The sequence below is a fragment of the Ciconia boyciana genome, chromosome 7 (assembly GCF_034638445.1).
Source record: "Ciconia boyciana chromosome 7, ASM3463844v1, whole genome shotgun sequence".
Lineage (NCBI taxonomy): Eukaryota > Metazoa > Chordata > Aves > Ciconiiformes > Ciconiidae > Ciconia > Ciconia boyciana.
In genome coordinates this window covers 18,939,504-19,185,061 of record NC_132940.1, presented here as the reverse complement: position 1 = coordinate 19,185,061, position 245,558 = coordinate 18,939,504, and the positions used below count along the sequence as shown (strand labels likewise).

At 39.2% G+C, this 245,558-nt stretch overlaps 3 protein-coding genes across 36 annotated transcripts; 2 read left to right on the top strand and 1 right to left on the bottom strand.

Moving 5' to 3' along the window:
• Positions 1–49,320: 49,320 nt before the first annotated feature.
• CDC7 (cell division cycle 7) lies at positions 49,321–69,435 on the bottom strand. Of its 13 annotated transcripts, none has more exons than XM_072868024.1 (13): positions 69,355–69,372; positions 66,550–66,655; positions 65,147–65,212; positions 62,828–62,914; positions 60,797–60,932; positions 60,066–60,159; positions 59,841–59,983; positions 57,692–57,941; positions 56,997–57,092; positions 55,961–56,139; positions 54,609–54,691; positions 51,528–51,677; positions 49,321–50,512 (listed from the first exon to the last, which is right to left on the bottom strand). In XM_072868024.1, the coding sequence occupies exons 3-13, from the start codon at positions 65,166–65,168 to the stop codon at positions 50,136–50,138; spliced, it is 1,617 nt and encodes a 538-aa protein (XP_072724125.1). In that variant the 5' UTR covers positions 65,169–65,212; positions 66,550–66,655; positions 69,355–69,372; the 3' UTR covers positions 49,321–50,135. The 13 variants fall into 13 exon arrangements, with proteins under 13 accessions (XP_072724125.1, XP_072724126.1, XP_072724115.1 ...); XM_072868025.1 differs by lacking the exon at positions 69,355–69,372 and adding an exon at positions 65,392–65,528 and having other exon boundaries at positions 66,550–66,681; XM_072868014.1 differs by lacking the exon at positions 65,147–65,212 and having other exon boundaries at positions 66,550–66,698; positions 69,355–69,435.
• A 27,480-nt stretch (positions 69,436–96,915) lies between these two features.
• Positions 96,916–137,164, top strand: HFM1 (helicase for meiosis 1). The gene is made up of 38 exons (XM_072867644.1): positions 96,916–96,986; positions 97,376–97,497; positions 98,949–99,270; positions 100,041–100,306; positions 101,844–101,891; positions 103,600–103,670; positions 105,819–105,951; positions 108,056–108,207; positions 108,561–108,638; positions 108,777–108,938; positions 109,383–109,583; positions 109,669–109,757; positions 110,685–110,728; positions 110,820–110,921; positions 113,008–113,153; positions 114,680–114,774; positions 115,561–115,694; positions 116,604–116,651; positions 119,557–119,634; positions 120,242–120,333; positions 121,203–121,309; positions 121,402–121,449; positions 121,654–121,751; positions 121,838–121,969; positions 124,850–124,935; positions 125,910–125,993; positions 126,994–127,151; positions 127,861–127,964; positions 129,482–129,637; positions 130,071–130,166; positions 130,589–130,707; positions 131,558–131,640; positions 131,793–131,908; positions 135,249–135,347; positions 135,810–135,870; positions 136,133–136,238; positions 136,658–136,815; positions 137,098–137,164. The coding sequence occupies exons 1-38, from the start codon at positions 96,916–96,918 to the stop codon at positions 137,162–137,164; spliced, it is 4,332 nt and encodes a 1,443-aa protein (XP_072723745.1).
• A 15,615-nt stretch (positions 137,165–152,779) lies between these two features.
• Positions 152,780–234,774, top strand: ZNF644 (zinc finger protein 644). Of its 22 annotated transcripts, none has more exons than XM_072866936.1 (8): positions 152,850–152,885; positions 203,689–203,744; positions 207,612–207,664; positions 216,785–216,890; positions 218,191–221,234; positions 221,425–222,030; positions 232,021–232,123; positions 232,614–234,772. In XM_072866936.1, exons 5-8 carry the CDS (start codon positions 218,222–218,224, stop codon positions 232,804–232,806), a joined length of 3,915 nt encoding a protein of 1,304 aa, XP_072723037.1. In that variant the 5' UTR covers positions 152,850–152,885; positions 203,689–203,744; positions 207,612–207,664; positions 216,785–216,890; positions 218,191–218,221; the 3' UTR covers positions 232,807–234,772. The 22 variants fall into 22 exon arrangements, with proteins under 22 accessions (XP_072723042.1, XP_072723037.1, XP_072723033.1 ...); XM_072866935.1 differs by lacking the exon at positions 152,850–152,885 and adding an exon at positions 180,411–180,465; XM_072866944.1 differs by lacking the exon at positions 152,850–152,885 and adding an exon at positions 180,596–180,748 and having other exon boundaries at positions 216,785–216,857.
• The last annotated feature ends 10,784 nt before the right edge of the window (positions 234,775–245,558 follow it).

The following is a 245,558-nucleotide window of genomic DNA, read 5'->3' as shown; positions in this document are numbered from 1 at the left end:
ACTGGGCAGCTTTCCAGCCACTCTTCCCCAAGCCTGTAGCGTTGCATGGGGTTGCTGTGACCCAAGTGCAGGACCCAGCACTTGGCCTTGTTAAACCTCATACAGTTGACCTCGGCCTATTGATCCAGCCTGTCCAGATTCCTCAGCAGAGCCTTCCTACCCTCAAGCAGATCTACACTCCTGCCCAATTTGGTGTCATCTGCAAACTTACTGAGGGTGCACTCAATCCTCTCATCCAGATCACTGACAAAGATATTAAACAGAACTGGCCCCACTACTGAGCCCAGAGGAACACCGCTTGTGACTGGCTGCCATCTGGATTTAACTCCATTCACCACCACTCTCGGGGCTTGGCCATCCAGCCAGTTCTTTACCCAGCGAAGAGTACACCTGCCTAAGCCATGAGCCACCGGCTTCTCTAGGAGAATGCTGTGGGAAACTGTCAATTTGAAGTCCAAAGCTCTGATCCTGCAGGCGTTTAGTTGTTGCGTGTTGAGACACAGCCTCATTCCCACCCTGCACAAAGCCTGGCTTGAGCACAGTCAAGCCTAAGGGTCTGCTGTTAGTCCTCCAGCTGAAGCAGCAGAGCTCCTGTGAGCTGTTGTGCCCTTGACTGCAAGTACACTGGAGACATGTGAGCAAGGCTGAGATGTGTTTTCATTACTGAAGGGTCTTCCTGTGCTAGAGCAGATACCTTGGCCATGTATCAGCAGGGCGAGGAGTTGGGTGTTTACTGTCCTGCTTATTGCTTTGTTTCCTGTATTTCATGTGCAAAATATTCTTTATGGGCTCTCTGGGGGAGTCAGCCTCAGCGGTATTTCCCTGGGTTATTCAAAGGTTGTGGTTATTAACTCACAAAAGAGAGTTCCCGAAGAAAGGGGTCTAAAACGTTTAATGATTGCTTTTAAATACCAAGATTCCTTCAGTACAGAAAAGGCTATTAATTAGAAGCAGTCATAAGCTTACATGTTGCCTATGACTTACAACTCACAGAGGTGCCATAGATTTACTGCTTCACAACAACCATATTTCAGTTTCTGCGTTAAGACAATTTTTTTTCCTTGGGAAATGAGCTCCATAGAGCTGACTCTCAGCGTAAAGATACTGGAGCTGTTCTTCACCTTCACCTTTAAGATTTGTATTTTGACTGAAACATGGTGTGAAAGCATGATCAGTCCCTCATATGAGGAATTAATTTTAAAATGCAATTATTAGCCAACAAATTGTGATCTATTTGCATGAGTATTTTCAGATATTAAGAAGTAAGAGTCTTACTGTATCACAGAGTAAGCACCAGTGTTGTGCCTGTTTGTTTCTGCCAGGCATTTGTGAGTGAAGGAAACATTTTGGAGAGTCAAAAAGTACCAAGCGCCAGTTTCAGGAAAAACACAGTCCAGAGCGCTTCTATTTTAAACAGAATTAAATTTATCACAGTGTTCCCTTCAAGACAATATAAAAGGAAAAGGAGCCAATATTTTGCTACATTTTCATAGCTGTCACTTTGTAATTGTAAAGCAGATATTTATGAGGCTGGAAGTCTGTTTGCAGCTTGGTTTCTGTACTGTATTCCCAGATCTCCAGCCCTGGAGCTGGCCTTGCGAACCTGTGTGCGTTTTCACACTGTTTGAATTCTTTGCATAAGAAAGATCAAATTACATCACTTCACCTACCCAAAGAAGGTTATGGCTTAAATTACGTTTTTATAGAGTCTCATTTGCTAGAGGCCTTCAGGGACTCACTGCAACACGTCCAGAAGATGATGTGCACCGGGGTGGCTCCAGGCCTGCTGCGCAGCCAGTCCCGCCTGCCTGGCTGGCATTTCGTTCTGTGCCGTGCTGCAGTTGTACTGTGTTTAGGAAAGTATAAAGAGGAGTTGGTTTACAGATAGTCGTGGAAGAAAAGCAGCACAAAAGTTGTTACTCTTGCACTTCTTTAAAATGACAAATCTTTTTCCATCCAATTATTTTGGTATGTATATCTGAAGAATTGGTTAAAAAATATTTGGGTGGAGTCTCTTTTTCATTCTGCTGTTACTTACTGCTGCTTGTAAACTGCCAGCTCTAGTAAAGAACATAGTGTACTGAAAAAAACTAAATCAGTATTCTAAAAATCAGAATATTAGTGCTAAGCAGAGAAAGCTGGTGGTATTTAAAGACGCTTTAAGTGGCTCAGCAAACTCACTCTGTTTTGTCAGCCATGTAAATTTTTTATGGTATGCCTGCTAAAATCAAAGCGCAATCCCTGCATGTGACTGTGGTGTTGCGAGTTCTCTAAGCATTTAACTTCCAGATTTGCTTTGTAAATGGGGTGAAAGGATCAAAAAGTTCTCAGTCTGTCCGTTAGTGCAAGCAGGCATATCCCATGGGGTCATAAGAGCTTGGGACGTCGGGAAAGTCTGTGCTCTATGCAATATTTTTATTAGTCCGTGATCCTAAAAGTGATTAGTAACATTAGCTGTTAAGAAAGGAAAATAAAATAAACAGGGAGACTGAAGAAGATCATACACACAGGGCATTTGCAGCAGGAATATTTAGGTTTTCATAAAATTTTTGAGTGCCAAAACAGGTCATAGAAAATTTAAATCACTGAAAGGAAACTATAAAACAGCATGAAGGAAGCAGTTAGAAAGTGTCTGGAAATGGGAGGCTGAAGACTCATGCCACGCTTCGGCCTGAAAGGAGCTGGAGCTGGCGGCCTTCCAGGGCTGCCACGCACCGGCTGCGGCGGCGACCTGGCCCCGGGCATGCAGAGGGCATTTGGGCTGGGACATTACCTGTCGCCAGGAACTCACGCTTACAAAGCGTTAGGCACCAGCAAACCGAGCAGGATTATTATTGACAAGACTTGTATTAACTTTGGGGTATGTCTGTCCTTCTGATATGCCCTTTGTTAACAGACTTTTAGACACATACGCTTTTTGTGTAAGCTAAGCAGCTCTCTCTGGCTTTTGCTTTACGAAGAAGGGCCATGAAATCCAAAAGGCTCTGGTTAGGAGCCACTAAAGCAAACGACAAACGGCAGTGCTGATGCTTGGGACAGTCAGATGGCACGTGTTCACGTCGGGAGGAGGAGGACAGGTAAAGCTCTAGTCCTGCCTTCTGGGGAACTCTTCTGCTGCTGAAAAACGTGCTGAGGAGTTTGAAATAAAAATCTCTGTCGTGAATGAGAGCAAACTTCTGCCTTTCCCTGTCCAGCTCACGCAGGAGCAGGGGGCAGGCGAGCGGAGGGGCGGCCCCACCACCGGTCAGGGTGAGCCCTGTGGCTTCTCAGGCGGGCTCCAAATGGCAGCATGGGGCTCGGCACCGTCCCAGGAGGGTTTTGTGGTGGAGCTCGGACAAAGTGAGAGGGGAGGCAGCTGCCAGCACAGGGGTGCCGGGGGGGATGGCTGGGGTGCACAGCAGCGCTCGGCGATGGCTCTTCGGGGGAAGCAGGTGTTCGGGAGTAGATCTGAAAGAGGACGGCCATGACAGGCCGTGTACGCCCAGTGGGAGCATGTGAGGTAAAAGGCGGAGCTGTTGTGAACGTGTTTTGACAAAATTAAATGTCACTGTTGCTGAAAGATGCATGTGGGTGCTGATGGGGAGGGTGGCTCATGTTTTTAGCCCGATAGTTAAATTACCATCTAACTGAACCGCCATGTGGGGAGTGATAAGGGCCCCTGCGTCCTCTGGGACAACGGATGGCTCCGTACAGCGTCTGCGTGCAGGTGGCACCTGTGCTGTCTGGGGCTCTGGTCACAAAACAGACCTGCCCTCCCTCTTTTGTTTTAAGTGGAAAAAGACCCAAAGGTGGGGTTTGAATCCCAGTGCTCTGACAAAATGTTTCAAACCGTCTCTTAGAGCCACAAACATGCTTGTCAGGCAGCTCCGGTGCACAGGGCAGCATGGAAAAAGCTGCAGGTGCCAGATGATGAAGGGTGCTGAAGGTGTGGAAGTGGTCAGTAGAGAGAGACAGGAGCAGGTGTGGGATGACAAACACTTACATAAAGAAGAAGGTGAGGCTGTATTTTTACTTTACGTAGCCTGAAGCTGGCGGTGCCCTCAGTCTGATGATGTGGGGAGGCGATGTTGGTAATTAAGGATGGAAAAAGGAAGGAATCCACGATGAGGTTATTGTCAAGTTGTTTGACAGAGACAGTTGGATCAATGCTGTGATTACGAGTATTGTAGCACGGGAAGCAGAGAGTGCTGGTTTTGTCCGGGGAGGGGTGAGGGATGATTACCCTGGAAAGCGTGTACCCTGCTGACACACTTTGTACCATTACAAAGCCAGAGTAAGTACACCCATGTTTTTACTGGCAGTGCTTAGTTAATTTTTCTGTGACTTCCCCCAAATGCGTGTCCCTGAAGTGAGTCATGTTTTACTAGATGTTAGACAACAAGGGTCTGTCATAAACCACGAGGCTTTTGCCGGGCCGGCTGCCTGGCCCTTCTCCTGTCCCCGTGGGCCATGGAACGCACAGGCTGATCTGGTCTGCAGACAAGGAGTGATTTCTCCTGCTCGGGTTGTGCCTGTCACCTGCATCATGGGCTAACCTACCGAGGAGGCCATAGTTATATCGGGAACTTCAGAAATCTGGCTCTGGCAAGGCATTGTGTACAGTTAATTTTGTTTTCTGGTTTAATGGTAGGAGTGGGGTTAGCCAAGCTAATTCCAGAAGATTTCTCCACTGCTTGCTTTTGTAAACTTTCATTTATGGCATTGCTCTTTCAGTCAAAGGAAAAAATTGAAAAGCTTAAATAAAAATTTACATCATGGGCTAAGAATACAAGATGTTGAAAGTCACTCATACTTCTAGAGTGCATACTTAGTCAATATCTGGTTAAACAACTGTGAACCAAGAACAAATTTGCTATTCTCTCTTTTAGAAGCTGTAAGAAATCTTAATTACTGTGTTTATTTGAGTAATGACAAATAGTATGGTTACATGGATCCCAGCTACATTTTGATAGCTTTCCTGCGCTTTTATTGAGCAAAGACAAAACCGTGATACCAAAAAGCTAGGTAGTCATGCATTTATATTTTTAAATATAAATGCACATGTGTATACAAACATACATCATTCCATCTAGTAGTGGGAGAACTCAATAAGGGAAAGTGCCAATGCGTATGTTAGAGGACAAATGCACATGGACATGAATAGTGCAGAAAGCATCTAGAGTATGCAAGCCAGTGCTCCTGCGAACAAGTGTTTTACATCTGGAAGATATGACTCAGTTGTGCTTTCTTTCAAAATCTTCAAGTTCTGGACTCTCTTTGCTTAGTTCAGGCAGTCAGGGGAGCCATCAGCCTATGCTTCCTATATGGCCGCTGGAGGCAGGCAGTCCCTGAGGCTAACTCAGCACACCTTGCCTGTCTCCTGTATGGGCACTGGGGAGATTCTCGAGCAATTCCACTCCTAACTGAGCACCTGCAGCTGACCAGGATGAATCTGGATGTCCATCTTCTCTAGACGGCGTTGCTCAGGTTGGGGAGCAGTTCTTACAAAAATCATGTAGTTGAATGGGAATGAACTGATAAATTCTCAGAGCTTACATGTGCTGGTGGTGCCAGTGTAGAAATATGGTGATGTAAATTTACTTTGACACAATCAATGAAGGTAACAGTTACATGGAAGGAGGCTAGAGGAGATCAGGGTCACTGCCATGCAGGTATGCAGCTTTTTTCTCTAGGTGGGATAACTCAAGTGCTGCCTCCTGCATACAAAGCTTTAAGAACATTTCTCACTGCATTGAAAGAAACCGATGTGTGTAAAACTGGAGGCATCTTGCCAGCATCCAGGCTCAGTGCCACATTTGAAGAAAAAAATAGTTTGTTGTTATTCAGAGTCCATATTTCATTTTTAGAGCAAACTAAGGGCCAGATTCTCAGCTGGTATAAACCTGCTCCTTTGACTTCAGTCAAATTGTGTCTGTTTACACCAGCAGAGTACCTCTCAAGTGCATAAACTGTTCTTTAGCACTGAATAACAGAAATATAATCTGGCAAGCAGCCAGTTTGAACAGCTGCCAGTGCACTCCAGCTCCAAAGATGATTCCTTGAACCCTAGCTCTTCCCTCCTTCTTTAGACTTTTATTGAAAACAGGACCTATTCCCTAGTCTCTCAAGTCATACTTCTTCCAACTCTAGTTCAGCACACTACCCACTTTCTCCAAACATCTGAGTTTCGCTCTGCAGCTGTAAAGCCTTTTTCCTCGACTCCAGTCAGCATTAAAAGCTCTTATTTCCAACTGAAGTTCTGACAACTGCGGTGCTGGTCCTCCTGTATGCATTTAAGTCAAGAAGGCTCACATTTCAGATCAGCCAGTCAAAATGTCATGCTCTTTTCTTAAAAATATATGTGTTCTGAGCAGGGTATGCAGGGTACCAATGCACTAGAGCTATTCTGGCTTCTACGAATTGTGTGGGTTTTACTATAAAAACCCCCAAAAGAGGCTGAAGCAGGTGTCCTGGGCAGTGCACATGCAAACATATGAATAATGTGTTAATTAGTCACAGAGATACTCTACAGCAAAGCCCACAGGCTCTATCTGACACTGCAAAGCCCTTGGTGGTTCTGTACCTGATCACAGCACACAGAGGACGACACTTGAGATCTCTTCACTCACGGAGGGGTTGTGGGCTTGCCCAGCCAAGTACACCATGATACATTTGACATGTTGTCTTTCTGGGGCAACGTCACTCTCATAACTGGAGAGAAATGCTGCTGATGTGCAGAGCACTGGGCTGTGTTTCCCAGGTGCTGTCACTTCTGAACTTGTGAAGCCAAACGGCTTCTAGGCTGCCGATGGGCTCGCCCCTGACAAGGGTGACAGCCATCAATGGGCCACTGCTGCTCTTGTATCTCTTTTCTTAGCAACGCTTGGTTAGGCTTCCAAGGAAAATGCTAGCATTAGTCATACGTGAATCAGCTGTAACTGTCCCACCCATTATAAACCCCATTCACATTGCCTGTTTCCACATGTTTTTAACTGGCAACTGCTTTAAAGCATGTTCACGCTGTGGCTGGGACTGGGCTGGTTAGCACTGCATGGGATGAAGCCCACTTACCAGTGAGGCTTAAAAACTGTTTCACTGGTCCAAGTTTTCAGGAGGGTTTCTTTCTCTTTTTCCCTTGAGCTCATTGCCATTCCTGCATCGAGTGCTGTCCATTCACATTTCTGAGCATGCTTTTTGGACAAATGAAGCACATTTCTAGCTTGACACTTTTGCCTTTGTCTTCTGGAAGTGAGTTTGCAAGTTAGGTGACCTCACTGGAGACAAAGAAGTAGCATGTGGCATTTGAGCTCTTCAGTATTAAAGAAATATTTCCAAAAAACTGACTGCAAACAACATATAGACTGCAACTTGCATTCAGGCCTCATCAAATGCCTTGGAATAGCAACCAAAATAGTAAAATCACACACTGCTCTTAGACAAGTAGTGTGTGTGGGGGGGGAAGCTATAAAAGCTATATGGGCTAAGTATGTCGGTTGTGTTGAACTCTTTGGGGAAGATTTTAAGTTTGTGGAAAGAAATTACTGTCCAGTTCTGTACATACAGATACGTGAAGCTGTTGCACAGTGCTAAATAATTTTTTAAGGAATTAGAGTAGTTCTTTTATCAATCATCAAAGTTAAGGAAACCACTTTTCACTTTTCACGTATCACACGCTATGCTTTCAACATACTCTGTGATTCATCGTCCAGGACTAAGATACTGCAGGGATGTTCTGTGAACTTCTCATCTTTCCTAGGACTGACTGCCACAGAAGTACGCACTACGTGACCCCTGGCAAAAGGCTTATACAACGTGTGATTCAGACTGAGACTTGACCAAGCCTTTCATGGCAAATCTTGCATTTTCCCTGCAACTTTGCTTTATTTTCCTGAAGACTTCTAGTGCTAAAATTAAGCCTATTTTAAACTGCTTTACTGAATTACATCACACAACTTTATGCCTCTGGCTGTGAACTCAGACATGTACTGGCAGCCAGTTGAGGAAATTTCACACCTTTGTTTTATTCTTCTGAAGTACTTGATAACTTCATGTGGATGTCTTTGGGATAGTAAAAACAAGCTCATGGAAGGGTTGCCCATTTCTTTTTTCTTTAGGAAGACTGGTTGATCAAAGCTAGCATATAAATCTTGCAAAAACATTAGGTTTTACTCTCCATAACACAGTAATAAGAACCTTTCACTGGTGATGCTAATTAAGAAAAACATTTCTCCATGGCAGTGTTTTTTCTTTGATGTTCCTATCAGGCCAATGCAAAAAGGCAAATGCCAGAGAGCTGAAACTGTATTGCCTACTAGTATGTCAGTAGTATCTAATACTTCAGGTCTGTTTTCCAATCAAGGCACATGGGTTTTTGTGTATAAATTATTGGAGCCTTAGTGGGAATTTCCCACGTAAATCTCTCTCCTGCAGATCAGTTGAACAGTTGGCTCTTTACTGTTGATCTCTGTTTATGTATCTTCCTCCTCTCACAGTTTGAGTTCATTTTGCAATAAAAGCAGCTTGTGCTTATTTCCTTTCTTTTTAAATCCTGATGGTGACAAATAGGTCTTAGCAGCCTATTTCTTGTTAGTTTTTGTTATTTCTGCACACTCCAGGTACTGCAATACAGTGGAATTACCTTTAGAATAAAAGGTTCACACATTGTAAATTAGACACAGAAAATATCTGTTTAGGCCACCTTGCCTGCATGTCTGAGACATCTGGAGGTTTGATGCGGATTTGGTAGGAGAGAATTAGTGCTGGTTTCTGTGACACAACTCCTGATTATTACCTGAGTGAGTCAGGTTCTGGTACCCAGACACGGGAAACTCAGAGCAGATCTTGACAGGTCTAAATCCAGGGGATTGGGGATGTATTATTACATTGTTTGAGATTTATACAATCTACTTCAAGCCCTTTGAGGGCAGCTTTTATCTGCTCTGTTTCATTTAGGCATCGGTTCTGAAGAATGATGTTCCCTGGCCAAAATGCCATTCAAGAAAGATGACCTTGTACTTCCTATGGAGCGATGTAAACCACTCTGTGGGGCACAGCACAGTGGAGAACCCAGCTCTGCCAGTAACCCTACCAAGGCATTTAACTTTTCTCTGCCTCACTTTTCTTTCACATGAGGCTTTCACATCCGCTTTAGTGCATTAAAGATGATGCACGTCTGAGAGCTGACATTCTGGGAGGGAGGTCTCTGTTCTGCCTTAACTGCTTCAGCAATCTGCAGTAAAATGTGAAAGGTTAAAACACTTTGCTGTAAGTGTTTTCTAACTTTTCATGCTGAAAGGCATATTTTACCACGTGCAAAAAAATGTAGTGCTTCACTATATTTTTAAAGCATTAAATCAAGAAAATTTCCCTAAAATTTTAAAGTATGGATTTCTTGTTCCTATTGTTAATTAGTTTTCCCCACGCTATCTGCAAAGGTAACACAGTGAAATACTCAGTACTGTTTCCATCTGCAAATAACACCACGAATTAGAAATAAATGAGGCAATTTTGTCACTAACAATAGATATGTCCATGAAGAAGTGGAACTTGGGACCTGTTATTTTATAGGCACACTCCCTTTATTGACAAAGCTGACTTTTTTAAAATACTGTTCACTTGTAAATACATAAGCTACATTAAAGGATAGTACATAGGATGTAAGAGAATGTTCTTTGTCTTTTCTGCTCCCAGTTATCATCCGGTGTGTTTACAGCATGGTGCATCTGTCACAACACGCAGAATTTGTGGAAGGGTGAATCTGCACGAGTGTTAAATGTCAGGCTGTAAACTAAACACTCCCAGGAATAGGAGGCATCACGAAGGGAGTCATGTGGTGAGGAAACATCATTGTCCAGGGTAAACTTGAAACAACTGTGTTTTGTTGACTCCATATTTCAAAACTAATTGCACATTCTGAGATTACTTTGGCTCTGAGCGATGAATGCTGTGCCCTATATTATTTAAAAGGCTTTTCACTCCTGTGTAGAACATTCTGCAGATGATGGATGTAGAAAATATCCCAGCTTAATAAAGTTGATTTGTAGGTCAAGAGAATTAGTCTAATAATTATCATAGATTATTAAAGGATGTTGAAATACATTGGATCCCGCACTTCCACCAACGCTAGTTTATTTTAAAATTCCTCATGCTGAAACGATGAATGTTGTATCACAGCCAGGTGAATCACACCATCCAATGAGATATTCGGTACAAAGTACCCTCCTATTTAGAGACCTGTGTGACCACAGCTGGAGCCTCTGATGTGGCTGAGGGTCAGAACCGCTCTTCCCAGCTCCCAAGCTGAGGCTGACCACCAGGTTGGGAGCTGGGATACCTTGGTCTGATCCTAACCTCTGTCTGCTCTGTAATTTGGATAAATGGTTTTCCTTTTTTGTACCACTGTTTTCTTTGCCCAGCCTTTGTGTGCAGGAAGTCTGAACGTTTGGCAGCAAAATCTGCCTTTCCCTCTGTGGGGCTTTGCACTGCGGTGCTCTCGTCTTGCTAGGAATGGGGGGTACCCTGACCCCTCGGGATTTGTTGGACTCCTGCCCACCGTCACCTGCTGCTGTAACAGGCTGGAGTGTCCTGCAGCAAGCACATTGCTCCTGCTCTGGGCCATCTTCCTCCATCTCTAGCCAGACAGATCCAAAGCATGGAAGGGACTCCTTCCATAGACTCTCTCATTTTGAATTCTTCCTACTGTGCACTCCACTCAGACTGGAAAGCAACTACATTCACATACACAAGAGCACTTACTAGTCCAAAAGCCATGGGCAGTAGTTTTACTGGGAGTGTGTGCTTTATCCTAATATCTTCCCTGAAATTAGGGTGAGAAATTGGAAGAAGTGGCAAGGGACAGCTCAAACTGTTTTGGAGATTTCTTGGACTACAATGTGAAACACAGATTGCTTTCTGAGATTTATTTTGTGTGATCTGATTAGTGTATGCTGGGTGCATTATGGAGGTGACTCACTCGTTGCTTGGGTGTAGGGGGGTGAAAGAGAAACAAGAGCAGTTGGCTGTATCATTGCAGAAAGCTTTAAGATTTCTCTAGTAAACTCTCTGAGGGATTCCCATTAACTTTTCAGAGAAATCCTCTCATCCATTCTCAGCCTAATGGTGATTTCACTTGCAGAGGAAGACATTTTCCTGTCTGTGCAGCCAGCTTGGAATAAGTGCTACAAGGGAGATGAGTAAATAGCAAAGGAAGGAGAGGCGGGGGGCGCAAAAGGAAGATTAATTACAATCAGAACTTCCAATATATTGCAATTTATGGTTGTTTGGGGTTGTAGAAATACTTTCCTACAATGTAGTCATCCAGATATTATCCTAACAGAAATCCATTTATTCAGTTAAATCAATAGGCACAAGAATATGGTTCATGGTTGTTTTTTTTTCCTCCAGTTAACTCTCCCATACTGAGTATGCACTGACATTCATGTTTCTACTAGATTATCTGTTTACACAGAGTATGATATTCAGAAATCTTACTTTAAGTTTTGACCGTGACAGCAAGAACCTATTGCCTACAAAAATCCACTGGGCACAGCAACCTGTACGCAGAGGTAGGACTCTCTGCAGAGGGGCGACCACTTTACTTCCTTTGAATGGTGATTTTGGTGGAATAGGATTACATAAAAACATTCTAATGCTTCTCCTTCCTCATCAGGTCAGCTCACTCAACTGACTTGAGGTTTTGGTGCCAAAAGTAGCATTTTGTTTTTAAATTACTTAAATTGGATTTCTCCTATGTGCCTGCTGTCGCTATTACAGCTAGCACAACTGAGCGCAGCTTATTTCCTCAGCTCAGCAGGAGGGTTTGTTAAATGAGCATCAGTGGGTCAACTGCCTGCACCTGCCACCACCAGGGCCCCGGGTGTGTGGGTTGGGTGGGTTGTGTGTCCCATGTGTCCCGTGTGTCCCGTGTGTCCCGGGGGCGGCTGTTGCCTGGGGACTGTTTCCTGGTTCGGGACACAGGGGGAAGGAGCCCACCAGCTCTCGTGTTAGAGCCTGCTCTGAGCTTGGCAGGCATAAGTAAGGCAGCTTCAAAAAATTAATGATGTGCTGGATTTTTATTTTTGAAATAAGGCCTTTGAACCTAAAATTGTAGAGGTACAGTGAATATGAATCCTACAGTGATTTTGCATGTGAGCGTAAAGTTATATCCAATAGTAGAGGGAAAACAGAGTCCTTGAACTGTGTTTATTCAACTTTTGTCAGATATTATATATTAATGCTAATTTGAAAGACTGTGTGGACAGATCTTGCAGATGCTGAAATGGAGGGATTGCTTTAGCTAACATATGGAAAATATTTACAGACCTTACACAATGGTGATATATAAGAGTAAACAGAATGTCAAATAAGCACTGCATTCCTTTATTTTCACTTAAGACCAGGAAAAAATATATGCCTCTGCTAGCAGAGAGAGAGGAATGGCTTGATGTTTGAGGGCAAACTGATTTGGGGAAAAAATGTGCATGTTAAGCAAAATGAAACATCAGTTTTAAAATCCTTAATAAATTCAGGGTATCTCCTCTGAAGTGTGTGCAAAAACTGATTTTTGTGGAGTAAGAGCTTGGGTTATGGCTCAATTTTTCTGTCCACTTCCATTTAACCTGCAATTAAAAATGAAAATGTCACAACGACTGCGCGCAGTGGGGGGGTGTCTGTGCAGGCTAGGGAAGGGGGCAAGCCAGCCCCTGGGGCAAGTTAAGGCTGCTCTGCCTTTCCTTGGCCACCAAGGTAATACCAAAGGATTTCTCATGGAAGCTAAAGTCTGGGAGACTGAAAGCAGCAGGGTCTCACTGTGCGGCAGCTCAGACGGAGGGAGCAGACTGCACTACGCAGCACTGAGCAGTGCCTCTGGCTCTTGCCCCTTGTAGCTGTGAGCTGAAGGCAAGACTTGGATACTGAGCTTGTCTTCCCAGAGCTGAGCACAGCTGCTTGGGCTTAGGTGTGATTCCATTTTCCTGTGGTTTTATACTATTTCAGTGTTTGTATTAATGCATAAATCTGTATTTTCCTGCTCCCAAAGCTCCTAGGGATTCCCCAGGAGCATCACAGAAGACCAGTGCTGTGCCCTAGCGCCTGAGCAGTGACCGGGGCCCGAGCATCCCAGGGTCATCGCTCAGGAGGAGAAAGGCAGGAACGTGCCGACAGCCTGACCAGGACGTAGTGCAGCTGGTGCTGACCATGCTCTGCCTTCCAGCAGCCAAAGCGATTCCAACAGGCTTACAGATGCGGGCTTGAGTTACCAGAGTTTTGCTGTAGATTTATCAGTATGGAGCAGGGTCCTATGCAAATGGTTTATCACCCACCTCAAGTGGTGGAAGGCTGGACCGGTGATGCATTTTTTATTTTAAGGCATAAAAGATAGCTGACTTTCTAACAGAGGCCATGTTGCTAATGTATAGGAAATGAAATACATTGCTAACTTGGTGAGGAAAAAATGCAACTTTGAACAAGTGTGTTACTAAAGCTAAGATCTAAGAAATGTTGGCTTGTGTAAAATATTGGTGGTTTGAAACAATGACATTTTTAAATGTTGCTGACCTAAGGATTTTCTTTGACTTTTACTGTTGTTTCTTTTGGATAAGCTTAGTTGTTTATCTAAGCAACTCTGGTTGTTGAATGAGGTTTCAAGAGAAAAGGTAAACAGAGGGAAGAAATTAATACAGGCAAATACAAATAACTTCTGCTATAACAACTAGACTTCTTTCATTTTGCAACTTTGAAACTATATTAAAATATATTTATTCAGTAAACTTTTCCATTTTTCTAAAAGAGCAGAATCGAGAATAGTGTTCCATACCAAAATGCTTAGGAAGTACCTAAGATTTGTTGGTTTAGGCACAGGCTTGCAAAGGCAGTCTAATGTCATCATGTTTGAAAAACTACGACAGTGGCAAAGGCTGATTCAAGTGCAGCATAAATTTGGTTAATTTACAACATGATCTTGGTTTTAATAAAAAACAGGGGAATTGGTACACAGTGCTGGCAGAAAATCTGAGGTGAAATCTGATTTAGCTGTAGATACCAATAAAGAAGCTTAGCCAATGATTGCCATTGCTACATTTATTTATTGCTGCTTAAGCTTTTAAGATTACTAAATCTGTATGTTGGTGTCTTTTTGGTTTGTTTGTTTTGGGCTTTTTTTAAAGCCAGTCTGTAACTGTGTCTGAGGTGCATTTTATATGACTGTGGTGTCCTGGTCTGCTCTCAGTTCCACTGACAAACACGCACCAGATCACTTGCTGCTCGGTGCTCACTCACGTCAGTGCTGGGTCCAAAAAGAACCATCTGTGAATGCATCTGAGCTGTCTCTGATACAGGTCCAAGTCTGGAAAAACTAATTCCTCCCTCTCTATGCAGACAGTGTTGTGCAATGGCCTGAGCTCACTAAATACTTCTGTTGTACAATGGAAAGTATCCTAGGTACAGCATCTGCTTTAATGGCAACTGGCTTGTTGAGGCAATGGATGTTTGGGGATTTTTTTGCAACCTATGCTGTTTCTACCAACTAATTTTTTTATGTTGATGGGGTTACAAGAGATTGGTACAACCATGCTATCTTGGCCACTATTTCCATACTATTTTGCCTGCTAAGCAGACCTGAGAGACATTGCTTTACGACAGACCTCTGGGAATCAGGTTAATTCTACCACTGCTGTACACACAAAACCAGTGTTATGGAGTTTCTGTTATCTGCTTACAAACTGCTTTGAGGAAACATTTTATAAGACAGATTTCCTAAAGATGTTAAATGGTACCATGAACTAGGATGGCTAATTATTAAACCATATGGAAAATCAAATGATAAAGCAAGAAAAACAACCCAGGCACTTTGGTATGTGGTATTGTAATGTTTCCTGAAAGCGGCGAGCTTGGCTAGCAAGATTTCTATCGTCATCCCTTTCCTGTTCTACCCCTTATATCTCTTGGCTCTGTAGTGCTCTTGCAGGTGTTGTTTGTTGCAAAATGCATCTAACCCCCAAGGAATCTTGACGGCTACTTCTCAACATACAGTATGCTGTTTGTGCCAACTGATCTCTATTTCTGCTTTTGGAGTTAGAAGTTTGCCATAGTTTTTCTTCAATAAGTTTTTGCCAGCTGCCTCAGTTATTTTAGTGTTTACAGGTCTGCAGTTGTTGACAGCATTAACAGTATTGTTTGTTCCCTTTCCTTCTGCAAGTAGTCTGATGTTACGCAGAAACACCATCTCGCCCACTTTCCTATTTTAGGACTCCAGCAAGCAGTGTAGCATTCCTGGGCTGCTTATTATCTGGAGCCCTACTCCAGCATCAAAGACAAGGGTCCAAAATGAGGGCTGACGGATAGAAGCAGTGAATGCGTTCAAGTAGTACAGCATTAATATTTGTGCTTTAACTTCATAAAATACTAATGCTAAGACAAGACAATGGTGCCAAATACAGTTTACAACAGCACTGAGCTTACAGCTTGCAATGCTAGCAGGCTGCATGCTAGCTAGCATGCTATCTTTGTGCATGCTATCTTTGTGAGCAAATGGATATTCTAATTTCTCATCTCCTTTCCAGGTAGTCAAGATGGGGAAATATAGCCTGTATTCAGGGCCAGGATAATCAACCCCAGAGTTGGTGGAACTGCCCTAAGATTAGCAAGGACTACATGCTCATGGCTGGGGACTAGCTTGGGTTTGACAAGGCTAATTATTAAAGTGAAAAAGAGCAGTAAGAATCGGGTCTTGAAAAAGCTCCAGTGATCTTAGGGGATGTGGCTAAGACCGAGCCCAGAGTTACAGTTAGGGTAAGAAATGGAAAAAGCCAAGGGCTCCAGGTGGTGTAGAGGTAAAAAGTGGCTACCAAAGGAAGGGATGGGCTGCTCCAGGACTTTGTCCTTGACAATTTAGGGAATGACTGGTGGATGTGGAAAAAGATTCAGTCCATGCCTAGTATTATACTTGGGTTTAGGGTTAACAGAGAGACAAAGCCCAGGTAAACACTAACCCAAACCTTAATCCTAGTCATGGGCTGAGCCCTAACCCATGACCCCCAGGTACGGCCCAGAGAATAAGATGCCAGGGATGAAATGTTTGCACAGCCCACCCTTCCCTTTGGCAGCTGTTAGGTGCCCCACTCCACCTGGTGCTCCTAACCCCAGGAGTTCTTGTTTACCCTAACATTAACTCCAGATGTTGGCTGATCAGTACATAATGCTGCCCAGTTATTGCCTAAGCGAATATGCCAGGAGTTCATTTTTTGTGTGGCTGACCTATTCTTTTGGCTGCCCCTTTGCGTTCTGGCCCTACCTGGAGCTCTGAGCTGTGTCTCTCTCCTAACCCTACGTATGGGCTGAACCTTAACCCGTGACCACCAGGCATGGCCCAGAGGCCATGGCTGAAATCCTCATGCATCCCACCACTTGCTTTGGCAGCCCCTTAATCACACAGCAGTTGGAGCTGTTCTTTCAAGGTAATGAGCAGATTAGGTGGTGATTATCCAGCCCTGATTACATCATATACCTAAGAACAAATACATTACAAAGAAAACGTAAGATAAGACAAGAAGTGCCTCTTCTCCGGGCCTATCCTACTTGGCAGCCAGACAGCTTCTACACTGGTCTGTACTGAGGCTTGTTGTAGCTCACCTACTTGACAGAGCCTCTACCAAAACCTCCCTGTCATGGTCACAGTTCATGTTGTTCTCAGGCACAGGGCAAACAGCCTCTCTGATAGGGCAGTTTGGTATGTCCTTTCTCCAAGGCCACAGTTTCAGAAGGCTGGGTAACTAATATTTCAGGATTGTGATTCTGTGTTCAACAGCTCCATTTTACATGTAGTCTTCTTGCATAAATGATTGCTAACCCAAGCCATTCAGCTAGGGACAGAATTGCTGTCAAGCCCGTGGAAATACACTAACGAATGTAATGCTGACCAAATGTCTAGTACGTTGTATCACATTTTTGAGAACAACGAGGTAAAATACTCATTCTTTGGCAAGGGGACATCTCAATTAGGAGGTGCCAAAGGAATTCACAAAGCTTTGGAAAGTTCTACGTATCCCTTCCTCTAGGGAAAGAGGGAACTCTAACATTATTTCCTTGACTGTTTACAGCTGAAAATGAAAGCTGGAAACCCATCAGGGACACAAGAATTTCAACACAGTTTTGTTGCCACAATTAGCGCTCTGTGGAATATTGATTCTGAAGCTGTTGAGCTTGTTCTCGGGAGTCTGTTTTGTAATTTATATTGGAGGGCTTGCATTTTATAATCCAACTGGAATTTGCAAGATTCTTATGCGTGTTGATTTATAAAAATCAAGGCTATGTACTGAGATTTTTTAGATCTCTACTGTGCTAACACAGATAAGAGAAGGGTGTATTCAACAGTCCAGTCACTGTTAACTCAAGGACTAGCAGACCAGACCACCTGGCCTTGGACAAGGCAGCTAAGATCAATTAAGATACAAAAGGTCATTACCAGCAACTTCTCCTTCTAGTGTTCCTGAGATAACAACTGCTAGAAACAAATGCTGATGTGAAAGAGTACATTTTATTCAGCAATTTTCCCTAGCACTGGGTTTATTGCACTATTAGTATTATTGTTTGACAGTTTAAGAATCTTCCCCTGCGTCTGGTGGTGTTTGGTGTAAGCACAGGTGCATTGCAGAATGGTAGCGTCTAAAGTAGCAGTGTCTGAATCTTCGTACCATCCCTGTTGGCGCTGAAATTTACTCTACTTTGGCAAATAAAGTAGATCACAAATCTGAGGATCCTTAAGTAAGTTGTACAGTACTCTACTCATCCCCTTTGGTGTGGGCACCTGTGCATGTGAAGGGTTGCCATAGTTTGTGCACCTCCCAACCTCTGTCTCCTCCTCTGCCTGAGTTTGGGTGGAAGGCTGAAAGGATTTTATTTTAACAAGAAAGGAAATTCTGGTGGTTTGGGGAGATTCAAAATGCACTCTCTGCTGCAGGTCCAGGGAAGAGTTGTTATTTTCTGTGTTGGTGAATTAGCCAAAACCAGCACCAAGCACTGGTGGAAATGAATTAGCCCAGATAACTGGGGAAGTTCTTTTGTTTGAATTTGCTGTGAGCATTTGTCATATCATTAATAAGATGGCACCAATTCCCTCACATTTGTTTGTTCCTAGCTGCTTCCCTCAGGCTTTTTCTGCTCTTATTAGGCTTATTTCCCCATACTTCCAGCTGTATTTTCTGCTGACCTGTCTGTCTTTTTTTCCTGCTTTCTACCCTCATGCCCTGTTGGATATAGCATGCAGTTAACGCTACATATCTGGCCTTCCAATCACATCTATTAAAAATCTTGTGATTAAGTTGGAGATCATGCACTCAAGTTTGCTGAAGCTTTGTGGTGCAGGGTTCGCAGCATGAAGCTCAGAGGGAGAAAGCTACTCTAGGTACTTACCCTGCTTCTCTAGTAGGTTTTGAAGCCCATGCCAAAGTGTATGCTAGGAAAGAGAAGTTACTGTTATCCATGTTAGCTGGCTTGAACTTGGCATGGATTTCTGCTCTCTTAGCTGCATAGCAGTTACTATAGAATTAACTAAGGCTTCTCTGCAAGGACAGCTACAAACTTAAGTTATTCTTTTTTAATGAAATCTGAGGTTTTTATTAAATAGGTCCCCAGGGCAAAATTGAAGAGTGGTGATAAAATCCTAATAGCTGCGAGCATTGACTTAAAACAAACTCTTAATCAGTCTCTTCCCCCCACCCCCCTTATACAGCAGAAAGTAAAGCTGGGTGCCATTTCTGCTCTGGGGCTTTTCCGCCCATCAAAAAGGTTTCCAAAGAGGAGGTCTTCCCTGCTTTCTCTTTCAAAGCAATTTTGGATGTGAACAGTCCATGATACTCCATTTCCAAAGTCAAATCTCCAGGATACCACACAATTTAATATGTAAACTCTGTTTATGACAGTCACTAATTTTCCCCTTTGTTGATTTACATCCTACTTGAGTAAATAATGTCTTGTACAAAATTTGATTGGTGGACTGTTGGTTGGCTTTAACTTCTCGTGATACCAAGGATGTTGAGCCCTTAGCAATGCTGGGAAGCAGTACAGGTTAGGCAGGAACTGGTATTTCACTATGTTGCTATGGTAGTATGAGCTTGCTGACACAGTCTGCAATGATGGATCTGGACAGTTAGCCTTGGAGAAAGTCTTGCCTGTTTAAGGGCTAACATAACGAGAGGAAAGATAGCTGTCACACCTCCAGACCGTTTCTGTATAAGAGAAACAGACCACTGGACTGTTTTGCTAGTTAGGGTGGAAAGTGTGTTTGGTTTATGTCTCATATAAATAATAAAAGTAATAAAAAGTCACAAATACCTCACTGCAAACGAAGCAGTCAGGAACAAATTGAAGAGAAAAACAAAGAGCTGACCAAAGCACATTAACCACTCAGACTGAAATCTGACTTCAGTGTGCAATAAACGGCTTTATTAGCCTCTACACTTGAGGTACTCAGCTGATTTGAGCACCCAGGTTTTTCTCCTGCTTCTGGCAAAACAAGACTGGTGAGGATAATCGTGTTCATGAATGTTGCTAGCTGGGGAGGAGGAGTAGGGTGCTTGGGACCCCTTCACTCGTTTGCTGTTGCCTCTGCCCAGCAGACTGGACAGTGCTTGCTCTGTTAGGAGACGCTGGCAGGAGCGTGTGTTTCTTTGGCAGAAGTGCAACTTGCTCTATTCACACACACACACAAAAAGTACACAATGTCCTTTTCCCTCAAACGCTGGTAATGAGCATAAGGCCATTTCCTTGCTCAGACACCAAGCCTGCCTTCCAGCGAGTGCCGTGCCCGGGTCCCAGCCCCTGGCTCCACGTGCCGGTGGCGGGGCTGGGGCTCTGGCTCTCTGCTGCACGGGCTCCCACAGCTGCAACCCGCCACTGCCCCAGCCTCACGTGTGCGCTCTGTCTCTGAGGGAACTGCTGAAGCCAAATAGTTCAGATTCAAATAGTCCAAGCATCGCCATCTATCAGCCTATATCTTGGCTTCTGGTGTCTGTTTCTCTGAAATGCAGAGCTATTAAATTGCTACTTTATTTAGCCCAAATGCAGTTTTCTGATGTCTCATAGGTACGTGAAGGCTGTTGTCATCTCCTCACGTAGTCTTTTGTGGAAGATTTTTGTTGGCAATGGTCAACTTTGTGTTTATGAGGACCAATTCATATTTAGGTGATGCTTTTTTTAAAAGGTACTTGATCTTTAAATGTTTTTTTTCTGCCTGTGCATCATTCACAAAGGTCTGCCTTATTCAATGCTGAAGAAAACGCTGTAGACACCTTCTGCTGATATAAGCTGCCATTAGCAGATGCCTATCAAATACATCAGCAGACAACAGGGGTTCTTAAGTGCTTAGGAAAGATTATAATGGTTATTGTACATATTTTAGTCATTATTACATTTCTGGCCTTTATTAGATGCTTACTTCACATGAGCAAACTCACAGACCAGCAATGTGGCATGTAGGGACTGTTTGAACACTGCCACCATGTTTTGAGGGACGGGAAGGCAGAGGGAAGTACAGTGGAGCTGTCTGTTTGCTCTTGGATAAAACTTATTGAAACTAAAATCCTGTCATTTATAAGCATTAGGTTGTGAAAGAAGCTTACCTGGGTTTTTCCAGAGGAGGAGTGAATTTTCAGTCTGCAAAAAGAAGACGACAGTTTTCAAATCCCTTGGCCTGATGCATCATGTGCCAGTTGGGTGACGCTGCAGGGTGCCCCGCTGGCTGCAGATGCTGATGGAGAGAAAGCTGAGACTGAGCAGACTACCAGGGTTTGTCTGAAGACATTTTTTCCAGCTACCAGGAACTATAATCTTTCCTGGCTTCCTTGAAATGCTGAGTGCTAAAATAAGTTCAGTAGATGGAAAAAACTGAAGGAGACCATACAAACAACAGATCAAACGGAGTGAAGGCACAAAGTTGCACGTTTCAGGATTCCTTCAGAAATGCAGGATTAGATTAAGATGTAGATGATGATACATTAGGAAAAACAAGATAAAAAATTCTGTGTGACATATATTACCTCCAAAGAAAACACACAGCCCTTCTAAGTCTCACGAGCAAAATCAGTTTTTCTGAATATGGTAAATCAGGTTTTCAGGAAAGAAGGAACAATTTTCAAAGTCTGAGGGAAGCAACAGTTTTGTGATTTGGAAGACAGGGCCAGTGCAGCATGGCGCAGCCTGCTCGCCAGGACAGAGCTTCCCGGGATGTGTGTCTTAAGCCACTGCTCAATTAGCTGTTGCAGTCTTCCCAGGAATTGCTATGTGGAATTTTTATAATATATACTTTTTGCAGTTTATACTACAGTTGAATAGGCAATTATAATAACTTGCAATTACAATAATTTATTATATACTTATATTCAGTTTTATGTTACAAAACTTTAAATGGCTTGGGACACCACTTGCAGAGAAAGTGCTTTCTCCCTGGAGGTCAGCAGAGGTGTTTGAGCTGGAGTTCCCCCAGATAGGCAGGAGGGGACCACCAGTGGGGCCTTCTCCTACTCCACATGAGGTGCTCTCTTTGGGAACACAGGTCTCCAAGAGCCTGCCAGATGCTGGATGTGTTAGTTCCCAGGCACCCTGCAAAGGCCATCTCCTCCCTTCTCCGCATAGCCTGTTGGAGGGCATGTGCCAAGGTGGGTATGTTCATGCTGTAATTCTTAATTCTGTGGCATATGTGCCCAGAGTACTGCAACGGTGCCTCCAGCTGTATCCTAGAATTTTGAAAAACTACTAAAATAAAGAACATGAAAAACTTAAACTCTACGATGTCTCTGAGGAGCCTGTTTAAGCAAAAATGTTCTAACTGAAGTGAGGCCTGGGAATGCACGAGCTGTTGAGTCACCTTCCACCCTGACATTCCTTCTCTTTCGCTCTTACCACAGCATGTTTCCCTCATATGTGGAGGCACTCTGTCAGCGCTTCATTGCAATGAGCTCGCTTGCGCTGCGGATGGCTCTTAAGGAGCCAGCTTGATGCTGCCTGGGTCTCAGGAGTGCGACTGACAGCGAGGAGCTGTGCACAATAGATGCAAAGATGTGGAGTTTGCAGGGAAGTGTGAACTTTGTGTAAATAATCATGTGGATCTGATGCATATGTTCTGGATAATGATTCATGCTAGAAGTTTAATTTGCAGTGAACAGGAAGAGAGAATTATCAATCGCTCGAAACTGATAGTTGCTGAATGCTCTCAGTTCCCTATGGAAGTTGCATAGAGCTTGAAAAGCAGATTCCTGTTGCATGTTACTGTTCCCTCCTTTGTTCAGTATTCTCCTGTGTAGTTCTATTGTATCTTTATTTATAGGCCTGGTTTTTGTCTGGGATGTTAATTGAAACCGTATTTATAAACAAGACATGCTTGCATGTTAAGTATGAAGGCTGTGCACTCAGAAGGGCTACAGCGAGTTTTAAACAGAGCAGACAGGAGTGCCACCGCTGCCCCTGACCGTAAAGCTCTGTGGGGCAGGGACAGACTTTGTTGTGCATGCAAGGCAGCTCTCTTGGGGAATCTGATGTTTGCTTAATTGACAGCATGAGATCAGCGGACTGCATTGAGGAAAAATTAAAAAACAAGGGACACTTTCTCCCTTCATTTTAAGGGGAAGCAAATTTATCTTCAAAAGCAGAATCAAGTTCTGAATGCAGGGACTGCATATTCTCTGCTCCCCTCGGCTGTACTGAGAGGTCCAAAATGTTAACGGGTTCATAGTTTAAAGTTGCTAATGAGAACTGACAGAGTGCAACATTTCTCTCATTGAAAGCCTCTTTTAATAGCCTTGTGCAAAGCTCTCTAAAGTCAGTGGAAATGTTCCAGCTGACCTCAGTGGGCACTGAGTCAGGTAATACATCGTATCTGTCCTAGTCACCTGTGGATGTACATAAATAACATGCTGTAGAAGGTGCTAAAACTGTGAGTGCAGTTCATGACTTTTGTAGAATCCATAAAATCTTCCTTGTAAGTACCAGAATACAATGCAGTCCTTTTTTAAAAGTAAAAATAAAATAAAAACCAAACCCACCACCACCCAGAAAAACAAACAAACAAAAAAGCAAAAAACCCCAAACCAACCAACCACCCCCCCCAAAAAAAAAGCCTAAACCAGAAAAAAACAAAAAACAAAAAACAAAAAACAAAACAAAACAAACAAAAAAAAAAAAAAACAAAAAAAAAAAAAAACCCCCACCTGGAGGACTGACATATTGAAGGCAAATCCTGAAGGTCTGCTTTGAAGAAACACACTCTCCTATCGTGTGAAAACTGGAGTCCAAAAACAGTCCAAAGGAGTTCTGTGACATTAAAAGAAAACAGAATTTCCTGTTGTAATAAAGCATACTCAAGGAGCCTGTGGACCACTTTTTGGAAAGAACAGGTATATTAGCAAATGGATTACAATTGCTTTACAGACTTGCTCTCTTTAGTGTTCTGAAGCTGAAGTCATCTCTCTGGGTAATAAAGCCTCCTGTCAGTACAGAGATGTAACTCCTATTAACGTTAGAGAGTGGATGTTACTACTTATTGGCATAGGATTTAGCTTTATCTATTCATGACTAGTTCTCAAGTATGAGCATTTTGTCAGTAAACTTAAAATTCTTCATAAATTTGTGCTTCTCCAGCAGTGGTGCAAAGTACCACAAAATGCAGTAGCATTCAGTGTTTCATGTGTTTTCACGTGTTGGTTTAATAGTGTGTGTGTGTATATATACATACACATACACATATATGCAAAAATATAATTAATTTTAAAATTTGGGCCAAGTACCAGAAAAACTCTTGTCCAGGTTCTCTATAGATAGTTTAAGATTAATTTAAAGAATCATAAACTTTCTAAAATAGATACTGCTTTTAGTGCAGTGCAAAGTAGGGTGTTATTTTTTATTTTGTGGCCAAGAAAGGTAAAAAGGGACTGGTCTGATGCTTTACTTCTCCTTCAACATTCACTCTTTAAAACATGGTGCCTCATGCTTCAGGTTCCCCCCACCTCCCCCAGTATATTTAACATTATTTCAGGCCTATGGTGCGGAGATCCCATTTCGTAAGATGCCTGTGACTAGCAGCTGATGAAATCTTTGTTGGAATGATGTCATCAGTCATCATTAGAGATATCTATCTTTTGAACCTTTTGAGGTTATTCTGATGATTCTGGCAGCTAAGGAGGCTGAGGGGACAGAGGAGCAGCAGCAGCCCCATTCTTCCAGCAGGAACTGAGCTCCTTTCCTGCGTATTAGCTGTGACATCTACTTGCTTCAGACTCTTGTTTTCCTTTCACATGTTGCTGATCTTATAAGACCTTTCTCCCCCAGTGCTGGAAATGCCCACTGACAGCTTAAGTCTCTTTAAAACCTCTTTGCATGTTTTTTCTGTGCTGGAGTGGAAAATGTCACTAAATTAATGACAAGCCCATTTTCAGAAACAAGCACATTTTCCTTTTGAGGCTCTGCTGGGGAAGGGTGAGAGTTCATATTTTCTTCAGCTGTTATGGCTGACTTTTGAGTCTTTTTATTTAAATGGCTGGATTTATTTCAGTTGTACAAAATTTACACATTCAGAGCTCTGGTAATATGTACAAGTATTTACAGATGGCAACAAGAGTTTAGAGTAATGTCCTGATAAATAGTCCTCTTCACAGCAATTAGCAGGGTATCCAGAAAGACCTGAAACTACAAAAGGGTTTGCTAGACAGAAGCAACAAGAGACAAATAGCCTATTCAGTGGAGATGGCTAATCTCCATTATGATTTTGAATTTGCTTTCTCCATTATGATTTTGAATTTGCTTTCTCCAACTTATTAGCATGTTATTAGTCTACATAACTGGAGAGAAGTGTCGTCTAAACCAACTTTCTTTACTTCTGACAGAGCCTTTTGCAGAGCAATTGCTTATACCCTCTGGATGAGACCAGCTCAGGGTTTGAGGAGAATTTCACATTTCGTATCTCACCTCCTATTTCATGAACTTTCAATGTGATAAAGTGGACATTTGTATGTACCCAGTGAGGTTGCTTCTCTCCACAGCTAAACAAGTATGTGCTTCTACACATTGCACCTTCTCCAGAAGAAAGAAACAGGAATACTCTAAAGAGACTACCTCTTTTTCTGTCAGGAAAAATAATAGCGTTGGCAAGATTTCATAGTCTAAAGCAGATCCTCTTTCCTCACCTCTTGGAAGTCATCAGTTGCAGAAAACAGCACAGTCCCTGGATCAGTCCCCGTGGAGCTCAGGTCGTGGTAACACTGATGCTTTCATCAGATGAAGACGGCTACTGCGACTGGGGCAAACCTGCCCTTGTACCAGTTCTTGCCCTTGTGCCAGGACTGGTGTTCATACACATGACTGTCTGGCAAACCAGACCAGAGGCACACGCACAAAGGAAAACTAAACTTTTGGAGCAGAAGGGAAAGGAAAAAGGTAATTTTCAGCTAGATCATCTCCCTGGTTTGGCTCATGGTTGCGCTGCCATTGCTACTGGTAAAGGAAGAGGAGAATGTAAAATAAGCTCTTCTGACAGCAGCCTGCACTTGGGTCAGCGTAAGGCAGGCGTAAAACCACTGCCCAAAACCTGGTCTGCAGAGTTCTCAGGTTGGCAGGAGAAGCAGAAGCACAGTTCTCCACAGCTTTTGGTTTGCCACTTTAAGCATCTGGCTTAGTCAAAAACAGTGAATGAAAAGTTGTCCTGTCATTTTGTAGCAACTATGAAGAGCATGTGGTGTGGAATTCATGCAAGATATTGATATTCAAAACAGCCTCAGATGTCCTAAGGACCTAACATGTTCTGAGGCCATAGCTGTACTCTGATCTGATTAGAATAAGCCCACAAAAACCATGAAATGCCATAAATAAGATGCCACAAATGCTACTTGATTACTGAGTGCAGCTTTTAAGGCCTTGTCCCTTTACGTCCCTGGAGATGAAATTACGAACGGATCCTAACAAAAGCCTGATTGCTGCAATCTGAATGAGTCCGGAAAATATAATATCACTTTCTGGAAGTTGTAATGAGCTTCCTAAATAGGTTTCCTAGAATCAGGTGGTTCAATTCATGAGGAGGAGGAAAGTGCTTGGGATGTACAGATGACTGGTTATCAAAGTCTACAGAAGGCCTCTAAGTCTATTGTAGCATGGTAGACCTAACTTCCATAGATGTCCAAAGAGGGTCATGTGTCAGTCTGCTCCTTCTCCTTCCAAATGCTTTTTTGTTTGTTTTTTCCTTTGAGAAAGTCCATTTCAAGTTACTCTAATCCTTTTGACCTCCAATATGCATGGACCATCAGCTGTAATTGTCTCTTATCAGCACTCAAGTGTTCGCGGAGAAGACCATACCCTGCCCTCCCCTCTTCTAGTTATAAAATAAACATCCCAGTAACTGTGTAAACATTGAGTATTCAGAAATGATTGCAGAGCAGCTCCAATCCATCACAACAGGATCTTGATAAGGCTAAAGCTTGACTACGTGAACTGTGTTGTAGCGGAATTTCTTGGCTGCACTGTATTTGTAATGTGACTCAACCATTACAGTAGCACAGATTTATGAAATTATTTTGTAATATGGTTGCCACTGTACACTCTGAAAAAAGAAACCAAATTAGTACCTTGCTAGCATGAAATATAGTGAAACACATTTCATCTGGACAGACTGGTATAGGCTCTTGTTAGAGTTCAATACTATCTGACCAAGTTATTTTGAATGTGCCATATGTGACGGGTTTAATGTTTACTACCAGTTTTATTTATTTGAGGTTATTTGACGTTGCATGCCATCCAAAAATCAATTGTAAAGCTAATCCTGCTCTTCTTATGCATCCAGTATTCTCACTGAAACCAGTATCTTTGTGTGCAAAGAATGAGTAATTGAGTTTCCATTCTTACAAAGAGAAGTGCTCTATGGAAATCGATTTAAAATTCCTTCAGAAAAGTCAAGCTAAATATATTAATGGCTAGGTGGTGCATTGTAGCCATGCCTAATATCAGAGAGCAAAATGGTGCTGTGTGGTAGGAGCTGGAGTTGATCAGTAAATGCTGCACACAGCGGCTGCTGCCTGAGGAGTACAGTATGCCCAGGTACTGCTGACTGGTAAATCCCAGAAAACAACATGCAGATGACTGCAGGATGCACGATGCTGCCTCACTGCCTTGCACCTTTGCAGCACTAGCACCAAGCTCTCCTTTGATTTTGATATATCCAAGTCACTTTGAAGACACTACATTAGGTAGCATGCCATGGGGATGAGGTGCTCTTCAATGTCTGGGCAGAGAATAGAAAGCATAGCTTCTAAAAAGCTTTCAGAAAAGTAGCCTCTAAAACAAGGCTAGGTATGAGAATCAAAGATTCATCTAGTGATCAAACAAAAAGTGACCATGCTGTTCTCCATGTAGCACTTACCACTATGTTCCTGAGAGTGATTTCAGTTTTAAGATGTCTGTGTAAAAGTTTTTTCAAAAATCCCTGGTAACTTATCTCAGCAAATCCAGTCTTAACCAAGCTATGAAAAAGTATTGCTTAACCTAAAGATATCAAGAAATTATTTGTGTAGTTAAACTGAATTGATGGAAGATTAAGTTATGGCAAATAACCACGTTAAATGAGGGTCAGGTTGCTCTCTTAATCAAATAACTTTGCCAAATATTTACTAAAATAAGACAGACTCTTGTAAAAGTATAAATAGTTTGTTACTTATTTAAATAAAAGATCCTTACAAACCATATTTGGTATGATTCTTTGATAGTGTTTATGAGGGGCTTTTTAATAGCAGGATTTCCATTGTGATTTTTCACTAGTAAAAAAGAAGTAACTTTTTTTTTTTCTGGCAAAGTAGATTTTCCCTATAAAAATTTGATAGAAAGCATACTACTTAGTAAATTATGAGATATGTTATAAACACTCCATACATGAACTTTACCACTAAATAAATATTTAATTAGAGAGGATGTTGCCATTTGTGGGATTTGACCAGATATTTTGTTTCTGTACAGCAACTTGTAATCAGCAAGTTCTGAATCCCTGATAAGAAAGTACTTAGAAATGCAGGGAGGAGGGGGAATGTTCTGGAAGAAAAAGTTTGCAGTGTTTCACCCAAACATGTTCTCTTTGCATGCTAGTATTTTGCAGAACAGAATATGTCCAGAACAGAAAAGATACAATTTTAAAAGGTAGTATTAGAGAATATACATAAAATAATGCAACATGAATATTGAGAGTAAATTGTCAAAGCAAATGTGCTCATTTTCCGTCTCCCTGACCTTGCAGAGGTGGGAGTGCCTGTATTCGTGGCTTGCTCAGTCCTGTTGTGTACAGTTCACAACACTCCTTTACCAAAAAAAAAAAAAAAAAGCCTAAAAGGAGTTAGAAAATAGAAATTACTCCCTCACAGTGTAGGAGTCCTGCATAAGGAAATTTAAGCACTTATGAAGTGAAAAGTAAAGTGTAATTACAGCTTGGACACTTCTTAATATGTGGGAAAGAGCAGAATTATTTGATTAGGTCTCAGTGCAGTAGATGTTAACACCCCATATCCGGTGTAATTACACTGGAAAAGTGGTAAATGTTACCAAGTATGAATGGATGGCGTTCAGAGAGCATCCCTGATGACCAGATTAAGAAATGATTGTTCACCAGAAGGTTAATCTGGATCTTCTACTTGGTTGTCTTCTGTCTAGTATATCTCAAGATTTAGCAACTGTAAGGCCATGGTCCATCTTAGCTGAATGGAGGGTTACTTATGATAGAAAATGTCACACGAAAAAGGTTGGGTTATGTTGGAGAGAGATTAAAACAGACACTCAGCAATATTTTCAGACAGTCTGTGTATGAAGAACAATTGGCCTGAAATCTTGAAGGCTGAACTGTTTGGCTGTAGACTTGAAAACAGTACTATGTCTGTGGAAGTTTTGCTGCAATTTTTAGGATCCTGATTGTGTAATCCGTAGCTGTGATGGTGAGCATTTATGTGGGTCATTTCTTTGGCTCTGGTGGGAGTGGTCATGGGAATAAGATTTACCAACACTACCAAATTCTACTTTCTAGTTTTCCTATTTTTGTCCAACCTTGCTCAAAGCATCTACAGGAAGTAGGTGCATATTGTACTGAGACATTGATCACAAGCATAGAGACATTAATTTCTTTCTCGATGTGAAAATGGCCTACTCCGAAGGGATTTGGACACAAGACTCCATAGTAAGCACTGGAACTAGCGGAAGTGACTTAGTCCAAGAAAGGATCTAGCCCTGTGTTCTCCAGGCCAGAAAATCAACCAGAGTCCCAGCTGCATGCCACCCGAAGCTAGAACCATGAAATAAAAAGCTGGCTGCTCATTTTATTTTACAAAGGCTCCATCCTGAAGTTCTGCCTGTCTGTGCATCATAAAGAGTAATAGGATATAAAATTATTTTCAGTTGAAGGCCAAAAAGATCACTGATATGTCCATAAAAAATGTGGAGTATGCTACACTCCTAAAAAGTCTTGCAGTCACCCATTAGGAAAATGAGGCTAGCTAAGAGCTAGACTGCCATCTAACTCTAAGCATAACCTCCTGTAATATTGTTTTAAAATTCTGGAAGTATTCCAGATGATTTGAGTCCAAATGATACCTAAGCAAGTGAGGCAATAAAGAAATTAACCATAGATGAAGCAACTAAAAACATGTCAAACAACTGAAAAAGGACCAGTACAAATGGAAACAAACATAAGGGGTACAAAAACATAGCAACAGCCAGTGTTGCTGGCTACAATAAGCTTGTATTAACTGGAAATAGAACTAAGTAATGCAAGGGCTTGGAGAATAAAAGATAAAGGCAGTTTCAGTATTTTCTGCTGTAAACCATGCCATTTATGGAGGAATACAGCAGAAAGCAGTGCAGTTGAAACGAGCAATGTAAAAAGATGGGAATAGATAAGTCTGTGAATGAAATGCATTCTACATTTAAAACTCTTCAGTGAAAGAAAATCCAAAGCATTAGCAGTTTGTGCTTAACACAGAAAATACTGCTGACGCAAGCAGATTGCACAGGATCTTCCCTGTGCAAATGTCTGCAGAATGATCAATCAATGGCAATCTGTAACCGGTGACACTGTTTATATGAAAGGTGATTCCCGTGCTAAAGCCATGTGAAATACAATGGCAAAGTGAAATGCCTTTTTAGTAGGAGAAAAGAGAGACAAGCAATAGTAGCAAACATACAATATTTGAAAAATTAGGAGAGAAAAAATGAAAATAGACAACAGGAAAGAAAGTGAACAGCAAGATTGTGCAATTCTGTTAATGTGTTTCAAGAGCTTGGGAGTTTGCCAGTACTATGTACTATATGGCTCTACTTCAGCAGATTTTAAAGCATGAACGTGCCTTATACCTGTAAGTATTCTGAAAGAGTTGAGGTTGTGCGTGTGGAAATCCAGCTGGGCACTGATGTAATGCTTCAGGCTTTCTGCTCGTAGGTTTCCTAGCATGCTCGTGGGTGGATTTCTTGCTGTCTTATACTGTACTTGCATACATGCTACAGATGGTCCCCTTGTGGGCAACAAATCTGGGTCTCTCGTCTATATGTGGGCCAGCTATTAACAAATCTCAGAGATTTCTACCCTTTAGCAGATTTGGTAGAAAAGGTCAAAAGTGGTTTTGTGGAGGGGGGTAAACAAGTGATAGATGTACAAACAGTACAATCACTAAAACCTCCTTACTGTAGGAGACCAGACTAAAAAGCATGGCCTACTAATTAATGCAAGGAGAAATGTATCAGTTGTTTAACCGATGAGTGTGTTGAGTTGAGTGAAAGAACATGTTGGACGGGGGAATGAACGGCTGGGACTCGTTTGATTGTAACACTCAAAGCGCCAGACAATAGCGTCAGAATTTCTGCTAAGCTGAGAAATTCTCAAGAGAGCATCCTCATCTGCTGACTTGAATGAAATAGTGGGAAGAATAGCATCAGCCAAATGACTTCAATCTAGATTTGCTCCAGCAAATACTATTTGATGAGACAAATTCCAGAATATTCGCTATAAATAAACTATTTGGAAAGCGTAGATTCCTGTCTTCTATTAGTGCTCAGCACCCAGTGTTCCACTGGACACGAATGCAAATATTTGATGGGCACACAATATGTTTTGACAAAAAATTGCAGAAACACACCAAAGCAGCATGCTAAAACCTATGTTGTCTATTTGGAATTGAGACAGCACACACTTTTTTTTTTTTTTAATTTATAGAAATCACAGCTACCTGGGAAATGCAGGGATGGGAAAGCCTGAAACAAACAGGAAAAAGGCATGCTAGTGCCCTACAAGGGAGGAGAAGCTTCTTGCATGTTTACTTTTATGTGGAAATCCTTACTTTATAATCTAGGTAGAACTGCTTTGCTATATTTTTCGAAGGTGAGGATGGATGGGAAAGTAAGATGCTTTTAAACCACCCTGGCAATGTTGTTATGTTACCCAAAAGTTGAACTGTTAATCTGCTATTTCTGGTCTGAACTTCAGCACCAACACAGTTGCAGTCATAATACAAGCACAACAAAAATTTCCAGAAAAAGACGATGATTTCAAAAGCATTGAGCAGAGCAGAAGAGGTAATCTGTATTTAAAAAATGGCAAATGGGACTGTAGGATTGTAGTGGATATATATGCTCTATGTATGTATGGGCTGGGATTTGATGTGCCTTTTTCAATGGCTGTGTGTTATCCATGATTTTGGATTAAATGAACTTGAAAGTAGAGCTTGATACTTTTGCTCTTCTAGCAAAGCCAATTAGAAAAAAATTCCTGGCTCTCCCATGCCCTAGTCCCTTCATCCCCCTGTGCTCTCCTTGTAGTCCACTATCCCTTTGATTGCACTCTTGCAATTGTTGGTGCAGTTGTGCGCTGATCTGCCTCTCTGAAGTGATACACCAAAGTTTCTAAAACAGTGGGGAGCTCCTTTGTTTCAATGGTTCACTTTGCAGCAAGGTCAAAAAAGAAGCTGTGCCAGTGTGAGAGAAAGGGCGAGGAAGAGGGTAGGGGATGCTCCTCTGCAGGAGCTTAAACCAAGTGTGTTTCTGGAGGAAAGGTATTATCGCTGCATCCTTCAGGCATTGCATCTCAAGTGTTTGAAGTCTGTAGATTACTGTCATAATCTAGAAGGTAAATGTAGTGAAACCTACAATTGCTCATACCATATATTAATTTTTTTTTAAAGTGATCCTACAAGTTATTATTTGAGGAAACTCACTAAAAGCCATGTGCTGTATTCTGGCCATAAAGGTCTATGACATTTCTCCCTAGGATGTAGAGATTATCCTTCAATTCCTACTTTAAGTTTTAACTTGAAACTGAACTGCTGTTGGGGATGACAAATAGCTCAGTCAAGTCTATTCTGCAGAGTCTCGGAGCAAAGAAATTAAGAGATTAGTCACGCCAGCTTGCCAGGAGGCTATTGCCTTATATGTAAGACAGAAATTGCAAAGGGGAACTTCTGAATTATGAAACTGTGCACAGTTTTAGAAATACATTAATAGCAGCAACAGCAGAAGGCACAAGTGAGTCAATGTTGGAGTCGGCATTGCCCCACAAAGCCAGGAACTGATAGCTGAAAGGCTGGGTTGTTGCTTTGTACTTCGGATCGAAAATGTCCTGTCAGGCAATACTGCTCTGTGATGGCTGGGTTGCTACGTGCTCTAACATGTACAAACACTGAATGTCTTGTTCAAAGAAAGATTTTTATTCATAAAGTCTTTGTTTATGACTCCTCTTTATCATCTAAGAGGAGATGGCTTGCATATGGGAGACAGTGCCTCGCCCAGGAAACTTGGACTGAACTGCAGGTTCAGTGGCCTGAGCCTGGAGATGAGACAGTGCGGTGCAGAGTTTGGACAGTGGTCCTGGCCTTTTGCATTTCTGAAGTCTTCTGGTTGTACATGACACCTTCGGAGAGATGAGGCTTCTGTGACAAATGTGCATGTGTTATGCACATTCCATAGGTGGGGTAAAGTAGCCTAGTTACTGTGAGAGGAATGGGGAATAGAGACTGTTCCTCCCATGGTAGCTGCTAGCATGTAGAAATGGGCCACATGGGTTCCCTAATGTATGCTGGTATCTTATTTAATGTAGATCAAAATAGTTTTAATTACACTAGCAAAGAAGATGGCTGATCTGTGGAGCTCCTGCTCTGGTCTGAATATCTCTGCATGTTTCTTCTATGGCCTGGACTTTTTTTTTTCCCCTAAATAAAAGCATGGCCAAATATACTGTGCTTTCAAAACTAACTTTAAATGACTGGTAAAGTTAAATTAGGAATGAAAGCTTGTTCTGTGACTCCCTCAGTTCCCAATGAAGTAAAGATACTCAAAAGCTTACAAACCCAGATCCTAGTTTTTAATATCTAAATTATTATTGTTGTTGCTGTTGTTATTTGGTTTAGATTTAGAAACACCAAGTACTGAAAAAATATTAGATTTCTGTGGGTTTTTTTCCTACACAGAACCACCCACAATCCTCTCTGTAGTATAACATCACTTCCCATCAGGGCAACCATTCTCAGGAACAAAAAATCAGTATGGCCAAGTATTTCCCACCGCCTCCACCCAGTCAAGAGGTTGTTGGATAAACTTGTTTTAGCCTGCACACAGATGGAAGCTGGATACTGAGGGAGTTTGTTTTTTCCTCCTTTTCATTGGTATCTCAAAGAAATAAATAGACTTGGTAAACCCAGAAAATCTATTTGATTCCAGCTTCAGAAGTACGAGAAAATGTCTAGACAAGTAAAAAACTCTCTTTGATTTTTCTCAACCTGTGAGACAGTAGATATAAATCTTTTAATTTCATTTAGAATTTCCATTTTTTGAATGCTGATGATTAGAAAAATAAATGAAATTCAGTCCATGAAAGTGTATATTTTGACTTTTTAAATATGTTAACTAAAATCTTGAAGTTGGACCCAAACCATACTTTCTGACTTAGACATACCCAATTTTGACATGTCAAAGTTTGCTTTGATTTGGGGTTTTTTTTCTTGCCTTTTGGGTTTTTTTTGATCAGGGCACTTTTCAAAAATAGCTCTTCCCTATGAGGAATTTTGGATAAATCAGGATTTTTTTCCTCCTGAAATGAAAACTTCCTACTAAGACATTGGCCAAAACTTCTCACTTCCAGGTTTTGGACTAGGGACTTGAGCTATCCCTAATCTTATCAAATATCTATTTGACAGAATGCATCCTCAAAGCAATGCTATAAAATGAAATTAAGGAAATTTAACTGAAGTAGTCCATTAAAAAAATTACTTGATTAAGTGATAAATTGTCAATGCTAAGGAAAATCAGCCTTGAGGTTTTGCAGCTATTCACTGGGAATCTTAGTATGGTACAAGCAGATTTGGGTTTAAAGCCAGATATATAACAGCTGTGTTGCTGGAAAATTGGGAGATCTTATTCTAAATATTTTAAGCCAAAGAAATCTTTAAAAAAATCTGCTATGCTTCAAAATGTTCTCATGTAAGCAATCCCATTATCTTCAGGGGAACGAAGACTATTTAACTGTTGCTAGATCTTGTCCTTAACTGGTGATGTATTTATATTCCTAATTCAGGAAGAAAAAAGTGGAGAAAATCCTGAATTCTGGAGAATATAGTTGAAGTAACTTGGGTCCCTTACAAAACCAACTTTTTAAAATACAAAGAAAAACAGATCTATCAAAAATCTGAGAGGATTTTATTTCTAACTTTAGCATAACCAACAGATCTAGCTATTTCTTAGGTTTTTTAAATGAATAAAACACGTGGGGAGCGGTGGGCAGAGGAGCTTGTATGTCACTTCCCACCGCCTTAGCGCTGGGAGGAGCTCAATCAGTAGAGTCCCAAGGTGGTGGCTCCTGTGCCAAGACAGAGGGGAGCAGCAGAGGAGTGGATGCAAGCTAGAAGGGTCAGTGTATATATAATGTAAGAATGTTAACTGGTAATCACCGACTCATCATCAGTGCTGAGCAGGGATGCTGTGTTTAGCAGTAACCTGCTGGGTGCCACAGAGTGGTGAAACCCTCAGACCGTGAAGAAATGATCATACCTTGATCCTCCTACAAACATTTCAGTTGTGAAGAGCTGTTTTGGGTTCTAGCTCTTAGGGAAAGTCATCTCTGCTTGGAGAGGCAGAAATGAAGAGGGTCTCTAACGCATGCGTACTAAATAACAGTTTGTGACGAGTGACACTGGTGGTAGCTCGAACACTCGCTTGGGTGTGAGATGGGATGAAATTCGAAGGGCGGTGGGACTTGGGAGGTCTGGTCTCCTGGGAACAGCCGGTGTGTGGATTCTGCCACCAACACTGCAGGAACCTTCCTTTGCAGGGAGGTTTGTATGGGTTAGACTCTTCTATTTTGCCTCCTGTGCTAGCTAAACTTACAAGAACTTACTGTTCTTGCAACTTTGCTTGTAAAATTTGTTCAAAATTATCCAACTAGCCTCCCCCTTCCAGAGTTCCCCAGAGTGGAGATAACACTGCCTTAAGAGGCCAGTATGGAACTTACTATCTCTGTTACACTCAAGCTTTCATGCAAAAACTGAACCACATGGCTTGGGGTGGGGGAGAGGACGTGTGTTTCTACGTTTCTACTGAGAAACGTGGCAGTTCATGTTTTAGTGCAGCAGTTCAGCCCAATGCCTTCAGGGGCAGGGGATTTGCAAATATTTGACGTATCTGATTTAGCATGTTGAATCCTTTATAGTCTCTCTCTTTGCGTAACATTCTCTGTTTCCACAGTGCTCCTGGGTGTTGGGAGAGAGCAGGTATCGTGCCCAGGCCAGTGGGCCTGTCCTAGCTCGGGACTAGGGCTGAACAGCCTGTCCTGCAGCAACATCTCCTGGTGAGTGGAAACCTTTGGGGTGCTTGGCACCAGAGCCTGAGAACAAGACGCCTCTCTGTAGATCCAGCACTCCCAAAAGCAAACCCACTCTCCTTTCATTGCTCAGAGCAGCTGCCAGGTTAGAAATGAAATGGCTTGAAAATATTTGGGGCATGCAGAAGCTGGGACAGGAGTTAGGAGAAGAGCAGGTAACAGGGCGGGTTGTCTTCTGCGTCACATTCGGTCGGAGCCCTTTCCCTTGTATGCTCTGCTGCAGCCCAGTGACCCACAGGCGATTTGAGCACAGTGACCACTTGCTCGTACTTGCAATATGGTGTGCTGACCTACTTTAAAATACTTGATTTCAGCTGAGTCCCACTCTGCAGACCCAGCAGTAGGTTTGCTTCAACGTCTGCCTTGTTTTCCTTTCCCAGACCAGCTCTTTAGGGGAATAATTACTGTACAAACTCCAAAGCCCAGCGAGCTGCCCTGCATTCCAGTTTCGCAGGAAGTAAAATCCGAGCTTGCCAAGTCTGCTCGCTCAGCTGCGGCCGCTCGGCATCCCGAATTCCTGCGCCCGTTAGCGGGGGGTTACGTAACAGGCACATGCTGGGTCTGTGACTTTTTTTTTTTCTACAGAAAACCAGAAATGAACGAGTGTCATGTGGCAGGAAGCAGCTTGTATGAAATGCACAAATGGAGATTGAAAGATGACAGTAATATGTTTTCAATACTAAGTTAAAGCAATGAAATACTCGCTTGAGCAGCAACTCTGAGGTCCCTGAGGCTGGCTTTAAAAGGTATAAATGAAGTAAACCTCAAAAATTGCATGGTCAATTTATTTGACAGCATGAGCTTAAATTACCCTAACAGCTGTTTTAAAAACTGTTCTCTTAAAAGAGATACCAGGAGTATTGAGGCAGCTATCTTTCTTTTTGGAAACATGATGATAAAAGCAATAGGTTTACAATAGTAACCTCCTCCTGCGTGGAGACAAGGCAGTTAAGGTTTGAACCACTACGTCGGGGCCTGAGCGCACCACCAGCCCTGACCAGCCTCCCCTGGAGCCTCTGTCCACGGCTCAGGGCTGCGCTCCAGCTCGGGCTTCCTAAGCGTGCTTGTCTCCAGCCCTGGCCTTGCCTCCTGGATAGGTCTTGAATCTGTGTTGTGGCCTTGCCTCCATCTCCTTTTGCTCCTGACTGGACCCTCTGCATAGACCCTGGACCCAGTTTATGCCTTTGCTTTATCTGGGACTGCTGATGTGCCAGCACCCCGCTCTGCCTGTCCTGTTCGCATGCTGCAAGATTGCGCCTTGGTGAGGGGGCTGTCCGCACTGTGGTCACCTCGGCCCCTGGCTCATGTCCTCTGGTGGAGCAGCCCTGCTCCTCCTGCTGCTCTTTTACTGGCCTTCGGTGGGCACATCCTTGCTACTGACCGCTGAATTACACATGGTGCTCCGGCTGGGAGGTACCGGACAGCTGGCACGTAGCAATATGTACCAACTCTGCTCTGGCGCGTCTGTTGAACCCTCCTGTGCTTCGTCAAAGTGCTATAGAAGCTAATGGAAATCAACTTCATCCTGAGCAGGATTGCGCCATTCATGCATCTCAATGGGCAGCAAAACTTCTCAAGGTGTCTGGCTGCGCATGACTAAGCTGATTGCCAGCATGCTTCCTGACCCCTCTTTCCGGGTCGTATCTTTTTCCCGTGTACTGGGGGCATTGATTGCTTCTTGGGATGAGCTCAGACTTTTGTTTAACAAATTTCCTGTTGTTGTGGGGACCAGAGCAGGGGTGGTGCTCAGTTTCTTCAGTGTTCTTCCTGTGGTATGCTACCAGGCTTTGGGGCTCTTGCTGCAAGTCTGAACCTTGCTGAGGTTTGTTGAGAAGTATTTTATAGCCTGTGGTGATATTTGGAGCCCTTCAGGGCTCAATAGTGACAGTGCAGATATCTTAGACTGGAGCAAACAGAACTCTTAAGATGCCTTAGTCTTGGTTTCCCAAAAAAAAGGAGATGATACAAGAGGAAACTTCTTTTCACCTCTATACCAGGTGTGAACGTGGGGGGATGCTTGACCTCTGATGTGTAGGGTTGGGACAGCTGTGATCTCCTCTGCTAGAAATCAAAAAGACAGTTTCTGCCTACTTGATTCTGGCATGAACAACCTAAAAAAAAACCTGGCAAGCAAGCGGGACAGACCAGGATCCTGCCTCCACCCCTGCTGCAAGTGGAGGGCGAGGGTGGTGGTGTGGGTGCTAAGGAGCAGGCTGTGCTGTACTAAAGCCCGGTGTTTCGTGCATATTCCCTTCCTCCATCCCCTCATACTGGCTGGCCCTAAACGGCTCTGCCCCAGAAGGCAAGACCTCCCCTGGCACAGCCCATCTGAGCCTTGGTAACCCCACGCTTACCTGCTGAGGTTGTGCTCATCTGTCACAGACAGGCTAACCCTACCTAAACCGGGACCTGCAGCTCCAGCAGCACAGCAATGGCTGGGCTCCACCTGGTTGGACAGGACCAAATACTATGAAAGCAAACCTGTGTTTTGAAAGGAATATATAGGAAAATCTTGTTAAAAATCAGTGAATTCTGAACTGAGGTGTGAGATGGTCCTTTCTAAAGGTTAACTAGAAAAGGGGGGGGAGGGAGGGGGTGGGGAATGGGGGCGGGGGGAAGCCTGCCTGTCCTGCAGCATTAGAATCAAAATACAAAAAAGATGGAGGGGAAGTGGGCCATAATTAATTTACCAGGATGCTATAGCTCTCATTTCACTTCACTACAGTAATAACTAAATGAAAATCCAGATTGTGTCTGAGCACATGAAGAAATAAACAGTTCCTGTGTATTTCAGAGAAGAATGAATTTCACATTGCTGTGGTTCCCAGTGGTTCCTCAGTTTACTTGGAGATGGTCATTATCAGAATAGTACATTCTTTAAAGATGAACTAAACTTGTTTTTGTTTTGAAATGACATACTTTTACATCATCAACACCCTGAGCAAGACACTTTGTAAACTTTTCTTGTAGTACAGTTTTATAATGACAAAACCAGGCTAAAATATATGTATGAAATTTAGAAGGTCATAAGGTACTGCCCATATCTTTTGGGGTAAATTCCCTGGTTCCTCTGAAAGGATTGTTAACCTGATGCTGGAGAATTCTGTTGCCTCAAGTACTGCCCCATCTGAGAGATCACTTAAAAACTATGGCTCTCTAGGGATGAGGAGAAGAAGTATCTTACACACTTCTAGCACTGTTTATTATTATGAAAGCTAATGGAAAAATCAGATTTGGAAAAGATATTATACAGTTTCTGTGCTACTAGAAATCCAGAAATTTTATAAAGAATTTTAATCCTTTCTGCTACAGATCTCCCGTCCCTTTCCTTGTGCTTTGCTGTGGGCTCTCTGTACAAAAGTGGTGGAATTTGTGTGAAAATCCGAGCAGCGCTTTGGTCCTTTGCGTGGGCCTGATCGGGCCGTTGATCATTTTTACATCTGATTTTAAAATCTTGTGTAGAGTATTTAATAGAAGGAATTTTATAAACAGATGAACTATTATTAACTTTTTTAAGTTGAGGTGTTTTGAAACCATAAATGAAACCATTCCCCAGTACACTTAAGTGCTCCGTATTGCATTTGTTTCTATCTATCTGGGGCACACTCCTGTTGTTCAGATTGCCTGCACTTACGTGTGTGCATTCATCTCTGTGATGGATGATCTTATTTTGTGCAGCTAAAGTTTTTGTGGAACCAGTCTGCTTTGGCAAACTCAACCAGGTAGGAAAGGAAGAATCTGCACGTATCACTGCAACTCTCACATGTGAAGGGAGTAAATTCATTTAACCTTTTAAGAGACAGGCTTAGGCTTTGTCCTATAGATTCCTCTTAAATGGATCATTTAACTTGCTTCTTCACTGTATGCTTCAGAAACTAGGAAGGGCTAGAATTATTTTTTTTTTTTTTAAGTGTGACAAGATTTGAGCATCTTGTGACCCTCTTACCACTTCTTCCCAAGTGACATGTGCATCTGCAGCTTTTTGGAAAACTGTAAGAAAGAGGTATTTTCAGTGTAACTTGATTAGCAAGTCAGTTGCTGTGTGTCTGGAGCACTAGCAAAGAATCGCTGTGCCAGTTTGTCTTTGTAGTCAATAACCTTTTGCAGGAATATGCTCATTTATTCACAGACTGCTTATGCACCTCTGGCATAGACTTTTTTTTTTTAACCAGCAGCTCTTGCAATCTGTTTCACAACCACCCTTGTCTCCTATATGTGTTGCTTGCCAACTGTAATTAATGGACTGAGTTTTATAGACAATGCATGAGCATGTTCTCTATATATGTCCTAATTCTGGCAAAAGTTGCATTACCCAGGCCTCACTATGAGCTATATTACTGTATGAAATGCTAGCGTGCATGTGTGTATCGAGCAGGCTGTTGAGATGGTTGCTGGAAACTTATCTTTAAAGCTTCATGCAAGCCAGAATATTTTGAAACTTGGCATACTGCTTTTGGAGTGGGTGCAGTTCATTTAGTTAAATTTGGGTCTGTCTCCTGCTCTCTTTTTATAGTCCAGGTTCCCTAGGGTAGAGGGAAGTACCTAATTGCAAATCTGTCTTGCCACGTACTTGGCAACTAGAGCTTCCCCCCACAATGGAGTTTGTCTCTAAAGCAGATAACGTCCATTTGGAATAACCTGATGCTCTGGACTAGCAAAGGGCAAAGAGTTTTGAAAAATAGCTTAGAGATTAAACTCAAGGATTTGTATCACACACATTCATTTCTAGATGCTGTGGATACAATACTTTTTTAACGTGTCATTAGTTGAAAAGATTGTCTGGTAGCAATCTTAACTCTGTATTTTTCACCGCCTTTTGCATTTTCATCCTTGCCCACTATTGGTTTAATGCGGCATTTTAGGATCCTTGTGTCAATATCAGGTTATGAAAACATTTTGTACCTATGTAGAACACAAATATATATATATTTAATTTTCAAGAAATTTACGTGCTTTATTTGAATCAACTAGATTGCTAGAGTCTGAGAAGTACTTTTATGGCTTTGTATATGTTACAGAAATCTGGCATCTGAGTTAGTGTTTGCAGTATGTGCATACCAAGGAGCACATATCAGTAGAGCAGAGGTACCCGCAGAATTAAGGGCCTGCAGTTGCTGCTAGTCGGTCCTGTAAATCTGCAGGACTGCAGAGTCAGCACAGGCCCCACTTGAGCAGAAACCTAAACATCTGTTTAACTTTAGGCATGTGCTTAAGCTTCTTTGACGTGAGCTGCTAAGCAAGGGGAGTGGTTTTGTTTTTAATCGCTATTCTGAGTGCTTTACTTCACAAGGTTATGCTTAGGAAGCACTTTTCAAGCAGGATGGAGTTTGTTCCCTAGCTTCAGCCTGCCTTCGCATAGGGGGGCAGGATGTAGGCATGCAGTTCCAGACTTTCTCTCTTCCTTTTCTTTCTCTCCGTCTGCTAGGTTTGCAGAGGGGGGAACCTTGGGCGCCCCAGCCTAAAAGGGAGCTGTAGCTTGTTCATGTAAGCCTCCAGTCTGGACGAGCAAGGGATGGCAACTGCAGGGCTGCTGCGTGCACACCTGCCCCAGCACACAAACAGCCTACAAAATGCTTAGTGTTCTCTTTTCACTTTCAGACAGTGTAGTGTGCTCAGTAATAACTTCAGTGCGTAGGCTGACCAGTATTCATGCAATTAGCTGAGGGACTCTGGCTGTGAAAACTTGCAGTGGGCTTGTTCCTTCTTACTCCTCCAAGCTATGAAAACAAATGTCTCTTCCTTTTGGAGGGAATTCCAGTCCCATTTCACTGTGTTGCTGCTCCTCCTGTGTGTTTCCATCTCATCTATTTTCTTCTGGTTTTTGCCTGTCTAGACTCCTTCTGTACTCATGCTGGTTATTAGCTGGAATAGCATGTGTACATATATTCTATATATTCTTCTATAATAAAGTTATGAATTAAAATCTCAGTTGTCCTAGCTGATAGCAGGGTCAAAGATAATCTTTTGAGAAGAACTGTGCCTGAAAATGCTTGGAGGAAATTACATTCTTGCCCTGACACTGATGTTGTACCTGAAAAGCTACTGGCAAAACAGCACTAGTCCAAAGCCTTTTGGATGAGCTCTGTTCTCCCAGGCAGTGGAAACTGTTGCTTTGTTCCACCCAAATGAAGGAACTCAACTTGGAGGACTCTTCTCTTTGGTCACCAGCAAGTTTTGGAAGAGTTGTTATAGATCCCTCCTGTGCTTAGGTCTGGTATACTTAATTACATGTTATAAATTTGATAAACTAATTTCTGGGAAGGAGAATGTAGAAGTCAAAGCAGGGGGGAAACACATTTTGCTTGTTGCTATTGGAAAGACTTATTTCTGAACCAAGGGAAATAAGGCTTAACAAAAAATGGTATGTTTCTGTTAACTATGTGGAGCAGTTCAAGAAAAAATGTCAACCCAGTGTAGGAGCGGAGACCAACAAGATCTCCCTCCATCGGAGTGGGGGGATGTTAATGACTCATTACAGTTTGTTTGATGGGAATTGGAATTTATTGTGGTATCTGGTAGCATCCATCTTTCACTTCTTTGTCTGTTTTGATAAGGAAAAAATCCTGTGCTGCTGTATCCAACTCCATTCCTCCTGATAAATAAGCTGCATATCTTTAAAAGCCATCTATTACCCTCTGTTTGTCAATTTTATAAACTGGAAAAGATTAGTGGGAAGAGAAAGGGAGGGTTGCTGCTCATGTTGTGTGCAGGGCTCGATGGCGTCGGGGAGGCGGCGGCTGCTCCTGCTGAGCTGGGGGCCGGGTGGGCAGAGGGGATGCCCCAGCAGGGCACTTCCCTGCCGCTGCCTCCGCACCTGCAGCCCCTGCCCCGAAACCCTGCGTGGCCCCAGGCGTGAGGAAACACCCGCATGCAGCGCTGTGATGTTCTCCAGGTCTGAGTAGCTGCTGGAGCTGATTATTTGGACCAATGTTAACTGTTGAAGAATGGTTTCTTCTGCTGGGTCATAAGTGGTGCCCTGGAAGAGCTGCCCTCCTGGTAACCACCACCTTGAGATCCTGCGGCCAGCGACGCTGCTCCTCTGCATCCGCAGCTCCCTTGCTCAGTCATACGGGACACTTGAAACTGTGGCAGCTGCAGTGCTTTTGGGACCATGAGTTGCCCCTGCCCCAAACACTGAAACTAGCAGAGGTAGCTTAGCACTATGTCCCCGCTTTCCTCCATCCCTTCCTTAGCAGACTTCCAGGAAGCAATGGGCATGGGATGCCTGCCATCCAGGCACATAAAGCTAAGAGAACAAGCACAGCCATCTAGAGCTGACTTACCCCTGCCTCGGCACCTAACAGCGCTTTTTGAAACACACATGCACGCACGAATGAGGCTGTGAAGCCATCTCAGGCCCCTGCTGATCAGAGTTGTCCTGTTCGAAGAGGTGAGCACTCCCCTCGCACCATCTGTAATGATTCCAGGTGTGTTTCTTGTGCTACCTGAATTTTTCTTTTGACCTCTTATTTAATGTAGTCCTAGTTTTTACAGAAGCCTTTCTCATACTTTCCAGTAAAATCATGAGGAGGAATTATTTTTCCAAACTCCAGTTTGTTGCACTGGAAGATACAAAATAGACGTGCTGGGATTAACCCAAACAACATGCACGTGGCTGAATCACAGCACTGAATTTTTCCCCTGGATATCGAGAGTCCTTTGAATGTTGCAAATTAGCATTTAACTTAGGCTGATAGTAGCAATAGGGGATGAGTGACATTAATATTTGAAAGTTGTGTGGTAAATCTAATTTTCAGGTTTGCATGCCAAAGCTTAGCATGTACTGAGGCACTTAAAACTGACATATAGATGTTGTAGCTACAATTTAAATGTGTGGTGTGTCTCAGCATTTCACGGCCCTGATATACAAATATTACAGGGTTAAAACCAGCAAGTTGTAAGCACGATGGTATGGCAACCTCTTTTGAATAATTAGTACATGATAGAACAAAACAATACCATCTCACAAAGTGTGATTATGGTCAGTCAGTACTTGAAAAATAATGGGTTTGGTAGAGTAATTTTAATTTTTTGCCTCAAATTTTACTGGGAGGCTGTAGGTGGAGTGAAGCATGACCAGATTATACTCTTATCTCCAAGGATCAGTATGCAGTTCTAAAGGTGGTGTGAGAGCAGCAATCAGCTGAAGTGGCACAGTAATGCCCTACCAAATTTATTAAGATCCAAAATGGCTAGGAACAGTAGGTTTTATTAATCAGTTTTATGTGCTCTGTGAAATTTGTAGGTGATGAATCTTCATGGGAACGTTTCAAGGAAAAGCCCTAGATTAAGTCTCATTTTATAAGCTCTGAAAGAAGGCCAGGGAATGCAGTTCTGGAGCACTGTTGGTCCAGTATATTTGCATCCGTGTCCAAAATAATTTACCAGGGATTCTGCAGTCCTCGTTTTGCTGGCTGTTTGTTAGGAGATTTACCATATCTAAGTCATAATGCATCAAATTAATCGGATCATTGATTTTTAGCAAAAGAAAAGCATAGCAATCAGGAGGTAACTCGAACCTCTCTCCCCTCCCAGAATGGGCTACCTGTAAGGGAATATTCCAGAATACTGTGATTTTTACAAAGATAACTGGGGTAAATACCTATAAATTCAAACTACGTACTGTTTTTTCATGAAGCAGCTGTAATGAATGTGACTCAAGTTACAGAGCTAGTTGCAAGCAGACCCGCAATGGAAAACATATGCCAGATTGCACGTGCGAAGGATCCCAGCAGGCAGTAACTGCTTGGCTATAAGCTGCGTGCAGGACAATTCTGTGCTGTGGTGAATTGTCCATGGTAAACTACCTTAGTTCAATCCATTAAAACAAAAAGTACTAATGGAACAAAAAGATCCCTGATCTGAGTCTTGTACCCCCCTGCAATAAGTCAGCTATCGTAGTCCCCTCACTTCTGGGATGTGGAAGGAGCCCCACGAGTAGCTGAGGCAGCCTGTAGGAGTGGGCTGGCAATCAGAAGGCAGAATAATTTTTGGGGGAGTTTTGAAAGCAACTTTGAAACAAATTTTATAGCTGCATATGAATCTGGTGAAACAAAAAGATGTTGATTTTTTTAGAAGCGAGAAAAAGGCTGTCTGTAGCATTTTGTGTCCTCTGAGTTTGGTGTTACTGTCTCACTTCAGCACTTTCCTCCAGTGCAAGACAGACAGGTGCATAGACACGTAGTAGAAATTTCAGCAGAAGTTAGACTTCCTCTTTCATTTGAAATTGGTATTCCCAGATTAGGTAAAACAAGACTATGGACAAGAAAAATTAAATGCTACAGAGAACTCTAGAATTTTTTACCTACGCTGCCAAGTCCAAGTGAGAGGTTTTGATAAGGAAACTGAGATCTTTGAAACAAGCAAATGGACAGTAGAACAGAAGCAGGACTCGAGAAAGGACCCATAGGACAATTGGAAATGGAAATAATTGGTGGTTTGCACGTAACACACAGTAACATTCAAAGCAGCAAAAGAATCATTAAAGACAAATACCTTACAGCAACACAGAGTGCAGGAATCTGATCCTCTGGTAGGATTTTTTGGGAGAGGTGGTGAGAGGAAACAGGAATGGAAAATACAAGAGAGATTTTATCAATGAGCTGCCTCCTGCTAGACATGACCTATGGCATTCATTAAACCAAATTATATAACCTTTCCTCATAAAAAGTTAATTTTCTTCAAATATTCCAATTGTTAGGCTACATGCCTATCTCTTCACGTTAAGAAGTAAAACTAATCATGCATTATTTGTTGCAAGTAGTTTGTTTATGCCACATAAAAGACATGGATTGAATGGATACCTTAGGTAAAACACTTCTTAGCACTAGTAGTTTTGAAAAAAAGGTATAATTAGGGCTAGATTAAAATCTGACTCTTCTGAAAACTATGGAAGAACTTTATGCAAGAAAGCAAATAACATGTAACAAAACCACCCTCTTCCCTGCCATATCCCCACAGGAGGATTTAAGTCTTTCCAGAAATGGAATAAACAACACTCTGGGGATACTCAGGAATGCTTATAGTGGTTAGTTTTTAACATGATACAATAAAGCATTGTATAGGGATCATATTCTTGCAGAGTCAAAGGACATGAAAGTAAAAAGGGCTGAGTCATGGAGAGGCAGCATTAAGTATACAACAGGCACATTTAAAAATCCTTGGTTATCTGGTGCAAAATACCCAGTTTACTGGACCCTCACCTCAGTGGTACCAGAAATTTTTTGTTACCAGAGTAACAAAACTCTATATGCTGGCCTTCATAAGCATACGATCAAAGGGACTATCCAGTTTCCACCCACTGTGTGCAGGCTGCCAATTTAAATATTTACTACCCCTTGAACTGGCTAGCCAGGAACACAGCAGCAGAAAGGAGTATGAACCACATATGTACTGCCACTGACCTGGTCCATGTTCTGTCTGTTGGAAAAAGTACAAGAGGACTTTGAAGTGAACATGCTGTGGCTACATTAGTAGAAAAATTCACTATGTGCTTTAGAAAAAAAAACATACAACCCTCCCCCCCTCCCCCCCATTTACAACTATGCTGCAGTAAGAACATTGCTTGAGTAATGTCTCAGAGAATTGTCCTTGCTATAAGCCTACCAATTGAGATATATTGTTTCATTATAGAATAGGAATTCATGAAGCCATTAAGTATTAATTTCCTTTAAAATGCTGTTGTTCTATTAAGTGCCTTCAATGGTTAGTCATTTTCTCCCCATAGCCGAAGTGTCTTTGAAATGTGGTGATAAATTGAATGAATCAGAGAAAACTGGGGTTTTTTTTACTTCTGTTGTCTTGTGCACTCTGCCTTCAGGAGGTAGGAAAATTTCAGGTGTGCCCTGCTAAATGAAAACACTTTCTTTTACATATGTCATCTAGCTCAGAAGAGGAACATACCTCTGCATCACCACCAAACATTTGGGGCAAGCTGTAAAGATTTTTTCTTTGTAGTAGAAGCTAGGAAAATAAATCATCTTTGTAAAGGAAATATTTTTTTGCTTGGCAGTCATATCCAAAATAATATGTTTCACTGTAGCCAGGACAGATTACAAAGCGCACCGGGAGTTTGATGTGTGTTTCAGTCCTGCAAAACCACAATGCACCGATTGCTAGATTACCTGTGTCAGAGGCACCCTGGAATGAAAAATGTCCTTCATGTTCTACCTTAAGGTCCAACATAGCTCCTGACCATAGGAACTCGGCTGGATAGTGGGCAGTTACGGAAACACTTTAGGATCCCATCACACCTGGTGGCCTCACGAGGCCACTCAAGGATTCAGGGGAGCCTTTTGCACCTGCACAGGAAGTCTTGGCTGTATATTGGTTCCACATTGTGTTTACTTTCTGGAGAGCAGAGAGTATGTAAACTCTAGATAAGGCAAATATATAAAATAAGGAGGATATTGAATATTGTCAGACAGAATATTGATGTCCCACTTATTTTCTTATCCACATAGTATTTTGCTTTAAATAAACACTTCATTGAGTCCAGTCTCAAAAGTGATAGGACTACAAACTCAGTAGAATTTAGAATTTCATTTATCCCTTATTATCAGTGTTATCCAGAAAAACTTTGTTGCTGTTTTGCAGGTGTTTCCTCAGCCACTCTTAATAAAATGCCCTCCTGTTTCCTAATTATCATTTACAACTAGGAAAAATATCATAAACTTAACCCATGCCACAATTTCCTCACCTAGCCTGGCTTAGTACTGAGAATAAGCTAGTCAAGAATAAGCTAGTCTTCCCTATGCTGGATACACAGATATATTTAGATTTGCTCCCAGCATTCTGTTCTCAGGATTCTAGGTATCAGTTTCTCTTCATCTTTCCAAGTCCATGCTGCTTTCCGCTGCCGTTTTTTATTTCTTTCCAATTTATTAATATCCTTGTCATACCATGGTGTCCAGAACTTAACAGTAATCCAGCTGCGGCCTCACGACTGCTGAACATGTGTTGTAGCAATGTCATTTCTGTGCAGTTTCTTCTAATTGCAACTCTCATGATAGGAGATTCACATTCAGTTTATAAACATCTCAAATAATGCAATTAAACTTAAACAAATCTTGGTTCCTCTCTCAAACCTATGGCTTTGAGAGATCCTTAGAAGCAGAAAACTCAGTGGCATCCACTGCTCACCTTTGGTGTTTTCTTGCTGTTATCCTTAATTTTCTCTCTCTCTCTTTTTTTTTCCCTTCAATTGAGAGCCCATTGCATTTAACACTTTACTTCTGGCTTTCCTTCTTTTGTAGAGCACTACAAAAAGTATTTCATAAGCATATCCTTGTTCAAACACATTTTTCTTTTCACTTTAGCCCTCCCCCCAAAAAACTCTCCAGGTTTTAAATAAATAGCTATCTGGAGGAAGGAATAACAGTGTGTTCTTCTAGCTTGTTATGGAGTATGTTGAGCTTAGAATTGTTCCTTACAGAATTTTATTTACCCTTTTATTTACCCTTTTGGTAAAAACACCATTAGCAATGATTTTCCCTTTTTGGCTATTAAACTTACGTAGTGGTTAATTCTTGTAGTGCCTGCTGCAAAGAGCTGCTCAATGCTGTGGTTAGCAGGAAAGCTTAAAAAGCTGAAGTCATTTAGAAAGTTCACAACAGATAGTTGACATATTTTTGCTTGTTGTCAGCTAGTGCTCTCATAAGACCATAGACAGCATGAGTGAAGTAGGAGGAAACAATATATCTGCAGACACTGGCGGACAGCATTGCTTGCCAAATTTGGCCACAGTTCCATTAGATAAATAATTTCTCAGTGACGTGCTGTGTTGAAATTATATAAACAGCAAAAATTACTAAGACCTGGGCCCCAGAGTCTTGTGGGTTTCAAGATTCTCTGCAATCAACATTCTGACATCTGCAAATATTTTTCTCTAACAGCTGATGCCAGGAACAGAGCAACATTACCATCATTTTCTATGTATTCAATATTTTGAATATATTGAAATAATGTCTCTTCAGCCCCAGCCCTGATCAGGACCTTTGCACTATTATAACCACCAGCTCATACAAGAAGGCTTATACAAAAGTTATCAAAGCAGCAATCTTTTCTCAGAATGGCTTGTAACCTCTTACAGCAACAACTCCATTAGCATTTCAAGAAACGTACATGGAAAAACACTGTATTAAGTTTCAGTCTCCAGAATTATCAAGGGTTTTAGAGTAACTTCTGCTGAACATAATGTAACCTACTTTGCACATTGAATGTATGGGGTTAGAGGTTATTAAGGTTGTTTTTCCTACTTAGGACCAGACAATAGCTAGCTTCTAACTCTGTGGTAAGATTTCCTTGATAATTAAGATACTTCCACTGTGACAGTCATATACACTAGACCTATCTGAAAAGTGTTTTCTATCACTGAGGAATTTATGCAGGAAACAAATGTGCATAATTCTTCCTGAACAGAAACATCCCACAGGAAAACCTTACCTGACTAATTTTTATGGAAGCATCTCTAGACAATCTTCTTAAGTTATAAAAACAAAGCCTTTATTTAACAGATATTCTTTAAAAACAAAAATCAATTTCCATAACAGAAATCAAACCTATGCATGTCACATGAGACATTCTGAAGGCAGTAGTTGTTGAATATTGACAGTTACCCATGGCACTGAGGAAACATGGGCTATGCAAAATGAGTAACTGCATTTATTACTATTGCCTAAGTAGGAAAGACCAGACAGGAACAAAAATGTACTTTTAAAACAGTTATGCTTTTCTTTTGATGATATAACCTCCAGCACCTGGCCCCTCCTCTAGCAACACTCCCAAAGTAATACTGTTCTCTGAAAATAGTCTGAACAAAATTAACACACTTTGCTCCATTTTCAGTCCCTCATGTACTAATCAGGAACAAAGCAGAGATATGCAAGTATGGAAAAAAGTATCTCAAGCACTTTCTTATTTCAGTCATACCTTAAGGCAAATTTGTAAATTTTAAGGGAATACCTTGAGAATTTAGCATAGAGCTTGTGAAACTTTTTCTTTGTAGTTTTTGATCAAAGTTAACTTTCTCAGAGAACAGGTATGCACAGCAATAACCCCTCAGAAGTGTCTTCGGATAAGACCATGTTAGTGATGTTTATGTAATTTTTACATCTGCAAGTATTTCTTAAAGTAAACTTACATTTGCAGTCCGACTGTACAAGACAAAATTTCAGCAGCTGTGTGCACAGTGTGATGGAATTTCATTGAGTGTAAATGTTGAGGGCAACAAGGTAAAACTACCTCAGTATCTCATTTCCACGTAAAACGCATGAAAGCAGTAACAGAATATGGTATCTTCTCAGAGTCTCATGTCTTTAAAAAAAGGATGCAGCAAAGCCTCTTTTGCAGTTATTCTTGTTGCAGGGTTTAAGTCTAGTAGCTTATCAAGTAGGTCATACGCTTCATCAGGAACCTGATCCCATCCATTCATGTCTGTTGCCTTCATTTCCAAAGCACCATCAGCCTCCTGAAAGCTCTTCAAGTGTTGAATTTGTTTTCCAAGAGTCTCAGGAACACAAGGTTTGTCTACTGCAACTGGCAAAGCTGAGTCATTTAGAGACTTGCTGGGCACTTCACCCTGGGATCTCTTACAGCTGCTATTTGTTCCTCTCAACTTCTCACAGAGGGTTCTTAAGTTTTGTGCTGGGACAACTTGGGTACACAGAACTGATTTACCTAGAAAAAAAATTTTAGAGTAAGTGACATTTTATTATACTTTCTATGCAACTGTAACTTCTAAGTTTGTTTCAGAGAAACTTCATGTCTTGAAGTGTAACCAGCATTAAAAAACAAACAAACAAACCAAAACACCAACCTATCAAAAGAAACCAAATCCAACCCCCCCACTCCTCCAAACCAGCCATGTTTTACAGCAATAGCCCTAGCAAGTCAGAAGGATAATAGTCTCAGTTCTGCTCAGAACAAAGCTGTTTGGGTTTGTTCGTGAAGTTAGGTAGTGACAGGTTGTCACCCACCCCACACACCATCTTTTTGCATTTCGCTGTCATTGTAACAGAACTGAAGAAAATTAGATACCCTGATTTTTACACCTCTGTCTGGAGAATGAAAATTGATGCTGTCAGTTACACTTCCAGGTAGCAAGTGCTGCACCGTTTGGCTTGCAAACAATTAGGGGAATGGTTATTTTAGTTTTTTGTGTGTTTCGTGGTGGTGGTGGTGGTTTTGTTTTTATAAACAGGCTGTCTGTTGGTTTTTGTCTTTTTTTTTTTTACTAGCTCTTTGGGGGGTGGGGGAAAGCAAGGTTTACATCATCTAAATATTAAGTCATATTGACTTAAGCCTCAGGGCCAATTTTGCAGGAATAGAAACATTGCCTCAAGAATTCTAACCAAATGCCAGTAGAAAACATCTAGCTGGCATATTTCACCTCAAGCGGCCCCAGCTTAGTGAAAGGCAGTAAACAGGTTGGGAAACCTATGCTATGAAGTACCCCATATACAAATTATAAAAGATAGAAAAATACAAAACCTTCTTAAAACTCTATATATACAGACTAGTACTTTTAGTGTTTTACATGCGAAAAGTATGATTTACCTCCAAAATTACTCCCAAACCTAAAACTATATTTATATATTTAAAAAAAAAAAAAATCACAGATTGTAAGTCACTGCATTAAATAGCAGACCAAGCATATATTTTCCCCTTTTCCCCATAATTAAGGTTTTCATACCAAAAGTTTTAGCAGCCTGAATGGTTTCTCTGGATCCACGAACTGTCATGATTTGTGCCAAAGCAGTTAAATCATCACTTGCTTTGTAAAATGGATACCGTCCACTGAGCAGAGAAAGGAATACGATTCCTGCAGACCACATGTCAATTGCTGCAATTGAAAGCAAACTTAGTAATAACTAAACTCACAATTTCATCAAACAAAATCACAATTTTCTTTAAAAAGAAATTATGACCTGAAAAGTTTCTGTCAGAAAAAGTTATGTTCTGAATTACTTACTGACTTTGGTCACATAGATAACACTTCAGCAAACAGTGGAAATTACTATAATTAGATTGAAGAATAGTTTCCTGCTTTAATGCAGAGGGAGTGTTTAAGCTTTTCCATAGCATTTTTCAGACGACTAATTCCATAAACTTGCTAAACTTAAAATGTACCAAAACAATGTTTGAGGTTGTTTTACCCAGGCAGATGAGAGGGGGTGAAAAACTGGCTAGTTTTGGCACTTAAGTTTGCTTCATATGAAGAAAACCTTATATAAAGATCATAAATAAAAAATAATTCGCAAATGAATGAATCTGAATTTTTCTGGGACTGAGGCTGCCACAGTTAGTAAAATAAATTTTTTAGTACTGCCTATGAACTTTGTTCCTCTCTAATATGAAATCACTTGACAAGATAGCCAGCTTAAGAACTGTAATAGTTAGAGGTTATTCATCACTTTCATTGTGTTATGAAGAGTACAGAGAGTACTCTGGGGATAGACGCCAAACCATGATGGAAACTTTAATACTGAAAGTTATGAGAATACCTGTCTGCCATAATTTTTTGGCTCACTAAGGTGTACATTTTGAGAGATGGCAAGGAAAGTGAAGGAGAGAGTTTGAAGGATTCCCAAACTCTAAAGAGAAAAATTAAGAGTTGGGAAATAAAGCCATAGTTATTCTACTTCTCTTCAAAAAAATAAGTAGTAAAATAGGCAGTAATTAATTTGGACATTTTAGTTAGAAACACTATTAGCATAGGACTTTGGAAAAAAAAAAAGTATTAAGTTTACTTCAGTTGCAAAACCAGATTTTAAGTCTTTTATTAAAAAAATTAAAATCAAAGTTAATAATTTGGCACAATTTACAGCAGAAAAATTTTGTATATTCTTCATAGTTCCTGTAAAAAAGTTTTAGTATTATCATGTCAACTGTTGAAAAGATCACACTATCTGTTTGAGGTGTTGTGCATCACCCCACATGGGAAATGGGAAAGCTGGAGTCATCAAGGTCAAGACCTTTGAAGATGTTTAATTACTTAACTCTTGCTGAAATTAATAGACATTATATATCTGAATGGCTAGTAAATCCTGGCCCTACAATTCTGGTAGAGCTGGGATCATCAGAAGACTGCAAGATCCATGCAATGACATCAAAACCATGAGTCCTCTCTATGCTTTTGTCTAATGTTATCCAACTAGTGAGGCAGACCAAGGAAAGGGGAGCAGAGGGACAAACGAAGTTAAAGTGTAACGGGACCTGTATAACGTCAACTTGGGAGTTTAGGTTGTATTCCCTGCATTGTGAACCTGGGTCAGATGCACTAAGGTAGCTCTGGATAGAGTCAGCTGGATCCAGCCAGTTACTTGGTCTCAGCGCAGAAACCAGAACTAGTAGTAAGATTGGCAGGAATACAAGGAGGTGACTACAGCAGTCCCAGATACAAGTGGACAAGATTTGTTAGTTCAAATACAACACAATCTTATAAATATTAGTATTAGTCTACCCAGTTCTAATTAAGGCCTTTGTTGACATACTACAGGAGCTCGGCACCACTGACTCAGTACTGCTAGGGCTGTCTGTGCCACACCCAAGGGTTTCCAGATTTACCCATATTTTCTGTAATCCTGCTCCCCATTACCCTAGAGAACAGAAAACTGTCTGAAAGCATATTTAACACTAGCATGTGTCCAAGATTTCCTAGGTATGTCTTCTTTCTGCCTAAATTCTGTCTAGACAGATTCAGAGATTGTCTAAACTTGTCCTGGATTTCTGGATGTCTTCTAGCCCATAAAGCTGGCTGTTACAGCACAGGCATAGTAACTCCAAACAGGCTGCCATACGTCTTGAAATCCCAGTCATACCCACAGCACAGATGTTGTTTCAAACAACATCAAGCTATCTAGGGATAAGCTGATCAAATGTATTGTTAAGTCTATTCTGAGTGTGTGTACACACTTTAAGTACTGGAAATTGACAATTTTCTCAAAAGGTATTCAGCAAAAAAGTGTCTAAAAACTGTTATTTTAAATCCAATTTTTGAGGACATTTGTATTTATCCCCTTTTTCATAAGTCAAAACTCCTGGTCATACACCAAATGTTTAACAGGTAACTTTGCTTTTATTGGTCTTCCATTCTCCAGGTAGGCACCACCTCTCCATCCTACTTGCAACAGCTAACGCATTAATCATCCCTCTGCTCTGCCCTGATATTTACCCAGACTACGGAAACTTACTAACTTGACAGTTTTTAACCCTGAGAAATTAAAAATTTAGTAAGAAAAAATTATGACTTTTACAGACCAGCTATTTAGAGTACTAGCAAAAAGGAAAAAATCTGATAAAAAGTATTAACCGCTTTCTAAAACACACTTGCAGTTATACCATTAACTATTCCTGCTATGACAGCAAACTATGTGACACTATCTAAAAAAGTCTAAAGTATGTCCTCTCCCCAAGATTTATTCAAGATTTTACTTGAATAAGCAAGCCAATAACCCAAGAAACTTGATAAAAATTACAGATTTGTTTTCTTTTAAAACACATTGTATTCAACTCCTGCATATGGCACTACCCCTCAAATGAATAAAGACATATTCAAGTTTCGAACACAGGAAAAATATTCCCAACTTGTTCTTACTCTGAATAATAAACTTTTAATTAATATCAGGGAATGCTTGATAAGTCTTAGAAGGGATGATAAAATGAATTTCACATGTGAACAAAACCCCTCCCATAAAAAAGACAACATAATATGCATAAATGAGAAGGATCAAAAGGTGCAAAAAGGCGTTAATTTCAGTCTGTTGTGCAGTACCTGTGGTCTGAGTGGGGCACTTTGTTAATACTTCTGGTGCTCTGAATCCAGGTGTCCCTGCCCTGGGAGCAACTTGCTGACACCTTGTAATAAGAGACAAAAATGTTTAGAATATAAAAGTTGATAAATAAGTCCTAATTATAATAATGCTTATTTTTAGAATATACTTGTGTAAGATGTGTAAACAGCCTAACCCTGCCTTATTCAAGTATTATAGAAGTTTGAAGCATCTTATAATTATCTAGCATGAGATTATTATGTTGCATAAGATAACAGCCTTATTATATTATCTATTATATTATTATATTTTATTATATTACCTAGCATAAGGTAATACCACAGAAATACTTACTGCATACTTCACTCACAATGACCTTTAGTTTCATTCAACAGCAGCAGCATTTTTGCTAAAGGCTTGTTTTCATAGGAAACTTCAAAGTTGAGACTAACTAACCAAAGGTGAAAAATGCAATAGATTCTTGAATGTGGATGCTCTGGCTTTGTATTAGTCCACAGCAAACTAAGGTTCACTATTTCTGAGTGTTGACAAGAATTTACTTTTCGTTAGATTAACTAAAAGGTGTGAGATTATCATTATTTAAAAAGACAAAACAAAACATAACACTTCCCAAAACTTTCTTGTATGGCTTAAAGTGCCTTCCTTCTATAAGCCACTTCTCTTTTGAGTCTGGCAAATTCCTCATGTTTCATACTTTTGAAATTAAGTTGATATCACCATATTTTGACAGTCTGGGAAGAGAGGGACCCCACAGTTTCATGACTGTGCCTAGTAAGCAGAATTCTCTGCGTTTCTTAATGTGTGAATAAAAGGCAATGGTAGATCATAACCAAAACTAACTGCAGAGGGATGGAGCTGAACCGAGTTAAGATTCTCTAACCTGTCTATTATTAAAACTTAAACATTCTTTTTTAAATTAACAAATACAAAACAGTCATGTTTCCTTTTTATTCTACGCTTCATGATTTCCAGAATCGAAACCATTGGCATGATTTAGGCCTATTAGATAACTACTAATGACAGATTGTTGTATTGTCTTCTCTAAGTGCTGTAATTAAATCAAGCGATTTTCTACAACGCATGTAGGTGGATAATTAAATACAACACCAAAAAATCATTAACAGTGAATCTCTCTTGCTGCAGATAGCAGTAAACCAATTATTCCATTAATTTAATGAACTATTCTTGTTTAAAAATCATACCCAGTGTTTTAAGGGTTGCACAGATCAAATGCTATCTTTCACTTACTAAATCAGCTATCTAGTAAATCTACGTTTCTGACCTTGCTTGACAGCATAGCAGACAATTTTACAACATTATCAAAGCAAATTACCTTGAAAGGCAAACACTGCAAACTCTATCCGTTGCATAACAGTCACAGGTCAGGTTTGAGGGACAACCACTGGCAGCTTTCCTGGCTGCCCCATTGCTCGCTGTTTTGGTAGAAATAATCTTCTTCTTTGTTACTAACTTCCTAGATGAAACATCTATCATCTTTGATTGTTTTATGAGCTGCAATGTAGATATTTTAGAGAAGGTGACATATTTAAGAAGGCTCCCATTACATATAGATAGGCCAGTTCCTAAAATGCTAAGAGTGAACAGGTGCTCATGAGCAAGAAGCTGCAATTTTTGAACAGAAGACAGCAAACCTTTTTAACAATATCACAACACCTATGAAACAGACACTGGAGCTTTCTAAATATCCTGATTTCTCCCCCTTCCCCTTTGGAAAACATTTTTCAGTGTTTACTAAAAAACAATATACGTTAGATATTCTGAAGCTACAAGACAAGTATTTTTCAAATTAGTATAATGTTTCAAGCATTCTTTTGGTTCAACATGAGAATAAAAAAAATGTACATGAAATGCCACAGCAACACACAGGCACTAACTCTAATTCTACAATAAGATGATCACTGTTGACCAAACCCTCTAATTTAGTTGGAGTTTCCCCCTTGTCATATTAAATACTAGTTACAAAAAGTATAGAAAAATATTTATTACAAGTTTTCTCTCCAGCTTCAACCACAAAATTTAAAAAAAAAAGAAAAAAAAAAAAGGAAGTTTCACAAGCTAAGTATATCTTAGTTGCACAGATACATGTGTAGGAAGAAAGATTAATTTAGCATACAAACAAGATCAGCTAGGGAGACAGCTACATAACTAGCTCTTTAGGAGTTTCAAAAGGGACTGAAACAAAAATGAAAAATTCTTCGAGCCTTTCAGCAAAGATACATTTAATAATCTGCTCAAAAACTTTTAGTTCCACAGCATCCTGGAGTAGTGTCCAGTCTTACAGAACAACCAGTTCTATAATTTTTCAAATACATAACAGATTGCTCTTACTGATGAGTCATACTTCTTACTTTTGTACTCGAGTTCTCTTGGTATGTGGAACTATAGACATTGAAATTCCTCTCTCCAAAGACAGAGCGCTGGACAGAATGGTGCACAGAATCCTCCTACAACACCAACAAAAAAGGACAATAAGGATCCTATCTAACACACAGTCAGCTGGATACTGACAGTTCAAAAAAAAAAACCAAAGTGTGAAGTGACATAAAACAAGAACAACTGCATGGTAAGTAATTTTCAGGCGTGAGTTTACTGTGGATGAAGAAAACATGGTCTAGACAGAACAGCAAACATGCTTACAAAACAAACCATACCTCAGAAGTGCCCCAAGACAATCTGAACCTCATCTGTACTGCATTTGTTATGCAGCTAAGTAACTAAACATAGATGAATAATTATTGGCTTGGGGAGGAGTTCCACAGTATGTCACTTAAAAAAAGATTTAAGGCTGTCTAAATAGTAACCCACGCTAGGGTTTGGTACAGCCTTCAGCATTGCATTATATCTAACAGATAGTGAATGATGCCAATAGGGTTACATAAAACTAGACACTTTAATATTAAACTAGCCAATTTACTATTCTGTGCATCACATTAGGACCCTGCAAGATACGCATACACAAATTTTGTTCAAGTATTACATCTCCCCCTGTTGGATGAAGAAATACATTAAACATACAACAATATTAATGAAAAAGACTGAGAACCTTTCCTCCTCTTCCTTGTTTAATATGTATTTTTGAAAGTGAGCTGGACCTTTTATCAGCTGCTTTTGAGGCTGACTCTTGAGCTATCTGTTTAGGTGCTGTGACACTGACAGAAACCCCATTTCCCACGGCTATGGTGGGATTATTTTGCGAGCAACTTCCCTGCTGGTCTTCAGAGTGAGCAGTTTTGAGAAGTTCAATTTTCGTATCAGGGGTTCCTTGTGCCAAGCCAAAATCTACCAAGGCATACCTGAAAGACAGAAATTCAGAATCAGGAGTCGCAAAGTATCCATCAATCAGTTCAATTTACTATTCATTACTTGTTTACTTATCTTTCTTTCACATTTTACTCAATACGTTGCTTATCTGTACTGTTGCCAGCATCACAGTCCTATTTTCCTCCTTCTCTTCCTCTTGTCCTATCTTACCTATCCCCTCAATGTTTTTACCCTGTACCCATCTTACTTCATTGTTTCTTATCCCAAAATCTTCTCAAGTGCATACTTTCTCCAATGGTATTAAAAAAAAAAAATATTCCAAACAACTCCTTTCTGGGGTTCTTCTAGTCGTACAGCTCCAAACCTTCAGCCAACAGTCAAGTACAAGTGACTTGACCCTTGCAGGATTCCCGTGGGCAGAGGCACAAATATAGCAGTGAAAACAGACAAGACTAACAATGCTGAGAGTTTTGCCAGACTTCAAGCAATACAACTGGAATTTACTTCAGTCTTCAAAGAGGTAAGACTACGTTAGTTCACACTTCAGATCTGTCTTTAAAAGAATTATTTTTTGCTACAACCAGTACAGAGACAATCCAGCTGTCTCTGGGTTTCAGACAAACTCAACTCCATGGCCTCCACACCCAAAGTAGAGATTAAGGCTCAAACAAATGCTGGAAGAGCAAAACGACAGTACGATTTCATTTTGACAGATTAAAAAAAAAAAACCAAAAACAAACCAGTATTTCTCAAATTTTTAAGCTTGTGGTTTGGCAAAATATAATCGACTCTCCCCTACAAACTTCCACTACATAGAATCATTTAGGTTAGAAAAGACCTTTAAGATCATAGAGTCCAACTGTAAACCTAACACTGCCAAGTCCCACTAAATCATGTCCCTAAGCACCACATCTACACATCTTTTAAATACCTCCAGGGATGGTGACTCCACCACTGCCCTGGGCAGCCTGTTCCAATGCTTGACAACCCTTTCAGTGAAGAAATTTTTCCTAATATCCAGTCTAAACCTCCCCTGGCACAACCTGAGGCCATTTCCTCTCGTCCTATCACTTGTTACCTGGGAGAAGAGACCGACCCCCACCTCTCTACAGCCTCCTTTCAGGCAGTTGTGGAGAGCGATAAGGTCTCCCCTCAGCCTCCTTTTCTCCAGGCTAAACAACCCCAGTTCCCTCAGCCGCTCCTCATCAGACTTGTGCTCCAGACCCTTCACCAGCTTTGCTGCCCTTCACTGGACACGCTCCAGCACCTCAGTGTCTCAATCGTACATCGCACAGTACTCACCAATACAGCTGTAGGACTGCTAGCACCGAAACAGTACCTTACTCTACCCATTTCAGCTCTTCACAAAAAAGCAGTACCTCGCTTTTTACAGTCTTTAAATACTGTAACTTGCAGGCAAAAAACCCAACCTTATTAGTTATAAACATTAATTCAATGTAAGGTGAAAACAGCACAAATCCAGCTATCTTATCTGTATCAGTTTTACTCTATCCACAAGTAAAAATTTACAAATATTAGTCAATGCACCACAAGTCACTATTAGCTTTCTTATTTAAAAAAAACAAAAAACAAAAACAAGAAATCCCATGATTTTATTCTTCTCATTCTTATTCAAAAATGTAGTACTTTTACTCAATAGTAAAATCTTCATTTTTTCAGGTACTTGTCACTCTATGAGGCAGATATTACATTAAGTATGAAAAAAAAATTCCTTCCCTCCTCAAATCCCTAAACACAGAGAGAAAAGTTTTACAAATAAAAAAAAAAAAAAAAAATCTTTTTTAGCTTTATTACTTAAGCACATGTTATGCAGCTGGAAGAAAAAAAAAACCCAAAGCCTAATTGACTCTGTTCTGCCAAGGCACACATCCCCAAATGAGATCACAATATGGTCATCTGGACAGACTTACTCTTTTAGCCGCCTGTTGTAGAGGAAGTTACTGGGCTTGACGTCACGGTGAACAATACCGAAGTGATGAATGCGCCTCAACGCTTTAAACAGATTAAACATGTATTCCCTCACTTCTTCAAAGGAAAGAGAATTCAAAATGTCCTGAAAGATTATTTGGATACTGTAATTATGCAATTGCTTTTAATTAAAAAGTTTTACTACACATCAAAAGTCTGGGACTCACCAAGAAGGATTCATGTTCCAGATATGGCATAACAATAACCACATGATCGTTTTTCCTGAAGCAATAGTTAACTCCCATAACGTTATCTTGTCCCCTAGAAGAAAAGTAATGTCAGTGAATAAAGACCAGAAGATGGATGTTTATTTTCCCTTATTTCTTAAAAATTTCAGTCAGGCTTTCTTTTATAATCTAATTTGTATTTTGACAGCAGTCTTATCAGCAGTCAGTAGTTATGCTGTTGCCTCTTACTGCTATGTTCCGTTTGAGTTCTGCAATTTGCAATGAGGGCTCCACAGATTATTTGAGGAGCCACAGTTTGTAGTTACGCTGTAATTAAATGTAGGACCTAACCTTCATGATACCAACTACTTTAAGAAGGTGCTATTCAGCACACTCTGGCAACAAGTATTCATACCTAAAATCACATTTTCTGATGAAGAGATTATTTTTTCCAAGCATTTCAGAACTGGAATTTTTGTTATCACAGAGATACATCACAGAACTTCTCAGATGGAAAATACAGCACCATCCTCAAACTGAGGCTACCAGAAAAGGGCATCCATTACATGTAAGACACTCCATTTCTTATTTACTCTTGATAAAAAGAATATACATTTATGCAGTTAAAAAAAAGCAAGCGAAGTGCCAAAACTTAAAATAAATAAATACAGAACAGTGAGACAATGTTCAGCAGTTTAGTCATGACAATCATAATTTTTTTGTTTATGTACCCCGCTACTGTGAGGCATTGAAGTTCAGCAGCAATTCGCAGAGGGTGACTGGTTGGAATCAAGTGTTTCAGAGCCATTTTTTCCTCATATCCTGTTTGTAGTTGTGCTGTGGCCAGGTAAACAGAACTAAAAGTACCTGTAAAGAAGGGACAAAAACACTATATTCAGCACTTTTAATTAGGTCAATTCAGATTTTTACATATGTGAGCTAACTGTTCACAATCCTGCAGTATACTTGATACTACATCAAAAGCAGATTCTAGAAGAGAAAAATGCAGTTCCTTTTTTCTACTACTGAATTCAGTGATCTTGTATACAAGTTTTTTTATGTCAGTAAAAATGCAAATGTAACACTGTCTAACTTGCCTGGGACACAGAGCTCTTTGAATGTAAATTTCCTATCTTTGATTTGCTTTCTTGTTTAGGTAGCTTACTTTCATCTGACATCTAACTCCTCTCTCTCTACGATGTAAGTGGGCTATATAATGCTAATCTGGAAAGCACTGCCTTTACTATTCAAAGCACTTCTGAAATTGCTACATTTTTCTTAATTCTTTTACCTTATCTATAAAGTAAGACTTCTCACATGATGTGTAACTTTACTATTTGTTTGCCCAGAGCATTACTGCATAGACAGAATGTGATACTCATTTGAGAAAGCGAGTATTCAGACTGTATGATAAACTTACCCACCCATTTAATTTTAAGGATATCCTAATATATCTCTTAGGAAGACATCTGAACATACAAGTTGAAGCATTGTTCCATATGAATAAACAGTACAAATTACTTTTGATTACATTTTAAGTATTGTGTTTGCATCATGCTAGTTCAACAGTAAGTGCATACATACATCAAAATGCCAGCAAAAACTCTTCTTCAAATACTTCTTGCAGTCATAAAAAAAAAAAAAAAATCTAGAGTCCCATGCATTCAGTAGAATTGATTAAAGCAACAAGGGCTACCAAGTTGACCTAAGACATTATTTTTGGTGGTGAGAACCACTAAAATGAAAGTGGCTCCAGAGTGGAATCCTAAGTTGAAGCTTGTTTTGTCATAACACTGCAGAACTGCAAGTGGTATTTTTTAAAACCATTGTTTGTGCCAAAGAGCAAAATCAGAGTACTATTCATAACCAGATATTCTGTTTAATTATACTGGCTTTTTTATGATAGGTAGAACTCTGTTTTGTTTTTGAAATTTTGTATTGCTGTGGTGAATGGAGCTGGGGTGTTTGGGTTTTTTTGGGGGGGGGAGGGGGTGGGGGGAGACAAAAACTTTTAGCCATCTAGCCTGCCATCACAGGTATTCCATCACAAAACAGCCATAAAACAATCCAGCTTCTCATCAACATCTTTGTTTAAAAGTGTGGAGTGTCACAAAGCATTTCAGAGATCAAATGGGTAACGTTCCAAAAAGTGCTGAAATGCCACACTCAGAAGTGCCTAAGAATCTGTTTATAGTCATGCCTAACGTTTATTGAAGGTATCTGCAATAGTATCTGTTGAAGGCAAGGTGTACACAAGTGTTCTAAAATTTGATACTGTATGTCTTAAAGAAAAAAAAAGTGGTGTTTTTTTTTTTAAATAAAGCAGCTATAATCTTTCACTCTCCTCCTCCAGTTCTGCCCACAGGGTTTCAGTGGAAACAAAGCCAACTTAAGGAACAGCAGTTAAATATGTCAAAACACAGATGCATATAAATAGATTTCTCATGTGAAAGAGAAAAAGAATGGAGTGTTAAGACTTATTTACACAAATCTACCTCAAAAAATTTTAGTTGTCAAAACTGGAATGCTGGTTTTTTGAAAGGCTTTAATATACCAGATTTTCAAGAAAACATCTTGAAAATGTTGCTAGTTAACACACCTCTATGCTCAGCAACGTATTAGAATTCCTACAGAGACCAAGAAGTAAATAAAAAAAGGCATTTGGCTTAAATTGCATATATTGGGATCTTAGATTTATACCTTCTAAGTTAGAAATACCAAAAGAAATCTAAGCCTAAGCAAGCTAAAAATAAAACATTTACCTTCTCCAATTTTTTCCTTAATTTTGAACACATTTACAAGCTGTGGCACTGCTTCATAAAGTTTCTCAATATCTTTTTTTATTCCTGCTGTGGAAAGAATGGGGAAAGTAAGTTAGGAATTTTATTGCTTGATTCAATATCTGATCTATATTTGAGCTCCCAAATCACACCAGTTCATAGGACTGTGAATTCACATAAACAGAGGAAAAAACAGCAGACAGGTATCTATCTCTGCTGATATTAGCATCTGCATACTTTATATTATTATTGTTCTTCACCACACTCCCTTATAAGCTGCAACGTTAAAAATTTTTTATTTTTTTTTTACTTATCTGCCACCTAGCAGTTCCTGAGAGGGCAAAAGCCTTCTGGTTAGTAAGACATCAATTACAGCTCATGGATAAATGTTTTCATGAGACTTGCAACATCAACTTCATAAAAGACAAAAACTATAATAGTTGTCTCTGTAAGCACTGGAGCACATCCATGGGATGCAAATCAAAAATGTAGGAAAATAATTTTTTTTTTTTTAAAAGATCAATAATGCAATCTTTCACACTGTTACTTAAAATAGTAAACACTAAAAAAAGTTTGCTCTGCGTTTAAGTTGCTGCACTTTGTGCTGCAATCACTAGATGGCATAACAAGGATGCGGTACTGTATTATTTCAAAAAATTATGTAGTTTCCATTCAGTTTATGAATCCTTGTAGTTTAAGTGCTCTCCATACCCTGCATAAGAATTCACTTCTTTTGAAGCTATGAAGTATGTAGAGGCTGTGACTAACTTCCGTAAAGCAGGAGTGAAGAATAGTTTATTATACAGAAGTAAGCACAAACTGTTATTTGGGGAGTCAATCAAATGGAAGAAAAAAAGCATGTGTACATTTTTCATCCTAAAAATAAATAATAAATTAAATTTAACATAAATATATAAATTGTATTGTATACATTAAAATGTACCATGTTTTACCAGGACAGTAAGTCACAAGCAATAAGAATTATTTTCAAAATATCACTGATATGCTAGAAACAAAGTATGGATTAGCATGCATTCCCAACCTTCTATGTTAGCTCACTTTATACAGCAACAAAATCTGAAGTCTGCCTAAAGAACCCTTTCTTCCTGGTAAAAGCCCAATAAATTAGTTGGTAAATCAAGTTATAGTTAACTTTCAATTGTAATTTTTTATTTCAAAAATGTATAAAAACCAATGTACTAAAAATACTTTTGAGAACTGAAGCCTGCTGCCTCTCTTACTATCCATTTACTTATATTTTTCCTTTAAGTAGTTCTCTCTGCTTCTCCAAGTTATTTTGTTTTAAGTCATTTCAGGGGGGATATTTCAGGAATGAAAAAACCCTCTATGCTACACACCAAAACCGCTAACATTCATTTAAGGTACTGTTTTGATCAACAAATGCAAGTAAAAGGTTAATCATTTCTGCTAGGACTCATATTTAAAAACTTCAAAAATATCCTAGGATAAAAATGACCAGACTTGTACTAACAGTCAAGACGTACAGGACCCTGTGTCTAATAATCCCCAAAGGAAAAGGCTAAGGAAAACTGGTCAACTGTACAGTTATTCTGGTTATTCCCCAATTTTACAGAGCCAGATTAAGTTAAACACCATGAAAACTAGGAAATTGAAAATTTGAAGAATCATTTCATTTTCCTGTCGATATAGTAAAAATTTCTGTTGAAAATAACCCTAAAAATTCAAGAAGTTACTACATAACATTTTTTTAATTGATAGCATTTGTATTGCCCATGTGCTCAGAAATTTATTAAGAAATTTATCTGTTATTGCTGTAATTCTTGTTGTTTTGTCGCTAAAAAAGACTTGTTGATAAAAAGCTTTATCATTTAAAAAATGGTATTTCCATTTAGTTTGCACAGTAATTTCAACTTTTTACACAAATGCTCATGTATTACATAACAAATATAAGACATTCAAGAAAGCTTTCTGAAATCTTCAGGAAATACAGGAAGGGGAAAGGCTGATATTTGTACCGTGTTCCATTTTCCCCAGGAATACTCAAAGGCATTAAGAGATGAAACCACATAACAGAACTATAAAGAACTTAACACTGAAATGTTATGCATCACTCAAAGACATAGGCCTTTCCTCTCAGGAAGATAATCCTGTTATTGGGTTCCAAAATATCCTACACAAACTTCAACCTAAGAGGTCAGTAGCCACAGGACAGAGCTAGAAAATTGTTTTCAACAGTGATATAGTTCTAACAGGCTCTGTTAGAACAACATTGTTTAGAACTCGTTTGCTATCTAACCTGCTCCAAATAAAGCAACTTACAGTTTTGTTCCAACGCTTGCATTTTAGTCTGACTTCTGACGAGAGTTGCTTAAGCTTCAGTTTTTACTAGAAAAAAATACACTGACAGTAACTTACAACATAAAATTTGCACTGGAATTTCTCCAGTAAAGTTGCTTAGTTAGGAAAAAAGGACTTAAGTCTGGCAGAACCCAAGACTCCTAACAAGGACTCAAAAGGCACATCTTTTAAGACTTTAGAAATCAGCAGATTTCTACTTTTCTTACCATAGCAGGTTTTGGGTTGTTTTGTGCCACCAGTCTAACAGTCCTAAGGTAGATACTAACAATGATGAAAAGCTCTCTCAATAACTGCTATAGAATCTGCCAAATACTCTGTTTTGTCCAACGTTGAATTCAGGTTCCTGCCGGGACAAAGTTCAATGCTATCGGAGCACTAACAGCTGGGTGACACAGGCTGCAGATCCTAGGCCAGAGTAGTGCCTACCCAAGGCACTCGGAGCATTTAGTAACGCAACACAGCTTCTTGTGTGAAAGATCCCGAAAAGCACTAGAAACAGTCCGTGACTGTCTGTGTTGATATAGACAGCAGTATAAACATCATCTGTTCTCTTCTAGGGGCCTGAATCCCCAGTTGGGTATACAGAACATACAGGCATTGCACCATCAGTGTATAATAATAATAATAATATCCAACATTTTCTATGAGCAGATTTTAAAGTCATTTCTTTACTTCCCAGAATGAAAAAGCATTTGCAAAGTGAGACAATTAAACTTTATTCAGCATCACTCTATGTAATTCTGGACATGGATATGCAGGAGACTGAGAGGACTATCTATTTCTAGGAAAATCAGTAGCCATTATATATAATCTGGCTGACCACCCACAACTACTGAGCAAGCATTGTACAGAAAGTCCAGATTGAAATACATTCACAAAGAGACCCAAAATCGAGCAACAAAAGACTATCAGAGCACATGTTCGTAGTTCAGCTTCTCTGGTAAGAGCAAGAACAGTGCTTTTGTGCACGTAGACACATATAAAGAAATTTAAGGATAAGGATGGCAATTAGAGGTTAAAAGGCAAAACATTATTTTTGTGTACTTGTCTGGTCAGAAAATGTTATTCTCAAGGACTGCCTTTTTGAAATTCTGGTACCCTCTTATAACAACATATTCTGTAATAAATAAATAGTAGGGTTAGCGAATTGTGACAAACTACTGCCGCTGAAGTTTTGTAAAACATGGGAAAACAGGAATAAGCTTAAAATCAAAAGCAACCTCAAATGTTTTCATTTCATTAATTCTTTATACAATAGGACCATATACAGGCAGGCTTATAATTGATGCTGAAACTTCCTGAAGTGATGAAGAAGCATGTCAGCAACAAAACGTAATGTTAGCAATCCCTATTTTAGCACATACCTGAAAGCTTGCTGTTCTGCTCATGCTTCCCATGGAAGTCTTCAGCCTGATGAGGGTGCTGTTCATCACAGTGAGACTTCAACGCTGTCTCCATCACAAAACAAACCTGAAGTTAAAAATCCAAGACTTTGAGGACCACTTCTGGACACCTGGGGGAGCAAGCATATGTGGTAAGACACTTCCTGGCCCTGCACTCAGCTGCTGAGATGAGATTTAGGGAGTCTGAGGAGTTCCTCTGTGCTACCTAAAACAACAAAGCATCACCTATCATCCCAGAGAAAAACTAAACCAGCAAACCCACTCTATCTCTAGTAAGAGGAAAAAAGGGGGAAGGGAAGGAAGACTGCAGGATAAGCTTAGATACAAATGATTTTCTTTCATCTCTTGTGTGTTTCCTCAGTCACATTAAAGCATTATCTTTTCCCTGAAGTTTGCTTTGAAAGGCAAGGAACTGATGCACACGGGAATAGCTGCATTGCATACTGCAACACCCATACAAAGACAGAAAACCTGAAAGAAATTATAAGAGAAAAAAATATCTTTCCAATATGAGAGATTTCTCTCTCTTCTAGAGAAGATCAACAAAAGGCATAATTATTTGATGCCCTCCTCCCATAATAAGAAATAATAGCACATGCTTATTTTGAAATGCTTCTTCCCAAATCTTGGAAATGCTGTAAATAAAACTGTAAATTAGTAAAGTGTACTACTATTGTATAATCAAAAAAACCCTGATAATCCTATTTCATGAGAGAACCCCAGGGCAGGATAACTGGAGATAAGTGAGCCTGGAAGCACCACCTCTTACAGTTGCCCAACACCAGTTCCTTCAAAGATCTTCCTCGCTTGTAACTTTGCCAAACCTTCAATGTTCTGGCTGAACTTTTCCACACCGGGGAAACATATTGTGAAAAACTTCAAATTCAAGGATTCATCTGTTTCAGCTAGGAGCTATAAATATATTTTGTCCCCAAAGAATTCGAGCTACCTTTAGCCTGACATCCTCATGCAACAGAACAGGGACAGGCAACAGCTGCTTTTTTTGAGGGACCTTTGCTGGAGAGTGGGACTTACAAACCAATTGAATGAGATTAGAGATATTTCTAGTCTCTCACAGGTAGACACTCCCTCTGCTAGTGCTGAGTAGGCAGACAAACCTGTTCCAAACCTGAAATGGCATGGCCTCATTAGCAGAATAAGGAGTGAGAATTACTAGACACCCCCGCACTGCTCACCACGGCCTACTTGCTCTGATTCAGCCCCACGCCAGCCTCAGCTCTAGGCTCTTCCAGTCCAAGGCCGGCCACAAACACCTTGTCTGGAAAGAGACAATGAACACTTCCATCTGCCTGCAAACCTCCATGGGAACACGTTCATGGCTTGCTAGCCATGAGGAGGGTGAAAGGGGCTCAGTAACTCATTGTGTCATTTCATTTATGTTAAACGCACAAGCTACTATCTGCAGAACCGAACACCTTGAATACCTGGGTATGTTAACAAATGGTTTACTAATTTGGAAGTGGGCTTAACAGTTATAAAATGGAACATCAAACAAAGTTTGATTCAGTCAGATATTTAGTTTTTACATTAAAAACACTCAAAAGACACCATCAGAGATAAAAAATTAAAAGGAAGACCAAAACGATCCAAAGTTTCAGCTCTAAGAACTTTCTTGCAGTTAAACCACACCTCCAATTAAAAAAAAAAATCTCCATAATATCAAAATAAGGAAAAAAACCCCAGACAGTCACAGATTCAAACAGCCCACATAGCTTCAGAGTCTTCTGAGTCAGATATTTGAACCTTGCACACAAAAATTAGCAATACTGCTGCTGAATCCTTGGCTAAAGCAACGCTGATAATTGGAACACACTCTGCTGCCACTAAAATGCAAAGCTCCTTTAAGTAGCAACTTACACACAGACACCCCTGGAAAAAGCTCAATATGCCAAAAAAAAGTTGATATTAGTATCTCTACTTTGTCATTTAAGAAAAGCAAATTCTGTGGCCGGATTAAGTCTTGCAACAAGTTGACGTTTGCTACAGACACGCAATAAACCCCTCTATTACAAGACGGGCAACAGAAGTCACACATCCAGAACTGCAGTTCGCGCCGGCGATGCCAGTGCTGCCAGACACAAGGAGAACCCCCGGAGCTTGTCGCGGCAGGCTGGCTCTGCAGGACAGCGCCTGGCAGCCAGACTCTTGGTCGAGCCCACGTTCGCAGCTGCACTCCAACCGCGCTCGCAGGGCACGCATACCGCGAACCAGCGGGACTCGCACACGAAGCGGCGGAGTCGAAGGCCCGCGTTATCACGAGGGCGGCGGGGGATCCGCGCGGGTTTGCCAGCGGGCGCGGGGCCTCCCGGGTGGCCACAGCCGCCAGGAGGAGGGTGAAGAAGGGCACTTCAGCTTCCCCCGAGGAGCCGCCCCTCAGCACCGCTCCGCCGGGCCAGTTCCGGCCGGCCCCACGGGGAACTGCCCCCCGCGGGGATCAGCCGGGACCGGGGCGGGCAGAGCGGAGCCTCCCCAAGGGGGGAGCAGACCGCGCCGCGCAGGATCTCCCGCTCCCCGCGGGGTCCGCGCGGACCGGCGCCCCCGGGCCGCCACGGCCGCAGCCCGCTGGCGGGGGGGGTGAGGAGCGGAGGTGGGGGGGTGAGGAGCGGAGGTGGGGGGTGAGGAGCGGAGGTGGGGGGTGAGGAGCGGAGGTGGGGGGGGTGAGGAGCGGAGGTGGGGGGGGGGGGGGGTGAGGAGCGGAGCGGGCAGGGCCGGAGGGGCGGGGGGCTCGCGCGGGGACTCACTCACGCGGGGCGCGGGCTGCCGCGGCGCGCCGGGGTTTTGCCTGCTGCCGCCTTTTGCCGGTCGCCCCGCCGCGGCCAATCCCGGCCCTCGGCGGAAGCCGCGGCCCCGGCCAATGGGACGGCCGTTCGGAGGAAGGCGCGCTGCTATTGGCCGGCCGGCCAGGAGAGGCCCGCCCAGAGCGGCGGCCGGCGGCGCGCGCGGGGCCTCAGGCGGGGCGGCGGGCTCGGGCCTGTGCGGGGCGGCGGGGCCGGCCCCGGCCGGCGGGTCTGGGGCCGCGGTGGGGCCGCAGCCCCTCCGCTGGTGGGGCGGCGGGCGAGGGCCGGGCTGGGCCGCGGTTACAGCTACCACCGCGCCGCCTCGCGCAGCCGTGGTCCGGCTCGCCCCTGCTCGCCGCCGCCCGCTGCCTGGACTCGTAACGAGCATCGTGTGGTGGGGAGTGAGGGGTCCTCGTTCCGCCGGCGTTGTGCGGGCGTTGAGCGAACTCCTGGTGCCCGCTGAGGGGCCGCGGTGGCTCTGTCCGAGGAGGGCTCCGGCGCCTCTCCCAGAGGCGGGGTGACGCTCCCCGTAAGCGCCCTGGCAGGAGGAAGCGGGGACGCGGTCGGTACACATCTTGTAACTCAGGTCTGCGTGGGTCTGCTGGCTCCAAGGGTCTGGAACCGTTTAAGATAGTCGTGCTCTGTACAGCTATATGTTGTACAGAGCAAATTTTCTTTCCTGCGTGTGATTATTGTGAAATAATTGCAGTCCCTGGATAAGATCTTGTTCTCATTAGCTCTGCTATAAATTCAGTTAAATAGTCGAGAGTCCATGAAACTGCTCTCCATTTACACCAGTAATAATGGAGAACATAACTTGGCTTGCAGCTTTGTCTTATTACCCAATTATGTAACAAAAGGGATTGCACAGAATACAAAATTAAATACGCATCTTGGTTCTGGTCTGGGCTGTAGCCACTCACCAACAATGAGCAGGACTAGGAAAAGGGACTGTTTATTGGAATTAAGTTTTGCTGTTGTTTAAAGTAGTGGGATGTTACTGAAGCCAATGCAGTTGCACGTTTGTAAATAAAAGAATTTTATCCATTTTGGGAATGATTTCTTTTTATTTTAAGATAAAAAAGCATTGCTCTTGTTAAAGACTACCTCTCCTGCATTTGATAACGCACAGATCGCTTGTTCGCTAGAATATGAACTATAATACTCTTGTTTGTTGCATACTTCATGTAGAGATATCTGACTGCACCCCTTGGTCAGTAACAACCAAGCCTGGCCTTGACAAAGTTCCCAAGGCAACGTTGTAACTTGGCTATTACCTTTTAATAAGCTGCCCTTAGATTAACAAAAACGTTAAAAGCAGAAACAGGTCCCAGCACTTTTGGCTAACTTGTGTAGTCTCCTATTACACAGTTTAGAAGGAGGGTGCAGAAACGAGTTGCTGAGCTGCTTTGGTGTTTTTGGGGGGGTGTTTTGATGTGTGTGTTTTTTTTCCAACAGTTGTTCTAATTTGAACTTTCTGTTAAGAGTTCTAATAAGCCAGTGCAGCAGCTTGAGATTTACCTAAGTTAAGTACGCTAACCCTCAATAATTTCAGTTAAGGGTGACAGTATTTAAAAGCAGATTATAGCAAACATGAATTCAATGAGGGATAATGACAAAATAATGCAGGCCAAATTCTGTTCTTTTATCCATGTAATCTTACAGAAGTTGGAAGGACAGCATAAACATTCATGAGCGCAGGCTTGTCCTAGTGCTAATGACAGGCGCTGTCATTCTAAATTAACCTCTTGGGACAATCTTACCTGCAGTCATTTCTGAATACTGTATTGAACCATGGATTACTTTTTCAAATTAATAGTTGCAAAATAGCTGGTGATTATTCATGAGTTGCATATTTAACTCTGCTGCCTCCCGGCCAGGTCAAGGTTTCAGCCAACCTCCTTGGCCTCCCTGCCTTGGAGTTGTCATCATGTGGAATACTGACTCATCACCGTTTCTATACAGCTCCTGTTATTAGCATTTCTCCGTCAGTCATACCCATACTACCCTTCTCCCCATCACTTAGGTTGCATTCATATGCGGTAAGAAATCCATTTCATTATATCTTCTGATCTAGAACCTGTCTAGCTATGGTTTCTTTCCCTGCAAATTATCTTGGTTCCAACACCTAAAATAATTTTCATTTAGACCCAGGTCATTTATCTACGTAGATCACTTGTTCCTCTCCATTTCCTCCTTTCCTATTGATCCAAATGTATTGTGCTCTCTTGTGCTGTCATTCCAGTGATTCTGGTTCTCCATCATGTCAAATTTACATGTATTTGTTCTCACAAGCATAACTGCACTTGTAGTATAATCTAATATTGTCTCTTATTTTATTGTCCTACTCTTTTTAGTCTGCCAGAAATGCCAGCCTGGATGCTCACCTTCATTTCTCTCTCTAAAAAAGGCTTTTACCTTCTTGCTTCTCCTCTGTTTAAGGAGGAAGGTCAGTCAAATTGGCTATGACTCTCCTCATATGAGTATCTTCTCAAAAGTCACGTCTTCATCAATGTCTTTCTTCATGTACATATTCACAGGACAGTGACAGATTATGTATACCATTTCCACTATATTTCCTCAGTTCTTGCTTAAGTATCTCTAGCTTATTTTTGCTTTATTCAAAATGAATGTAGAGTAGGTAAAGGTACAGCTTCTGCTTTGCTTCTGCACAGCTTCTGTGCCTTTGCTACAGCATGAGTCTCTCCTTTTCTGTTGGCTTGGGTAAGCAGAAATCCCTTCTTTGCTGTTGGGGCAGAGAAGGCTCCATCTTCTCATTCAACACTCAGCTTCCAGTTCTAACAATGCACCAAGGTAGGAACTTCTCAGAAGGAAAGAGAAGAAATTACCTCAACTGAATGTGACAAATAAAGCAGCATGTCTAATGCTCTGCAAGCCAAAATGCTGCACTCTCTTCTCTTGTGGCTTTATCGCTAGGTTGGATCTGAAGGATGAGAAGCCAAATGACAAGCCAGGCCCATGCAGAACATTCCTTACGGCTGACAAGCAATTGCCAAAGCCCACCTCTGGGAGCTCTCCAAGAAAGGATCAAAACATTGCTGTGCGATTGCATCCACTGCTGCCAGAATCTGCAGCTGAATCTAACTTTTTCTATCTGCTGACAGATCTAAAAGAATCCGTGCTGACACTACAGCATGTCTACTAACCTCTTCCTAGGTCAATTAAACTAGTAGAAGTCTCCCTGCATTTGTACTGTCCTCCAACCCGGAAAAAAAGATAAGCAAGATCCAGGAAGATAACTGATGAATGTATCCAGCACAGACAGAGGAGATCCTTACATCCCCCTGCTGCCAAGAACATCTACTCATAAATTAGAAACAGAATTAGAAATCAGAAACTACTTAGAAATGAGCAAATAAAGGTGGTTATTGCCTTGGCAGTATTAAAAATATATATACATATACACATATATACAAAATTCAATTTGAATGATAGTATAGACTGTTACATGTATTATTCAGTCTTCATTAGCCTAAATGCCACACGCTTTCCAACTTTTAATTCCTCTTTTTGTTAGGCAATATGATTCTATGGCAAATTTTTCTCTCTTTAGCACCAGGTTGAGACAAATCTCTTCATGCTGTTGTGCCCTTTAGGAATACTGTCAAATTCAATCATTCAGGACTCATGAGTCTTGCACTAACATGAAGAGATTGATTTGAAAACCATGGGACTTAAGTCCTTTTTTCTGTTTTTCATTTTCCTTTTCCATACCTTAACCATTTTAGAGGAAAGCTGAGACTGCCAGCTTTGCTCTCACATGCAAATGAGCACTTCCCAATGCTACGCAGCCTTAAAATAATGCACTCGGATGTGGCAGCGACTGCCTCTGCCAGTATTTTCTGAACGGATATATCTGAAATGTCAAGAATTATTGTGGTGTCAGAAAATATACCAGAATATAGCCGCCTCTACAGCCTATTTAAAGGGAGTTAAAAATAGATATAAAAATTACCTCAGGCAAAGATGCAGAGGAATTCTTGACCTTTCATAAACTGGGTCTCATTCAAACAAAGTATGTTTTAATAAAATCAAGACATATACCTAAGAATAAGGAATGTAGGCTCTCCTACACAATGCAAAAGTTTGAAAAGGACTGATGAGTCAGCTGGTGAGTTTGCTATAGCAAAAAAGGTTCCTGCAAACCTTGACTTATAGACAGAGTGCAGATGTTAATGCTGGCAATTTTTACCTCTATGTGCAAATTGCCGAGGGTGATTAAGGCATGGTGTGCACAGTTGTGATGCTCACATTGCAAGATGGATACCAAAACAATGAAGTGAGTATAGAGAAGAGCTACAGACTGATCTGAAGTCAGAGAAAATGCCATGTAATTGAAGAACTAAAAATCTTAACCTATCCACTGGGTCAAAAAGATTGAAAGGTGAGTTGATAACAATGTATACATATATGCACAGGAAAAAGTATGGAATGTAAGGGCCACTTGAACCTACCAAAAAGTGAAATAAGAAGAAATAATGCCTAGTAGCTGGAATCAAGCAAAGTAAAATAGTGTAGTCTTCAATACCTAATTCAGTACCACTGACAATAAATAATCCTTGGAACAAACAGTTAAGGGCTGTGGTTGACTGCTTGGCTCTTGATGTCTTCAGATTGAGACTCAATGCCTTCCTGGGAAATGCAGGCTAGCCAAAAACAGGCTGTGTTGTGTTTGAGTACAGCAGGCTCAGTTCAGGATTAAATACAGTTGCCTATAATTTACAGATCAGACTATATACACCCATAGTCCCTCTTTTCTAGACTTCATAAATACATTTCTATACTTCATAAGCTCTCCAAAACCTCTATAAATAATTCTTTTCCTCCTACCACCCCAGATCTAGTTTTCCTTTCCATGTATGCCTTTTCCATATTTGACCATCCTATCCCACTTGCACAGCACTGTGGCCAGAAAAATATCACTGACAGGTAATGGGGAGATGACAGCACCCACTGCTTGTCCCAACTGCTGAAACTGCTCAACATCTCTCAGAGGAGTTTCTTAAGTAGCATCCCTGGCCCTTGCCTTTATTTGCCCCCTAGGAGAATGCAAGTCATCCAGCTCAGCTCTCTACCCAAATCCAGTCCTTCCACGCTCAAATACTGCAGTCTGTTGAGGGCTCGGCTTGTCAAATGTAGCTCAGCAAATGATTGAGACTACAGCCAAAAGCAAAGCAAGATAGCCGGTCTGGAGCTGTGCTTCAGAGACTTTTTCAGCCTTTAGACAAAATTTAAAATAGACAAAATCAAAGCTTTCCTCAGCAGCAACGATCCATTTGAAGTCATTTAAATGTTCTTATATTTGCTGCAGCTTTTGGGATTGCTTACAGCCTAACAGGAATACTGGGCTTGGCCAAACTGGTACCCATGTAACTAAGGGGAAAACTGGCATCTTATGGATATTAACCGAGTGCTTTCCCTTTCCCCATGTTGTATATTGTCTTTACTTGGAGCATCTGTTTGAATGTAAAGTTACAATTGTCCTTCTTGTTCTCTATATTTTACCAACATACAAGGTTTTTCTCATGGTTAAATAAGAGATTCTGTTCTCCTAATAGATATGTAGATAACACTGTGCTTTTGCTCCACTCACTGACATAAGGCTGAATCTGGTAACCTCACTTACTGAATAATTGTATTGTCATTGGGAATACTCACACATGTAAAATGAGCAGGACTTGGCCCTTTGGTCATATTTTTGTAATAAAAGATAAAATGAGATTTTTAGGAAACTGCAACTTATGACCATAATATTTATGAGGCTGTCAGGACTGCACTGTAAAAATTCGTATTATTTAATTCTTCACTCTGACACTAAAGCATCATTTCATTTATATGCAAATAAGAATATACTCTACTGCTGTTTCTTCACGGAAGAATCTGTTTGAATTATTCACATTTTATTAATAAAGCTTCATAAATAAGTATTTTTTCTACTCAATTGGTAGTGGCCAGGGGAGAGAATCTATTTATCAGACTTTGTTATTACGAGCTTCATAACAAAATATGAAGATTTATGGAGCACATAATTAGATGTTATGTGATTGTAATGGAAACATTGGCTTATCCAGATGAAATGCTCTTTTCTTTATGCATTTCTCCTTGGTAGAGGCACTTTCTGGAAAATGGACTGAACCCATCCCCATCGCTAAGTTCCAAGAACTGCCCATGAAAGGAACAGAGCAATTTAATACCTTTTTTTGATCATACACACTGAAATAATTTTGAATAATGAAAAGATGCCTAAGGAAGACTATAAGGAATGCCCGGGAGAAGCACGCAGGGAAAATGCTGTGCCTCCTCTGGGCAGAGGTGCTGGCCTGCAGACCTAGGATTAACTGCGTTTATGGCAGTACAATGCACAGCCTGAAACTGCCTGGCCTTTAAACCATCATTTAAGTGTCCAGCATTTAACATTCCCTTCAGGTACAGACTGTAGTCAGAGTAGTCCTGCGGTGAACTCACTTCTGCCTGTGCTGTGAATGAGGCTGCCGATGGGGCTGAGCCCCGGCACCGAACCCTGGTTTGGGACAGCCACATCTGCAACCTCCTGATGGGTTTAGGCAGAACAGGGATGCCCTGATGCTCTGCTTAGCCAAAACATCAGCTTCTTCATGTGTGCGGCAGGAGGACTTTACGGACCCAGGTATTTTCTTCAGCAAAATCAGAGCAAGCCATAGAGACTAAAGTGGCTAAATGAAGTTTCTGTAAATTGCTTTGTCCAAGCTAGGTCTGTGTATTGCAGTTAAAATGGGCACTTTTTGGAATACTGGCACTGAAGTCTCCCAGTGGAGTTGAAGCAGGAGACATATAGAGCAATACAGTCATGAGATGTCCAGTGCTATTACACAATAGCACCTGGGTGCCTACAGATGACATAAAACAAAGAAAATTCAAGAGAAAAAGACTGGATGTGAAACACCTGTTGAGCATTACAGATCAACCCACAGGGTTTTGTTACTGTATGCTGTAAGCCAAGCAGAGTTTTAATCTCACCCACAGTACCTCTGAAATTCACTGCAGCAAAACTACTGTAAATCAGAAGTAGTCAGAGTACATCTAGGCTGCCTGGGCTTGTGTAGAAAGCTGAAGATGTTTTGCAGGAAAAGTTGCTAGCCTGTATTTTGACATTGCCAATGGATATGGACTGATTTTAGTGTTTCTCTGGAAGCAAGACCATGGAGCATGTCTTGTGGAAAGTCTCTCAACATCTCAAAATAATCAAGACTAAGAAATTAGCCTGTAATTGTGTACATGACTATTCTTGAACCAGCTTTTTGCATGTGAAATAAGGAGCTGTGAGCTGCTGTATTGGACTTCATCCAACCAAGCACCTAAGTGCATATGTAACTTTAAACACATGTGTAACCTTCCTGAAGGCACTGAACTGGGTTGTGTGCTGCTGTTAGCAGCATGTGCTAGATGGGCACGTGTGTGTTCAGAAGAGGGAGAGCAGCAGGGAGCATTCCTCAATAACAGCTCGCAGCTACTTTGAAGGATCCTAGTTTGGCTGACAGAATCAGGGAGGCAAAGGATGTTCCAAAAATTTTCAACTTTGCATAGTCATTATGGACAAAGATGCATACCAAATGCTGGTCAGAGCAAAATTTAATCATGTATGTTAATTCTGTAATAATTTACACATGACCAGGTGTTTAGAATTACAAAATTCCTCAAAACCCCCCACTTTTTATGCCAACTTGTACAACCACAGATTTTATTTTCATTGATTTTGATAACATTGGGTAAGTCCTGAAAGCACTACACCTAAAGTACTCGCTGCATTAATTTTTGAAGAAGAATCAATATTGTAGCACTGTAACTTTCATTTCTGGAGTTTAATTTTTACAAAAAGTCATTACAGTAAACTTTTTCTGGAGACTCTTTAATTTTCTTCATGTCAAACACTAGCTAAAACTTTTAGACAACAGTGGAATGCTGTTATTCCTTTAACAGTATGTATTTGCTGTCTATTCACAATATTATTTACAATTATTCACAATAAGCAGAGTCAAAACAGAAAGTAAAACAAGTATAAATGTCTGTTTTGCTGGGATGTCTGTAACAGCATTGTAGCCAAGAACAAGAAATTTTTAAGTCTACAGACATTTGATATGCCAAAAAACTTCTCTTTAAAAATAGACTCAAATTCTAAGCCCTAGGACATTTTATGAAGCTTTATTTACACAAAAGACTAGTAAAAGGAGCAGAAAAAAAATTCTTGAAGTGCATGCTAATTTTGGTGTCTTTGATCCCCCCTGGCTGAAAACTGAAAACAAAATCAGCTTGTATATCATCTAGAAAGTAAAGTTGCAGACTATTTGCAATATTCTAGTACGGCTAGAATTAAAAGTACAGATTAGTTCAGAAAATGTGCATACAGTATTCTTCAATTACGTAGTTTCACCTACTGAATTCAGTAAATAGTGAATCTGGAGGCATGAGGCGTCACCTGCACATTACATCGCTTTGTGGGCCTGAGTTACTGATCCAAAAATTCATATGCAGTTCCTTCCTCTCCACTCCTGGTAGAGGACAGATGCTAATTATGCTAATTTTCACTACTGAAATGAATGGGACTTTTACTCCTAGCTCTGTAAAGGCAGGAAAACCAGGGATATCAATACGATGATTTTTTCCCCCTTTTATTTGGGAGTGGTTACGTACATTCAGACTTGCCAGAGCCCTGGGGGCACTGATGGGCCTGATCAGCCCCGACCAGCCCCACCTGGGGCCTCTCCCCACCCTGCCAGGACCCTATTTCAGCCCAGACTGGGGCCTTCAGGCTGTGCTCTGGTGAGGCTCTGATGGTGCTGGTTTCCCCACAGCCCTGCTGGGCTATGGGCCGGCCTGTGGGCTGGTGTTCTGGCTGGCCTGTGGCTGGTGTTCTGGCCGGCCTTGGGCTGTCCCTGTGCCCAGGGCGGTGCCAATGGGTGCTGGGGGCTGCCCCTGCCTCCTCCCTGGCTGGGGGCAGTGGGGCGAGCCCTGGCTGGTGAGGCCCTGCCCTGCCCTGCCCACCCGGGGGAATCCCCCCCAAATCCCAGCACTAAGAGAGCTGCCAGCCTTTGATGTGCCTTGACAAGCATACTATTATAGCTGGATTTTACTGAGGAAGAAATCCAGCGCTCATCATCTTGGTTCTGCATTACTTCTCTCCTCCGTTACAGAGACGTACAGCAGAGGCTCTCTGTGACAGCCTTCCGGACAGGTAGGTCTCGACCCCTGTGTTCCCAGCCTGGCAGCTCTCTTTGCATGTAACTGTATGTGCTCCTGGTTCAAACCTTCAGGTTCTTTGGCCAAAGGCAGCAAAAAGGGAAATTTAAATCAGGAACCATATATCCTTGTCTAGGCAACTAAGTAACCTGATTTTGAGGCTCTCCCAGCCCAGCAGTAAATCGGAACAATTACTCAGGCTGGGCTGTGGTATACTTGTAGCATGCTCCTGTTGCCACTTCAGTTTCTCCTTGGAGCAACAATACTAAAATCTGAGAAAAGCAATTAATTTCTTGCAATCTGCTCATACTGGAAGTAGTCATACCTCTATGTCAGCTGTCTCCAGTACTGCTGCAGTGCCTACCAGCTACTGGAGGGATAATAGTTATTGAACTTGGATATATAACCTTTTGTTTCTTTTTTTTTTGCTCCCACTAAGAGAAGAGGATAACATACACTGGAAAGGCATTATTTAAAGTGTGTACTGGTGCACTGCAGAGCTTGTTCTGTATTAAATTCCAAGGAAGAATTCTCTTGTGAGTAAGTAGTTTTCTGTGACTTGACAGATTAATTTATTTTTAAAGAAAATTGTCTGACTTTTTTTTCCCCTTTTTGTTTACTCTTAGCTACAGGTAATGAAATGAAAACTAGCTTCATTGCTATGATACAAAAAACTACAATGAGCTGATGTTCCTAATTACATGAAAATGTGGTAACTTCTGTGAGCTGGTATAGGAAAATGTTGATGTTTACTGTGGCTTCGGTCCCTTGTGACAGGCGTAGCTGTGTGTCAGGATACACCAGAAGGCCCTTCTCAGGCTCTAGCACAGGGAAGACAGTGAAGTGATGGTGTGGGAAGGCTGTTCTGTTTCTTCTCCTCCCCGCGTGGGACAGCATGCTGTGTTTCTCGTCTACTGTGACCCCTGGCAAATAAGTGGGAGCCATGCTTTCCTTGATATCAAGTTACATGTTTGCGTGTATGAGACAAGCCCTCTCCAGACAGATGAGGAACGGTACCAAGTAGTACATTGGGCTGCATCTGGAATAGGCAGGACAGTCATTTAAAAATTAAAAATGAACTTTTTTTGAGCCCTCAAATGCCATAGTTCTCTAACATTCCTCTAAGCATAGAAACTCATCTAGAAAACTTTATTATGTCACATTGCCTTGCCTGTATCTGGTCACCTGCTTTCTGCCGTAGTATGTTTTCGCAGGGTGGCATGTAGTACATTAGTTTTTCCAAAAGTCCTCCCACACAACAGCATTTTATGAGTTTGTGGCTCTTTCATATCCTTTGTGAGGAAATATTTTAGCTCTGTAATTTGGTGCGGGCATGCTCCAAGTAGAGGGTTTGGCTGCACATGAGCTTTCCAGGGCGGGATTTTGATGACTACATCCTGGTTTTCATTTTTGTTCTTCACTCTGTGGTATGCAAACCACAGGACCATATGGCACAGCTACAGAAATGTGCAAGCTGATTATGCAACTGCTTCCTATTATAGCTACAAAATACGGAAATGATGAGTTAAATGGATCAAAAATAATGTCACTGTTCAAGAAAGCAGAAAGCCCCAACACTTCTCTGTGAAAACTGAAATATTGTTGTCCAACAGGCATTTCTAAAATATCTAATGTTAAGAAGACCACTGAAGATGAATTTAATTAATGAGTAACAGAGGGAGGTACTCCAGTTCTTTTGCCTGACTGGAAATGGACTTGCTACTAGCATCCCTGAAAGGGGAATGAGGGAAGCAATGGTGGCTGTTCGTACTTTGTCCATAGGAGTTGTCAGCTACATAGTGGCTAGCACGTGTTTTCCACAAACATGAGGCGTTGAGGTGTTACTAGTTTTGGTACAAATGTGGTAGTAAAGGGACATTTGTGCAAGTGTGTGGCACTCTTCAGATGTTGCTCACTGTCAGATATCTCTTTTATTCTCTCTTTTGTCCTGCTGTTAACTGGAATTTGTAGTAAAATTTGTAGCAAAAAAGGAGTCACTCAGAAACAGGTATTATAATTCAAAGTTTGAAAACAAATGGGAAAGCAGTAGGACTGGATGGAAGGATTGAGAAAAGTAGGGTTTTCTCAGATAGCAGAAGCAGCTTAGGAGCAGTTTTATAAACAATGCTGGTAAAACTGTAACAAAAGGACAGAATGGAGAATGGTGCTGATCGGGGAGGAAAAACTCACAGGAACATTACAGCTTTAATTTGGAGTATGTTGGGGAAAGCTGAGAAGTCTTCATGTTTGTGCTAGTTACAAGGATCTTTAAGCTGTTGTTGAAGCATACCACTTAGCAGCGTATCTTCCTTCAGAGATTTATGAGTAAGGGAAAAGAAATAAGGCAACTGTAATGCCCCCCTCCCCTGTGAACACTGCCTTTCATGCCAAAAGAAAGGCTGAGAGGTTACTCCACCATGATCCCTATGATATTCAATATTCTTGTAGCCACAAGCTTTGTCTCCGAACTATTCCCTCTCAAGTCTGAAAACCCAATTTCCTCTTGTTTTTATCCAAAATACACCCTTTGGTCACAGTTAGGAGTATTCTGTGTCGTAGATGGCCTGTTTATCCCAGGGCACTCTTGCATCGTACTGACCAATGGCACCTTATTCTCCACTGACTTTATCTACTTTTGCATTTGTATATATACAATGCAAAGCTGTGTGTAACAGTCTTACTTGACAGCATTTGGTACCCATGTAGCTCTGATGAAAGTCACTTCCTAAGGAGAGGTGGAATGGGAAGTCAAGCCTTTAGATGAAAAGGTAGTCTGGAGAAAATCCATGGAGGAAAACAAGGAGAGACATTTTGAACAGATCCTGAAATCATTGAAGGGCTGGTAGGAATAACTGAAGATGAAAATGGTCGTATCTTTACATTAAAATTTACCTTAAGTGGATTAATTTTAATGTTTCTGCTGGGAGCTTATATTGAGAGCTATTAAGGTCAAAACACAAGCATTTCAAATTAGGAAAGCAAACAGCTTCAATGATAGCTTTAAATAATCAGACTTCTTACCGGGATATTTCAGTGAGGATGAAATTATGGTAGAAAAATAGATGGCTAAAGTAATGAGAGCAGTAATATGCAGCCACGTGAGATAGAGGGAGAGGAAGAAAGCCAGGGTCAAGGATGAAGTCAGCATCACAGACAACAGATAACTATTAGGTCAGAAGAGAGCAAAATAAAAGAGAATGAGCAGTGCATGTATAATATATGTGATAGGCAGGGCCAAATTCTGCCCAAGCTTACATCAGAACAACTTCACTGGATGAATCCTCTTAACACAATGTCACTTTCAATATGATCTAACAACGTACATGCAGGCTTTTATTTAAATCAATGCACAAGGCTAAATTTTCCACTCCTATGCTGTTTCTAGGCAATTGTAACTTCACTGTTCCACTGTTGTTACTATCATGGTCCTTTAGTTACTGCTGAATTTCTTCTTCTGTATATCTTCTATGAGTAAACATTTACCTGTTTCACATCTGTGTTCTGCTTTAGCAAGATTAAATTCTTCAAATTAAAAGGTCATTTTAGGAAAGCATGATACTGTATGCTATTGCTTGAACAGTATACTATTTTATGCACATTTTAAAAAATATGAATTCTGTGTACATTCTACCCATCAATGCTCATTTTAAAATATTTCAGGTTTTTTACAGTGTTAGTATTCACGTTTTCCATGTTGTGGTATCAGTGGTGTAAAAAGGAGTGATGAAGAAGACAATCAGCTCCCAGAATCAATAAGCAGGAAAACTGACTTTGCTTGAAACATTTTTCTTATCGTATCTTTTACATACTTGTAGCATTTATATTATTTTTGAAGTTGTCACATTTTAATCTAACACCTGGTTTTGCATACAAGTAAAACTGTGCCCACTTACCTCATTATAGTTTATGCATGTGTGCATACTACTACTTTACTACTCTACTACTACTTTACTACTCTAAAACCAGAAGAAACTACAGGTATTTATGTTTTTAAACTCTAGCTCTTTTATTCTTGCTGTTTGGCAGAAAATCCCTACAGATGACTTTACAGCCAAACAAAACCAGCAAGCCTTTCTAAGCCTGCCCCTCCCATGATAAAGTGACTGGTGTGGTTTCAGTCTTCACCTCCACTCATGGCCCACAGGAAAATTTGCCTCTAATTTCTACAGTTTAAAATAAAAGTTAAAAAATTTTAAGTCTCTAAAAGCTGCAAACTTCCTGCCCCAAAACTTCAGGCTTTAGCTACTCTTATTTATGTAAATTTTATCTTAGTTTAGCATTATAGACAAGACTATATTTACACCTTGCTTACATCAGTGTAACAGAGGTAGAATTAACCCCTCAGTTCACTGATTAATGAAGAGCAGCAGTGGTACTGTCTGGTGTTTCCTGTGTGCCTACCACACTTTTGGTTCTGAAGAGCTACCAACACAAGAACAAAGAACCGCGGTTCATAAGAAAACTGTTCCGTACCCCCATACAGAAGAAGAAAGCAATACATACAAAGAAAACTGTGCTGTACCCTGCACAGCAGCATCCCTGGTGGAGGTGTGCCAGGGTCCTGGTGGGCTGAGGGAAGTGGTTCGGAGCAGCGCTGGGGCCCCCAGACCAAAGCAGTCTGTCAAAGAGAGAAATTTTATACTGAAAGTAATACATATATCACTTAAGGCATCTAGCTTAAAATATTAAAAAGGAGGACAGAACTATGGAAAGGGAGGTTCTTTTAGAAAATTGCCCGTGGACTGTATTTTAATGTTCTGAAGCTGTTCCCTCAAGCTATTTTACACAATACCCAGTCTTCTCAAGTTTCAGAAGTACTAATGATTCAATGGATGTGGAATCGCAGAAAGCTCCTGAACTCATCTTATGCTCCCCTCCACTGCCTTGAAGTCCTATTTCCAGCTAGTGTTTCAGAACTATAGAGCAAAAATCCCTCTGCAGTATTAACTGTTACCTGCTTTGAAAGGAATTCATTTTAAACCAGATAAATTGGATGTATGTGATGGAAATATTTTGTCTCTTTTTCCTGAGAACTGGTAGATTATTGACCTAGAAGCTTGGTTTAATGCAACAGTTACAGTAATGAAATGCAGCATCATCTTTTGTGTTTAGTATCAGTTTTTTTCCTCTCTTTTCCAATATTTCTGTAGATATTTCTTGTGAGTTTTGATGTTTAAAATAGCAGTTACTTGAAATGTCATGGATATCAAATAGAAATTTGATAAGTAGCAAGACCCTCTCCCCAATTTAATAATAAGGATAGTGCTTTTTTAATCCTTTCCAAACATATGGTTAACAGTTTGTTGTATAATGTCAAAATATAACAAAAATATCACTTCCTGCAAATTTCAGCTATATATGACTTCAGATACATGCTGCATACTGTCTAGCTATATAAATCATCATGGTAAAGATGGCTTGTTTTTATGACAGCAGCAAATAACATTGCCAAGATTTCCACTATTAAAATAAAACCAGGGAAAATGTAGATAATGCAAAAATACAACTGAGATTAAAAAAGAAGAAATTCTGCACCTGCAAAATCTCATTTTAATGCCTTTTTCTACAAGACTGTTCTGAATGAATTAGAAATTACTGAAACATTGTTGAAGCAAAGCCATGTTCTGCTGACATTTCACAATAATCAGAATATTCCACTTGGAGATACCACCTTTGCCCAAGGTTTTGATGGAAAGTCTCAAAACAATTGGATATTTTAAAAGGGAAGCAGTCTGAGGTATTAAAATTTTACCAGGATGAAAACTCTATTTTTCAACCAGCTCTAGGTGGAAATGCACTTCTTATTCCTTCATTGTGCTGTTTTCATTCCTGTGTCACGTTAATAGTGGTCATGGTATTTCAGTAGCTTTTACTTATCTGTCCTCTGTCAGCAATGAAAGCTGTCCTCTTGGTCTGGAGAACAGACCTGATTCTGTCGCACTCCACCACATCATCTGAAATGGTCTTCAACAGAAAGATGGCAGTTTTAACAAATTAAAGCACAGTGTTATTAAGGTAAATTTCTCAAGCATCACCTTGAATCTGCACTGAATTGTCCAAGTGTAAAGACAGATACAACCAAACTGCCTAGCACTAGTATCATATAACTTAAAATCTTACACTTGTCCTACTGTGATGATAATGCCTTCCCAGAAATTAACAAAGGAATCACTATTTATAACAGTTAAAAATAAAGCTATGCTTTACTACCAGAGAAGCGAGATGGCAGTTACTGGGAAATTAGTCCGAGTCCTTGAAATTCGTTGTATTTCAGTGACACATTGAACAACTGTTTTAATTGGCAGGAAAGGAATAATGGCGAAAACACTTATTTTGGGCTGGACATGCAGCAGTGGTGTCTCAAAGGGGGAGTTTTGCAGCTCTCTTGTTCCCTAAGATAATTGCTGTAGATTAGTTTTTGCTCTTAGAGCTATATGTACTAGTACATGCATGTGCTTATATTTCTAGGTTTCCAGTGTATGTTGGTCTGTATTTAGTGCTGGAGGTATGTTTCATGCTCTCAGTGTCAGATAGGAAGGACCAGGTGACACCCAAGCTGTATTTTCAACCCTTGAAATACACACAACGCACACCCCACGAGCTAATGACAAAGCACAAAGTCTCTGTGAAAGACCACTGCCCATTCCCTTTAGTCTTTGTGAAACAGATGACAAGAAGCAGTAGTACTGACCCTGTCTTAAAAGCTTGGAATGCATTTGGAGAACTAAAAATTTACTTTTGAAACACAAAATACCTGTGAGTAAAGGGGACCAGATCTTTCTTTGGGAACTGACCAACGCAGGTGCTATGAAAGTTGGGAAGTCAGGATCCCGATGCCCCTTCCAGGAGTCTCAGCCACTCTCAGAGCCCTTCCCTATGCTCGCTCCTTCCTTCCTTTGAGCTGATGTCCACTGTTTCATTGCACGGTTATTATTGTGGTGATATATCTCAGCTCCATCACGATAACTGCCTTGTGCCTCTTTGCTCTCCTTTGCCATCTGGAAAGCAGTGGTTAGACCTGCGTAGCAGAGCTGCCAGCTGCAGTGTGCTGAATGGCAACATGATAAATATGTGCTCTAAAATTGCACGAATGCTGGACTTATGTCTTAACACTTTGGTGCATTTCTCTTGCTCATACTCCATTTTTTAAATTACTATTATTTCTAATGAATACTGTGAGTTTGTTTAAGTTAATTCTAAAGTTCTGTAGATCTATATTCTGTACGTCATGCATTGGTGATTAAGATTCTTCCCCATATGTATGTAGTAGCTGGGAGGAATAGCTTGGCACTGTGATTTTTCTTTTTTTTTTTTTTTTTTTTTAGAGGAGATTTATCCTAACACTTTGTTTTCCCTGGTACTCCTGCTGTTGCCACTTCTATTGCCCAAGGAAATGCTTCTGCCTCAAATCCCTCTGCTTCCAAAGTCTATGCACAGACCGTGAATATAGGCCAAAGGTCACACTTTGGAGAAAACAAAAAAGGGTGGAGAGAAAAGGAAAAGTTACAGGTCTCAAAGGGGGTGACTTGGTGAAATTTAATGGCTTTTTACATGCAGGAGCTTATGTTGGAGATTCTTATGGACTCCCTGGTCTTACAACTGTGGCTCTGTAGAGGCTCAAGCCAAGAGAAAAACAAGAGCTAAAACAAGGTGACAGGAGATAGGTAACATTCTCCTCATATTCAGGTAGTATTTTAATTAGCTAAAAATATATTCAAAAAGAAATCTATCGGCGACTTCTCAAGAAACAAAACAACACTTCCTTGTCACAAAGAAATTATTTTTTTTTTCCCACACTGGGTATTTTGCAGTCAGCCTATGAAGACCAAATGTTAAAGTCATTTGCCTAGATGTTGCAATTCTAGCTTGTTTTACAAGAAAGTAAGGTGCTAAAATGAGTATGAAGAAGTAATGAATGCTAATAAACGCTTGAAACCCATACTTTCCAACATTTAGCGATGCTGCAGCAACAGTTTAGGTTAAGCCAATCTTATTAATATTTTGTAAGTTAGTATGATTTGCAAAAGCATTTTGTTAAGGTACAAATTTTTAATCTTTAGTTTCTTTTATACCAAGTTAAACAGTTTTAAAAGGTACATAAAAACCACTCCTGCAATTCAGTGTTATTAGAATGTGAACAAATTACGTTTTCCACATTTAAATATTGATTTGACCTTTTGGCTCTCCTTGCAAATGTGATCCAAACATCACTAATGTCACTAGAAATACTTTGCTTGCTTACAGTGGGTTCCTTGCTTGGCTGGGTTCCTTTGCATGAATTAAATATTTGGACAAGAGCGCACATGACTGTGTTCTCTTGTAGCCTAGGGGAATGCAGTGATTTGGTGGGGGGTGGGGGTGTCTCACAACTCTCAGGTGATTTTCCTGAGCCATATAGTCGTGTTGGCACATATGCACTCTTTCTACATAAGGTTTAATTATTCCATACCATTTCAAATTATTTTGCCATGAAAGAGCTGAGACAGGCCTGGCCCACAAAACCCAATAATTGAGTAACTGGAGTTTTCACTCAGAAGGTGGAAGATGTGGACTGAAACCACTTCATAAAAAGGGATCTTGAGTGAGTGCTGTAACTATAATGCTGTTTGGAAAAATAAGAAGGGAAAACCCTACCATACTTTGTAGTGACTTGCTAGATTCTATAAGCTCCCAAGTCTTTCCCAGAATTACATGGGAAGCCAAGGCTTTCAATGTTCTACAGGATATTCCAGTAGAAAACACACAAAACTGTCAGAGCATTACAGCATCCCGAGTTCTTCTGCAGATACAGCTTCAGTCCACTGACCATTCCATCTTTTCTTTATGTGTTTAAATATATGTCCTCTTCTGAATATCTTACAAAAAATTAACCAGTAAGTCTATATGGTCTGAATTAATACGTGAAAGGGCTGATTAGTGAATAGTTGGACTAAATATGCAAATTACAAAGTTTTCTTCATGGCTTTATATGAGAAGATGTTTTTAAAACTTTATCAACGTCAATGTGTCAGCCTGCATTTTTCTGTGAAATCTTGAAACTGCTCTTTCATCTATGTTGTAAACACATCAACAAGTATGTACAATGTCTTGACTTTGAAATGCTGTCACCTACTTTCTGTATCGTTGTCAGTAGTCAGCTTGTTATAAAAGTGTTTCATATCTAACTCTGTTTCTTTTGGTAGTGTGTCGACATACCGCATTTTTCAACCATGTTCCTTGCTGCCTCTTCCATTTTAATCAAAAATTCTGTGTGACAGAAGTTTTTCTCTTTCTTTGCAACATGTTGATATCTTAGGTTCTCCACTGTCACCAAAGCACTTGTGCTACTTTGAGGATAAGTTAAGTCTGTGTAAACCATCTTCAGTATTTTGTGCCAAAGTGCAGTGGGATTTTGAACTCAAATGTTTTTGTGATGGTGAGAAGTCCCCAAGCTTCAGTCATTGCCTTTACTTCTTAGTTTGGAAGTTTCTCAGAACATGTTCAATCTACTTCAATGCCTATCCCTGATGTGCTCTGCAATGTGGAGTCCACAGTTCGCTTGGAACAAACCCACCTGGTGATGGACAATTTCTTAAATGTGAGTGTACTCAGGCTTTCTATTCTGCTGCTTCTCATGTAATTTTCTGTTTTCTTTTGGTTTGGGTTTTGTTTTCAGAACATAACATGTCAGGAACTGGCACAATTGCCTCAAGTGCCCCAACTGAAAGTTGAACATCTGTACAAGTTACTGCATTGCAGAATGTAAGACACTCGCTATTTTCAAGTTTTGAATTATAATTGTTTCACAAGGATTTTGAGTCCAAAAATACACTACCACCGAAGTTGAGAGGTACAAATTTGGTTAAATTGGAAAAAATATTCTGATCAAATGCTTTCAAGACCTGTGCAACAGAATTGCATAGAACTGTACATGAAGGTCAGTGAACCCAAGAACTATGATTAAGTACTGAACATAATAGATACTTTAATATTAGATACTTGTATCAGTCTTGTGCTTACTATAAGGTCAACATCTTGTTGCATCTACAACAGTACAGTTTCCTCACACCTTTCAAAGGCCCTCATCATCTTAAGTTCCTAAATCAATACAGTCCAAGTGCTGTAAAACACAAACATTTTCCTAGTGTCCGATATGGAGTCAAGAGGGGTTGGCTTATGTCCTTTCCATCATCTGCAAGGATACGTACTACTTCTGCACTTGTACTTCCTACTGTTTATTACTTGCACTGCAATAATATCTTAAAGCTCTCCTCAGGACTAGACCACACTTTGTTAGCTGTGTACCAGAGACACAGTTTTGCACTTAACCTTTTTATGATGCAGTCAGTAAATATGACTATATTATCAAGCATCAAATTATTAAACTTAAAATCATAAGGCTCAAGGCAATGTTTTTTATGATCATAAAAGTTAAAATACATAAATATTGGAGAAAATATGAACTTTGAGGAATGTATGCTTTTTACTTTAATGCAAGGAGAATAAACTTCATTTCTCAAGGAAGATCACTGCATGAACTCTTTTCCCCTTTATCAGTATAGATCACATTCCTGATGACTAACATATCATAAAGAAATATCTTCTAGTTGTGGTATGTTTCAAAACCAGGTTGACATGAACCAGAGATCAAACAAAATCTGTATACACGGACCTACTTTGAAAAAGCTAAGGATCTGTAGGGTGTTCAGATCATATAGTCTGCAGAAATTTAATTGGCATATTGTTGCTGTTTAACTTAAAATGCACAGCATAGCTACAGTAGAGAAGATCACTAGAAATGAGTAAGCAGGCTGTCATCCTAGGAAAGACAGTTTAAAATTATCAGAATTATCTCTAGAATATGTATGTCTTAGCCCTGACTACATTAAGCCATTAAACTTATTGGCTGGACCCCAGTCACCTCACATGTGGATCACGCTGCTTCTTTAAGCATGGTTTATGTGGCTGAGTTGCTTTATGCCACCTTAATCAACCTAAGTTTAGTAATTAGGATGGGACCAGGGAAGGAAGAAAGGAAATGGGTAAGATGAGCTTTTCTAGAAATCTTTGGATGAGCATTTCAAAGAGGACAGTAGCTAAAATATTTGCTGCTTCTTTTCCCTAAAGAAAATGGAGTGGACACAAAACCAAGAAAATAAATTCCCTTGAGGAAGAATCAGACATATAGATGTTAAGTGGTCATAATGTCACACAAAGAATCAAGGTCTCCTTACCTCTCATCTGCTCCTCAAACCATTGTCTGCCAAAATATAAAACATTTCAACAGACGTAAACTCTCTTGGTGAACAAAAATGCTATATGTAAAACAAAATATATTCTAAAAATTCACCTTACATCAGACCCATATTTTCAAAACTCACGAATTTTCTTCTGTCCCTTGAATGTGGACAAATACCTCAGTCATATTAAGATTTCTGTATAAGCAGCTTTTCCAAGGTAAGAAATATCCCTTTTCCTGAGAATTACATTGCCTGACTTATTCTATGGACCTTTTCTTTCCATAATGTATTTTCTTGCCAGTTTAATGAGCACCAGCAAGTTAGCAGGCTTTCACTTACAATCCTAACAAGTCAACTGGTCTGCAAGTATTACTGAGGAATATTTGTAGAACAGAGGATTTGGAAGATGAAAATTTTGGACATATATTTATTCAGTGATACATGAAGACTACTATGAGTACATTTTTTAAAAATTGCCAAAACTGTATACAAAATGAAATTCATAAAGAGTGCATATTACTTCAAAACATGGGCAGAAAAAGACCTTAATTTTCTCCAGGGAACTAGTCTGATAAAATGATAAATAGGCTCACACTGCAGCAAGAAAACATTATCACTTAAGTTCCCGGTTCCTGCACAAAGATCACTGCAGAACTGGGACTATTCATAACATTAATTTTTATTAGAACTGTTTATATTTTTTAGAAATGAGAAAATTATTCTAGGAAAAATCTGTAGATTTTATAATATGCTTATCTCATAAAAAGAAGAAATCTACAAATGTATTCCTTTTCAGGGGTTTCTGAATAATTTTTCTCAATGATAGAATTATAGTTTCCAATCCAAAGCAAGAAATTATGCTGACAGGAGATCTTATCAAAGTGAATGAACTACCAGAGGATCTGGAATCCAGATGTTAGCCATTGTATAGCAGTAAGTATCATTGATTCATAATAATTTAGAGCAAAAAGCTGATAAAATAAGGGCACTTTGTTATACTTTATACTTCTGTTGAGATCTGACTTCAACAAAATAGTTCGAGCTTAAAAAACATCCATTCCCTTCCTCCCTTTAAAAAAGTACGTTGTTGGAACTGACAAGATGAAAATAACCGAGTTATTTTCCAATACAGTGGTTGCAGATATAACTTTCAGGTTGGTTTGTCATTTATCCAAAAGCATACTCCATGGACAGTGTATCAATGGGACATTCTTCATGTTTTACTTTTAAGAGCAGCAGCAATGACTTGCCTCCTAGGAGGTACAGTCCAAAGGAGCAAATATTGCCATGGCATTAATCTCATTTTCTTTCCTTCTGCATATGTCTCATCAACTGAGCCTATGATTTAAATATACAAAAATTAAAAAGTATCAGCTATGTGAACTGTAAAATCTATGCTCAATTATATAATATCTCCCTTGTCTATGTGCAAAATCGCTTATGTTTCTAAATAGTATGGGACATAATGTGTTTGTACATGACGAGACTTGTTCAGGGTGGAGTTGTGAATGTGAAACGTGCTCATTTTGTTAATTTGCAGTGAGATGCTAATATTATACATAATGAAAATGGTCCTTGGTGGTTAGTCCGTGCTTGAGGGATTCAGTGGGAGGACTTCATCTCCTAAAAGAAAAAATGTATGGGTAAGAAACTGAAAAAGGAAACAAAGGTTAAAAAGTACAGAAAAGAACACTTTCCCCACCTCACCATGGGAAAAAAAAAAGTGTTAAATATATTTTACTTTAGCCACATAAAAACCAAAGTTCAAGAGCTAAACTTCCTGGGGAAGCATATGTTAGGGGCACGGCAAGAGCAGGCTGCTTGCTGCAGCCCTGGGGAGCAGTGCCTTTTATTAGGTCTGGGAGATCCCCTCTGGCAGACATGCAGAGCAGTATTGCCAGGTCCCAGCGGGAGCTGCGTTTAGCTCTCTTAAGACCCAATCTTGCAAACACTTATGCACATGAGTAATTTCAGCTGCCACGAATCAAGTTGTTCACCTGTTTTAACTTTTTGCAAGGGTGGTGCAACATCAGGCCCACATTTGTAAATGCTAGCCAACAGGATAAAGTGGAAGAAACTCCCCTTTTCTTTTCCTCATCTAAGCAACTTAGTTTTTGCTGTATTTTTATTTCCCAGTTTTGACTGGAAAAGATTACAGGTGCAAATATTTTTTGCAGTTCTTGAATCTTACAATTTCTTTAATAAATTAATCATTGCAACTATCTCAAGCACATGGTAAAAATCATACAGTGCAGTGGTCACCTGTGATGTTAAGACCTTCTAACACTTCATAGTGATTTCTGTTACAAGGTAGGGCACTTTTTAGAGACCAATGGTTTTGTCACATCTCTGAAATGGTGGATAAAGCCAAACAAAGGAAACTGAGAGAAGACACCAACAACTGTCAGCCCACTTATGTTGTGATACTTTTCTGTATTTAATCTGTTTGCAGCTGATTTGTTCAATTTGTAAGTTCCGGAGAAAACTGAATATTCTAACAGCTTTGTATTTACTAAGTATGAGTATTATTCTGTTATCGTATGGATCACTGACCAATGTCTGGTGTTTGTGATTTTCTAGTTGCATTTGCTCCAGAACATGCAGGTTTATGACTTAGTATGTGATCTCCACGAGCTGGAAAGACTCAAAACATATGGCAGATCAGATGTTAGGCTTGGGGAAAATCAAAAATTAAACTGTCTCAGAGCAGTTGAGAGACTACTTTGCTATATATTTTATGTGATTTGTGTGTGTGTTGAGGGAGATGTCACCTAGGGAAGGGAATCGAAGAAAAAATAGCTTTAAAAAATGAACTGTTTGTATTATTGCTTTAAACTTTAAAGTCTGGTCAGCTAAAAGCAGATGTTGTGAACTAAGATGGAAACTTGCCTGAGGCCAGAATCGAAGATGGCATTCTCTAATAGTAAGAAGCAAAAATGCTTTCTGGTTTCAGAATTTATTATAAGCACAAAATGAATGCTTATTGTATGCTTATAAGCACAAACATTTCCCCACTTTTATTCAAATTACTGAATAATATTGGTGGCTTCAGAATTTAATTTCAGACAATTGGTTCGTTAGCGATCCTGATTGTATTCTAAGCTCTATATCATAAAATCTTTTGTTATTCTGTGCAGGCCAAGATCCTGCCATGTTGGAAGTAGGAATGAAGTGCTTCTTACCCTTGGCTGTCTGCCCACTAATTAGATGGGGAGGTGGATTAAAGCATCTAAACATCTGGTGTAAATTTTGGAATATTGTAATATGACACAGTTCTGATGCAAGTCTTTTTAAGGTAAGAATAATAAAGGAAAGACATTGTATACACAGAATTGTAAAAATGAGCATAACCTTTACTGCATGCTTTTAACTGACCTGGGCTTGCACAGTCTGAGAGAATACACTTACATTATGTAAGCATACAATGTCTAAGAATTTGAAATGGAAAGTTAAAAATTAATCAATATTTTCAAGAAAGAAAAACAAAAAAGTTGATTAAATAAAAATTATTTATGTTAAAATCAATCAATATTTGAGAAAATCTTCTCCTTTTCATCTATTTATGTATGAGGAAATACATGTTTACAGTAGCTGCCTCTATAGTATTTGTTGAATGGCATGAAGCTTTGAACCAGCTTAAAATTTAGTCTTTCTGAGACAGTTCTGCAATTTATTTTAAATTTACTAGTTCAAAAGCTATGCTCTAATGGCAAGTCCAGAATTATAAGTTGCAGCATTTCTGTGGAAAAAAATAGCAACCTACTTCTGCATTTTACAAATACTTTATGTGATATTGTTTCAATTCATATGAATTGTTTGAGGAAGCTTTGTTGCTCTAGTTCAGCAGCAGCAAGGAAAAAAAATATGTGAATGATTTTCAGAAATCCATGAGAAAACATTTCAAGGATCAGTATTTTCAGTATATTTATTTCTTCCTGTAAGAATCCTTTTGATAAGAGTCATACGGTGCAGGAATCAGCTGCCTTTTCTATTTTATACCAGGGTAAAAGTGAGTAAGGACTTTCCAACAGAGTAATTCCCGATAAATCTATGTTTGGACAAACTCTAAATCTGGCACCAGTGGAGTCCCTCCACATTCCTTATTTACCGTTTTAAGGAGAATTTAGGCCCTTCCTTTCCCATTGGTTTCAGGATTTGTGAGCGTAGGTAGTTTGTCAGGCGTTATGGCCGGGCCGCACCTCGCCTCAGAGGAAAGGCAGCCGCCGCGGAGCGAGCGCGGCACCCTCCATTTCGTGCTAGCGGGAGGCAGTACACGCCGCCGCGGCGAAAGAAAGGCGGCGTAGGTCGGCTCCCGCAAACGCTGGAGGGCGGCCCTGCCCTGGGGCGGTGCTAGGAAGGGACTGGGTGCCAACCGCTGCTTCCCGCCCGCTCGGCCGGCCCGGCGGGTCGCGGTGGCACCGCGTTGGCCCCTCCGTTGCCGCCATTTTGCGCGGTTGTGGCGGGAGGCCTGTTGGTGAGGTGGGTGAGATTCTGCCAGGTTCTCCCTCTTCAGTCGAGGGAGGAGGGCGGGAGAGGGAGCCTGGCTGGGAGGGGGGCCTTCGGGGCTCCAGGAACTGGGAAGGAGCGCTGTGAGGTGGGGATGCCCACCTGGTCCACAGCTGGGAGCAAGCAGTTGCAGTTTGTTTGGGTCAGCACCCCTGAAGGTTGCAACCTTCACTTTGGGCCCCCTGGAGAGAACACAGAGGTGAAATACAGAGGTCTGAGGAAAGGTTTTAGGACAGAGTTGAAAAGCAAAGGGGCTTCAAAACTGAGCAAGTCCCCTTGTGGCCTGCAGTGTTTGTAGTAAGTCTGTAGTAAGCTGTTTCTTAAAGCAGGTACATGAGAGGTCTTTGCTTACAGCAGCTGGCAAACATCTCTTTGTAAGTGTGAATCAATGGTCTGTGCTGCTCCTGCAAACACCTACTCATCTCCCTCATTGTGCCATCTTGAATATGCATTTTCCCTGTGCTATCAAACAGTATTGAGAGTATGGAAAAGACCTTTTGATTCCTGTCTGTCTTGGAGGCATGTTTTGTGCCCCCCCCCTTTTTTTTTTTCTTTCTTCCTTTAAAAGTCTGAGAGACTTTCCCGTATTTCTTGGCTGGGGGTTTTGAGAGGGATGTCCCAGCTGACAGCCAGCAAATGGGTGGATGAATGCAGAACTGCATAAAGGGTTTTCCAGTCTCTTAGAATGACCACGACCTCTTCTATCATTTTTATTTACATTATCAAGCAATTGGAATTAATGGAGCCAGTCAAAGAATAAATGACATATAGAGAGCAGGGGCCTGAAGGGCCTGGGAGATTAAATATTGTGTATAACAAAGACTGCTCAAGGATGGGAGTAATAAATCCAAATTACTTAAATTGAAGTTGCATAATCATAGGTTGACGATTCCCCACTTGAGGTATGAAAACCATTTCATACTGGTTTGTAGTATTTGCAGCTTCTTGGAGCTGATGGAGTGGTGGTTATTCAGTTTGATAAGCAATTAATGCAGATAATTACTATTTGAATAGCAACAACTTGATAGTACTTCTGACAGATGCTTTCTGCTGCCACTACTGATACAGAAGCCTGAGAACTCCTGCTTTAGATTACTGACATTAAAAGCATGCGAAAGCATGGTGGCAAAATTAACCAGCTTTGTTACATTTATTAGTGTGATTTCTAAATTCTAGATTCATTAGTGTGAAGGAAAAAGTGGCAAAACCTGGCGGTGGGGGAGTGGCAGAAATTGGTAGAAGTGGTGTTGCAGACTTAACTCTGAAAAGGAGTGTAAAAGGGGCATTGACAGATTTCTTGTTTGAAGTTCTAAAACCTATCTTCTTCACTGTGTTCACAGACAGCTTTGATTACATGCTCTATATTCTGCTGGTATTGTGAGATGTTTTCTGTTTTAAATTTGAAACATTTCTCTAGAATATTTGAAGTTTTACAGCTTCTGTTGAAGAAAAACATTTTTAAAATTTGTGATTTGCAGCTGACAGTATACAGTAATTAAGTAAACCTGAATCCTATTTGCAAAGCACTCTAAAAGATTTTTTTCATATGTTACTAATGAGATGCTGGAGTATAAAAGAAGGGTCACCTTTGGTTTATCTCTGTAGGTTAAGAAGATAGCTTTGCTTTGTTATGATCAGATTTGGTCTTTGAGTTTTATAAACTCTGTTGAAGTTGATTTGGTATTTTACCATTTGTTTCAGTGAATCTAAGATTTTTGACTCATAAAATCCTTTCTGTGGTATTCTTTTAGTGAGATCTTTGCTTTTTGAAGTTGTCCTTAGGCAAAATGAAGAGCTGTGAAACTTCTCAACACAAACACATAAAGAAAACGTGTCTAATACCTAGAGTTGGTGCTAAATGAAAAACATTTAAATTAACTGGACTATGTTTAAAACTGGTGTATATGATAAATAATTCAGAAATAATGTCTGGTCCTGATGTTTCAGAACACACCTGTTAACACTGTTAAGGAGTTGGGCCCATACTCCAATTATCTAGGTAAGCAATTTGCATGTAGGTTAAAAAAATCATCTGATTTGCTTGTAAATTAAAATAATTGTTGGGTTTTTTTAGATAATAGAATAATCTTATTTTGTAAAAATTGACAGAATCTGATCATAAGACAAACTGTATTTTTCCATCAGAACAGAAACAATCTGAGAAAAAAATATATAGTCTGCAGTTGTATAAAAGAATCTTAACATTATTCTTAGAAATTAAATAATTTAACATAAACTTTATCTGGATCTTCATTCTTACCCACTGTTTCCCTCCTGATATGTCATTGGTAATATAAAGGTTGTTGTACAACAATGTAAAGTGATGTCCTACAGGATTTTTGGTCATAAGTAATAGGAACCATATTTTATCAGGAGAGAGATTCCCTTTTTGAAGAAGAATCAAGGATGCAAGCAAGACCTCTAAAATAAAAAAAATCCAAAAATTAAGTATTGGCACTTAAAACTAATAAGCTTTCTATTGCTTATACAGGTTCAATCCTAGTAATTTCAGTTTCACAGTTCCTTGTGCTGCCTTTTACAGATTAAGAGACTTCACATTTGATCTAAAAATGTTCAACTCTGCAGACATGGTCTTTTCATTGGATAATTTATTTTATGAAAGACCAGATACAAGACAAAGGTAAATATTTATTGTTAAATATATGTAATTGTTTTCCAAGTTTTTCCACACTCTGAATCATTTTACAGCAGAATATTTTTTTGTAACTCCCTTTTCTGTCTACCGGTAGAAATGTGGGGCTAGAAATTTCCAGGTTCATAACCATACTTCGAAATTTTTTTCCAAGCACACTGAAGTTTGAATAATGGAGGTGTATCTTAGGGCTGTAAGAAATACAGGTTAGCAGAAATTTTGCCTCTTAAATTTTCTGTGATTAAAAATCACACAAAGAATAAGAATATTTTTTAGCAGGAGAAACAGTAGGTTATTTATGATTAGTGATTTTGAGCTAGATGTTGTGGAGGGTGCTTAAAGAATGCTTTTACCTTACATTTGTGTGTTAAAAATAGGTATCTAGAAAATGAAGAGCCTAAGATTTGGTGTATTGCACCTGCTCCAGCTATTGCTGAAATTCCAGCTGCAGAGGAGTTACAGAGGGAACTGGAAAAGAACACAGACAACACTCATATGGGTAAAATATCATAGAATAGAACCAAAGAATCATTTAGGTTGGAAAAGACCTTTAAGATCATCGAGTCCAACTGTAAACCTAACACTGCCAAGTCCCACTAAACCATAATATTTGGCATTCATTTTGAATGACTTAACAAATAATTAGCTTGACAGATAATTCCTCCTCTCTCTTTTAATGCTGTGAAATAAGAAACATTCTAGGTATGCAAATATAGACAGAGAATGTGTTTTAGTTGAGACTGATGGTCTTACATATGTTTGGAGTATTAGCAGTCCTCTTTGGGCATATACAGGCTACAAGTTTACTGTGCAGAAGTGGGCAAGGTAAGAAGTATGATCAAAGTTTCAGCTACTCCACATTATTCCATGGAGCATCATAACACAGTGGGAAGCAGCTGTAAGAGCATAATGCAACACATGGATCTGATGAGCTGTCTCCCACCCAAGGAACAGAGAGTTTATATGAACCTAACTTTCTTCTTCCCTTCTGGGGCTTTTTTCAGATTGCTGTTCAGGAGGCCAGACTTGAATCTGGCCATTGATTGCTGCTAAGTGGAGTATTCCTTCCATTTAGACATTCAGGATCACCTTAAGGAAATTTATTTTAAAGAATTCGGTTGCTTTATCTCCATCAACTAGATTTCTGCATTTCTTAGCTGCTGTGCTGATTTATGATAGTCTCTGTTTAGGAATTATATTGTTAGAAGAGTTTTTTTTCTACTTTATGCAAGAGCAATTCCATTAAGAACTACTCATTCAAATAGGCTTTCTGGTGTTTGTAGAATTGGAACTGCCGGGGTTATGTCACAAACAGGCTATTGCAATTTTAAGTTTCTAGATGGATAATCTGAAATTAATACGCTGCAGAATAGAGCTGTTCTGTAATCTTGTTGCATTCAATTGCTTATTTCTGCTCTTGCCTTTCTTTTGCTGACAGCAGTGCTTGTATGGTCAGCCAGATCAGGACACCGATCCTACTGAGAACTAACCCTGCAAAATGTGATAATTAACCAAGATGACTATGAAACCAGCCTGTCACCGACATCATTATGAATTTTGACTGTTGAGATTGCAGGGTTTATTTCACAGCTGTTGGTAGTAGGAACTTCAAGCTTGGTCATTGTGTCATTTTTTTAAAAGACTGTCTTTATTCTGGGACAGGGTGAAAAGTTTCTGTCTCACAAACTGCTTTATAGTTCTGAGGAATAGTTTTGCTCCATTACTTTGTATAGGAAGCATAGAAAGTGACCCTATTTTTATAACTTTTTAATTGACAATAGATGCATTGCATTCATCAGCATAAGTCAAAATATACACTAAAGTTCTTGCAATAAGATAGACGTATCATTTCATATAATATATGTGAATTTGGCTTATTCTGTATGGAAGATATTTAATAAAGTGACTATTGATATGAATATTAATAGAAATAATTTATTGTTTTTGTAGGAGGGAGAAAGCACCAGAATTTTATACAACAGTGTAAGAGTAACACTGAGGAAGTAAATGATAAATCACCAGCACCTGTTCATTTTGGCATAGCCTCTGAAAAAGAAGTGCTCCAATTAAGTGTAGGAGAAAGAGAGCAAATTAGTTTTCGGCATGAAAGTCTGAAAATGGTTTCATTGTTTCTCTCTTCTGACCAAGATAAATCCAAAACAGGAACAGCGCTTTCTCAGCAACCTGGCGCAAATTTTTTACAAAGTAAAATATTAAGTAATTTTCCAGAAAACGGTGATGATGAGAGTGTCCATTCAACACTAAGAAAAAGGTATGTGTCTAGTCAATTCTGATAATGTATCACCTGTCAGAATCATATTATTATTTTAGATACATTTCTTAAACGTGGTGTTTTGGATCCTTCAATTGAAGGTACTTTAACAGGGCTACAGACACTAATTCTTTTCAGTGTAAGGAAAAAAGGTGTTTCCTTTTGGCAATATTTTAGTACTGTAATTAAATGTGTCCTGAGCTCAGCCTCTTTTATGAGAAAAGTGAGGATGAGGCTTTAATTTTTAGGAAATTGTTAGATAACAAAGGTTTTTCAAAATACTGTTTTGAGTTCTTGATCCACATGGTAATGAGCAAGAAGGCCAAGATCACTTGCTTTTCAGAGCAGAGGTCAGCCAGCCAGGAATACCTTGAGCAGTTCTCGACATGATTTCAGTGCCGCCTGGGAGGAAAGGTTTTACAGATAAACTCTTCTATGCCCAGCTCTTCTCATTCCTCAGAACCTGTATGTCTCTGTTATTTTTAATTATGCAGAGATTGACAGTTAATCTGCTACTGGGATTCAAAGCCCATCTGGACAGGCCGTTTATTGTTTCAGGTTCTTTCTGGAATGACAGTAAAGTTAAAACGTATCTTGAAAGGAGTCTTCTCTAGGTAGAAGAGTGTCAGATCAAATAAAAATAGATACAGCCTTTTCTTATGATTGTATCTTACTAGTTCTGCTTCTAGTACAAACATACATATTTTTCAAATATTAGAGAAACTGTTTAACATTACAACAAACTAATGAAAATCCTGGATCTTTTGCAGCTTATTTAAAATGTCTGGTTGTATGTATAAAAATACAGAATTTAAAGATAGTTCTATGGATGTGAAAGAAATTGATACTTACTTAAATACAAGTGAAAACATGAAAGAAATGAGAAAAGAAGGTTTACGGAGAAATAATCATCATGCTCCAATGACTAAAGACTCAGATTTTACTTTGCATAGGGTAAATGATGGGGACATTGCATCTAAAAATGGAATTAAAATGAAATCATTTTCTAATGCTTCAGAGATTCTGGATATGACAGGTAATTATTAATACTCTATTTCAAGAAAAATAGTCCTCTGTCTGTCTTATATAATGGGTAATAATGGATATCCATGATCTGAGGTAGAGTGAAGAACCTTTTCCCACCAGCTCAAGGTGAGATAATTGGCTAAACTTGATAGAAGATATTGCAGTTCTATGGAACTTAATTACATTGTTGTTTAATATGAGTTGGGTAAACAATTTGTGAAGAAGAGTCACATTTTCAAAAGTGCCAAGTCATGTAAACCTTTTTGAAAATGTCACTTCAAACCAGTCCCCTAAACAATTTGAAAAAGAGCAGCCTCATCCCTTCATGTGGTAAATAGTCTCATCTTCATTTGAAACCAGAAATTGAAAATGGAATGTTTATTTGTGATGCGGTTCATACTTGAATCTTTGTAGAAATAGATTTTAAATAGGAGAAATCTGGAGAATTGAGGAAAGTGGTGAGAATTTTGATGAAATAAAATACTTGGTTTAGAAATTATTTTTTGTTTTTAATAGTTTTTAAATATGTGTGGTTTATTTCTAGATTTTAAGCTTTTTGGAACAGGGACTCATTGCATCTGTGGAATGTACCTTGTGTACCTGGCTAACGGCTACAGAAATATAGAATAGAAAAATAGTTCTAGCAGAAAATTGTAGGGCAGAGCTGTGGCTTGAGATAGGATCTGGAGGCTGGTCAGGAATGGAAAATGTGATTCCTGTCTGATTGCCTTCTGAGCAACAGTGACTAGATTTGTGGATGAGGGGAGAGTGGTGGATGTCATTGACTTTGACTTTGGCAAGGCTTTTCATAGAATCATAGAACGGTTGAGAAACACTTTTCCACAACATTCTTGTGTCCAAGTTAGGACATTAGGAATGGATGGACAACTGCATGGATAAAAAAATGGTTGGATGGTCAGGCTCAGAGGGTGATGGTTAATGGGTCATACTCTGCCTACATGCCTGCCACAAGTGGAGTACTGCAGGGGTCTGTCCTGGAGGAGAGGGCTGCCAGGGATCTCATGAAATTCAATAGGGATGAATGCAAAGTCCTGTCCCAGGGAAAGGGAAGAACCCTTGGGGTCCCCCTGGGATGGACTGACTGGGGGTAGCTCTGCGGAGAAGTGCCTGGGGTCTGGCGAACAGCTCACTGAATGTGAGCAAGTGGTGTGCCCCAGCAGTAAAGAAGGCCAACAGCATCCTGGACTTTGTTAACAGGAACAAAGCCAGGAAGTTGAGGGAAGTGATTATCCCCTTCTTCTTGGCACTTTTGAGACCACATCTAGATACTGCATCAACTTTTGAGCTTCTGGTACAGGCAAGACATCCTTAAACTGGAGTGAGTTCAGCAAAGGGCCGCCAAGGTGGTCCTTTCAAATGATGAGCTTGTGACCTCCCTGTCCTATCCTGTCAGCTCCTCCTATATCACCTGGACCTTGTTATAGCCTTGCAGCTCCTCACAGAACACATAGCTTGGGGTCAGGAAGATATTTTTCATGGTTAAAAACAAATCTGGTTTTATAAATTTGCTACTTTTATTTCTTTAGGAACTACAGGAAGAAAACTGGAAATTTTGAGGGCTGTTACAGAAATACGTATCCTTGTATTTTCTATATCTGATTTACTGATTTTATTACAATGCTTTTACATTTACAAAATTATAGTGTTTAATTTGTAGGCATAGGAACTCATGCATTACACTGTAATAGTTCTGATTTGTAACGTGATGCTGGGAGTCAAATTATGAATATGTGTTTACCTTTTGGATTCCAAAGCTAGAATGAAAATAGGACAACTTATAGATCATTCATTGCTAAGCAAATTTATTCTTATTTCAAACATTCAAATTTCATCCTCAAAACTGTTTATTTTTAAAATGTAAAATGTAAAATTTTTAGTTTGCATAATATATATTTCAGGCCAGGTTTTATATGCAAAGACATATATAGCCCCATACACTTTAAATGAAGGAAAAGTGAATTAGTATTTCGGCTTATTAGGAAAACTGAATCTTACTTTTTGTCCCATTTTCTCAGGAGAAAATAAACTTCATATATTCCTTATAGGTCTGTATTTATGTTGTAGTGTGCATATGGTATATTTCCATTCTTTAAGCAGATTTTACAATAATGTTCCTCCTTCTTGTCCCTGCCTTGAACCCGTAACATAATTAACCATCCATCTACATCTGTCAGACTTTTTTTTTTGCTTTTTTTACACTGTCTATTCAATTTTTTTTTTCTAGTAACCTGTCAAATGGCATATTAAATATCAGGAAGAGGAAATGTCTAAATTTAGGCAACTTAAATTCATGTGAATAGCTTTAAGAAGTGTCATAATTTCCAAAATGAGTAAGGACTCAGTTGTTCTGATGTTGCCAATTACAGATAGTCAGTGTTCTGCATTTTGAAAATAGATCACTTATTTAGAGAGGTAATTTTAGAGAAGTCATTTAAAAAAAAATCCTTATTTTCTTTACTGGCATATCTTTACCCATTTTTTAATGTTTATATTTAACTACTTTTATTTCTTGTTTTACTCTTTTTTCTTTTCTTTTTGTTCTTGTTACTGTTGGTGTTATGCCTGGCTGTGTGTGCATCCTCAGCCTGATCCGATGGTTACGGTTAGTCTGCTTGTGTGGCTTCAATGCAAGTCCAGGCAAGGATCAGTTCACTCATTTGGATTTGTAATGTAACAATACTCTCTGTCCTCTTACTCATATTTTAGATAAGAATGCTGTCATCTGAAGAATACACAATATTAGCAATTGAAAATATCTTTAAACCCACTGTCAGCCCTAAGAGATCGTAGGTGAATTTCTTTGCTGTGGGTATGACTGGACATAGAATATTATGCTAATTAATTTGTGTTATTACAAATATAACGTGACCATTGACACTTTAGATATACTAACAGCAGTGCTCTGCTTGCTCTTCTATCTGGTTTGCAGTGTAGAATAAAGCTTTTGTCCATTGCAGTTTCACATTCCATAATTGTATGCCATTCCATGAAACCTATGCCAGGCAGGAGGTTCTTGATTATTGGTATAATCCTGAGACCTCTCAAATAGGTAGTGGTTTTTTTGGTGAAGTGGAATATATGGCACACCAAAAATCTAAATAAAACTACTAAATAATTTAATAAGTTACTTTTTGATAATTGTTTACAAGTCTGTATCAGTGAAAGATTGTTGCATATGTTTTAAGTTTGCCTTTAAATTACAAGAAAGAGATGCATTTTACAGTTCTAAAATAAATTTTATAATTTTCACTCAATTGTTTTCAATTCCTTAATGCTGTCAAGCAACCCAATTTAGAAGTATTTTTAAGGAGTTCCCATATTTTAACTATGCACAGTCAAAAGCTTTGGATGATGTAAGTATGAAACATTAGCTGCAACTGCAAGTAGTACTTTGTAGATAAATTTAAATGAATACTTTGATATTCAGAACTTAAAAGGAGTTAGAAAACTGTAGTATATCTAGAACCTCTTCCTGGAATAGAGGTTCTAGATTGTGCTAGGGCAGGGTTGTGCTTAGCTGGGAGAAGAGACCAGAAGTACTTTTAAAAACATTTTTCTCAGTTTTAAATACATTTGTGTGAAGATGTGAATTATATGTGTATTTATGCATATGGATTAGTAATATTTTTTTAATGATTTTCACAGGAAGGTTAAGAAAAGCAGAACTTTAGGGAAGGTTGGCCTTTTGGAGAAGTGATGTTTGTCCATGCCCTTTTTATCAGCTGTGCTCTTTCTTTAAAACCCAAAACTTATTTTGAAAGCAACCTATTTGAGAAAGATTGTATTCTAGGTATTGCAGAGAGGAGATGCAGGTTCCATCAGAGTCTTCAACAGAACATTTGAAATTTTTATTCAACTCTAGGGGAAATCCCAGTGTCATTCACAAACATTTCTAAGCATGGTTTTTAAGCTACTTTTGATGTTGCAAATGTTTGTTTTTTTAATTTCTTATCCACTAAGTAATGTTTTATAAAGCGAAGATTTTTAAGAACGGTGCTTATATGAGTAGAACAGTCTTGTATTTAAATTATATGGGGAGCTATACTGTTGCTTTTTTTCCTTACATTTTTAGTTTTATACATAGATTTAGGGTATTTTTCCTTACTTCCAAATTTGTGTTTATTTTCTGATGAGAGTTATACATCATACTGGCCTGTAAAATAATCTTATGTGACTCTGTTCCTAGAATAATGGAAAACCGCAGCTGTAAGCAAGGTTTACTTTCATGAAAGTTGCAAAAACAGAGTTCTCATGACAATTGTTTTTTAAAAAAATATTTTTTTAACAGCTCATGTATTTGTACACCTAAATATGAACTTGTTTGTAAGGTACCAGGAAAGACAAGGTTTGCTTATCACTCATGTATAAGACATGGCATGTTGCTAAGACTTAAGAGAAATCAGCATATTAAAAAGATAATGGTCTTGTATATTTATTTTTTTTATTGGTTAATCTTGCAAAATTCAACTTGGTAGCAGCTCTCTGGTTCCAAGAAATAAGTTGTAAGCATTCAACTTGGTAGAATTTCTCTGGTTGATTCACAGTGAATGTTAGAAAGTATTATTTAACAAAAATCAGGGAAAATTTTGTATTTGTAGAGCAGTCATACTTCATTGATTTTTGTGAGCATTGGAAAACTGGAAGTGGTAGATGAAGAACACAGGTAATTCCTGCAACTATTCAGCAGTACTGTCTGTGTCAGTCATTGCTACAGTTATTTATAAATCAAGTACTAGGTGATTCCCATTCGTCCTTGTGAGCATTAACAGCTAGAAGGAAAGGAAAAAAGAATGAGAATAGTAGAATCCCTGAGGAGTTGGGAGGGAAGGAAGGAAATGGAAGCTGCACAGAGCATACTGCATGGAGGGAGGGTGGGTGAGTGCCTCTGCGGAGGAGGAAGGAGGGTAGAGTCAACCTGGTCAGAGGAAAATGAGGGAACCTGACATGAACATACCTGGCTTCTAAGATGGTGGAGGATGGAATGTGGGGGAAGGAAGCATAGTCATACAAAACCTACTTTTGTCATTATCCAAAACTTAACATTATATTAAAATGATATCTATTCAACAATGTTGGAATTTTGAATGCAGATTGAATTACAGAAGGAAAACAAATTGCACTTTGAATTTGGGTACAAAATACCTCTTTCTGATGAGCCTACATTTGGTTCCAGTTGGACATTGGCCGTGATTCTGTATTAATGTCATCTAAAGCTAGATACTGGTGTTTTTGGTTGTTGCAGAATGGTGGACTTCATTACATAATAACCTTAGATGAACAGTATCTCATATACATTTCTGTGGCAGACATGTGGCAGATGATCTTCTTTCTTTTGCTGTAACTTGAAGTTCACATCTAATAGAAAATTTTTTATAGGACTACATACATCAATGCAATAATAATTTCCTTGTGTCATTTTCCCCTAGACAACACTTTTGGAATGTATGAATAGGTACAATGGATAGCTGTGTTGTATTTACTACTTTGCAATTCTTTCCTAGCTTCTTTATACAGATAGGAATTTTGTGATTTGCGCTCCGACTGGCTCTGGAAAAACTGTAATGTTCGAGCTAGCTATTACCAGATTACTCATGGAAGCCCCACTGCCTTGGTTAAATATTAAAGTTGTTTACAGTAAGTATTATGCAGCTTTAAACATTTTGGTGACAGCAGGAGAAAATGTCATTTTGTAAATGAGGAGATCTGGAATGAGTGCTTTAATAATATTGAAATTAAATATGTTAAGAAATTGTGACCTACCTCATTCTTTAAAAAGTTGCTTCTATTAGGGTTTGTTTATTTGTGATACCGTTGTAACTATTACTAGTATTTAACAGCACTGTGTAATTGTAGTGTTCAGCATTGCCTATACAAATAAAAATAAAAAAAATCTTGTAACGAGTTTGTCCTCTAAGAAGGCAAGATGTACAGGAAAACGGAAGAAGGAAGCAAATGAAACTAAAACAAATTCTTAGTGACAGAGCCAGAAATCATGCAGTATCTTTTGTATGCCTGTCTGTTGCTCTGAGATGAAGTTGAAGATAGTCACAACAGTTACACTTGTTTTCTTTCCTTCCTGGAGAATTGAGTTCATATCATGTAAATCAGATTAAACTGGTGGTTTTGTCCCAGTTTTAATTAATTCATACAGTGATATATTTGTATATTAATGGTTAATCTTTATATTTACAGAAGTCTCAGCCTAATTATTTTTTTTTATTCTAATGTGTTCAAATTCTTACAATAAAGCTAGGGTTGATTTAGAGTTTACTGTGTATTGTAAACAGATCTTTTATGAAGAGGCATGTGTTATAGTTTCTCTGTCAGCAGATTGAGGTGGAGCATTTCAGTGTACTGTAATGTTTTTGATTGCCTTGATAGAAACTTTCAGTAAGGAAGCAGTTACCTGCTGGTGAAATCAGTTCTGCTGACCTTTCCAGGTTTGACAATGATGGAGAAGGAGACATGTCAGATTTCTGAACGTTGGAACAGAGGTGTTAATCAGATTATGTACTGCCGGAGCATGCTCTGGTACCTGGTTTGTCAGTGTCCCAATGTATGTGAATTATCTTGCAGTAGTTGTGTAAATTAGAGTTGTTTCCCAGTAGCTTTAACACATTCTAAGGATTGGTGACTGAAGTTCTGGGAGCAATCACTAGCTTTTTGCATTCTTGCATAGCGAAAGGTTGTTCCTTTTGCAATTTTGTGAGTTACTTGATGGTAGCTTAGTCAGCTTTCTGGAGCTAGTGATTTGTCCTGCTTTATAGGCCACTGATATGCTTATGAGATTTTACACCTCTTTCTGAAGCAGAAACTGGTTCTTTAAATCTCTTCATCTTAGGGATCACTTGTCAGCTGATACGCCGAAATGGTTCATATTCCAGTGGCTCTAACTAGCCTAGAATGTAATCACTGCAAGATCTATTCGGTGTTTTTGGGTCATGTGTAGATCACTTCTTTCACTTAAATCACTGCATTTTCCATATGGATTACCTATCCAATGTAGACTTAAATGTGTTGCTAGTATCCATCCTTGTAGAGAATTACTTCTGATTTCTAGAAATCAACCTCCATCTGCAAAAGTATAGTATGTATCCTCAGGAAAAAAAAAAATTAAGAAATAGATTATCTTAGGAATCTGTTCATGAGGACCAGCATCAGAAGTGCTACCTGCTGTGTCAGCTGCTTGGTATTACCCTGGCTACACTTACCTGCACATTTGGTTTAGATAGATTTTGATCTCTTCTGGTATTCTGTCTTTTGCTCGTGGATGGTTTCTCATTTATAACTCCTTTTCTTTCTGAATACAGAGTGCTCAAATAATTCTGAACTGGAAAAAGGTTGGTATTTGTATGATCTTTCATTAGAAAAGATGTATTTCCTGTGGTTTCTTCTGTCTGTGAGAAAATATTTGTTAGCTGAATGATTGTTTCCAGGTGGGATTGAGGAAAAAATGAGGATTAAGAGAGGGCATAAATAACCTTAATTAAAGGGTTCTGTTTCTGATTGTTGATAGGAAGAACTGGGGCCAAAGCTCAATGCTGATTTGTGCACATGGAATAAGATAATAAGGATAATAATAACAGTTACAAATTTTATGGTTCTGGGAGCAAAGCTGAAAATTAGGGAAGTTAAATGCAAGAAGACATCTTAAAAATGTATGCATTTAGCATCTTTAGCAATACAGTTGAAGATTTGGTTTTCCTGATATAACTTTGATTATTTTGTGTTATTTTAGTGGCTCCAATAAAAGCTCTATGCAGTCAGCGTTTTGATGATTGGAAAGAAAAATTTGGACCTATAGGACTCAGCTGCAAGGAACTGACAGGAGATACAGTGATGGATGATTTATTTGAAATACATCATGCTCACATTATTATCACTACACCTGTAGGTTTCAATCCCAATTCTTACAAAAACCTAGAATAAGCAGACGTTAGTAGTCTACTAATTGTATGCTACTAGGACTGCTCCTTTTTTTTGCAATAAGTGGTAATTTTATGATCCTTATGCTTGCCTGCACACTGCTGTGCATACTATTAGTTCAGAAAAACAACAATTAGTAATATAATAATGTGCCAGATGAAACATACATGACATTAGCTTGAATTAGTTTAACTGATTTTATTTAAAGATTTAATAAAGTTTAGGCATGTCTGCCTGTACTCTACTTCTGGCATATGTTGGCCTTTAAAACATCTCACCTTCTGTTGTTGTTTTGTTGTGTTGTTTTTTTCTCCTAGGAAAAATGGGATAGCATGACGAGAAGGTGGAGAGACAACTCTCTAGTCCAGCTTGTACGGCTGTTTCTCATTGATGAGGTAAGAAAATTACTGTTTTATGTGCACTGTTTTTGTTCTTGAAGATAAAAGGAAACTTAGAAAGTATAACATTTATTTAACACATGTATAGATTGTAACTGGAGAAATATTTTTCAAATCTTCTAAAATTCCTAATAGGTGCATGTTATAAAGGATGAAAGCCGTGGTGCAACATTAGAAGTTGTAGTCAGTCGGATGAAGACTGTTCAGTCTTCTCTTTGGCGTCATTTAGAGAATCAGGACACTGTTCCTCCCTTGAGATTTGTAGCTGTTTCTGCAACAATCCCGAATGCTGAAGATGTAAGAGTTACATTTTAACTGTATTTTAATTAATGTAGTTGTATTTTATAAAATTTACCTGGAGTTATAAATTCAGATTGATAACAAAGTTGTCATTTTGAAGCTGTCAGCTGAAAACAGCTGTGAGGTTGATGTTAATGTAACAAATGACCTACAACCATATGGAACTAACAGCCAAGTATGGACATGCTTCAGTTTTAGATTTCTGTTTGTTATTTTTGTCTCTAAATACACATCACAACAGACTTGAGATTTCAGTCCGAATTATATTGGTACTGTAGAAAATAGAACTTCACCTATGATTTTAATGATAAAAGCAATGTCAAATGTGTTAATAGTTTACATGTGACAAAAGCTAAGTTAATTATTGTGTAATGCAGTTAGAGCAGAGCATGATTAAAAGCAGAAATTTATAATTTCCATTCTATTTCTTCTTTTTTAAAGATTGCAGAATGGCTTTCAGATAGTAAGATGCCTGCTGTATGTCTGAAAATAGATGAGGATCAACGACCAGTGAAGCTACGCAAAATTGTTCTTGGTTTTCCTTGCAGTGACAATCAGACAGAATTCAAATTTGACTTAACTCTTAACTACAAGATAGCTAGTATTATACAAACATACTCGGAACAAAAACCAGCACTTGTGGTACAACGTCTTTTTTTTTTCATCACATTTGAAATTGTTTCTTTCTTAAAAGCGTTGATTCAAAAAACTATTTTCTTATTTATAGTTTTGTGCCACAAGAAAAGGAGTACAGCAGGCTGCTTCTGTCCTTGCAAAAGATGCTAAATTTCTACTGAGTATAGAACAGAAACAAAGGTATTTTTATATTTGAGTTGTTAATAAGTGTTTCTGTGTTTTAGTAAACCTGTGACATCTGTGAAGAAAGCTGTTGAGCTAATACAATTTCTAGCAGAGGAGTGTCTGCAACTAAATCATCGTCACAGTTGACATACTTTTTGGTAAATTGGCACTCTTCTTGGGAAGTTTAATTTGCTTCTCAGATTTTTAGGATACTTTTCACAAATATTAAGTTGTTTCTAAAAGCTGCTTTCTGAACATACAAATGTTAATTCCTATGGCCCTGTAAGGCCTTGTAGTGCAAAGATTAAGCATATGAATAGTTGAATTGGATGTGGTCTTATTACTGTTTTAAGTTAAGCCATAAGAAGTCTTTGCATTATCAGATACCTTTAATAAATACAGCCCAGACCCATATTAATTATTATTTACTTAAGGGTTGCCTAGTCATGGCAGGTGCAAAAGCTACTTCCTGATTTTGGGCCTCAAACATGGTCGTCGTTGCCTTATGTGGACAGCACATCTAGATTGTAGGTCATGACTTGGAAAGATGACTGGGCTGGAAAGGCTGCAACAGCTGCCCCAGAGAGTCAGTTTGTTCCCTTTGCAACGATGGGAAAGGTGGTGTTGAAAATATCCAAAGAATGTATATTTTAAAAGTTTCTTTGTGACTATGTCCTTTTGCTAGTCTAACATGTAGTTGAAAACTAAGAGCATCCTTAAAAAGCACAAATGCAGTAGAACTATGGGAAAGTATGTAAAAAATGTACATGTCAAGGAATACATCTTACAATCTTTAGTGGGGTAGTTGTGTATCTACTTTCATGTGAAGCTTTATTTTTGCATTTTAAAAACATACTTGCATCTTTGTATATTCTGCTTGCATTAGTGACTCTGTTTTGTGATTTTGAAGTATTCTTTTTTTTGTGTGTGTGTGTTGCATAGGTTACAGAGGTCTGCAAATTCATTGAAAGATTCCAAACTGAGAGGTAAATATAACCTACTACTTCTCTGCTCTGCAAATGAATACTTGCTTGAGTAAACTTAGTCAAGTGACGGATATAATTATTTCATTATCAGATCTTTTAATGTATGGTGTGGCTTATCATCATGCGGGCATGGAGATATCTGACAGAAAAATAATTGAAGGAGCTTTTACTATAGGAGACTTACCAGTACTTTGTAAGTAAATTTAACTTTGGAAGTCAAGATGTTGTTAATGTATCCTGAGAAGACTGCAGTTTGGAAGTGGTAATATTTTATGATTCTATAGTTTGTTTAACCTTTGGAATTACTTTGTGAAATCCAAATAAAGATGTGTTTGTGTTTCACATGCACTTGTACCCTGTGAGCATACATACGCACTGTTGCTAAAGACCATAGAACTTTTCTTTTTTTCAGCATACACAGAGGTCATCCTCCCTCACATGTCTACATAGGTATGGCCATGTCCATTTCCTTTTCATACCACTGAGCCATCCTGTTGAGGTGGAGCTCTCTGCTACTGTGTCTTTCCTCAAGAGTTCACATGTTTTCTTTGTGTCCTTTGCAGCAGTGGCTTCCTTGAAGGTAATCTTTTATGCTTCTTAGATGGGCAGGATACTATTCTCAAACTCCCATCAAGGTGTTTTGACTGATGTGGAGGTTCATAAGAAATATTCCACCTGCTGTTACCTGAAAGGAGAAGGTATCTGTCTGAGACGTGATGGTCTCAAAAGATTCAGACCCTATGGGGAATTGTCTGTTTGGTTCATATACAACACTGAAAGATTAATGATTTTTTTCTTTCTGTACAATGGTCATGACTTGCTATGAAAATTTAAGGTAGATACCCTTACTGTTATCCGGCAACCTTGCTAGAGTTGCACTATCCATGGTATTAAAAAGTCTCTGTGTCCCTGCAATCTACTGTACTTTTGCTGCCTGGTGTACTGTGTATGGCTTTGCCAACTGTGGTGCCATTTCTGAAATCTCAGGAGACCATGGTTCTACAGTTGCTCTTTGCAAAAAAAACTTTGAGAGCCACAGCTGAGCACAATGTGAACGTACATATGGACTACCACTGAAAGAATGTGAAGTTGCTTATTGGTGCTTAAGTCCTTTGAAATTTATAGTTTGTATGAATATTTCAGAATCATCTGAGATACTAGAATTACATTTCTACAAATGAAGGGAAACTGAAAGAGTATGCGGCATATTCCACTTTATATGTCTGTGAGTGTGATGGGAGGTAGAGTTTTAACATGCCTTTCACAGATATTGCAAAAGGGAAAAATTCTTTGGTCTTGAAATAGAGTGTACGCATACTCACTGTGTGTGTGTATATGCATATACATGTATACAAACACACATCCATGGACTGAAGATCTGATTGCACTGGTAAGTAACCTTTCTTTGCAACTTTTTAATTATTAAGTCATTTTGCTTTGACAAATTTCCCAGTTTGCATACCATCACAATATTAAAAACAATAATATTCTTACAAGATGGTATGGTTATGCCTTTAGTTTAGATTGGATTCTTCTTTCCTGATGTACCTATAATTACTAATTTTAGTTCTCCTTTCATTTCAAAAAAGAATTGTAAAATTCATTAATACTTTCTGTTCCCAGTGGAATAGTTATATCAGTTGGCCTGTATAGCTGGCTTTTCACGTTCAATTCCTGCCACCCTATATATTTGTTAGAGAAAGTGAATTAAAAAACATGAGTGTGGGATAATTTGCCATAAACTTGACTGGTGTTTTCCATGTGAGAGTGTGTATTGGTAAAGTATTGTGATAGTATTGGTGGTGATTCTGGTTTGGTACCATGGATATGAACAATGCTAATGACTGATGATTTAAAATGTATCTTAAAGATATTGATCACTGCAAAGCAAGATGAAGGCATGGCTGTATTCAAATATCTATCCACACAGAAAGATTAATAATGTTTCTTCAGTGTGTGTGTGTTCGACTGAAGATGGATTGGATTCTGGATTATCTCCAAATGTTAAGGAATGTTTAAATAAAAATATCTGGGATGTAATTTGTTGAAGAATACTCGATAATGAATGACTGCTGATGATCGGATACAAAGAAATTGTTATGCAAATACATGTCTGTAATCTACGTCTAATTCTTTGTGGTGCAGAATGCCCACTAACTTCACTAGAAAATAAGAGCTCTTAGAAATCAGAATTAGCCACTTATTTGCTGCTTGTTTAATGTCTGCCAGACATTTCAATGGTGTTCATCTTGCAATCAATATACTTTAATCTTATGTAGTTACTACTAGCACCTTAGCTGTGGGAGTCAATCTACCTGCACACCTGGTGGTTATAAAATCCACAATGCACTATGCTGGAGGAGTGTTCCAAGAGTACAGTGAAACTGACATTCTGCAAATGATTGGGAGAGCAGGAAGGCCTCAAGTAAGTTAATGCTATATTGTGTTGATGCTATCTATAGGCGGATCAGTAGAAACTATTCTTGACAAAGAAATGACAATGCCAACAATTTTACTGTGGCATTTGGTTTTTAAAGGGTTGTTATTAATAGTTAAATTACTCCTGGGTAACTTCTTAATTGAGAAAGAAATCTGTTTGCTTTTGTATCGTCCACTAAAAAGAACTGCTTCACCTTGCTGCAGAAAAATATGTAAAGATTACATTTGGGTTGCATAATGAATGGGGATTAGAGAAAAAGTAGAAAGCTGGAAAACAAGTTTAAAATCGTACGATAATTCTGGAACATTGCATAGCATAGAGAGCAAAGTGCTTTTGTTCTCATAACATCAGAACAAGAAAACATCTAATTAAGTTAGAAGTGGGGTAGAGGGGAGGGTCAGAAACACTGCCTTCAAAAAGCTATAGTACATTTTGCTTCCACAAGATGTTGCTGATGCTAAGAATGCTGTGTTTTAGAAAGGGTTTAGACATTGATTTGGTTGTAATAAGGGGGGAGGGCAGGATTTAAAAATGGTTATTTTAATTACATCTCTTGAAAGTCTCTGAATCATTTATGTTAAATCTTATCCTTTTAAGTCTTTTAATTTTTAGAAATACAAATAAAGCCTAATAAGGGAGATAGCTTACCCCACATTTGTCTCCAGAGGCTGCCTATATTAGCCACTGTGGTGTGTTGTGTACATGACAGTATTTTATCTGGACCAAGATCTAAACTAGTATGGAAATTCCTATATTCCTAACTTTAACTTATTTTATTTATTTATTTATTTATTTTACTAGAGAGTGTAATCCAGTAAGATTTTTAAAGTTGTGACTCAGAATCCTAAGCCACTTCAACTTTCTAAGACCTGAAATATTTACCAAGATCTGCCTTTCAGTATGATACTAATTATATTCAGTATTATACTATTATACACTAATCTGATCTAAAAAATGCAAAAGTCAGGAAACTTCTCATACAAAACTCAACAAATCAGTTTAACAGTATTTTTTCCCATTACAAAACGAAATAAACTAAGTGAGGTGGCTTGAGAGTAGGTGATGAAGATTATAAGAAATTACTATGAAAGGTTCGACTGTTCATTCAAGACTTTCTAATGTTTGGGAATTACTGATGAGAATTCGTGTCAGTAAATTATTTTCTGGGGCTGTGGTTAGGAATCCTTTCCTTAGCTGTGGGCCTTGTAAGGAGGTCAGTAACAGTTCACATTTGTGTTTCTTGACATGTGTCTGTTATATGTACATTAGCACATACAGGTTGGTGCTCTGACCTGCCTGCCAGCAATGGCTGGAATCCTGAGTCCTGCTTGCTACCCAAATGAGTTAGAACTTGCCTTTAACTTAGAGAGGCCTTGGCATTCAACAGCCATTTCAACAAGGATTTTAAGAAAACAGTTTTAATCGTTTCAACAGATTTGTGATTCATATTCAATTGGAATTTTTTTGCTAAGAGCTAGAGAACAGTTTTTGTTTGTGATTTTATTTTTCAGTTTGACACTACAGCTACAGCAGTTATTATGACCCGTTGGAGTACAAGGGAGAAGTATATACAGATGTTAAATGGTGCTGATATAATAGAGAGCAGGTAACTAAGTATATTTTAGAAGACTAAATGGTAACAATGTTTCATAGTCTCTACAGAATGTGGGTTTTTTTCAGGTGGATTTTGTTTGGGTGGTTTTTTTAATCTATTTAGAAGAAATGTAAGGAAAATAAAATCAAGCTATTCAGAAGTTAACAGCCTTTGTTTTATCAGCTAAAAACATATTTAGAATATCTTAAACTTAACAACAACAACAACAAAATTGTTGTAGATTCCTGCTGGGAAACTGAAGAAACTGAAATAGTACATATTGGAAAGACAAAAAGCAAGAATTGAACCCAGATCATGTCTCTGAATTTTTAGATAATAGAGTCTGGAAAATACCAGACTACAGAATTCACTTGATATAAACAGAATATCAAGAGAAATATGTAGGAAAGTTAAGACATTAAAGGGTAAAACAGGAAATTTTGCTCATGTAATTTTGTTAAGGTTTAATTTTTCAAATATATTAAAAATATCAACACTGTGCTGTAACTTTTAAATGTATGTAGCTTTGTTTTCTAAATAATTGTGAAACTTCACAGTTGACAGGTTTTTTATATATTTCTTGCTGGACATTAAGCCATAACAAACAAATTGCATCGTTGTTTATTTACATCTTCTTTACTATTTTCTATTTATTTCACTGATTAAAGTGAACAGTTGACAGAAAAAACAGAAATTTATTGTGGTTTGGGGGGAGGGATTTGTTTTGTTTTCCAAAAAAGAATTTTAGCACTTTTTGTACTAATAATTGGTAAATGTACTTACCTTTTTTTTTTCTAGCTTGCACAGGCATCTTGTTGAGCACTTAAATGCAGAAATAGTGCTACATACTGTCACAGATGTCACTGTAGCTTTGGAATGGATACGATCAACATTCTTGTACATTAGAGCCTTAAAAAATCCAACTCATTATGGTTTGTTGTTTTCTTCTTAATTGATCTAAATTGTGACACTAGGATGTGTTAGATCAGTATTATTTGTTTCTTTTGTTTTCTTATGGACTATTATTTCATAAGGGGTTGAAAACAGTCTGTGTAATATGGCCTGTAACATTTTTAGGAACAACAGTTTCAGTTGATTTAATATAAGTAATAGGAGTTTCAGCATGGTATAACATTTAGAAACTACAACATTTACAGCTTCATAATGATCTGTTTCTTTCAGTCTTAATACACTGGCCATGTATTAATGCAGTATCAAGCCATAATATACTTTCTAGTGCTGAATGTGTAATCTACTAAGAAAAAAAAAGTTGCCTAATATTTCATAGTTTTTCTAAAACAAAGTTTCAATAATCTTAATGCTAGTGTCTTCAATTTGTCTTCTCCAGAACAGCCTCTCGGCCCCCAGCCCTGACCATATCTTTGTTCCTGTCCACTTGCTCTACACTTGATTATGAAGTCATTAGGCACTTGCTGGAGACAATTTTTTTTAAGGATTTATAGATGGGACTGGAACATAGTACATCTAGTACTTGAATGGGTGTTACAATTTAGGTGGCTTCCTCTATTCTAAAATAGGAAAACTCTACATGTGAAGTTGCTCACTGACATTTCTGCAACTTTTAGGACTGATATTTTACATAGGGGAATATCTGCAGCTTTTACCTTTGCACATCTGTTCCAACAGCCGCTTATTGATACTTAGATACTTACACTATGTAAGGCTTTTGACGTGTTCCCAATATAATAAATATTTACAAATTTTTCACTTTGGGATATTTGTCTGGCTCCCAAAATTCAGCAAATCAGTTTTTATGGGTAATATTGAGGAGGAAGTATATCATCGTATCAGATTAAAAAGCTATTTGTCTTTTCATAAAGGTTTTTCATCTGGATTGAATAAAATTGGAATTGAAGCAAAATTACAAGGTAAGTGGCTTTCAAGCTGTTTTCAGTAAAATGTTACATTTTAGGGCAGGTTCATCCATGTTTATTATATATCTCCATTAATTTCAGTAGATCCATTCACAGAACAAATGTAATTTACTATGTTGTGCTATTGATTTTATCTAACTATTAATACTTTTGAAACACTATCAGTATATTTTGACTGGTGGAAAAGTTTTTCTTGTATAGAAGAAAAAAAATAAATGCCTTTACCTACCTCATCTCCATATACATACTCAGAAATAAAACTACACACAGAGCACTTTAATTTTGATTGCTTGTCATTCTTCCTAATTTTCCTTTGATTGATCTCATTTGCTTTCATTAATTTCTTTTACTATATTTTCAAAAAAGCCTTTCTCAGAAATTGTCATCTTCCCTTCATCATAAATTTAGCCTTGAAAACAAAGGATGTAAAATGTAATCTTCACCTTGTTCAGAAACAGTGTAAAATTGCATGATTATAGCATGTTAGGCAGCAATAATAAAGAGCAGGTAGAGAGACAGAACACATTATTTTTTTTTTATGATCGATGTTTTTACACTGGTCATTCAAAAATGCATAAGTAATGTGAAAAAGGAATTTTAGAGAACTGCGGAGTGTGGCAGATCTTGTCCAGTGATGGAGTCAGTGAATTGGAGGATAGGAGCAAATCTTAAATTCTGTATTTTTGTGCAGGTAAGTCACAATACTCATATTGTATAGGTTTGCTATTCAGATATCTGGACTGGTGTGATCTGAGAATTCCACTCTCTGACTGTGACATTTGCATTGGAGATTACATTCTAGTGTATTGTTTGCCTGTTACCTGAAATTTGGCCCTTACGGATTGAATTACTCATTTTGCTTAGGGGCGTCAAGGGAAGACTTGCAGTCTTACAAAGATTTCTGTGCATTAAACATTTCATACAGTATCAGTCATATCTCAGATGTATGGATTCAGTAGATCCTCTTAAGAATTATTTTGATATTTTAATTCCAAATTTAGTTTTAAAATTTGCATACCAATAGCAAATGCATAATAGCAAAGAACTAAGAGAATGCAAATACATAACTAAGAAATTGCACTTGCTCTTCAAGTGAGCAGTAATGTGAGAATGAGGCATCCAACTTTACAGATACCACCCCACCCACCCCACCCCCCCCCCAAGAAAAAAAAAACAAACCCACAACTTAGCAGCACCATGTTTTTCCTGTAATACTGTAAAAATTACTGGAAGACTACTTTTAAGAGGCTTTTTTTGCTAAGACTTGAATAAAACCCAATTACTGAATTTTTTTTAAATAGTGCTTTTTAGTTATTTACAATTCCATCAGAAAACATACAGCTGACTAAGTAGTTTGGTTATCAGTACCTCTCATCTTTAAATAGGAAAATAGCATACAACTCTTTTTTTTTAAGTTTTATTTGAACGTAAGTTTTCTAGTAGATCCAAAATAAGTATATTAATAAAAGACTACTTGCTAAGATTGTAAATGGAGTTCTGCAAATCTACAAATGCAGTTTTCTCTATTCAGTGAAAGTCCTCATGTCCATCACAATTCTGTATATTTGTAAACTAGACCATTTGGAGCTTAAATATCTGGAGTGGGGCCTGGTACGTGAAAACATAGACTGATATATGCCCTGAAATTTGTAGAGCCAATAATTGAACTCCACTTACACATTTATTAAATTTCACACAATTGTGTAGAAAAATTTGTGATTGATGTTGGGCTTGGTGGAACTATGCTGAGGCTGTTTATTGTGTAAAGGTTTCAAGGACCCATCTCCAGGAATACACTTAGTATATACACTACTGCGTGGAGTCTCCAAATACGAGAGACGTTGACTGTGACTTGCAGATAGGAAAAAAAGGAGTACTTACTAGTGAGAAAAGTTACCTAGTTCATATGTTCTTTCGGTGGTTTTCTACCTTTTCCTGTCTTTTAGATCAGGACATTTCTATTTTTGGAATGTAGGTTGAAAGGAATGGAGGGAATGAAGCATATTATTACCTAAATAAGCCTTTATGGGAGAAGGCATGGTTTGAAATCACCTCTACAGATAGTGCTAGGGTAGAAGGCTTCACTTACAAATGCTTTTTAGGTGTGGATTATATTTCCTTGAAGTGCTCTGATCTTAAAAACAACCTCTTTTGAAAGTTCTTACAGAAACTAGCTCCTTTTCCCTGCACACATGAATATTTTGTAGTAATGTATGTAGTCAGTTATGTTTTCATACATTGCACACACAATGTGAATGATTTCTGGTTGCTATGGGAACTATCACTTTGAGCACTTTCCCAACTTACTTTTAAATTCTAAACATTGTATTAATGTAATTTTTGCCTTTTAATTACCTTGGTTTTGAAAGAGAGAAAAACAAAACACTTTGGTCATCCTCATGCAGATACCCGACTAAATAGGTTTAGTGAAGTAAATACAAATGCACTTGATACAGTATGAAAATTTCTGATGAAGGATTCATAAATACCTGTGGATATTTGAAGTTTCAACCACTGAAGTGTTAACATTCTAGTGGAAATCTTTTGTAGAACTACTGTGGGCTCTCCGGTCTGTCATTCAGAATTGAGTATGGCAGCCTACATTCTGTGCATCTAGTTTCTTTTACTTTGCTACTTCTGCTTTACTGAAAAAACACTGGGTTGTCTTGTATCAAATATCTTTGAGTGGGCTTTCCCCCCTGAGGAAACTTTTCCCCTGAGGCAGAAGTTACCCACCGACGTTAGTAGGAGCAGGATCGTATTCTAAAACCTTTACTTGAGTTCAGTGGAATTACTTTGGTATACATTAATTGCAATTTGATGATGATGTTTCTGGTTTGTACATAGATAAGTTTTTCTACATGTACTAAAAATGCATACATTTTCAAATTGTCAACAGAGCTGTGTTTGAAGAACTTAAATGATTTATCATCTTTTGATTTGATCAGGATGGATGAAGCAAATTTCAAACCAACAGGTAATACTTTTTTTAAAATAAACTCATATTCAGAAGTGATGTTGAGATAGTAGTGAACTACAAAGGATCAAAGCTATTCTTGTGACCCATTAATAGGAGTACACAAATGTAGTAGAGAGCAGAATCAGAGAGATTGTTTGACTAGAATATATGAGCAAGTTTCTTTAACAAATCATGGAAATTCATTCACTTAATGTTGATCAATGAATAGATCTTCTCTTGTTGTTGCTGGAAATTTTTTTGCCGATTAGGAGAAAATTAAATAACATAATCACAGGATAATTGGATATGACACAGTGCAGTGAAGGACAGGTTTTATCAATACCTGCTCTTTTCTGCAGTCCTCTGCTAGAGGTGGTTGGCTTCTCAGCAACCACAGTTCACAGTCTGGTATATTAGTGTGAATTCATCTCCATTGGAGAAAACTGTAGCTGGCACATACTTCTTTCTGCCACTCTGATGGGGTCAGTAATATCCATCAGACAGCTGGGGGCAATAACATACTGAGTCAGTGGTGGTAAATCTCAGAGATTTTAGTGACTTAAAAAAAAATACACTAAAAAAATACTTGGCATATTTATTTTTAAGGTATATTCTTCTTTTACAGAGACTGGAAGATTAATGGCGTGGTATTATATTGCATTTGATACAGTGAAACAATTTTTCACAATTAAGGGAACAGAGACTTTAAATGAATTGGTAATTTAACTTATTAAAGAAAATTTACATATGTTCAATTGATTTTAAACAGAATCAAAGATTTTTGTTTCTTTTAAAGAAGTTTTTATTTCTTTTAAAGAGCTCAGGCTTTGTTTGTATAAAGTTTTAGAGAAAACATCTAAATAAATTCCATATGGAGTATTTTTGAGGCTTTGTGCTCTGAAATCTTTTGATTTCCAACTCTTTCTCCCCTCAATAACCTTGCTTATGAAGATATAAAGTTGCTGAAGCTGTTCTGTTTATGTTTTAAACACTGTATTGTTTTGTGATTTAGTAGTTATTTTTTATTGCAAAAAACAGCTGCATGCAGAGCAGATTTTACTTTTAAAGGAATGTTACTGTCTTTCTGTTTTAAGTCATTTTCCTCTGTCAGATAACAGGTTGTTATTGCTACTGTTAAGTCACAAAAGACATTTTGTTTTCAAGCACATACTATGGTAGAACAGATTGGCCATGAAAAAAAGGAATTCATGTTCTCCTATGGCTATCTTTGTTACTAAAGTATGAAGAAAGTAAAGTGAAATACATAACAGATAGCAAAAACTATATTTGCCTTTTATGTCATAAAGTGTTAGCAGTGTGGTTGATTTTGGATAATTTCAAGGGGAATAGTAATTGAAAAACTGAAAGAAAAAAAAAAAATCTTCCCCTTTTGTTATATAACAGCCTTTATAGGAAGATGAAAGAGTTGGTCAGTATTAGAAAGAACTGATTGACGATCTTTTCATGGTCATAGTATTGAGACAATCAAATTTTTTTAAAGCGGTTTTTTTAAAAAAAAAAAAGTTGGAAGTGGTAGAAAAAAATGGCAAAGAAAAACAATTAATAAAAAAGTTAAATTGTTACAGATTACAATGATCTCCAACTGTACAGAATTTCTGGATGTCAAGTTAAGAACAAATGAAAAGAAAATACTGAACACTTTGAATAAAGACAAGGATAAAATAACTATAAGGTATAAAAAAAATAAATACATGGGAAAAGGAAAATAACTTTTTATCAAGAAATAAAATGAGTAGCAGAAAATATGTGTATTTTCATGCATAGGTTTCCAATGGAGGGGAAGATAAAAACAAGAGAAATGAAAATAAACTGGTAAATATTGTGTTGTTACTTTTTATTGAAAAGCTGTCATTTTGTGGCTGTTGAAGTACCTGCTAAAATTTGTATCGTTTTATAGAGGACCAGATCTTGCATTTCATTGTTTCTATTCTGAATTTTCTTCTGTTTTCCAGTAGAAACTTTTATGTTGTTATACTTCGCTTACAGTATGGCTTATACACCAAAAAATTTTTCCAGTCTTATTCAGGCTCAGCTAGGATGCATTCCTATTCAAGACTTTACTTTGACACAAGATACTGGAAGAATATTTAGAAATGGCTTAAGAGTTACTAGATGTATGGTAAAATTTAATCCTTTTTTGGTACATATAATAATAAGCTACATTTTATTTGATTAATACAAGTCAATCTTATTTTTCCAGGGTTATCTGACTTTCTGGCATCACATAAGAACAACTTTTCTGCTTTATTAAACTCTTTGATTTTAGCAAAGTGTTTCAGGTGCAAACTTTGGGAAAATTCACTTCATGTGTCTAAACAATTGGAAAAAATTGGTAGGTACTAGTCATAAATGATAAAGGTGTAATCTGATACAGAATCAAAACTCATAATTAGCCTGCTAATTTCTGGGGTGTCTGGTTACATAATTAAATGAGTCTCCTAGTTACTTATTTGCCACAATTGAGTACCACAGTTGTCAGAATAGTCTGTCATGATAAAAGTATAAGTAATCCATCTAGTAATCTTCTTCAGGCTTTCAAAGTATTTCAGAGTTGTTCTTTTTTCTTAATGTTCATCTCAGTATCTTGGGCATATTCCACATTTGTGTGATTGTGTATCTCTGACTAGGCTATGCCTTCCTTTCCAAACAGCTGTCACTGTAGGTCCTGTTTCTCATATGCATGAAAGCCCTTTAATTTGCATTGACATGGATAGGAATAATGGAATAGAAATAAATTTACTGTGCATGAGTTCTTATACACAAGGACCACAAGTTTCTAATAATCTTCCTATCAGTGTATCCTGTTACTGGATGAACTTCTGGCTGGAAGTACAGACTTGTCAAAATTATTTGAAAGAGAGTTCAGAAATTTTGGAGTCCTCTGTATTACAAAAATGTAGTTATACTTGTTTGAGGTAATAGTATAGCTTCCGGCTTTGATGTCTGGTCTTATCATACCTTCACGCTTTCAGAATTCACTGCAGTGTTCTCTGTATTTCTTCTTTAAAGACACGTCTACTCTGTAGGGAACAGTGTAGTAGAGATCTGCAAATGAGAGAATAGCAAAGCCAGAAGATCCATATGGTACAGTACATTACAGCCTTGCCAGCTCAGGTGCAGAAGCTGTATTGCTTAATTCGTGTGGATTCAAAGCAAGGGACGGGGCTTGTTAGCTTGTGTGCAGCACAGTACAGTGTGGTGGGAGCGCTTTTCCACTACTTCTGGATCTGTGCTGATGTGCACACAGTCATCTGAGGAGTCTGCCTCGTGTTCAGCATTTCTAACGGGGTAGGATGAGTGGAAGAAACATGGCACTTGCAGTGTAGACAAATCCTTTCCTGTACACTATATTCAATAGAATAAAGTCAGTTTTGGTTTTTTTAACAATAAAAGTGCTATATATACACATCTCTGCCCTGTTTTCCTTTTTTTTGGTATTTTTTCCTATGCTGTCATTGCTCTTGCAGTATATGTTACAAAGAATTGCTGACTTTCAAAGTTCCATTTGTTCCACTCACAGGCTTCTTTTGAACCATCTGCTGACAGTTCACTCTTTTCCTGAATCAAATACTGAATTGATGCTTATATTATGATGTCTGATTCTTGACCTCTGTCATGCTGTGGCTGCTAAGCCTATTCTGTGTCTTTGTGAAGTTAAGTGAATTGTTTGAGCTCACAGAAATTTACTGATACCATGTAACATATTCAGAAATCCCTAATTTTTAAACTCTTATCTCAGTATGTTATTTTTTGAATCTTAAAAAAGCCTTAGTAATCAGTAGTTCCTTTATAAGAGTGACTGTTCTTTAACTGACATTTGGCCTTACTGAGATTGAGGATTCAGTTGAATTCTTACTGCATTTCTACAACTATCTCAATTTGTTACCTTTGTCCAATAATGATGCTCCCTCTTGTTGCTGTATGATATGCTTGATTTCTGTTTGCTTGTTCTGACAGACAGAATAATAATCAGTCGCTGTACAGGATTTTATCACCTTTACCACTTGTTCAGTTTGATTTCCACCTCCATTTTTTTTCTTCCTCAGAAATAGATAAAGACAAAGAGAAAAAGTCTTATTTATATCTTGTATTTTCTGCACTGGTGGAAACCCTTCTGCCATTTTAGGAATTATGACAAAAGAACTCGTCTTCAGCTTCACTTACAAAGCAACAAGGCAACAGCTCTAACTGCAGAAGTAATAAGTGAGAGTCTTCAGTCTTCGGACTGTTTGCAGAGCTTCTGCAAAGGAGAGGGGAGATGGTAGAAGATGCTTTCCCTAACTCAGACCCAAAAGGTGTTCAAATATACATAAAAGGACGAAAGGTCTTCTGTTTCTCTAAATCATCAACTTCTTGAGTTGAAATGAGTCTTTTCTTGTAAGATTGCTGTAACATCTTCCAAGAAGCAACCTAAGAGTCTCTTGAGAGGTTTCCCACTTAATTTTCAGATCTCTTTTACTGTTTCTGCAGAATTACGTGTGAAGAATCCACATACTTATTCTATCTTTTATCTAAAATCATTGCAGTTATTGTAGTAGGCTGTAGCTCCAGGTAAGGGAAATGCCTTTTCATGTGCTGTGATGACTCTAAATCTCACTGGAAGTTTAAAAGAACTGGGAATCACGAAGAGGAATAAGATTGTATGTGGAATTCTCTGCCAGTCTGCTTTTGTGGCATCCAAAGCCATGGGAAAATTTTTTGCTAAATCTGCAAAGATTCCTAGAAGATTATAATTTTTTTTGAGTGAATTTTGTTATTAGCTTGCTCAAAAACATTGAGATCCTTATGACTTTAACATAGTTAAGTAATTCCTTCGATAGGGAAAAAATTTCAGAGACAAAGAATGCTGTGATGTGCTTTTTTTCATCATATATATGCAGAACACGTTTCTTGATTCTTGTAGAAAATGATCTAAAATCTGGTTTACTCTAGAAAATGTAACTAAAAATTGTCAGTATTGAAATATGAAATATTTTCATGTTTGATTTGTATTGCATTTCTTTTTCTCTTTACTAATGGATAAGTGAAATTAAATAATACTAAAATATTTAATCAACTGAAAAGAAATTTAGTGATTTGCTGGGCAAAAAGCTGGGACAAACATACTCTAAAATGATTTCTGCTTTGGTTTTACCTACTATAATGCAGTTGTTGAGAATAATTTGAGGATAGTGATTGTCATTTAAGAGCATAAAACTTAAATTTTTCACAGGTGTATCGCTGTCAAATGCTATGGTAAATGCTGGGCTGACTTCATTTAAAAAAATAGAAGACACAAATGCAAGGGAACTTGAATTGGTAATTTATTATTTTGTACGCAGATAAATATGATAAGGAAAATATTGAGTATTAATACTGTTACCAGTAAAAGCAGTATGCTTAATATATATTTGCTGTATGATTGTCAGCAAAATTGAGTGCTTTAAGTGGTTTATTCATTTATACTAGTGAATTAAAAAAAATGTGGCTACTGCTATTTTTCCTTGAAAATGTGTATGATGTTTTGTTTAGCAAATTTAATGTGGATTATTTCACTGATTCGGCTGGTTTTGGAAAGCAGTTGCTTAAATATGTAGAATTTAATCATTAACATGATTTGAAACAAAGGACAATATGCATTTCCCCTTTAGGAGTTAGAAAAAATATAAAAGGGAATATGTATTTACAGTTTCTCTTAACGTATGTTAATTATGAGAATCCTGAATTTCCATTATTGCTAGTTTTAGTTAGTCATAGAATAAAATTCTTCTGAATCATCTATAAAGCACTCTTTATTTTAGGGAAGTTAGATTTTACCCCGGGACAAGTCTTTGCCTCTTGGCTTCTTTTCTGAGGAAACTGTTTTTCCAGTGTCTGGAAGATACAACGGATTTCTAAAGGAAATTGATCATACTTGGGTTTTTCTGTTTTGCCTTTAGGAATTTGTTTTCTCTTTTCTGCCCCCTTTTGCAGTTTTCCTGTCATTTGTTTTGACTAAAGCTAGGGCAACATAGAAGAGTCATCTCATATAAAACCTGAGTAGTCAGGTTTTGAGGTCATTGGCTAGTTCATTGGCTGTTACCTGAACAGAAGTGATAGCAACATGAAAAAGTATTGGAATTTTCTTTTGGTTATGTTGCTATTCTGGGCATCACTGACAGTAGAGAACCAGGAGTGATAAGGGCTTTTGTTGATACAATAATTACTCTGGTGACTTTGATTCCTTGGATTTATATTTCTGTTGACATCTCTGATCAGCTGTATGTATCAGAAATGAAATTAAATCTTTGCAGATTTTAAACAGACATCCTCCTTTTGGAAACCAGATAAAAGAATCTGTTTTGCACCTTCCAAAATATGAACTTGAAATTGAACAGGTAAATTCTTTCCTATTTATTTTATGGGTTTATGCTGATATTATTAAATGAAAGAGCAAATACTGACTTAAAGAAATTTTGAGCCTTCACTGATAGAAGATTACACAATATCGTGGCCTTCTTCCACCTTAGCATGTATAATCAAACTCTTAAACATCAAAGGAGAGCCTTGGAATAGACACTCCATGTAATACATTGGTCTCTCTCTCTCTCATAGCATTTTATGTTACAGATGCAAACCAGTATATTCCACATTCTAGCATTATAAGTGAGTCTAAGAGGTCTCTTCTATCTTCAATATAAATAAACCCTAGAGACAGAAAAACATTCATGTAAAACTTACTGAAGAAGCATTAACTCATGTTTATTTTCTATGTCACACTTAGGAATATAGAGAAACAGTAAATTATTACATTAACCTAGCTGGTACCCTTTCCAAGGGAGGGTGCAATTCCATGTGCAATCAAGAGCTTTGAGGTTCTGATATGCATTTTGGCTTTAAACAGGTCACGTAGCCACTCTACCTTTCTGAAATGCAAAATTTGAAAAATAGCCTTAAAGTGTCTTGTGAAGTTGGTACAAATGAAGACACCTTTGAAGTTAAAAACTCAATAAATGTGTGAAATACTGTTGTTATAATGATCAGTTCTATTTTAGTTTTTCATTTCACATAATACCAGATTAATATCTCTAAAGTTATTCTCATAAGAAAGATTTAACAATTATAAATATCTTATAGAGGAATGTTGGGAAGTCAAAATATACCTGTTTTTCTTCTTGCATCTTTCTCTTTCCATTGAACAGAGGAGGATTTTTCAGGGGCTTAATGTAGTACTGTATAATAGTGTCTCAGAACAACAAATAAAAATTGTACCACAAATTGAAATTGCTTGAATTGAGCTTTTGTGCTTGTATCAACAGTTAAAAATTTATGGAAGGGCATATATTTTACTTTGCATTTTTTAGCAGTTATGTCATCTTCTGTATCATTTTTTCCTAGCTTCCAAAATACAGTGATACATTGGCTGAAATCTTAGTAACCATCAAATTAACGAACTATGAGCAGCTACAGACAAAGAGAACAGCGACAGACTTTCACTATGTTACATTGGTCATAGGAGATGCTGACAACCAAGTCATTTTTAATCAGAAAATTATGTATGTATGATCAGGTTTTTTTGCCTCGCATCTTTTAAGGGTGTTGGCTTTTAATCCTTTCTCTGATTTGCAGTTTTTGCAATACTTTCTACTGATGCCAAATGATACAAAATTATTCGTTATCCTACAGCATTTTCTAGTCACTGTTGTCATTTAAAATGCTGCACAAGATTCAAAACCCCCCGAAACATGCCAGTGTGCTTGTCAGTACAGAGTATGTGTAAATATCTGTACAACATTGATGTCATATTATGGAAGTCATAATAATTTCCACATACATATAAAACAAGTAAAATACCTATTAAAAAGATAAATTCTCAAGTTGTTACTTATTCTTATTAGCTAAATTTCTTTAATTATATCATATTGTCAAAATTTTTTTTCACTCAGAGATGGAATTAAATTCTCCAGTTGGCTAAGATATGCTTGGAGCAAATGGGAAAAGAACAAAATCTTTTCCAACTGTGAGCATCACGTGAGTTCTGGCTGAAGTCTGGCACTTTTGGCAGAACTGAAACTGATCTGCAGGATCCTGTCTCTCTTATGACCGTAAATCATATATTATTGGGAGGTTATTCTTAGGCCACTTATCAAGCAAAATCCAAGAACTAAGACCAAATAAAGGTTCTTTCACTTGTTTACAGATGCCATAGTATACAGTCTTGTTTTCATTGTCCATGTCTAACAAAACTTTACTGATACAATACAGGGATTCTGTGCTGCTGAAAACTGGAAATTGGACGAAGAAAATTGAAGTGAAAAGAGCTCTTAAATCTGAGGACATTAGTATAAATTTAATTAGTTCTGATTATGGTAGGTTGATTGGTATGCTTTTAATTTAAACACAACTGCAAAATAATTTTGAATAAATTATTAAAACACTTTATATCAAGCCAAAAGTATAATAAAATTAACTGATCTGGAAACAGAATTCTATTACATGTTTTTTACTGGGTTGAGTGTTACCTAATTACATATCTGTTTGTTTCATTTACTAGCATATTAATGAACGGGGAAACATCAAAGCTGTTACTAGGTGATAGTATTTTGCTCTGTTGATACAGATTAGGATTCTCTTTTGCCCTTCGCCTTCAAGTTGAATTAACTTTCAGTAGGGATAACCTATCAAGTTGATAGGTTATTTATGCTGGGAAGTGTTGTCTTTGTGAACGGTTAGGTTTTGCATTGTGATTAAAAAAAAAAAAAAAATACATATGGATTCATCTCCACTTCAGTAGCAAGAAATTTCTACAGTGGAAAATTTTGTGCCTTAACGTGTGTAGATTTAAACATTGGTCCCCTCAGTGTCAATTTCCATGGAATTGGAACTATAGCAGCAGATGAGGAGAGACAGGACTTTGAAACACAGAACTTTGAAATACAATTTAAAAATAGACTGGCTGTATTAAATTCTGTCATCATGCCCCACCTGTAAAGAAGATTGGTATGTGCTAGATTAACTGAAGTATATTTGGTGCTTCCATTATGAACATTGAATATTGAGACTATTACAATAATAAAACCTGGATTAACCTGTATTCTTATGGCTAAACCTGTGTCTCAGGAAAAAGGAGAGTTTTCTGACCAGAGATGAAGAAAAAATTGTCCTTGTATTACTACTTGGCAATCTACAAGTTATACTGAGTTCAGTAAAACTCAACACAACAGTTAATTTCTCTGAAATTGGTAACAGTGGAGTTAGACTAAAAGCAGGTCTTCCTAGTCTCTACTTATTTTAAAGTCTGCTTCTGTTCAGACATGAAGGAAATCTCTCATTTTTTTAAAAGCTTGTCTGGTTTTCCAGCAATATTTGCCTAATAAAAGACAAATACTCTTTTTACAAATGGTGTCTTTCATAATCTCATATGAGTCTTCATTTAATTAGAACTAGAACTATCATTAGCATTCAACTTAAAAAATACTATCAACATACTCATTTTATGCCTTTGCCAATACAGAGCTGCTGATACTCCTCTAACAGACTGTAGTACAATTTTAAAGTAAAAATTATATCGGCAGTGCAAAGCCATAGATAAATGGCAATTTAAAACAATGTTAAAACAATACAGAAAAATTCTGTTACAGGGACTAATTTTGTTACTTATCTAGTAACCATGTCTTTAATTCTGAAAATGTTTGATTTTTTTTATCTCAATCATAAAGAATCCATTCATATAATAGTGTGCTTTTAATGGTACATTATCATAACAAATTTCCATGATCTTTTAATAAACATTTATATTTTCTTAAACTCTTTAGAAAACTGAAGGTAATCAGTAGTTTAGAAACAGTTTATAGCAATTTTAAATATTTTTGTCTTTTTTTCACAGTGGGCCTTGATATACAGCAAGCATATACAGCCTTTTACTTAACACTGACAACAGTGGGAAGTAAAGTGGTTACAAATCAAAAACTGAAAGCTGAGTCTTCACTTGATATGTGTTATGGCTCACCACAAAGTCTGCCAGCAGCAAAAGTAGATACAGGTAAATGGTCAGATCACAACATCTGGCTAATACCAAAGTCAACAGAAAATTTAATTTTGCTTTCAGTAGAGAGGTAGATCTTTACTTATCCATACTGTTCCTTTCTCAAGTATAATAAAAATACAATGCTGCTGCTTCCACTTGTCAGGTACTACAGTGCAATTCTTTGATGAATTTGAAAATAAGAAAAATCATGGGTGTTTGGTATCTAATATTACTGCTTGAATTTGGGAATGTAGTAGTTTCTCTGTTTTTTCAGTAGCATTGATTAATTTATTTCCAATTACATTGTTGGAGCAGCCCAAAGTTTTGTTGAAGACAACAAAATTCTAGTCACCCAGATTATTTCTAGCCCATCTTTTACTGCATGAAGTACTCTCTCAACACTACATATGAAATTAAAAAAGGGTATTTCTGTATTATATTTATCTAGGAGGCAGATCTAAACAAGAGATTACCTACAAGAAATATGGGAACAGAGAATGCAACCATCGCTGTAAAAATAAAGATGTGTGTGGACATGACTGCTGTGAGTTTCATTAAATCTACTATTTCTGTTACTTTTAGACAAATATAATTTAGAATAGCTTCATTGATACCAATAGCTACATTAACAGAAGCAATGTAAGCAAGAGAGTCAGGCATGAGTTATTGCTATGATACAGTCATAAAAGCAGTAATAAAAAGTTTTGTCAATAACACTTCTATAGGCACTACAATGATTAATAATATTTTTCAGAGCATCTAGTGTATGATTTAAGAGCAATGCCAAGCTTGTTACGCTTTTATATAAATATTGGTATGTTAAACCTTTTAATTAGTGTGTTAAATCTTTTGGGATCTTTTAATAAAAGATACTAAGCTTAGTGGCAAAGTTTCCATTGATCTGGAAAGAATTAGGATTTATCCCTTCTAAACTAACCTGAAGATTATTTTCATTCCTTTTCTCAGGTAAAACTGGAGTACCTCCAAAGTCTGAGATGAATGGAGATTCAAAGTTTTCTTTGTACCTAGCTGATTTAAGGAGCAGGAACTCAATTTCTTCTGTACCCCCAGTAAAACGGTTAAAGGTTCACTTGAATACAGTTAGCCATTGAATAGATTTATTTTAATCTGTCATGTATTTGTATATATTTGTTTGCAGAGATAATTTTATAACTAAATATGAACATTCAAGTTTGTCTTTTCTGTGTGGAATGACAAAAAGCAAAGAAGTACAAAGGTACCAAAGGTCCAGGAATCTTTGAGAGGTTCTGCTGCTGTTTGGAATGGTTCCAGTGATCCACTTTGTGCATGTACTCTTTGTTTTTACTTTTATGGCATTTGATAGATGTGGTGGGTGAGGTACAGAGGCATCGTTGAAGGTACTGTACTGTGACTTAGTTTTGGCAAAATATTACCTGAATGAAAACAAATAGTGGTATTTATCAGAGTAATGCTACTAAGAGATCTTTTTGCATTGACAAGTAGATCCACGTGTTTATAAGAAAACCAACCACGTTAGTTTTTAACCTCTGAAAGATTTCATGGCTTACACTTTATCCCTTTGAGTGTAGTACTAAACTAGTTCTTTCTTCACCAAGAATGGCATTTGAGATATTGGAGTGTTTTATTTCCTCCTCACAGTTTTGTTTGCTTGTTTGTTTGCAATAGAGAATGATGTAGCCTATAGCTAATACAGATGACAGTTAGGGATAACCAGCCTGACTTTGCCAGGGTACTTGGATAACTCCACTAGAAGCATGTAATTCAAACCTTTTTAACTGATTACATTAGATAAGCAGACATCAGAAAGATTTTATATATGATCTTTAAAAATTATGCTAACTTGATACAGTATTAATGATGTCATTAAGATTGTTAAAAAACTATTTTCAATATGTTTATATCTTATCAGTTACAATAATCTGCTTTCTTTAGATGCAGATGTTAAATCAAGCTCAAAATGTGGATCTCAAACAATTTGTTTTTACACCTAAATCTTTGTTGCCGGCATTGCCAAGGTACTGATTAATATAAGTAACAAAAATGAAATCTTTTATTTTAGATAGCATGTTCAGTTGTAACAACTAAAAACTGTTTTCTGAATAAAATTATTTTGCAAATTCCTGCAACTGTTTTACTGGCATGTCACTGATTTATTTTTTTTTAATAGGTGTAGAAATAAACAGTCGTCTTCATCACCATCACCTTCAGTGGACCAGGTAGATAATGTTAATAGCTTAGGAGGATCTCAGAAACAACTGCAATCCTGGAATTATGGAAAGAGTAGTAAGTTATTGCTAATGTTTGAAATTATGATTTTCACTGTTTTGATTTGAATATACTTGTAAACTCAAACTTGTTGAAATCACTACAGCAACCAGTATAGCATTATAGAACACTGAATGTATAGGGAAATATAGTGGCCTTAATTGGCTTTCTTTCTGGTATCGGTAAGAATTTCTAATGTAGATGTAAGCATCTAAATGTACCTTTAAGTAAAATAGTAATGACCAAATATATGAGGGTCAAAATCTATAAATACTTCCTGAAGGCTATGACTGTAATGTATTTCCACTGAAGCTGCTTGTAATACAAGAGGTATTTTACCCCTATATCGATACATTTTCTTCTTTTCCCTTTCTGCTGGAAGAAGTTAGTGAAATATGAGCTTTTGTTTGTTAATTGACAAAATGTGACCATTCAGTAACTGAGTTCATAACTAGAAAACATCTCTTATCTGGAAAAAAAATTCTTCTTTCTGTTTCTATTCCACTGGAAAGGCCACAAATGTTACTACATTTGGTGTTAAAATTATCAGTCTTCATTATCAGTATATAACTATGACGTTTCTCCTCACTCCTCACCTCCTCTATACAAGTAGATCAATGTGAATCAGGTTTTGATGAATTTGGTTAATAAGTAACAGCTCCAACATTTAGATCATCCTCAGACATATAAGAAACACTGTGCTGAAATGAATTGAAACTTTTTTTAGTTCATACCGCCTTCAGTGTTGGCAGCTATACTGTATAATTTCATTTTTACTTAATATTTTGATGATGGGATTTTAATCCTATTCCTTTAAATTAATGCTTCCTATTTTCCTGCCATACTAGTTTACCTGCTATAGTTGTTATCTAGTCTTAAGATGGAAGACTGTTACATAGCCATACCACCAGTTTCAGGGAGGGGGGTGAGCGGTTTAGTGTATGATATGATTGTGTTAAAGGAATAAAGTCATGGGAAGACGGATGGGTATTCCAGTATAGCTATAGTCTATGTTCGAGAACATCTTGAGGCAAATCATACAGGATCAAGGGGACGTAGTAGGTATTGCTGACTAAAAACCATCTCCATTGAACAGTAGTAGAAACCTTGGCCATATTGATTGCGCCGGCTGTATTTTAAAAAATGCACCAAAAATAGTTCTAATGAAATAAGGCATCAGTTCATATGATTTTTATAGGGTTAACTGCATCTGTAATACAGTATCTTTCAATTCCATTTAAAAAAAAGTAGGTAATTGAGAATATACTGTGAAATTGTAGTAACCTAAACCTCTAATTTATTTAAAGTCTGTGTGTCTGTGCAATAATGCACCATGCTGACACTGCACATCCAAAATTACAATAGCAGTGCCTTCCTGGTGTTGGCAGTGTCTGTGGAACAGGATTTTTGATTTGAGCCTGTCCTGCTCCCCCTCTGTTGAAAGGGAGACCTGGACCAGGGTTTCTTAGACATATTAGGGCCATGACACCAGCATGAAGATTCCAGCACTGTCTGATGCTGGAGGGTAGTATGCCAGAAGAGAGATGAAAAAAAATTAGCACAGGGAATTGAACTGGTGATGAAAAGAGAGAATACAACAAACAAAAGGTAAAGAGAGTAGGAGAGGAAGCGGGAAAGTTGTCTTTGCACCAGAACAAAAGTATTTTAAAACATTAACTACCACATTTTAAGAATTTTAACAACAATGCTTGAAAACGTGTTTGTCATGGCTAGTTCTTAGGCATTGGATGTATGGGAGGAAGACAGTATTCAGAGTGTTTTGGAAAACTCTGGAGAGAAGAAAGGACTGAATTAAAAGTATTAAATTTGGAATCAAACAATGCTTCTGACAAAGGGAAAGAATGAAATTGCAGTGATTTGTATAAGGCCTGTTTTTCTAGAATCTTCACTGAGGATAACTTTTCTCAAAATAACACCGAGGAAAAAGTGCATATGTGACAATCCTCCTTTCAATAGATTGAACAACTGGTCATAAAACACAGAAGAGTTTTTGTTGTACTCGTCCATTACAAATGTATTACAGCTTTCTCTTGGAAACATTCAGTGTTTGTGAGTGAGAAGAGCCAAGAGACAATGGCATATGTGGTGGGTTGACCCTGGCTGGATGCCAGGTGCCCACCAAAGCCGCTCTATCACTCCCCCTCTTCAGCTGGACAGGGGAGAGAAAATATAATGAAAGGCTTGTGGGTCGAGATAAGGACAGGGAGATCACTCACCAATTACTGTCACAGGCAAAACAGACTTAACGTGGGGAAATTAGTTTAATTTATTACCAATCAAATCAGACTAGGATAATGAGAAATAAAACCAAATCTTAAAAACACCTTCCTTCCACCCCTCCCTTCTCTCCAGGCTTAACTTTACTCCCACGTTCTCTACCTCCTCCCCACCAAGCGGCACAGGGGAATGGGGGTTGCGGTCAGTTCATCACACGTTGTCTCTGCCGCTCCTTCCTTCTCAGGAGAAGGACTCCTCATGCTGTTCCCTTGCTCCAGCATGGGGTCCCTCCCATGGGAGACAGTCCTCCATGAACTTCTCCAGTGTGGCTTCCTGTGGGCTACAGTTCTTCATGAACTGCTCCAGTGTGGGTCCCTTCCACAGGGTACAGTCCTTTAGGAACAGACTGCTCTAGCGTGGGTCCCTTCCGTGGGGTGCAGTTCTTCAAGAACAGACTGCTCCAGTGTGGGTCCCCCACGGGGTCACAAGCCCTGCCAGCAAACCTGCTCCAGCGTGGGCTCCTCTCTCCATGGGTGCACAGGTCCTGCCAGGAGCCTGCTCCAGCACAGGCTTCCCATGGGGTGACAGCCTCCTTTGGGCATCCACCTGCTACGGTGTGGGGTCCTCCACGGGCTGCAGGGGGAGATCTGCTCCACCATTAACCTCCATGGGCTGCAGGGGACAGCCTGCCTCACCATGGTCTTCACCACCAGCTGCAGGGGAATCTCTGCTCCTACGCCTGGAGCACCTCCTCCCCCTCCTTATTCACTGACCTTGGTGTCTGCAGGGTTGTTTCTCTCACATATTCTCACTCCTCTCTCCAGCTGCAGTTGCGCAGGTTTGGTTTTTTTTCCCCTTCTTAAATATGTTATCACAGAGGTGCTACCACTGTCACTGATGGGCTCGGCCTTGGCCAGTGGCAGGTCCGTCTTGGAGCCGGCTGGCATTGGCTCTATTGGACATAGGGGAAGCTTCTAGCAGCTTCTCACAGAAGCCACCCCTGTAGCCTCCCACTACCAAAACCTTGCCACGCAAACCCAATACAGCATTAAAAAAAAAGTTAAAGAATCCTTAATGCGTAACTTGACTGATACAGATAAAAGCAGATCTTGTTTTTCAGATGCTTTGGATATGGATTTTGAACTGAGAGATGATGTTTGGGATGATATTGATGACGAGAAATTAATATTTGCTAGCAACTTTGCCAGTAGAGAATTAGGTAAGGTTATTTTAACAAAATTCTTTGTTTCCTATGTACAAATTATTTCACAAGCTATTATTTGAGAATAATTTATTATAGTATACAATGAATAGAACTACCTGAAATTTTTTTGTTAATTGACTTGACCGCCAGGTTTATTACTCTACCTTGAATGTCACCTTTATTGAGACAAATCTAATACAGAAGGGAGAGTAGAGAAAAGTCATAACTAAAAAAATTTTTGATGGCCTGCAACTGCATATTTGTTAATTTATCTGACTGCTTATCTCTGCTTATCTTTACATTAGCCCAAAACCCACAGAAGAAATATTTCAAGTGTTAAGACATTTGATTAATTTTCAAACTATTATTTATCATATTATGTAAAATATTTACAAGGGGGGTCGGCTGTTTTGTGACTTAGTTTTTAAAACTTTCATTCTTATATGGAACATGGAAATATCTGCCTTCATATTCCAGATGAGTGTGAACCACTTTGCCAGTATACAAGAAGCAAAGCCACAAATGACATTTCAAAAGAGTAAGCATTATATAATTTATTAGAATTTTATTCAGTTAAAATATTGTCTGTATTTCACATGTATCTGCATAATTAAATGTATAGAAGGTTGTTCACTCATAAAAGTGAGTAAAATTTCAACTTTTAAAAGGTATGAATTGTTGAATGAATTGAAATTTTTTTAAATTTAAGTGTGGAGGGAAATAAATAGAAAAACCTGAACTGAAAAGTAAATTTTGCGCTTCTGTAAAAATACTTCAATGTTTCAACTTGATATTTTTAGTTTAAGCACGTTACAAGAGGAGACCGGTATTCAGAACTCAGTTGTTTCTGTGGTTAATAGCACATCAAAAGTAAATTTATCTGTACAGAGTGGAAATATAAATATGGTGAGTAAAAATATTTTGGTAACAGAATTTCCTGTAATTAGAGTATTTAATGTGTAAATATATTTACCTTACCTGACTTATGAATCAGTTTGGACATACTGAATTTCTCAATTTTTCTGTGTTGTCCAAACATGCATGCATCCTGTGTTCAGTGTGATATTCATGATACAAAGAACTAGGACTTGAATTTACTTTATATAGCATGACTTCAAAACTATTTACTCAACTTGATTGTAATTCTACAAGTCATCCAAGTATATAATTATATTTATCATGTGCTTGGTCTTTGTCAAACACCATAATATCAATATAAATATCTGTACTACATACTACAACAATTTGCCAGTTTCAACAATCTGTCAGTTTCTCTTTTGGTTAGTTATTTTAACCACATACACTTCTTAACATTTACATTGCAGTTCAGTTTTCAAGGGAAAAAGCATTCAAATCCTTCACAAGAGCTGGAAAACATACAGTGTTCTTCGATCTCAAAAATAATCTCAGACTCTTCTAAATTTACTAGGAAAGAGGATTTTTTTATTTTCACAAAAGAACAGGAAAAAGAAGTGGATGCCAGGTAATAAAAAGTTGTGTGTTTTTCTGTTGCCTCGGTGTTCCAGTGCTTAGTTCTTCATGGAACACAGACCTTTAGGCAATATGTTAATTTATAATATTCATTTTAAAAGGATGAATTTTCACAATAATAGTAGCAATTAAAGTTTCTTAGAAAGGAAAAGACTTAAAAATTATTTTGCTTCTCTTGGTATCTCTTGACTATACTTTGTATAGTGTTCTCAATTTCATAGGTTTTGATGTACTATACCTAATTTAATTTTTTTGTTTGCTTAATCTTCATTAGGTATCTTCTTGATGATGAAATCAATGATGTCAAGCCCTTTCTTGGAATATTTGATGGTATTTTGTAAAACATATAAACAATATACATTGTAAGTGCTGGGGAAAAAAAGTTGCAGTTGTTCTTACAGAGTGCAGCCTTCAAAATCCAGTTAAGATAATTTTATTTCTGTTGTATACCTATTTACCAATAGCTGGATTGCTGCACAGAGTAGATAATAACAAAATTGATGTCTAATTTATGGAATTGTAGGTTTATTACCTTATTTTGAAAAGTGCTTAAATATTTGTTCGTTGACCTTGCTGTTTTCAGGATTACAAATCAAAATATTGGAATGTGTCAAAGCAGAATAGTTCTCCAACTGTGGTGCTTTTATAGATAAAGTAAAAATCACATAAGGGAAAGTAAGCTGTTTATTACATGCCCTGCTCACAAGTACTCTTTAAATTAATGAAGACTCTTGCCTCAGAAATCTTAATGCTTTTTGGTTTTGTCTTTCAGTTTATCTAATGCTGAATTTTTCATAGCACTGATTCTGTAAAGTAATTAGATTTACAAGTAAAAGTAATAGAATGGTAAGGTATTCTAGACTATATTCCTTTTGACAGCACTATCAACTCATTCATAAAAAAAGTGCATCTTCCTTCAAGCAAATGTGTTTCCAGACTCTCAACAAACCAGTTGTAAAATGTCTATAAACAATATTCGAAAGTTGTGTTTGGCTGTTCACTTTGATACCCGAGGTCATAAAATTGACATTTTTGCGTCCCCGTACAGATTTAGGCAACCAAGGATTGGATTTGGTATCTTCTTGTAGCTCTAGTGTTTGAACAGTAGACCTTGCAAATTCAATAGTTAGAAAAATACTTGATATTGCCTAAAATCCAAGAGAATGTTAATTTTCACTGTTAATTATTCAAAATGTGTGGAATTAAAATGTTAAAATCACACATGGGACCTTAGCTGTCTGTTCTTGCAACACTGTTTGTGGTGCAACCAAATGCAACCATGTTTTGCTGCACTACCTGGTTGTATTTTTCTCAGCTAATAACATTTTACTTGACTCCAGTGTTTCCTTACACTTTTGACTTACTTTCTGGTATAACTCTTTCTCCATATGAAAGAATGGCCCAGCACAAGCAGCCTCAACACTCACCACTCAATATGTTTTTGACTGTGCAAATTCCAGCAGGCCCAAGCTTCTAACTTACTTTGCTGTACCTCAAATATTTCATTGCATCTGGAAGTTAGTAGTATGTCAGAACTCTTTTTGTCTCTTTTTTTTTTTTAATTAAACTTCCAAACTGAGGTAACTCAGAATTACTATACTACTATGTTTAGCCCAGCAGCCCTAGTCATGTACATCCTAGTCGCCTCCCAGTTCCCTGTCAGGGTGAGATTTAAGAATGCAGAGCCAAATGTCATTTTAGGTGCCCCAAAGAATCTTCCCTCGGCTCCGTCTACCGTGCCAGAAGAGCATGGGTCTCCCACATGGAGAGGTTCCAGGTCCTCTAGGGCATCTAAAATGGTACTTGATGCCGATGTTTAAGCACCTGACTCTCTCCCTGCTGCTTGAAATACACTTTTTTTTTTTCCCCCCCCCAATTTATAGTTCATATTTACATAGCATTCTTTAATTGCCTTTTTTATCCTGCCTTTCCCTGGGGTTTTAGCTTGCAACAACTAATTGAGCTGTTCCTCAGTTTCTTCAAGTTTGACAAAAGCTTTTACACAGCAACACAAAGCTGAGCTTCAAACATGGAAATAGGAGAGGAAGGAAGCAATTAATATAATCTTGTGATGGTATCATTTATATAATCTTGTGATTACACAACTTGCAACTTTCCAAAACCTCACTCATCTGCTGGTTGCTCAGGCCTCACCTGCAAACCGGATGTGCTTCTGATGGCAGGTGCTGCACTTTTTCCTGCTAGTCTGCATGAAGCAGACAAAAGGTTCTGCACTTTTAAATGTTCTGAACTGTGAGGTAGCAACTGTAGTGGAAGTTGATTGTGCTTAGGTCTTCATAAAAATGAATAAGGTAAGCTTCTATTTATTTCTCTGTACTAAGGAAGTATCTTTCTGAGATGTTTTTTGGCCCCATTTCTACACTGAAGGTGTATTTCCATTTTTCTGTGAAATATTTTGGTAGTTTTTATAATGTCTAGAAAGTAATTGACATTATTGCCATTTTTGCTTCATTTTTTGTGTAGTCTAAATATAACCACTTGGTTTTAGTTAGTTTAAAGGAGCAGGTTTGTATTTAGACTATTACTTCAAAGAAAATTTTATTTTCCTCTTAGTTTTCCCCAGTGCAGGAGTTCAGTAGTTATTTGGTTTCTTTAAGATTCAGGCTGATTAATTTTCTGATGCTGTATTCAAATTTTTCCATTTGATTTTTAAAAGGTTTTAATTTCCAATTTGATCCATAGTCAGAATACATGATAACAAATGCATTTCAGTACTTTCAACACTATTCAGAGTACTTTGCAGATGGTTTATAAGATCATTTCCTGTCTCTGCTTTTCACAAGAAATCAGCATCCTAGATCATCCTTGGAAAATTACAAAACTGTGCTATTGCTGCTGACAACATTTCACAGATTTCAGAATATGAATCTTTCAATACTGCAATGTCTTTACAGTAATATTGAACCTCTGGCACAAAAACATTTTTCTAGAGATAAGTGCTTTATTTGGCATTGTTTTGCTTCATTATTCATATTAGCTCTATGACTCTTCAAAGTCTAAATCACTTTCAGAAGACCAATTTGGAAGTCCTTATATGCTGAAGTGTTCTCTATCTCAGGAGAAGGAATGACTTTTCATATGGTAGCATTTGTTACTGTTCCATTTTTCAAATCATAATAATTGAAAGATCAAAAGTGATAACCATAGTACGTCTCTGTGGCAATAATTAATTGCAGATACACAATGACTATACTTCAAAACAAATACAGGCAGAAAGAGCAAATTAACTGCAGAATTAGAAAAACTTAGTCAAATCTGAATTACTTTTTTTTAATTAAACTTCCAAACTGAGGTAACTCAGAATTACTGCTATGTTTAGCCCAGCAATCCTAGTCATGTACATCCCAGTCACGTCCCAGTTCCGTGTCATGGTAAGATTTAAGAATGCAGAGTTTACCTCCTGCCCCTCGCCATCTTCTGATTTCCATGGAAATCAGATGGCTCTCAGGCAGGAACAGTGGTGTTGCTCCACAGATGCTTTATATGAATGGCCAGGGGACCAAAATCCCAGGTCATGCCCCAAAGGGTAAGTATAGACATAGCTACGAAGAGCTGTCTAATTGTAGTCATTTACCTGAATCGCCTTAAGTGATAAACCTAGTTTATCTGGACTCCCTGTGTAGACACTAGGAAGAGGCGGACACTGTCAGAAGATGATTCACCTTGTAAGTAGGGTGACTTGGTCTCTGGTGGAACTCACCAAATTACCTATGATGAAAGTGACCACATACAGTTACCATGGAGAAGAGGGTGTGCTGTAAATTCACAGCCAGCCTCACTGAATATTGCCTTTCTTGTGCACATGAGAGGCCTGGGTTCTTTTATCCACATAAGGAGCCAACTTTTCTAAGTTGAATAGTCTTATTTCTGTACAGCAAGAGATGGCTGTGCTCCAGTAATGTTGCTGCATGCAGCTTCTTTTCAGGTGCTGCCCAGATGATAAAACAGACTAATTAAATTCAACACAATAATGTCAGACAATTTCACTAAGCTACTACCAACAGACAAAATACAGACTAAAATACATAAAAACATTGTTAAAGTCTGAAAGGATCCTTGTTTTTAATTCTGCATAGAGTTGTAACATTAAATGGTGGCTTGAGTTTGAATCAGTGGGATTGTATAAGTAATTCTTTGGGGATACAGCAGAATACCACAGACTTTAGTTTGGGGATGGTTCTATAAAATTTACATTATAAAAATACTGTTTCCCATAATGGAGTAGTGAAAGAAAATTCAATGTGACAAGAAGTCAGATTTTACTATCTTACTTGTCTGATTCTCTGTAATAAAATACATGCTCATACCTGCTTTTAATTTAACTTCAACTTCCTTATATACTTCCTTGTCCTATCACATATATTGGTTTCAGAATATAAACTGAGGTCAACCGTATCTGTGCCTGAAGAAAATGCAATATGCTCTCAAAACCCATGATCTTCAAAAGTTGTTAGCAGAAAAAGAAGTATAGTGTTTAAACATGTTGCCAGACATGTTTGTGTATAAGATACGTTTATAGCATATAGAATACTGTAAATGTATTGTGACATCATTTTAATTGTATGCAGCATGTCTCATGATCATTTTAATTACGTAGACTTTGTTCATGTATTTGAATACTTCAAAGGGTTAAACATTACAGTAATTGTTAAAATAGTAACAGCAGTTGTGACAATTCAGACTCCTGTTATTTGGGTGTATTTTTGCTTAGATATACCTTCACAGAATAGTTACGTGAGGTATAAAAGTTGGTGCTCTTAAAGGCGGTCAGCATACTGATAAAGAGTGAACAGAAGTCACCATATGGAACCAATATGCACCTGAAAAATAGTTAAAATCGGTCATTTTGTAGAGCACAAATGATACCTCTCTAAGGCATCATTATGACAGAATCAGTGGTACCTCCTCTAAAAGAAAGGGTCTTTTGCGTTACCGCTTTATGTCACCCCTCCTGCTTTTTATGTAGAAGCAAGAGAGCAGTACCATGTCAGTTGTTTTACTGACAGAATCTTTAAATTATATCCATGAAATGAGATCCATGAATGCCTGCATTTTGGTTTTTTTTTTCTAGCTCCTTTGCTTAACAACAAAATAGAAAAGCAAGTACTAGTCAGGGTAAAATTCACATCCTGCGGAGGACCAACAACATTGAATTTATTGAAGGCTTACATGAGAATAAACTGAGGCACGCAGAGTGTGCTGATAGCTTCCAGTGATGAAGTTTAGTGTGAAGAAAATCAGCTAGAAAAAGGGCAGTGGTTGATTGGCTGGCACTGTTCAGCTGAGATAAGGGCCACCGCAGTTGAACCATGTTTCTGTGTTTGTTCATTAAACCTGTATGAGATAAAATTGTATCTGTCCAAGCCCTCACTTTTCTCCCAGTGTTGTAACTCTTGGTCTCCATGTGTTCTTGACAGGTATTTCAGATGAAGTGGGCTGGGGTAAGGACTGCATCCTCCTAAGCGATAGGGGCCCTGGGGCCCTTTTGTCCCCTGTCTTTAGGCAGTGCTGATCACTGTTGCTCTTCCCTGTGGTTCTGAAGTGACTGGAATAGCTGTGCTCCTGCTAACCCGCAGTCCCACACTGCATGTCCTGTTCTTAACAAGAGGTCCCAGTCCAGACAGTTGATACCAGTTAGGGAGAGTTGTTTCCCAATTCGCTTTAGTATGCTGCCTACCACTCTAAAACACTACACTTCCGTTCTGGTCTTGTGGGATGTGCTTTGAGTGTTCCTGAGTCTTGTCCTCCTGTGGCTTTTAAATTGATTGCTTCCGTGTGACAGGACTTGAGGGGCACATCTGATTGGTGCTGTGTGAAAACATTGCACGTTTTGCAGAAATGCAGTAGATTATACTGGCTGGACATACTTTGTATAAAGAAGGTATACGTTCTTTCAAGTATAATAAAAGTGCCTAGATACAATAGCAAGGAATTTCTTCCTGTATTTAACATACACTACGTGGAGCTAGCATGTAATGATGATACAGACTGTCCTTTTGATTGATGCTGCATGGCAATTTCTACATTTTAGATAGCTGAGCGTAGGGGAAAATGCAAAACATTTTGTTTTGAAGGCTGTAAGGGTATGTTGTTTATATAAATGAAACAATGTTGCTTTTGTAACTGTGAAACTTCCTATTAAAGGATGCATATAACTTTCAAAATAAAAAGATGCCTGTAACTGTAAATGGCTATGATATATTTGCTGCTCCCCCACCCACTTAAGAGGCAAAACCTATTTATGAGGCTTTATTAAGTGCAAATAATTCCCATGGCTTCAGCACAGAAGAAACAGCTGCAGAATATAGTCTGATTTGCATATAAATGACATGATTTCTGCTCAGAAAAGGATATTGAAAAATATATATTTCTACAGTGAAAACCTGATAGTCACACATATTAAGGTCAGCTTGTGTAACTTTTTTTTTAAGCTGCTGCATGTTGGTACCTGATCACACTTCCAGCTAGATTCAGGCTCTATCAGTTGTGCCCACTATGAAATTGTGAATTTCTTCTTTTGAGCTAATTAAGCTATCATTTGTAGAAATAGATTCCAAAACATTTGTCTCAACAGTTTAAGCACTTAAAATGGCTCAGAATATTTATCAATACAAGTGGGCAACTCCAAACTTGGCACTTTTCCTTACCTTCAGTACTGTGAACTTGTGATGCGAGGGAATTCCTATTGTTTGGGTAAGACAGAAAAAGTTCTACTAACTTGCTCTAGTCACTTTAATAAATGGTAGGATATAATTAAAGCAGACTCAAGGATTTTATTTTTCCTGTCCCAGATAACCTGAGGAAAGTATCTTTTCTATTAAAGATAAGTTCATGCTTCTAAAATTTCTGCCTGACGTAGGCCACCACTGACCAATTGAGATGCTTGGCCAAAACAAAAACCAAGTGTTTCAAAGCTAAAGCTATATATGCCATTTTATCCCAGTTGTTGCAGCTCACTGCACAAATTCTCTAAAATACAATCTTTATTTCAGTAGAAGTTTAACTCTAGTTTATTTTAATAATGAACTGTCTTCGATGTAGTAGTCATCTAATGGCTGAACTCAGATGTTACACTGTTGAGCATGGCTTTGGCACCAATACTCATGCAGAGCTTAGGCACCAAGCAAAGCCAAGCTCCACAGAACAGACCCCGCCACTCCCAGGCAAGCTGGCAGAGCTCCCCCAGATCCTTGAGGAATACCCTTGGGAAGTCAGCTAGCGTGAGAGAAAGCGAACACAGGGTTCCAGTCAACAGCTAGCCACTCCCCTCCCTGAAAGGCTGTGACTGTGACTTTGCAGTGGAGTGTTTGTTTATTGACAGGCTCCTGCTGCTGCTTAGATATATCCTAACATAAAGGAAAGATGTTGGAGAGCCAGGCAGTAAAGGGTTTGGGAGAGACCTGCCAAAGCTTGGTTTTCAAATCCCTGCTTCGCAAAGGCCTTACTGAGCTGAATGCCACTGCCAGAAGTGATAGGTTGTCTGTTCAGAGGGATTGACTGGCCACAGTGAATTGTCATTAGTCTGAATGTCTCTTGAAGAGAGAGGCGTGATACTGTTTAGCAAAGAAAAAGTTAAAGTAGTGCTGTCTAGAAACTTGGATATGCAGGTCAGAACTTCCTTTTTAGCAATTTCTTTTGGTTTATAAGGGCTATTAATTTGTCTGAATGAAAGTGAGGCAGTAGATTTAATTACTAGGATTCAGATTTATTTTTTTATGGTTGTGGTGTAATATTTTAGCTGTTGTAGTCCAGACTTATTAGGTTACTGGGTACAGGAAATAAACGTCTTTTATCCCAGGGCTCCATTCTTGTGTCCTACATGTTATGCTTAGAGGAGGTTTTTCTGCCTAGCTGGGAATTTCTACTCAAAGAATAGTCACCCAGCAGCTGGATCATTAACATTTTCAGTATATCCTCAATTATAAAGATTTTTAGGCTCTGAGGTCAGTTGGGTGGTTTCTAAAAATTGTACTGATAGATGTAAAGGGAGCATTCACCAAAGCATCAACACATTATCAAATAATTTTATTTCAAAAGTATGGCAGTAGAAGTGATTAAGAAAGTGTGGGGAACGAAACAGATCTCCTTATCTTGTGCATCTCACAGAGGTGCATTTCAGAGACTGGAGGCTTGCTTAGTGAGGAAAATAACCTGTATTGGGAAGATAAGAGGTACAAGTGGATCTCTCTCCCTCCCCTTCTCTCGGGTGTGATAGTCTCAGGCAACCATATTAGCAGAAGCTTAGATGCATTCTTAGCTTCCGCAACAGATTTACCAAAATGACAGTGCATACTGAGGATGATAGTAATAACATGGGCAGTGTGTTCCGGAAGAAAATTAAGTTGGCATCTTGGAATGGTGGAAAACAGCTTCGGATAAGGATGTGGTTCAAGAGAAATTAGTCTCTGTCCATAGACTTTATAGCAGCCAATCAGAACTGCTCTTTCAGTCAAGCAGTTAATAATACCTCGGCACTGTAGCTTAAGGGATACAATTTTCAAAATTATTGTAGTGTGGGACCGATAAATTTCAGCACAAAGAAGGCAGTATTCCATATAATTTATCTTAGATTTCCATCTAGGGTATGTTCTGACACTCCGCATGAAAGTCAAATTGTCCATGTAAAATGGTTTTCAGGTGATAAGTTGACCCCTGGGGTTTTAGTAAAATAATAGATTCAGAATTCTATCTGACTCTCCAATCTATAAAAGCTAGTTATCAGCTGTTTGAAGGATTTGATAAGAAGGAGGGAAAAAAAAAGAGCTTTTGTATAGTGACATTTTTCTCATTAATGGGGACAATGTTAGAATCACAAACTCCTTCTGGATTTGGTAGTAAATACTCTGCTGACATGTGTTTTGGGAGGTGGTGGTTCTATGCGAGGAGTGTATGTGTCTAATCCTCTGTGATATGCATATGGAACAAGGAATATTTCTAATAGACACGTAGAGCCCTTCAAAAGAAGGGCATTTACTGTGCCACCATCTGGCCATCATTTTTAAATGCATTCTATCACCAGAGCCTACCTCTGCAGAAGTTTTGCTGGTGAATGACTGTCTTATGGTGCCTAGAGAAGCACTAGAAGAATAACAACATAAACATTTTTCCTGCCAGCATTCTTCAGTATTTAAATATAGTGCAAAACAAATGGTAACCTGAAAAGAAACAAGGTATTACTTTAAGTTCTTGTCTGAACACTCTTAGAGAACCTGCTATAATTTTTTTCTAGTTTTGGTGTTTTATTTAATTATATTTTCTTGAGAATACTTATAGGTAGTTCCACTGTACCATGTGGCTTCACTGTCAGTTTAAGCAGATCCAAAGTTGGGTAGAGCCTTTGTTGCATTTTGTTTTAGTAGATGGGTGTATCTGCATCTACATGCGTATGAAATGCAGCACTAGTAAGTAATGGGGGAAAGGTAACAGTAAGATAGGACTAGTCATAGTGATAGTAGAAGAAGCTTGCCTAAGAAAATGCTAAAAGCATGTTTATGTTTAGTGCAGTTGAGTGTCCCTTTGAATTTTGAGCAAAGAAAATACCTCCTGCTTTTTAAAAACAACTATGCTCAAGAAAACGTGACTTTTCTACAGTCTGTGTAAACAAAAAGGATTGTCTCAAAGTAAAAACCCAAGTCCCTCTTCAGTTGTTCTTCATGTTAACCACTGTCCTGGATTTTTCCCTGCTTGTGTCTGTGATTAACATTTAGTTCACTGCAGAAGTACTGCCTGTTATACTCTGTTGCTGGGACTTTTGCAGGGGATGAAGAAGGCTGCAAGGAGGGTGCCTGTTTGCCTCCTGCCTTCTGGGTTACTGGGGGAAGAGGCAGATGTCTCCTCCTCTGAGAGGAACTGAGCAGTGCTCAGGGTGGGGACATCTGGCACTCCCAAGTGGGGTAGAGAAGGGAAATGCAGCGAGCCAAGATCTTGTAGGCAGTATTGTGGAGGAGCTGGGATTTTGCTTGTGGGACAGAGCCAAGCTTTAGCAGTGACAGGAGAAAGGACAGTTCCACAGAGCAGGCTGAGTGGTGTCTGTGGTGCTCTGTGAACCGTTTGGAAATTTTCAGATTGGAAGTAAGACTGGAAAGAAAGATTTACCCTGCAGTGACACAATGGGGAGATTAATTTTCAAGCTTTTCTATTTAATCTAGCTCTCCAACAGAACAGACTTCTCATGATTTAAAGAATAATTCTGTCCTGCCATTCTAATAACACCTGCTCTTAGAAATCTGGATTCTGTGGGTGTGTTTATCGGAAGGAAAACCTTCTACCCAAAGACAATCGCTAATTGAGGGTCCCTGCGGATAGGATCAAAAAGAGCTAACTACTCTTAAACCTTGCCTTTTTCTGGTTTTGTTTGTTTGGTTTTAGCTTTACAGAAATAATTGGGTGCTGGTTCTGCAAGTGGGTAAGTTGTAACAGATGTGGGACAGGCCTGTTCACTCACTTGAGTGAACTCCTGCTTATTCAGGTATGTATGAGCTCTACCGAAGTCTGCTGGAGTGTGCTCAAAAGCAAGGTGTCTGTCACATTCTTAAAGTGCTTTTCTTCTGGAAGAGCGGCTCTGAGGACCAGAAGAGTTTATGAGTAACTCTGACTTCTGCTATTGACTGGATTTAATCTGCATTAACGCTTTCCAAAGTAGCTGTATATTCTCCTTAGGGTTGTCAGTCACTTGGTTTTAAAATGTGTCATCCAATTTCAAGGTTTCAGGTGTTAGCACTGAAACATTTACTTATCCATTGAGGTAACTATCAAAACGTTTGTATTTGTGGCCCCAGTTAATTGTAGGCTACACCTTTTGATTACTTGAAGCCCTGTGAGAAATTGTTTCCTTTTTTGGGGTGGGATGATGCACAGAAGGAAGTACTTTACCGGTATTCCTCCATACCCTTTATGTGTTCTGGAAGTGCTAGGCTGAGACAGTGTCAGGTGCTGTAGCTCCGTAAGTATTCACTGAAAAACCTCTGACTGCCATAGGTAGAGCTGGTGTCAGACATGGAAACATCATGATACACGCCTGCAAGGAGACTTGCAGGGCTCTGGATCAGGGAAGGCACGCAGAGCAGCCATGTGTCCAGCGTCAGCCTCCTCAGAGCAGCTTGTCCCGGGACAAAGACAACAATCCATTCCCCCAACAGGGTAAGATTACTAAGGAAGCCTCTCATAGACGTGTTTTTATGAAAAAGTCCCATAACTTTTAATGTGGGAGTGGGGCATCTGGCCTAACACTTTTAATTCAATTCATCTTGTAACTAAAAAAAACAGCAGGAAGAAATACTGGACAAAGTATTGCCTCCTTCAGAGGCACATTTCTAAAGAAATCATCTGTTGCTTACATTAATTACTGAGGCTGCTGGAGCAATGTAGACATGTTAAGTTAGGGACATTCCTCACCTTCATTGTCTGTATTTTGCCCTGTCTCTCCTATGGACAAACTTTATGCAGATGCCATGCCTTCTACTGCTAGACAAGGTTGTGCTGAATGGCCAGACGTTTTGGAAGTTAGTATGACTGGAACATGCTTCTGAAGACACAGGAACCTAACCAGTAATGAAAGTGCTCACTGAGAGTGCAATTCTGTGCTAAGCATGTTCTGGCAGAAAGGCTTGTTGATGCTGCTGAGCTCCGTTCCTGCCCTGTGCCACCCAGCTGTTGTGCCAATCCAGTTGTTCTGTAGGGTTGTTGTGTGAAATTAGTTAAAACAAATGTGTGAGTAATCTCCACCTCCCCCCCTTGAGAAGCTTGTCTCATCTCTTAGTAATGCTGTTATTGCTAGAAAAAAGTGCACGCGTGCAAAGAGCAAAGCCGACTAAAATGTTATCTTTCACAGTTGTATTTCACTCATCCTTAAATTGGAAAATAGCGTTTGTTTCATGTACATGACAAGTGAACTACATAACATTAATAAAACAGAGATCCTAAATCCTGCTTGGAATTGCCATCGGCAGCTATTAATGTCTTTCAATTGTATTTTTTATTTGTAGCTTAGTAGTAACTCACCAAGATGTAGTTCTGCTTGTTAGCTATAGAGGAGGTTGAAAGTGCTTGGGATGCTCCAAGATTTCACCCCAGCTTCACAGCCTTCCACATTGCCTTGAAACGGCGCTGGGTTTCGTATCTCTAGCGAAAGAGCTGAAAAAAGGGCAGCCTTAAATTTACATTTCCAGTTGCTATGCGGATGGACTGGGAAGTGAGCTCTTTGCCACCAAGTGGAATCGGTAATGTCATTTCAAGCACTGGCTAAATCTGTAAACATCTGTGCCTTCCCACAGACTCTGACAAGAGATTTCAGAACATATTTCTTTAAAAAGGCCACCGAGGAATACAACCCCCAGGATGCACCGCACACTAAGTGTTTTAATGCGGTTTTCACACAGGCCTCATATCGGACGTTCCCCCGCCGTAAAGACGCTCACAATCGCCGGCCTGAGGCACATGGAGGAATCGCCCATCTGCCTTGCAAAACCTGCACGCGGAAACGAGCCAGCATTTATCACGGCGATGCTGCGCCGTCCCCTCCCTGCCTGCAACCGGGCGCTCAAAGGCGCTGCCGCGCCGCGCGCTGCCAGACAACCGCTCCCGCGCGCGGGTGCGGGGGCCGGGGGCGGGTTCCGGGGTTCGTTGCCCCCGCCGCGGGGGGCCGGGCCGGGCCGGGCCGGGCCTGGCGCAGGCCGCTTGCCTGCGGCGGGGGCGTCGGCGCCGCGCGCCGTTTCCTTGAGCCCCCTGTCTCGCGGCCGTCGCCATGGAGACGGGCGGGCCCGGCCTGGTGCTCGGCGGGCGGGGCCCGGGGCGGCCGCCATCTTCCCCCCTGCCTGCTAGCGGGCCGCCGGCCCGGGGCGGGGTGCGTGCCTCGGTCCTGCTGTTGGGTTAAATTAACCGGTGGCACTCGCGTGTTACCGTGCCCTCCGCCTTGGTGTTAGGAGCACCGGGTGCAGGGTGAGTTTGAGGTATTGCAAGCTCGTGTTGTAACCGACCCATGGTGTACTTCACTGTATTTATCCAAAGGCCTTCAGGTCACCGCAGTGCGACACGGCAGAGCTCCCAGTGGGAAGGGGTGCCACAGAGGCTTGCCGGCAGGCACCCTGGGCTGCCACCGCTGCCTCCCAGGCCTCTGAGGGACAGGCTGCCTGGGCGCGCAGCTGGCCTTAGGCAGGTTTTTGTGGACTTAAAAGAAGTGGCCCTAAATACTGGAAAAGACACCATCCCACCGATTCAGTCACTGAAGGCCATGAGAGGTGAGCTGGAAATGGGTTAATGCAGGTGGCTGTTGAGATGGTTTTTAGCCCTTCTGATACATTCAGCAACTGCTGCCCAAGTCAGACATAGTGCCAGGGGTCACTCGTACAAAAACGCAATTTAAAAGCAAAGGTGCTGACTATACTATACCACTGGTAAGAGCTGTAATTTTAAATGGGGAAAGGCCTAAGTAGCAAGATGGCCACTTAAACTGTGGCCTTGAAATGCGTTTTAACAGAATTGATTGAATCATTAAATAAAGGACTGACATGCTGCAGAGGGAAGGTTAACATACCATCCTCTCAGGGTTTTTGCAGACAAGGGAGTCGTGTGACCCACCTCAGAGCGGGAGTTCCCTGATGACTGTTTTGCTTTGTCATTCTCGCCGATCGGGTGCAAACACAGCCAGCCAGGAGGGGAGGGCCACCATTTTGTCACGTCCTTTTCCAGCCACTGCATTACAGTCACTGCTGCTGCACAGAACTGTCTTCGTGTGCATTTCCTCTCTGCGCAGAGCCCATCTGTGTGTCTGCCTGCCCCCAGCCAGCCGATCATCCTTTATCATGTGGAAAAGCAGAGAAGGAAAAGTGCCTTTTCTTTAATGCAGAAATAGGTTATGGGATTTTTTTTTTTTTTGCCTCAGAATTTATTATCTCCTGAAAAGGAAACTGCATGCTCAGAGCAGCTGTTGGGCTGACCTCCCGTCCCTACATGTGCGTCCCCAGTTGCATGCCGGTGGGGGGAAGGGAGAAGTGGTAAGACTTTGCTCTGCTCTGTCCTGTCCTGACCTTGCTGGATTTGGCTCTGCAGCTGGGGGCCGAGTGGCCAGTGGTGACTCTCAGCCTGGGGAAGGCTTGGGTGCGCCTGCAGTTGCAGGGGGGCTGCACACAGACCCTTCCTCTCTACAGGAGAGCTGTGTCAGCAGGTGGACTGGTATCTATCTTCACATTCCCTTTCAGAGTTCATAAGATGTTAACTTTCGAAAGGGAGGTCCCCCTTGTGTATTTATGTCAGTGATTTTGGGTTCTAAACTATTCATGCATGAAAAATGACTGTAGGAACTGTATACTCCCATGTGTGAATAATGACTACATGGGAACACAGATTACAGGAGTTTTGCACTGAGACTGCTGCAGTTTACACGCTCTCTTTGGGAACGTAATGAAACGTTTTTAAATGCTGGTGCATGTTAATGCATTGATTTCACTCAGTCTTTTTTTTTGTCCCTTTTGGATTTGTTCAACTTAACAGCTAGTGTGTCTCATGTTTGCTCTAAGATATGCCTAGCCAATTAGGCAAATTAAAAAATGCATGCAAAAATATGGAGCTGTGCACATGTATCAGGTTTGTTATTTATTAATAGACTTCAATTTCCATACAATAGCCTCCTTTTTTTTTTTTGCTTTGGCTCAATGGGTAGTTTATGCCAATTACATGTAGTTTAACAGCTTTAAAATCTGTTTTTGCTTTTCTTATGCATAAAGACATGGATTCTGTTTCAGGTTTTAATTAAACTCTGCACTGACTTTAAAGATTCTATTGTCCTTTTCATTTAAATAGGATTTTTGTTAGATGTTTAACAAGACCTCAGTGGGGTAATAAATCTAAGCAATTGTCCTTATTAGGAGTAGATTATCCTCAAGAGATGGAAAGTCACAGAAGTAACTAAAACCATTTGTAGAGACTGAACTAAGGCTTTTTCTTCCTAAACATTAAACAGACTTGCGAATGACTTGCTTGGGCGCTCAAATTAAATTAAATGATATTTTGTTTATTTTTCACATTTTCAGTGTAGGCTATTTGCATTTACTTAAACTTTGAGTTTCATTGAGCAAAATTCACTCCTGGGTAAGGATCCTTACTTTCAGTATACAAGCTGTAAATGAAACTCAGTATATCCTGCAATTTCTTTTGTTAGTAACCCTTGCGACACTTGTAATTTATAGGGCGCACTGACCTATAAATTCTTATAGGTGAGTGTATTCTTAGAGTGTATTCTTAATTCATCATATTTGCCACAGTAGATGAGTCCTGGCTGAAGAATTAGTCTTGCGTTTGTCCCACACTCCAGCCAAGTAGAAGAACTGCAGACTACATAGCAGCGTGCAGCTTGTCCAAAGATCTCAGATGCTGGACTAAAACCACAAGTTCTTAGTCAGAGAAAACTTGCCACAAAACCAACAGTTCTGCCTAAGTTTGGCCTTCACGTGTTTACATACTGCTAGGAGGTGAAAGGGGATTTGACTCTAATGGTTCTTTTTGTTTCAGCTGTTTGCTTCATTTGAGGGTATTCTCCATTCTGTAGGTGCTCAAGCCTTGCTTTGTTCCCGGTTTTAATCGTAGGTTGGCTTCTGATGGAACATGGCCTCCTTTACACACAGAGTCAAATGCTGTGAATTTCTGCCGTATGTTTAATTCCCAACTTTGTTATACACATTGTAGTGCAATTTTATAAGCATCCAATTACTTGGAAGCTCCATTTTCTGGTGCCAGGTTCGAGACACTAATTTCTAGGACTCAGTTCTACCCAGAAACCAACAGGCAAAGGCAGAGATGTTGCTCAGGGACATCCTCACAGTAAGACGTGTTGTGAGACAGGCGGGTTTTTTTCCCTGGCTTCAGTTCCTGCGCTGACTGAGCTGCTGCCCTCTGCAGAGCACGCTGCAGGAAGCTGGACTCCAGGGACACAGCTGCACGTGACCCACCCACGTCCGCCTCCACCGGGAAGGAGCCCACAGTCCTGCTCAGCAGATGAAGACAAACCCCTTCTTGGTTGCTGCAGCTGCACCAGCTCTCAGCCACCAGGTATTTAATGTCTTGAAGCTCTCCTGTCTGTGGGCTCCTCTGTCCCTGTCCTGCAGGCCAGCGTCTCTGTAGAGCCTAGTACTGTCAGCCTCCAGTCTGCTTCTGCTACCCACATGGTACTCTGCTATGTTTCTCTATTAAGAGACTTCACCTCAACCCTTCTTGTCTTCTAAGTGACACTGTAGTGATACTTTGGGGCAGAAACAAGAGGAACATAGCTCATAAATATTAATTTCTGATTAGACATTTGCTGCATATTCTAGGCAAAATTGCAGATTTTGAGCCTTCATCTCCTGCTTTCCATATCACTCAAATGGCAAAGATTTTGGCATGGTTAAGTCACAGAGGGAGGTGGAAAATCTGGTGCAAAGTGAGACAATGTAGTTCTTCAGCATCATGGCTTCTCTGTGCCCTGATAGGAAACTTAGAAAAATAGAAGGTGCTGATAACAGATAAGTCACCTGGTTGCTGCTCTGCTTTTGGCATAAAGCCAGGGGAAAGCAGGGGGAGGAAATGCACACCCTGGCTTTTAGACTCGGATTGCAACTCTTCCTTCCTCCCAGTGTAGTGCACATTGATTGAGTGGCAAACTGAGGCTGAGTCCTGCTGCCGATTTAACTTTTAGTATGACTCAGTGCACAAGATTATGAAGCAGCTAAGAGTGCTCAGCCTTTGGGACAGGTTGTGGGGGAATTAAGAGATTCTCCACAATACAATTGTGTGGTAATTGGACCTGATTTAGGCAATGCCATATCTCAGACAAAATCCATGGAGCATAGTTTTGTTCCAGATTCTCATCAGCATTTGGGATTTTCCCTCTGTTTTCTCCAGCAGCAGGGCTGGGAGCTAATCTGTTCTTGGCTCTGCAAGGTGAGATTGAGAGGGCCCAGCTCTGCACCTGCCCAGAGATATGCTTCTTCTTTTTCTTCTTCCATCCAACCCTGTTTCTGGGGACACAGGCTGTAGTCACAGGCAAGTGCTGGGGCTCTGTGCCTGCAATATGAAGGTGAAAATGTGTATGAGAGAAATGCAGGGCTAGCTAAATGGACTTCCACTGCTGGCTGATGTGCATGATCTGACAATTAAAAGGATCCCTTCTTGCCTTGCACTCTGAAGGAACATGTGTTGCTTTCCAATGCCAAGTATATACCACAGCATCAAATGTGCCTAGATGCTATTTGCACGTTGGCCATGCGGTGAGCTAGCAGCATTCTGCTCTGTTCGCAGCAACCTCCCTGGAGGGCGTGTGGGCTGCTCAGAAGGTTGGGGGGGTGGGGTGGTGGTACCTGTGCATCACAGGCGTGAAAAGCTGCCCTCCTTCTGCCCTGAGGCACAAACCTGCTTTCGCTCTGTGAAGCAGAGCAGAAAAGCTGGGGTCCAACAGTGGTAGGTATCCCTGAGTATCTGCAAGATGAAGGTGGCGTGTGGGTATAAGAAATCCAGTTTGCTTCTCAACGCGAGTAGGTGAGGTTTGGGTGGGAAAGTAATGGGAATACTAAATGATTGCTGCTAACACTTCCTAAGATGACAGCAAATCTCCTCTATATTAATGTTCAACTTTTGAGACTAGATTGAATCTTACTTTATTAAAGAAGGTAGGAAGCCTAGAAGCAGCTCTTTAATCTTCAACTGGAAAATACAATTTTAAAATCCATTATCTTAGGAATGCAATAATCAAACAGTAATAACTGTTGTTAAACCTACTTTGAATGTTATTTAAAGTACTTCTTAGATGGAAACAAAAATTGATAGAATGGTGTCAGGTTCACTTGGACATCTGCTTTGCTTATGCAGTTGCCCACATGAGGAAGAGAGGTTGATCAGCATCTATTTTCTGTCTATATGATTGGGAACTGTCAAAGGCTAAAAAGTCGTTATGTGATTCATAAATACTTCCATTTGCTACTTGTTCCACCAAAAGGCTGTCGGGACTGTATCAGTGTTATTTTATAAGCACAGCTCTGCCCATGAGGTCTCCACCGGGACAGGTACCCAGTGTCCCACATCTTCAGGAATCTTCAGCATTAGAGAGAAAAGACCTGTTAGTCTCTCCCCCCTGCTGCTGGACTGTTCCCCTTAGCACATTTTCGATCTCCCCTGGTCAGTCTGCACCTGCTACCATGTATATGTGTGTCCTATTGTTCCCCACACTATAATACTCTCCTGTTTTCCCCAAATGTTGTCACATTTCCTTTCTCCTTCCCGTGTTTTTAATCTCTTTTTGCCCATTTGTATAACGCATCTGCTCTCTCTGTTGTTTTCAGCTTCTAATTTAATACCACTGATTAATTTCTCAGTCTCTGCAGATCATTAGAAAGAGGCGATGTGGGACTGCTTGTAAAAGAAAACGCTGCATTCCCAAGATAGGTTACAGACTGGTGTGTGTCAGTACTCTTTGTTTTGGAACTTGTAGCTTTGTTTAGTTCTTTAACAGATGCAAAATGATCTCTGGATCTCTTGTTTGCCACTTCAGTGTGAGAATACAAAGAACACAAATTCAAAAGTTGCAGGACTTGAAAGGACCTGTGCAGCCCTAGGGAAAGGGCAGTTTGCCATGTAAGCAAAACAAAAAAACCAAATTAACAAAATCCCAGCCCAGCCACAAAACCAGTCTGTCCCCAGCCGTGGGCAGGTGAGGGAAGCCCTTTCCTCCTTCCCGCTCCCTGTACAGTCTGTTTCAACCCACCATCGTGCTCAGTGGCTGGAGAGTTGGCAGAAATGGATGTGTGCCTGAAATACCATCACATAGTGAAAGGCTGAGGTGGCACGCCTGTGGTGTAAGGTGAGAGGAGTTCTGCTCTTTGTTGCCGTTTTGGTGCTGCTCCTGCGAGAAGCCAGGGGTCACATGATTGCTTTAATCCAGCAAAAATCTCTGCAGCTGATGCTGCCAAAAGGAGCATTTGTGTGCTGTGGTGGGTGGCAGAGTTGCATGAGGGAACAAATCCAACTGCGAGCTACCGCATTGCCTCATTGGGTCAGCCTGAATGCCCTTATTGACACAAAGGAGGGGGTTGTTGGGGCAGGAAGGGAAGATGGGCTCACACAGACTGAGCAATGTCACCACAGGGTCAGTGGAGAGCGAGGCTCTTGGTGCCGTGAGTCTCTCCCCGGTGCCTGGTTTTAGGATGTGGGTGGCACTGCTGTGCCTGTGAGGGCTGCACGTCAGGTGATGCCCAGGGTAAATCTATGCCCAGGCGTTAAAGCAGGGTTGGACTGACAGACCCATCCCTTCATTTTGCTTGTGCTCCCTGCTGGAGGTTTTCGGTAGGAAAGCTCTCATTCTCAGCCTTGTGTTAGGCCCGGGAAGATGGTCTTGTAGTTGCGTGGCCTTGGGTAGCAGCAGGATTTCTGAAAGCGCCCTGCAGGCTGAATCTTCTGGCACAGGCTCCCTGTGCCCTTGGTCCTCCTCGGCTGCAGTGCAGGAGGCAGCGCAGCATTGCCCGGATGGTACTTTTAACTCTTTGTTACCTAAAATTCAGGCAGTGTCCAAGCAACACAGCAGTAAATAAACCACTGGCCCCTTTGTACAGAGTCACATCCTTCATGTTGCCCTTGCTACTAGTGTTAATAATGTTGTGTGCAACTCCCCAAGCACAGACTGGGAATTAGGGAGTGTACAGTGTGCCTCAGGGGGCTGGTAGCAGCAGTGAGTGTTTGAGGCTGGATATAATACCCACTGGTGCTGGATGAACTTGCTGTCAGGTAACTCTATATAGATAATGTTTAGCCTTGGTCAACAGCAGGGCTATAAACTGAAACAAATAGCTCAGTCCTGATTATTTTTTCTAGAGGGGATGATGCAGAAGGAAATTGAATTAAAAATTAACTTTGAAGTGAGCTCAAGGCTTTTTACCAACCACTTAGAACTTGAAAACATCTGATATTAACAAAAGAACCTATTTAAAATAATGGTAAACTGCCATCTGCTGGTAAAAAAGTAATGCACATAATGAACAAGCAGACTTTCGAAGTGATAAACAATTCTTTTGTATTTGACGTGCTACAGTCAAATATATACATGACAGGGAAGCTGCATATATTTATTTTACTGTTTTTCATCTCCATTTGCATTTTCATATAGAATATGCTAAACAGATGCCTATAACATAACTAACTTTAACGACAAGTGCAGAAAACCAAAGCCAGTAAGAATAAAGAATGAGGACTAATAAAAGCAGATGAGCGATCAGGATGGTGACAGCCTCCAAATGTGTCCTATTTACATTGCTAATAATGAATCACAAGCACTTCCTTTTTTGATCCCCCCCATAGACCCTCCCATATGACCAGAATTGTAGCACTGAGAAACATTTCCTGGCTTCTTCAATTTGATTTTTTTGTGTGTGTGGTTCCTTAGTCAAGCTTGTAAATAGGAAGTGGGTCTTTAATTGTTTCTGATATAAGTAGGTCATCTTCACCAATGCACAAATCTCTCGTCTTCTTGTAAGCCAGGTCAGCTATTGAAAAGATATGAAAAATACTTATTACACAAATATGACCAGAGTAAATAATTTAACAAAGCACCACTCCCAAATTATATGGCCTTACACAACCAGTTTCCATAAATCACAAGTATGAGTGCGCTACAGGGGAGAGACTATCAGATTTCATGTTTGTATAGTGCTTACCAAGTAGGTGTGCTGAGCATGACTGGGTCCCTAAGGTGCTGCTGCACTATAAATAGCGGTATTAGCGTGAATTACCTCCAATGCAAACATCAGGCCACTTGCCTTTTTCATGTGCATGCAATTTTCTTTTATGATTGTGGTTATTCCAAACATAGCCCATTGTTTTAGCAAACTGATCTTGTCATAGGAAATGTTTAAAATGGACAAAGAAAAAATAGGTCAGTTCTTCCTTTGAAATCAGAGAGAAGTGTGTATTTGTAATATTTCCCAGGTTTGTTTCCTTGGAACAGGTTTGGCAGGTATGAGAGGAAGTTAAAGATTTATTTTTGGTGCTATGTACCAGATGTCATACCTGCTCTTCTGAGACAGTTGCTTTTATCTCCAGCAGTACCTGCTCTAGTAGCAACGAAAAAAGTGACTTGAATCCCATTTAAAGCATGTAGTGTGCACTGTTCGCATGCCACAAAAGGAAAGGGAAGGCTTGTTTGGGAGACTCCAGGCAGGGTCTTTGTGCGTCATCATAAAGCAAACATGTTTGCATCCCTCTCAGCAGTGTTTTTGCCTCTTTGAAGAAGTGATGAATTAACGTGCCCAAATCCAGGGCTTGTGACCCCAGCACAGGCTGAAGGTCTACAAAGAGGTCCAGTTTGAAGCGCCATTGTATTTATGGGGTCTCCGCACGTGGCTCATTTTGTAGCATCCAGGAGGTTCTTTGTAAAGGACCATTTCTGGGGAATCTGTGGTGCTGTGTGTACTCCATTCACACTGGTCTTAATCAAACACTGCTCAGCATCTTGCCTGATGAGGCCCTGCTTGGTGGCAGAGGAACAATAAGAATATAGGGCCAAATCCTCAGCTCAGGAAAACACCACAACTTTTTTTGACTTCTAATCTGTGGAGGATCTAGCCTGTGGTGCATGGTCACAGGGGCACATACACCCTGCTCTGAGCCCTGTTTACTGAAATGCTCCAATAGCAGCACAACATGATCAAAGGAGAACGGAGCCAGGGGAACAGCGGTGCCCATGGATACCTGTTAACAGGCGGGAGTTGAAGCACACAGTTGCCATCAAAGACGCTACTGTCCTCTGCTTTGCTCTACAGCGCTTCAATCTCCCTGCTAACGGGACTCTGCCTTCCAGCTGAAGTGTGACTGACGGTTGAAATAACAGTCCCAGTTTATTCCAGGTATGCCACTGACCTGCATGACCTATAGGAAGGATAAGGTAAAGGCAATCAAAGCAGCACACTCCCGTTGCCTCTAAGGGCTATAAAAATGGAAACATGGGAAACAAGCTAGTAGATACGTGAAGGAAAGAAATGAGGATGGGGGTTCACTGTTCCCTGCTAATAGGCTAAATCAGGAGTTCAGTGGGACTGAGATTTGACCCAACAAGAGAAAGGAGATGAATAAGAAATGATCAAAAGATAGAGCTGGTATTTCCTTCATGTTATGCTAGAATCACTCTGTTCAAAAAGTCTCCTGAACCATGGAGAGCTGGGGCGGGCAGGGGTGAAGAGGTGGGTTATGGTGATGGGAGGGTATTGTCATTATATAAATTGGAGCAGTTCAGGTCTGTTTAACTGTTTAATGCCATATCCCATTTGTCTTTTCTGAGCCTACTTTGCTGTGGGATGGGGAAAATTGTGCTGACAGCACAACTGGTTGTTTGGCTGTTTCCTTTCTCTGTGTTTCCAGAAAATTAAGCACTGTGTCCTGTCTATGCTATGTTCAAGGTTTGGCAAAGGACTTTTGATGGGTTTGCCATCCTTTTGGCCAACACTTAATCCTGTTTCCTTTTCATACTATCCCTCCTGTACTAAAATGGAGTGGTCAGGCTAAGTAACAATAAAGCTATTAGCGGTTTACCAAGGACCAGGAATACCATTAGTGGCCAGTTTCTAGCAAAGTGTAGTTCTCAAGATGAATTGAGATCCTTGTCTTTGCATGGTGGACTCAGAAGTGATACCTAGCAGTTAAGTGCTGTTCAGAAAGCAATAAAACATTCACTTTAAAAATCAAGAAGCATGAAATAATATCTATTTCACTGGCACAGAGAAGGGGGGAATGCTAAGAGAATCATGTAATGGCTGCACAGTTGTTAGTTTCTGTGAATATAGTGACATTTGGAGACCTCTGGTATTCATTTGAAATAAACAACGAAATAAGACTCATATGCTATATGCTTGTCAAAGCCAAGCGTAGTGATCAGCTAATATGCTTATCAGTCAGGCAGTGTATACAGAGATATTCTGCTTTCACACTGTCTGCTGATTGGAATTGGGCCCATGAAGAAGCCAGGTGATTAATCTGCAGGGGTTTATTTTTTCTGAACTGTTAATGTCCTCTGTTTCAGAGCAACAGCCCATGGCTCATTAAGCAGGGAAGATTTGAATGCAAGTGTGAAGGGCAGCACACAAAGATTCTCCACACATCTCTTGTTTGAGCCTTGGAGATTAGAAAAATGAAGTATTGGAGAAAGTTTGTCCTGTGCTGGGGCTGAACCGGTGCTTTCTGAAAAGCAATGGTACTGATAGAAAATATTTATGTATTTCAGTCAACAGGAATAAAATCTAAAGCCACAAGTCTCTTGTAAAATGGTAGTGGACACTTGGTACTAGCCCAGAAATGCACAGCTGCCACTTCAGCTGACCTGCTGTGAGAATCATGCTCTTTTTAAGTCTGTTGCTCCATTTCTTTGGTGATTACATCTCTTTCTTGCTGCGTTCTTTCTACCCGTACTGCTTGTGTACTCTGGCATCAGATGCTGAGGAAGCAAATAGGGCTGCTGAGTCCAACTGCCTCAACAGAAATGCAACAGGGGAAATAAATACTCACTCTGCAATATTTTGCAATATGAGAGCAATCTTAAGGGGATCATCTTGAGATTATTAGCCACCATTTGTAGTCTATGTTGTACCTGTTTGTAAAATTGATTTGTCGTCAACTGAAATATTTGAAAACATGTTGATTTAGGGAAAAGATTTTTCTGACAATATGGTGTTATGTAAGCATTAATTAATTTATTAACCCTAGTAACTTTCTTGAGAAATAGGGAAGTATGTCAACGTTGTTTTAAAGATGGGGAAACTTAAGGCTTAGATATATAGATTTAGATCTGCCTATTCTAGTGTCTGCTAACTAGGTGTTTGGCCCTGCTCACTTTCACTCTAGTCTTTTCCTCACCTGAATTCCTGGTCATGGAGCAGCTGTGTCCTACGCAGCTCCTGGCATCTCTCTGATTGCATCCTGTGAGCAAGTCCATGCTGGGAGGGAGGGTAGCCGTGAGGATGGGTTATTGTGGAAAAGAGGCGAGGAGGATGAGTGAATGACCGTCTTGCTTCAGGCTTCAGCCGCAGAAAGATGTGCCAGGCTCCCATTTTGAACCTGGGAACCAGGAAAGGAGAGCAGCTGCATGGGAGGGAGCAGACTGAGGCTCTGTGCTTCCACTCACACATGTTCAGATCACACAAGCAAAGACAATAAGCCAATATTGGGAATACAGACTAGAGTTGCAAAGTCATGGGCCCAATCTAATAATTTATTGGCTCCAGGAACAGGAGACTTTTGTAAACTGTTGTAATTATCGTGGACAACAAGGTCATTGGAAACGGGAGTGCCCGGTATGCCAAAACAAAACAAGCCTCCCAAAAAGACCTCTCAGTCTTATGGTGCAATCTTTCCCTACTGTATGGGCTGCCCTAAATGTAACTATTATATTATTAGATATTTACCCATGATTTTGACTTCCACTGCGCTGTGGAGATACAGTGACAATGGGGAAGGATTGAGGATGCATGTGAGAAGGGAAAGCAAGGAGGTTTCAGGGGTTTTTGGGCTTTGCTCTCTGCTGAACCTCTACTGGTTTTTTCTTTATTTTTCTCTCCTGTTATGCTTTAAAGTTCTACTATAAACAATTAGAGGAAATTTAGCAATAATATTGCCTGTGGAGACTAGGAAAGTAAGAATACATTCTACATCACTGCTTCCCTTTGTTTGTCTTTTTTGTCTTGTTTATCTTTGATCAGCTGCAGATGAAATAACCAGCTAACTGATTTCACATACAGGGCTGCCACTCATGCTGATGAAACTCTGCTGACATGGGAGTATGCTCTGTAGCAGTCTAGCAGTATCCATTTCTTATTCCAATACACTGACAGGTCACTGAGGGAGACTAAAAACTCTATTCTGAAGTGGAAAAGAAACTGCACTTTCAATTTTGTTTTGATTTGAAATTTTACAGCTACCTATCAAGACCAAATCCTTGAACTATTTACTTAGAGTAACTGAAATACCCCTATTTGAAATAGTGGATATGCAAGATTTAGCCATTAAAGAGTTGGGGTAAAATTAAAATCCCCTTCAATAATAACTAAAGTCGGAGAAAATCTTTCAAGAAAATTAAACACTTGATCAAAAAGAGAGAAGGGTTATTGTCGAGAGCATAAAGATTAAACAGGAGAGTTGTCTCAGAGAATAACCATCAATGATAAGTAGCAGGCAGTTAATAATATCCCCTCAGGGATCTTCTTTTACTCATGTAGGTTTTTGGACAAATACAATATTACATTTCTTATAGTTAAAGCATGAGAGAGCTTCGTGTCATTCCAGAGTAGCAATAAAACTTCAATGGAATAAGGACAACTGGAGAGGTGGGGAAGGGGGTGACCCAGAAGCTGAAACAGTGGGGAACCAGTGACAGTTGTCTCCAAATAACTCTCCTTTTTAACCCCCAAATTCTGAGACCTTTTCTCAGTGTCCCTGACGTGCCTCTTTTTTCATATCCACAGCACTGTATTAGTTCTGAGATTTGATGTGGTATTGCCCCTCATTATATAGCAGCTGAAAATGAATGAGAGCCCAGGTAGACTAAGGGTGTGATTCCATGTTGTAATTAAGAGCTGGTTTAAAGCTTGAACATGCAAATGGTTGAATTGGCAGAATTAAAGGGATGGTAATCTGCAGCCAGGGGAAGGTGCATAGGGTGGAAAAGATGGGGGCAGGAGCGTTCGGAGAACCTCTCAAGCCAGCTCTGCAGCTGGAGAAACTGTAACATGAAACGGCTCCCTTTATCTCTCATTTTTCTTCTCGTATTCTCTCCTCCTTTGTAATTACAATAATATATCTTTTTGTTCCTTAACCATCTTGTGGCCATTGCAAACATTTAAGAATTAATGCAGTTCTCACACATGATGCACATGTTCTGCATGTCCCCTTGTGTCCCTCCATTTATTCATTTATCATGTACACACAAAATTCCCATAAAATATTAATCTGAAATACAAATCTCTCTTTGCATCCTGGGAGCATTTGCATATAGTAATGTTAACGAGATTATTAATTCTGCATGCACAGTCTGTGGGCTGCATACAGGGCCAAATCTCTCTCGGCAACTATGCTGAAATTGGTGACAATTTCAGGAATGTTATTTTCACATTAAAAATGCTGAGTGGAAAGTGACAGTTTCCCAGAACTGAAGTATTGTCCTTAAAACAAGAGGATTTGAAGCTTAGTTTTCAATTTTTCCTTCTAAGAATTCCTCTGTAAAAGGAATTTTGTACTGCTCTGTATTTCTGCCCCATGGTTCCTAATAGATTAGTACAGTCTGGAAACAAAGGGATTTTTTTTTTTTAACAGTGCTGTAATCCATGGGGAATCTAAATATTTCTTTTGCCTTTCCTCCTTGTTGGGACCATCAGGAGTAGCTACACTTCTGCCAGTTGGGGCTAGGTTGCCCTGGAAAAGGCAGAACGTGCTGGTGCAGATGGACCAAAAATAATTCAGTGAGGCTGGAGAAAGCATCATTTTCTCAGGGGTAACACAGAGTGAAAACTGTCTGAGCAGGTGCTTGGTGAGATGGAATGGCCAGGAAGATTCTCCTGTGGTGCAGAGAATCTCTGCACGTCTCTCCTGGCTGCGAGCGTTGGCGGCATAGGGCTGTCCTGCCTTCCACAGAGGCGAGCCCTAGGGCACCTGGGTGGCTCTGGGACAGGGACATGTCTCCTGGCCTAGACTTTACTCTGGAGGGAGGCAGGGAGGGAGGGAAGGAAGGAAGGAAGGAAGGAAGGAAGGAAGGAAGGAAGGAAGGAAGGAAGAAAGAAGGGGAACAATCTTGTCTAAGCCCAATGGTCTGCACCGGGCTGCCTGGATCCTTCACCTTCCAGGCTTAAGACAAAAAGTAGTACCAACAATGAAAGATGGGTTGTTTGGTCTGCACCCAAATCCCACGAGACACAGAAATATTGGGGCACGTTACATACACCCCCTTCCCCAGGTTCAGTTCACTCCCTAGCAAGTCATTTTGTTCTTGGTGGTGGGTTGGTAAAGGGTGGGTTTCCCCTTAGTGGAACGTGCATCACTGGAGGTTTCCAAAATATTTTTACTGGGAAAGGCCCTACAGCTGAAGTTGGACCTTTCCATCTGCCAGGACAGGGCGAGGTGAGAGGCGGTTGTCAAAGCGGAGCAGGGCCCTCCTGCCAGGTGCCGCACCCCTGGGGGGAAGCCGGTGCTTTCAGTGGGGAGCACATAATAGGTCCCTGGTTGCTGCTTCTGGGTCTCACAATGCTCTGTCTGTGGTGTAGTAAAATCAAAGCACTTCTTCGTGTTTCAGGAAACAATGTATTTTCAGTTTGACTTTATTTCTATTCTGATATTCAAATGTAGATGTCTGTAGTTTGTGAAAACAGTCAGTGCTTTACTGTCTACAGGAACAATGCTGTTGATGCCTCAACTCCCAACTGTAAAGCATTCATTTGTCTATACAGCTTTTAAAAATATTATAAATGAAGCATGTGAGACAACCTCCACAGCTGGAGTTAAGCACTTCCACGTGCTTGCTGAATCAGGGACCAAGTTGTTAGAACTTTCTTCAGGACTTGACTGGAGATCCATAAGAAATTGTCTTGCCTTAACCAAGCCATCATATTTCTCTTAATCACTACTACTACATCATCTTTTTTCTTTCACTTCCTTCTTATTCATGCTTAAATGAGAAACATCTGTTTCCATTTTTCACATTGTTCTGTTATGTGAGTAACGATATCAAACATCTTTTTTTTCCTGCACTGTGAAAGAATAAATTAGTGTTAAGTTTTGTGAAGTGCTTTAAAACACTAAAGCAAAACATCTGTTTCAGCTGCAGGTCATTAAGATGAAAAATCCTAGTCTCTGTGCAGTGCAAAACTGCCAAAAAATTTATCAGCCCAAGCACATTTCTTCACCTGTCTTTTACTATAACAACTGAAGATGGCGAAAGGACAGTAAATCTTGTCTTCAGGGATGGAGCAATTAAAAGTGCTCAGTGCTGTAATCCACAGCAGTACCTTGTAGTAACGAGTCCTGGTCTGATCTTGATATGCCTGGAGGTTGCTCCAGTGTCATAGACTTCAAGTGCAGTGTCTCCTTCACCTCCACATCTTCCAGCCAGGCGCAGCATTGTGCAGGATTGCCTAATCCCCTGTAGATGTTTGTGTTACTGAACTTCAGCTGAAAATCCCTCCCACTTCCCCCAATCATTTAAGATTTGGAGATTGTTTCCAGGGCAGGTGGCCAGAGTAAAGCTCAACTGGCAAATCTACCGTACAGGTGAACTGAGATGCTCTTTACGTGCCAAAGCCCAAATGTAGATGTCTGTGTTCCTTTGTTGATAATGATCTCCTTTGTAAAGCACTTTGAGGCCTAGAGATGAAAAGCCAACAACTACCTGAGAGCTTGGCTATTAATAAATAAAATAATGAATATTAACAACGAGTGCATTCACTGAATTCTATAGGAAATGCCAGGCCTTTCGGGCAGGTCCTGGCAGGCAGGTAATAGCTTACTCCTACAAGAGGCTGGGTCCACCCTCGTTTCCCTCTGTCTTTAATTAAAAGCTCCAGATCCTTCCTAAGTGTAAAGGAGGTGTTCAGCATCTGGCAGCAATGGGCTCCAAAACTGGATGGGGCTTTTCTATCATTTTAAGAGGAAATACTTGTTTGTTCTTCCAATCTGCTAAAGCAGCAGCCAGTGCAGTGTTGAGCAGTTTACTGCATTGTGCTCACACCCTCCCTGGAGCAAATGAATGGGCTTGTTTAGGGTCTCTAGCAGCCCTATGCACTTTTTTAAAGAAGTATTCTGGCTCTCATTTAATTAAAACCCTGAGTTTTTGAGACAGGAGACTCTGCACTGAATCTGTTCACCTGCAGCTCTCCCCACCCCCAGCTTATGAGCATGATTTCCTTTTATGCACTGCTCTGTCACAGCTTGGCAAGTTTCCCAAGACAATCCATACCAGAAAGGAGAATATGGCTGCTGAGCGGCGTAGACAGGAGAAATGCCTTATGTAACAGATTCATTTAAATACTATTAAATGTTGAGACATGCGAGACATAACTGAAAGCAAAATGCAGCCCTTAATCTCTAGCATCAGTTCTCCTGCTTGCCCTCACCATCACCAGCATCTAATAGTCACTGACTGTCTCCATTCACGTCTCCATCTTTTTCAAGAAACTGCCTGCGGCAGAATGTACAAACAGCTTGGCAAGCGGTTTTGGGGGCAGGGTTTTTATTTATTTTTTTCTCCTAATTCCTCATGATCCTCATGAGCATTTCCCCACTAATATGCCTGTGGCATCATTAGGTGTTTAATGACAGTGACGTTGCCTGAATATTATTGTTTTTATAGCTCATTTTGTTTTGACAAGTCTTCAGTTTTGTGGTGTTTTATAGTGTGCAGGCTTCTCCTTCTTACATCTGACTTTTAGAATTTGTAGAAATATTTATCACAGAGGTATTGTCATAAAACCTGAAATAATGAATTGTCAACATTCATTATGTTCAAGTGCAATATATGTTCAACACCACAGTAGTTTAATGACATCAATTAATTATTTTAGTGTATTTCTTTTGTATAACTGAAGCACCAGGAATAATCCAATAATGGCCACATCTTGGATAGCAGTTCCGTGCAATTCTGCAGATGAACAATCCTGTTTGGCTTCTTTTAGCAGCTCCCTGAAAGACCAGCATGGACTCCAGTGGGTCATGGATCACAGTCTTGTTCCTCTTTTTCCTCACATCCAGAATCTTGGTCATTATATGTTGTGTGCAGACAAAAAATGCCTTCATTGTACCTGCAGAAAACAAGGCTGCTAAAATTGTAAGTCTTGAATAGATGTGTACAATGTCATTTTACCCCCTGCATTTTGTCTGCACGTTGGCTGTGCTCCATCCATTTCTTTACTGATTAAGTTAAGTGGATGCAGTTTTTGTGTACAGACAAGACCATAATTCTTACTTAGGAATATGCCATCTTCATTTACCATGTCATATGGATGATCAATGCTGAACAGTGCATTTATTCAACAGCTGTGTGTATGCAAGAAAAATGTTGATATTTTAACACACTAACTAATGCCAATTGAGTTCCCACTTTTATATTGTCTTCCAAGTGATTTACCTGGTTTAGGATGCCAATGCATGTTGTCTTATTGCCACAGTGGCAATAAGATCCAGTCCATTCTTTTCTGGCTATGAGCCTTCAATACAACTAACTGCTGTCATGAATTTAGCTTGCTTGCCTTTACTAAGATGAGGAGAGTTACTGGGGAGAAGGACAGTGAAAGTAGTCTTGCTGCTTCCTTGTGTAATGTGTGTCCTGTGTGACAGTAAAGGGGAACAAGCTGTGCCTCTCTGCAGTCCTTTTTCTCCTCCCACCACACCACAGCACCACTGCACAACCATTTTCCTTTTGGGATTCCTCATTGCTGGTTAGATACTATAGGCCCCAAAGGTCTATGCCTCTGTTCCCAGCACAGCTGCAGCCAGTGGAGCTGCACAGCCCCGGGGAGCAGACGATGTTAACAAAACTGTAATTGTATACATAGCTACTGTTTCAAATGTTCATATCCTGGCTTCCATCATCTCTATTTTTATGTCCTTGTTTATATTTAATAGCAGTTACAGTGGTTAACTGGCTTTATTTTGGAAACCTTGACATTTCTTCTGCCAGTACTGAAGCTGTGAAGATCAGAAACAAAGACATGCCTTTTTACTCTGTTTCTTCTGATAGGTTTTGTCATTTGGCAACTGTTGTTCTATTAGACTTTGCAGAATTTGGACAGGATTCTGATCTCCTACAAAGTGACACACACACTTACTAGAATGCAGGAGCAGGTTTGGGGCCTTTTTTCTGATACACCATGCTGGGTGCCATGCATGAGAAATTAATGCTGTCTGTTATTATGTGACCAAACAGCTGCAGGAACAGTAGTAAACAGTAGTAAAATGAAAATCAAAATCATATTCCCATAAAGCAGAATGTAAAGCACAGGGTCTCCTGCAAGTCTCCCAGGCTCTAGAAGAGAATGATCAAATCTGGACCAAGCCAGCCCTCTTACACTTATAGTTCCATTGAAGTAAAATAAAAAATAAGGAGAAATTTTGGATTCTTCTACAAGCTCTTTCATGATAGTTCCTATTTCCATAGTCTCTTTTCAAACCCAGGCAAGTGTAAAGAAAAAGAAAAAGAAAATTGTAATTTCTAAATTAAATGAAACACAGGACTTGAGATTTTTTCATTCACTGCCTCAAAGGCATACTTCTGAAAACCATATAACCTTTGGAAGAAAGAATCCCATGGTTAGGATGCATTGCAGTTGACATTGATACATACTACACTTTATAATAGGTTATTTTTCCTTTTAGGTGCACAGGTAATCACTCACATGGCATTTCCAAATAAGCAGTGAGGAACTCCCCAAGCCATTTAATTTTCCTGCTCTTACTGGGAAATGGGATTTGTTCGGTCAGCCTCCCTGCAAGTAAAATATCCTCATCCCACTCAGAACAAAAGAACTGCCAAATGTAGGGAGGCCAGCTAGCTTTGTCCTTCTGTCCAGTAGAAGTGCTGCTGTGCTACCATTAAGGCTCTATTGCCTGAGCATTGTGTGCCCTCTGGGGCTCCCTGGGAGTGCTCCAACTAGGATGCTGGGGGGAAATTCCTCAGAAACCACCTCTGTTCCCCCCCCCCCACATAGTCGACCATCTCCACTCCTCAGTGCCTTTCCCTGGAGCACCCCCATACCTGTCCAACAGAGCCATATGGCTTGGCCCTTACACTACAGCTCTGCACCTGTACGCATGCTATACCTGCCCAGACCTGTTCAGCACCATCTGGCCATGCAGCCCTCTGGTTTACAGTGACATGCCCTCATTGTCTCCTCAACCCAGCCTGCTCCACCTGGCCCTGGGCTGCCATCTGCAAACACTTTGGCCTTCTCACAGCTAGTCTTCCTCCACACTTGGGAGGCTGCAGCTACAAGCCAAGCCTTTCTTGCTTCTGTTAACACAGAGGAGGAGCAGCCACCTTCCTTCCCAGAAGGAAGAGTGACATCCTTCTCCATATTGTCTACAAAGCAAAAGGAGAGCACTACAGAGTCTCTTTCTGAAGTGAAGGCCTGAGTGGGTCATCCCAGAATGGAGTGAGAGACCAGAGAGGTGCTCGCTGTCCCAGGGGAGGGATCAACAGCCTACTGCAGCAAGATCAGAAGGGTGGTTGTTGGTGAGGCTTTTTACATAAAGGTAGGGGTGTGTAGGTTGCAGGTTGTACGTGGTACAAATGTGCTGATGTCACATGAGTACTAGAAAGGCCTCATGGTATTCTGCTGATGTTGTGGGATAGATGTGCCTCATTCACTGTGCCATGCAGATGTGCCTAAGAGACCTGGAGACCTAACACAGCATGTAGGGGCAGCCCCTGTGCAGATACCTTGATTCCCAGCATCTCTGCATTCAAGGGTTCTTCCACTAGCTGTTCCCCCCAAGCCATACTTTACAGTGACCGTTTTCAGCAGGAGGAATATAAAAGGGCCTAGGCTAACATATGCCTGGGGTTAGAAATGGTGGCTCTGTGTCCTGAAAGTTCACCATCATTTCCAGCCCTGCCCTCTTGCTAACATCAGGTATCAGCCCCCTGAACTACTATGAAGCACTGTGAACTCATGTTGGTGGGTCCTACGCAGCAAAAGCAGTATGTCCTCTCAGGTGGTGTTCTCAGCCTCTCTGCTCTCAGCATGCTGGAGAGCTGTTTGATCAACACAAGCTTTGACAGTCGGGCATCATTAATTTTACACAGCCTACTACTTGAAACTCCTGAAAGGACGGGCTGTCACTGTTCCTCATAGCCCTTGCTGGCCTGAACTGCCTGCTGCACTGTCCTGCTGCAGCACAGGAGTGCTGCATGCCTTGAGCCACTGCTCTCCTTCCTTGGGCTTGGGATTTAAATTCTGTCAGCTCTGTCAGGAAAAAAAAGAATTCTCAATATGTAATTATTTATTTTTAAAGTATGAGATAAACTATAAAGCATTAACAATGGAAGTGATCATATACAATTCATGCTTAGTGAGTACCCATTGTCTTAAATTAATCCTAATAAGCACTGTTTTCCCCAGCATGTGCCATTTTAACAGTCATTGTGAAAACCTGGGCTTCCTAATGTACTATCACAAATGTGATGACACCCTCCTCTTTTAGAAAGCATAATTGATAAAATGTGACAAAAACATGGTTATTGCTTATTCGTAAATAGGATACTTTTAAAAGTACTCTGAGTCTTACATTGATTGGCTTAAATGATTTGCTGATTAAGACATTTACATGAAATATTAAACCACCATTATCTGGCTCCTGTTAAGATTCAAAATCAGGATTCTCTTTTGCGCAGAGTAAGTAAAAACTGTTCTGCTGTTTTAAAGCAGAATATAAACATTGTAACTCAAAGCCAGAGGTATATTTGAATGACAATTCACACATAAGTTCTTAAAAAGGAATTTTAATATGCTTGGGGTGGAATTAGAGAGACACATCTGATACACTAGTAGATAGATTTGAGTGCTTCCTGAGAGTGTTCAGACATAGCTTCTTTTGCTGAAATTCCCAGAATGAAATTACTCCGCTGACTATTTCTGCTTTTACAGATACCCCATTTTTACTCTATGAATTATCTGCATGGTCTAACTAAAAATACACTTCCAAAGCCTTACCTGAGTCCATTTCCACACGCTGACCTATGAACACATTGTTGGAAATGAGAGCGAAGGGCTGTGAAACTGGGACAATTTTTAAAAGTGAACATGACTGTTCTTCTACATTTCTTCATTCTTTCTGTTGTCTGAGAAACCTCTACTCAGCATGCATTCCAGGATACTGAAATAACTATTTTGCAGTTATTTTAAATATGTAGATTTCTGTTACTAGGAAAATTCATGCTAGAATTTTCTTTCTTTGAGCCTGGTTGAAAACACATTAAAGTCTTCACAGCTATTTCACTGAGCTTATAATGAGACATTTTATGTTCCTATGAGCTTCATACTAAAAGCAGTAGTATTACAATACAAGATATCTGCCTGCAAATCCCAAACCTAAGACAGAGTTTCCTGAACGGGATAATGGCAAATGAACTGCTGTTCAAAATAATTCATCTGAGAGTTTAGGCGGGATGTGATCTGGAAATACTGGATTAAGTATTTCAGAGAGAAGCAGTATATAAGAGAGAAGCAAAAGTTTTAATATAGCTCTGATCATTGCACTGAAGATTACTTGTTGGCAGATGAGTGGTAATGGATGTGGCCAAGCTGAGGAGCTAGGAGATACTTCTCCTCTGTTGGCATAGAGAGGGACTGGCAGAGAGGTTGGAAAGAAAAAAGTTATTGGGTAACAAAACTTGCATTGTAACAACTCTAGGTTGTAACTTGCTCTTTTCATTTTTGTCAACCTACCATGCCATATACTGATTCTGTGCAACCACAGAATCTGATAAATAATATTTCAAAACTGCATATTAACTCTAAGACTGTATAAAACTGTATCGCAGTTTTATATAGGTTTTTTTCCCCTCCTTTTCAGGATTCAATTACAAAGATGTCTGTCTGCATGCACTGAAGATATATACTTATCTATACAGTACAATATACTCTAAAAAGCTTTTGTAGTTTTTTTAAGCTTTATCTCTGATGTTAGAAAACTCAGCTATATTCATAATTAATTGTCTTGATCAAAACCCGACTCCTTACAATTAAGAAACAAACAGAATATATGGCATATCAAACAGACTTTCTGCTGCTATGATCTTACCTAAACACAAAATAAGTTCCTCAGTACTTCCACATTAATAGTAATAAAGTGCTTTTTTGCTTTCTTTACTTCTTCTTTAAATATGATTATTACGTCTTCCCATACACAAACCTCTGGTGCTTTACAAACAAATATTAATAAAGATTTACGTAGTTGTTTGTGTCAAGCATAAGGACAAGAGGGTATATGTCCATCCGACTTAATGAAAGAAATCGCAATTGCTGACATAGCAATTGCATACCAGGCAGAACAGTAGGAAGCTGGGGGGAAAAGAAGGTGGTTTGAAATCCTGCCTGGTATATAGTTATACTAATACACTGGCAATGACATTGACAACTGAGAGTTGCTGTTCATTTTTCAAGTGCTGCTAAAACATGGCACTTGCTTCTAAAGGCAAAGGTTTTTGGTGAAGATGTCTTCACTTGGACCTTTGTCCTGACTTCCATCTGGCCAGATGACTTTGAAGTACAGAAATGGTGGAGGTTGACTGCCAAAACCTTTTCCTTTTTGTAAGGGTGTTGAAATGGTGTTCAGCTGAGGGAGGTGACTTTCCTCATGTGCTATCTGTGTCCCTCACTGGGACATGTAGAAGTCACAAATTTGGAGATGGAATGTGCCTGAAATTATTATTGTCGCTAATTCCCCACATCACCATTGCTCAGGTCTCTAATGTATGCTGTAGACGTGGGTGTGACCCTAATGCTAGTCACAGAGGTGGGTGTAGGGAGAAGTGGGGTGTGACACAACTAGAAGGAGACCAGAACATGGCACTCTACAGGTCCTAGTGCAATTTCCTTCTCATCAGTAACAGTTTGCCAGCATAGGACAGTCACGGTGAAGGTCAGGCATGTGGTCGACAGTGGTAGGAGCTGGACTCTTCTGCCCTGTCCTCTACAGGGATATGTTAAGGTTACCAATGTGACACCTGAAACAGGGAACTTGAAATGACTATCTCTGTCTTCTCTCTGTGTGTCATTTCAGCACTATAATGTGAACTGAATCATCAGACTGGGTTAAGCAGAGCTATGATAATTTATACCTATTATATCTAGGTCCTTTCCATCATCTATTGAAGGCCAGTTTATTGCCACAGCTTTCTTCCTCTCCCACTAAATTATAAGTCATCAACAGACTCAGGAAGAAATTTGTTATTGTTTTGTTGCTCATAGCATATTTTCATATATTAATACTTCCTGTGCATGATGCAAATGGCAACCCTCCAAGGCAATACATTGTTGTTTTTAAGAAGGTCGGTGCTATAATATATGGTGGTATTTTCCTACACTAACCTGCTTTCTCGTGATCTTTGAATTCTGCGAGACTTGAGCTCAGTAACTCAGACATGAGGAGAGAGACGTCAGATCCTCCTGAAGGGAACAAAGGTGTAGGCTTAACTATCATCTTTTTAATATGGAGTGAATTAGAATAACGCAAGATAAAAGAAAATAAGCATAAAGACCAAGGTTAATTAATTACTATTGATAATTAATCCAGGATTTGTTAATTGATAACATTTATTATGGCAGTACCTGAGGAGCAGCTAAGAATGGAGCCTCGTGTGCCAGGCAGACACTGCTGCCCCAGCAGCTGCTCCTCTCTGAGCAGTGGCAGATGACAATAACACTCCTTAGTGGTGAGACTGAACACAGGAGACAACTGTGGGAGGCGGGGTACGGAGCTGCTGCCCTCCTGACAAAAGCTGTTTTGTGATTGCTAGCACAGGCCTAGCCAAGGGGAGCACGTCTGAGCGACAGGCACAGTATTTTTGTACTGGTGCCTACGGACAGAAGCCTAGCGATGGGAAAACAGAGTGCCAGTTGTCTTTGTTATGTAATGTGGGAAATCTTTTCCTAGCTGGGAGACTTAAAACACTTGTAACAGTATGACAGTCCTAAAGGCAATGAACAGTGGCAAGCAGTAATATTTCCCTAGGTAGAGTTTCTAAATATTCTTCCGTTGCAAAATGTTTTATTTCAGGACTAACCTTACCTTGGGATTACTGTTAAGAAAGCCATAGGTTTTAATGGCATATAATCTTACCTATACAGTCTTACTGCCCTCTTATTGTTTTTTACTGGCAATTCTAGAAGTGCAATTGATACTGACAAAGACGACTAGAATATCTTGATTTATAGCAGAGACTAAATTTATAGTATAAATAAAATACATTTTTTATTCTGTCTGAAAAATAGACAAGACTAGACAATCCTCTTTAATTAATGTTGACAACTGTATTTCAAAAGAGCCTGTGAAACAAGCAAGCCAACAAAACATGAATCAATGCTCAAACAACAAAAAAAAAGTTAAGAAAAGTAATTTTTCCTCTTTCAATTTTTACAATGTTGAAATAAATCAAACTGCTCCAATTCAATCTGTTATTAGTTCTTCTAAAATTTCAATGGAAATATTGTTAATTACTCTTTGTTGAAACAACCAGTACATCGAGTTCCTAAATTTGTTGATATTGGTGAAATGAGTACTATATGTTTGTAAGAAAGGCCAAGAAACTGGAAACATCTCTGTAGGATGAAAAGAAAAACTCTGTGGCAAGTTGAGCAATAACACATGGATATCTTTCACATCATGTTTCTGGGGCCTTGTTTTTGTAGTTATGAGGGTCTAAGGGCAAAGACAAGACAGACTTTATAGGTAAAGGTAAGATATTTTATGCAAACAACTTTCTTAGCTGAAAAAACCAGCATTATGTCTTGGGTACTCAAAAACATCTCTACTTTTTCAATTTATAGTAGTGGATTTAATAAAAGATGCTACTTTTTCCTATAAACCTCATTTTTGTCTGAAATTCAGACATCAAGGATTATTTCAATTTTGAAAATGTTATGGAAGACAAAATTTTCTACCAAAGGCTACGGTATAAAGATGAGATCAAAGTAGTAAACGGAGAGGCGAAATGGATGGGATAAATGCAATGTATCCATTACATGAATGCATTACTATTTTGAAAATCATACAGGCTTAAATTGTTCTACAGCTCAAAACTATATAATTTAATCTTTTATCTGTTGTTGTTTTGGTTGCTATATACAGGATAAGCAGAATATTTTGTTATTGAAAGAAATGTGTCAACTGAAAATGAAATTTTCAAAGAATGATGCGTATAGTGGCTATATTTCCATGGTGAAGCTTTTTGCATAGAGTTAATGAAGTGCTTGGGGTCCTAGGGAATAAAAGGTGCTATATCAATGTAAGAAATTATCATTAAAAAGTTTTTCCCTCCAGGCATTTGGGATTTTGCTATGTGTGTTACAAGGAGGCATTTGCAATCTTCTTTCATTCAAAATGCTTCAGCTTAGACCTGCTCCAACTCTCCCTCTGCAGCTTCAGCTACAAAAATGTTTATATGAAGAAACAGTTTCTAAATTGGTTTCAGTTAATCGTATTTTGCTGCTGACATGAAAGAGCCTGCCTTGGTTTAAGCTTTTCATAACCATTTTGAAGACCAAGAGGAACTAGGTAGCAACTTTCTCTCAAGAGGTTTTCAAATGCTGTTTTAACCATTATTGGGCCTTGACTCCATTGGTGGAGAAATAATACAGGACACAGCCAGAACTCCTGGAAACAAAAAGCCAGCTGTGCAATAGCTGGCTTAATTTTCAAGAATCGTATCATATGGTCCTTTACTGGCCACACATGTTCTTCCACTGATCTTAGAGTGCCTCATTGGAGGCTGGTCCTAAAATTTCTATTTCATGCACACATGCAATCCCAATTTTGCATCATTTTGTGTATATTTCTCAAGTCTTCTTAATCCAACATGCAACCTTTAAGATCGTCTACTACCTTTCACATACTATAAGCATAAGTGGCAAAGCTGGTGGAATTAGAAATCAAAACGAGTTCTGACACAACTGGACGTAATCTTTTCACTGCACTGCCATTTTGATGAAATGTTGCAGTTATGTGCTCCATTAATTCACACCAAGTGTGGATTTTTCTTTGGATCCACAGATTGTGTGGATCATAAGCATTTTCTAGAGAGTCCACTACTGCTTATGGAATTGGGCCTTTTAGCTCAAGCAGTAAGCTGAGGCATTAAACAAAGTGCTAGATATCTTTAAACTCTTAATAAAATTGGGAGATTTGCCAGCATTCGAACTGTACGGAACTGTTCAGATTTCCTGATGCTAACCATTTTACTTGTTCACAAATGGATGTGAAATATAATAAAACACTGCATCTTCTTCTATCACTTAGTGCTTTTATAGAATTTGGCGTTTTCCTTCAACTATTAATTGCAGAATTGAAGCAAGAATTGCTGTTGCGTAAAAATTAGCTGCTAGGGGACAAAATATATTTAAGTGTGATGACTTTAAAATAATTGGGTACAATAAAATATATGATATTCAGCAAGAAGCATAGGGGTAGTATTAATATTTGCTTTTTCATGGTTTTATTGTTTGTGTTTGGGTTAGCATGGAGCACATATGACCAAGAATCTTAGAATAAATCTGTGGATTGCAGGAGATGATAATGTTTCTTGTGTTTAAGAGCAGTGGAAAACTGCCCATATATGCTCCAAAATATCAGAACTTGATTTTATAAATGTATCTTTTCAGAAAACAAGCTTAATTCTCAGAAGAATAACATTAGCATTCATTAGGGGACTGAGTGCTTTAGGGTACTGTTAATGAAATTCATAGCCTTTTGCCTGTGGGCTATCAGTTTGAATTCAGTCTAACTCAGTGGAGATTAAAAATTGGCCTATTTAATGGCCTTTTAGTCATCTCTAATGAGATGAGTTTGGTGGGTCTCAGTCCCATAACATAAACCATTCACACTGCCTTCTCCTAACTGGCAAACTCCAGAGAAACCCAAAAATTTAATGGATTCTGGGGAAAATTAATCTCTGGTACCATGAAAAAACCGAAGAAAAGCAAAAGCTTTGATTCACACTAGTTACATGAGCACTAACAAACACATTATTTTTAAATGTGGAATTTATAGTGATAGATGAAGTTTATAAAGTAGCAAATTAGCTGAGCATGTGACATACGTTGCCACACAGCTATACAGAATGTAACATGACAAAGACTCCCAAAGGGGATATCTACACCAGTTGACTAGAAGTTAGCAAATGTGATGCCCATCTACAAGAAGGGCCGGAAGGAGGAACCAGGGAACTACAGGCCTGTCAGCCTGACCTCAGTGCCAGGGAAGGTTATGGCGCAGATCATCTTGAGTGCCATCACATGGCACGTACAGGACAACCAGGTGATCAGGCCCAGTCAGCATGGGTTCATGAAAGGCAGGTCCTGATTGACTAACCTGATCTCCTTCTATGACAAGGTGACCCGCTTAGTGGATGAGGGGAAGGCTGTGGAAGTTGTCTACCTGGACTTTAGTAAAGCCTTTGACACTGTTTCCCACAGCATTCTCCTGGAGAAACTGGCTGCTCATGGCTTGGATGGATGTACTCTTCGCTGGGTAAAATCTGGCTGGATGGCTGGGCGCAGACAGTTGTGGTGAATGGAGTTAAATCCAGTTGGCGGCCAGTCACAAGCAGTGTTCCCCAGGGCTCAGTATTGGGGGCAGTTCTGTTTAATATCTTTGTCAGTGATCTGGACGGGGGGATTGAGTGCACCCTCAGTAAGCTGGCAGACGACACCAAGTTGTGCGGGAGTGTTGATCTGCTTGAGGGTAGGAAGGTTCTACAGAGGGACCTGGACAGGCTGGATCAATGGGCCGAGGTCAATTGTATGAGGTTCAACAAGGGCTAAGTGTTGGGTCCTGCACTTGGGTCACGACAACCCCATGCAACGCTACAGGCTTGGGGAAGAGTGGCTGGAAAGCTGCCAGGCAGAAAAGGACCTGGGGGTGTTGGTCGACAGCTGGCTGAATGAATATGTGCCCAGGTGGCCAAGAAGGCCAGTAGCATTCCTGGCTTGTATCAGAAATAGTGTGGCCAGCAGGACTAGGGAAGTAATTGTGCCCCTGTACTTGGCAGTGGTGAGGCTGCACCTCAAATACTGTGTTCAGTTTTGGGCCCCTCACTACAAATGAAGCTGGTGAAGGGTGTAGAGCACAAGTCTTATGAGGAGCAGCTGAGGGAACTGGGATTGTTTAGTCTGGAGAAAAGGAGGCTGAGGGGAGACCTTATCGCTCTCTACAACTGCCTGAAAGGAGGCTGTAGCGAGGTGGGGGTCAGTCTCTTCTCCCAGGTAACAAGTGATAGGACGAGAGGAAACGGCCTCAGGGTGCGCCAGGGGAGGTTTAGATTGCGTATTAGGATTCACCGAAAGGGTTGTCAAGCATTGGAACAGGCTGCCCAGAGAAGTGGTGGAGTCACCATCCTTGGAGGTATTTAAAAGACGTGTAGATGTGGTGCTTAGGGACATAGTATAGTGGTGCACTTGGCAGTGCTAGGTTTACGGTTGGACTCTATGGTCTTAAAGGTCTTTTCCAACCTAAACAATTCTATGATTCTATAATATCACACCAATACATCAAATGTTTAAATGTCTCTGGGTTTCATTTCTATCAGAAAAAAATAGGATCAGAACAGATAGCTGGATAGTAACTGCAGTTACAGAAAATGATGCTGAAAACAATGATTGCCTAGTCTGCTTCCATTACTTCACAGCAGAGTCAAATGCTTCTAATCTTTTCTTATGGAGATTTAACTTAGTCTTCAAAAATATTAATGAAGTTTCCAGAACCCTCTAGAGAATATATGCCAGTTTTATTTATCCATATCATAGTAAAACTTTTCCTAATGTCTAATCTAAATTTCTTTCAGTGCAGTTTGAAACGGTTGATTTTTGCCCTCTCTGCAATGGATTTAGTGAACAATGTATTTTTCTCCCCATAGTCTTTTATTCTCCAGACTAAAAAATCTCAAGCATTCCTATTTTCAATTAGGGTCATGTCTTTTAAAAATTTTGAATTTTTTTTTGCTCTTCCCTGTACTCCCTTCTATTGGACTTTTTTGAAAAAACTTTTTCTTGAAATTCAGAGCCCAAATCTGAACACAGTATTACAGCTGAGGCTTGACCAGTATTAAATTTGAGGAGAATTTCTTCATAGGTCCTAGATATGACAGTTCTGTTTATACATCTCTCTGTACTGCAGCTTTTTTCACAACGGTGTGACATTGTTGATGCGTGTTCAGTTTGTGATCTACTCTGATCTCTAGCCCCTTTTCTGAAGACCTGGTGTTTCTTCATCTGTTCCCAGACTTGTAATTGTGCAATTGTTATTTTCCTACTTAAATGCTGAAGTTGGCACTTGTATTTATTCAGCTGCATCCTATTTCTGCAACCAGTTTGTCAAGAACATTTTGAATTATTTTCTTGTCCTGCAACATGCTTCCAGCTCTGCCAGTTTGGCATTGTTGGCAAATCCAATCAATGTAAACGGCACTCCGTCATTCACATAATTAGACTTGGTACCAAACTCAGGACATACCTATCTCCAAGGAACCATATTTGCTATATCCTGCTATTTTTCACAGTGAAGCATTGCTGATGTAATTTTCCACCACTGCAGAGTCATTTCATTATGGTATGTCTTTTGCTCACTCAATTAAGAGTTCTCTGAGATGGTGTCAAAAACCTTACTTAAGTCAAGCCATAACAGATCTACCACTCTCCCATTCAAGGCCGGTTATACTGTCACAGCATGGGATGAGTTTGGTTTGATATGATTTTCTTGACAAATCCATGTTGGCTGTAACTTATCACTTCATTAGCTACCGTGTACTTAAAGATGTGTCATTATTTGCTTCAATACTTTTCTGGGAATAGAGGCTGGAATGATTGACAGTTCTTGGCTCTACCTATTCCCCTCTTTTGAATTAGATGTGCTGTGTTTTTCCTTTTCCTCTCTCCTGAAATCTCAGTTGTCTTCATGAGCTCGCAGTGACGATTGCTCACACCTCTAACGTTGCCTTAATCAACTTCTCACTCTAGTGTGAAATCCTCCAGGCCTAGCAAATCTGAAGAAAAAAAATGTAATTTATCAAAGCAGTCTCTATGCATTTACTATTCTCCCCTGAATCCCTGCCCTTTTGAATCGGGTTTGCCATCAGAAGCATTAACCTGAAGAAAAAATGGCACCGAATGCTTCTACTTTCTCGGGGTCACCTCATAGCTTCCCGCCCCCCCGAAAGGACTGACAGTCCCCGGGTGGTCTCCTCTCTCCTCGCGTCGCTTCTCTGCTCTCAGGTTTCCTGTTGCCCTCTCACACCGTTCGCCAGCCGCGGTTTGTCGCAGGAGCCCGTCTCTCTCACTGGCACGGCGAGCGCCTTTGTACAGCTCCTGCAGCACTTGACCTAGTTTTCCACTTTCTGTGGGAAAGGCACCGCCAAGCAACTGACACTCCGACTTCCCGCTCCCGAGCGCGCTGCCCGGCTTGGCGCAGGTGAGGGGAGGCCGCGCCGGGCGGACGGCAGCCGCGCTGGCAGCCTGCCTTCTGAAGAAAGGTCTTTAAGGAAATCGTCCTCCCGCCTGCGGGAGGCATTTCCTCCTTGCCCTCAGAGCCCTGCCGGCAGGGACCCGCTGCGGGCCGGCCTGCGGGGCCGGGGCTGCTGCCCGCCCTGTGGGAGCCGCGCGCGGCGGTAACGGTCGCACACCTGCCACCGGCGGGAAGCGGGGCGCGCGCGCCCCCGGCCGAGCGGCTCGCTGCGGGAGGGGGCTGGGGAGCGGCGGCGCGGGAAGGCCGCACGCATGCGCGCTCCGCCCCCCGGGACGCGTGTGCGTGTGGGGCTGTGTGTCTGTGTCTGTAGGCGCGCGCGGAGTGGCGGGGGGTCGGGAATCTTGCGCGATGACGTCATGACGCCGCGCGCAGGACGTAACCCCGGCGTGACGCACACCCCGGCGAGCCCGTGAGTTTCCCGTTATGCCCTTTTTTTTTTTTTTTTAAATGCCCTCCCCCCCGCACCCCCCCCGCTGGCAGTCGGGAGGGGAGGGGGCGCGCGCCGCTCCGCGCGGCGCCGCGTGGGGCGGGGGCGGCGGCGGCGCGGGCTGAGGCGGGCGCGGTGAGCCGGCCGCCCTAGCGGCGGTTGGCGGGGAGGGCGGCTCTGCCTCCATCCTGCCGCATCGGGGAACATGGCGGCCGCCTCCGACCTGGTGCGGCAGCGAGACTCGGCCGCAGCCGCCCGCGCCGCGGTAAGTGGCCGGGCCCAGGCGGCGGCGCGGCGCGGCGGAGAGAGGGCGGGCGAGGCGGTCCCTTTCCCGGCCCTTCTTGTCGCCTCCCTCCCTCCCCGCCGTCGCCCCTCGCCCCCTCCCCGAGCCGGCGAGCGGCCTCCCCGGTGCCCCGGCCGGGCCGGACACAAAGGGCTGTGCCGAGGAGGGTTTTGTTCGGTCACATGAAGCGGCGCAGCCAGTGAGCGCGGAGCTGGGAGGGGGGAGCGGGGCCGCCGCCATTGCCAGGCGCGGAGGAGCTGGGCAGCCCGGTGCCGCCGCGGCGGGGCCTAGGGCGCGGGGAGAGCCGCCCGGGGCCGGGCCGCCAGCAGCGCGGGGCCGCGGGGAGCCAGGTAATGCCCCGCGCGGCGTCGCCGCGGCCGGCAGGGGCGGCCGGGGCAGGAGGATGCCGTCGCTCGCGGGTGGCCGGGGTCACCCTGGGGGTCTCCGGCAGGCGTGGGTCCCCTCCCGCCGCCTGTCCCGGCATGCCAGGGCGGCGCGGCGGGTCCTGCTGCGCGGACCTGCGCTCTGCTTCTCGCCGCTTCGCTGCCGCTCGCCTCCCTAGTGCGGGTCGCCACATATGCTGCCCACCCGGGCTCGCGGTCAGCCCGGAAAGGGCTGCCTGCTGCTGTCCCTGGGGCAGGGGTAACCTGCCATCCCCTCCCAGCCCTTCGTTCCCTTCCTTCTCGGCATGAAGCAGGGCGGCTCTGAAATGCACGGTGTTGTTACAAAGGGCTGGCAAGTTCCTGGCCCGCCGTGGGACTGGCCGCTGTGCCCTATGTACCGAGGGCAGTGCCGCTGTCTGCAGTGCGCGGGGCTCCCGGAGCCGAGGTGGTTTACAGCAGCGAAGGAAAAGTTAATAGTTTGGGTATCAAGTCGTGTGTTCGGGCTCCCAGCTGCTTCAGGGTCTGGCGGTTTCTCTGACAAAGTTTGTGTTATATCGGGTTGCAGCGATGAGCATCATCTTGACCAGTGTAGTCTATCTGAAATCTAGAAAGTTTTCTTTCTTCTTATGGCTTATATGTAACCTTTAGTCTACTGGAAATAATTCTGTTGGGGTAGTGTGGGCTATAAATGGACAAGTCACAGTGGTAATGAAAAACAACCATGGCATATCAAAATAGGTTCCCATCAGTGTTGTACAACTCTGGTTCTTTAAGCAGAATCTCATTCGCAGTGATACATTCTGATTCCTCCCCCCGCTTCTAGCACATAATTTAATTATGAAGATTGTGTCATGGAACTTAGCTTTCAGACGCATATGGGGAATGAATGTGCACCAGACTTTAGAGTAAGAAGCCATTTCATGTTGTATAGATTAATGAATTAACACATGGGACAGACACTCTTAAGAGGCTGATAAGCATCTCTGGAATTCCACCACAGAATTGTACCTTTTACTGAGAAGCTTGTGCATTACGTTAATTTTTTTTATACAAGGTGCAAAGTAATTTTTCATTCAAATGGTAAAACAAATCTCTAAAGAGAAGATTCTTCACAGTTAAGAGTGAAGTGCTTCAGAGTTTTGGTAACTTAATGTGATTCTTCTGCGTAGAATTCTTCACTACCTGACTTGTGCAAGGCAGGTGACTTGAGGGCAGAATAAATGGACTGATTAGACAATGCAAAGCAGATCTGGAGGAGCTTTTAGTGGGTCACTTAGATGCAGAGAAAATGCAGCAATTTTCTTATTGGAGAGGAGTTTAAGTAGAGTGCATGCAGGAGCAGTGCAGTGTGACAATCCTATTACACTGACTTATAATCAAAGCTGATGCTGCAAACCTGTCTAATGTAACTGCAGAGGGATGTGGTGCAGATTTGTACAAGAATTACGACTGGAATTGAAATTAATAACCTTCAAAATATTGTCTTAAAATAGTTTCTTCTGATGTCTAGCATTCATTCAAATTGAATTTCTAGTAAAAAAAATTTACCCAAGGAACAGGAGTTTTGCGGAGGAAAAAAACCTTATTGTTAACTTCACCAAAAAAACTCTTCTTATAGATATATTTTTTCTTTTGTTTCCTCTAATCTGTATGGTATTTTTTATATTAAAAAAATCCTTGGCAAATATCACTGTAACAAAATCAGAGCAAAGGTGTACTACTATGACTTTTTTTTGTTGTTTTTTAGTTTTATGAAGTCCAGCATCTGGTTTATACTGAGTAGCACTAGAAGGAATACATCTAGGAAAATGTGTATGAAAGTTCATGAGGGAATGCTAAAAGAGAGTATTACTGTCTTGAAATCTCAACAGGTGACCTGGCTAGTAGGAGGAAAAGGAGCTGATCACTTAGAGCATCCTTGTGATGTTATTTAGTACAGCAACAATTGATTGAAATAGGAGCATCAGCAATTGAATAAACAGGATGTTAAACAATAGTGGCAATGCCTTCCACTTTAAAATAACAGTGTAGGCTGAATTTCAATATGGACACTGAATTCAAGGGTTGTCAGTGGAATTTCTTGTGGAATAGTTTGTGCTTATACTTGCAAGTATTAGCAGAACCTACTAACATGTATACTTTTTTTTATTCAAGCCTTTTGAAGTCAATTCTGGAGAAAACGGAGCTGAAAAGGGAATAAAATTATCCGTAGTAATAAAACACACACGTGCTCACACACAGTTAATAATTTCAAACACTTTCAGACTTTTTACCACCTTGCAAAAGATCTGAGAACTTAAAACTGGAAAAAATACAGAATAGTTGTCACTTGCTGTGCAGTTTCACCTGAAGTTGATTTGAATTAAAGGTCTTTCAACAGTTGCTGATTGGCTGCATTTGTTTGGCTAGTTCATAAGTCACTTTCCTCATGTTTTTATATTTTTAAACAACTTTTTGTCTTTAACAAAGTTCAAATGATGCGGCTTTTAGAGGACTGTCTTAAGATACTTGTTAAAATAATAGAGGGAATAAAACACCAAATGTGCTATTCTGTTACAGTTATTTTAAGCCAAATTGAATTAGTTCTCTCTGTGCTCTGGATTGTGACTATACTGTATGTATTCAGAGATTGGGAGGAAAATAATTTGATAAAATTAGGTTATATCTGAACAATGTTGCACTCACTTAAATGGATTTTGAGACTGGTTTAAGTTGGCATAGCTTCCAAAGCCCAATTCCTTCAGATGAAACTAGTGTCCACCCAACTTCAGAGTATAAAGATATCCCTGGTGAAATAAACCAAAACAAGTCTGTCTTCTCTAAAAATATGTTCATTTATCTTCTTGAGCACTTGAAGTATAAGCTGATTTTTGGTAATTAATATTTTTCCTTGCTGCTTTTTTTTTTTCCAGTGTAGATGCAAACTTCATATAGCTACTGGAAATAGAGCTTAAGTTACCCAGGGAAATTGTGAATGTTGGTCATTCTGGCTGATGTGCATAAAGATACTACTGGGCTATCTGGGTTAAAGGATTTAATGTAGCTTGTAGTATCATGAAAAAATATCCTTTTCATGTTTAATTTAAAAAAGGCACATACACTTTCATGCCTTTATACATTGTGTCCCTTAAATCAAAACTTGGGTCAGTTGATAGGAACCGTTCACACAAGCAGTGATGGTACACAAGCCATGCCCATGTTGTTCACAGAGCTGTAGAAAGGCTTCTCTTTGATAAGCAAGGGTGTGAAATGGTCACTCTGACTTCCCCGGTTCCATAAAAATGGACACAAATACAGTGCATCTCTACAGTAATACTGTAATACTGCAAGGTGTAATTTGATGCTCAAATCATAGCTGTCTGTCAAGAAAGACCATGTAATGAATTTGCATAAACTTCTAATGTGTGCTTTTTCAAAAAATTCAAAAGACCATGATAGTCACAGGATCAGTCATGTTACCTAGTGTGCGAGGCAGTGTCATGTCATGAGAATTTCATCTTGGTACAAAGTCTACCCTGAATTCTGTGGTATTTACTCGTAAGTGGCGTTGCTTCATTGAAGGAGAGTAAGCTTTTTTAAATCTAAAAGTAAGGAAGTAAAATAATCCAAACAAAAATGAGTATCCAGTTGTGCTGCATTTCTGTCACTGTTCAATGGTACACAGCAGCTGTTATGTTGATAAAATGTTGCAGCAACGCCGTTAAGTTGCCAGTGAGGTTAAAGGGGGGGAAGACAGTGGCTTAAGAGTGAGTATGCAGTTTTGGGTTTTAGTTGCACTAAATTAACTGACTTAGTATTTCTGAGCAAACTTGGTAATACAGAGAACTCTCACTCCAGTAGATGTAATTGTGATACTCTTGGTATGGGAATTGCTGGCTTCAGATGTGACTAAATCCAGCTACTGGAAATGGTAAATCTCTAGTTGACATTTATTGATTGATACAGAGTGCTTAATCGTACATATAATCGACTAGTTGAAGGATGATGGGGTATTTAGTAATTCAGTATTTCTTGAAAGTTAATCCAGAGGATGTGAAGCTCGTGCTCAAATCGGAATAAAGGTCAGATTGCTGGGCTTTGGAATATTTCATGCCTATTGTTAGCGTGTAGTAACTATTTTCCGTATGCTTAAAGTTGCAAGTTAGGTGCTTACCGTACTTACAAAAGCTTTGGAGTTTTGGAGACTGTTTGGAGTACAGTCTTACTCTTTTCTGAGTGAAAGTAAAAAAGGTAGAAGTTGCAGTCTGAGATATTTGCAATCAGATTTTTTTTTTATAAAGGGACATTATTTTGCATCGTTATAGTTTTTGCTTGCCTTAAATGAGTACTTGGTAATGTTATATTCTTCACAAAGCAGCTGAAGCGGGGGAAAGGATGCATCTTGGGAAACAAGATGGAAGGAATTACAGGTGCCTTATTGATTTGTCCAATTGTAGCTGAAGACAGGGATCAAGATCATTGCTACTTTTCTGTTTTCTGGGCCAACTGTTAGCACTCCCTTGTAAAAATACTTCCCACAACAAAGTGATAGAACACAGGCAAAACAAGGTGCAAGGTATATGTCTTGTATAATTTACCTTTATTTACAGGCATACCTACAATTTACCTACATCTACCTGATGCGTCCTTTTTTAGTTTGAGTGAAAGAAATGAGGAATTCCTTAACAAATGTAATCATTGTAACGTTGAAAAGTAGTAATGAATCCCTCCTGCTTGCCTCTTCACAGAATACTAATTTGGTGCATTGATAGCATGAGTTGCGCTTTATCCTATCTACCTTCCCAGTTTGGTTCTTTGATGGGGATGGGGATGGGTTTTCCATCCAAAATTTCTTTCCAGCAAAGGCATACAAGAGGAGGTCAGGGGACTGCTTTTGGAAAACTACTAGTTATGTCTGCTTCTAAAGCATGGCAGCTCTGAAACTGCTCCTTGCCTGCTGCTGGTAGGAAGTGGTAGGTATCTGTTTCTTGTCTGGCTGCAGTCAGTGGGGTGATGGGTGGTGGTTATGGTTTGGGATATTTGTTTTGGTTTGGTTTTTTGTTTTGTTTTGCTGCTCTTCATAGAGTGTTCTGGTTGGTAGGCTGCTTTTTTTTTTTACTTCAGTTTTTGTCTTCTCGAGTGGCTGTCCTCTGAATATTTCTGCTGTTTGCTTCTGATTCCACTCAGCTCTCCTAGGAACACTATCTATTTGATATAATACTTGACAACTACTTTTTGAAAAAGCCTTTAATGTTCATAACATTTGTTGCCAATATTTTTCTTCATCTTCAAATGTAGGCACATACAACAGTTTTGTGGCTGTAGAGTTTCAGAAACTATCTCCAATATTAACTTAATTTTCCAAATTTATCTTTTTTCAGTCAGAAGAGGTAGGAACTTTATAGAATTTATATCCTAAAATGAGGCTCCCAACCACTAAAACAGTGATTGTAGGTTATTGAAGTGTTTATTGTACTTGATTATTTTGTTTGCACAGAAACCATGTATTCTTATGCATATTCTTAGGAGCCTTCACCAAAGACACTAGATTCTGTGTTCCCCTGTGGTAATTGGTGGGGAGGACACAGAAGGGGAGTATTTTTTCCGAAAGCTTTTGTTGTTGTTGTTCTTACTATAAGTTGGCTTGATATTAGAAACAATATTTCCAACAGAGGACAGCTTTTGCCTGAAAAGTTCCAATATAAATAACTTTTTTCTTCATACAGAAGTGCTGGTTTTTGTTGTTTTAATACTGGAGTTGTTATGAGTGTATCTTCCGTGAGAAAGTCTTGATTGTATGTGCTATCACAGGGAGTGGGAAGTGACAGCTCTGCAGCTGGCTTCTCCCAGCTCTCTCCCACAGTGAAGTGGGTACTCTGTCCTCTTCTGCTTCCTTTTTTTTAATATATATATTGACATCGGTGAAATCACCTAATCTTTTCTGTTCTTGAGCAGCACTTAAAAACTGAGAACCTGTGGCATGTAATGAAAATAACTGCATCGTATACAAATTATAATGAATGTTAGAACTCTGAGGTTACTTTAAAAAGAGTTTTTCTTCTTCTGGGAAGTTGAGAACAAAATACTAGTTAGTGCCCCCTACTCAGGTACTTACTAACAACAACAACAAAAATTATGTTGTGGCAGTTTTCTTCTGGGGAAGAAGGGGGAAGATAAGTTGAGGGGACACGTGGTGGTGAATTAACCTAGATAAGATGCGATGAAAAAATTTGGAGGCTTTGGAGCAATTACAGAATGGGAGGGAGTAGAGTTTGCATGTCTAGTATGCAAACTGAACTGAAATGCTGGTGAAATTGAGGTGGAAAGGTTGCTTGTGTGGTACATAAACCAAAGAAGACTGTAGATACTGTCTGTTGTATATTCTTTCTACATCCTTGCTTTGGGGAAACATCTGAAGGTTTGTTTTATCTGACTTGTTTTCTTGTAAGTGCTTTGGGATAGTGATTGTCTTTCTCTGTGTCCTTATAAAGCCTTGAATGTATTGGACGATAATGGCACATGATGAGAAGTGGTAGACTTGCTCATTAGCTGCTTTAGCACGGATTCTCACAGACCTTTCCTTTTGTTAGTGTTTTGAAGTAAGGTAGGTACATCACTAGTATTCAGTGCCATGTTCCTGTAAATGGCAAGTCCCTGTTCCCAGATTTTCTAGGTGGTGAGACTTACTGGCTAAGTTCACTGTGATTCTCACTGCTATACATGTGGCAGAAAGTGCTGGTGGATGAGAGAGGTCCAGTTCCTTTCCTGGCCTGTGTGAGGGTTGGAGAAGAAGAGGAACAGCTTGACCTGGGTAACAATTTTTTCCTGGACTACCTCTCTACTGCAATTCTAAGACTGCTGTTGCTTTTCACAATTTTACCAGCAGTAATGTGCATTTACAGGCATACAACGTATTTCTGCACAAGGGATAGAACCGAAAATAGAAATGATACCTGGGAGAAACCATTCAGGTTTCTATATAACTGAAGTGTCACACTGTTTCTAAAAATACCATACAGGTACTGTGATAATTTATTTTTAGAAATGTGTTTTAGATACTAAAACCAACAATTTGGGAATTTGCCTTCCATTTTTTGGTCCAGTGAAGTTCGAGCAGAGGTGGTGATGTGCAGGAGGCAGTCTAGCAAGGATTTATGTCAAAAACAAACAAACAAATTGCAATGTTATAGTGGGAGGGGGGGTTTTTTGTAATCATGGCAGGAGTTTTGTGTGTGTGTGCGCATGGTTTATGTGTGTTCCTTTGCCTGTCTATCCAGATAGATCTTTATAAACATTTATATAGAGACAAACAATTACAATCTTTTTTATTGTTTTCCAATGTAAGAGTATTGTGTTATGGAACAAGATACAAAGTTCTAAATTAAGGCCATATTTAGGGTAATGTATTGACATTTAGTAAAACTGTGAAGACATCCAGGTTTTGTAGTTTCTTCAGAAGTCTGGCAATGTCCATTAAGGAATTAGAGAGACGGGTTTATACTTTTGCATAAAAAGTATTGCAGTATCCCAGCAGAAAATTTCTTCATGGCATTTGGAGCATTAATGGTGAGTTGGGTTTTTTTTGTCTGTTAAGCCATTTAGAGAAAAGTGGGTTTGTTTGACTTCTCTGAAGTGATCATTTTGATGTTCAGAATGTTTGGTGCTGTTTTAAATGAAGTTCTATTTAATATATTTAAAATAGCTTGGCTTTAGGTCCATCTGGTAAGTTGGTCCTGAAGCATGCTGATGCATACTATTTTCAAAGGATGTAAATATAAAGGAGGGAGGATTAATTACTGATCCCTTGTGTTGTGGTTTCCATGATCATCTTAAAACAAAGTCTTCTTCCAACTTAGTAATATTAATACTAGAACCCAGGGTGATTTGGTTCAAAGTAGTGTCTCTGTGACTTCACTTGCATTCCACCAAACAGTTTTACCTTAACTTTTCTTTCAGTTTTTTAAGTCATCTTCTGGAATGCCATTTTCAGCAGGAGAGAGTGCACTGTTTTCTACATGCTTGAAGGAGTCCTTTTCCTTCATGCTTTCTGCTGTAGATTCATTAGCATTTCTTGCTGACCTTAAAGGAGATTTTAGCATTCAGAAATAAAAACCAAATCTGTATGATGTTAATCAACAGCTTATTTGAAAGAATACAAAAATATTAAAGTGTTACCTTTTGTTACCATTACTTTTCTATTCAGAATTCACACTTTGTTTTTAATAGGACAAGACTATTAGTGTAAAAAAGGCAACCAGACAAAGAAAACCTCCAAAACCAGAAAACAATAAAAAACCCACCCTAAAACCCCCTCGCCTTTTCTTTAGTCTTCCCTTCAGTGCAAATCTGAGTGTTTTATGACTGCCTATACCTCATAAAAAATTAAAGACACAAATATCACATTCTTTTCCTCTAAATATTGTAAATTCCCAGCAATTTTCTGATAGGCTTAAATAGTTATGGAATAGCTTTGGTTAGGGTATTCGGATGTCTAATTTTGGAGAAGTTGGCCTGTTCTGTGCTGTAACTTCTTTGTTTTCTGTTTTATTTGTTCTCTGAACTTTCTTTAGTTTTGAGAATCTGGGAATAAAGACAAGTTGTTTCTTAAATCAAATTTGTAGTAGTACCTTATGTATTTGTGTACTTTTAATGGAGTTCTGGAGAGTAGTTCATGGCTCTTATTTTCTCTGAAGCTGTTTAAAGTTGATTAAGTAGGAATTCAGTAAGTTCTGAGCACTTTTATTAGAATTGCTCTAATTTAAGTATGCTTCTATATGTTGTCCATGAACTTAAGGAAAAGTTCCTCTCTCCTTTAATCCATTTAAATCAGAAGATTTCACATTCATAGATATTCTCTAAGCATTTAGTGTTGGTTATAGTTTCTTCAGTGTTCCAGCTGAAAACAAACATGAAATACTGGAGCTAACCTTGAAAATCTAGCTTGTATGTTCACAAAATTCCCAATAATGAGCTAAGATAGTAGCTCTGGGGCCAGTCAGTGGGCAAATAGTCAACCATAATTATGGGCCTAAAAGTAGGCACAGAACCTCTGTTGACTTAGGTGACTAAGTTTTTGGGACATATTGATTAATACCTATGTGAATTTATGAAGCCTTGGCAGGAGGTATTCTGGTGGTTGTTTTGTTTTAACTGTGGGTGTCCAACACAATGGCAAAGTTTCCTTTATCTGAGGTGCTCACTTTCATTTGTTTTAAGAAGCTTTGTTATTAGTGCAAATAACATAAGCTGTTTACTTGCTGGAAGAAAATATTTCTGTCTCAGGATTATGTGCTTTTTAAGGTGCGAGCGAGGCATGGGAAACATACTGGTTTCTTTGCCTCAGTTAGAAAACTGTCATTTGTGTCTGTCTGTATTCTGAAACAGAGTCATTATGTGAATGGCTTGTGCCAACTGTGTGTATATTTATTTTATACTCTTGATTTTATACAACCTTAGCCCATGCAGGTCTGGTTCTTTTGCACTATCCCGGTAATCCAGTGTAATGTGTATGAAACAGGCTTAGAGTGTATGTTTTGTCTCTTCTGTTTCTTGGGCTACTTTTGAAAGTTGGGTTGGGAAATCTGTTTTGGTCAGGAAAATTGACAAATCAAGTGTGTGTATATATATATTTTTTTTTTAGCCCCAACCAGATTAGGTGCCTAAGGACAGCCAATGGGCTGGATATGCACAGGTGAGGATAACCAGCGTGGCATGCTTTTTGCTGTTGTCTTTTATGAAAATCTTACAATTTCTTTGGGGTTTGTACCCACAAGTACCAGAAGGATGCTTTCCTGTAGCGAGAACAAGGGTATTCACCTTGTAATTCATCACATGATGGAGACATAGGCACTTTTATCATGAGATCAGTATTTCATATGAGTAGCACTGTGTGTCACGTGACCAAAATGGTGGTGATGAAGTAAACCCAAACACATGCGATGTAATGGGTTTTCTGTTTTGTCATGTGGCAGGTATGTTGTGACCCTTAAATATGTTTGTTAGAACCTGTATGCCCTGTGTCAGTTCATTGGTTGTGTATCATTATAGCTAGCTAGTGGAAACTAGGCCAGAAGATACATGTTTGCAGATGTGACAAGGCAGCAAAATACAGTATACTTTACTATGTGTATGCAAATGAATGGAGGCAAGTCTCTGCATGAAACACTGCATGCTTACACCTGAAATCACAGATATCTTACTACTAAAAAAATACAAGTTGGAAGGACTGAGTTTGTTCATTGACTGTCCTGTGTTTGGAAGGATTAATTCAAATAGTAAAAGAATCAAAGATAGAAAGCTTTTGCCCAATTGATGGCTAGGCAAAAGGAAGTGAACAGTGGAAAAAAGTCCACAAGCATTTAAAGTGTTCAAGTTTGAAGAGAGAAGGATTGATGAAGCTCTAACCTTGAAGTGAAGACTGCCTAGGACCTGGTATACCTTCTTGCAGTCTGACATGGAGACTCCATGGAAGTTTATTAAACAGCGTAGAAAGCAGACTTCAAGGTACCATGTAATTTGGGTAGAGAGGCCTTGGGATAGATCTTGAGAATATCTATCTGCTTCGTAGCAAAATGCTTTTCATAGAATAATTTTTGAGCAAAGGCTTAGTAACTTTACAAGACACTTGGAAATTATACTATAGGAAACAGTCCTGTATAGTGATGAATTAAGTGTGTTAGTAATAAAACTTGTGGACACTGTCTGATTGAACACGGCCTGTGAATAGGAGTTTGCTAATGAGACATGGATGTTGTGTCAGAGCTGATCTGTGGTTGTGGTGCTGGTGATGTGTGGCTGGTACGATGGAGTGTTCAAAATGGTAGCTAGCGGCCTTGACCTACATTTCAAAGAGGTGTGGGGAGGCATTTGCTCCCATTTGATTGCCAGGTGTGGTAGTATAACCTGGGTTGTTCCTCTTTAGGAAAAAAAAAAAAGACCTAATGCAGCTGTCTAGCATAAAGATGTAAAAATAAAACACAATTGGTTTAATTATGTCGCATTGCTGCAGCTTATCTAAAGTAGGAAATATTTTTTTCCTATTTATGTAGGTGGTGGACAATGTTGGAAGCTTAAAGTGCCACCAAACCAAGAGTGAACACTGAATAGCTCAGTGAGGAATGGATTTTTACTTATTTTAAAAAACATTTTCAATAGGTATTAAGGTGATAGTGTTGACAGCATATTCTAACTTTACTCCTTCACCAAAACCAATCCTCTGTCATCAACAAGCAGGCTTCTGCAAAATGAAGGAAAGGCTTTACGTTACTGGTTAAGTATATGCAACTCACCAAAGTGATCTTTCATAGATTATAAGTAATTGCATGTATATGAACCCAATTAGAAAGCAAAGTATTTTGTAGCTTCACTTCAAATCTGATAAGCAGTAGTTGAATCCTATTGTATAAAACATACGTATATTTTATTTGGACAAAACTATTGCAGGAGGAATGCCGGTACTGGAATTTATATTTTTAGGTGATCATTTTATATGGTTATTTTCTTCATACTGGAACATTCATTGTAGTGGCAGCTTAGTCCTCTGATAAGCAAGCAGGCTCTTTGGGAGTTAGCAGTGGTGTTTAAAGACACTAATACTCCAGAGTTTCTACTCTGTCCTCTGCTGGAGGTTACTGTCATAGGGATATCAGAATAAAATGTCTCTGCCACACCAATTCAGAGTTCAGCATAAACCTGCCTTCATTTTAATCTTAAGCCCTTACATATGAGATATCTTTTACTAGTTTATAAGCAGAGGTTTACAAATACTTATGGAAATCTAAGTGTGCATGAACTCTCTAGGAAATTTTTGTTACGTTTTACATTTTCAGATGCATAGAAAATACACTTCCTCTGAGGCTATGAGCAGGAGATTCCCTTTCCTGCCATGGTCTAGGGGAAGTGTCAGAAATGCTGTCTAGACAGACAACAGCAGGCATTAGAGCTCGTGATCCCAGCATAGCTACTCGTTCAACTGGAACAAACTTGTGAGGAGCTGAATTTGGACTTAGGATCCGGTTTTGCAGGGGGTACTTATGCACTAATACCAGTTCGCTATTTCCTCCCATTGCTCTTACGAATGGTTATGTATTTCAGTTTTAGTGCACTCCTACCACTGCTTTCTTTCAAACTGTCATGATACAAGAAAGGGAGATTTTTTTTTTAATAAAGAAGTTAAAATAGTGTCATTTATCACTGGTTTTGAGCTGTAGGATTTTAGGTTCAATCTTTTTTAAAAACTGCGTTGAAGTCTTAAAGTCAGGAAAGTGTTTCAGGTGTCATCATTTTTAAGACTGCAGAAAAGTAGAGGAGGAGTTGGAAATGAATGTGTATGCTAGTTTTGTCTTGAAATGGTTTTTTGAATACAGAAAATTCAGAGAGATGTCAGTCTACTAAGAAATTGCTTTTGGCTACAGCACCTGCTTTGATTTTGTAATCTGTGATCTGAGAAGGAGTTCTCTGTGGCTGCTGTCTGTAATGACCAAGGCTATAAGCCTGCTACCTGTAATCTTGTCTTGGGCTGTATTCTAAGAGCCTGCAGGTTAAAATAATGAATCACATCGCTGTTCTTCTCTTCCAGTGTCCTGCAAACTGTTTAGTCTCCTAAATGTAGCTGTTTTTTTTAAAAAGTGGACTGCTGTACTGTTATATTTTCATTAGTGTAAACTGAAATTGTCAAGTCCAGCATTAGAGAATCCTGTTAGGTAAGTACATTACACTGAAGAAGACAGTCTGGAGGAAGGTGTCTGAAGTATGTAGCCAGAGAGAAAACTGCTGAGCAGTTTGCCGCCTTTAGGTTTAAACAGAGATTGCAATAGGGACTGTTGGCTTTGGAACAGTGTTAAAGCTGAAAAGAAAATGGCTACCAGAAATCATTGTTGCTACAGTAACAACATGGCTTGACTATTAATGTGCTGCTTTAACTGCTATTAGAAATGTAGTGTGAGATACTGCTTTTAGGTAAAAGTGTCCTTAATGGGAACAGAGATTTAAATCCATTTAGATATTAAAGGGTATCATCAGGCTTCTTGTTTTAGAATACCAATCTATTTATTGGAAAAACTCATTTCTAGTAAATATTTTTTTAAAATCTAAGTACTGCTTTTTCTACCCCAAAAAAATGCTTAATGGTTTTAAATTGTATTAATAAACATAATGTCCTTATAAAACAACTTGCAGAAAAAAAACCAGTACAGAGCATTGATCTCTTATGGTAACAATTTTTTTAAAAAAACTGATACTATTTCACAAAGTATGTGGTATCTGGTAACATAGTTCTGGCTTTCAGAAATTAAGCCCTTAATGTTTGGGGTTTTTTATGCAGCAAAGCTTTTGTTTAAGATATTTTTGTATTTTGAGTTAAAAATAAAAATATGGCCAACCTAAATCCTCTTTGAAGATTTATAAATAAGGATCAGATTCTGGAATGAAATCTACTCAGGGATCTGCATTGTATTTTATTTCGTAAGGATGTAAGTGTATGTTTTGTAGAGTAAACTTTTTGCAGGTTTTTTTTATTAATAGGGCAGAGTGCAGTTATGTTGAAGAATTTCAGAGGTGTGTAATGCCTTATGTCAGGAAAGGGATATGTGAAGTGCAGTGAATGTGTGAAGATTAATTGATGCATTTCTGTGTGTGTCAGGATTCCACAGGTGGCAGACTTGATGGCAGGTATGGACTGACAATAAACTGTGTCTGCTCTTCGTCAAAGTCCCATATGTGTGATGTGTCCTGTATACCTATAGCAGATCCCATTTTTCTGTAGTTCTTTTGGTTTTGGTGAAGTTCTCTGTCAGACTTCCCAACTGAAAAGGCACTGGATTCATTCAATAGAGATAGAGCTGATAAACTATTCTCTGTTCAGGGGACTTATGAAAGATTATTCAGTGGTCATTGGTAAAAATTAAGAAGGCCTTTACCTAAAGTATGCATCTAAAATACATGGTTGCCTATGACTTGGAATGGAAGTATCTGTACTTAAACATGGTATTTCTCAAGTAGCACACGTGCTTTGTTTACTTTGATCGTACATATGTATTATTTTTATTGTACAATCTTCTTTCACACCTTCCTTCAGTATCTTGTACAAAACGGTCTTCTAAGTGATTTCAGTGGAATCCTGCCTCATTTACAGGCATATGTGCCAAATACATAAAATGCAACTTCCAATTTGCATTTTAAAATGGGGAAAAAAGGGGATGCACTAATTTGATGTACACAATCTTAACCTGAACTTTTTTATTCTTATGCTTAGCTTTGCCTCCTTCATGTTTTTATTAAAATTCTGTGGGTTTTGTAGAAAGAAGAGGATGACACTACAAATGTCTAACACCACTGTACAGTTTGGTATTTTAAAAACGAACCTTGAAATGTAACAGGCTGTTTTCTTAAAATGAGGACATGAAAGGTGCTGCCTCAGATGTTTCTAAAATTATTTTTTTTTTAAGACACAAAACGCATGTTTTTGAACTAAGGCTGTTGGTTCCTTAGAAAAGCACTTCAGTGAGGAAGCTTTCTGTTTTGGATTTCTGATTACTTAGTTTCAGCTGAGAAACTGGGTGTGCAAACTTGGACTAGAGATTTGTAAGGAACCATAATCAATTTCTATGAGGTAGGCAAGATCTCATGTAACTGTCTGTTTTCTGCAGTGCATTCATGCAGTGCTTATAGTCAGAGGGTATGTCACTGTATTTTGGGATGCTGTATGTAAAGCTTATGTGATGATAAGATGAAGGAATATATAGTAATTCAGACTGGAGGAAGGAGTCATTCTGTAGCTGAAGGGTAGAGGCAGTTCCTGCACAGGTCATGTATTGACGAGATTTTGCTGACAGCATAATGCAAGAAGCGTTCAATGTCAAGGATGATGCCAAGGTTATGTACAGTGCCATTAGTAGTTTGGAGTGGAATGGAGAGATGATGTCATTCTGTGCTTTAAGCTTTTCCTTTTTGGGAGAAGCTGTTGTATTTACAGTATATAAATGCAGCAAATGAAGAGCTAGTCCATGCGGTCAAGATAAATAGGCTGAAGTGTGACTGGAAACGTCCAGGTGTTTTTTATGCAAGTGGTATGTCGATCTGTAGCTTAAACTGGTACAGAAATCATAAAGAAGGAAGGTGAATTATTTCTCTGCAGCTTATTGCTTATGTTAAGGTAATTCTTGTTGTGAAGAATGCCATTTGATTTAGTTGGATATTGATGGACTGTAAACTTATTTATTAAATATCAGTGATACTTAGAGTGTTACAACTAATCTTAGCTGAGGGGGAATTGCATTGATAAGTAACCTTCAGAAACAATATATTAATATCGTCTCTTAAGGCCTTGAAGTTCTAAATGTTTTCAGAACTCCATCTTTAAACTTATGCTTCATTTTAGTGCTTTTATGATGCTTTCATTTGCATGTTGATTGTTATATTTGGTTACTGGATAATGTACGCTCAAAGTAAACAGTTCTTAGATTATGCTCGTTTCCCCTTGCTTCTCTGTAGACATCTTTCCATCTTTATTGTGTGCCTATTGTGTACATCTTTAAATGCTTACTTCTTCATCTGTTTAGTGATGGAGAGGAAGAGTAACCTTTTTGACCAACATATGTTTCGTTAGTCCAAACCCCAGTCTACCTAGAATATTTTTCCTGCTGATGGCTTTTCCATTTTTTATTTACATAATAAAGATTCTTTGAAATAATAATTAAATCTGTTGTTTGACTTAATTGATGGTAAAAACACAAGTTCTTTTTTTTCCATTCAAGCTACTCTTTCTGACTACTTTTTTCCCTACTGTGATACTCTTGTTAATGTTGCATTCCTCTACTTGTAATCTTCTTGTTTGGACTGAAACAGCTCCACAGTCTGAGGTATGATCAGTTGTGTTCATTTCCTATGCTGTCATACTTCCTTGAAGTGCTTCACTGTCCCATATGGGGTGTTGTCAAAAAGCAAAACTTTCTCTGAGTAGCAAAATGAGAGATTTCAACACTTCCACGTGAAAGCCCTACCACAGCTTTGGGAACTGTGCATGTGGCTTTTACTGTGATGAATAGACAAAGGAAGAACTGTAACTTCTTTGAACTATTTTTCAGATAACTCTCAAAATCTAGCAGGAGATTCAAAATGCAGGAGGCAGTCTTCTCTCTTGCAGTCCCTTGCTTGCTCGTTCTTGTTCAGTCAGTGCAGATTCTTTGAAGTCAGAAGCATCTCCAGTAAAAGGACTTAAATTTTGTCTCTTCATGTTGTGAAGTGTTAAGTTTTTTCTTAATTTGACTTCTGGATAATTCAGGCTTCAGTAGGGTGCCTGCACTTAAATATCGCTTTGCATTAGCTATTATAAGAAAAGTGATTGTTATTTTTTCTTTGCAAATTTAATTTTGGTGAATTTGATTGTGGCATTTATAATTCAGTTGGTTAAACTAAGGTTGGAATAGCATAGATTAAGAGAAGTTTTACAAACTCTCAAGGGGACTTAATTTTCTGATTTTAGAAAACCTCATGTTTAAATTCAAGTGATTATTTAAATTAATCTACACTGAGTGTTAGTTCTAGATACTTGTGGGTACTGAATGTAGATTAAGTTACTTTTATACCTTTTAATAGGAATCAGAGCATCAAAGCTCCTTGTGCAAACAGAAAGCAGGAAACTATGTTTTGTACAGACGAGGTCATTGTTGACTACTTGTTGGGGAAATGGGAGTATAGGCTTGTATTTAAAGAGCTTTTCAGCTGTATTAACTGATTTAGGAGACTATTGTCAGCTAAGTTTTTGCTTTTTCAGTCCTCTTCTGAAATTACTTTATCCTTGGTAGTTGTGTGTACAATTTTATCTGGAGCTTCTTCTGGGCTTCTTGTAATAGCCTTTTCTTAGAGTAGTCTCTGTTTTCTACTGGCTGTTTTTTCCCTGTATTGATTCTTAGGATTATTAGATTTCTGTAACGTTATGGACATTTTCCAGACCTGCATCAGATACTAGAAGGAAATTTCTCCCTGCCCCTGGCTTTTGAATTTAGCAGATTTTAATGCTGGGACAGCAGTATCCTAATAAATGTAAATGCCACTCTCAACCAACTAATCACATTTTTTAAGTCCTAGAAAGTACTTGAAGTCAAAACTACAGTTGCAAGCCTTTTGTTGGTAAGCTGGTGAAATGGACTGTTTAGCCAGAGCTTATACCAACAACAGTAGTTCGTATAGTTTATTCTAGCCTTTGTTTCTTCTTCTTTCCTTCCCCCAAAAGCTTAATCAGCTATGGGGGCAAAAGCTAGTTTTGTATTACATTATAACTCTCTTAAAAAAAAAAAACCAAACCAAAAAAAAAAAAAAACCACACCAAAAAAGCCCACCAAAAAATTCTTTATGAATTACGTTCCTGACTGCAACCATTCCAGGAGAAGGTGGTTGTTAAAGGTGGTTAAATGTCTTTTCCCAGATAGATGTAGAAATGTCAGTTATCACAGATTTGCTAGGAAATAAGGGCTAAATAATAGATACATAGATCAAAACTCTTGTCAGGATTACTGAAAATTTTATTTACTCATTGTACACCTTTGCATTCTAGTGTTTCTCAAACTTTTTCTCCGGAGAGGGGCATGTTATAGGAGATATTTCATTATAGCAAACAGGGCCCTAATAATGTAAACAGAAAGTGAATAAAAGTAAATTTAGTCTTGACATAAGATCCAGCTCTAATGACAACAGGAGTAGTTAGGCAAGTTTTGTGCAGTAACTTAACATTTGAACTCAGATTAATTGTCTTAAAACCTTGTATTGTGAATGGTTATGAGCTTGATGCAAGATTCATGGATAAAATCTTTTCTGCTATCTTTACAGATGTGAAAGTAATCTCAGTTGTTCTTTATGAACCTGAATTTTGAAGTAGCAACTGTAACTTTTGTTTACTTGGGAAAGCAGTATTATGGAAGCTTTTCACAGAATCACAGAATCGTATAGGTTGGAAAAGACCTTTAAGATCATAGAGTCCAACTGTAAACCTAACACTACCAAGGCCACCACTACACCATGTCCCTAAGCACCTCATCCAAATGTCTTTTAAATAATTCCGGGGATGGTGACTCAACCACTTCCCTGGGCAGCCTGTTCCAATGCTTGATAACCCTTTCAGTGAAGTAAAATTTCCTAATATCCAGTCTAAACCTCCCCTGGCACAGCTTGAGGCCGTTTCCTCTCGTCCTATCACTTGTTACCTGGGAGAAGAGACTGACCCCCACCTCGCTACAGCCTCCTTTCAGGTAGTTGTAGAGAGCGATAAGGTCTCCCCTCAGCCTCCTTTTCTCCAGGCTAAACAACCCCAGTTCCCTCAGCCGCTCCTCATCAGACTTGTGCTCTACACCCTTCACCAGCTTCGTTGCCCTTCTCTGGACATGCTCCAGCACCTCAATGTCTCTCTTGTAGTGAGGGGCCCAAAACTGAACACAGTATTCAAGGTGCGGCCTCACCACTGCCAAGTACAGGGGGCACGATCACTTCCCTAGTCCTGCTGGCCATACTGTTTCTGATAGAAGCCAGGATGCCATTGGCTTTCTTGACCACCTGGGCACACTGCTGGCTCACATTCAGGCGCCTGTCAACCAACACTCCCAGGTCCTTTTCTGCCTGGCAGCTTTCCAGCCACTCTTCCCCAAGCCTGTAGCATTGCATGGGGTTGCTGTGGTCCAAGTGCAGGACCTTGCACTTAGCCTTGTTGAACCCCATACAGTTGACCTCGGCCCATTGATCCAGCCTGTCCAGATCCCTCTGTAGAGCCTTCGTCCCCTCAAGCAGATCAGCACTCCCGCACAACTTGGTGTCATCTGCAAACTTACTGAGGGTGCACTCGATCCCTTCATCCAGATCATTGATAAAGATATTAAACAGGACTGGCCCTGATACAGAGCCCTGGGGAACACCACTTGCGACCAGCTGCCAACTGGAGTAAACTCCATTCATGACCACTCTTTGGGCCCGGCCATCCAGCCAGTTCTTTACCCAGCGAAGAGTACATCTGTCCAAGCCATGAGCAGCCAGTTTCTCCAGGATAACGCTGTGGGAAACCGTGTCAAAGGCTTTACTGAAGTCTAGATAGGCAATATCCACAGCCTTCCCCTCATCCATTAGGTGGGTCACGTTGTCGTAGAAGGAGATCAGGTTAGTCAAGCAGGACCTGCCTTTCCTAAACCCATGTTGGCTGGGCTTGATCCCTTGGTTGTCCTGCTGTGTGATGGCACTCAGGATGATCTGCTCCATCAGCTTCCCTGGTACCGAGGTCAGGCTGACAGGCCTGTAGTTCCCCGGGGGAACTTTTGTAACTGTTCTCTAGCTAACCAGAAAGATTAAAAATTTTAACTAGTCTGGTGTGATTATCTGTAACAGTTCTTTTACAGCCTGTATCTACAGCCTTTTAAATTATTCCTTAAACAAATGCTTTTTGAGAATCTCTGTGTGTGTCTCTGTAGCTCAGATACACTTGAGGGGTTGTACTTCTGTCTCCGAGCAGTACCCACAGATGTGACTTTGTCATTACACACAGGCTGGGGAACTTCTGTGCCTACTTTGGCCTTTTTCATGTGTTGCATGAAATGAAATATCACTGGTATGCTGCTTTTTGTTTTTTCACTGGGCAAGGTGATCATTGCTAGCACTGAACCAGCCTTGGTTCACATTTACCAATTAGTGAGAAATGCTTGTGCTTTTAAGCACTTTCAGTCCATTTGTGTTTCTTTAGTATCACTGGAGGTACATGTGAGATATCTTGCATCTCCACCGTTGCAGTTTTCTCCCACTTCCTGTTCTCTGCCCTTATCAGAACAGGCAGCTGCTTATCCGTGATCAGAAGCCTAACCATTTTACAGGGGTCCTTGTACCTGCTGTGGGCCCCTTTTCACTCTTTGAATTGGCAAGGCCTCAAGGTGAATGCTCTGTAACTACATTTCTTACCTGCTTCTGAGTCCCTTTTGATGCTGTCTTTATTACCTGGTGAGGGAGAGTGGCTTTCATTCTCACTTCCTTTCCTGATAATGAGAATTAAGACAGGAAAATCTGAGCCAAAGCATTTGTGATTTTGAAATCTTTGCCTTTCCCTAAGGAGTCTTGGAGAACTACCTCTCTTGGATCTGCTGGTAAAGAATTTCAGGTGCTCAGTTATTCCAAATGTCAACACCTTTCAAATGTAGGTGTAGGTGTTAGAGTTTGATTGTTTGGGCTGGAGTGAGAGGAATCTTCCTTGACAGCAGAAAGACCTTTCAGATGAGTGTTGGTTAAGTACTGTAGTTTGGGTCACTTTAAGCAGTGAGAGTCCCAATCCTATCAGTAGTCTGGGCTAACATCTGGTGTCTCAATGCAAATTGCATTGCCTTCATCAAGATATTTGCATGCCACTGCACATACTGTCTCCCATCAGGTGGAGCTTTGAACACCAGTGGGTTTGAAATCCCAAAAAGGCAAGTTAATTCTGCAGGGCCCTTTGAAGTTTGTAACACAGGGCTGCAGTAGCCAGCCCTTTGGTCCTTCAGCAGTTTGCTTGCTGATGATCTCTTTGTGAAACTTCTGTCACCTTTCCTTCAGCTGGACAATATCCAAATTGTGATGGCCCATCTTCTCTATTCCCTTCACTTTCCCTCTGTGCCAGATGTTGAGTAACCCCAACTTTATCCCAAAAGGGGTCTGTGAGCTCCCTGTGAACCAGACAATACTTAAATTCAAGAGTACTCACACTTAAGTTTTCTCCAAGGAGCATATTCAATGACTACAAGAGTACATGCCCTCCAGATAGGCAGTGTAGGGTAAGACTTCCCATTTTATGTCAACAGAGTAAATTGATTGGTCTGAAGTAATGTGTTTCCATGAAAAGGCTATTACAGTGTTACAGGTTGTATGACAGCCTGCTGTATTACCACAGTGATCTAGAGTTGTCTGAGCGCAATCCTTTGATGCAAAGATTCTGTCCGCACTTAAATCATAAACCATGAAATCTATGTTGAGAACAGTTATTGCTAATATTTAGCTAATTGCAATGTTCAGAAGATGTGAGAATTGTTACAGTGGTGTTGCAAAATCATTTTGCACGGGGGCAGAGTCATTGATGTAGTTCTTACTTGCAGTGAGAGAAGTGTTAGACTGCGATTGACTCTGCCCAGCCAAAGTGCACAGGTTTACTGAGATGTCTGGTTTACTGCTGATCTTAGTGTTTGATAATGTAAAGCCTGCATAGACCTTCTTTACCGTTTTTTGAAAGGTGTTTTGGTTCTTCATACATGCAGGGTATATTTTGTGGGCTTTTTTAATTGTACCTTTACATTTACCTTCTGTAACATACAGTAGGGCTCCACTGCTGCTCGAAAATACCACTTTTGCTTCTCTAGGCACATGAATATTATTCTAAAACCTGACTAAAGAATTTAATTTTTTCTGTAATACAACTTGAGAAATGAGCATATCTTTTGAATAACATTAATGCATAAAGGCTACAGTTAATGAGATAATTAGGAAATGATCCTGGGGCTAGGAAAAGGAGCTTGGAGACTTGTCTTCTGTTGCTTTGTATTGCCCAGCAAGACTATTTTGAAAGGTCTGTCTTTCCTTACTCTGTCTTTGTAATTTAGGGAGGTGGCTTTGAGACGGTTATAGGCTGACTGGGGAACTCAGAATCAAAAAGCTGTGTGTGAATGAATTGAGGGGAGGAATCTTAGGCAGTATGTGAGGATAGTTATCTCTGAGTTAATTCTGGTGATGGATACATTAGTTTAGTCTAGATATGAATAACAGTCTCTGTATGCTAGTTCTTGTGTCTTCATTAGAAGTAGACCTCGTTCTGTAGAGATGCTGTACCTAAATCCATTCTTGGTTTTGTTCAGCTTCAGTGACTTTAAGAGTCTCTTCCAAATGTTATATAGTCTGATATCTCCAACTAGGAAGTGAAAAATTTCCTTGTATAGCTAATTCTGTTAAAGATCCATGAGCAAAACTGAAAATAGAACATTTAGTCTGACATTAGTCAGCCTTCATGAAGGCAAAGTAAGTTATGATTTTAAAATGGGCCAGCTAGCCTTAAAATAATGAATACCACTTTCCTAGGAAAGGCAAGGAATTAGCGAGGCCCAGTTTTAAAACCCTGTAACACTTAATCTCAGATATGTTGATCGTTTTTGCTAGAAAGATTAAAAAAAAAAAAAAGCTTTCATTTGTAACAATTTCCTTTCCGTGCTTCACTCCATTCAGGGAACTTAAGATAGCTGACTTTGAAGACACTAGCAGAAAATGCAGCAGAGCTTTTCTTGCCATGCAACTTTTTTTTTCCCATTCTGCCCACTTAGTTTAATAGTGTGTTTATATTTGATACAATTTCTTGATGGATTTTTTAATTAAAGTACCAACATCTATGTTGTTTGAAAATTACATGTGTATTTGAGAGAAGACCACTGGAATTCTGATATTTCTACCCTGAGACAAAACTGATAGAATATATTTGTATCTGTGATCTCATCTCTGTGCTTTGCCTGTCTTGTCTGATAGTCTAGAACACAAGCAGAAAACAATGACAGCTGTACAGTAAGTTCTTGTTTTATTTTGCAGGTTTGTTTTAATGTGGAAGTGGATCTCACAGCTTAATGCAAATCAAACAAACAAAGGTGAGAAGAAGTTTTGTGGGGTGTTTTGTTTGTTTGTTTTTCTTTTCAAATTCCTTGGATCCATTCTCATATACTGCTAAACACTCGGAAAAAGTGGTCAGTGAAAATTGTATTGAAACTTGTATCTTGATTACTGTAATTTATGGATATAGTATTACTTCTATGATACCAAAATAGGAACAAAGCACAGAGACCCCTAATATTTAAGATTATGATGATAATTATGCTTTTCTTCCATAAACTATTATAGTCTAAAAGCTATCAAGGCATTCTGCTAGCTGTTGAGAGCCAAAATTATGAGTACTTCAAATGAATTTCATCCTCTGCATATTACCCACCTGGTTTCAAAGTACTGAAAGTGTACTTTGCATTGTCAAAGCAGTGTATTAAACTTGCACTTATTCTATTAATAAATAACTGTGTGGGAAATTGATAGCATTTCAAATTTTTAATAATGAAATTCTGTTGGGTTGGGTTTTTTTCCCTTTCCTGTCCTCAGGAACCCTTTTGGGAGCTATTTGAAAGACAAAGTATATGAAGATTTACTGCTGGTACTCATGAGCTGTAGAACTTAGGTGTCCATTTGCAATTGCAAAATGTCTGTCTAGGAAAAATTTTCTGTAACTTTGGCATTTCTCCTCTCCTTCCCCCTTGCCCCCATTATTTGGAGAAAAATAATTTAGCTAAGCCCAGATTTTGTTTCTTTTCAAGTTATTTGATACTCTACTTCAGGAAGACTTTGAACCATAAAATTAATCTCTTCTCCATTAAATTGTGTGAAACATTTAACAAAGAGCAATTAGGTTTAATGTGTTTTAGCTTGATTTTTTTCAAGAGTATCTTTAGGTAAGGCCCCACAGTTCGGTAAATTCTCTGCTGTGGAGGCAGGGCATGATGGACTCCTGTACGTAGGCTTCCATAACAAACAAAAGCTGGCTTCTCAAGTTTCCTGCTTGCTGTTTGACTAATATGCCATCTCAGAATACAGCTGCTTGCGGTGACTTGATATTTTGAAGAGGTGAGAGGGAGATCCTGTTTGCTCAAATGAGCTTGTTCTTAATTTCTAATCTGTGATTAATATGTAGACTTAATGTAGCTTTAAAAAATGTAGTATGTACATTTTAAAATAGACATGAACTGCTCTGTTTGTATCTTCTGCTCTGCTAAGACTTTTTTAGAGCTACTGCTGTCAACTTTAAAATACTGGTTATAGCAGAACGCTTTGTGGGGAATTTAAAATAACTCTTCTGTTCAATGTTGTTCCTTTGTATAATGTATAGCTGATTCAGGACTTAGATTATGAATTGTCTTCTGAACTACGAGCAATTAAAAGTAAGCTGTACTGCTGTAGTATGCGTATACTTACGTGTAGAGGAACGTTTACCCTCTTAGCCTGACTTTGCAAGTTTCTACAATGTGCTGCTTTGAGAAAAGGAATAAATACAACTCTGCAAAAGGAAATACTTTTCTTTATCTGTGGATGAGTGTAAAACAAGAATCATGGCTAGGGAGGGGACTTGAATTCACAGTAAGATTTAGATTGTTCCCTGTGCCTTCTAATACTTTCAGTACTTAATGCTTGCAGTTTATGTTCTGTCTCTTCTTAATTTATGTGTGATCTCATTACTGGTTTAAATACAGAAAATTAGTTGAGAAGTCTGTAATATATAAATAACTGAGTGTGTTCTTTAAGCATGAAATCTGAATAAAACTCCAAAGACCTTTCATCTTAATGTTGGTTAGCTGTGTATAGTCGAAAAAAACTGTTCTCTGAGGAGAAAGCCTGTACTCTTGCATACATAACAAGAGGACAGAAAAATGTGTAAAAGAATACATGGAAACAGTGTAATGACATTTGATCAGTATTGTTATTGCTTGGAGGAGATCTTGAGGTTCTGACAGCTCTGTGAAAATGACAACTGAATAGTCAGTAAATCAATGAAAATATTACGCATTATTAGGGAACAAAACAAAAACTAGAACAAAACAGAAAACAGATCGGTTATACAAATTTGTGGTGTACCATAGATGCATTGCATTGCAATGTGTATTACCTCTTGAGTACTAGTCTACTCCCGTGACTAAAAAACAACATAGCAGAGCTGAAGAAGGTTCAGAGAAGGGCAGCAAGGACAAGTGAAAGACTTCATTTTAAAGAACAACCTGCATTTCCCAACTGCCTCTGGCTTCTGTCTCCACTCCTGAGTTTGGTGACTGCAGTATCTTATAGACTTCTAAACAATGAACTTAACTCCCACAACTCAGTGCAGACTTGTCCTTTTGTGTAAGCTTATGTCACTTAAAGCAATAGCTGAAAATGTGATTTAATGATCTGCTCAAACGTTTTTCTTGTACTCTCGACCAGAATGCTCTTGACCTAATGAGTCTGATAGTGTGCTTTCTGTATAGGTTTTCTTTGAGTAAAGGGTTTAGGGTTTTTGTGTTTCTAATTGCAAATCATTTGCTTTCCTAATGCAAATATAAGTGGTGTGATATCCTGACTTTTGAAAATAATAATTACAAAAATAAATCTATTGCCAGTTAAAAACACACAGGTGTAAGATACTATTTACAAACAGTGAATTTACTGTATGGGGGTAACCATAGTCTTTGTTCTTATGTTTTCTGACTTCCAGACTGCATCTTCTGAGCTCCATAGGAGGACCTATCTTGTTTTAAATATGGGGGAAAGTTAGGAAAAAATAATCTTGGTCACAGTGTGTTAACAGTATAATGGGTCACACTTCTGTGTAACAGGAAAAGTTACAGAAGGTAGATGCTTGAATTTCCCTGTAACAGTGTGTAGAGTGAGGTCAGATTTTAAGCATTTATCAGGCAAAAAGAGACATGCTTCCAGACACTGTCTTGAATGTATTTAGTATTGCTTTACCTAAAAGTAGAGGATGTAATAAATCAATAATACCACCACAGATGTTGAAGAAGGATAGGTTATATAGAGAATTCTGCACAGGATAAATTTGAGTATGGGATTTGTGTTTCTTTGGCTCAGACAGGAATCTCGTACAACTTTCATCTTGTTCATATTATGCTGGTAATATGAAGTTGAGTTTTCTGCCGTTAAACCACTTATGGTGATGACTTTTTTTAAAAAACAAAACCAACCAACCAAAACCCAATTATTAGGGGAGTGACCTTATCTTTTCTTGTCACTTGGAATTATGAGTTTTGTCTGTTCATTTGGTCATGAACAGAGTTATATAGCTTCTGGTCTCTTAAAAACTTATTTCATATGTTCATCAGTAAGGATGATAACTTTCTCCAAATTGACAGAATTTTTTGTTCTTAATCTAAAAAGGTACAAGATGTTTTTTTGGCTTTACGTGGCACTGTTACTTACAATCTTATTAGCTGTTTAACCCTTGATCACTGAAAGAATATAGAGGATGATGGGAGCTTGTTTGCTGGTAAGGATGAGTGATTATCACTAATGTAATTTGTTATACTAAGGTTCTAAATTAAATGAGTAAAAGCAGAGTGTTCATTTCGGGTAGTCTTTTTATAATTGGGAAAGATAGCATGCACTAGGATTAAGAAGTCTCTCTACATTAACAGAAGAGACAATCTTAAAATTTGTGATACTGTTAAAATATGTACAGCAAATAGTTATCAGCAAAAAAAGCAAAAAGCATGACAAATTGCTAGATGTGTTTCAGGTCATGCTGGGTAAAAAGAATTGCAACTTTTATTTAATATAATAAGAAATAAGGTCAGAATTTTTCCAAAGTTGAAAGGTGTGTCATGTTCAAAGATCTGTCCCAATAAAATTGAGTTAAACTGTTTTTAATGTTGTCTTTAAGAAAGTTGCACTGTAAAGCCATTATGTGGCATCATGTTGTTCTCATGCAGGTTCTCCTCATCTATGATCTGTAGGACTGACACTTCAGGACTAGTTCATGCAGGTAACTAGCAATATATTTTTATGAACTTGAGAAATATTCCTGTAAAAATAGTCAAATATACCTGACTTCTAAAAATCCTTCCCATTCTGGTTGCGATCTTTACATAACTAACAAAAGTACATTGAATAGCTTATGCAAATAACAAGCTGGATGCTTATACCTTAAGAGATCTTCAGCTTCAGTTACTGAATTCACCTTTCTCTGAAATTTGGGATTACTGTGAAAATAAAATTTCTGTGGCCATGTAGTTGTAATCATTGGGGATTTGTACAGAGTTATGGAAAACAGCTAATTATTAGAGTCAGTTTGTTGATATGTATTGGATTTGTATTGGAAGAAAGGGTTCCTTACGCAACTGCTCACAAAAGGTGAACAAAAAGACCAAATTGTAGGAAAAACATTTGTTTTAAATTGAAAGTCAGTTTTAGATTTGGATATGAAAATTCTGGAGGTTCTGCTTTGATTAATTTTAAATGTCTTTGTGTTAGTACACCATTGCTCATATTTGGCAGCTGGGGGAAGATTTTCAGTTCTGTGTGCTCTACATGTGGGGAATAATTAGATTAGCATGCAGAATTTCACCACCGCTTGGTGGCAGTACCTGGCTTCAAAAGGACTTGTTTCTGAGCAGATAAAGTGGCTTTGATTCTGTAAAACTGTAGGTTAAGGGGGAGTATATTTGTTTTAAAATTTCTAAAAGTTAGTGATGTGTTTCAGAAATTAAACTTTTTATTTAACCTACTGGAAGGATTTGCATTTGTATGTCTCTATGGAAAATCTAGCTATCATGTCTAAGATGTAATTTAGGAGTATTTCTTGTGTTAATAATCTTCTCCAAAGATGTATTTAATGCTCCCCAGTTGAATTACTTCGGCATTTACTTCTAGCACTTTACTTCTGTTGAGCAGTGTACTTGAAGTAATTTTAGAACATAAAATTTGCTTCATGGTAGTGTTCTTCGTTATGTTGTATTTTTCAGTTACAGAGGACTGCCAAAGCTTCTTTTTTGCCTTCTGAAATGTTCTCTGCATTTTCACTTTTTTATTTATTGACAAAAATTTTAGGAAAAGATTCCCCAGTAGATTTTTCTGTCAACAAAGATAGTAAAAGTGTGTGCCCTTACTCATAGTTGTTCCTCGGTTGTGCCGATTGAGCAGTGTGTGGGTCCCAGCCTTTTAAACAAGATAATGAAATTGTTGATAAAGTGTGAAAGAAGGAATGTGGGGGAGTGGAGGAAGGTAGGAGCTATTTAAATTGGCTTTCATGCAAAGAAAAGCATAATTCCAATGTATAGCACAGTAATTTGACAGTATATGGCTCCATGTTGAGGCTACTTCCTCTTCTTTGCAAGCCAAAATCTTCTGCAATGACAGCAGGTCTTTGATTTTAGTACTATCCCCCATGTAAGGACTGTAGTGGTAAGACCAGAGCCTGGAAGAATGCAGGTACTTTCCTAAACATGTGGTCTTTGTGAAATGCCTCACTCACTGTGACTGGAGTTATAACAGAGCATTGCTGGTGGGAGTGGCTTCTATGAGGAGGAAATATTTTTATTGTATTGCCTTAAAAGCCAACAATGAGAATCCAGCATCCTTAGGCCCCTCTGAGGTGTGACATTATCAAGAAGGCATCTAAGTAAATTGTGACATACAAGAGGGATTCATCCTGTGGAAAGTCCTGAAATTGTAGAAATACTAATGGAAAATGCGGTGGGACTTGGGAAATGCATGTTTATAAATTTGAGTGTGATAATATTGCTTTACGTAGTGACAATATATTATTTAGTGAGAGAACTCTGGAAAACAGGAACACTGGAAGAGAGATAGAAGGGAGAGGGGCGTCAAATTATAGCTTTGCTGTGAGTATGTTCTACATAACTTGGAGTAGAGAGAATGCACTTTTGCTGTATACATAATTATTTTTGTGTAATTTTCTTAAGCTGTCAGAACGATAAATCTGAAGTTAGTGGTTGGAAACTTTTTTTTAATTAAAATACTCTTGTGCCTATATCTTGATATTTTGAAATGAAAGAAAAAAAGTGGCTGGTCTGAGCATATGAAGCACTCTAAAGAGGAGTAAAGTAAGTGAGAATTGGTATACTGCATGGCAAAGTGTGCTAAAACAGAATCACAGAATAGTTGAGATTGAAAGGGACCTGTGGAGATCTTGTCCAGTACTCTGCCTTAAGCAGAGTCACCTAGAGCAGCTTGCCCAGGACCATGTCTGGACAGCTTTTGAATGTCTCCAGGGATGGAGGCTCCACAACCTCTCTGAGAAACCTGTGCCAGTCACTCTCACAGTAAAAAAGTTTTCCTTGTTTTCAGATGGAAACTCACGTATTTTAGTTTGTATCCATTGCTTCTTGTCCTATCACTAAACACCACTGGAGAGAGTGTGACTCTGTCTTTTTGTACCCTCTCTTCAGATGTGTATACATGTTGATGAGATCCTACCGAACCTTCTCTTCTCCAGGCTGAGCAGTCCTACCTCTATCAACCTTGCCTCATATGAGATGCTCCAGTCTCTTAATTAAGTCTTAGTGGCCCTTTACTGGACTCTCTCCAATAGCTCCATAATTCTCTTGGACTGGGCAGTCCAGAACTAGACACATTACTCCAGATGTAGCCTTACCAGTGCTGAGTAGAGGGGAAGGATCACCTCTCTCAGTGTGCTGGCAACACTTCTAATGCAGACCAGGATACTGTTGGCCGCATTTGCCACAAGGGCAAATCGCTCGCTCATGTTCAGTGTGCTGTCCAGCAGGACCCCCTGGTGCTTCTCTGCAGAGCTGCTTTCCAGCATGTACTGGTGCATGGGGTTATTCATGGTACAGGACTTCATACTTTCCTTTGTTGAACTTCATGAGGTTTCTGTCAGCCCATTTCTCCAGCCCATGGCAGCACAACCCACTGATGTGTCAGCCAGTCGGCTCAGTCTTGTATCGTCAGCAAACTTGCTGAGGGTACCTTCTGCTCCATCATACAGGTCATTAATGAAGATGTTGAACAGTGTTGGACCCAGCATTGACCCCAGGATACAGTGCTAGTTACTGGCCACCAACTACACTTTGTAACACTGCTGACAACCCTTAGTTTTTTGGCAGCCTGATAAAAATATTGTCTCACAACAAGGATGGGATCAGGGCTTTTATTTAAAGACTGTAATGAGGAAAAACTTTATTGTTTTGTAGTGCTAGTGGTTAATAAAATAAGCTATTCATTGTATTGTGTCTAGATAAAAGCAATCGTTGGTACCATACTTGAAGCTTAAGAATACATTTGACTGAAAAACACAGGTAATGGTAATGAAAGCAGTGAAAAGTGTTTTCTCAAACATTTAGTTTCTTTAGAGAGAAAAAAGGTGTGGCATGTGAGATTAACATAAAGGAAAAGAATTTACCTATGCATGTAAAAGTACATAAGGGAACAGTTTGAGATAAATAGTGTGTATTATCACAGAGCATGAAGTCTGTATTTTTCAAACTTGCATGTCTCTTACTGGAATGCTGCTAGTCATTACCATGTATGTCTGCACTTAGGAAAATTCAGTATTGGATTGTAGTTCTCATCTTTAGTAGTAACTAACGGCAGTGCAATTCAAACTAGATCGTACCACTAAAAATCCAAACTAGACAAAGAGCTGCAGGAACATGGAGGCTTAAGTACTTGGCTGTCCTGTGTGGACAGGGTTGTGGCATGCTGGGGCGAGTTATGGAAGCCTGTGGAGTTGCCAGACAATGTGTGACTGTTCTTAAGTTACCAGATTGAGTGTCTTGTTTTTTTGTACTGGCTGGGCATCTTTTAGAAATACCTCATTCACTTCGAAAAGTCTCAACCAATAAAACCATCTTAAACTGCTGCATTAGCACTTAGAACTAGAAGGGTATTTTTTTAAAGTTGTACATCTCATTCTTGTGATGCTTAAATTGTATTGTCATTTATTTTATTGATTTCACTATTGAATTTTAGTATGATGCACCCCATTGTGACAAATTGGTTTATTTTCCCAAGCAAATCAATATTAGAGAAATAAGATTAAGAATAGTCGGTGGCAGTAATGATATTCTCTTCTGTGATTTCTGAATTGTAAGACGGTCGTGCTTCAGTTGTGTACTGTTTCCTTTCACATGTGAGATGTTAAAATATCACTCTTGAACTTTTAAGTCAAGAAATCAAGTTTCTGAAATTTTGACATTTTTAAGGAAACTTTTTTTTTCCTTACTACCTGACACACAGCTTTTGAAGAAATTGTTTCATTAGAAACAAAGTTTCTGGTAAATAAACTTTCTGAAAAAGTGTGCTTCAGGTTTGATGTTCCTGAGTATAATCTTACTGAAAAGACAGGCTGCTTTTGTGTGATGTCTCCTCGATAATTAAAAGTTTCTCTTTGGTCAACTTTTTCCACAGAGATATGACAACTCAGTGAATCTTTCAATAGTATAACAAAAGGTTATACTGTGGGTGGCAATTACTTTCTGTTTCTTTACTTAGGCATAATACAACTTCTTAGTGTTGTATCAGTAATTTTTCTTGCTGCTTTAAAAATGATTTTTAATATGAGAGTCTGATTAGTTATGAGAGTTTTCCGATGTTTGTGTTTTCATATGAACAACTGTGGATCTGAATTGAAGATAACTAGTTTTCAGTGGAACTCCTCAGACTGTAGTTATATTAATAACCATATACTTGCATGTAAAGTAGGTGTGGGAGGGCAGTATTCCTGGTGTTGTGCATATTAAACAAGCGGTCTCTTCACTACAGAACTTTAAAAAAAATCCAGAAATGTTCAGGTGAATTTGTAGGTTTCAAAGCTAAGTAAGGCAGTCTACAAATAGTCAGTGTCTCTGCTGCGCAGAAGGGAATGTATTTTCAACAACTTACTTTGCAAACACAAATAGAAGCTGGAGGAAGGTATGGTGAGTCACTGACTCATCCTCTGGTTGTCAGGCTTTGTGGCTCTATTTCCATCTGAAGGGTGGATCTGGATAGCTTTTTAAGAAGAGATAAAGTGGAAAACAAGTAATAGGTATTCTTCTAATGATCAGAGTATCCTGATCTTATTGACTTTTGGTATTCATATTGTGAGATAACACCCAAAACTCAGGAAGTGTGAGCTATCCTCTAAACTTGACACCCCACATCCCCCCCAGGATGTGGCTGGTTTATGCTAATACATTACTAGTTCCTCTATTACTCTGTACAAACCTTCGTTTTCCAGAGGTTCTTAAACATTTCACTTTTGATGGAAGCCTCCGTGCTTGATGTTTGCTGTGATTAAGTTGTTAGACGAATAGACTGCATAATGGGGCGAAATGGAAGGAGATACTTCTTTAGTCCTGTGCCATGAGGTACTTAAGCACTCTCTGGTCTGCTTGCTGCTTGTTGCCTAAAAATCTGTGACTTTCGTTCTATCATCTTTAATATAATCTGTCATTTGAGAAAACTTTATTACAGGAATGCTTGTGGAGAAAATGATAGGTTTTGTTAGTTTTCTCTATTTGCATAACGAAGTCTTGAAGAAAAATCTAAATGGGAACAGGACAAACCTGAAACACCTTTCCTATCTCTTAAATGTTTGAATAATCCCTTGAGTGTCCTGGTTATTCACATATCTGCTTAAAGACATACCTGCTTAAAGAACTTGACTTACAGGGAGTTACTTAGCCCAGGACAAGTATATTTTTGCTGTCATTACAGCACTGCTGAAAGGCTGTATTTCTTCATTTACTTTAACTAGGCTGATTAAATTCAATCCATTTAGGAGATGGCTTCTAAGTTTTTGTGCCACTTCATAGTCGCTCTGTGCTTTTAGCTCATTGGCTTATATTTATGAATCTAATGAGAAACTTGATATCAAAACACATAAAAACACTTCATGCTTTTCACAAACTCAACCAAATTCTTCTGTCTTAATTTTTCAGCTCCAGTGTGCTTTCAAATGTATTGTAAATCCTTGTAAAATAATGTGGATTTTGTAACAGAAACTGACAAATCTCTAACTACAACTGCTAGTAGGCAACAGCACAGTACACTTAGCACTGGAGTGTAAGCTTTAATGAACTAGCATTGCATGAAGGTAATACTCTTAATTTGGTGTGTGACCCTATTACATAGCAAAGGTTGTAATTATGAAATAAGAACTTGGAAATGTCATAAACTTACTGGTAATAAATACAATTAATAATGTACATAGAAAAATGGAATTAAGTACATTCCTATCAAAAAGAATTATTAATGAACAGAAAGTGGACAGCATAGACCTGACAGGAAGGTTGCATCTAATCTGAATTACTGAGTGACCTAGGAAGCTTGCTCAGAGGGATTACCAAATAATTATGTTAATATGCAATTATCACCTCATTTCTTCTGTAGTAACCTCAAGATGTAGTGTAGTAAGGGTGTTATAGCAAGTGCTGATAGTTTGCAAAAATAGTGATGTTCAAGATTTTTGAGACAATAAGATTAGCTTAAGGCATTTAAAATATGATTTGTCAGCTTGAAGATAGATCTGACCTTACACTTCTTTAATGCTTAGACTATCTGGCTACGGGCAGTCATATCTGCAGAACTCATTATGATTTTAAAAACTGATATTTTATGAAGAAAAACAATATTAAATATGATGTAAATTTTAAAGTATTTAATTAAATGGGGTGGAATGTGTCTTAGTTGGCTAAATTGGTAGTTTCCAACCAATTAGTTTGTTTTCTGCTTTGGAATATGAAATAATTTCTATGTAATAAATAGCATATTATGTAAACCAGGAATAACAGTTAACTGCACTACAGTGATTCTAGGTTTAACTGAAATAATTGAATTTAATTTGGGCTAGCCTTTTAGATAAAGTGTGTTTCAAAGGTATGAACCTGGGATTGTGTACGCTTGTGTAGGCTTTTTGAGCGTTGCCATTTTTACACTTATGTATCTCCTAGGTATGCTGCAGTATGTGCTTAAATAAAAATTAGCTCAACTGTATAGTGCTTGCCCTGGTGGAGGATATAACAGGCACTATTTGCAGCAAATTTAAACTTTTATCTCAGTGTTTAATTTTTCAAATACACTAAGGATTAATTACTATATATTTTGACAGAATTATTGTGTATTTCTGATATGGTATAGAGACAATAATTTTAAAACTGTGATGGAAATATGCAAAGAATATTGCATAGCCTTGATTACATCTTAGTTGTTACGATTTTTTCTTTTTTTTCCCAGTGTTCAGATTAGGTAGTGTTTCAGTTTGGGTGTTGCACTTCCTGAATGGTATGAGTTAGGTGATAACATTTCCTCAAAAATGATGGCATTATGTGGAATGTTTTCTTGCATGTGTCTAGTTACACCTATCATTGTTACTGCATAAATTTCTACACATGGAGTAGATAATGTAAATGAAATATTGCATCTTGGCTCAGTGTTATCACAAGACTCTAAATTACTGTAATTTAAAAGGATATTTTATACATTTGCTTTAATACCATGCTGTTAAAACCAGTAACTTTCTTGTTGCTGTCCTGCACATAAAATAGTGAATTGTACCACCCCGATAGCTGGAAAAAATGTGCTAGTTAGCAGAAAATTATTAAAATGTAACCGATATTATTGATACAGTAAGCATTTCAGGCTTGATTCAAAGACTGAAATCTGTAGGGACAGCTGTATTACCATAGAATACTTCTAATCAGATCCATATGGGGTAGTTCACAATCTCCATAAATACACAATATGGAAAGGAGTCTCTTACAAGATTGCACAGTATAATGTTTTAGATACTGCTCATGATAACTCTGAAGAGATTCTCAGTTTAAAGGTGATCGTATGGTGCCCTAGCCACCTTTTTAACTGAAGCTTTAACACTAATATTTAGTGTAATTTAATGTCAGTATGGTTTTGTATGTAAAGCAACATGGTTTTGTCTTCATCACATAAACCTGTGAAGTTTTCAAGAGCCATTCTGATAATGAGGATTGCAATCTCCAAGCCGGCACGATATTCTCAGTTTGCCTCCCCGCTGTTCGGGGGGTACCGATGAAGTTGCTTTAAATGGGAAGCGTCTGTTCTTCCTCTGAACCCCTCACACCAGAACAGATGGGTGGAACTTGGAACATGGAAGGTTTTACCTCAGAGGTGGTAACAGTGAAGCCACTCATTAACACTGAATTTACCACTTCGTTAGCAACGTTGCTTCCTGTTGAGAAACGCTAATACAAGCTCTCAAATTGACTGAGCATACATTTGTCTACCTCTGCAGTAATAAAATGAGGAAAACACACATCTTTCAGGCAAAATTGGCTTACTAAATTTCTTCTAAACTTTTTGTGAACGTTTTTATACTCTGCTGCCTGATACTGTATGAAGCTTACACTATTCAGTTGTAAAATTGTTGGAGCTGTTGTGCATCCTTGGAGGTTTCACTTCTTTTAATTGACTTTTGCATTACTGATTCTTAATGCATGTTTGTACTGCCCATTTCTAACTTGTGTACGTGATGTAAAGACTCCTGCTGGGTGGTGCATTATCACCGTTTTAGGGTGATAGCTTTGAATGTGATCTTATTGGAAGTCTTTATTATGGTGGAAAATGACCTATCTCAAAACAGCAAAGAAATGCAAAAAATCTAAGAAATGGGAAGATGAGAAACTGGGGTGTCTAGTAGAACATTTGCATAACAGTATGTTATAGATAAATAATACAATAAAATATTTCATACACTTTAAGCATTTATTGTGCATCTGACATGAGCGTTGCTGTATTTCTAAATTGGCTAGTTCAATGATTGAGCAGCAAAGGAAACATTTTTTTTAATGGCAAATTTTTTTCATTATATTTCTACTCCAAATATAGTTACTTTTATCTTCAAAATAGTAAATAAGTCGTATTACATTAACGTTTGTTTTTTACAAACTTAAAGGAGATGGAAGTATTTGTTTTGTCCTTTTGCTGATTTGAAACAAAACAAGCACAATAACAGAGAATTTCCATGAAGCTGTAGCTAGCTTTGAATTGTGTGGATAGCTATCACAATGTTGAATTGAAAAACTAATAGAAATGCTGGACTCATTTTGGAGTGTGACGTATACAGATGAAAGTGGTGTCGTTTAACCAGGTGGTTTTCTCTCCTTAGGAGAAAAGGATGTCAAGCGTGGTCTTCCTTGATTTCGATGAAGGACCATTGCAGGGAGCCATGGATATTAGTTGTGAGTTATAACGTCTTAATTCAAAAAGTCTAGGTAATGACTCCTTTTAACTGAGCTCTATTCAAAATGTTAATTAGTAACTGAAACTAAGTATGTGATGGCAAGAATCAAATCCCCCAAAAGATCAAAGCAAATAGTACTCTTTAAGGGTAAAATATGTGATTTCTGTAAAATATAGATCGATATTTCCGGCTCCTAGATGGGTGTTTTAATGCCTTAAGCTTACTGTGTTCTGAGGACCCATAGAAGAGGTGAATGCCAGGGTGGACTTAAGTTCACGCTCCGGTTTATTACACACCGATTTTCATGTGTAGGCAACTCCTTTGTGCTCACTAAGCATTGGGTAGATGATTTTGTGTATGAAAGTCACTTGTAGAAAGACATCTTTATGTACACAAGGCCTCCCAGAGGGAATTAATACGTAGTAGTTCTCTGTAGTAGTAGATACTTTTATTGTCATGCTCTGGATTCAACATGGTGATTTCCTCTGGTAGTTAAATCCTAATTAAATGTTTCTTTCTAATTGTGGAGTTTTTTCCACCTTTGAGAAGATGCTCTTTTATTTGCTTGTCATTTAAAATGGCCTTATAACACAAGCGGGATCGGATGTATTTATTTTAAAGCAAAGAGTGCTTTCGTAAGAAGGGAATGGGAATATATTTAATTTCTTCAGTGAGTTTGATCCTTTGCTATTTCTCTATCAGTAATCAGATGTTCAAAATCAGCTTAGTTGTGTTTTCTTTGTCTCCTTTAATACCAAGGTAAACACTTCTGCAGGCTTCTGTGTAGCATCAGGTCAGTTGTATACAAGCACTTTGAAAAAAGTGATACCTTGAGATACGTAAAGATTATTTTAGTTTCCTAGGTGCTAAAGGGAAGTATGGTTTAAAAAAAAAAAAATTCACTAAAATGGCTAGCAGATGTCGGTAGCCTTTACTCCTAGCTTGTTTTACTTGTAGAAAACAACTAAAGATAAACGCTGTGTTTATATTAATGTACACGTAGAATGTATTTGCACAGTTTTTGACAATCTCATTTCCCCATCTTGCTTGCGTGTAGGTGTTCAGGGTTTTTTGAACTGGGATACTGGGCAGTGACTAGTTTGCTGTATGGTTATTAGTATAGCATAGCAAAAAAGTATAATTTTTGTAATTGCTTCATTGATTAATTTTAAACATGTCTTGAATGTCCTAAATAAAAAAATACATTTTTAACAAGTCCAAAATACATTTTTAGATTACAGTGTGAAGGGTGATCCTGAAGAAAACTGTAAATTAAAGTTGTCATTATTTATTTCTGTGATTGCCTGATTCTTTTCTTGTTTGTTTTTTAGTATAAATGTACTTAATGGACAGACCAGCAATATGGATGATTTAGAGATAAATACTGAAGTCACTGGTGCTAAAGAAGAAGAAATCCTGTGTGATGATAATTTCCTATCTGAGGAAGAAGGTGGCGTTCCTAAACCACAAGAGAGCGACACATCGTTTCAGAAGAACAATACATTGACTCTGCCTGAGGAGCTATCAAGGGACAGACCTGAAAAAGCCTTAAGTGGAGGCCAGACTTCTCTATTTATACACACTGGTGCTCCTACTGTTTCTAGTGAAAACTTTATCTTGTCTAGAGGAACTGCTGTTAATGGACCAGTTTCACACTCCACCTCAACTAAGACTTCCATTATGAATAAAGGCAGTGTTTCATTAACCACTGGACAGCCTGTAGGTCATCACACAGATTCCTGCTCAACTTTGACAGTGGTTCATGATCTTCAGCTGCCTGCAAAGAGTACAACACAGAAATCAAATCAGCACCAAGTTCTATTTTTGTTACCTGATGTAGCACATGCTAAGAACCTGACTCATTCCATTAAAAATCTACCTACCTCTGCTTCAATTGGTTGTGATTCACAGAAATCAGTAGGAAATAGTGTAGATAGCACTTTAGTAGGCCAAGTAGAAGTTTGTGAGGATGATAAAAACTTACTAGTAAAAGATGATTGTGTCGATACATTAACAGGCATTTCCTCAGGTACAGGTGGTTTTAGATCGGGATGTGATCCCAGCTGGGATCCACAAAAAGAGTTTATACAGTTTCTTATGACAAATGAGGAAACAATAGAGAAGTCTCCCATTCACTGTAAAGTAGGCTTAGAAAAAAAGCGAAAAAGGAAAATGGATGTTAGTAAAATAACACGCTATACTGAAGACTGTTTTGGTGACACCAGTTGTATTCCTAGTAAATCGAAACTATTAAATGTTGACTACTTAGAGCAGAATGAGGAGCTACAAATAGTAGAACCACAAAAATATTCATTGAGTAAAGTAAAGCCTGAATCCACAGATGAAGAGCTGGAAGCTGTTGATGCTATCCAGCAGCTCATTTATAGTCCCACTAGTAACTGTGCAGAAGATACTTCTCCTGTTCACACTAGCACTTTTCTTTCCAATACTTTAAAAAATAAATGTGAACAGAACGATTCTGAATCGCCATCTACTTTCAGTACTGATGAACCATCATTTTATCCCTGTACAAAGTGCAATGTGAATTTTAGGGAGAAGAAACATCTGCATAGGCATATGATGTACCATTTAGATGGGAACAGTCATTTCCGACATCTCAATGTCCCCAGGCCCTATGCATGTAGGGAATGTGGAAGGACATTTCGAGATCGTAATTCACTTCTTAAACATATGATAATTCACCAGGAAAGAAGGCAGAAACTGATGGAAGAAATCCGTGAGCTGAAAGAACTTCAGGATGAGGGTAGGAGTGCACGGTTACAGTGCCCACAGTGTGTATTTGGTACCAATTGTCCCAAGACATTTGTGCAGCATGCAAAGACCCATGAAAAAGATAAAAGATATTATTGCTGTGAGGAATGCAATTTCATGGCTGTGACAGAAAATGAATTGGAATGCCATCGAGGGATCGCTCATGGAGCAGTAGTCAAATGTTCAATTATCGGTAGTGACATGTCCCAGAGGAAAACACAGAAAAAGGCGTCATTGAAAGATCCGTATTTAGGATCCTCAAAAAAGTCATCGACATATATGTGTAAGATGTGTCCATTTACTACTTCAGCTAGAAGCATTTTAAAAAAACACGTGGAATATTTGCACCCAGCATCATGCATTGATCCCTTTGGTAGCCATCTTAGACTAGAAAAAAGAAAAGGCAGCATAATAGAAGAATCTTTAGATTTTGGTAGCAGGACAAAACAGTTGATCAAACAATCTTCTACTTTTCCAAAGAACTCTGTTTTAAAACAGGATGTAAAAAGATCATTTGGCTCTACTTCACAGTCCAGTAACTTCGCAAAACTTCACAAGAGACCCTACAGGATACAGAAGGCTCGGAAAAGCGTTTCACAGTCATCTGTAAGTGTGTGCAATCTAAATTCTACAAACAAGACCTTTTTGATTAGAAATAGCATTGACCAGAAACCTAAATGTTTTCATCAAGCAGCAAAGCAGAAAGCTAGTGTCAAAACAAGCAGTAATTATTTATATAGACACAAATATGAAAACTACAGGATGATTAAAAAATCTAGTGACTCTTATCCTTTGCATTTAAAAAAGGAAGAGTCCAACTCTGTCAGTTCTTTACATTTATTTTCTTCATCAAGTAGTCCCCGTAATAATTGTTTTGTCATGGATTCAAATAATCTTGATTGCAAAAGGGCAGAAGGCTGTAAAGATCGTAGGCATGTAGCTGTAAAAAGAGTGGTTAAAGAATCCAAGAGGGAAGGCTCTGTTAAAGGAGATGATTTGGATTGCTATCCAGATTTTCTGCATAAAATGACTGTTGTTGTTTTACAGAAACTTAACTCTGCTGAAAAAAAAGACAGCTATGAAACGGAGGATGAAAGTTCATGGGATAATGTTGAACTATGTGATTACACTACACAGTCTGTGGAGGATGAATCTTACAGTGATATTAATCAGGAGCATGTAAACCTATTCCCCATATTCAAAGGTAAAATGGAAGATCATGAAGCTGGTGATAAATCTTCACTTAGTTATGAGCAGAATGATGGCTTTTATTTTGAGTATTATGAAGATGCTGAGGGTAGTAACTTCCTGCATGATTTGCATGATCCTCAGAATTTAGAAAATGTAGGATCAGCATTGCCAAAGCATAATTCAGTTTTCCATTGGACTGATTTGTCGCTTGAAAAGAAGTCCTGCCCATACTGTCCAGCAACCTTTGAAACAGGTGTTGGATTGTCCAATCATGTCAGAGGACATCTTCACAGAGCTGGACTAAGCTATGAAGCCCGGCATGTTGTTTCACCAGAACAGATAGCAACAAGTGACAAAATGCAACATTTTAAAAGAACTGGAACAGGAACTCCTGTTAAACGTGTTAGAAAAGGTAAGTGGTTTCTTTGTTTGTTTGTTTGTTTTTAATATGGGTATAAAGTAAAGGGGACAAAGGGATTTATTGAGCACTAAACAAGACTTGCTTTATCTTGTAAAGCCTCTGTCCTTGTCCTTGTGATTTGCTATTGCAATGTTTAACTGTATATAATTGTCAAAACCCATGAAAATTATTTTCTTTGTAGCGATTGAGAAATCTGAAACTTCCTCTGAGCATACGTGTCAGCTCTGCGGAGGCTGGTTTGATACTAAAATTGGATTGTCTAATCATGTGCGAGGACACCTGAAGAGGCTTGGCAAAACCAAGTGGGACGCACACAAGTCTCCGATCTGCGTTCTGAATGAGATGATGCAAAATGAAGAGAAGTACGAAAAAATCCTAAAGGCTTTGAACAGTCGCCGCATTATTCCCAGACCATTTGTTGCTCAGAAATTTGCATCAAATGATGACTTTTTATCTCAGAATGTTATACCTCTTGAAGCATACCATAATGGCCTAAAGACTGAAGATACATCTGTGTCTGCATCGGAGGAAGAAGGGCTGAGTTTCCTAAATGAATGTGATGAAACAAAAGCAGTACTACGTGATGAAAAAAAAAATCAGTCACTTACACTGATAGAACTTCTGAAAAATAAGAGGTTGGGAGAAGAAAGGAATCCTGATATTTCTCCTCAAAAGATTCATAATCAAACTGCAAGAAAGAGGTTTGTTCAAAAATGTGTTCTTCCATTAAATGAAGACAGTCCATTGATGTATCAGCCACAAAAAATGGACTTGACTATGCAGTCAGGTAAGAAGATGTTTCTAGCTGTCTTGACAACATTTCCAAAGAATCCTTTAATTCATAGAAAATGTACAAGTGCAGAATATTTTATTTGGGATTCTGTTCATTTAATTCATGTTTCATTTCCAGAGGACACTGACTGCGAGAGGTAGCACAGCAAATTTTTCTGACATGTTCTTCCTAAAGTGAAAAAACCCCTTAGCAGCACTGAGGGGTTTTTGCATGGAACATAGTTCCTGTTTTGCATATGACTGGGCATACAAGTTCAAAGTGGACACAAAATGAGCCTCAGTAAGGAAGAAGATGCATCCTGCAATAACAAGTTGAACTGTCCATGCATATTTGGTAGACTAACAGTTCTGAAATGTTTGGGCTTGTTACCCTGTTTCTGGGCATTAAAACAGCTGGTTTGGGAACTACTTCATTTAAATCTTTGAGGTTTGTGCAAAGCAGCGTTTGCTCAAACTAACAGAACTGTTGATACCATTATAAATGCATAATATTCCAAATTGGTGAATCACTGTCAACTAATTTTGATGGTTTTAGGCAAACGTACTCTTACAACATAGATTAATACTTGGTTGTTTCAAAATTGCGGCTGCTCTGAGAAACTGATGCTTGCTTAGGGCCTGTCTATCCTGAGTGAAGACCTGTGCTGGTTCAAGCTTTGTTGGAATACAGTTGTAGCCAGCAGGTTTCTAATGCACAGCCCCTCCACTGAGAATTGTGCTAATGAAACAATTCTATAATCAACTTCCTAGATACTCTGTATACTAATAGAGCAGGTTTTTAGAGTGCTGTTTTTAACCTACTTGTCACATAAGAGTTATTTCTAGTCTTGGGGAATTCTTACAACATCCTTTTTAATGTGTATGTAGAGCTTCCATTTACCCGTTTCTTGTTTGGACACCACCTTATAATGCTGCAGGATTCTTTAGACTGAGGAACAGGATCTTATTTTTATACCCCTGACTTTTTTGGTTCTGTTGGTTTTCTTGTTACTACGCAGTGCAAGTTAGTAAAACTGGCAGTGCCTAGTACTTTTTCACCTATATTCTTGTCTTTCTTTAAACAAATAAAAACAACAGCAACAATCCAATGTGCTCAGAAGTTCTTTTAGGGGACTACAAAAGTGTGGCAATCAATTTCTTAACAAAGGTGGCTTTCTAAAATGACATAGTAGAGGTGGAACAGAATTACATTTAATGTCTTCTGGACGTCTGTGGTTGTCCTTTAAGACAGGAGATTGCTTAATAAAGGAAGTGTATCTTTGACAGGCTTAATGATTTGAAAAACAATGCTAAAGGAATAGCTTGCCAAACCTGACACTGTGTATTGCTTTCTGTTTAATATTTACTGCTGAATACTAGATAGCACCTGTTTAGTTGTGATGAACAACCAGGTAAAAATAAACATGCTTGCATAGTACTAACAGTTACGAATAGGGCCCTATAATTATCTGTGGCTGAGGTAACAGAATTTGACAACTAACGCACTGTGCCAGTTGAGTTAATAAGAATATATTTAACATCCAGTTGAAATTGTTCTGTTTTTCCTAAAAAGGCGAATATTTCTAATTCTGGTTTTAGTTTTAAAAAGGTTTTTACCAGCCAGGTGTTCTTCTTCTGTAACTTGCCTGAAAAAACAGCATGTCTTCTGTGGGCTGCTGGAGAATAGGATTCTTTCTTTCCTGCAAACAGAGGCTTTCCAGCTGAGTAGTATTAGCTTTTTTATTTATTCTTCTAATAATTTATTAGTAGAGAACTTTGACCAAAACAATATATCTTTGGTAAAATGAAGGGAGAAACATTATGGTGAAGTTGAGCAGGGGATAAGTTATAATGGTTTCTTTGTCTGGTAAGTGAGGAGTTCAGTATTGTTTCACTGTTTTCCTGTGATAAATAGCATGTTGCTTTGTTGATCATTTATTTAGCACAAAGATTTTAGCAAAAAACTTCAAATCATTAACTTCCATTATCGATTGCGCATCTAAAGTAATGAACAGAAAATGCACTGAACAAAATGTTTTGCCTAACAGCTGTTCAGTGGTGTGTTTTACCACCTTTTTCTCTGAACTTTCAACAGCAGCCTAATTTAGTATTGAGCTCTTCAGTCTTATGGGTAAAACACTTTTAATTACCACTTCGTCAACTAGACTTTTAAAATTCTCTTTATTGGAAATGTTGCAAGCTCTGAAATTCCTCAACAGAATTGTGCTATTCAAATTGTAGGATTGTATTTTGGGATTGGAGCTTCATAATGTGGAGATCTGTAGGAACTTGATAGTAGCTATTAAATGCAGAGTAGCCTAACGGGCTCAAGTTGCCTCCTTTCTGTTCTTTTTCAAATAACATGGTTTGGCTTAAAGCACTACATGGAAAACTAATAACGGTTAACTTGGATCCTTCTAATATACTAAACAATTGCGTCAATGCAGTGAATATATTTTAAACCATCTTTATTGCAGAAAACTTTTTACAACGCTTTGAGAATTTCATTTTTTGAAGAGAGAACTGGATTATAGTTTTCTTTTGAATGATAGGTATGCCTGTGAAGCTTAGAACGTGTGTGCATTGCAATACGACGTTTACAAGTGCTGTTAGCCTGTCCAACCACTTACGCGCTTATGCACGAAAGAAGAGTGCTGGACTTTTGACTGGGACAGGTATGTTTTGTTACAGATGTAAAAGCAAGTCTGTCTATGATACATTTTCCTCATCAGACTGGACAAAAGCATATGTTAATTCAAAATAATTTTTAAGCTTCTGCTGGTAAACAGTTTATTTGCCATAAAACTTCAGCAACTTGTAAGAAAAGGTATGTTGCTGTTGTCCACTCTCATGTCTGATTTTCATTCTTACTCATTTATTTTGGATCCAACACTTAAGGTATGTAAGCAAAACAAAGAGATGGTTGCTTAAATTCATTCTCCTAATATCACAACTTCCAAACCAGCTAGTTGGCCTTCTAATGAAGTGTTTAAAAGGACCTCAAAAATGAGAGGGGGGGGAAAACCAAACCCCACAACAAACCAACAAGTAATTTTTACAATCTAGTACGTATAATTACTAAGAATACTGTAGTTAAAATAGGAAAAGCAAGTAATTTTACAGTTCGTGTATTTCTAAGAACATATTGTATGTAGTTGGTTTCATTTCTTGTTTGGCTCACAATCCAAAAACTTCCTGGTCTGACATGAAGTGAGCGTAGTACAGCATTTGGCACTGCTATTAATGTTTTTTGTTAAAACACACTTCATTTTGAAATTCTTCTAATATTCCATATTTTGACTCATTTCCAGAGACCTGCAGTTTGCTTGGCTGTAGGCAATTTCTGAGTTTACTTGGATTACTGCCGAGATTACTGGGACTTTGTATAGTCAACAGCAAATTGGGGAGCAGAGATGGAATATAGTGAGGAAAATTTGGAGATACGAAGTCTGAAATATTCAGTAATTAAGAAGGGCAACCATCAGTTTTCTGTGTCAACAAGCACAGACTTTTACATAATGCTTTTGAAAAATGCGTAATCCTTTTATTTTTTAATCTGCAGATGTAATTCATTATGCTAAAAATGACAAACTGAGTTCAGGCTTTCTCTGCAGAAGGCTAAAAAATCTTTTTACAAACTGGGCCTGTGGCTGCCAGGTCCTATGTTATACTAAGTTAATGCTATAACAAAGTAGATTTAGAAGGAAGTCAGCAGATGCAGTAATATCCAACGTGTAGGAGTGTATGCCTTTAGTTAGTGATTCTGAAAGTTTTCATATTTACTCAGTAGAAAGATGATGATAGTGAACTTCATTTACCACTGCTGTGATTTGATATTAGCCCTGTGGTAAGTTACTTTGCTTATATACCTACTGGTGAAATATTTTTCAATAGCTATATATTTAAATTGCACGTTGAAATCTTAACAATAATTCAGTGGAGGAGGCACTGTGGCAAACAGGATAGTACACAGAGATTGGACTCTGGACAAGCTCCTTATACCTCAGCTTCCCTTTTGCTAAATGGGAAGAGTGAAGGTAGCTTGTTAAGGTGCTTTCAGGGATTTTTGTTTGTTTTCTTTAAGAAATGTATTTTGCTAGTGAAGTAGTAGCATACTCATCAGAACAGTTGCCACTTCTAAAAGCACTGAAAGAAAACTCATGAGTCTTGTATCATTGGACCTAGAAGTTTGTTTAAAATCAGGTTAGAAACAAAATGAGGTTAGAAACAAGGGTTAAGAAAAAGGTTAGAAACAAAACTTAAAAAAAAAAAAATCTTTTGATCTCAGAAGCTGGAGCTGAGCCAGATAAATAGCCTGTACCATGTGGATAAAATTTCACTGAAAACCTTTCACTGAAACCAATGACTTAGAGAGGCTTAAGTTCTAGCTGTAACATTATGCAACCAATGTATATTTGTATTACCTTAGTCATTACCACTAAAACTGTTGTAACTCTGCGAAGTTTGTAAACTTTGCTCATTGACTTTTCATTTGAGCAAGCTCAATGCAAGGCTCATAGACCAGAAAATATGCTTTTAAACAGTGGTTTTATTTGATATTCCACTTTATATTGTAAGTTTTGTGAAGAGAATTATCATAATGCAAGATTTTCACTAGCACACACTAGTTTTAAACTTTGCTATGAGTGTCGCTCTTGGGGAGATCTTGGTTTTTCTTATTAAAAAATGGTTGCACTTGAGAGCAATTTCAAGATGTCTTCAGTTTGGCTTCAGCCTGGAACCTGTATGGAGACAATGAGGACACATTTATACAGGTTCCTTCTGTTTTCACAAAGCCTTTCTTATATCTTCTGAAGTAAACATAACTACCAAAAAGAAATCACGTTGGTTGAATACTTGTCTCAGTTTCTTGCTGTAATTAAATAATTGTGTGTAAACATGAGTGCTGTAATTATTTTATTTGGCAATTGTTATGGGAGCTACCTAGGCATTACTGTTCAGTAAGACAAATATAGTACTCTCTGCACGTCACCAAAGCGAGACCTTTTGTAGTGCTACGTTAGCTTATGTACTAGTCTTCTGCTCAGTTTTTCAGTTTGTCTGCATATGTTTTCGATATTGACTATTATCATATTGCTTTTCTAGCAGATGCCCTGCTTCTTCAGAGTCAGTAATTTGATCACATTTAGTTCAATCTTACCCTGTTTTTTTTCAAATGCAACTTGACAGTTTTAGCAGTATAATAGACATAGTTAAGTATAATGGTAAATTTTGATAATGGACTCAAGAAAAACATCCTAGAAGTGAAACTTTCTAGGCTGTTGGCTGTTCAAGGTTAGTGTTTGTTAAACTTAATTTGTGCCTATAGTTATGCAGTATGGATCCACTGTATAGCAAATGCCTGTCTAGGTTCATTTGGATAGTTATTGCTTTTGTATTAGTGCTTGCATGATGGTCTTCAGATGTCTGACTGGAACTTTTTTTTTGTTATGCAGTCGAATTTTGAACAATGTAATGATTTAATCGCTCCTCTTGAGTAGATTCTAATTTCCTTTTATACCTGTTTTGATGAATAGCAACACATTAGTGTTTCTCAGAGCACATGTCAAACTTGCTTCTTCTGATTATCTTTAGAGCATTGGACAGACCTACACAAAATCTTCAAATTGCATCTCGCTGCTCTTGGTACAGTTGTATATCCAGCTTCCTTTTCTTCTCTCTAGGCCTTCTCCCCCCCCGGTCTCTTGATACTCTCTTGCACCCCGGCTTTTTATATCTTCTCTTTGTTGACTCTTTTCGCATACTCAGTCTCTTCTTACCGGCTGTCATCTTCTGGAAATCACCACTCTATTCTTTAGTCTTTCTATAGATGGAGACTGCTTTTTCAGAAGTTTGGGAGAGAACAATAAAATACAGAGCAAGGAGTCTGGCCTCTGTGCCAACAGTATGACTGAGGTAGCAGTTCATGCTGCCACTACGCTTCCAAATAATTTCTAATATTGCTTTGTCAAAATTGTAGCTTCGGGAAGTTTACTGTGGAAGCATATGCAGCTACAGCAGAAATTTGAGATCCACTGGCTTTGTGTCTTTATTCTGTGCTGTTACAGTTATAAGTGATCAACCGGCACAATGAGCTAATTTTTAGTATCCTAAAAAATCCTTCAGGGAGCAAATTACTGGAGGAGTTTTTTAATGCATTTTACTTTGCGGTAATGATGAGGATAGATAGCAAGTGATTGAATTTGAAAAATTAGTGAATAAATATACAAGAAAGATAATTCATTATTTTTTTACTTTTTAATTGACAGTGTTTTAGAATTGTTAATTAGATGCATTTATGCGTGCAGTTATTCAACTTGTGTTAGCTTACATATGCTGTGACAAAAGTAATGAAGTCTGAATAAAGACTCAGCTTCAGCCTTCCTGAAATGAGGAGTGTTTCATGTTGGGGGACATCAAGAAGCAGAGCATGCAAATTAGCATAGATGCACTTTAATTTTGGACCTCAGACCAAATGTCATGGCATGGAGGACCTCTAATTGTGACTTTTCTAATTCATGTTGTCTTAGGCATGCTCATTTTAGCCTCCTATCTCCATCTGCTTGTAGTCTTCCTTGATAAGCAGTCACAGAGGTGAAGAAAGTTTTTATATGCAGCCTTTTTACCTAGGATATATTTTTCTAAATAGTGTGCTCTGAAATGGAACTTGAGTGCCTCGTGATTGCTCCAGAGTTTGATTGTCTTTTGTTTTAAATGGGTTGTTTCTCTGTCATGCTGTATCAGAGGTTTGATGAAGTGGTCTAACTGGTTGTTTACAAAAAGTTTTTGGAGTAGCAACTAGGAAGCACCAGGTGGCCAAACTTGAAGGAAGGAGGCTTCTTCCAAAAAGAATTGGGCCTTCATGGAGAATGAAGGATGATAGTTTGGGAGCTGTGATTGCCAGAGAGAGGCAGGAACTACCTACCATTAACTTTGGTTGCCTACTTTGTGGCTATTTGCTGCAATTTCCATGCAGCTTACTAGAGCTAAATTATCCTTGGTCTCTTCCTGAAAGTGCTAAAAACATACTTTCTGAGGAGGTCATGCTTTGTTACAGTAAAGGCATTGGAAGAACAGTAATTGAGTTTTGGTCAGAACATGGCTATGCTTTGTTACGGGTGAGGCAATGGTGTGACTGACTTGATGCTTGCAAGCACTTGTAAGCAGCGTATCAACAGAGTACTTAAGTGTGTGCATGTGACTTCATTTAAACTTGTTACTCTCTGGATAGACAAAAATGAAATTAACATGACAGTTACTGGTACACGTCTCTGATAACCGGTGTTGGAATTATGGATTTCAGTCAGCTTTACCCAGATGTTACTCTTTCTCCACTTACTTTCCTGCTTCATTGGAGTAACTTCAAAATGTACTTGTGCTGCTTTGTGCCCCTAAAATGTGAAGGAATATGTTCACTAGGTCAAAAGACAAAGGGAACAAAAGATACCCCTTGCAGAACACAGGTTTAGTATTCTTAGTATTTTCTGTCTTTTGTAACAGCCTCTTGCTTGGGCAAATCTACTTCTAGTCTTAGCTAAGTTACTCTGAGAATGCTTTGAGTGATCTGAAGTTTTTTTCTTTTACTGTGATATTTTCTGTTATTTGTTTTGTAATTTCTCTATCTAGAGCCTCCGTCATAAATGGCTCAGAGATTATGTCCATTCTTTTGTTTTCTCATTGTTCTTGGAAAAGATAGAAACTACCTCTCTGGGTACATTATGGCAGTTTGTTTGTGTTGCTGTCTGTTTGATTGCATAGTGGTTCAGAGGGTTTTTTTCTTAGAAGATTTTACACACGCACACACCCCACCCTCCCACCCCTCATTAGGTTTCAGGAACTCTGTTGCAGAAGACCAATTCAGGTCTATAAGAAAGTGAAAGCTCTCTGAAATGCTTGGGATGTATGTGAGTAGAATCAAATTTCTTGATGGGAATGAATGTCTTAAGTTTGCCAACATGAAGGAAATAAGCTAGTTCATGTTTCAAATGCATGTAGGCTTCTCTAGAAGGAGCCTGCTGTCTACTGCCTTTTTTTTTTACTCATATGAACTGACATCAGCTAACTGACATCAGATGCAACTCATGGATGTGTTTGCATTCGGATAATACTGACTTCTGTTTCCCTCCTTCCCATGATGTTCTACAAAATCAGCAATGGCAAAGCTTTTGCTGTAATAACTGCTTCAGATAAGTCACCCCTAATGCAAATAGTTCTCTTCAGAGAATGGGTGTGTGGGTTTCAGTATTTTATCTGCTTACATTTCTGGCGATGTTACTGATGTTGCGGTATGTAAAATATTTATACTACTTGGTAGTTCCTACAGCCTGAAAGATAGCTAGCTTTTTTCTTCCTAATTATATGAAGAATATGCTTTTGATGAGAGCATAAAGCATCAAGAACCCCTTACCTATTCACTTTTCCAGAAGTTATCTTGGCCATTTCTATCTCTCTCTCCCCCGCCACCTTGGGTTACTGCCTTTATAACCAGACTGCTTTTGTTGTTGCTATCAGAAAAAATACTGTTGAGCCTCATCTTCCTAATGATGGCTTGACCCAGGGTCTGAACGAAGTCTCTTTAGGTTGGTATCTGCTTTCTACTTGTTTGATTAGTTCTCTAGTACCTTCAAACCTCAAATTCATTCTAGTTTTTCTAGATACTGTAGGAATCTTTAAATCTGGGGATGGAACTGGGAAATGTCTAGCGTATCTACAAGTTAAAAGTTTGGCTGCAGGGTGAAAGCTTGAGAGGTGCTCATTTGGAGGACATAAGAAAAATGAAGGACGCAATCAAGACTGTGTTCTTTAATTCAGCATGTTTTGCCTCACCAGATGATGTCTTATGCTTCAGAATACTAAGAGGTTTATTTTTCTGTTTTATATTACAGGAGTCAAAACTTAGACAAGTGTAACAATTTTTTAAATTTTACTGTTAAGATGTTTCAATAGCATAGCATTATGCCTTTTTGGTATCAAGAATACCACTTGTTACTGTCTTTCAAGTTTCTGTGGAGTTTTAGTGTTGGAATAGTTTGTAATAGAGTTTGTGTTTTGGAATAGAGTGTAGCTAGATATACTTCTCAGTTCATGCAGTCCCAAACTTCTTGGTTTTTCTTGAGCTTTATCAGCTGTTTTCATCATAACAATATTAACTCAGTTTAATCCCCTCATCCTCCCAACTTTGGCTGCTTCTTAGAATCTCCAGGTTTTGTTACAGATTCCTATTACATCTATTTATGGGAGGTACAGACCTCAATGCTAACTGAACCTGTTTGCTATGTATTTCCTGTTCACACACATTATTTTCATACATAGTTTCAAATGCTTAGACTGAATTTAAAAAGTGGCCTTGCCATCCCTGTTGATTGTCCTAATACCAGCTCCCACTGCCAAGGATTAATAGGGTTTGTTTTTTTTTTTGTAAGATGCATTAAAATTCAGACAGGAGTGAGGGGGAAGCTTCATTTGAAATTCTTAGAATAAAAGGACAAACTTTTGCTTTATGTTGAAAACAAATGGCAGATGTTTTATTCAAACTAGAAATTCTTTATTTTATTAGCTGAAAGCTACAACTTTGTGAAGTTGTAACTTGGTTGAACATGAGTGGACTTACGATGGTACTTGAACTACAAGACAAGTTCCGAGGCTTTGACAGTGTTTTATGCGTGAAAGGGAATTTCCAATGGTGCTTTGCTTCTGTGTAATTCTGTAATAGGTTAGTAGGTGCTTGCTGATACTAAAACACCAGTTTAATGCTGAATGTCTATTATCTAGTCTTCTAAAGAGCAAGCACTGTGCTAAACTAAAAAAAAATGGCTTCATGTGTTTTGCCAGTAGATTTCTTAGAGCACACTGTAATTGTTTTGGATTTACATTATAATTAAATGTAGAATAACAAGGAGGTAGATGTCTTTTCACTACTGCTATAGAGGATGCTTACTAAATATCTCTGCTTGGTTAACACTCATTGAAGTATCACTTTCACATATGGAAATTTCTCTCTTCTTAGCTTTAGACTGTAAGCAGAAGAAGTCAAGGTCAAGATCTGGAAGCAAGAAAAAAATGCTGCCATTACCTCATAGTGCTGATGAAGTTTACATACTCAGATGCAGGTACATAGGGTTATTTTAATTGAAAGAACACATTCTTAAGAGCTTGCTAGTTTTAGTCATAAGAAGATTTAAGATTGTATCCTGTAAATGTGTGTGTGATTAAATTGAATAATAAGGAGGGGAAGCAGTTGCCTGTTTTCATTTAGTTTGAAGAAGAGGACTTGAAGCAGTCATACTCAGGTTGCCATCTGTTTCTGTAGCTAAAATCTTACTGGTCATGTCTGAGTAATATTCTGTCCTTCAAAAGAAACCTTACATAAGAACAACAGATTGTTATTGCTAGTGTTAAAAATGTAAGAGTGTAAGTTGTATAAACTGCAGGTTTTTTGTGCTCACAGTTACTATAAGTGAACTAAATTACTAAGGTTTTCAGCTAAAATATGTAGAAACAAAATTCAAGAAATTAATATTTTCCACTTAATGTATTTATTTTATAATTTTTCAGTAGAGCTAGATATATCTTGATGGAATAATTTTAATATTTGCATAGGTTTTGTGGTCTGGTCTTTCGAGGACCTTTGTCTGTTCAAGAAGACTGGATAAAGCACTTGCAGCGACACATTGTCAACGCAAATCTTCCACGGACTGGAGCTGGCATGGTTGAAGTCACATCACTACTTAAAAAGCCTGCTTCAATTACTGAAACTTCATTTTCTTTACTGATGGCAGAAGCAGCATCATAGAACAAGGAAACAGTTTAAATTTTAATTGGATGTAAATTTGAAATACTTTGTCATTTTTTAAAATAAATTGCTACACTAAATTATGTTTATAAATGCTAAAGACAAAAATAGAGGAAGTGGATTACAGTAACATCAAAATAAATTGAATACTTAACAGTTACAGTAAGTAGTCTTTATATTTTATATAGGGTGGAAGATGTGTTTTTAAGGTTTATTATGTTTTTGTCAGTTACTGTGTTCACTATCAATACAAGACCATTACATGTATGGCAGCCATTTTTAAATTGTTGCACATGGGTACTTAAAAGGCAGATTTTAATAAAGAAACCACGTTCTCTTCAGTGTTACCCAAATCAAGGCTCTGTTTATTCCAAAAAGAATTACATAGTAAAATAAGATATTATTATATTTTGTTTGTATGTATGTAGTGTTTTGTATAATACCAAGAACTGCTAATACAATTTACTCAACTTAGGGCATTAAATATCATGTACTTCATAGTTCAAGAGACTGTTTCATTCAAATAGGGCAATTAGTACTATTCTATCTAGGTGTGTAAGTGTTTTTTTTAAGTCACATGAGGCTTTTTGTACTAAAAAGTGGAGGGAAACTTGTTTAAACAAATTTCTAAGATAAATATGTACATAATACTGGAAATTTGTGGTAAGGAAATATTCTTTACTTCAGTTGCATTTCTCACTGACAATAAAGTGGTGCATCCATGCTACCTCCTACTTGTCAACAAAGATGGTATTTACCCTTATGTTTTTGTATCATAGTAGATTCGATCCAACTTTCTTTATTGCAAAGCATCTTTTTGTTAACAAGTTTGTTTCTTTATGATGATTTACTTAAAGTCTGACTTGCTTACAGAAGTTTGCCTCTACTATTTTATTTAACACTGTAGAAATGTACTAATAAGCATTGCTCACTACACGGTTAGAGTAGACTTTTCATTTATAATTCTGTTTAAAAGATCGATCATTTTAGAAAATTTGAACACAGATTGAAATGTTTCTACATATGAAGAGAATGTTTACAACTTAAATTTTAGAGCTTGTTTTGGATGTGATTATATGTATGAAAACTGTAACACTATGCTCATGCTAAGGACCTACTTACAGAATTGCTGAAATAAATGTGCTGTGAGGATGGAAATATGGTGCAGGTGTCTTGGTCATGATGAATTGTGTTTGTTCATTTAAACTGTCTTCAGAACATGATTTTTGTTTAAATCAAATCTGATTCCTCTACAAATCAATTTTGTATGCAAGTAACATTTCATTTTACTCATATAGGGTAACAGATACTGTAGTTAAGCCAAGGATATGCATTGATATTTTCTTTATATGTAAATAAAGTTAAAAGCAGTTAAAACAAGAGGAGTATTTTGGTAGAGTATATACATACCTCACTGCCAGTGAAATTGCTTTCCTATGGTATATCTCCTTACCAGAAAAATCTCTAAATAAAAAGGTTTAAAGAAAATCTAAATGTCTATAATGTGAAGCATTTATTTGCATTGTGTGAATTAAGTTTGTGAAATTGATTTGTCTTGCTTGGGATTAGAATCTTCTCATGATCTTAAGTAAAAGTACATTTACTTGCAATAAACTGACTTGTTCACAGACGCATTACATTTGATTGGTGGAAAATATGAATAAATGTCTGTCTTCCTGTGTGTGCGCAGTTCAGAGTTAACACACGAGGCTTGTTAATGTTCTGATAAAATAGATGGGCTAAAAATGCACAGCTGTGCAGGACAGGGTCCTGAGACAAGGCCATCCTAGCTCTGTCAAGGCTGTCATTAAATTAGTGCTAATCGGGTGTTTTACTGTACAAGTTGCTACAGATAACTCTAGCTTTATTGTCAAAATTTATTCCTTTTTTTTTTTTAAACTGGAGAATCTACATCAGTACATTTAAAGGCTGGAGAAAAAAAAACTTTAGAGATTTTAGGAAAGATAACTGGGATGTTGAAGTGTATTGCAGACAAATTATGTGTATGCAGACTAACAAATTTCTAAATTTGTGGATGATTGTGGGATTCTTTTTTAATACGCTGTGAAAGTGGAAGATTTACAGCAATGTGTTGAAACAGAATAGAGGGAAGTGATCAAATCACCTTGAATGTTTATAATGCTTTAATAGAGTGCTTGTTTACCCTTCTCACCAAAAAAGGTGCTTGTGAGAGCACCGTATTTTGTGGCTGTTTAACAGATGAAAAAATTAAGTGCAAATGATCTTTATCTAGTATTGTGAAGAATGCTTGTAAGGTGAAGCCATACCATGCGGAATTTAGCAGTAGCAAAAAAAACTCTATTAGGTTCATAATAATTAAAAAAAAAAACCTAGTTAATTCTGTTTAATTCATTAAACCCCAATAGTGAGCTGCTTTGTGTAACACTAAAATACAAGGTTGTGTCTGAAGAGCAGGGAGCTCTAGGCCTGATTAGTTTCCAAAATGATATTCTTCTGATTAGGAGCAGCCATTTTCAGTGGCAGGCTTTCTGAGTGGGTGCACTGGAGCTGTGTGCCCTGCTTGCGTCAGATCCTTGACAATATAGTCTGAAGTATATACAGAAGTTCTAGAACTCTTCTGATTATTGAATTAATTGCATATATATAGTTGATATGGACTGAATGATTTTTTTTTTATAATAATAGTTACCCTTAAGCTTTCTTTAGCCTCTAGTCCCCAAGTGGGGCTATTTGTTTTCTTGGTTTCTGTTGTTTGGAAATATAGATCTTCTGTCACTACCTACAAGGAGATATAAATCCCCCTTTCCAGAGTTATAGAGATTCTAAATCTGGTAGGAGAGAGTTAATTAAATCAGTCACTTTATTATATGAATCTCATGTTTTGAGATGTGTGGCTTGAGAGGCTGTATGGCAGTCTCTGCTAAAGAGCTGGACTTCCAGAATTGCACATATAAACACAAGTGTTAGTCTGTTCACGTTGGCTAGATTGCTTCGGGCTAAAGGCTGCAGTGGTGTAGTGACTTTTGTTTGGTTGATTTTGGTTCCTTATCACAATCTTAGATGTTTCTGGAGTTACTCTAGTTTCTGGCAGAGCTCTCTTAAGTAGTAGCCTCTGGAAAATTATGAAGGAATTTTCAGAATGCTTAGAGAAGCCTGGGAAATTGTAGAAGACCACGCCCCACATTTTGTAAGATGATTGCCTATATCCCCTAGCCCCAGTGATATTTCCAAATCATCGTAAATTAAAACTCACGTTTGCATTGCTTGAAGAGAGGTTTCTGCTGGAAAGGCAATTTTAAAGTGCCTGTGGTAGCTGCTGCCAAGTGGTAGTGCATTCAGGCTGTATGTATGGAAAACGGGAGATGGAGGCAAGTGGATAACAAATGCTGGCTCACAAAGGTCTCTGGGCATTTACTCATGTTTGCCATATAGTGCTTCATATGGATTGTGTGAATTGCATTAGGTGGACTGCTCCCACAAGCCGAGATGGTCCAGCTCTGCCCACAGACCCAACTTCTGCCTCCTCAGAGCTCACCTTACCCAGCCAGTGGTGTCAGGAAATGAGCTGCTGACTCTTCTCGATGGGAGAAAAAGCACAGACCAGACCATAGCTAACACTAGCCATTGGGGAGGGAGAGCGAGCACCTAACGTGCCAAAGATGGGGATTGTAACAGTTGGGGTTTATGTCCTGGGCCAGGCTTTCCGGGTTTGAGCTATGTGCCTGTTCAAAGTCTTACCTTTTATCCACGCTCAGGGAAATCACCAAGGTCTTTGAGGTAAGTGGATCACAGGAGGAATGCAAGTCATGAATTGGGGCTCAGAGGAGTGCATCCATCCAAAGTTTCGAAAGGTCAGTGTCACGGGACTGAGACGGGGAGATCTGTTCCTGCAGAGCTATTTTGACCCCAATGCTTTTTCTGGGCCAGTTGTGATTCTAGATTATCCTGCTTGTCAATGGTGCTTTAAGGAGGGGTTATTCATTAAATCTTCTCCCTGATTCTGAAAACCTGCAGAAGATAAATGTTGGCTGAACAAATGTGGAAAAATTAACAGCAAATAACAAGTACTTGCATTTAACTAAATAGTAAGGGCTGTGAAAGAAGGCTGTTTAGTTGAGTACTATGATTAACAGACTTTCCACTTTTTATCACAGTAGTTAGTGGCCTGGATACTAAAACACCAGTTTCATATTCAAAAAAATTGGTTTATATATTTTTTACTTTGTTTTTTAAAAAATCTTTTGAGGGTGGTAGCTGACTGCATTATGATTTCAGGTATTTCAATCCACCATGCTTTGTAGGTGCTGTTGCCTGATACATGGGTAGCAATTTTGATGTAATGGAAACATTTTGGCCATAGTGCCAGGTCTGTAATCTCTTGCAATAAAACGTTCCTTTTTAACACCGCAGGCTTCTTGGTGTTCTTCCCGTTGTTCGGAGGTGGGCTGTGCACGGCATGCGTAGCTTAAACTGGGGACTTCCACCCTAACCTGAATAGTCGCATGCTGAGGCAAAGAGGGCAGTTTTGCTGGCTGTAGCCTTCTGAAAATTCAGAGAGGTGAGGCAGGGAGAGGGTGTTTACATTCCAGTATTGGAGGCCACGAATGAGGATTGGTGGTGGAGGGAGCATCACCAGAGCCAGGGCCCCAAATCTGAAGCCAAATCACAAATAATAATGGCTCTCGTCTGCGCATATCTTCCCACTTCTCGCTCTGCACAATCTAGTTTTGCTGATGCCTTCTTTCCCAGGTAGAAGCAGTTTTTCCCTACAGCAGTAGCTGTGCAGTGGCTTCCACGTGTACCTGGACCCAGGGTACTCTGAAAAACCCAGTCTACCTAGTGCTCTGCCATTCCCCCCAGTCTGCTGCAGCGTGAAGGGATTCGGTGCCATACCGCAACCATTCACGCACACACACATTATAAGAACAAAAATGCAGAGGTTGATCAAATTTAACATAAAAGAGTTTTGGGGTTTTTTATTTGTTTGTTTTAAACAAGGGCTGGAGTGGGGGTTCCCTCCACACTGTCTTGCTAGAGTTGATAGTCTGGCACTGCTCATTCTCATTCCTAGTTGCGCTATAAGCTCATAAACTTGTATTTAAAAAAGCAAAGCAAGAAATCTCTCTAACTTTAGTGCCCCATTCCCCTATTAAGATTTGAACATAAGTCAGCTAACATCCTTTTTATAAAACTTCTTAGTAATACTCAAGTGCATCAAGTAGAAAAACCTTGTGGTCCAAGTAGCTGGTGTCTGGCAGCAGCGGTGTGGCTGCAGTGCTTGCCCTTTGGGGAAGCGGCTCTGGCTGCCTTAGCTTCAGTGCAGGTAGCTCCAGCATGCCAGAACAGGAGGTGGAGGGGTCTGTGCAGAGTGTCGCTGGTTATGAAGATGGTTTGCACATGTTGCCTGAAGACTGACGTGCTGTTATTTTGGCTAGAAATAAAAATTGGAACAAATGCACCCCTTCAACAAATGCTCTTCTCTAGGTGGAGGCAAAGCTTGTTGTAAAAGCCCTGAAAGGCCTTTCTTGTGCAGGTTCTGCACGCTTTTTTTTACTACAGTTAAAACCCAAGTAAATAGCATCCTCAGTAACTGTGAGCCCAGAGACGCCCAAATTACAACTCTTACTGTCCAGTGGGGGAACAAAGGAAGCCCTGGAGCCTTCTCACAGCTTCTGAAGTGTTTGTACTATACGTGTTGTATAAATCGCAACACTGTTGGGCTTTCTATCGTAGTTTTTCACTTAAAAGTACGCTTTTTAACTCATAAGAGCTGAGGTTTACATACCAAGTGATGATGGTAATCCCTCTGCTTTTGTGTCAGAGACCTGCAATACGAAACGCTTACATGACGTTTATGGTGTCTGTTCCTGAATATAATCTACCACTTTAAAAAAATCTGTTTATTGGAAAATTCACGTTTAAACATTTGATTATGTATCTTTAAGCCAGCAGCAGCTGTGAATCATGTTTGTAGTTCTCTGTGAAACTCATCCAAATCCATCCTCACTGCTGTAGCAACAAATGCTGAAGCTCTGAATCCCATTGTGCTTTTTGAAACGGCTTCAGAAAAGAAGTGTCTGATAAAGCAGAATGCAAGCTAACTCCATTAACCTGTGTTTTAACCAAATAAGGAATCGCGTCACCCAGGTACAAGCCTTGCTGACAAGAAATAATACTTTCATCTGTCTCTTCCCTGAAAAAACAATTGTGTGAAAGTAGGAGAAAGAAAATAGCCTTATTTGGATAAAGAAGCAGGGGGAAAAACATATTTTAAAAACAAACAAACAAACAAAACTCCATAGGTTGAAACAGAAACTGCAAACAGAGGGAGACAGCATAAGCCCGAGGTTGACATTTGTTTTGTAGTCCCTGAAATCCAGCTGATGGCTGCATTTGCTGTGCCTCCAACTCTTCAAGGGTGCATTTGGGTTCCTGGCGGAGAAGAGGTTAGGGCAAATAGTGTCCTTAGCTGAACAGCCAAGGAGTAAGTTTTAACCCCAACCTGTTAAAGAAATAGGCGGTGACAGGTAAAAGAGGTTTTAAATTCAATGTCTTGTGTTGAATGTCAGCTGTACCCATTCCCTTTGCCATCTGCAGTATGTTTACTGATACTTTTTAAGTCCTGCGTATAAATCCATAGACACTTGGTCCTGTCATGAAGGAGCATGAGCTGCTCTTCCCACATACAGCCTCAGTCACAAATATGGTACTGAAATCTGAATTTTCCAGGTTTTGTTCATGTAGGAATTAGCATTCACTGTGTCCAAAAAATCTCTTCTCTTCACTATTTGACATCCATCATTTTATAACATTCTTTTCTCGTTGAAATAACCTCTGCTACTAAACCCAGTGTTCTCTGACCGCAGCTGATCACGAGTGCTAATAAACAACTAAAGACCCTGACCCAGAATGTGAGTGCTCTTCCAGGATCCCAAACTCATTTCTTTGCCCTCAGGCCCAGGTTCCCATCTGGGGACGGTACTTAGCCGCGTCTCACTGGGCTGCTAACCTGACTGTTTTCATTATCTTCATTCCAGCTTGGTTTCTTTTCCCTTTCCTCAGTTTTTGCTTATATCCACATTTGCTTTTTCTTCTTCATTTTTCATCCCTCTTGTTCTTTAGGACTTTATTTTACCGCTGGCTACCAGTGATGAAGCTTTTTTGGGAAAGTCCTATAAGCTATATCGCTGTGAACACAGATAGAGTTTTGCTTAGTATTTTTAAAAGCATAGCTAATGGCCTGATTTCTGATTTATTTTATATGGAGACAGTAGCTGTCTACCTAAGGGGGGAGAGGAGGAGATGTTTAGATTTTAGAATGACTTTGGAAGAGAAATTACACGGAACAAAAATCCCAAATTATACCGTTGGTACCAACCCAGGACTCTGGAGCTGACTCCACTGTTGGGAGCTAAACTCTTGCCTCATGACTTACCTTACGTAGCATGAGCCCATCTGGGGAAGTGAATGTCTTGTAGCATCTTCCTGGTTTGTATGCATATGCTGGCTTTTCTTTTTTTTTTTTTCCTGACAGCCTTTCTGAAACCATAGAAGTCTTTGCACATCCAAAGAAGGGCAACGAAGCTGGTGAAGGGTGTAGAGCACAAGTCTGATGAGGAGCGGCTGAGGGAACTGGGGTTGTTTAGCCTGGAGAAAAGGAGGCTGAGGGGAGACCTTATCTCTCTCTACAACTGCCTGAAAGGAGGCTGTAGTGAGGTGGGGGTCGGTCTCTTCTCCCAAGTAACAAGCAATAGGACGAGAGGAAATGGCCTCAAGTTGCACCAGGGGAAGTTTAGATTGGATATTAGGATGAAAGGGTTGTCAAGCATTGGAACAGGCTGCCCAGGGAAGTGGTGGAGTCACCATCCCTGGAGGTATTTAAAAGACGTGTAGATGTGGTGCTTAGGGACATGGTTTGGTGGTTGGACTTGATGATCTTAAAGGTCTCTTCCAACCTAAACAATTCTATGATTCTATTTAGAAAATGGAGCATTTGCTTGAATGATTTTTTGTGAACAAGCAGCTGGTTAGCTTCTTTGAGAAAAAAGAAACAGGGATATCTATGAAAAACTGGTAAAAACATATTGGAGATAAGAATCTCAGCCCATTTACTCGTAAATGATGAATGAGATAGGTAGCATAAAATTCTTAGGAAATTAAACTGTGATTTCAGATTTGTAAGTGGAAATGCGCCAAGAGTATCTGAGCAGACGCCCCCCCACCCTGCCACCAGCAGCAACCAAAATCAGCAACCTGCAGGTTTCTGTAATTTCCTGCCATATGCAGCAGCTGGCACAGAATTTCGTAAAGGGTGGGGAGAAGAGAGGGAAGCCTTGCTTTCCAGTTGCTCCTGCTGTAACGCATGTTGTGTGCTAGGCTGTGGAAATTGTGTGATGGTCCAGACTACGTTTTCATCATGTTACCTTAGAAATCGAAAGCAGCAGGTGTGTTACATAAGAGTATCTACAGTCTAGATGTATATGATACCTACTACCATAGCATTCAGATTTACAGTGAACAGATCTTTTATTTTTTTTCTTTTTTGAAGCAGCAGGTGCTTATCTTGCTCTTGACTTCCAGATTTCAGACATCTTCACTACCTTAACAGACTGAAAATGGCAATCCTGGCTATCTAGTGCTAGGCACTTAGCTAGTGTCCTGGTCTTGGAGAGATCCCCGAATGGCTGGTGAGAGCTCCCCATCCTCAAGCAGTCAAGGCTGATGTTGAATTTAGGTGCTTTATTTCAGTTTTCTGTCTCTGAGGAATTTGACTGAAGCTGGAAAATCTGTTCTGCTGTTGCTGTTATTACTGTGCACAGAGAGAAAGCTCTGACCATTTTGGGATCAAACTAAAAATTGAGCAGTTACTGAAAATTGAACCAGATGTATTCAGAGCTTGAACTGCCTCCTATTCCAGCTGCCAGCAAACGGCAGCACGTGCTGCCCACAGCCAGCGCTAGTACTCGCTGCTGTCATGGGGAGCTGGTTTATTGTCAGAGACAATCTGAGCACTTTCCCTACCTTTTTGGAGCTTTCCCTGCATGTATTTTCTCTCTCAGCCTCTTTCCCCTGCCTCCAGGAGAGTGTTAGTTGTCTCGTTTTTAACTAGAAAGGTTCTCATTAAAAGCCTATGTTAATTCTAGAAGACTTGCAAAGGTGAGATTTCTTACCCCTCATTACCCTGCAGATCTGAACTGCTTTCCCACTTTTGAAGGTGGTCTCTGCCTGCGCAGGTTAACGAGTCCCATCTCCAGTTCTGTACCTAGGAATGAAATCAAATGAAATAATAAGTGTAGCCTTCACTGCGTCAGTATTTTGCCTTGGTTAAGAGTCAAAATGGTTTTGATCTTACTCAACAGGAAAGCTACGAAAACAGCAAGGCAGTGTGAAATCATCGTGTCGTTTAAGTGTGGTTAGTGCTGTAATTGGAAAATGGAGAATGGCGAAGCCATGGCCAAGGGCAGCGGGGCTGCTGTGGACCAGTGAAATGCATCTCCTTTAAGATATTCTATTTGAGAAGTTAATAGGTGGAGAATAAGAAATGCAAAATGTAGTATTATACATCTGACATGGAAAAACATATTGATACTTCAAGATCAAGTATTATGCAAGAAAATAGAAAAAGTGATTAAACTACTTTGGGGGCCCTTAACAGGTGTATCTGCTGTTTCTAAAAACCCATGTAAACCTGAATATTTTGTTGTCTCTTTTCCACGCAAAAAATGGCTTACGCAATAAAGTGGGAAATGTAGGATAAAAAGGAGAGTGTTATCTCCCCGCAGTATTTTCATTAGGATTGTGCAAAATAAGCCATTTCCCATAAAATGGGAGGAGAAGCGAGCAGTGGAACCTGCGTGTGCTGCAGCAAGGCTGGTAATTAGAATGTAGCAAGGCAAAATCACAAGGGGGTATGTAATAAAAGAAAGCTTTAATGTGATTTAAATACCGTGACGGAGTTGCATTCAGCAACAGCCTGGTCACCCAGTACAGTGCGACATCCTCCTCTGTAGAGACGTATTCCTGCAAGAGGCTTCTGCACCAGCCATCTGGCTCGGGCTGCAGGAGCACAGCGCAGTGAGGGACATGTAACCCAGTGGGACACACCAAATTTGCTTTAACACAGGCACAGCTTCTTCTCATAACAAAAGCTTGAATGTGGCCCTAATTTTACCTCGAGTGGGAGTATGTCATTTACAAGAGATTAAAAAAGAAGATATAATGTATTTTGGACACATGCCTATAAATCTCCTTCATGTACTTTTATTGCTCCCAAGCGCGGTGGGTAAGGCGTGTGCTGGGCAGCGTGGGCTGTGGAGAAGCATTACACTCTTGCTCAAGAAAGTTGGTAAAGGTGTAACACACATCCGCAGTTACAGAAGCCCAGTGGTGGCAAGGACACGTGAGCTGGGCTTTCTTTCTCCATAGCTCCCATTTGGCAGAGTACTTCTGCTTTTAAGTCCTTTAAAAAGGCACCAGTTTTCCTGTTGCCTTTATTTTAGCTCTATTTTTTTGGATAATTGTCTGGTTTCTTCTCATCAGTGTGTGGCTAATGAGGGGTGATCTATTTGCTTCCACTTCTAAACTTCCTGTGCCATCTATTAAATGTTCCCTGAGTCTGGCATGGGTGTGTGTTGCTGTCCTTTAAAGCATAATGGATTTATTTACCTTACACTGGTCCTCAAACAGAGACCATTGCCAACAGCAGGCAGGGCAGCTCCTTCATCTGAAGTCCCAGCCCAAGCCGCCCTGCACTCTTCCTGGGAAGCAACTTCTTTGAGAATGGATCTCAGTGACTTCTATCTCTGCTTTTCTTGCCAGCCCTTGCTTGACTCTGATGGGAATTGTCCCCTTACATCTCCCTTCCTCTGATAGTACCATATTTTAAAAATTGGCTTTTTTTTCCTTGCATGCCATAAATACGTAGGCATAATATTGCCTCTACTTGTAAGGCTCTATTTGGGCCACACAGTTTTGTTAATCAAAATTCTTTTGTGAAGTAAACAAGTAACTGGATACTTTAGAGACATAACAATTCTATAAACTGTTTCTGTAAGTTAAATATTTTTGTTTTACATTTAAATATTTAAATTAAGGTGGGTTGTTTTTTTTTTTTCAGAAAGTAGGTGGATTTCGGATTGTTCACCCATATAAAGGACAAACTACAAGGATGAAAGGCACAGTTTAAAGGCAAATGAGATACTGGAGTTGCAGAAATCTTAACACTGCACCTGAACAGAGAGGAATGCCCAAATATATCAGTAAAGCAGATGTTAGCTGATGCTGGAGCTCTGTAGAAAGATCTTCTCAGCTCTGCTGTGAATACTCAGTACTGAGAACGGTTATTCCAGCCAAATACATTTAACTTGTGTCTTCTGCTCGCTTGTTCTCAGTGCAAACAAGGCAAAAAGAAGAAGAGATGTTTCCTGCCCCACTTGGGCTGATGCAGCAAAAGCTTTCACCATGTGAAATTCCTGAAGGCAATGAGTCTTGCTCACAGATGATACTCCGACGATGAAGAAATTCGGGAAGTGAATTGGTCAGACAGGATCAATGGCCAAAAGACCCGGTGATACCTACACTAAGGGCTACCTATGTATTCCCTTGCGCTAAGGCAATAGTAGGCAGAGTGAAAGCAAGGACCTGAAATTCTCCAAGACTGGTGATGCTTGCAGAGCAGAAGATACACCACTTTGTTTGTCCTCCTCTTTTTTGCCCCAAATCCTGTTTGTGAAATGAACTATTCTGGAACAAATGTGGAGCCTGGTGGAGTTTAATGAGCGGCCGTGCTGCTCCAGCTGCTTCTGCTGCTCAGAACATGAGCTTGTTTTCCTCATTTTAGATTGTGCTTTTTTCTTTAACCTATGCTTCAGTGTTTCTGTATGTTGATTTTCAAGCATAATGAATACTCTAATATGAGTAGCATCAAGAGAGGAATCAGATTAGCTCTTTAAGTTCTACTGTGAGTGATCTGGAGTAAATGAGAGAGCTGACACTGAGTGTGTTCGAGCTGTGTGTCTCAGCTGATGGAGATACTGGCTTTCTGTCTCACACTTCTGTGTGCAACTGAGATGTTCAGTTATTTCTAAACAGTCACTCATCACGTTGGATGTTACTGCTGCTGTTCTTCAAGAAAGTTGGTAGAGCACTACTTTTCAGAAGTGTTCTTTATACTCCAAGAGGATGGAGAAGGCAATGATACAAATATCAACTGTAAGAACAAAAAAGGGTAATCTGGAAAAATTTCAGTGCTGGATAATCAGTCTCCAGGGCTTGGATTTGTTGGATTTCTATTTGTCCTGGGCTGTGTTTAAACATGTCATCAGGATTAAGGGAAAAACATCTCTTTTCTGTAATATTACAATACAATCACTTACAGACTTCAAGGTCCTTTCCAGCACCTGTGCATGACCATGGTAAATGAATCATTAAGAGATGATGCAGATACAGTAATTCAGATGCTGTACCTAACAGTTTCATTGAGACAGAGATTGTATCAAGCAGGCTGATGCAGGTACGGGCTCTATCTGCAGCATACTGAGCAACAACGGCAGCAAAAACGGAAAGCAACAGCTGACCACCTATAACTCATTTACCGTGTTCTGCAATAAGCCTTACAGAAAAATTTATGGAGCAGATGGGCAAGAAATGTTCATGGCCTTATGTGCCTGAGACTCTTCGTAAACAAGATACAAGTGAATGTATCTCAGGAATTCCTCACCGAGGCTCTTGGGTTGTGTAAAAACATAAAATGGGCCCGCTGGAGAGGATTC

What these genes read in the sequence shown, in the direction of transcription:
- ZNF644 (XM_072866932.1), top strand. Translation starts at nt 180,413, where the DNA reads ATGACGCCGCGCGCAGGACGTAACCCCGGCGTGACGCACACCCCGGCG. An exon ending in ACGCACACCCCGGCGAGCCC is followed by an intron (nt 180,466 to 218,190) that starts GTGAGTTTCCCG and finishes TTTGTTTTTTAG; the next exon opens with TATAAATGTACTTAATGGAC. An exon ending in GTTTACATACTCAGATGCAG is followed by an intron (nt 232,124 to 232,613) that starts GTACATAGGGTT and finishes ATATTTGCATAG; the next exon opens with GTTTTGTGGTCTGGTCTTTC.
- HFM1 (XM_072867644.1), top strand. Translation starts at nt 96,916, where the DNA reads ATGTTCAACTCTGCAGACATGGTCTTTTCATTGGATAATTTATTTTAT. An exon ending in GAAAGATTCCAAACTGAGAG is followed by an intron (nt 110,729 to 110,819) that starts GTAAATATAACC and finishes TTTCATTATCAG; the next exon opens with ATCTTTTAATGTATGGTGTG. An exon ending in TGGCTTAAGAGTTACTAGAT is followed by an intron (nt 121,752 to 121,837) that starts GTATGGTAAAAT and finishes TTATTTTTCCAG; the next exon opens with GGTTATCTGACTTTCTGGCA.
- CDC7 (XM_072868014.1), bottom strand. Translation starts at nt 66,643, where the DNA reads ATGGAGACAGCGTTGAAGTCTCACTGTGATGAACAGCACCCTCATCAG. An exon ending in TGGAACATGAATCCTTCTTG is followed by an intron (nt 59,984 to 60,065) that starts GTGAGTCCCAGA and finishes ATAATCTTTCAG; the next exon opens with GACATTTTGAATTCTCTTTC. An exon ending in TGCAGTGTTTGCCTTTCAAG is followed by an intron (nt 54,692 to 55,960) that starts GTAATTTGCTTT and finishes TCTTATTACAAG; the next exon opens with GTGTCAGCAAGTTGCTCCCA.